This window comes from Camponotus floridanus, unplaced genomic scaffold (assembly GCF_003227725.1).
Source record: "Camponotus floridanus strain SB8 unplaced genomic scaffold, Cflo_v7.5 scaffold62, whole genome shotgun sequence".
Classification (NCBI taxonomy): domain Eukaryota; kingdom Metazoa; phylum Arthropoda; class Insecta; order Hymenoptera; family Formicidae; genus Camponotus; species Camponotus floridanus.
In genome coordinates, this window is record NW_020229792.1 from 950,854 (window position 1) to 1,207,552 (window position 256,699).

The 256,699-nt window shown below is 31.8% G+C and overlaps 7 protein-coding genes, 1 long non-coding RNA gene and 3 other non-coding genes across 28 annotated transcripts; 6 read left to right on the top strand and 5 right to left on the bottom strand.

The window, feature by feature from the left end:
• The first annotated feature begins 20,113 nt into the window (after positions 1 to 20,113).
• Trnak-cuu lies at positions 20,114 to 20,186 on the top strand. The gene has a single exon. It is a non-coding gene; the product is annotated as a tRNA-Lys (tRNA).
• Positions 20,187 to 23,343: 3,157 nt separating this feature from the next.
• On the top strand, positions 23,344 to 24,226 carry LOC112639397 (uncharacterized membrane protein DDB_G0293934-like). Its single transcript, XM_025413200.1, has 2 exons — positions 23,344 to 23,415; positions 23,900 to 24,226. The coding sequence occupies exons 1-2, from the start codon at positions 23,344 to 23,346 to the stop codon at positions 24,224 to 24,226; spliced, it is 399 nt and encodes a 132-aa protein (XP_025268985.1).
• Positions 24,227 to 24,482: 256 nt separating this feature from the next.
• LOC105254412 lies at positions 24,483 to 99,202 on the top strand. Its single transcript, XM_020028491.2, has 3 exons — positions 24,483 to 27,127; positions 78,438 to 78,541; positions 97,622 to 99,202. Exons 1-3 carry the CDS (start codon positions 25,939 to 25,941, stop codon positions 98,942 to 98,944), a joined length of 2,616 nt encoding a protein of 871 aa, XP_019884050.2. The 5' UTR covers positions 24,483 to 25,938; the 3' UTR covers positions 98,945 to 99,202.
• LOC109610226 lies at positions 54,286 to 113,159 on the bottom strand. Its single transcript, XR_002192694.2, has 5 exons — positions 112,877 to 113,159; positions 111,701 to 111,775; positions 111,374 to 111,502; positions 77,474 to 77,585; positions 54,286 to 54,461 (listed from the first exon to the last, which is right to left on the bottom strand). It is a non-coding gene; the product is annotated as an uncharacterized LOC109610226 (long non-coding RNA).
• A 310-nt stretch (positions 113,160 to 113,469) lies between these two features.
• Positions 113,470 to 139,394, top strand: LOC105254411 (calcium uptake protein 3, mitochondrial). Of its 3 annotated transcripts, XM_011263077.3 has the most exons (12): positions 113,470 to 113,694; positions 131,864 to 132,005; positions 132,448 to 132,558; positions 134,640 to 134,687; positions 135,194 to 135,276; positions 135,992 to 136,054; positions 136,665 to 136,763; positions 137,509 to 137,637; positions 138,029 to 138,252; positions 138,512 to 138,669; positions 138,838 to 138,995; positions 139,198 to 139,394. In XM_011263077.3, the coding sequence occupies exons 1-12, from the start codon at positions 113,485 to 113,487 to the stop codon at positions 139,264 to 139,266; spliced, it is 1,494 nt and encodes a 497-aa protein (XP_011261379.1). In that variant the 5' UTR covers positions 113,470 to 113,484; the 3' UTR covers positions 139,267 to 139,394. The 3 variants fall into 3 exon arrangements, with proteins under 3 accessions (XP_011261379.1, XP_011261380.1, XP_011261381.1); XM_011263078.3 differs by lacking the exon at positions 135,992 to 136,054; XM_011263079.3 differs by lacking the exons at positions 135,992 to 136,054; positions 136,665 to 136,763.
• On the bottom strand, positions 125,515 to 125,587 carry Trnar-ccu. The gene has a single exon. It is a non-coding gene; the product is annotated as a tRNA-Arg (tRNA).
• Positions 139,395 to 141,194: 1,800 nt separating the features above from the next.
• On the top strand, positions 141,195 to 153,688 carry LOC105254410. Of its 3 annotated transcripts, none has more exons than XM_025413217.1 (13): positions 141,294 to 141,697; positions 144,986 to 145,114; positions 145,986 to 146,033; positions 148,339 to 148,677; positions 148,991 to 149,285; positions 150,060 to 150,201; positions 150,360 to 150,550; positions 150,676 to 151,153; positions 151,600 to 151,760; positions 152,008 to 152,166; positions 152,257 to 152,383; positions 152,525 to 153,195; positions 153,333 to 153,688. In XM_025413217.1, the coding sequence occupies exons 2-13, from the start codon at positions 145,080 to 145,082 to the stop codon at positions 153,489 to 153,491; spliced, it is 2,805 nt and encodes a 934-aa protein (XP_025269002.1). In that variant the 5' UTR covers positions 141,294 to 141,697; positions 144,986 to 145,079; the 3' UTR covers positions 153,492 to 153,688. The 3 variants fall into 3 exon arrangements, with proteins under 3 accessions (XP_025269003.1, XP_025269002.1, XP_011261378.2); XM_011263076.3 differs by lacking the exon at positions 141,294 to 141,697 and adding an exon at positions 146,915 to 146,969 and having other exon boundaries at positions 145,038 to 145,114; XM_025413218.1 differs by lacking the exon at positions 144,986 to 145,114 and having other exon boundaries at positions 141,195 to 141,697.
• A 559-nt stretch (positions 153,689 to 154,247) lies between these two features.
• LOC105254409 (dynein light chain Tctex-type) lies at positions 154,248 to 155,783 on the bottom strand. 2 transcript variants are annotated; one of them, XM_011263074.3, is made up of 4 exons: positions 155,604 to 155,783; positions 155,356 to 155,481; positions 154,827 to 154,992; positions 154,248 to 154,604 (listed from the first exon to the last, which is right to left on the bottom strand). In XM_011263074.3, the coding sequence occupies exons 2-4, from the start codon at positions 155,374 to 155,376 to the stop codon at positions 154,456 to 154,458; spliced, it is 336 nt and encodes a 111-aa protein (XP_011261376.1). In that variant the 5' UTR covers positions 155,377 to 155,481; positions 155,604 to 155,783; the 3' UTR covers positions 154,248 to 154,455. The 2 variants fall into 2 exon arrangements, with proteins under 2 accessions (XP_011261376.1, XP_011261377.1); XM_011263075.3 differs by having other exon boundaries at positions 155,563 to 155,757.
• A 794-nt stretch (positions 155,784 to 156,577) lies between these two features.
• On the top strand, positions 156,578 to 186,676 carry LOC105254407 (centrosomin). 8 transcript variants are annotated; one of them, XM_011263063.3, is made up of 16 exons: positions 158,732 to 159,570; positions 159,633 to 159,808; positions 166,986 to 167,044; positions 174,771 to 175,045; positions 175,333 to 175,495; positions 175,786 to 175,922; positions 176,472 to 176,882; positions 177,282 to 177,482; positions 177,573 to 177,899; positions 181,545 to 181,661; positions 182,437 to 183,684; positions 183,871 to 184,155; positions 184,234 to 184,458; positions 184,560 to 184,760; positions 185,281 to 185,512; positions 185,645 to 186,676. In XM_011263063.3, exons 2-16 carry the CDS (start codon positions 159,717 to 159,719, stop codon positions 185,854 to 185,856), a joined length of 4,185 nt encoding a protein of 1,394 aa, XP_011261365.2. In that variant the 5' UTR covers positions 158,732 to 159,570; positions 159,633 to 159,716; the 3' UTR covers positions 185,857 to 186,676. The 8 variants fall into 8 exon arrangements, with proteins under 8 accessions (XP_011261366.2, XP_011261365.2, XP_011261367.2 ...); XM_011263064.2 differs by lacking the exons at positions 158,732 to 159,570; positions 159,633 to 159,808 and adding an exon at positions 156,578 to 156,745; XM_011263065.3 differs by lacking the exon at positions 184,560 to 184,760 and having other exon boundaries at positions 158,734 to 159,808.
• A 3,005-nt stretch (positions 186,677 to 189,681) lies between these two features.
• On the bottom strand, positions 189,682 to 233,761 carry LOC105254406 (LIM/homeobox protein Lhx3). Of its 6 annotated transcripts, none has more exons than XM_025413205.1 (8): positions 231,296 to 233,761; positions 220,602 to 220,643; positions 195,147 to 195,321; positions 194,030 to 194,232; positions 193,344 to 193,536; positions 191,736 to 191,899; positions 190,589 to 190,804; positions 189,682 to 190,197 (listed from the first exon to the last, which is right to left on the bottom strand). In XM_025413205.1, exons 1-8 carry the CDS (start codon positions 231,579 to 231,581, stop codon positions 189,989 to 189,991), a joined length of 1,488 nt encoding a protein of 495 aa, XP_025268990.1. In that variant the 5' UTR covers positions 231,582 to 233,761; the 3' UTR covers positions 189,682 to 189,988. The 6 variants fall into 6 exon arrangements, with proteins under 6 accessions (XP_025268990.1, XP_025268989.1, XP_025268992.1 ...); XM_025413204.1 differs by having other exon boundaries at positions 194,030 to 194,241; XM_025413207.1 differs by lacking the exon at positions 220,602 to 220,643.
• A 16,078-nt stretch (positions 233,762 to 249,839) lies between these two features.
• Positions 249,840 to 249,911, bottom strand: Trnac-gca. The gene has a single exon. It is a non-coding gene; the product is annotated as a tRNA-Cys (tRNA).
• Positions 249,912 to 256,699: the final 6,788 nt, after the last annotated feature.

Genomic DNA, 256,699 nt, shown 5'->3' on the forward strand with positions numbered 1-256,699 from the left:
AACTATCATTATCCACGATGTAGAGGCTCCATGTGATTAACGATTAATGATCACCTTTTAGTGATGTCTACACGTGACAGACAGCCGCCACTTGACTATATCTTATCCTACACTGAGGTGTAGTTAATGGTCCCACGATGGGACATGATCCATATTGAGTCGATGCAGCGAGATGTATGCGAGATCGGTAAAAGAAAATGAAGAAACATGGAACCAGTAAGCGATGATGTAAATTGATGCCATGTCTTCGGATCTCGCATATGTGACGTACAATATTTCTTTTCGAGCACATTATTTATATCTTTCTTGATGCCATCGACTTTGACATACGTACAGAGATCTATTAGTTAATTAACTTCCTATTTGTCAAGTATATAGGTCTGAAAATATTTTAACATTGACAGAAAAATACACGTATATCGGCGATCTCTTGTACGTAGAACTTGGCGTACGTGCAATTCGAACGAAATACGATGGCGTAATTTACTCATTGACGACATGCACGGAGGGAGTAATCAGAAGCGATATTACGACAATCAGAGCGGCGACATGCTCCGAGAATGAGGGAGGGAGAATTGCGCGTGCGAACACTTTAGGTGGGATTATTAGCGCGTGATCCATTAAAGAGAAAGGCGTATGGTTTACACACAATATTATGTCCATCTAATATGTCAGATAAGATTAGATAACACTAGAATTAATATTTCAGAAACTGATGTATCAAATTAATAGACGAAAGATCCTGAATTACGAGTATCTTTTATATGCATGAATATAATTTAGATAACATTTATTTAAAAAGAGTTTATCAAACTATGATATTATATCAATATTTCAGAAATCGATGACTAGATTAAATTATACAAGTATTATACAAGTAAAGTATTAAGTTATAAAAGCAATTTGATATACACAAAAAATTTATATGAAATTATCATATGCAGTACAAACATTAATAACAATTATATATATAATAACAATTATATATATAATTCACGAAAGTAGTCATGACAGGGAATTAATAGTTCAGAAATTAATATCGAATTTTGAAAAGTATTTAATTATTCCAATGCATACATCAATATTTTAGTATTATAGCCCATTCTAAAAAAATTGATTTGAGATAACGATGAGATAACGATGTATGTAATGAAATAAACATCTGTCCTGATTAAATGAGATGGAAAAACTAACGTGCGCTATTATTTATATATTTTTAATTATAAATACATTTTATTTAAAATTTGTAAGATTATTTAACAAAAATCTTCTTTCATGGATTTTAAAACTAATTTTTTAAATAATTTCTATATTTCTTGTGTATATCTCTTTTAAATAAATAACTCTCTTTTTTTATTAACAAATATAAATCCTCGATTTTAAATTTAAACCATCGATTTTTGTTTCTGAGTATAAAATTAATTTTTCTTCCAATAACAACGCATCCAAGAAAATACATATGTATGCTATAATACCGAATGTTAAGAATTATCATTTGTACATCATCATTAGTTTCGTCAAATCATTTTTTTGCAGAATTACGTTATTAATTTTTCCGCCAATTCCATCGGAAAATCGAAACTGTCTGTTATTATGCCTTTATTATGCCTTCCTTTGTCAATGCACTTTCCCACAATTGTTACCGCGTAATTATGATTTCCGATTCACGCTTGATATCATTTCTAGGCCTAACCATCGAATGATTCAGGTGCATTGTTCCCCGATCGCATGACTAGTGCTTCGAGTATCGAAGTTTGACACGAGCAAGATGTGCAATACCAACACGTATAAAAGGCTATGACTTGTGATTTTAGCGGCATCATGTTCTCGTACGCATAATTATCAATTAATGTGAGCATTGACGAAAGACTATTATCGTTCATCATGAATAGAAAGAGACAAAGCACTTTTTTTGAGTATCCCACGAATAAAACCGACAGAAATATGTAGGTACGTGCTTATATATTGCGCACTGCGTAAAGATGTCTTATGTCGTGTAACGGTTTCTTAATTTCTAATTCATTTACATCGATTAATGCAGGATCTTATTTCATTGCTGAGAAAATGAGTGAGATAAATAGGACATTTGCTTGTTATGATTAATTTCAAGCAAATTTTAATTAGAGCTGTAAACCAATTTTAATTTCTCTCTTTAACTTTTTCTTATGTTTTTATGTAGTAATTAATTTTAAGTTTAATTATTTTAAGTGTTAACATAATTACATAAAACTTATTTAATTAAATAATTAAATTTAAATGATTAAACTTAAATAAAATGAATAATAAGATAATCTTCAATACGATTAGTAAAGATTAGTGCAAATGTTCAAAGAAATATTCTATTTATTAATCAAATCTTTCAATTATTTATATTATGATTTGTTAGCTGTTAGCAGTTCTTTTAAGTACTCGCGTTTTATTGATCGTGATTTATGTGAATATGATTTATGTGAAATTAAAGAGATTTAATAGTGTTATGGGTGTACAATCATGTCGAAATAAGTCAGGTGGAGCGATTTTATGAAATAATGGCGATGAAAGAGTAGAGAGAATAATTAAATTAAATTTGATACAAAACTTTCAGAAAATCCTCTCCGCCTTAAATCATTAAAAAAAATACATAAATTTTATTCATTACAAGTCTTTTAAATTATATTTGCCAATCTCTCAAAAATACAAATCTGATCGGTATTATTCAAGAAACAAAAATTTAATCTAATGCATTATTATATTGAACGCAAGGTAGAAAACATTGTAAGAAATCATATTAGAATATTAATTTAATTAGAAAAGAAACTAAGTTTTAAATATATATTTATTTATCTTGTTAAAAATCTTATTAATTAATTTATTTATCTTCTTAAAAGTAAAATATTATACAATTATAATTAGCAATATTTAATTTTTGTTATTTTCCTTAAATAAAGGAAAAATAAATTCTAATTCACAAAATGCAGTAATAAATGATAATTACTGTTTAATAATTATTGTTAAAATTATTATTTAATTGCTATAATCTCATTTCTCTACTAACGTCTAATGTTAATGCGTAAACTAAAAAACTAGAAAAAAATTTCTATTACGTATGTATATATTCATAAAACATCTTCGGTAAATACGTATTCAAAATTCATAAAATGTCACTCGCAATCTTGGCATCGCGATCAATCGGCGAAAGCAAAGTTTGCCGATAGACATTATTGTCGCGCGACCAGTTCCTCTATAGCCCCCCTAAGTCCTCCAGTTCATTCGGAAGCCGTTGAACTGAATTGGAATGTGAATAATCCCGATAGCTCGTATTAACGGAGATATCGTTATCTGATCAGTCGCAAGGTCAAGAGCCCTCGGATAACTGAAAGTCGCGACGTTCCGCCGCTGCGTGCGCGGAAAACCGGTATTAAATACAGATATTACACACAGATATTTGCAAGGCACACGCACATCTCCGCGCGTACTTAATGCACGCTTTTGCACAGCGGTGGCGAAATGCAAGAGCGAATCGATAATCGTATCTATACGTTGAACGCTCAAGTGCGCGTTTGCGTGCAATTAACATCCCAATTTTTTGCGTATCAATCTCCTGTCGATGAATCCGCGATCGGCATCGAAAGTACTCATTTCTTAGTTTCACTCTTAAGATTAGTCTCTATTTTTGTAGCATTCATTTGTTCTCATCGATAATTTCTCAAAAATGAAATTTAAATTTGTTTCTTTCGAGCAGTCTTCGCTCGGAAAAATAATTCTAATTTGATTCTATTTTTATGTTAAATTTATACTGAATAAAGCTCACACATTGTAGAAGCTCAATTTATTTCATAATTATGTCGTTGGCATCGATTACAATTCATTAATGCTTTATTAATTGTAACTTTGCAATTTTTATCGATTGCCTTTGATATTTTGCACATCGATTAATTCATTAATGCTTTATTAATTGTAACTTTGCAATTTTTATCGATTGCCTTTGATATTTTGCACCTGTCGAGCCGCTATTACGTAATGTGGTCTGGAATGTGACAGGGTAACTTAATAAGCAAAATTTAATTATCATTGTTAGAGATTCGTCTGTTTTTACATCAATTATATTCGATAATACGCATTATAAAATACCTGTCTGCATTTTTTTCGTTTTCCATTACGATGTTTATGGTCATCGCTCTTTCTACTTTTTATATAGAGTCCGATTTTTTTCAATCCTTCTCTTCAACCTATTACTTTATTTCAAATTAGCTTCATCTACCGGAACATCAGCATTATTACTGTGTCATTATTATTTTTCTTTATCATTCTGTAGTAAATGTTAGCCTATATTGATAGCGCTATTATTTTATTTTATCTCATGTATGTATTATCATATCTTGCTAATAAATTTTCATTATGTGTTTTTAATAATTTTCAAGACTTATTTAAATATCTTCTACTTATTTAAATAGGTCTATCGCATTTTATTATAATTATTAATAATTTATTCGACGTTTTATCAACCAGCTTCAAATCATTACTTTGGTTACATGCATTGTTTTTATTATACTTTGTACAAATATATAGAACAATTAAAAAACAGCGACAAACATAAAATATAATTTTTCGTTAATATTTTAAGGAAGGCGAATTTTTCTTTCTAAAGAAATTATGATCAAGATTGTTCGCTAAAGGAATCTCCCTTATTCCTTCGCATAAAGATACTAGCAACGTGGTTTCACAACCGTATTATACACGTGCCGTTGTGGCTGGTTTCGCTGATGCCATTAGTAAACTAGTTTAATTCGAAGCGGATCGCGCGCGACGTTTATTCAGCGCCTATGCAGTACCAATAAATTCCTCGTATCGAGCCTCCGGATCTACACAGGATACTCGAGAGAGAGCCCTTCGATATCTCGGATTTCGTCGGCGGATCCGGTGCGTCACTTCCGGTACGAGAGGAACATAGAGGTCAGAAATCAACAGTTTCACCGAAAAAAAATTTACCTCCTACTCGCTTTTTTTTCGTCACCTACGTAGAATTGTCCATCGATCTCGCGATGCATTTTGCATCGCGAAATCGCATTTAACGCTACTGAACCTCGGCAGTTCGTCTCGAAAGCGCGCAACACCCGTGACCTCAGATAACTAATAAAAGAAATAATCGAGGAAAATCGATGACGAGGAAAAGCCGTCAAGAGCTTACAAAGTTGCACGAGAGATAAAGGAAAGAAGAGAGAGAGACAGGCTCTTTCAGATATTGTTGCGAGGAACGCATAACTCCCCTCCAGTTTATACCATGTCTTCTGTGCGGTATGCGATGCACGATAAACGCCTACGGGGAGAAGAGAGAAAAAAAAGGAGCAAGATAACACCTCGGCTAATGTCTTCGGAGCGCGCGCAGCGGGATTTTATCTATCGCGCGTGACATGTAAACGCGACGTGCGCCTAAAATGAGGTAACAACGAGCGTGGCACCGATATAAAACAGCGATGTCGTAGTTCTTTCTTCGTTAAATCTCCCCCTTTTCAGTCCTAATGAAGAAAAAAAGTTGTCTGTCGCTCACCGAGCGTCCGAAACAGCTGAGCACCTTAAATCAAAGAGAGCCTAAATATCAAGTCTTTTTGAAACTATTTAAGACACTTGAAGACAGTGCTAATTTCGCATCAAGAGCTAATCAGCTAATAAAGTTATTAATTGAAAAATATTTTAACAGCTTTTATTAAATTATTAAAATTATAAATATTAAGAACACAAATTATTTTAAATTTTATTTTGAAAAACGTCTTGGTATTAAAAAATTATATTACATTATTTTTTTAGACTCTCCCTTTAATCCATATTGTTAAATCACAATCTTCGGAAGATTCACTGCGCTCGTAGAAATTTAGACAAAAGTCGCGATCGAGAATTACGCGTACGGGAATGGGCGTGTTACCGCAGCGGGGGACCGCATTATTACATATCTCGTCCTCTCAAAAAGTTTCATAAAAAATGATATCAAATGAGAGGCGAGAGTTACGTACAAAGAAGCCACTCAACCGGATTTCAGTTCCACGCCGAAGCATTACCCCGGCGGGGTTCGCGTTAACTACGGGGGTCCGCATTAACACCATCTTCACTGCTCACGATTATGATATTGAAGATCTTTCTGCTCGGAGGCTCCTTGTATATATGGGGTGTTCTCAATATTGCGCACTTTTTCACACAAGTCGCGAAAGACTACAAGATATATGTCCTTCTAATCCAGCGAGCAATGGAAAAATATTAAAATTGAATAAATTATTACATTGATTGAAAAAGTAAATATTTTTCAATTAAAGAGGAGCTATTATTAATAAACAATACAAATTTTATAGGCGATAATTAAAATTTAAAATTTATTTTTTGATAGATAAAGAATTATCTGATTTTTGTGAAGAGAGAAAATATAATAGCAAATTGAAGAAAGATAGCGCATTTTTATTAAATTTAAGATAATTGTTGACATGATGAGATAATGAATTAAGATTATGCGATTATTTTTCTTTTCAAAATAAACGAATTTATTAAAATCTTTTTAGTTAGGATATTAGTTATTATTGGGATAAAAAGATGCAAAATGCTCGGAACACCTTGTATATAATCATAACTAATGTAGAAGGAGTGTAGAAATAAAAATACGCTATTCGCTTCCGGGTGGTTAAGGATGGGTGGGTGAGCGTAAGATGATTAAGTCTGTGCACGAGTATCTTGATTGTAATAATTACTACATGTCGGCACATACAGCATATGACGGGAACATTAATTGACATGACAATTCCAATATGTATAAACTGTGAGAATTTAAAAAATAATCGAAATACAATGTGATAAAAAATATCTTCCCCAAACAATATAAATTTTAATGTCTTAGCTTTAATAAAGATATAGTTAAAAATAGTAAAATATAGTTAAAAATAGAATGAAATATAGTTAAATATAGTTAAAAATAATCTGAATATTTCTGTAATTATATCGAACCAATTATTCACTATTCCATTTCTTATTAATTTCATTAAAATGACGAATACTTTTCATCTCCCAATCATCCTAATAATTTATCATTTCATTACATGTATATCTTTCTACTTTCATGAAACAATATTTAGTCGGATGAACCAAACGATTCTGTTAGCTATCCCGCGCTCGGTGATTAAATTGCTATGTTAATAATCCACATTGTTGCGAGATCGCGGCGCAATGAATAAAGAGGATCCTCTTATTCTCGCGTGCACCGCACGCGGTGCTTCTTCTTAATAAGCAAGTATCGAAAAAAAGGGAACGAACAAAAGGCATCGGTATTCGAGTCCTGACGTGACGGGACACGCAAAGCCTCGGCGGGGCCAAGATCGAAATTATTCCTTTCCGGACGCCGGAGAGAGCGAAAGTGGTCCGGACGTTTACCATCTCGGCAGAGGCCGAGAGAAACCACGACGGCGGGTGGACGGCCGACCGGGCGGGCCACGTACATAACTTACGTGGAGGCGGCAAGACGGTGCTCTCCCTGCACGAGATATACACGCGTCTCGCACCGTCACACTTCAACGGAATAAATTTACATGCGCCGTGACTCGATAAGCCCCGCCGACCGAGAGAATTTTGGCGTGATATAAGCTTAAAGGAGAAAGGAAAATTTGATAAAGAGGATTTTGCTTGAAGAAAAAGGCCACCCTATCATTTTTTTTGAATAAATAAAAAATGATGCTAGTAGTCGTTTAAAATTCAAAGTTTAGAAGCTAAAAATTGGATAGAAAATATAATGTAATGGATTCGTTTTTCATTTTATATGTATTTTTTATGATCTAGCTTTCTAATGATTGGTATATGTATCTATTTCTCAATGAAGTATATTGCTTGTAATTAAAAAGAAATTAAATAAAATATACTTTTTTTTTTCCTTGAAATATTTTTCAATCTAACGAATTGAATATAAAGAGATCGTTATAAATGGCTAAAAATTTTGCAGGTCAATTTAATAAATGCAAATCGTGTGTCCATTACATTTATTCGCTTGTTTACTTAATAATAATTGCAATTTGATTGTCTCATTAGTCTCTTAATTATCTCATATTATAAAAAAAGTAATTAATAGCTGTTGTTTCATATAAAATAAATGTCGATAAACTATTTGTGAGAATAACTTTAGATAATCATCTTGGATGCATTCGCGCTTAATAATATATTCAGTGCTCAAATTAAAATGCTGAAAAAATCCAAATCGTAAAAAGTTGCACATCCTGATTTGGCGTAGCACGGTGAATGGTGGTCTCACAAAAGTGAAATTCACTATGCGATCACGTCTTTATTTAATTAACAGAGACATCGGCCAGATTCTTATCGTTATCGATACCGAACACGCGGCGAATTTACGCCAATTGCTAATTAAATATGTATAATTGCATACACGTGCATTTAATATCACGGTTAATGTGCCATGTTCTTCTAATTAAAAAGAGAATATTTTTTTATATCGCGATGGAATATCAATTATAAAAAAATATGTTTTTTAAATATGTTTTTTATTAAAATTTTACAAATGTAATTTTGTATATTTCCTTAAAATTAATTTATTTACAAAATCATTAAATTGATTTTATTATTAAATTAATTTTTCTTTTCGCGAAAAATTTGCTAATCAATCTGTGGTTTTGTGCAGGCTTTTTCTTTTGATGAAAATATATTTAGGCGCGAAAAATTATAGCAAATGTAAGATCAGGATGCGCAAAGAGGCCAAGTCTCATTCGTCGTGAGTAAATATCATGCGAGATAGTAGTTTTGCATTTTAATATTTAAGGCGGAGGAAACGGACCGATGTCGAGATACTTTACGATCCTATCATGTCACAGGGCGCACAGCATCCCCTACGCACATAACTTTCACTAATATCCGAGATCGTGTATGTCCCCCACTGTTTCTTCGTCCCATCTAACTCAAAAATCATCATCTTGAACCCAAGAACGAAAACATGACTTTTCATAATGTGAACGATAATTTAGACCGTCTCAGACTTAAGCTTCCTTTTATATAAAAGAAAAAGAAATAAGAGATTTTTCATATGAGATAATAAAATAAAACATTAATTATTAGAATTCTCGGCTGATTTAAATTTGCGTTAAAAAATTTAGATCAGCAGAATTATACGATTATTTCAAAATAATTTCTTTTTTAAATTATAAAGAGATTTTATATAATATTTTAAGTCTTTTCAAACATATTAAGAAAATTAATAAACATTATATTAAGAAAAATTTTATACGAATAATCATGAGAACATGTTTAAAGCTGGAAGACCTTCGATAAATTGAAATTATCAAGTAATTGCAATTCTGTTTATAAAAAGATATTCCTTCTTCGCATGTCGCTTAATCGCTCGTTTATTTAACATTAATTTAAACCTTTGATCGGATTGCATTCCGATGGATAAGAAACTTGCATGCGGATGGATAAGAAACTTTGCATGCACTTGCGGAATATTGTCTTATGATGTGTGAGAATATCTGATTTGAAAGTATTTAAGAAAGAGAGAGAAAAATGACCTTACTTTTATTTCATCCATAAAGTAAATAAAAAATATATTAACTTACATATTATACTTATATATTATCAATGCATATATCGCGCAAATTATTTTGTTTGTGAGCAGAGAAATGCGTGATCTCTTAATCCCGATCGTATAAAATTATTCAGTTCCATCAAATGGAGCCATTTAGTTAAATTTGTAAGACATTGTTAGATATTTTAACATTAAAAGAAAAAATCTTTTCTGTAAATTCATTAATTAACATTTCTTTCGAGATTAGTACTGATTTAATGTATGACATATGCCAATTATCTTATTGCTACTCATTAATTTCTACCTCGTGAATCACTTGGCGCGAGAGAACATGTCATCGACGATCATCCCTCTCGATTGCCCTTCTTGCTTCCGCGCGTTGATAATATAAAGGATACCCGCACGATAAATTCGCCGAACGCATTAAGAGGAACGTACAGGCCAGCCAAAAAATAAACCACAATTGATCAATAGCTCTTATACGTTAACTCACTTTATACAGATGTGAACAATTGCTCGGCCATTCGTAAACTATTGAAAAGTGCACCGGGATCAGCCACACACATATTAAACTATTAATACTCATTATTTCCATGTATTTAAGCTACGTAAATTTTTTATAAGATAAGATAAATTTGATAACAAATTTAATATTTTTTTCTATAAAAGAGAAAGCAAATATTCGATCAAAAGCGAAATGAGCTACAAGTATTTAGGTTTATTCACGGAAGCTCGCTTGCAAACAATTTTTCTCGAGGAACTGAACATTGAGCACCCTATACATAGAGTTTAGCTGTGTAGTTGGGATTAACTGACGACCCTAAGAACGTCGCGATGATGGGACTGGCTGGGTTTCACGACGCCTCTCGACCAGATGTCATTACACCCGGTCTAATGCGGTTTCCATTGGATTTAACGCGCGTATGAATTGAACGGGATCAGCTCATTCCGCGGATCGCTATTCTTAGCCGCTGCTCTTCGAAAAGCAAAAGCGCCGACAAGCAACATCGCGTCGTAATTTCCCGCGGTGGACTAAAACGGTGACATAAAAAAAATAAAGAAAAAAGGCAAATTGTTGAGGAAGGCGATCCTCGATCCTTGATAGAAGATTGCGTGATATACGTTTTTATAGCGTCATTAAAAATCACTAACTGCTGGAATACCAGAAGCTTATCGATGAACGTAATTGCTTTCATGTTGCTGTCTCAAAATTATCGTAAAATTTTTTTTCATTTCTGAATAATAGACGTTAATTAAATAAATCAAGAAACCATTTAAAACACTTCGAACTGATTAAAAATTCATTAAATCATCAAATGTATTAATTAAAATAAATATATTATGATAAAAAAGTGTATAATAGTAATTTTTCATTAAACATTTTGGCATCTGCTATATTTTTTCATTTTTTAATCTTCTTCGATTATGATTGATCTTTATTTTTTAGCTTTAGTTGTCATTTATTAAACAAATTTATTAAAAATAAAATTAATTATTGTCATTATATATTTTATATAATAAGAAATTTTATATAATTTCTTAAAGTATTCTTTATGTTTATAATCTATTGATTGTGATGCGATAAACAATATATATAGATAATTAACACCCTTATATAGTATAGCATATGTTGCTCTTGGGGAATATTGATTTAAGTAAAATGAAAACCTGTTGCGCCGGATATTTTGCTACTTGCAAAATCTTCCGCACTTTAGTACATAATTTAACAACATAAAACGGGGTAATTTTCAACGTACGCACGTACTCGATTTCAATAACCACCGATCGAATGGCGATAAAATCTCGCTCAAGCGAATGCTCAATGAACATTATTAAAATGCTGACGACGATTAAATTTGATTTACTTAATCTGCATAAACAAGTTAGAGAGATATAATGGTCAAATTTCCATATTTTATAAGATAATTGAAGAATCTACTTCTATTTATGCCGTTTATAGAGAAAAATCATGATTATTTATCACTGATAGAATCATTTGTATTTTGCACGTGAACGCTTTATTTTTTCATTTTTTTTAATTAAAAGAGCAAATAGAGGAAGATATTATTGTCTTTATATATTAAGTATCAATAATTTTTATTTTTGTTTGATTATATTTTTGCCAAGACAAATAATTTTGTCAATTAATTAATTCATGTTCTCATTATTACATATCAAATAATTTGCTCATAATCTCTAATCGACACATAATCGACAATTTAATACACTTTTAAAAGAAAAAAATTAATTCTAATGAATTTAAAATTAATTTAAAAGACTTTACAATGTAAACATTAAAATACTGCTCCTAAGCAAAGAAGGGAGAAAATAGTTTCGAAAAAAAGCTATTGCTCGACAAATATTCAATAATTGAACATAATAATGGAGAGTAATATTAAAGCAATTGTGAAATGCTGCATGTGCGAAATGATTAATCATAAATTAGCGGCTTCAAGATGAAGCGTACAAACGAGGTGGGTGGCTACATGTCTGAAACATGCAAATCGCACGTTACGAGCACTGATGTTGGACGCACTTGACTTTAATAATCGTCGATCGGTTCGCGATAAATCGCCGATCAGTCGGTGAGAATCGAGACAAGGACGCTCTCCCCGGTGTCCAATCAGCGCGAGTTGAGCCTAATTTAGAAACTGCGACGTACAACAACGATCCGCGGCCCGCGGCAACGCAAATTCGGCGGGGCCTGGCTCTCGAAGCGGTCCCGGGTGTACCTAGAAATTACGAGTGTGTATCTCCGAATGCATCTACCTGCAATGGCCTCGCCCTCCAATTTAACGGCGCATCAATTTGTCATTTAAGCCCTCGGACTCGGTGCCGGGTCCGGCCTCCGCAAAAATGCGCGCCTCGTCTCGCTTATTTAATATCTTTAACCCACGCCCGCATGCGAGTTATCCCGAGGCCTCATTGAACGATGGTAACTTTATTGCGTTCCTCAGTTATGCATACACATTAAAACTCTTTGAAGTGATAAAAATGTTACTTAATCTTGTGCATTATTAAAATATGCAATATTTTATTTTTATTAATAAACTGCGCTTCGTGTTTATTAAAGTCCAAATTTGTATCGTGACTTAATTGTTATACGATTATCAGGAAAATGATTATCATGAATAGCGAGAGTAATAATAATTATTAAACAGACCGACATTTCGAAAATCAACTTGATCGATAGAGATATATGACTACAAGTTTAGAATACTATGATTCATTGCCGTAGGATGACTATTGCCCTTGCAAATTGGTAGCAACATGCGTCATGATAATTTAAATAAATGCTTATAGTTCTCGAGCATCATTTATCATCAATACCCGAAAGACCAACCTGATCGCAACAATGATGTCTCATATTGCCTTGTATTATTACTAATATTTTGTCGTTATTATCACCTCGAGATTCTCTGTTACTTGTTTGGCATAAATCTCCGATGTATTCGATCAGTAATCAATCGACGTCGTATCATAAGGGGTGCTACGCTTAACGAGCGCATCTCGTAATTCTCGCGAGATAAACTTCTCTAATGAATCGTCCCAATAAATCCCAAGTTCAACGGCTCGTCGTTGAAAGAACCCTAAATCCGGCGCAGAGCATAACGTGCGCTCGCATAAGTCGAGGGGGAAACGTAAGCCGATCGATGGTGGAGGGTGTCTCCGTGGCCGGCGCTACGTCGAGACCATCGGGTTAGGGACGCGTTCTTTTAATGATGCATTAGTGTCGTGTTTTGACACGAAAGAGCGGTAACCGGCGGAGGTCGCATTCTTCTCTCCGTCTTTTTTCTCTTTGTCCACCGCCGCGAGACCGGCTTTAATTTCACGCGCACGGTCCTCCTTCTCCTGTGCCGCTGTTGCTCCCGATGTCAAGAGCCCGTAGGAAGATTTCGGTGAACCACTTAACGCTCTGGACCACGTAACCTTCAATTAATCAATCTCCGCGCGGACCGTTGAACCGAAATTGTATTTGGACAGCGACGTGATCTCCGCATTGGAATTTACAGGCTCTTAAAAGTCTTCGGAAAATAGAAAACTACTCGTGGAATATAAAATTAAAGCTGAGAAATTAAATATTTATTTTATTTTTATACAATATTTTTTTTTAAGATTGAAGCTATAAATAGAAGTGATTTTAGCTTGATAGCTTTTCTTTATCAAAGTACGTTAATCTGTTTTCCAAAGGTTAACTGCTGTTGAAAATAATTTTAAACGAAAAAAGATTATAAAGATGTCATGCAATATTTAAAATGTAATATTGGAAAATTATTGGAGGAAAGAAAGAAAAATATTTTATAAAATATATTCGCGTTTTCTTAATGAAACAGTAATAAATTTCAAGGTACCGAACAAAGCAAAATACTGCGGACGAGGAGATTAATATCGAAAACAACATATCGTGGAAAGAAAACATTAAGAGATATTTTTATCGCGTATCATATATTTAACGTTAAACGTATTAAATACACTGTTCAGTTCAGAACTCAATCAAAGATCGTTCGATTACCTGTTACAGAGATTATGCCAGTAAGAGGACGGACTTACGAGCGTTGATCCGAGAAATCGGTGTACATGATTCTTATCGACGAACTGCATCTATCGTCCTCGAAAAATCGGGCTCGATGCACATCGTGAGGCGCCCTACGGCTTACCATGTCTCTCTCTCTCTCTTTGTTTTCCTGCAATCTTCCCCCGAAAAGAGTTTACAGACACCTGAGAAGCACACCTAGCGTGTCTCGACAATAGACACACAGGGGCATTTATAATGAGTGGGTCGGATGAGCGTTTTATTTTCTCCTCCCTCCTCGCCCTTCGACCTCCTTTTCCCTCTTTCTTTCGTCCTCGCCCATCTCTTCCTGAAACTAATACGTGAGCTCGGTCCCGAACGTGCTATCTTTGCATACATTAATCACAGACGAAGGGGTTGGCACGGGAATTGTTTCTTCGTGGCGATCGTATGGGTCACTCCCCTTCGGCGACTTCGGAGTTCTGGTGCCCTTTTATCCTGGGAAATTCTATACCTATCCCGGAATGCCGAATTGAACCGCATTTAGAGGCGACTGGGGCGATATTCTTCCAGATTTTAAGATCCGAGAGACTGATTTTATCTGACGCAAGACATTTTTGTAGATTCGAAGGCGGGATTTCGTATTGATCCGGAAAAAATTGTGAAGAAAATGTGTGTGTCGTGTGTGACTAAACTGCAAATAAAGAAATTCCTAAAAGTTTTTATTTATCAATAAGTGTATATAATATTAAATTTATTACAGTATTTATCAAAAATTCAAAAAAATATTCAAAAGATACAAATTTATTCAAGCGCAAAAAATCCTGCACTCTATCCGCACATGTCAATTTATAACGTTATATATACTTTATTATACTTTCAGAACTGTTCGTTATCCAGTCAATTCGAATAAAACGAGGACGAGAACCAATAACGAGATATAATTTAAATCCCGAAAAGCTAATTCGGAAATTCTTGCGCCACCCGCGGTCATAACGACACAGTGTTAGCCGGTCAATCCGATTGACCGATCGGTTTCATCCATCATAGGTCGCGAGGGAAGCCGAGGACCGAACAATATCTGATTTCGACCTGTGTGGCGTTTATGGGACACGTTGGGTATCCAAGCTTCCCGGGGACTCGAGGACTGGTGGTGTAGAACCGAGGCCACCCCTTTTAGGATCTTTTCAAAGGCGCGCGACAACCTGCTTCTTTATGACACCCCGGTTCTATTCAATAGGATCGACTCGTGCGTAACAGTGTAAACTCGCATACGCAAGCTGGATATAATCAAATTAATTTGTGACTTGTCAGAGCAATTGACACGTGGCACGTTCTCTAAAAACTTCATATTTCTTAAAGAGATTAAATGCTTAGTAAAAGAAAGAAAAAATTAATTAAAAAAAAATAAAAATAAAATAAAATAAACAATAAAATTTAAAAATATAAAATAAAATAGAATTTAAAAAATAATAATTTAAATAAAATAAATAATATAATAATAAGATAATTTTAATAAAATAAAAATTTCGTGATTTCTTCTTATGCGCAAAGCATGCAGTTTTCAACAAGTATTTCATGTTGTGATATATTATATGTTCTTTGTTAGAAAATATTTGTATTATGTATGTGAAACATTTTTCTCAGAAACGTATTGCGACAAACTTACGAAAAAAGAAACACGCGAGAAAAAAAATATTCAAGATGGATTCGTGCTACGGGCGTTTGATCATTTTGAAATGATGATTTCCAAGTAGCACCACAATCGCGTAAATCGAGCCGAAGCACGAAGCCCTCCCATTATGATGACCATAATTAAGGGTCGATAACCATAAAGCATTGATCTGCGATGCGTGATCTTAACTATTAATGGCTTTATTCCAAAATCGAGAATGCACATCGCGCATGAAAGAGAAGAATTTAGGGTGAATTAAGGATTATACGCGGGATCGACATAATTGTCTAAAGTGATCATAAATCACAATCGATACGAAAAGGCCATAAAAGAGAGTTGTTTCTTACACGCGAGGTCATTAAAATTGCGAAATTTGTCTCCGATAAATAACTAACTATACTGTAAATATCTGCATGAATCTTTATTGCATAATTTGCAGCACAAATTTTTCTTTTTTATTTGTTTTTTTTTTAAGTTTCACACTATGCATTAAGACATAAATTATTCTCGTTTCCTTCTTTTTAATAATTGCCGATGTTTAATCGAAGCACACGCTTAAAATTCCATAGATCTTATCTTACATCAGTCAATGATAAGAAATTGCCTCATCTTCGCTTTATAATTCTTAGAGCGATATGCAAATTCAAGGAAGAACCTGAACAGATAATGAATTGCTTTCTCTAAAAGCTTTTGACACGTAAATCGATAAGAAAGTAGCACAAGTAACACTCAGAGAAGTTATCAAAAAAAATCCTGTTAACGAGAATGTGTAAATAGTACAGATCACTCGAAGCAGTTCGTAAGAAAGTCTAATTAAAAATAAAAATTTTGATAAAAAGATTCATAAAAATATGTTACTATATAAAGAAAAAAATATTCGAGGGTAGATTTTCTCTCTCTCTCTCTCTCTCTCTCTGTGCATGTTCTAATTTATAAAATTTCCAGTAAGAAAATTAATTTATTTAGATAAAAGGTAAAAAGATATTACTTTATGTAAAAAGTAAGAAATTACTTTACATAAAAAAATTGTACTAAATTACACTTTTTTCCAAAGGTGTATCCACAGGTACTGAAACGTCTAAAGACGTGAACGAAAGTGGCCGTAAAACATTGGATCGTTTAAATTGTGCCGGGATATTTGCCTTGTGTAGGAAACGGGGCCGATGGTCCCTTATCAAAAAAATCAGGCGAGGATAATCAGTTAAGGGGTTAATCTTCTTACTCGGGCATGCATGCCCCGTTCCGACTTCAAAGTCGCGCAGGTGAACCGACCGCGTAATCACTGTTATTACGATAATCGTTTATTACGAGCGAATAGAAATAAAAATCGCGCCTGGAGCACATTGAATTACGCTCATCCACCTCGCTCGTACGTACATACGCTTACTCCTACGTAGTCTACGTCTATACGAAGGAACTTTTAACCACTTACGGCAAGGGGCCCTCGGCAACCGTTCACGAAGGGCGCCTCTTTTTATCTTTCTCGGATTGCACCTTGCTTGTCTTCCTCGCTTAATCAGGATTTTCAATCAACAACAACGCTTATCCAGCGTCTGGAAACAATGTCTGGTATGCTTAGTGATAGTATACGATTCATATGGATTTGCGAAAGCGAAATTACTTTATTAAAAACGTGATCATGAAATTTCTTCAAAATTCGGATAATGAAAATATTTTTAATGAGAAATCCAAGATTGTACTTTTATGATATAATCTAATTTAATCGAAATATGTAGAACTGTTTAAAATTATTTCATCAATATATTTACTCATTTTTTTAATTTTTAAAATAAATTTATCATGGAAAATTTATAAAAATCTAATTAAAAATAACTGACATAATTGTCAAAATTATCATTCGATAATCCGCAATTTATGCATAAATATATTAATATGCATGGATCGATATTAATATGCATGCGTGTTACATTAAGAAAATTTTATTGCCAGCTCGTCGCTACTGCATTTATCTTCATCTTGTGAAAATAAGTTCTAATTACAAATGCTGAAAAATAGATTTATTAGTACGCGTGCATTACGTTGAATATGCATCGCTACATCACCATCTAATTATGAAAACTCACAAACATATATTGCTCCTTTTGATTAAAAACCTATAAGAAAGAGCGCATAATCTCATCAAAGCAATATAAAATGTCATGTTATTTTGTACTTATACATTTATTAAATGTATTTCTTCTGTATTTACGATATGTATTATGCTTTGTTAGATTTATATCAGTATAAGTAATCAATATATTTAGAAATACAGTGGATTAATTATCATAAAGATATAAAAATATCTCAAATAGAATTTTATTTAGAACGTTATTTATTTACGCGCATGTTGTCGATGTCATAAAATATTAATAAAAATATCATAGGCCTCTCTAATTCTAAGCTATCGATTACAAAGCAGGGTATGCCTAGTGAACGAAATACCCACAAAATGCCCACCGGCTCAAATTATCCTTCGATTATATATATTCGCATCCGGGGGATGAGTAGAACACCCACCCCATCGCCTCCATTGCACACACACACACATGCGTATCGATGCTTTCTTTTTGTTGCATTTTATTTCGACCTTGCTCTCCTCTTCTATCATATTCCCTTATTCTCTTCGTCTCTCTCTTTCTCGACTCGCTCGTCCATCCTCTCCTATAAACCGCGTACGACGGCGTCGTGTCTTCGGCTGGAAATCAGGGATGCGATAAGCAAACACTCTCTATACCCGCGCACCGCTCTATTATTAAACTATAAAATCGCGGCACCCTTCATTGGCGCAGAAGCCCTCGTAAACGTCACTGAATTATCCTCGCCGGAAAAACGATTGCGCGAAAACCGTGGACGAGATTTAATTAACACTTAGCACTCCCATAAAACTTGATCACTTCGTAAAGGTTTATAGCTGTACAGCACACTTGTACAAAAACTACTCGTGTACGGTTTGCGTCGCTCGTTTGTGCGATTAATATCTTTCGATTAATGTCGTAAGAATTTATTTAGAATTAAATTTATCAAATTTAAAATTACGCACATTGGCAATTTTTTATATTTAAAATATTTTGCGAAATCGTGTATATTTCTCAACTATTCTTGAATTATAAATTATCGTTTTATTTATTATTATATTTTATTTATATTTTTTTTTACTTGTAATTGTTCTAAGCATATTCACAAAATATTTTAAACATAAAAACTTTTAATAATTATATTAATAATATATAATATATTTAAAAATTATAATTATATATATGTATATATTAAAAAGATTGAGTCGAAAGATATTTTTACAAGTGAAACCAGTTGTATATTAACATTTCATTTGCATAAATTGAGTACCACGCCATTGCATTTGTCTGTCCCCCTCGTGACTTATTCTTTTGCTGCGGCCTGATCATGCCCTTGTATTCGAACGTCCGTTAGCGCCGATGATTATAATATCATCCCAGCGAAAAACCCTCGGGCTCGTTATAATGTATAAATACAAAAGCAATGACGCCCCTCTAATTAAATGATCGCGTAGAATGATCTGTTGAAAGAAAACGCGACACATGGAAATATATATTCTACATCTCGGAAAATTCGTATAAAGCGACTAATTCTCGTACATTTTCGATGCATCATGAATTTTTCAAAAACAAAATATTTCTTTGTGACATAAATGAATCATTAGAAACGACATATTTGTGTCCCATCCAGAAATTGAATGGTAATAATTATTTGATTTATTTAATATTTAGATTTTTTTTTATATAATTTATATATAATTTATATATAATTTATCATTTACTTAATGATATTAAATATATTATAAATGTTAAAATATATAATGTTAAACTGATCAATTAAATTGATGAAATAATAGAGATTACTGTTGCAAATAGAAATCCTATGGTATCTGTAGTATTATTAGCATGATTTTTCAGATATTAGTAAATCGATAATTCTGCTGTGAGTCAATCTATATTTCAATGATATTTTATTCTGGAGATAAAGAAATGGGCTTTGATAATAAACTCTGGTCGATTAATTAACGCTTGACAGATCATATCTTTAAAAATAGATGTGTTCGATAAGAGATATCTCTCGTCATCATAGATAATTATACGATAACAATCCTATGATAACTATCCCATATCCTATTTATAGATATGTATAATAATTTTATAGATAATAATATCGATCGATTGGATTTCATATTCAGCCCATTTCATGTTCAATATTTATGATTTGTAAGAGAATTTATTTCCTATGCTGCTCTTATCACTAAGTTATTCAGGCTCTTAAGATGTAATATTTAGATTTTGATATAGATAAGACTTGATGAATAATTAATCTTAAATTTATTTTGTTATAAACTTGCTTTTATAACCAGGTGTAACAAGCCCGGCTAGCTCAGTCGGTAGAGCATGAGACTCTTAATCTCAGGGTCGTGGGTTCGAGCCCCACGTTGGGCGATTTACTTTTGCTTCCGAGTTCCATCATATCTATACACCAGCTTAAAATGTATTGTACTTTATCTGAGAACCTGGACAAGAGATTTTTCCATAATTTACATGCTCTTATGCACGCATAAATTAGTTGTATCATTTTGTAAATATTAGAGAGAGTGTGTATCTTTTCAACAATATCATGCCCAAGACCTACTCATGCATAAAACCTACTCACAGCTACTTTTTCTAATCACTTTCAGCTTCCCAATGTTAAATTTTTGTGACTAAACAAACTATAATCTGAAATTTTATCAGCTGAAATTTACTTGAAACTTTTCGAAACTTCATGTTTTATATCTCAACATAATTTGTATGCGGAAGTATCCTTTGTACGTCTTAATATGATTTTAAGAACAACACGTGTCTGTCGTTTTAGCTCTGTCTAAGATTGATAAATAAATAAATTTATTGCACTATATTTCACTTATCTTTCCATTTCATTTACCTATCTCTCCTCTCCCTCACAGCATCCAGACTGGCTTTCATTGGTATTTGCGCAGCTGCGATCAATGACTTTCTAGAGAGCAACAGCAATCATTAATACTTATTAAGAGAACAAAAAATTGCGCTATCTATCTATTAGTGTTTGATATAACATTCAATTCTCGCTATTATGCATATATTATGTAAAAAGATTTACATTGTTCATCTTAATTTTGTCTGACATATAAATTACAACTTAATAAATTCTAATAATCGTCACTTTCACATATCATTCTAAGCTAATAAGCATGAATTTATGCGACAAAAGTCTCGAAGAGGTTTTTTTTAATATGCCCAGTCTATACAATAAGATATTAGTCGTTAGTCGTAAACAAATTGACAATCGCAGTCGAATATTTTTTAAATTTGCGACTTTCGAAACTCTTGCATTTTTCAAATTTTTACAGAAATTTTATGTATCATTTTTCTAAATTATTCTAGGAACAAGGAAAACGCATATCAATGACATCACTTAGTCTCTGATAATTTTTTTAAAGAATTCTTGACAGACTTAAAGAATATTTTTTATTGTTCAATTTACCTTTGAAAGATTTGTCAAATTCATACATTTTTATGAGTAACTCGATATCATTAACTTCAACCGGATATTCCCATGATGCTTAACTTATTCAAAAACAATTAAAAAATCAATTGCACGAATATTTCTTATGTATTTATAATAAAATTTTTATGATTTCTTCGTAAATTTTCTTGTCAAATTCGCAAATATATTTCAGTATACATTTTTTTGAATAAATTCAATGTTAAATGTTCTACCAATTGAACAATTTAAAATTCTATTAAAGAGAAACCTAACGAAAATTAAAAAAGAAGCGAAGAGTAAAATTATTTATTATATCTATTATTTATGTGTCATTATATATGTGTCATTATTCTTGTACTTTTATTTGCCGCTTTATTTCGATTTTTAAAAAATGTACTCCAATGTTGAAGAACGCTATGTGATATTTAGAATGTCAGAATAGAGATGGAAAAATGTTAGTATCTTAATCTTCGATATATTTCTTGGAATATTTTCTGTCGCAGGTCACTTGGGGCTCGTTTATTTCATTTTTTCCGCTATTTGGACGCCTTTCGTATCTTCTCGTATTTATGAGCAATGGTAAGAACGATTTCAAATGACTTACCGCGTCGTGTTCAAAGCCTAACAACTGAATCGCAAAGCGACTAATTGCGTAATCGGACCACCAGAATAGAAAGCTCTCCCTTTCTATCCCCCAAAAAAACACTGTTTCTCGAATTATCTCAGATACATAAAAAATCTATAAAATGTTTCAGATACCGATATAATAATTTAATAATTTAATAAAAAAAATAAAATTTAGTAAATTTAATTAAAATTTTAAAATAAAAAAAATATTAAAAGTTTATAAATAAACTTTTTATTTTAAAATTTTTATTAAATTTACTAAATTTTATTTTTTTAATTAAATTATATTATTAAATTATTAAATTATTAAATTATATTTAATATAGACAGAATGAATTGGAAAACTATCTCAATAAGTATCAATAATTTCAAGATCATTGCTCTTAAAATTAAACTCAATTAAACATTTTTTTATAAATCAAAGATGCAAATAGGTAACAAAATCCTGTGTTTTGCATCTTCTATTATATAAAATAAAATATTTTAAAAGTTATTGAGTGAAATGGAATTTTATTGCCACATATACAGGTATGTTAAATGTATGTGTATGTTAAAAGATAAAAAATCGCAATAAATCAGGATGACGAAATTCTTTTACGAGTATCGGAAGAACTTTGATTCTAGCTTAATCGTGAATCTACGAGAACATCTAGTCATTCTGATGGCTTACACTTTATATTCCCGTCTTCCGATATTTTCAGACATATCATGCACACGAAAAACATGTAACTATAAATGCACCGAAAAAATTGTATTCTTGAAATGTATACTTTATAAGTCCTCTTAATAAATATTCTTAATGAATAAGAATATATTCTTAATTTGCGACTTTTGCGCCCCAACTCAAATAATAAAAAAAACATCCCATTAAGTATATATTCTTATCTGTTAAGAATATTTAATATAAGAATCTTTAGAAGATTTACCTCTTAAATTAAGAGAATCCTCTTGACGCCTATTTAATAAAATATATTATAAAGATAAGTGGTATATCCTTAAGATGAGAATACAATTTTTTCAGTGTGTAGAAGACGTCAGCATTGGAAATGCGTTCATCGCATTACATGGTTAGAGGTTTCTTTCCATTCTCTTCCGATGTAACGAACAAGCACAAATAAAAAGCGGATCCACTTCTGGAATGCGTCGACAAGTTTCCTTCGAATAAGAAAAGAATTGATATATATATCGGATCGATCTGTCAATCGAGTGCGAGCTTTCACGCGAAGCAATTTAATTTAACATAAGTCATAAGTCACTTTGATAGCCTGAAATCATGAGAGAAAGAAATATCGGGGGCAATCATTAAAATTAAATATTCATTCTTAATATTAAAATTAATTTCAATTTTAATTGAATATAATGATTTATTAAATTAATTTTAATTTTAATTGAATATAATTATTTATTTTGCATTTGCAGAAACATCAAACATACCGGACAACCTTCGATTCCGAATAAGGGAGGAAGATGCAACCGAAGAAAACGAGTAGCGATAGTGACAGCATCCGATTGTATTATCGCATCCGTATGTCGGTCAATGTAAAAGAAACATTAAAAACCACCCTCCTAAAAGGAAGTGCACAGTGTGCGACGACGGCAGAGGAGATACAAAAAGAAGAAAAGAGAATAAGAAAAGAGGAAATCACGAAGAAATTCTAATCGCTATTTACTTCTTGAGGTTCTTCGCAGGTGTTCGCGCACGTTCTTCACGGCCCTTGTCGCCGATCGTTCTTTTCTTCCCGCAACAGCGGCTCCTGCTCGTTCTGTTATTCCGCGATTTGTACGGAGAAAGAAAAATAGAGAACACGTTGTTCACCGCGATAGACCTGGGATAGATCAGGCGAATTAAAGAACGATCCGCGGTCGAGGAGGGAAAAAACGAGGAAGAGCGAAAGAAGCGGAGGAAGATAACCGGGAGAAGAAGTCGGGACGAGTGAAGCTGCCGAGAGGAAGAAGAGGAACAAGACGGAGACGGCGATAGGTCTTTTAACGCGGAAGAAGAAGAAGAGGAGATTCCATCCAGCAACCCGTGAGAGAAGAAGAGGGGATAGAAAAAGCTGCGGCGCGTGGTGGTGGCGATGGTAGTGGTGGCTCCGACGATGGTGGTGGTCATGGTGGTGAGGCTGGCGCGGTAGCGACATACGTCCAGAGCGAGCGTCCAGATCTGTCGCGTGCTGTGCGCTGCCGTGGAATGGGACGGAAGCGGACACGGGGATACCAAGCGGAACGGGACGACGGCGACGACGATCTCGACGCGACGAAACGAGACGGAACGACGACGACGACGACGACGACGACGACGACGACGACGAGGACGTCAACGACAGTGACAGCCGCGGCTACCGACTAACCGGCCGGCTCCTTCAGCCGGCGAGCGCGGGATGGGATGGAACGGATGCTGCTACGACGGGCACGTGTGAGTAGAGCCAGCCGAGTCGTGTGTCCCACTGGTAGTATAGTGTTGGTGGTTTCACTCTCGGCTGCTGCCTCCACCGCCGCCGCCGCCGCCGCCGCCGCCGCCGGGCCGCCGCCGTTGCCGCCGCCGCGCCGGTTCGGTCTCTCTACGAGAGCGAACCGAGGAGCGTGCCTGAACCCGGCGAGCCGGGGAAGAGAACCGCGGCACTCGTTCAGTAGTTTCTCGGACGCCGCACCGGCATCATCCGACCCTGCGAGATAACCCCGCGCGCGCGCGCGGCCGCGACCCCCGTGTGACAATTGCGTGCGTGGTACGCGTGGTCCGGCGGCCCGGCTCCCGGTCCTGCCTCGCGCGAACGTCCGATCGTCGCCCGTATATCCCCTTCGAAACTGGAAAAGATCGATGGTCGAATGGTCCTTATCGATGAGATATTTTCGGAGCATTTTTAACGGCGTTTGTCGAAACACGCGCGATCGATTTTACAAGTCAATTTTGAATCTTGTCCCCTTCCTGTCATGTGAATCAGTGCAAGTTTGCGACAGAAGTATTCTACCGCGAGAGATGTCGATTAAGAGAGGGGGAGGGTTTATATTCTTTCTGCGTGAATGATGATAACTAATCGTGAAGAAGTGTTAGTGCGTGGGGATCTACTAGCGCCGATTTTTTGCGAGAGAATTATTCCATGATTGATAGCGACTTCGGAAGAATACGCGAGATCCGGAAAAACGGAAATCGGTGAGACAGATCGGCGGAGAGGATCCGCAGAAAAAAAGAGAACGAGAGAGAGAGAGAAGGAGAGAGAAAGAAACCCGTTAAGGCGGTGCGAGGTAACGCGTATCGACTCTCGCCGATTAATAGCAACGCGGAGAGAGAAGGAAGACGAACGAAAGAGAGAGAAGGAGAGGAAGAGACGAGAGAAGACGAAAGAGAGAGAAAGGGAGGAAGAGACGAGGACCGAGCGAGGTCGTCGAAAGTAACCGTTAACGTCAACCTGCATACTGCGAAAAAAACCGTTTAAAAGAAGATCAGCCACGCCGATCATCATCGTCGGGGAGCCGATCGAATCAATTCACTATCAGGATCATTCGCAGTGCATCGACCATCCTCGGCGATACATTCTATCTATTTTTCCATCTGTTTATATCGTCAAAACTGAGATAACACCGTGAACCAGATGTCACCCCGCGATTCATTGATTCCTCATCGGCGATAGATTGTCCTGGGATACCGATACCGACCGGTCAGTTTGATCCTGACGCGTGCCCGGCGATAACAGCAATAATGCGAGAGTGTCGAAAACGCGATGCATGGACGAACCGACAGTATCTTTATCAGAATCTTCATTCTTCGCGGTTAACATCTCCCCGAGACGCTATCTTCAGAGGACGGAAGTGACTGGAAATCGACTGTGATGTCAGCTGGCAGCGCGCGCGGCCCTCAGCGATACTGTATTAACGACAACGAGGAGGGCGATAACGAAGACAACGATCTCGGAGCACCGGTGGAAAAAAGCGAGGGTGGTCTTCGCGCTCTTGCGCGGAAGACGCAAGAGTGAAAGTTGCGACGGCGGTAAATCCTGCGGGAGACGATTACAAACGCGGCTAAGGTGGAGGAGAGCAAAGAGAGAAGTGTCGGATGAGACCGTCATGCCCGCTGAGGTTGACACGGGCGGGCATTGGGTGCTGCACTGTAATTCCCGTGCCGACCGCCCGACTACGACGTCGATTCACGTGTCGATTTTCGCGAGACTTCCCGGGATCGATGAAGACCGAGGGCCGAGCGAGGCGAGAAGGAGAGCCCTGAAGGATCGACGACAGCAAATCGGGATTCACGCGAGAGAGGTGCAGCCGACGACGAATTATCGTAATCAAAAATCGCTGTCCGTGCTCGGTTCATCCACGAGGATCCCGAGAATCAACGACCGGGAAGAGACGATTCCGTCAGCGACGGATCGCGCGTCATCGCAGTCCTCGCGTCGAAGACGAAGAGGAGACGGATTTCTAGCGTACCTCGCGTCGAGGGAATTCCCGCGCATAATCGAGAATGTTTGTCTCCCGATCACGTGGAAGTCGCAGGAGAGCGAGGAGAAAGAGCGAGCGGAATCGCGGCTACGAGACGTCGAGACAAGACAGCCTGACCCCGCGATAGCGGATTCGATTGCAGAGCGTCGAAGTCTCCAAGATCGATCCCAGACGCGGCCGCGGCCCGCGGTCTGCGATAGGAAGAATCTCGATATCCGATATCGGCGTCAGACCGATTGTCTGGGAAGGACGAGGATAACGGAAGAAAATTCTCTTCTCTCTAGTCACCGTTCGTGTACTCGCTCGGAGCAGCGATCCTTCGGGGAGGATGATGAGGGATTTCTCGGCGAGCAATTTAACGACACGCGACCGGACGAGAGCGCGCGATCGAACCGCGATTCGGGAGGACTCGATGAACGCTCGGCGAAGCAGGAGAGGGAGCGGATCGAAAGGCTCGACCAGGACAGGAAGAGGATCAGAAACAGGCGCGCGTACCGCGTCCGCTCGTTCCTTCAACTGGCCTTTCTTCTCTTCCTCGTCGCCTTCGGGCGATGCGGACCCGGCTTGTCGGGTGTGATTAAGTTCAGTGCGAGACCGACCGCGAGTGTTCTGGGGATCGGCGCGATTATTAGTGCAGTGAGTGCAAGATCGATCGATCTGACCGGTGACGCGGGCACCCGCGCCGAAAGATCGGCCAATCTCTCGCACATCACCGGGTCCTCGCGAAAGATACAGATGTACGTTAGGAATCGTCATCTACAAATCCTGCCGGATGGCACGGTGAACGGCTCCAATGATGATTCCTCCGATTATAGTGAGTATTCTCTCATTAATTATTGAAGAATTTAAGCGGTTTATTGATATATTCTAACTCGCATTTGAATAATATAGCGAATCAATGTCTTCACCGACTCTAAGAGAAAGTAGTAAGCGAAACAAGACCTTGAATAAAATGTTGCGTAATAGTTTTGCGTAAAATGTAATATGTTATAAAGTTAAAATCTCAATCAGCATTAGAGTAATGTCACGAAAGAGAGAGAAAGAAAGAGGAAAGGGGAAGGATTTATTATTTATATTAAATTACTAAGCTTTAAAATTAATATTCTGATTATGTTCGTTGTATTCTGATAAATTCTATTTTGGACGTTCAATTATATTGTTGTCTAAAATTGTCGGACAAACGTTTAAGCAATCAGCTGATCGTATCTATTCCCTCATTAGATTTACCAAGAACGTTATTTTATTTAAAAGAATCGAAAATGCTAACCGTGACCTTGCAAACATCTTCAATTTCAAGTTTTAAAGGTCATGTTTAGATAATCTATAAATTATGATAAAATTCAAGGTATTTATCTACAATTTAATATGCCATATATTGTAATACACATACAACTATATATCATCCAAAATGAGCTTACTTTTACGAATTTTGTAGCCATGAACAAGAAGTTTAGTTTTGCTTCGTATTTATATCAAACTGGCATCTTTTTTTGATAAATTTAAATAAACGGTTAATGACAATTATCAATACTTATTAATAAATTTGTAAATCATATCTTCTTCATTTTCAATAATATAACAAATGAAGAAAAAGTTACAATTATTTTTATGTCAATGAATGATTTATATAACTATTATAAATTGCAATAATATATTTTAAAAATATTTTAAATGATGTAAAATATTTTTGAAATATATTATTGCAATTTATAATAGTTATATAAATCGGCAGTTATCTCCTTCATTTCATTGCGCTTTCGATTCATTCGCAACAGATTAATCGATGATATACGTAACAACGAAAACACTTTCTCGTTTCTCTCTTTCTCTTTCTTTTTTCATCCAACATCTTTAATTAGACTCGACACCTGCAATCGATTTTTTTAATCACGTCGATTCTTTGACGGGTGTAGAATTTAAATCCGGATTATCATCGTTCAAGAGACTCGTGCCACCTATGATTAATGAATGTGTAATCAAACATTATCCTTGGACCGCGTCGGGCTGACTATTCGATGCTAATTTTATACGATACCCAGTGTCCATTCACGATATTCATTTGATATTGAGAAATCCTTCGACACTCGATACTAGCAGTCGTTCAATTTTTTATCAGCGTTCTAGTTCATCGTGCCTTTTATCGCCACGCGATGACTTTATCTGAGCGTTTGACAGCGCGTTTCAACACTCTATTTAGATTGTCGAAAATTCCGCAAAATAAGCTAAACAATTGATCTTGTGTCAGCTGTGTTGTTTGACTGATATTCGATATTCGTACTAAATTGTTTACTCGATAAAAAATATTCCTATCATTCGTTCCTGCTCCGAAAAATGAAACCGATAAAACCACAATATTATTTCAAGTGCATATCAATAATGTCTTGCGGATGATTGAACAAATTCAATTTGATGCACCTTAATTCATCGCATTTCATGTAAGCGATTTTGACTTTAACATGATAAAAACTAGAAGTATATTCAGACAGTTTAAATAATAATCTATTGTATATATGAATATATATGAATATATCTGTATATGAATGTTTATCTCTACTTAAAAAATTCGTGAAATATGTATGTATTGTGATAATCTATTTTTTCCTTCTTTCTCTATTACTAAAACTTTTAATATAGACGCGATTAAAATTTATTTCGACTAAGTTAATGTTAGTAAATCGACTGAGGCTACTTTGATATTGAAAGCACTCAGTGTAAAAAACACTGACGAAACGAAGAGTTCTACTGTACGACTAGATCGAGAAGACAGACGATCTAAGAATACCGTAACTAGACCACACTGACCTTTGCTGAAACTTTACTCGTTTAACCGCTAAGAAATGCTATTCTATTTGTAATCTCGTGCATTTGTTTATTCATGGGTACATACAGAATGAAATTAGGTTAACGGGAGAGAACACGTGTAAGTAAAGTCTATCTAAAGTTTAACTATAAACTTTGAATGAAGTTCTGTTAATGGGGAAACTTTAATAGAACTGTCCAAAGTTCTCCGTACATTCTGTACTGGTAATAAATGACACTACGTCACACTCATAATTAATTAAGAAAATATATTAGATTATATTTGATATAAAGATGAAAAATAAGAAAGTTATATACATATATTGGAAATTATGGTGTTATTACATAATTCAAATTTCGAAGAAAAAGAATATTTACGAAGATAAATATTATTTTTCAAGTAGATTTATTCTGATAATTAATTGCGTTATTGCTTATTGCTTGTTAAGAAACAATAACATTAATAATTTTGTATAATTCACGTAAAAGTAGTAGTACATTTTAAGTAGTTTTGTAGACAAAATTATTTATGTTTTTTTATTTCATGTTTTAAATTTTGTGATGCATAATTATAAATATATATATAATCAAATAAGATATTATATAATATTGTAATAGCACATACTATAAAAAATTATTTTCGTAGAACAGATATCTTGATGATAAAACTGTGACATATGTATCATTAATTGAGTATAAAATTAGCGTTCGCCTGAACTGTGATAACTGTAACCTTAGCGACAAAACAGCCAAGCCTCTTTTAAACAATTCATTATCATAAAGATTCGAAAAAAATCTTAAAATTGCAGAAACTAATTAAATATCTCAATTTTCCCACCAATTATCGCTCGTCACATAATACCGCGACAATAAAATTTACGTATCAAAAAACATATTAAAAAATGTTAATAAAATTTGTAAAATATGCCAGCATCGGGCGCGATCAAAATTTACGATTACCGATTGCAATAATAAAATTTGAAAATTACCATCGGAATTCGCGAGAGATACATGCAGATATACAGTCGTGTTTTTGAATAGAATGCCAGAGAGCATCGAACGTATATAAATACGACGTCGTGACGCGTTTTCGTCCACCTTAATTATTCGCGCGCGTACATACGATCGGCAATCGTCATTTACATAAATCACGCAACCGGCGGCGGCCCGGCCACCATAAGCTATCCTAATAGGCATCCATTCCTCTTCGCCGGCACCGTTCCCGTGCATCATTCGCCAGGCAAATCAATGAAGCATCTGGTTCCGCCGCACGTCCACTGTTTACCGCCTAATTGCCTTCTTTGCGTAATGCGTGCGCTGCGTGAGTACACGCGTACATACGTGCGCCTAAAGTGGCCGGAAGAACCGACGAGTATCGTCGCTTGGAAGTTACCCAAAACGTCATGCTCGACGACGACGACGACGACAAGGAGCGTCCTCGGTAATGGTGCGGACTACTTTAATCTCAGCCCCGGATAATTGGAGTTATACATTCCGATCAAACCGCGACGTCGCCCCGGCGGAACAATCATCGAGGAATTCAACCGGAGAATCTCGTTTCTAGATTCGTTCGTCTTCCCTGCCAGGAGAGGCTTCAGCTAGGAATGCCGATAGCATCCGCGATCGGATAATCGACGCGCGAAGCGAACCGAGTAAGCGGACGATTTTCTCGTTTGTGGATTCGTGTACGTGTATTTTTTGACGATGACGCGACGATGTTATCTGCAATACGTCGCAATCAATAATGAACGAAATGTAACTGACCGACGAATAAATATTCATCGACTGTTATCGGATAATAACAGGAAGAAACGAGAAAAGAATTCGAAATAAATGTGTTGATCGAAAAGCGCGATGTAACTGTAAAACATGTTCCTATTCTGCATTTGAATCTTGCTTAAAACTATGAAAACAGCAATGAATAATTTAGAGAATTTTATAGTCCCATTAAGAGAGTTCGCTACCGTACATAAAAATAAGACGTAAATGTAGAAATAAAAAAAAGGAAGATTCATTATATCGCGAATTGTCAAAATCGACGTGTATAATTTATCAAGTATCGAATTTTATAAAATACTTTAAGAAAGAAGAAAAATTTCTCTTCTATATTATTGTACTAAGAGAATATTCTCCGTAAACGCTTCAAAGCTAAGACTTTGCTTTACTTTCAGTGACTGAAAAAAGCTCGTCTAAAGATATTCGACACAAATGTCATCAACATTTCGATTACGGCAGCGTCGCGGAATGCGCACGTGATGTGGCACATATCTCTCTCATTTTCGCACTGTTTTCTTTTATATATATATATATATATATATATATATATATATATATATTCCTAGGAAAATTAAAAACTGATTCATTGTGGCAAATAATGCACGCAAAAGTCTCCAATAATGCAAATAAAATTAAGCAAACTTTAATTTAATTTAAGCTTTAATTTAATTCGATCGAAATACTATTATCTCCTCTTGAATACTCGACGATTTCAACTTTTGCTAATAACAGCCAAATATAAAAAAATGAAAAAGCATAAGAGTAGCAATAAATCTGTCGTTTAAATTTGATAATGACGGAAGCGGATCAAAGAGATCCAGTGCTTCAGATAAATTATTATCGAAGAAGATGGGATAATTAAGCGAAATGTCGGAAATACTTGTTGCAAAATCGTGACCCACATTGACATTGGATAAACTTTTTGATTCATTCACGCAACTTTGTGAATAATAATGAGAATATTATCGCGATCTACTGTAATAAACGCGACATGTAATAAAATTTCGACAAGATTAGAAGAAACTGTATCTTTTTCCTTAAATTATAATTAAATTATCATTAATTCGTGCTTTCAACAATGTTTTCCTAAAAACAAATTCTAAAACTAGCATTTCATGAGGTTTATGAATGTCAGAGTGCATCAGAAATTTAAGTCTAGAGGAGAACTATCTAACTGTTAACGAGCTTTTAATGACTAGGGAGGTAATTTTTTTCACTGTTTAATGGAAATTACAAATTTGTACAGTGTTATTAGGTAATTAGACATTGCATACATGGCATGCGTGTCTCTAACATGCGTTGCAACGTAATATCATTTTTCCTCTCTTCTGTTAATTTTGTACTTCCGTGTCATAATAATTAAATGAGCAACATTACTTAAAAGTTCATTATTCGCGATGTTTTCAAACATTATTTTGCGAGCAAATGACATCATAGATTTGCATACGCTATTTATAAAGAAGAACCGGTTAAAGTGGCTATCTTGAAAGAATGAAGAATCCTCGATAGAAATGAAGAACGATAATGCAAATAATATAGAATTCTGTGTTAGCGTGAACAAGATTAATGACACCTCTCTTCGAACTCGATTTAAGAAGATATAAGTACGTAATAATTAACGAGCACTTAAAGTCTCGATTAACCGAGTTACATTGGCTATATTAAGGATCGGATCCTTAAGCGATGACAGCTTAAAGAATGAAAATCTCGCACTTGATTTGGCGGAATTCTGAATTATTGTGGCTGATGATAAATACTTGAAAATATATGTAACTTTAGTACAAAGCTACATTCGACTGTGCATATTTTATTTTCATTCCTGTTTCAATCTTGCGATTTTTGGCTTAGAAATCAATTCTCGAGATTTACTTTTTAATTGAATATTTCAATATCGCATATTTTAGGAAGTCGGATATCATCGAATATATTTTACACATGTGATTTTACATCTATTTTTCCTGATTATTCTTAAATTTAGAAATTTATGTAACATATATATATATATATATATATATATATATATAACATTAAATATATTAATAATAATGTTAAATATAGATTTAAAAACGTGGAAATGTTTATATAACGTAAATTAAAAATTTTATTAATATTGTAATTATCTATTTACTGATATATTTATTGAATGGAAATCTGTAATATTATTATAATATCACTTATATTACAACGAAGAAATTTATTATTCTTGTTAACATATTAATTGAATAATGCATATTTTTCTTGTGAAATTATTGCACAGTCTTCAACTGCGGATCAAAGAGCTCTATTGAAAATAAAATATCATTAGAAATTTATTATTTTATTAATATTATGTTGACAAAAAATTTAATTTAAAGAATTTAAAAAAAATATATATATATATATATCACAGATGTTTTTTTTGTTCTATCGTAATATCTCATTCATCGGCAATTTCGTTAAAGTTTCAAAGGAGAAATTCCCAAAGTAACATTCAATTACCTTACTCAGCATTAAAAATTCACCACGCTGGCTATCGCTGTTATTCTTTTATAGACTTCGCCAATATATCGCGGGTGGTCAAGTTCAGCCCGTCGGCTAGACAGGACTTGAGAAGCTATGTAAGAGCAAAAGGTGTGCGGCGAAACTATTAATAAGGGAGCACAAAAGCTAATGGCGCGGGTTGCACGTACAAAAGAGGTCCATTTAATGTCTTCGACGTTTCGATCCGAAATCCTTTTCGCGAAAGATCAATCGCCATCGTAATATTAAGATATAGTGACGAATCTGCTTATCAATAAACACAACTCCTTCCTCTAAGATTAAAAAATATGCTCTAAAAATCGCGCTTATCTAGCAAACCGTATACATAAATCAAATGGATTCTTTATTATGGCTTTATCGCAGCTCTTAATAAGTCAAATCGATTCTTAATTATCTTTTTGAATTATTTTATTATGTGCGATATAACATTTATGCATGCACAATAAAAAATACATATGATCTTTCTTTCTCTATATGTTTTGATATTGAATTAAATTTGATTTCATCAGATATTACATGGCTTATCTCAATAGAAATATTCTAAGTATTTGTAAAAAAATAAAATATTTTCAAGTGTCGCCGACACTTTGTCGCCGACGATCTATTTATAGCGCTTGTTAAGTACGAGCAAAACATAGAATATCAAAATAGCTCGTCTACACGAGAATACATGTCACATAATTATATACATGTCGCATAATTATATATCTTGTCAGATACGCATTCGATGTGAAAGCTTCCATCTGTTCTACGAACTTGAAAGTAATAAATCGCAACAAGAAAATTATTTCATTGATCCAAAACTATCATTATTCTCTATAAAACTCTTATAAAACTATCATTATTCTAAAATTATGAAAAAATTATCGATGTGATAGCTTTGATCACTTTTACTTTAATTCGTAAAGGCAGATAATATTTTAAATTAGCATGCTAAAAGAATTTGCATTGTATAATCATGATAAGAATTTATAATTTTGATAATGCAGAGAAATCTTATATACATTCGTCTGGAAAATCATACATCTGATTAATGGGAATCTTAGTGTTTCAATCAAATAAATAGCGAAAAAATAGTATTTATTTATTTATGTCATTCTTATTTTATTGTTTAGGTGTTTTTAATTTTTATTCTTTAATTATTTTCTAAATTTATAATTTTATTCTTTAATTATTTTCTAAATTTATAATTTTCAATTTAAAACTTAAAATTATATATTTGATTAAAACTTTAATAATAAAATTCATAGAAAATAACAAGAATAAAATAATTTTCAAAAAAGGCTTTTAATGAATAATTTTCATGGATAATTTTTTATGAATAATTTTCACATATAGTTATGTTATATATGATTTAATAACTTAATCGAGATAGAAATTTCCTTTCTGAGAATGACATAAATATATGATAGACATAAGTATGATAGACATGAATATTGAGTTAACATAGATGACAGAATAATTTACGCAAGAAAGACGCGTGCACCATCGGAATATTAAATTAATAAAATTAGAAATTTCCTTAAAAAGCGAAATAGATACGACATATACCGCATTGATAGTGTGCGTATTACGAATAATTTTTCTGTGAGAAATATAATCGAAACAAATTTTCGGTTTCAACAATCTTTAAATAAGCTTGTGAATCATTGAAAAATTGAGACTCCTCATTCATGATTTGTACGACGTTTATCCGCTTCATTAGTAACTGAAGGGTAACGATAATAAATGATTCCCTTAAGAAGTCGCAATGAACCCGATGATTAACGGGAAGAGCCAGCACCTACCGCTAAATCAATTTTAATCAATCGATTTCGTGGAATGCGTATTTCTCTCATATGCAAATCTTTTCAGCAATAAATCGATACTCCAGACGATCTCACAATAAGATTAAACTAAGGAAGACATCTATCTTGAAATCATCGCGTATCGATGCTGCTCGTATATTTCTCACGATGTCATTTACAAAACTGCGCGTTTTATATATTAATAGGTAAAACTTTATAAACTATTCAAGGACATTCGAATAATACAAATAAAGTGTAAACGGAAATTAGAGATACATTAAAAATGCGTCTGTAAAATTCTGTTTTACGAAAAAGGAAATGTTCTAATTCTTTATTTTTACAATCTTTCTATAATAAATCATTTTATGTCTCATCTACTGGAGCAATAATTGTAACATTTTAACCATTGCAATCTTCTTGAGAGAGAGAGAGAGAGAGAGAGAAAACTACTTTTCGCGATACCTTATTCGTGCAAGAGCGACTCGATTTGGTATCACGAGAATGACCATAGTTTTTTTTTCCATTTCGTTCAGGTTCAAGTGCTGGTCGTCGGACCAAGAAAGGGAGACTGCGCTCTCTCGCGTGTCTCCCGCACTTCCTTGTTACGGTCGTAAACCGCAAACAGACCACCCGATTCGAAACGTCGAACGTAATTATGACCGACGACGCGGTTGCGTGCAATTAATACGCGATAAATTTCATCGCGACGTCATCTTTTTGGCCGAGTCCGCAAAACGAACAAGCACGACACGAAATTGCAAACTAAAAAATCTATATCACGCTGCGTCGAATGCGTGAGCTAACTCGCGAAATTAGTATCCGCCTCTTCCAACTCGGATATGTTTTCGTTAGAAGCAGATCGCGCACTTTTAACGTATTTCCTTTTACATGCCGCAAGTCGCAGTAATGTTAACGAGATATAAGCGGAACTTTTTTGCTATAAATGTTATCCAGAATATAAAGGCTGAAATTATATGTATAATTAACGAATCTAATTTCTTGCAAAATTTTTTCGCGCGCGATTAAATCTTAATTGGATATTTTAATTTAAATTACACCAATAAATTATTTCATTGATACAATCTCGCCATACTTATAATTTTATATTATATTATATATATATATATATAATATAAAATTTGTAATCTATATATGTACTAGACATAAAATTTAGACGTAAAATTTCGTATGCAAATTCCAAAAATAAATATTTCGTAAAAGGTAATAAATTTTCCGTAAACAAAATTAATGATTTCTATTTACGATTGATTGCTATTTTTATGATATGCAGAAAGAGTATTGTTTCACATTTTATTTATTATTATTACTTATTATTATGATTTGATTTGATTTATTATTCTTATTTGAAAATGAATAGATATAAATAAAAATAAAAAAAAAAGAAATGAAGCTCTTCGCGTGATGTTAAAAGCAGTATTCAAAAAGAGCTAAATTAACATTTTTACAAAGAAATGAAGGGAGAATGCGAGAGAACGAAAAAGGGTTAAGGACAACTATAGATTTGAGACCGATTGATTGCTATTTTTATGATATGCAGAAAGAGTATTGTTTCACATTTTGTTTATTATTATTATTTATTATTATGATTTGATTTGATTTATTATTCTTATTTGAAAATGAATAGATATAAATAAAAATATAGAAAAATAAAATGAAGCTCTTCGCGTGATGTTAAAAGCAGTATTCAAAAAGAGCTAAATTAACATTTTTACAAAGAAATGAAGGGAGAATGCGAGAGAACGAAAAAGGGTTAAGGACAACTATAGATTTGAGACCGATTGATTGCTATTACGATTGATTGCTATTTTTATGATATGCAGAAAGAGTATTGTTTCACATTTTATTTATTATTATTATTTATTATTATGATTTGATTTGATTTATTATTCTTATTTGAAAATGAATAGATATAAATAAAAATATAAAAAAATGAAATGAAGCTCTTTGCGTGATGTTAAAAGCAGTATTCAAAAAGAGCTAAATTAACATTTTTACAAAGAAATGAAGGGAGAATGCGGGAGAACGAAAAAGGGTTAAGGACAACTATAGATTTGAGACCGATTGATTGCTATTACGATTGATTGCTATTTTTATGATATGCAGAAAGAGTATTGTTTCACATTTTATTTATTATTATTATTTATTATTATGATTTGATTTGATTTATTATTCTTATTTGAAAATGAATAGATATAAATAAAAATATAAAAAAATGAAATGAAGCTCTTTGCGTGATGTTAAAAGCAGTATTCAAAAAGAGCTAAATTAACATTTTTACAAAGAAATGAAGGGAGAATGCGGGAGAACGAAAAAGGGTTAAGGACAACTATAGATTTGAGACCGACACGAGTAAAACTCCGGAACCCCTGCAGTTGCATAGCACTTAGCTCCCAATGGCACACGTAGCATGCTGGGCGGTTGATTAACCCGGTGCTTTTAATTGAAATATCCCGGACGTAGGTAACTCAAACGAACGTTGAAGAAATGCTGACGCGGCCGTTTAATCGATCACGTGCTGTTTTCTCTCGTAAGCGGATATAATTTCTTGATCGCTCTTTTTTTTTTTCGAGGGCGCGAAAGAGACGATATGAGAGCGTATAAAATTACAATAATAAAATTTCTTAACATCATAATTAATAATATCCATTTTACATCCCGCTCTTCAAAAATGACGGAATAAAATCCCGAGCCGCAAATGTGTAACGCGAGATAAAGCATATGCAATAAAGATGTTCGCGAATCTATATATCTGACTTCTTATCTGGAACTGATATGACTATCGCGTGCGAGAAGATTGCCATGAAATTGCTATTAAGTAATTTAATGTACACACACGAGTAATGCCGCCACCGGGAAGTTCAGAGAGGGAGATGCGAAGATAGAATATTAGAATATAATAACATCATACGCATGATTAATAAACCGCGACGTTTCGCGAGCTTCAACGGAAAATTGGCGGCGAGATACTTAATCGAGATACTCGCGTTGCTGGATATCTTCCAGATTGCCGCAATAATTACCGTGCAATTACGTTACTTTTCATTTATACGCTTGCGATATGTATTGCGCAAACGACAGACGCCGGTTCCGCCTACGTTATCAGCTGTTACACCCGAGCGACTGAAGCCCCCACGTATGCTCGCTCGCATGAGAGCGAGATATTTCACTTGTGCGACGAAAGCTATCTTGATTAACGGTAAATTCGCGATTGTACCCAATCGCAACACGAACTCTCGCACCGGAAGGCGCCAGATTTATCTCGACGTGGCCAATTAGTAAGAAATACGATCGGCTGATTAGATGCCCAAATTAGCCGACGAGATTCTACGCGTGTACAAATTAACGAACCGGCAATCATTCGATAATCGCTGCTTTAAGATCAGAAAATACGTATTCTGACATGTACGTTAGCGTTAAAATTGTACCTCGAATGCTCGGGTAATCGACAGCTCGTAATTACACGATCATCCACTCGTCACGTGAAGTGAAATAATAATCATCTTCGATCGACGTTAAATTTTGCGTGAAAATAATTATCGTGTATTAATTATCGTTTCGGTTATGCAGATTAGCATGCAAGATCTGTACGTCGGATTGTAACGAATGAGAATCTCGAAGCCTGAATCAAACGAGCCTGTCGATGATAAATGATTCCAAGTATAACTTTTTCGCTTGTTATTGATCATCGCGAAAAAGTTACCGGAAAGCACTAATTATTGGTTTAATTTACTATTTACTATATACTATATACACATTAATCATCTCCATAATAAATTCAAGAGTGATTCGTTAAACATTTATTAGCATATAAAAATTTGATTGGTATCGTGTATTACTGAAATTATAATAATTAATAATACTAATAGAAACGTTATTTTAAAAAATGCATTTATATTTTAGTAGTGAATGCATACGCAGTTGATGCATTCAATAAGACAAATTTCTCAAAAGTAATTGTTATGTAAATTTTAAGAAACAAAGAATGTAATTTAAAATGCAATTTGCTTTGCTTATTTAACATATAAATGAAGATAACTTTTTAATAATTTATTATGCAGACTGAATCTAAAAAATTGTTTGATTTTCTTCGAGTCTTTTTTATGATTTCTTTTCTTTTTTTTTAAATCTTAGCATATATTAAAAATTAAACTATGAATTAAACTATGAATATTAAAACATTGTCTAAATGAAGATTATTCAGAATTAATCGAAAAAGCTTAATTAATAATTAATCGAAATTTTTTTTAAATATTATTAAACATTATTTTATCAGAAAATATAGATAATCGTATCGGAAGTTTGAGAAAAATTTAATATATCAAACTTAATATGTAAAAGTATCAATCATGATTTAATCAGAACCACCTAATATCCATCGTTTTTTGAATCACCTAGAAATTACTATCGGTGACGATTTAGAAAGAGAAAAGTGCATAAGAGATCGATTATCTATTATTCGTGTGACGAAACCATTAATTCCGTAATCGATAACGCGTCACGCTAAATGGATCCTCATTAATGATGTAACGGGTGATGCGATACAACGCACCGGACGTCGTATCGCGTTATAAATATACTCCGTATCGGAATTATGCACCTCCGTGCATAGAAACCCGTCCTAATGGACTTGATTGATTTTCGTCGTGCGGTCGAGATGATGGTCGGATGCATTAATTTTGACATATTGAGCCCTTCACGTCCAATTCCCGTGATACTCGTGCACGAAGGATCGACGCGTGTCAGACGGATCCTTAGAAAGCCCCACATTGGGCGAACCGGCTGTATATACTTCAGATTTGTCCGTGCGACAGGCCTTTTGTCGGCTTCTATTGTGTCGAAGAAAATCATCGAGCGAACATAAATGTCGAGACAATAAGTATAGGTATACAGTTTTCTTTCTTATTTTTTTTTTAATTTTCACGAGAACAAAAATCCCTCGCTGCAAAAAGGTCAAAGAAGAAACGAGCGCAAAATTTATATCCTTCTCAGATTAAATAAATGAGAGATCGCTTTGAATGAAATATTAAATTCCCGCTATATTAATAGCGAGCAAAACAGGCAATTGAGAATTTAATTCTAGTGATAATCAATCGAAAAAACATCACTGAAAAATGATGATACGTACATGGTAAAACAAAGCGAGACTCTATAATTTCTCGTAAAAGGGAACTTTGTAAGCACTTTCAGAGGCGCTATTTCTCTCGCTCTATTTAATGGCGATTTTTCCCCGAGTGGCGAACGATTTTCGCGATTGATACTTGCGCCACTTAATAAAAGGCATTAAATCACACCCGTCGACAGCACCATTACGGTTCATTATTCTGGACGATTGATACTTTGAGTATAATCATAACGCCCCTCATCGCGAGAAAGCCCTTGTACCGCGGCGCGGGAAGTTTCACTTATTCCATCGTATCCTCTTCAATTTCCATCTTTTGCCTGCCTGTTACAAAAGTACCATGCGTTACATTGTAACGTCGGAATTACACCGCGCTCGTATCCCTTCAAGTGCGATTAAAAACTATTTGACGACTATCATCTGACGCGGTGAATTTCGATGCGCATCCACCACCGGTTATAAGGCACGTCCCGTTGTTGCGCGCGTTAAGGGAAACTCGTAAGCGCGGAAGCTCCCCGACTCTAGCGAAGAGCGACTCGCTCGCGATTACCTTCTCATGCGATCGTTGAGCCCTTTGATCGCCCCGCGACTGTCATCGTTTTTCTACGGCGCAAGAAACTAACGATCCCGCTAATTACTGACCGACAAACGTGAGTATACATACATACATATACGCCGGTAATAGCAGCCCCGCAGCTTCGATATTACGTGTGTTAAAAACGTACGCGCTAAAAAAATGCCTACGCAAGATATCTTTCTCTGCTAATAATTGCTATATTTTCTATGCAGCTTGTGTACCTATAGAATATGTACATTTTATTATATTTTAAAACTTTAGATGACCTTTCGTTGCAATAGAATGTTATATATGTCGCATATTCATATATTTCGAATTAAAAGATAATTTGTATCATTTATGAATAATTGTTATTTCTTTTTAAATTCGAGCATTTATTAATTTATATTTATTATATTAAAATATATTAAATTATATTAAAACATATTTTAAGATTAAACTCCCTTTAGATATCTGTAATTTAAATGAACTGATCTAAAATAAATATTAAATAAATACTAAAATTTAAAAGAATCTCTTATGCACAGATTATCCTTTGATTCGAGTTTTTTTATTTTCGAATAAAAAAAAGAATAGATTTAGCATTCTTTAGTCTGCACTTCTTTTTAATTGCTATCATTATCATAGCTACGATTTATTGGATCTATCAAAACAACTTTATCGGCTTTAGATCGCAAGTTATTGCCTATCGTTTCCGTACGATCGTGATTTATCGGTGGTTTTGCTCTGGGAACTTAGCATCTTTCATCTCTATAATGACATAATTCGCCGACGAGGCCTGTGGCAGCGAGAGATTTTTTTTCTCCGTTCGGTATCAGCAACATCTATCGATAAGTAGAGATTACGCCTGATCTCACCAACGTCTAGTTTATATGAGCGCAATTTCGTCCAACGGATAAAGATATCCGCGAATCTCTCGCGGATAAATCGATGTACGCACCGATTTATCCGCGAGACCACTGACAGCCATGCATTAAACGTGATATTCATCCTCAACAACCTGGATCCTAACGTTAGAAATGTATGAAGATGTGAAGAGAGATTGTGCGAACTATACTCTTGCGACATAAATTTAACGTACGGTTCTTAGTCGTTAATTGTCGTCCTCATCTTTACAGCGAAGGTGTATTATATATTTTCTAAATAAAAAAAAATTTCGACGAATCTTTATGATAGATAGAGTAAGTATTCCAAGAATATTTCGCCATTTATGCAAGTATTTCGATAAAATCTAGCTTTATGAAGTAAGAATCGTATAAAGAATTAAAGCTCATCCTCTTTGGGCAAAAAGGTTAAAGATTTGATTCTAAAGAAAATATGTCCTTAAAACGCAATATTCTTACTATCAGTTTAATATATCATAGATATAACTGGAAGCAAGGAAAACGCTTACGGAATTGTCGTAGAAACTGTGACGACGGATTATAAAATAGATAACACAACGATGCTGGTATCTGCTTTGAACAGGAAAACCAGTGGTTCTCAAATTCCTTATATCAAAAAGCTCTAATGAAAAAGCTTATTTTTCATTGTAAAATATATTTATTGAGTCCTTTTTGATCTCAAATATTTAAAATTGTCGCTATATAAAATATAAAATATCTTTTAACTCCCTAAAATTTGTGATTAAATATAAGTTTATGTTTTTAGAATAATTTTAATTACATAAATAAACTTAAAAGTATTATTATTAATTTTCAAAAATTATATAGAAGATCAAACTTGCTTGTAGACATTTACAACTTTATAATTTGGGAACCATTGCGTTTAAGTATCGTGACTGCGATACGGATATACGCATTTACACATGCGTAACAGCAGCTTGGCGGTTCATTTTATTATTATTGCCTAACGTTTTGTTCACTTTTTGATTACCATAATCCGATAACTTATTATACCGATAAATAGTGCACTGCACGTGGAGATTTTTGCCCGGCGTTATTTATCAATTGATTTTTATAAGTCATAATTTTTGAAAATGTGATATTACATATGTAATTCATATGTATTAATGTACTTATAATGACAATTACAATAAGAATATACGTCTTTGAAAAAACATGATTATGATGCTAGAAGCAAAAAAGCTTACGACTTCTAAGATGATAGGGAATTTATCTCATTCTAAAATACAATAATAAAATAGATAATAATAAATCTCGGCAATAATAAATGATAATTCTCATGTAATTCACTACTTTAGATATCATATTAATTTAGTTGCAATATAATCTTGATATCTCCTAGAGAAACATCCGTGCAAAGTATAATTTAAAGGAAGAAAGGAAAGAGAGAGAGAAAGAAAATTAATGATTTTCAAGTAAACGCGCGACAATAATGCGTACCCTTGGCGGCATAAAAACCATTAATCGTAGATAATAATATTCGCCGTCATATTCTCTCTCTTCCTCGTCTTTCATTTTACTACGAGCGGAATTCGCGCGGATCGTAATTGCGCAAATGGTACAAATAAAGAATCGGCGGAAACCGCGTAAAATTTGCGACGCACTGTAAAGCAATTTCATTAATCCCCGTGAATAAGCTAACACCTATATAACGTCTCGGTGGCTCCATATTTTACAGCTTTTTTTCTCTCTTTCTCTCTCTCTCCCTCCCTCTTTCGTTCACTCGGCAAGATTAATGATCGGCTCCGACTTCTTAGCGCTTCTTTCGCCGCGAACGATAATTAATTATTACTAATTAATATTTCTCACATTAGTAATCCTCGCATCGATGATGTGCATTTTGTAATCGGTAGATAATGATCTACCATTACCAATGGCACAATATTTTTGCACTGCTCCAATCGCTAATTAATTATTGATAATCCAACGTGCGTCGTAAATTTATTTAAACGTTCGATTCTTTCAGTTCATATCTCATTAGATCCTTCCTCGCTTTTTTGCACATTCGTATGTGCGTGCGTGCGTGCGAAATATCTCAACCGAGTCGTTATCGTTTGCGAAATAAATCAAACGCCTCTCGTATATTCGTTCAATCGAATGAACCACCTTATTTGTTTCTTTTTTTCTTGATTCTCCTCCTCCTCAAAATGTGCATAAATTCATTCATTAATAAACAACGTATCTAATCTTATTTTATTGCAATTTTATTTATTATTTACATCTGCAAAATAATTTTTAATTTGTGAAAAAATTACATATGGAATGTTGCAATAAATCCTATCTTTTTTGTGTGTTTCTTTCTCTTTATCTTCATTTGTTGTTTTTTTACATTGAGATATGTACTGAAATTTATGATTAGCAACATACATTCGTATTGTTGATATCTCCTTCTCTAGATTTACAAAAGATTCTAACTTATGGGACAACCCTTGTACATCGTCTTTTTATTTTAGCTTATACGCATATACTTTCGAACATTTGTTTATTGCCTCTACGTTTCGCTGTTTTGATTCTTTCTTCTTTCTTCATCTTGCTCTTCGTACGTCTCGTTCAACTTTAACTGTATAAAAATAGTAGTGCTCGTATAAGCGATCGCACGCTTGTACGAGGAAGGCTAGACTGTTTATTTCAATAGAACTCGGAATTAATTAAGCATACATATATATATATATATATATATATATATATATATATGTGTGTACGTTAATCTTTCAAACAATGTGTTTGTTTTGCAATTTTCATAAATTATAGATTCAATATAATGTAATAACGTCAAAATAGTAGCTCTAAAGCAATTGAAGAAAAATATCATAAATGCTAAATTATTACTATAAACATAGAAATAACAAAATACAAGTGTAGGATTAGATAAGTTTCTATATCTGAAAAAAAATAAAATATAAAATATATAAAGGCTTAGAAAATATGTTCGCGTAAATGTGTAAAATATTTTAAATTGTTCGCTTTCTATGTGAGCTGCTAAAATATATAATGTAAATAAGCTTTTATTATAATTGCGAAGAAAGGAGAAGGAAGTACATTCAATTATATTTTTTATTAATATTGCTAAGAGTTAATCGAGAAACGTTCTTGAAGGTTTGCCATAGACACCTTCTCCTCTTGGCATAATTCCATATGACAGCAGACGAGACAACGAACTTTTGGTACATATCTATCTCTCGTATTTTTGGTACACACATGTATATAGGTATATCGTTACCTTTTAACGAGAAATATATGTCAATGACCGACCGAAGATAGTTATAATGAAAATTTCTCATAATTTCTCTGTAAGACTATCTATATTCAAAATTGGTGCAACGTTTTAATCTAGTGCGTGCATGTGTGTATTACTATATATATAATTTTATTTAGAAAAATAAAATATTCCATTAAATATGTTATTTTATCAATATAAAAATAATAGAAGTTAATATAAATATTCATTTCATATTTGAAATAATACATAATATAAATAATATATAAATGAACAAAGAAATTATATTTTAATTAAAGACTTAAAATATAATTTCTTTTTCATTAAAAAAAAGTTAAAAAAACTGGAAATGATTCGATATGATGTAGATTATCTGCTGTATAAAGAAATTTTGAATTTCAAATTCGAATACAGATAAACTGATATATTGTTGAATTTAGATAGTCATATTTCTAAAGATTGTTAGCAACATATAATTATGATAAACAGAAAATTGGATGTAAATTAATATAGTGTAGAGAGCGTACATATTCTTATATAAAATCTTATATATACTTTTTTCCTTTATATGTGATTTTTTATAATTTTATATGTGAGCTATTCTCTCTCTCTCTTCTAAATAAAGCCAGCAACTCATAAATATGCATAGTATTTTATACCGATTATCTTTCTATATATGATTAGTACATTTTTTCATCGAATAATTCGTTTAATTACATCCCCGAAAGAGGGCGATCATAAATTCATCTTAGAATCATACAAAATAGATGTTTTGAATTTTTCACGGATCATCGAAGAGCGGATCGTCGAGACTCAACGCATTGAAAAAGATTAAAAGACGGATTTAACCTCGCGAGCGTCATCTCATTTATATTGGGTTGGATTTGTCTTTTGAATCTTGCCGCCGAAAGATCCTAATAAGTGCTCAGAACAGCATAAATTTTGTTTAAAAAAGAAATCACATTCATTACTCAATATTTAATTAAGCGACTCTATCATTAATTATAAATCAATAATCGCGATGTATTTCTAAGATAAAAAATCGCGCAACTAGTGTTTAATTAGCGTATAATTATATTATATTTTTTCTAGTATTAATAAGTTATGTGTAAACATGTACTTGAGGTTATAATCTACTCATCTTTTTGATTCTATCTCCCAAGTATCTATCTCGAAATAAGTTTTATTTTCTTGCGATGCACTTCACTATGCACTTGCATTTTCTGCAAATCTTGAAAAGTAAAAACGATACAATGCAGCATTAAAGTTCCTATTAAATTTAATAAATATTTTATCAAATAATCTCAAATTAATCTAGAATAATTTTTTATTCTAACAAAAAAGAACATTTAACTATTTCTAATCATACTTGAAATGAGAATCTAAAAGCAATATAATATTATTTTTTATTATATACTTTATAGCCTTATTCACTAATTAAAAATTGTCAAAATCATATTAATTACTAAAGTCGCGTGATATCTCACTCGCAATCCTGTTATCATGACAATGCATGTCAAACACTTAGATATGAAATGTGCGTGCAAAGCCCTCGCGGTACATTCGTAAAACTCATTCGTGATTCTCTTATCAGGAGTAAACGCGTTAATACGAAAGATTATCGCGAGTGCATACCAGAGGAGAGACGTTTGTCATTGTTATATCTCTCAACACGTGGGCGCCGAAGGCACGTGATGTGAGAGCCCCGCATATTATCGCATCGCTTCGCCTCTCTCTTTCTCTCGCTTTTTATTCACGCACGTGGAACGTTACCACATAACTTGTCTATTGTATGTTATTGTTATAGTGGCTCGTTTATTTTAAATTTAGTCGAGAATAGCTGGTGGCGGTCGATACTCTCGACGAGATCGAGTATTCGAGGAAAAAATATTAGATCAGTAAAGGCGCAGAAAAGAATAATTCCAAGAAAATTTCTTACGTATACAAAAGAAATATGATTTATATTACCGGGTGACGTAAGAAAAATTGCCTCAATATTGCAAACCAAATATTATAAAATATTATAAAAATAACATAAAATAGTAAGTATTATAAAATTACGAAAGAAAATTTTCAATTAAATTTAACGTAACAATTATCTCATGTATCTTGAAATTTCGCACACATCTGAATCAAACTTATGTAAGTTTTTAAAAAAATAATTTCTTGTTCACAAGCGAATTTAATAATTAATTTATAATTAATTTATCTCTATAGAAAGAATTTATTGTACATGTATATGATAATTTGTAATAAGAATTACTTATAATATTCATGTGTATATCATGCGAATGTGCTCTTATTACAATAATCCTTTGTAAAAAGTATTTCTTAAGCGACCAATAAATGCGTAATCATTCTCGACATGAATTGCATCTAAAATGAGATCGCGAGAAAGGTATATCTAATCCTACAGCTACCGTGCACCGCGTATCCCGACATCATCGACCTACCGCGTTCGATGTGATTCATCATTCTCGATGTATAATCGTACCATGCCGATTGAATGTTGCATCGTGAAACGACTGGGACGCATTTTTTAATTCGTCCGGACAGAAATATCCCTCGAGAGATTTATTAACGGCAACGCGATTATGTCGCGGTAACGACAAAACGATCGAGAGCGAAGCTTGAATTTCCAGTCGCACGGCGTGAGAATCTGATTAACCGATATGCATATATCACTCGGTCGATCGTTTATCTTTCGCGGCTAGACACGTGCTGGGCGAAAACGAGCTCACGTATGCAACGTCGTATTGCGTAGCTCGCGAAATTGTATGCGTATACGTCAGCTTAAGAGATGCCTGTTTACTCGGTTTCTTCCTCTTCCTGGACGCCCGATACGCGTTTACGCTCGCGACGCGAACGTGTTCATTAAATGCGCTCGCGACGGAACGCGCGCGTTAATTACGCAATGTCACCGCAAAATTATTATGTTTCTCGTGTAATTGAAGACTTGGCATAAAAAGAACCATAAGTGTCGCATTCGTGGAAATTTCTCCCTGAAAAAGGGAGCCCTTGCCGAGACTAAGTTGTAGGGAAGGCCGCAGGTATCATTTGTAACAAATAAATTTTAGAAATAAATTATAAAGAAATATGGTGTTTTTTCTCTTCATACTTTTTAAAATAAATATCTTGGTAAGTTAGAGATAGGTAGTTTTTACATTTCTACTTTTTTAATATTAATAGTCTTATAGTTCTTCTTGCAATAAGCCTTTAATTAATAATGACAGAATTTTAATTTTTTCTTTTCAATTTTTGAGTCTTATATTGCTTTCTTTTGTTGAATCTATGTGTTCAGATTTATTAAACGTTTCTCAAAAATTATTCATCATACAATATATAATCAGATATAAAATCATGTGCCCTTCCCGACAGTTTTCTTTGAAACTTTTAAGCTTCTTATATGTTCATAAAACATCGTTACTAACGAATTACATTTATCTTGTCCCTCTCTCAAGATTAGAAACCTTCATTCGAAAGAATTGAAGTGATCTAAAGCGATATGGGAATCAAGATTAAATTCTCCCTTAACTTTCAATTAAAGTCGCACATTTGGAAAGAGAGAGAAATGCTAAGCGAAAGTTACTCCAAAATAGATTTTGGAGTAACTTTCGTTTAGCATTTTCTCTCTTCAAAATAGATTTTGGAGTAACTTTCGCTACCAATTCTTATCAAAAATTTGCATGATATCGATAAAATCTCTGGAATTTATCGAGCCAAATTTGCGTAAGATCATTAGTTGCGTTGGAAGACACCTCGAAATAACATAAACATTGCGTTTCAAGATGCAGAGGATATGATGTTTTTTTTTATTATCCTGGAATCGGTTCGTCACCCAAGGCTGAGGCTAGAACTCGCGCCCTCGTAATCTCTATATCGTGTAATCCGGTTAGGAAATTACTTAACGACCTCTCGGCTTCCTGGGCGAGCGTGTGTTGTATTCCACCTTCGTGTCTTCTAGCAGCGCACGTGTCTGCTTTCGCAGTTTTTACGACCGACACGGCCCGCCTCCCCTCCGCATAATCTCATCTTCAGTTAAATAAGGCCCGAGAGAAACCGCGAGAAACCTGCGGTTTACTCGAAAGTACGTGTCGTCTCGAGAACGTAATCGATAGTCATTTACAGTCGACACCGATATCCATGAACAATAGGAAAATTACTAGTACCTGAAGTATCTTGTATGCAGAATAAATCACTGATTCCAAAGTTTTAATTCAAAGATATAGTATTGTAAAAATAATTTTTGATATTAATGATTAAAAGTTGATAAAAAAAGCACAAGATCGATAATTTCGAGATAGCCTTATTTATTTATAACGTTTAATTTGCACTCATCAGTTTTGCATTTTATGTCAAACTGCATTTAGCTTTTCGCGTGATAAATCGTAACATTTCAACGCAATATACGCAGAGAAGCATGATATTCGTGCACCTTTCAATCTTCGTTTGCACCAGCCTGTGTAAATCTACCGCATACCTTTTGCGCTCTCTTCTATTTTATCATTTATAGCGTTCAATTGCGATTGACAGGAAGAACTTACGTGATACTCTCGATAAACATCTTCGAGGCAGAAATAATCGGCACGGAATCTTTACATTCTTGCTGTTCTGTCATGTCCGCAGGCGCCGATAATTTATACAAGACGTTTTGCAAGACGTTTTGTTGCTACTGTCTGATATAATTACTCTGACACTATTGCTTGTAACATTAATTTTAACGGTATAATATTTTTAACTTTCACGCAGCCCACTGACTTGCATCTGGTATTTTTTAATTAAAAGATAAAAATTTTTGTTTACTAAAGTCTTTTTTTAATAGCTAAGATTAGATTTCTTTGGAAAAATTTTGATAAAAAATTTGATTAAAAAGAATACATCATTTTTAGTTTGGAAATAAAAATAAATTATCTGTCAATGCAAATTTTTTACATTTTTTATATCAAATTTTCTTACGTGATAAAATATTCTATTTTTAATCAAATTAATCAAGGAATTATAAGATCTATAACTGAATAAATATTTGAACATATTAAAGCGATCAAGCTAACAAATATTGGCATATTTTAGATACAGATTCACACAAAATATTGTTGTATTTATTATTTCAGATATAAAAATTATCAAAATTACATTGCTATTTAATTATAAGATTGTACGTTTTTATTATAAAAGGCGAAATTACGAAATTAAATATAATTCCGAAAAATGATACTGATCGAATTTCTATTTAATATTGATATTCGAGTTAATGTAGGTTAAAATCCGGTTCGTGACATTAAACCGCATCTTAATGCGTAATTTCTCCGGATTACATTTAATTCAACATCACTTACCGATCAAGGATGAAATTAATAGATGCCGCGTCTCGATAATCGGTAAACAATGTAATAAATTCTATGGAAGAAAAAACGATAGCGTATCTCACGACTTATCATCTCGTTCAATTATCAACAATCCCCGTCGCGTCGCCCGAGATGATCGCTTCACATTTAAGCCTTTTCCTTCTCTTTGTACCTCGCCGGAACGGGATATTGGACCATCGCTTTTTGTAATCCCCTCTCGAAAAGCCCCGACGATCCCCACAATTTGAGGGACTCGTAGTACATTACGTACCTCCGGATCTGTCGTCAACGGCGGGAGAGAAGAAGACGGTCATTTTTCAATATTACCGCGATAGATCATCCGGCAATAAAGGGGATAACGCAGAAGATGAGCCTCAATGAACCCCGCGGTCTGATTAGGAGAGTGGCCGGGGGTTTATCGACTCTTGAAGAAAAAGGGGAGAGGGAGGACAGAAGGATGATGATGCATGTCGCGAGCTACCTCGGCGGACCCTTCGTTTGCTCAAAGATACCGCCCACATCGAGAGATCTATTCCTTCGCGTCTCATTGATTCTTCCTCGGCGGTGCTTTGTGTCTATTTTATGCGCCCTCGGCCTACCCGAATTATGGAAAGATTTTATTCTCTCTTTTCTTTCTCCTGGATTTTATCAATAAAATGCTCAACGAGACTATCTCAGCTTCCTTCGAAAATCATTCTTAACAATAGATTAGAGAGTTCATTGCAAGTCCTAATGTAAGTAAATCCCGCTTCTAACAAGGGATAAATTCTTTTAATTTTTTTAAGAAAAAAGATTGCTGCATACTTAATAATAATTCGAAGTATAAGCCGATTCAATTATAAACAAATATTTAACAAATTGATAAACATAATTTAATATATTTTTATATGACGAATAAATGCTTAATGTATTATTAATATTTATTATAAAAGATGGAGAAAAGTAAATATGATATATAGTTCTTAAAACTAATATTTCTATACTTGCAATATGGATGTCATTATATTAATTTTTGAGAAAGACTTATACATATTAAGCATGATAAGGATTTATTAATCGTAAAATTAAATCTGGATGTCGTTTATGACCCTAAAATGTCAAAACTGTTCCACAAATTTCGTCATTTTATATATAATTAATTTAAAAACTTTTAAACTCAAACTTTAAATTCGTGATTTTTCTTTTTTTTTGGATCTAACATCTTTCTCAAAATTACACTTCTCTCTTTCTTTTCCATCTTTTTTTCTATTTAATAATAAATCTGACTTTTCTAATTTATTTTTAAGACAAGCTCGCGCAGTTTATTCTCGTGCCGCTAATGGCACTTTTAGCGATGGTACTTGCGCACTTCTCTTCTCGAAGCCGTCAAATCAATTATCGCGTAAACGACATGGCGGATCCTTTATTCGTCTACAATCCGCACCTTCATCCCGCCATCAGCTGAATTCTTAGGTCGTCGAGATAGCCGCAAAGAACAAAGAAGTCGCGTTACGTCCACGGAACGCCCTTTCTTTCTTCCGTTGCGGATAATTAGTTTTACAGCTCCTAAGCACGGCTGTGACGATATTACAGTGGCGCGTAATGTAGTATGTGACGAAAAAAGTCCTTATGATTGCCCTAGAATCGGCAGAAAAATGGATACACGTAGCGCGATTTTATTTCTCCAAAAATCTGAAATCGATCTTCGATCATATTTGTTAGAATTTTATTTATTTATTATATTTTATTTTATTTTATTATATTTATTTTATTATATTTTTATTATATTATATTATATTTATATTTCTTATACTTTATATTTTTTAATTTTTTACTATTAAATTAGAATTTAGGTTGATTGAGTTTCGCCATATGTAGCGAAAAAGTACTTCCATCTATTTAAATTTAAATATCCGTTTTTCGCCAATTTTGCATATGAAAAATAAATTGATTTCGTTCTATCTTTAATTGGATTTTTACTTCAGTTTTGCAGTGAGATGTCACTCTCGCATTTTTGTTTAACGAGACCTGCATTTTACTGTTCTTTATTCGTTGAAGTTGACGCAGTGATATTTAACAGTCGCAAGCAGCAATTCGTTAGTCTGCTAGGTCCTTAGGGTTTCTCTCTTTCTACTCTTAATGCACTTAAGTGGAGTCGACCGAATAGTGCACGACGCCGAGCGTCGTTCCGGATGGATTCGCTCGCTCGCTTGCTCGCTCGACGGTCGAGGATGCACGCGGCCGAGGCGATTAAGGAGACAGAGCGAAAAGAGAAGGTATAGCGAGAATCCCTCCGGGGCAGTTGCGCTAGACAACAAGAAGTGCCTATTTACCGCGGGTCTACGTGCCTGGTGGAACGTGGCGCGATCGCTTAAAGCCAACGATTATGCCCGAGACAGGTGCGTCGAACTGGAATCGCCCCGAGCAAGGACGGAGCACTTTTTTATTTCGCCGCAATTTCACGTTTCGCGCCGGTCGCGTTACTCCGGTGACACTTGTTTCATGCGTTAAACTACCTGGTTGTGCGTCCGCGATCGAGATGACAGACGAAATGTTAAACTTCTCGCGAGACTGGAAGGTGTATTATAACGTCACCGACCGCGATTTCTCCTTTGTAAACATCTTATGCCATATAAGAAAGAAATGAAAGAAATTAAATGCACTCTTTTTTCTCCTTTTTGATAAAATTATAAATAAAAAATGGACAGATAAAAAAAATGAAAACTCTTGACATAATGTAAATTTAAAAACAATAAGTAAAATTGTGACAATTTCGAAAAATTATCTATTATATAGAAATATTAGTTTTTTTTATATTCTTGTACTTTTATATTTCTTATATTTTTTTTATATAAAGCGTTTTATTTTATTTATTTAATCTATTTAATCTATTTATCTGTTTCTTATAAATATCTTAAGTTAATATTTAGTTTCTTATAAATATCTTAAATTAATATTTACTGATATTTGGAAGATCTGTTATTTATTGATATTTCGAAAAACTATCAAACCGTTTCCTTAAATATGACTTACTCATCACCGATCGTTGAACCTGTCAAGAAACGAGTTAACGTATGAAAAATACGCCGCCAAAATAAAATTACGCGTCGTCGGTGAAACGAGCCATCTTTCCCGCTGGCGTCTAAAAATATTTTATGATATTGTTTCCGCACGACGCCTTTGAGATATTTTAACCGCATTCTCAACATCATACGTCCAACCCATCGTCGAGAAGATGACCACACGTCATAAGCTCTCGGTTTCTGTCAGTCAGTCGAGGGTATGTCGGGACCAGAAAGAGAGTGGCGTAACTGACTGCCCCGCAGGAGGCCTCCGATGTCAGGGGGCACCAGAGATCAACAAGTGGGAAAACAAAGAAAAAAAGAAAAGACGATAGAAGATCAAAAATAGAAGAAGAGAAAAAGAAGCAAGAAAACAAAATCTATATCTGCAAACGTTCGCGGCATTGAATCATATTCGTGTCACAGTCGTATCTGATATTTTATCTCGTTTAGCTCGCGCCTACATAATATCACACATTATTATTGAGATCTTGACGCAGCTCGAAGGGTAAAATAATCAAGACTGGCATCGCGTAAAAGAAAGTGCTTAAGTGCCTCACATAACTCTTCAACTCTGATGACCCTCTGATTTCGTAGATATCGAATTTTGCTTACACACTGAAGCCTTTTTAATATTAAAACAAAATTAAAAAATATTTTTCAAAATTTAATTTGCATTTGTATAAAAAATAGTTGCAAAATAAGTGCAACTCATGAAAACGACATTTACCTTGCTAATTAATTATATTATGTCGAGACATTATCGATCTTACTTACTATACTTTTAACTCGCGTTTTTGACCGTATACCAAGAAAGTGTACAATAATCGAAGGAAGCACTAAGCACCTCCCACGCTACAACTTACTTGTAATGTGTCGTGAACTTTTCGATGCCTTCCCCTTTCCTCCGCCTATTTGACAAGTGCGATCAGGAAGAGATTGGAGACTCCTCGGCACCGAGGAAGTCGAGAGTCATGGTGGTCCTGATTGATGGCTTCTGAAATCGCTCGTCACGTTTATCCAACCGTCATCAGTCGCGAGCTGTCAAAAGATGAACAAAGTTTCGGCTGAGTTTATCGAATACATAAGGATTGAATCGAAGTTAAATAATATTATAAATATTATTGTACCAATCAAAATTATTGACACCAATCATCAATTTCCATTCTCATAAATTTGATTGAAATTTCATATATATGTATAATTATAAAATTGAGTTTAAATTTGAAAACTGATATAAAATCAATCGATTGCATCATTTATTATTTTTTGTTCGGTACATGGATCATGAATCGTAAGTAATTGACGTAGAAACACCCCTCGTTATTCCCCCTAGATCATAAGATTTTATGAGTATCATAAAGTATGCGTTACATCAATGAGTTTATCGATATTGAGACGTAAGCAACTTACGCTGCTTCCGCGGAAGCACGCAAAATTAAATTTTTATTATGTTTTAAATAAAATATATATATTTTTCTTATTTATACACAATAAAATCCCTATACAACGAATCAATCGTAGATGTGTCACGAAACAAAGGAGAAGAAATTATCATTTCGATAATTATACCTACTCGACTGACGCAAGAATGCGAGCGAGAAATCAAACCGGTTGCTCATAATAGTTCAGGTTCTCGTGAAGGAGCTAAATTAACGCAAAAAGCACCCGTTGGCATATAATTGTCGCCGATTTGTAAATCGGCGACAATTAATTTTTCACATGAACGCGTCAAATAATTAGTCAAATCCGCGCGATACCAAGCGTGGATTCGAGTTTTACGCGATCGCGCCGCAAGTAAAATCGCGCAAGTAATCAGGGCGTCCGATTCGATTGCCTACACGATTGCAGCAGCACGCTCAGTCCAATTTCGCGATGTTATCTAATCGTGATCTTCAATCTCCGAAGTCATTGAACTCGAAAGAATCATTACGTGAGGCGGGACGCGTTTGGCAGCGAAAAGCGAAACTCATCCACTCTCAGTTTCGTTGACTTCGCCTTGACGTTGCGTTTCATTCATTGTAAGGCACCACCGAGCGAAATCATGTTGTATCCAACACCAAGATTGTTTGAATTAACTCTTTTGTTTATTCATTCTACGTAGGTTTGATATATATGTAGCCATTAATTCTTAGCATTTAATTCTTCGTATATCTTGGGTAACCAGGCATTTTACTACGTGGCGTTGAAATATCTGGCTTTGCCCAGATCTAGTTAATGGCGTCTGATACAATAGAATATCCTTGAAGAATTTAATGATTTTATTGTGCAACGGACTGTTGACGCTTGTGAAGAAATCGCCGAGCGAATTAAATTGTTTAATTTATGATCTCATCAATAACAGATTTCAAATAAAGGGCTGTTACGAAATCATTTATTATCTATATTAAGCCGCTTATAATTTATGATGTATCTTTCATCTTTCTACTGATCAGAATAATTAACACGTTTTAGTAAAAAATGATAATAAAAAGATATAAAAATATTCTCTATTAAATACATATTCCCATAAATTCTGTTTATCAAATCAGCAAATATAATTTAAACGTGTATTTATTGCGCAAATACTTCTTCATAAACTGGCACACTTCCAATGATCTCATCGTTTATTTCACTATCAACATTAATCTTGTTCTCATAAAACATTATTAGTCTCACGCCCTTGAAAAATATTCCGCTATTATTAAAGCATTTCATTGGCAATCGCATTATTTCTAAAACATATCTTCATAAATCTTCATTATAAATAACGAAACTTCTATTATTCTTTTTATAAAAATAGTCTTTATATTCTTCAATTTTTTCTCATATATATTTTTATTGATTTAATATTTTTAATAATTTTTTCAAGTTCATACCTAATTCTTAAAGAAAGATATGTGATATCATTGATATATATATATTAATATATATATAATATCTTGTTTCTGCATATGTATTAATTAATATATATATAATTAATATATATTATTCTGTATGTATAATTAATATGTTTGTATAATTATAATTGTATATTAATATGTTATAATATCTTGTTTCTATATATGTATTGCATTTTTTCATGCAAGAAATTTAAAAATTAAAATTAAGAATTTTTAATAAAATTCAATTTTTTAATTCAATCTTAAATATGTCGGAATTAATAAATAGCGCGTTTTTTCTGATTATATAAATATATATAAATATATAAATATTTACTCTACTATTATATAAATATATAAATATTTACTCAAACTTATAATTAGTATCACAGACACTAACGAGATGACCTAAGCAAAAAAAAACCAACTATTGCGACCACCCAGAAAATGAAGAGTCGGCGACACGACGTGAATCCGAGACCGAGTTTCGTACTAAGAAAGGAACTGTTCCTCTATAGGTCAACTTAGAATAGAATTGAAGCAGTCGAAACCACCACTGGTACATACACTCACACATACATAAAATTAAACACACGTTAAGCCGTACGAACAATGATTTTATGCATGGATTAAAACCGCTGGAAATTAAAAGATTTTTGATTTCATAACAAAATTATCAATAATTTATAATTTCTAATATTCCATTGATAAGCAAATAATCTCTTTACTTCCCTTCTAGAATAAAAATTAGTCTAGTAACAAGTTTTTAAAAATTAACGACTGTATTTTTTACAGTCAGCATTATGTAATTTTGTGTTTAATTTTAAATAAATGTCTTTTTACACGAGTTATGTGCTAAATGTTTTTTATACAAATATTTAAAAATAATAAAGATTTTCCACGTGACAAATTTCAGCTTTTTCCTCTGACAGAAGAAAAAACTTTAACTTTGATAAAATAAACAGTTTTCGATTTCTAAACAGAAAGAGAAATATTGTAACGTCTCGCAAAACTTGAGGCGGAAGTTAAAATATGTGAATTGGATTTCATGTGAAATAGCTTCGAAATTTTTGGATCGATCAAAAAAATGTATTTTCATGCTGTATAAATAAAAATAGTATCGAATTTTTAGATAATTGTCGATAAGACAAGAATAATAGCTATTTTTCTTTACATATGTAATTTCATATGCATTTGCCTTTTGTAAGGATTATTGATGATAATAAGACGATAATTAATTAGAGAATTTATTAACAATGTTAAGATTTAAAAGATTCGATATTGAGATTTGAAATTATCATTTAAACTTAGGATTTTAAATTTTAAGACGTATCTCTTAACAGGATAAACGATGTAATTCAATTAATTAGTATTATGAATCATGTCCTTTAAATCTCTGTCAGAAAAAGACTTTCATATCATACAATATCTGATGTCTTTTGTGATGGCAAAGTTTTTTAAATTAAATGATACAACACAACCATATGATTAAACTATCTAAAAGACAAATAAAAATTAATTTCGATATTCTTTGCATTGATATGTATAAAATTCAATTATATAATGTAAAGCTTATGCGAATGATACTTTAGATTTGCGCTATAGTCATCCCTCGCGGGCTAATTGCGTTTGATATTTCCGTATCACATGCGCATTGATTCGCTTGATTGCAAGAATATGCATGCATGTTAATAGAGCGATAAATATATACGACAGGTAGAAATGCAATCTCCGGTCCGAACAGATAAATTGATAAACTTTACAATGACATTTCTCGTCATTTCTCACAGCTACGTGTCAGTGATGCTTTCCGCAATTACTGGCGACCATCTTAATTACAATCTAATACAAATTCCTAATCATCAATCAGTTCGTTTTACATACATTACGCTTATGCGAATGAATGAAGAAAAGGCATATAAAATTTGTGCTATTTATTTCATGTTCTTTACTAAAATTATAAGATGATAATCAATAATATTCAATCACAGATGTGGCAAAAAATAAATTCATTTTAAAACATTTAAAAAATTTCCAATATATTTAGATTTTAACTATTATTTTTATATTTCCGGATAATTTTTCAAATATGCAATTATTAATTTTATAATATAAAATAATATAAGATAATAAGATAAATATTCCAGAATAATATAAAAATAATATAAGATGCAATCACGTGATAATTACACAATATGTAAATAATATTCAACAATATGATATTTCTATAAATTTAATCTTGATTTATTTTGTTTAATTATAAATTTTGATTTAAATAAATGAAAGGCACGTAATCTTTGTAAGAGATACTAAAATTTGTTATGAACTTCTTACAGAGCTGCATAAATCATAGTTTGCGGTACTTCGACACTACTGCGAGTCAATGTTTGCCTACTGAAAGTAGCTAAGCCAGTGTAATAACTCACAGAGTTATTCAAACGTGTATACATTCTTCTCGCAATAACTGATGACGCGAGATGTAAATGCATTCGTATATTCAATATAAATTAAAACTTTCGTTAATTACCTGTCATACATAAATGTGATTCATGATACGTATCATTACTATCCTCGATGGTTAATCTATTTTATGCAATAGAATATTTTTTATATTCTCACTATCTTTTATATCCTTTTTACACATTTTTAAAAGAATATGCGTGAACATTTTTACATATTATTAAACTTTTTTATATATTTTTACACATAGTTTTAGTATCATAAATAATTTTTCATTATTTATAGCAAAGTAAATATTAGTTTCTTGTTGAAAAAATTATTTAATTAATACAATGTGCTTTTCCCTTTTGCCAAAAAATTAATGTATCAATGTTGTGAAACTTAATATTATTACGCAATCGTTTCTCCTGCTGATTCACGGAATTGCTACCCATCTTATGATGAAACGCATCAGAAGATGGTAATGAGGTCTACAGAGTGCACCGAAATAGTGATCTGCTAAATATAAATCACACAGAGCAATGTGGCTGAGACAAAAGACAAATGAGATACTATTTCCGGCAACTACATCTGAATGTACATAAATCGTGATTCGCGCAAAAGTTCATTGCTTTTTACTGCTTAATTAATTTGTGTATCTCGTTATTCAAATTCATTCGAGAAGAAGTAGAAAATATCAATGAAATATAGCAAAAGTATGAGACCGACATTTAGTCTTGCAAGTCATAGAAAGATCAAATTTATTCTTATGGTGATCGAAAATTCTTATACGGAAAAATTATTGAAACAGAGAAAAAAATGAAAGAAAGAATTTAAATATATCTTTATTTTTACTTTTGTCATAAAAAATATTTAAATTATATAGAAGAAATGCATATCTATTATGGCATATTCATTTCGATATAATTTCTAATAATAACAAATTATTTAGAAGAGAGAAAAGAGAGAACTCTTATTCGAACTTTAACTAAATATCCTGAAAAATACGAAAAGAATAAAAAATTTAATTCTTTTACATTTAAAAAAATTTTGATAATATAAATAATTTCAAGTATCAATTTTTCTTTCATATTTCTTTGCGATTATTACAAAAAATTAATAGTAATTAATTATACGTTTTAAAATGAAAGAAATTTTATTGAGATTAAAAGAGAGAGAAAAGATGTAAAATATTTTTGAATAAAGAAACATACTTATTTTTCAACAGTGACATCTCTATCGGTTATTCTGATCCAATAGTACCAGAATATAGAAATCTGTTAATCGAAATATATTATTTCCCGAACATCAGACTAGTTTCACTTTTTTTCGTCGTACGATCGAGACGATATCGCACCGAAGGTACCTGCTTATCGTAGATCTTTCTTTCGCTTTCCTCCTTCTTCTTTCTACCATCGAGAAGAGATCCAGTGTCAGCACCAAGAGATCATGCATCGTCACGTTGAATCTCTATCGAGCTATTAATACGGCCTCTCCGACCGCAATAAAGCGCGCGCACGAGCGATCGGTTATCCGGATATTAAAAATAAATAATTAAGGACGTGCACCGATCATTGTGGCCCGTGGGAGCCATTCATTACGAAGATTAAGCCGTCCGACCAACCCCTCCTGATTCTTCCCATTCTCCTATCCTCCACCATAGGATCGCGATTAAACAAACGATCCATGATTCTTTGCCTAATACCCACGCGAGCTGCTCTTTTCAATTTACATATTTCCGATAAGTTATACCTAGTTCTTTCTCTCTCTCTCTCTCTTTCCCTCTTTCTCTTTTTTCTCTTAAGTAAATGCACCATAAATTTTGACTCGTTCCCGTTGACATAATGTATACTTATGTACCTCGTGATAATTAGGGAGGCGCTTCTTCCACGCCTACGCAAAAAAATATCGATAACCTCTTTGACTATCCCTCTTTAAGCCTCCCTATAAAAAAAGAGATTTATTAGAAAAAATAGAATGTGTTGTTTTTTTAGAGCGATTTTTATAAAATAATATATAATTATAAATAAAATATAACTGCGACAATTAATCTAACATATTAATATTTATTATATTTTTGAAAAAGCTAGAAACGGAAAATTAGATTTGTAAGAGAATTAGATTGAAAAATCATATTATTAATAAAATCATGTGTCAATTAAAATCATATATCAATTTTCACATAACATTATTTGTGTATAGTAAAATATATAATCTTTAAAATAATAATTAACCCGTCAAATTATAATTCACACGAGCATCTTCTCGAGCGGACAAGAGTGGACAACGGATGCGTTCGTTGACATGAGACTTTATCTGCTATTAAGTCAGATGATAAGGAGCGGTTTGTAATGAGCAAATCGGTTTGGTATAACGAAGTGATATCTGAAGAAATTAAATAATTTATACAAGGAAGAGTTAAGCATTGACAGCGACAATGGTATCTTTTCGTTTTGTAAAAACGTTCATCTTCGGGAGGGGAGATTCACTTAAAAAAATGAATCATTTTACGATGTTTACTCCATACGTTCATATATATGAGAGAGATTTCGCTTTTTTCCGTTCACTTCGATTAATTCAAATATTATACATTGTTCGTTCCACTTTCAGTCACAGTAATTCTCGTCATTGAATATGGCGATGATAAGTTATCAATGTCAATGTCTATAGAGATACTAGACAATTTAACGTTCACACATACACATGCATCTTGAGAAATAAATAAAGAGATCGAATAAAAACTCCCACTGAATACGTCATATTCATGTCTATAAAGACTCGATAAAGATATAAATTTAAATTTTTATCTTGAAATGATTTAAATAATTTTATCTAATCTTAGATATCATTACGTATTTTTGTTTTGTAATCAATATTTATAATTATTATTACATTACTATTATATTAATATATTTACATATATAAAATTTCAATACAAGACAACAATTACTTTTGCCAAAAACAAATCAGGCAAAAATATACAACAATAAAAAAGATAATTCGTTAAACAAAAAATATGATGTAATGCCTCGCGCATTAATTTTTGCATTTCTGATGTCATACATACGAAGTGCGGTCAAGGTTAATAGATTCTTCAGAGATCTCGTGGGTGGACTTGAGTGATATTTTTGTGCCTTCTACGCACGCGTTCATCCCTCGACTGCATGTGTGCGATGCATCACGTAAGAATAACCTGTTGCTCATCCGCGCGGCCGCGCGTGGCTATTTTTTTCTTGCACAGCAAGAGTTATAAACGGGGAATACCTTGCATGGAAAATACAGAATATTCTTTTCTACTGGAATATACTTCTTTATGCTACTAGAAATCCACATTTTACACAGTTGGAATGTTAAACTATCAAAATTCCTCCAATTTATTGCTATAAATAATTCAAGCATTTTGCAGTGCAACTGCTCGATAGATTCGTTGCATCTGCAAATGTCTTGCTATTCTTTCTGCAATATTTCTGCAGATGCTCTCCAAAGATGTGCACATATACAGCATGAGAGATGCAGAAATAGTAAATTGATGCAACCGCAACGAAAACCGCAATCGATCAGTCATAAAACCCTTATAGCTTTTCCTCGTGCAAGAAAATCGTATGAAGCCATTTTCATGCAAAAACTTGATTTCATGATGCATTTATGTCCATTATGAAAATGCTTTACTTCGAATGCGATATCATATATAAAATACAAGCGCATTTTACTTTGTGTGGAGCTTTAAATAGAATTAATATTGAAATATTAAAAAAAAAGTATTACAAGATATTTCGAATATATTTTTTTCTAACAAAAAAAATAATTATATATAATTTTTAGCAAATTTAAAATTTAAATTGAATTAAAATTTCATTTTTTTTAAATTAAATATCATTTACAGTGTTGAAAACTGAAATATTCTATATATTTAATGCACAATTGACATGAAGTATAGCTGTGCGTGCATGTGTTTTCGAAAATATAGATAAATGTTCTTTATTTTTTTTATTTTTTTAGAATATCGATTTGCGGATACGATAAGAAATTGAGACTGCCCATTTTTGAAAGAGCATCACTAACATCTGTCGAAGAATCTAAGATCACAAAAGAACAATCAATCTCCCAATCGGGTACTCTTTCATAGACCTTTCTCCAAAGATCGTTGCTTTTCAAAAAAATTAAGAAAACCGATATCCATAAAATGAGGGTTACAGCATTATCCGCCCATTAAAAATCTACAGAATTAAAAAAAAAGCTACAGAATTTGTTGCATTATCTTCCAATTATCGATTTATACGATACATTACTGCTCTATTGTATTTTTTTCTTTTTATTATGTCGTAACATCCGCAATAATCTGACAAATTATACTCAGGCAACATCTAAGCTACTTCGAAGTTTTAACTATATATAAAAAAATGATAAATCTTAACTCCTTTCTAAGAATATCTTACATGCGGACACTCTCTTGTTGTATTCGCTATAAACAGATAAAGAGCCACGTTTTCGCCTAAATTTACGTCGACTCGTATTCCATTTAATTGAAACAAAACTGGTCTTTACATCATTGGCTTTTGACACGATATATGTAAATCGATGTTGTTGATAAAATCTAATAATTAAAATTATATAATTTATACTGTTTACATCTTTTTTATTTCATATAGATATTAATCATTCTTAAAATATCTGACATTTAGCCGATGATTTGTTTATTATTTATTCTCTGAAGAATACTTTGCTTAATAAATTATGCTCGTCAGTTCAGACAGCTAATTGAATTTCCATGATAGACGGTAAACATCAAAGCACATCTTGTCAACTCTTTTCCCTCTCCTCACGCTCATTTCATGCGCAAGCATATCTTCAATTATTCATGCATAAATCAAAGTAGCTACTCTCGTTTAAGCGAGCTCGAGAGCTCGTCAAACAAGAATTAACTAATCAGCGACAGTTTTCAGCGTAATGAGTTATCTGCGTGGGTAGATATGGCCATAATTAATAATTTATTAAAAATCGCCAACCACTGCAGATCGATTGAACGAGAACGACGAAGCGCGAATGCACTTCACGATATTTTAATCGAGATATCAGGCTGAAACTAAACGCATTATCGATGCATCGAACTTGAATAATGATATTAACCTTGATTATTAATTTTTCGAACTGATTGGTACGCTTCAGTTTTGACGTTTTGATGACGAGAGAAGCGGTAAAAAGGCCAATTCTATCGTTTGTTTTTATACTTATTATATTCTTACGAAAAAAGAAACGATAGACTAGCAAGAGCATCATTTCTTCCAACTTTATGACTTCTCGACGATCGTTAACCCCGTTCATCATATATCTATACTTATCTTCCAAGAATATTTCGGGGAAAAATGTCCAAATACTAGCAGATGAGATGATCAGAATTATTTATTTTACATTCGGCTTTATGTCAAAGTTTAAAGAATTTAAAAATGAGATTATTAAATATTAATTTTGATTTAACTCTTCAAATAGCTTTAATAAGACATTTATGTTGGAAGAAACGTTAGAATATTATATATATGTATACAACGATCAAATGTTTCGTGACTAATACTTGTATAATATTTTTAAAAATTTTATATAGTATTTTAATTTATAAAACAATGTTTTATAATAGATAATAATTTTGTTAATAAATAAGGAATTTCTACAATTGTGTAACAAATAACAACATCCTGTTAATTTACAAAGTATGAAAATGCAGAATTCAAATAAGATCTTAAGTCACGTAAACTTGTTATAACACATGGTTTACGATGATTGCAATAACGAGCATTTTGAAATTTAACAAAAAACAATAAATATCCTCACACGCGCATTTCGCAAGTCGTTAGCTGTGAGAGCATGCCTCGAGCACAATGAAACAATTATTCTCAGTATATGAGCCTATACTTCAATATGTAAATAGGCTATAATAATGGTCGATAATAAACTGCTCGTTATGTTTCGAAGTTGCACGCGCGATATCGGTAAACTTATTATAAGTAGTGTTACATAGAAGAAGAGACATAAGAATAATTTAATTCTTGTTCTTGTGTTTGTGTTCAATTATTTTCAAAATTGAAAATCTCATTAAAAAATGAACTTCTTTCGAACATTTTAATTTTCAATTTTTTTATTGAATTTTCTGTAATTTTATAATGATCTTTTAATCATAACTAATTTTGAATTTTTCATGATAGATTCATAAAGTCTTATTAATTTAATTTGAAATGTTTCTTTAAATCTGTATCATTTTTTTCGAATTTAATATATAATTTAATATACTTTTTGTAGGATGATATTATTTATAACTGACAATATGCATTATTCACTTTCAAGATATACTTTTCTTGTCTATAATACTTGTCTATGATACTTGATGAACACATCAAAGTGATAAAAAAATTTTTTGCATTAGAAAATCCTTGCAAGAGTATTTTGATCGTACCCTTAAGCAAGTGGATAGATAATCTGCTATGAGTCTTCATTATAATAAATTGGGCCATATTCAGAAAGCATACATGTAGACGCATTTTGAATAGCTGCTATTATTCATTCTTTAAATGACCCGTTATTATATTCTGTGACTAATAGAGTTATGATAAGTTGATGGACGAAAAAAGTAAATCGATTAACTGCCGTTGGCATCGAATTAAGAGATTGTAAGATGATTTTTATACATACGTAAAGAAGAATTTCTTTCCATAATTTAATGTTTTTATCGATATCGTAAACCGTTTTCATACGCAATAATAATAAAAAAAACATTATCAATTATATAAAATATAATAAAGTCAATAATATAAAGTATGATATCAAAAGTATTATAAAAATATATTTTTTTATAATTGAATAGTGATTCGTAAATAACAATAATTTAATTATTAAAATTTCTAGATGAAAATTGAGAATAAAGATAAAATTGAAAATAAAGACGATATTCACTATACAATTATAATATTCTAATTTAAGAAAGAAATTTATTTTGATGTAAACGAGAAGGTGGCGATCGCATGTAATTCTTGTCTCTTGTCGTTATGTGAATGACTGTGCATAATTTCTCTTCGTACAAAACATCGAAAGTATAACTCGTATATAAAAGGGAAGAATACGAGTGCGTGGTTTGCTCATAAATCAGCAATCGTATAAAAGATCGCCGCCTATTGCGGCACGACGTAGCGAACTGCGCCCATCGATTATTTCGATAATGTCATAATCCATCTCCAACCGTGTACGTTTCCTTCCGCGACTATTCAATTGCGTGATGTCTGATTATTTATGAGTATTTCTCGTCTTATGAAAAGCATTTCCCATAATCATATTTCAACGATATGAAAATAATAATAATAATAATATAATAATAGTAATAAAATAATAATATAATATAATAAATAATAATATAATTTAATAAAATAAATAATAGAATTAAAAATTATAATATAATTAAAAATTTTAAAATAATTAGTTATAAATTCAACAGTTTTATGTTTTATATATTTAAATATAAAATAGATATATATATGCACTGGAAATTATATAATTATGAAATAGTTATTTTTAAATACGATCTTTTCTATATTAATAATATATATATATATATAATTAATATAGAACAGATCGTGCTTTCTTTATCTCCATCTTTCATATTCTTTTTAATTTATTAAATAATCTAAAAACAATATTAGAATTAATTACGATATTGCAATGTTATAAAAATGTTATAAACCTTTGTATTTTAGTTTTTTAACTTTATATATGTCAATGTTTAAAATAAAAAAAGTTAATTATTATTAATTATTATTTATAAAAGTTATATTAATTGTAATATATTAATATAATAAAATAATTATATTTATGACATTCATAAATATATCATGCATGAAGTAAATAATATTAGAAATACATGAAATGATGCAATTAATTAAGATGATCATCTATCTTAATTTCTCTAATATAATCCCGTACATAAAATATCATCCGGTAATCTAAATCTCGCTAATCAAGTAAAGATGATCATCGGCGGACTGGTCGCTGCTTTCATCACTTGTCATTCCGCGAGACCATTGTATCGATTAGCGATCGTCACGCGGCGATGCGTTTCTTTCGCTGCCTTCCTTTAATTAGAGAGGCCGAGCTGCCGGACCAGTCTCGCCCGAGTAATTGCTCGTCTTCGGTTTCACTGCGGTCGCCGGACTTCACGATAATCCCACAGATTCTTCTTTCTCTTTTTCCGCACCTCATGGCTTCGTTCAGGAACGCGAAGAGGATACGAATAATAAGCGAGCGCCATGTGTCATAAGCGCGGTCAGCGCGCATTGATACGCCATCTAAATCAGAGTTTATTATGGGGGTCTGTCCCTTTATCCATAACAATAGGCTCACTTTCGAGAAGTATCAGCTGAGCCATGCCAAGGATTTCGTGTGCGATTTTCCGAATCTCTTTGATTGTCCATACCTTCCGATTAGTGATGGATTAGAGATTTCTCAATAGATGCGTGATGATCAAAAATAAAAAGAAATATTTTAAAAGATTTTACATGTCAAAAGATTTTTTTAAAAAATATTGAATATTTCATTTATCTCAGTTTTTAATATGTTTCTATAACACCTACATATTATTATTTTATAAAATTATTGATGAATGAAATGAAAATGATAAAATTGAGATGTTTAATTGCCTGGCATTTAATAGTCTATATTTAAAATATTTTCTCTATTAATTTTCTTCAAGGGATACGCGTTGCTAAATTTGCCATTCTTATCGCAAGACTACTTTTGATTCTTGCTTAACTCTTCAAGCTTCTTTCTCGCCTTTCAACTTTCCACAGAAGTACCGCTACGGATCCTTTTTGTCTTTTCGGCGTTATTAGTCTTGGCCGGGCATCAAGACCGCCTACTGTGCTTCAGATCCTTGTATCCGCCGTTTTCAAGGAAGAAATAAGATGTTTGGAATTTTTATAGATTCTGCTAAGCGACGATCCTACTACGTGTCCAATCGAACCTCAATCGATTTACATATCAAGGGAAGAGAGAGAAAGAGAGGATGGAGGATTAACGTATTTAGGTTGTTATTCAAAAAAGCCGAGGAACGTTTAGTGATACAAATTGAGATGAGTACCCACGGAATGCTAATCGATATAATACTACCTATCGCAGAAAAAAAATTATTAAATCTGCAGGTTATTATTGATGCGCAAAAATAATATATTGTTAAATTGTACAATAAATATACATCTAATCTATTATATATGAGCGATTGGTTACGTTAAGATTTGTCTGATATGCAAGTAAATTCTTTAAGTTGTAATTACTATATCTAATCTCTAGCAATAGTAAGAGACAATTTTCGAAGGATTTATCGTTGATAATTCACAATATCGCGACGAAAGAGAGATGAATTAATTTTACAATCATATCAATCGCGACAAAATATTCTTTGTCAATTAAATTTATTAAATTTAAAAATACACACGGATAGGTTTAATAAATCTAAACACCTATTCAAAACAATATTATATTTGCGCTCTATCTTGAGATAGATAAATTTTATGAACCTATAAATAATGAGACAAAAAAGAAAGGAGATAAAATGACGCTTTAAAAATCTAATAAATCCAAAGGCACGATAGATCTGTCGCAACATCCGCAATAAACGTGAAAGATAGCGGCGTTTGTTGCATACAATACAAGAAACAAGACAGAGTTAATAAAATTAAAAGCGGAGTAATATATGCGAAGAGAAAGCGAGAGAAGAAAAAGAAAGACCACTCATAAGGCGAGAAAACGACCATCGTCGTGTACGCGAAATTCAATTATAGAAGTCGCGAGAGCGTCTGACGCAGGATTTAGGGAACAGCAATGTCCGGAAAAATCCGATATTTTTGCACTGGCCTCAGTATTCAGGATCAAATCTCCTTGGTCTCTTTATGTTCTTTACCGCGAAAACGTGCAAACATCATCCGGTGAGTTAAGGTGGCTAATGACACAAATTACTGGTAAAATATGTACATTAAACAGACCACAGTCACTGACTTCCTGTACCTTTGAAGCCTCACAGCGTTGATGGACTATATAAGCCGGAAAGAGAATCAACGGAACAGACGCGGTATTCCTGGAGGAAAAGGATAAGCATTCATATCCTCATCTCATTTCGTAAATCACCAAGTATTTTGATTAATATAGAAATTATTTGTCGTTCTTATCACGATAATTATACACGCAATTCAACACTTATTTAAAAAATTCTTTAATATATTAAATATAATAAATATTATAAATTATATATTTTATATATTAATCTATTTTATTAAATTATTAATATATTTATTTATTAATATATTTTATTAAATTTATTAAATTATTAATATATTATAATCTTATTAATAATTTAATAAAATACATTAATATATAAAATATATAATTTATAATATTTAATATATTTATTTCTTAATATATTTTATCAAACATAATTTTTGATTTTGATAAATAGCGTCATTAAAAAATATTTTTATACAATAATAAAAATAAATGACCAAGGAATCGAGTTCTTTTAGTTTGCTTTCGTTGCGTAATGATAAAAAATGCATTTAAGTATTTATACGCTGCTCAGATATACATATAAAGATAAAATACATGACTCTCTTAATGGCGATACAAAACACTTGTACTTTCCGATGATGAAGCATAACCCGTTCGGGATTTTTACGGGAACATTCGTGTGTCTTGTTTTTGCAACTCCCCGATTTCTGGATATACCCGAGGATTGTGTCCGATTTACATAACGAGGGACGCGTGTTCCACACGTCCCCGTTGTTTCTGCAGGCGCCTCCTCCATCCCGGACGAGTTATGCCTGCCGGTGACCATTTAGCGGCGCAAATTACTCGAGCAAAGAGACCACGAACGACGATTTATCACCGAATGGCCCGTCGCGGTGTACCGCATACCGTTTCTCCGCGCTACACCTTTGTGTCATTTTGGTCTTGCCGCACTTTCGCGTCTTTCTCGTCTTAGCCCTCCCTTTATACGACCGTCCCTTCGAGGCAAAGTGCGCTTCCACCAGCGAAATTAAATTTTCAAGACAGTTGTGCATGCGTATATTAGCGATATATATTTTTCCTTCGATAATACATACATTAAAGTATATTTAGAAACGTCTTCTCTAAAAGTCTAGCGCGATTGTTCGCCAAGAATTTCATTGAATGTCTAATATTAGTGTCGTTGTATTCTCGGAAAATTTATTTTATTATCTACAAATAATTATATGTATAGAAAATTGAAGATAATACTTAATCACATACAGAAAGTGATGAGAATAAATAAACAATTTCCAAGGAAAGATACTCTTTGTAGAACTATTTGATACAATTGTCTTTAATGCTAAGAAATTGAGTGAAGTGAATCTGTACATTCACACACTGATTCAATCTGGCGTTGTTCCAGCTGTTACTTTAGTCCTAACTTTCCTAAATTGTCAATGAATGAGAGCTTTATTCGATTTCCGGGTTTAAAAGAGTACTCGAATTACAGGCATTTCTCAAATTACACTAGCATCACACTATTAATCGCTGACAGCGATTAACGCGTACAGCCGGAAGTATGTTTGAAGTTTTTGAAGCTCTCAAAGGAACCCATTGAACTTATAATACAAACTCGATGAAATTCAAATGATTGATCAATTAATTTATAAGCAGAATGAACGAAAAAATTTCATTATTCCAAAATTCCATATTTCGTTTCAAAATTAAATTAAATTAAACTATTACATCGAAAGACGGGATGCTAAGTTTACGATATAACTTATGTAAATATGCACCAAAAATAGCAACTTCTTGTGCATTTTGAGCAAAAAAATTTAAAAAATGTCTATTTTCAAAACAGCGGAATGTAAACTAGAGAATGTAAACTAGATCAATGATTATGATGGAAAATATAAGGCTTGTGAAAATGACAGGCAAAAATATATATTGGCTCGATCGAGCGTCGAGTCATCGGGATTAAACGAGTACAGTGTATACCCGCAAGAAGTTACAGTTTATTATGGCAGAGTGCATGCAACAACATCAACGATCTACATAGTTTCTATTTTCGGTACCCTGTGAAGGGCGATGCCGATCTGACGAAACTAATCCACGTGACATAATCATCGAGTTAGTAGTCTCTCTCTCTCTCTCTCTCTCTTTCTCTCTCTTGATAGTTTCCGTAATTTCTTTTCTTGAGTCGCGTGACAATCAGAAGCTATAATGATACTTTACTTTTGAGATAATGTATAAAAATAGAACATAAAGTGGCACATAACTTCTAGAATGACTTTATGATACTCATATATCTTTCAAAGACATCATTCTTCAAATTTAATTTATTCTGATTTTAATTAAAAGAAAAATATATATAATATAAAAAAATTAATTTAAAATAGAATAAAATAAAAAAGAAACATTATTCAGTTTCCCATTTTTAAATAAGATTATTTAAATTCAATAAAATTCTGAAAAAATAATACCTAATGAAACTCTTGTAACTATTATTTCATAATAACAAATTCAACAATAACAAATTTAAAAAATTGACGATATATTGCTAAGTGAAAAATGCGACTACTGGAATAAATATTCGTATTAGAGAATATTTTATTGAATTATGATTCGGCGCGCGGCTTGCTCAGCGTTATCGCAATGATGTATGTATGCCTGATAAGTTTGAGGAACTGAGATTAGCATTTGAATGTGTCCAAAATAATTTCGGCCTTTCCGCCGCCGGATGCCATAATATTTACAAATGTTTGATGCATATTCCGTTAGCAAGCATCGTTCTCGGTATCTCCAACATAAACGAGATACGTTAGGAAGGCACGCGGATGTTCACACGGGCTTTACAACACCTGCTCCTACTCTGCCTTTTCATTCGCGTACATTGTACTTTTTGTATATTTTTTCTACGATGAGCGCTCTTTTGCTTCTTGTTACTAAAGTTTGCTATGGCTTACCGATTCTCCTCATGAAACATTCTTTCGTTATAACATTTACGAATTTATTATTAATAAGGAAATAAACGAAGATATAAATGAAAGATTAGCAAAAATGTGTCTAACTCGTAATTAAATAATTTATTTTATTAAATAATTGTTTTATGATGCGACGATATATAATATTTTTTGAGTAAATAAATCATCTGTTATTTTAACTCATCGTGAGATGCAAATTTATCATTGCAATCATTTTTTTCGAAGGCGCCTCTTTCTCGTCTACTGCACATAAATAATTAACTTTTAATTCTTACTTGTAATGATATCTTAATCGCGATGTAGTCGCGGCAAAGATAAAGGCGATGATTTTAAACGAGATGGGATGACCGACGCGTCCACCTATTTATGTGTCACGCTTATTTGTTCTCGTTAAAGCTTTTTAGTTCCTTAATCCGGCTCAGGAGAGATCCACACTAATTTGCCACGAGATATGCCTCAAGATTCGACCGCGCGGCGGTGGATGCGCGTTTGGGATTTTTAATCAGATGGGCGTAAATTTTATCCACTGCCGTGATAAATCCTACCGTTTCTCCTTTCATCGATTCCAATCTCGTATGGTGCCGCTGCTAAGAAAGTAACTTGACCACCGAAAAATGCGACGCGACTAATGCTATTTGTGTTTTCGTGAATAATTTACGTGTCCGGATAATTTAGAAATCTAGAAATTTACTGTAATGCAAGAATATATGGCGATTACGTAAATACTGGACTGATGCAAATGATTCATCAAGTTACAATTTACCGCGAGATTAAACAAATATTAAATTTTGATGCAAAAAAATTATTAAAAATTCTCCGAGGAACATTTTCTCTCAACACGGTTTCGAATGGCCTTTGAAACATTTCGTAGATATTTGCGTTATCAGAATCAATTTGCTAAATATGTACAATTATATTAGCCACTTTCATTTCATTACTCATGCGAAAGATGCGTGCCTCGCATCACGTGGACAAACAATATTACGTGATGATACGAGCACATTTGGCCTTGTCGGGTGCAACAGTCAGCAGTTCTTAGAATGTATTAATAAAGGACAGAAAGTTCGCGCACAGACACGTCTAGCGATTCTTGCCAGACTGATTCAGATGCTCAAAATACATGCATATATAACGCATTGCACGCCTACGCAGTGACATTGCGTGCCGTGCAAATCGACACGTACGCTTATATCGCCGTTCGCGTTGAATAAATTAAAAGGAGATGAAAAGATAAGAACAAGCACTTGATAAAAAGATTGCAATTTAATTACAGAGATATCGTATGAAAAAAATTATTAATGACTAACGCACGTATTAAAATGACAGCAAGTACAAATCCGCACGCGATTTTAAGATCTGAGATACTGGAAAGAGATTCCTTTCATTTTCCTTCAAAAAAAAAAAAGTTTTACATCCGCAATGCACGGCGAATGACACGGTAGTCAATAGTTGTTGTAGTATGTGTGAAAAGGGGCAAACACTCAATTAGAGTGTTGACGGTCGTTAACTCAGGAGCTCGTTAACCGTACTACGACGTGCTACATTTGTAAATCTGAGTATATTCATTATTACCAACACGCGCGTATTTTACTGGCGACTTATCGCGTCGAATACATGATCGATCATCGCGCTCTTAAGCGCGTCAAAACACGAGTATATGTCTTAATAAATAAAAGAAGTTGTATCTTTCAATTATCAGATTATGTCAAATACGCGGTATGAATTAATATAAAAAAATTTACGCACACTTAAAAATAGTAAATATATTGCTTACATATATATGAGGATAATACATTTTACTTCACTACTTTTTAGGAAAAAATTGATGATGTTCCTCAATTTTATCATTGGATTTAATATAAAATGATTATTTTTAGAAAGATTATTTTTAGATTTTAAAATGATTATTTTTAGAAAGTAATTGCCAATTTTTTTATTTGTTTTTTTATCCATCGTAACAATTGTTTCAATTTCCTATTTAGTTGCATCTGTAAAATTTACGAAGATGTTTATTACAAGGATTATTATATCCTTATTCTAATACTATGTGCCAATTTAATATCATTTAAAAGCAGCAGATTGAAACATCCGACAAATACGAGAATGCACGCGAAATGGCTTCTAATTTGTTTCTCGAATTTATATAATGCTAATAATTTATTTCAACATCGCGATGCGTTAGCATCCGACGACCGCGAAGACATAAATCACATCGGGTCTCTAATGTTGCATTGAAATTCTAAAATTAGCAATAAAATTAGCAATAAAATCAGCAATAAAATGCGCGAATCAAAAAGGTTAACACGAAATTTTGTCCGAAAAGAAATAATACTGAGTCTGCTACATGTATTGGGATAAAGGGAAAAATGTATTTGATTTTCTTTAAAGAAGAAATTATATGCGTAAAAGACGAAATATAAAAAAAAATGACTTAAATCTTTGACTCACATATATTTGTTATATGAAATACAAAATTATCATATATATGAAAATAATAGACAATTATTTTAAGATAAAAAAAATATTATTATTGAACTTTTTTCAAACTCTAGAAAACTTTAGAAAATTACTACAATAAAATATTCTGATTTGGGATATTTAATAAAAAAATGTTTTTCTTTCTTTCTTCTAAAAATACGAACAATATTACATAATTCGTTCAATTGATACAACTGTTCCTTAAGCCACGTATCCCGTTGATTCTTGAAAGAGTTAAATATGAGCGATCGTTTTCCAAGTATTATTAATCTACGAGACTTGTTTGCAAAGTGTATCGCGATATCGCGTTGATGCCAATAATGGATGAGTTCTAGCAATCGGATCAGCGAATAAATCGATTTCCATAGACGTTTCTATGCTTCCCGGAAATGAAAGTCACTGCGCGCTAGTGTGCAAATTTTTTTTGCGTGGCAATTCGAATAAATTATAAATATCCTGATAAGACCGCCAGTGCTGTACGGCTTGTCGATGTATAAGGCTTATTGTCGTGAATCGCGAGTTTATATCGCAACGACGTCGTAAACTCGTGCTAGCGTTTGGTTGATAAATTAATCTACGATCGTATATGCGGTACGAGCTCAGGCTTGTAAAAATGAAAAGAATAAATTCGTGTAAAGCGCCAAATTAGAAATTGATGCTCGTATGCGACACCGCGATATTCACCTTACAAGCCAAATGGTTCTTACTATCTCTCTTCTGATCGTTTCTTCGCTTCTCTTAAATTGTGTGTAGCATATATTAACATATATCTTAGCTCTTCCTACATAACGAATAACGAGTTACAATCACGTCATACATTATATGTTTATTCAACATGAATTTCATCTCTTCGGAAATAAATAATAGCCTATTTATTTATATTTAATGTTAATTGCATTATATAGTAAATGTTATCATTAAATAATAATATAAAACGAAAAAATAAGTATATAAATACCGAGGAAAGAGGAGAAAGATATATAGATTTTATTAATAAATGAAATAATTATTAAATTCATAATGTAATTAAAATCGACGAAAAAAGAGCAGAAAGTGTTAACATATAAATATTAACGTCAATAGTAGTTTATTTCAAGATAAGATTAAGTGTAATTAAGGTATAATTATTTCTCAATTGATCGCAATTATGTATTACATGTAACGATCGTAAAGGGAAACGTATATTTTGAAACATGAAAATTATTCTATTTATATGTAATTTCGCATGCCACCGTGATATTAATTATTATCTTGCGCCCAGCTTTTATTATTTTTCATGTAATTCTATACGGATTCGATATTGCATGTTATTATTGCTACAGTTCGCTTAATAGCTTTTTTTGACACGCTAACTGAAACCATAACGTTGCAACGCGGCACGCGATTTTATTTAGCTCTGAGAACTTTTGGATCTGCTTTTACGTCAGTTTCATCGTTAATTAAATTCGTAAGCTAATTTCTCAAAAAATCACTAAATCATTAAACATGTTGGATCACTTTGTCATAAACCGTGCCGTTATCATTTAATTATATCTTATTAATCGCTAAATGAGAGAATAAATGATTACGAAGATATTATAGCAATATGCATTACTATTACTTTATGACATCGTCTTCTCCGCGAGATTGCCGGTTCTTGCTGCATTAAACCCTTCTTTTATCATATACTCGCACGTCTTTATAAACTGGTCGGTAAATGATCACGTATGCGCAAGAATCGAACACATCTTGCACACTTTGAATGACGTATCCGCGAATACCAATCTCATATATTATCATTATCGATTTTCTAAGATGGCAACTTACATTTAATCGACAGCTTCCCGGTTGTATAGAGTTCTATTCTTGACTAGTGTACATGTTGTGATAAACATGCAGAAACTAAAATCTCTGCACGAGACACGAGATTTGAATGTTTTGATCATTGATTAAAAGCTGTAAGCCAAAATTACGTTTATAACGCTAAATAAATCGTTCTAAACGTCAAAAAAACAGTAGATTTCGAAGATAATTCTAAAAAAATTATCTGTAAACAAGAATACTCCATTCGGATTAAATATTAATATAAAATCAAGAAAGTGCAATGATATTTTAATAACTAAATTTCAGATAATAAATCTTTTGACTTTAATTGATAAAATTTAACTCCACACATTTTGTAATAAATAATATCCGTTCGTGATTCTCTCCTGCTAATCCTAAGATATTCTATATAATTCTGTTTAAACGACTTATTGACATTCGTTGTGCGGTCAATGCCGCACGGCGATAGATTGTAGAAGTGCATACTTTGCAAAAAATCGCAAGTATGCACGATTTACGCTTTCATGCACAAATCGTGGTAAATGACGCGACTAACACGCCGATACATCTTCGCGACGCATATTTAATCGCGATGACAGCAACATGTTGGATGAACGAAGGGAGGCAAATATGCTGGAGACACTTAAGCCAGTTTGGCCAATCATCCATTTAAAATCAACCTGCGCTGCTTCTCGTCGAATCAAGTTGATTCTAAATATTCACTTTTAAATTGCAGGAAATTAAATAGATCGAATTATAATTTTTAGATTTATTAATTTATCTCGATTTTTGAAGATTATTTATTTTTATTCTTTAAAGATTATTTCATGAATTATAGCATCTTAATATCAAATATTTTTTAAAACAATTTTAAAAAATATTTGATATTAAAATACTATAATTCATGAAATAATCTTTAAAGAATAAAAATAAATGATCTTCAAAAACTATTAAAACAATTTTTAAAACTATTAAAATTTTTAAAATTATTAAAACAAGAATTTAAAATATTTTCTATGCCTCTTTTAAACTAACAGAAGCTTCATTAAACATAAAGGGATTATGAATTATGCTATAAATTCATGAATATCCTATAAATGTGTTGTTAATATTTTTTTTCGTGTCAAAAAGCGTCATTTCACTTTTCTATAATCAAAATTGAACTCGCAACAGGTCGAATATGAACTCGCTACTCCACTCGTCAACTTTAATTATGCGGCACGTACTGCACGCATCGTCCATCATTTGCTCATCGGCGAAAGAGAACAGATTAAGAGAAATTAAGAGACAAGCAATGAATACCGCGTTGAACACCCTGTATTTAGCGCGCGCACCGCGCTACAGGTGGTGAGATACCCGCGGTTGCGTTCGTTTTGCAATGTGAGATTGTCACGCACGTCTTTAATATTACTCACGCTTAGCGTTACGTGTGCTGCGCATACCCCGGAAACTATCGAGGAATTAAAGTGATTACCTTCCTGTATATGCGAGCACGTATTCCGTCCGGTGTCGTATTCCACGAGATGAGTAGTGCCGACCCTTGCCGCAGATTGAACACTATGTATGCCTCTCCTTCCCGAGAAATCCTGAAACAAAGAAAAACAAAGTAAGAAGAGAATCGAGGCTCGCTCGTTCCCGATAATTCATTTCGTTTACCGGACCCCGCGTTCAGATACGCAATCGCGTTCGCCTGCATGATCCATACGCTAGATCGTGTCACGCACATATTTAATACGCGCCCAGCGTGTTGTGTAGGAGCTTTGAGAAATTAAGATGATTACACTGTAAGCGCATTATATCCAGTAGAGTTGCAACCGGTCATCGAGCCGAACGCACTCCTGCGTTTCTCTTCGAGTACAAGAGTTCGGGCTTCAAAAGATCGATTATTATTCCCGATAACTCATTTCACTTACCAATCACGTTATACGGGTTATACTATGCGAGATATGCGTTCGCGTGGTGAGATCTACGTCAAATGGACGTTAAAAACAGGCCTTCCTCTGGAGCAACCGCGCCCGGCGCCGGGACAAATAATTCTCGATCGAATTCTTTATCGATAGTATAAACACCGAGTGCGCCCATGTTACATGTCTCCGCATGGTCGCAGTTGCAATTTTGCGCTGCAGCTTCATTCATCATACCAAGACAACACTATCGAGCTATTCGATGGACATTGACGCTCGAGATAAACGTCATGAATTACGAGTCGGCTGAAAATACGTATTCATCGCACCCAAGATTGGATCATTAGAGAGAAAAAGACTCCACGGATTAAAACATTCAGAGAACCTGTTCCTTCCCCGTCCGATTATGCCGTTGGATTTTATATTTGTATTCGAGAAACATGTACCGTCCAACGATCGAATCATTTATTGTCGTAATAAATAAATCTTGTAAAACAATTTAACGAAATTAATGATAATTATTATCTTTTGCAGCGATTTTTCAAAGGATATCGGTATCGAGAGGTCAATTAAAGATTCAAGGCGTAGCAACCTGTCTTTACCTCTGCATGGACTCCTGCGGTCTACTTTACGGTTCTGTAAGTAAACTCTTTTAAATAAAATTTATTTATTTTTATTTAACACGAATGCACGAAGATTTTATTTTTCGTGTCAATAAGTATAATATATGCTACGAAAAAAATTCAACATTAAATTATATTTCTTATTGTTTTTCAAGCATTACAAATAAAGCCATCAATATTTAATTTTTTTTTAAATAAAAAATATTGCATTTATGAGAAAGAAAGAGGGAGCGTCAATATTTTATATAGTGATTTCAATGCTTTAGGAAATAGTGCTTTAAGCGAATTTTCTTTTTCTCCCAATCTTTTAAAATAAATTTTACATAATATTATTATTAATTAATTAATTCTATTATATTTATATATTAAATACATTATATAGGCGTGTGGTTTTCTCGATATGCATTATTCTTCGGCTTTCAAAATACTTCCTATTATATCTCTTTGGATGCAATCTGATCTTATGATCGAAGTACACGCGCTCGTAAGGATAAACAGAAGGAGTAACGAGAGCCAATGAAAAATGTGCTTCTCGATCGATGACTGCTTATAATCAACCTGTTCTCCGCACGCTCGTTCTTTCGAACATGCCAAGAAGAATCGTGTTATAATCATACCCCTGGCGATTGTAATTTGATGTTAATAAGCGCACGAAAGCTTCGTTCGCTTCCATATCGACATATCGCCGACGGTAGTTTGAACGTAAAACCCTAACTTAATTACAAAGCTCTCCTCGTAAGCATCAAGCGTCTTTATTTCTATTTATGTCGACTTGATATTATATCAAAAGTGCAATAAAAATTGCGAATTAATACAAAAAATCCTGAAAACGAAATACATTTTGCTTCAAACAAAAAATAGGCTAAGTCGAAAATTTCATTTTAACAGATTGTCATATTTTAAAATTAATTTTTTTTTAAACGAAAGTCTAGTTTCACATTAATAATAATAATTTACAATTACCTAAATTATCGATTATTTTATTATTATTTATATTATATTCATTATTATGAATGATATATATTTTAGATATGAAAATACGTAGAGAGAGAAACCCTTTATTAAATCATATATTTTCCGGTCATAAATTCTGATACTGATTATCGACATACTCTGTAGATTCTCCCGCGATCGACAAAAACTCGAGAAAAACTTTCAATTGCTCAATCAACTGTAAAATTCTAACTTAATTACAGCCCATAGGACTTCATGAATATAAAATATATGATACACGCCTGACCACTTAGATTAGAGCTTCAAAAAAATTGTCAATAGTGACGGAAGGAATATGCATTCTATCTTCGAAAACACTTCAAAAGTTATAAATCGATTAAGGCGCACGATGTGAATTAAAATTGACTAATTATATCAAAAATTATATGATGGCAATCTAAGAAAATTACAGATAGAAAGACGTTCATGTTTGGAATATTGAGTGTGACATTAAATCGATATTTTTATATAATAGCCATTCTTTCCTTACGATATTTGAGAAATCGTGAACTTCATCTCAACTATATGTATTTGGAATTAAATTAATAAAAGTGAAATGATGCTTCGTTGTTACAAGACATAATGAGTTAAATTGTGTAAAATTAATTGTTAAAAATTTTGAAAAACTAACTTCAAATACAAAATAAAATTTTACATTATAGAATTATTTTATATTTTCATGTTTCAAATTTTTAAGATTTAAAAAGATTTGTTAAAAATTTCAAATTAAAAATTAATAAGCATATTTGAAATTAAAATTCTCACAATGTAAAAATTATTATAGAAAATTCTCATAATTTTCTTATACTTTTTTGTAATAGTAGAATTAATTATTTGTCATATGAAAATGTACAACTATTAAGATGTGTTTCACGTATTTGTGCTCCGACATTCGACGCTAATTTCGTTGTACGCGAGACGAAAATAATTTCATTTGATCTCAAGAATCGCCAATCAGTTTCAATTTTATTGCAAAGCGATCCGACGTAGTAAGTAATTTTCAATTCTAAAGATCAATGTTTCGTTTCAGTATGCCTGTAAATGACGTATCGTCTCATTTATACCAGGCGTATCTACCGACATGTCGAGCATATCTTACCTATGATTAGGTTGATCGGCTTTATTTCCTGTTTACACTGCTCCAGGTGGTAGATAATTAAAGGATAAAGGAAATCTCGTAGTTCCCTTTAGATTCATTTCTTCGGTGCACGCATGTTCACATCTAGCATAAAATCTAACGTTGAATTTTTTGTTATTTTTATTCGAGTCTTAACAACTATTTTTTACATTCTTTTTTAGGGTGATTTCCGAAGAGATTACAACACTGGAAATTGACTCAAGTTGACACTTGAAGTATCAATAATATACTTTGCGAAAACTATATAATTGTGAAAGAGGTAAATTCAGTCGAATTAATTGCATTAATTGCATTCGCACACTATTATGTTATTTTACAATTTCTTTGAGATATAAAAAAACAGCGATTAAAATTAAAATGTCTCATTAATGAACACTAATAAAGATTTAATCCATAGATTGTCCACAAATATCATTATTAATCATGTTAATCTTACGTGTACATCAGTATTAAAATTCGAGCAGCGAGACGTAGTTTGAGAACTGCTTCGCCATCATGCCGGATGAAGCAGCAAAAGAAGCAACCCGCGGAATGCGAAACACTCGGCGGTTAATCGGAAGCGTGAAGCACGAACGGGTAGCCCGAGAAAGCCGGCTGGTTGTCTGATTATCGGTCTAACTTGGAACCTACCAGCGGATATAAAATGGAACGCGAAGGAAGTCCTCGCAAATATGTATGTTACATTAGGTCGAGAAGAAATCCGAAGGTTTTTCGAAAGACCTTACAAGATCTCGTTATCGTCGTCATCATCATTGCACTCGTTGAGTCGAACACGTGCTCGCTCGCGTCAAACTTGTTTGATCGCCGTAATCGTTAATCCAGTAAGGATAAATTTCAAGATTTATGCAGCAAAAAGCAACGAACGGAATTTTGAAGTATACTCGATATTTGCGCGTATGAAGATCGACCTAATTGAAGTCATTATAATCATCCTATTATGATTTTTTTTTCTTGCGTGAGGAGTAACGAGACGTAGCTCGATTTATATATAATCAGTATAAATTTTTAATTTCTAAACTCTTCACATCTATTAAAACTTGTATATTCTGCAGAATATAAAATAATCGTAAATAATTAAAATTTTTTAATTACAAGTTAAAAGAACAATTAAACAAATAATTAGTTAAAAAGCAATTAAATAAAAAAATATTTAGAATATTAAAAAAAATATATATATAGTAACTTTATAAAAAAAAATTATATTAAACTGTCACTGTAAAATATAACAAAATATAACAAAATAAGATACTTTAGTAATCATAGTCTTTATTAAAAATGAGGCCGTTGCGTCTTTTATAAAAGTTTTTGCCCTTATGAATAATTTCGGCATCACTGTACATCCTCAAGGCAACTTACACATCCACTTTCCTCCTCCTCTAGTCAGAACGACCGAAACATCGCTTCACACCTCACCGGCAAATTGGATCCGCCGAAGAGTCGTGTCTACCAAACGATGCCGACAAGGCATCCTTTTGCGGTTTAAATCGGGGTCAATTTGAAAGTTAAACGAACTCTCTCGCGCGGCGCGGACATTCTTACCTTCACGAGGCCGATCCCGAAAAAAATCCCAATCTAGATGGATGCAAGGTCGGTACCTTTGATGGCGTAACCACAATTATAGGCGCCATATATCGCGTGTTTATAATTTTAAATGTTGCCTTGGTATTTGGTATTCTTCGTCCTTACGGCCGTTCACACGCTTTTTTCGGCTGAAGTTTGAATATATTTTCATGCAATATAAATATGCATACTCTCTGACATTACATTATATTACATATATGAGACTGTTTGCAAAATAATGATCGATATCTTAAGCATCATTTTAATAAAATCTAATTTTCAAACTAAGAAAAACATTAAATTAAAAGCAGGAGACGCAGATCAGATCTCAAATAGTGTATAACGCATTAATTGGAAAATAAATATATTTATAATATTTTTTATATTATATTTTTATAGCAATTCCGAAATCTAATATGTTCTTATTTAGAAAACCAAAAAAACAAGATTCATTATTTCGATTTACTTGGAATTATATTTCCAATTCTCTTTTCTCTTTGAATTTAATGGTTCTTTCCATCGCGCCTCCTCGCGAGTGTTAAATCGATCGATCTTTTTTTCGCGTAAGAGTACAGGTTTGCATCTTGCACTTTACATGCATCAGAGCCATCTTTACTTTGATTCACCCCTGCGGGTCTCTCGAAGATCACTCGATAATGTGAGAGGCGCGACGGTGCCGCCCGATTCGATCTCATCAGGCTATCTTTTTAGACGCTGGAAAGTATGAGGTAATAAACGGTCAATAAATGATTGGACATTTATAATTGCGCTTTTTAGAGACGCGTTAACGCATAAGAAATTGCTCATTCATGATCGATACAATCGCAATTTCCTGCTCGATATTGATTCACATTTTAGAGATACATCTCACTAAATAATTGAATGTTGTAATTAATTACAGTTAATTTAAATAAGATTTCTTTCTTTTATAAGATTGGAAGAGCTACACAATTATGTAATAATTTCCTTTTGCAAAAAATTCATATCTATATAATGTCATCAACATTTAAATTTATAATAATAATTTTCAAAATTTAAGAAATTACAAGTTTGACAAAAAAATTTAAGAAATTACAAGTTTGACAAAATAAGTTCTAGAATAATAGATAAAATTTTTGCTTTTTACTTAATTTGAGTTTAATTTAATGAAATCTTATATCTTAATCTTCAGAAAGTATACGGCCATGTATAATTATTTATTCATATAAATGAAATACATAATTCGTATAATAATATTTTACACTTTCTGAAGCCAGTTTCGATGGACGGTTCGTTACTTTTATCAATTAAACATGATTATTATTATAACATCAGATAAGAATATTTAATGACCAAAACATATTAAAGCACTTATAATACGTGCATATCTTCCTGCGATTATCGGAATTAGTTTTCAGACAGCAGCCTCAAGAATAGCGGAAAAACGTCGCGGAAAAGAAGCCGAGTTTTAAAAGAAACGCGGACTATCACTGTACTTTGAATTCAAATCCAAGATGTCTTGTAATTGGCTAGCACTTAGGCGATTCTCCAGTAATCTAGCTATCCGGCACCTACCACTTTGAATTTACTTCTCGTTTTAAATTCTTGGTGGAAAATGGTTATGGCAAGCAAGTACGAGTAAATGTGACGTATCATTACAGAAAAAAGAGATATTCTCCCTCTCTTTCTGATTTTCCGAGAACGAAGGATGTTTACGAACATACAGTAATATTGCTAAGTGACAGTCGATCTATCATTGTAAAAAAAAAACGCGACTATCATTGCAGTATGCAACTATCAGAAAGTTTGATTACACCTATTCGAATTGTAGTCGATTCTATATTAGAAGATTATCATATGATTACCATATTAATGGATCTAGAAATGCTTCTTATACAGAAACATCTCTAGATCCATTAATATCTTAATAAAAGCATAAATAAAAATAATTTTTTTACGCACTTATAACTCTTTTATATTTTATTGTTATCTTGTTATTTGAAATCATTTAAATAACCATTTTTAAAATTGATTGCCACTTCAATTTTTTAAAGAAGTTTTATAATTATATATATATATATATATTATTTATTTATTATAATATATTACATATTATAATATATTACATATATTAATTATAATATATGTAATTATATATATGTATTTATAATTTATACAAATGTTTTTAAATTAATTGTATCAGAAAAGCCAATACAAATATAAGGCAGATAATTGAGTTTAATCAATTTTTAAAAAGATATCAAACTATTTTGTTATTGTGAATTACAAAATGCCTCAATGCATTCGACATTACATATACATGATAAAAAAAAGAATATACTTCCCAGTAAATAAATCTATGATGCGCTTACTTTGTAGATTGCGTGAAGGATTGCGATATTTCAACTTGTTGTTGATGAAATGAGATGAAGTTTGTGTTCAGAACTTCAGCGAAAAATTATCTCGCGCTTCTCATCGGTTACATGCGCGAAAAAATAAATTCTATCTCGCAACAAGATGAATTAATAAAAATAACAGCGCAATTAAGTATGATTTAACAGGTATTCTTGTTGCAATCTCCATCTATTTGCACATTATGAGAAAGAAGTAGAACAAGAAAATAATGTCTGAATGAAGATAGTGGCATCTTGATAAATACTTCGAATTCTTTCTTAACGAGATAAAAAATTCATTAATTCAATATTCATGAATACGATGTAAATCTTTGTATACATTTTTTTCTTACTTTTCTAAGTTAGTACACTTATAAATAGCAAAAGAAAAAAATAAATGATTCATAAACTTTTTTATAAGAACTATTTTCGTTCGAATATCAGCACACATATTAATTTCTAATATTGTTAAATATATTTTCTGGACTTTTTAATATTTCTAAAAGTATCTCTTGTGTATACTTGTAATACTTTCACTATTATTCAGATATTTACTAAATCAAAATAAATATTAAATCCCCTTCAAAAGATTGGATAACAAAAATCCTTCGCTTATACAATTTTATTAAAAAGAGGATTTTGCCCTGATTTTACCTCAATTTAGTCATGAGTGGCTTTCGTGCAAATTGTAGTGGAGAAATTACGTTACGCTAAATTATACTGTACGAAAATTGACAGTAAATTGGCCTGGTGATCATCTTGCATTTTTGTTGATAAAATCTTTTCGAAATCCATGCATAATCGTTACATAAAGTTTAGTGACTTACGCGATTTGAATAATTGCTTAAATGATTTCTAAATATTATTTTATCTATTACACATTTCATTTCTACGATAATAAACGAATAATAAGCCGATGGTATATACTATAATAATACTTATTTATCTAATAAATAGTACAGAGCGTTAATTAAAAAAATAGTCATGTCAGATATATTTACATTATCTAAATTAAAAATAAAAGTGCATTTTACAGCATAATTGCTTCTAAAATCTTTTATTCAATTTCATTTGAGATTTTCAATTTATTTCAATAATAAATTAATTAACTTACATGCAAAAAATATAATTCTTTATTTTAATGTATTACAACTGACGGAGAATTAAGGGCATTAGCTGTAAACACTGCTTTTTCGCTGAAAGGATTAATTTACGGAAACGTCATGCTTCGTTTCACTGCAAAGAAAGCTCGATGGTTATTGTTTAAGCAAACGGATAGTTGAAAATAACTACGAGGCGATTCGTACGTGTAAATCTAAAAACACTTAAATCAAAGTCTGTTTAATATGATACAAGGCAATGGTTGCTTTCGTTATAAGAAAAGATTACAATTTTCATGTTGTTGTTAGGTCTAAATATTATAAAATATTGTTAAATTAAATATAAATGTTATAAAATTATTTCCTGATAACTTTATATATGATTCATATTATTTAGTTTATTAATTTGCAACAAAAAAAGAATTGTATGTTAATTATTAATTAGCTTATCTTTTATTTAATAAAAAGCAATATTTAATTTAAAATTATTAAATAATTTTGCTTGTTTAAAAATAGTGAATTGATCAGACTTCAACCTAAGTGTATCTATGTAAATCAAATCGTTTGCATTCGATTCAGGAAGTTGTCGGGAAATAGATTGCATCGTGGCAAGATAGCATCGGCGCCCGCGAGGTTGCGGTCGATTTCCACAAGAAATGAAGCGCGCGGGGCCCGGCTAATTATCTTAAATACTTAATTTGTATCCCGTGGAATTTTTGAGAATTCTCTTTCGCCCGCACACCTTCAAAGGCGCATCTTGGCGAACGGAAATAGGAGGGATATGGAAATCGCGTCGCGAAGATTACTCGGATAAGAGATAAATGAAATTTAGTTGCGCAAGCGGGTGATTATTTTCGAGACACTTGTATATGTGTGAGTCACGTTTCTCACCGTTTTCAAATCTACTGACCTTTGCTTTTAGACTAGAAATTTTGATAAGAGAAACGCAATTTCCTCTCGTGATATGCAAGAATATAATGTAAACATTTTAGAAAAATAAGACAAATAATCAAAAAAAAGCAAAAAAATGGCTCTTATAAACAGCATATGTAAATTGAAGTTTTTATAAATGGCGAACATAAATTTTTATGATAAAATTTTGTGAAAATGTGTTGTCTTAAAATTTTAAAGCGAGACTGTGCTACGTATTAATTTACATGATGTATTCGCATAAAATTCTATGTGAAATAATGTTTCACCTGCGATTCTCTTATCTACTTCCTCTACTACTTTGAAATCGTGTCCCGCTTCGAGCACAAAGATACTTATCGATGTCATAAAATAACCTGCAGTGAGACTTTAAATCGGATTATGCCATCGTTCCCACGACGATGCAAATGTTCGGCGGCGGTATCGAACACGGACAACCATTTTCCTCCATTCGAGTCATAATTTGACCGGTATTCGATTGCTATGCGCTCGATACAACGATTCTCCACTGTAAACATTTATTTGCGAGAATATTGCCAGAGTATTATATTAAAGAAACATTATTGAACACTGTTATTTGTACAAAATGTGTGCAATTGTTATGTTGTTTTTTTTTTAAACTTTTTGTAACTTGATCAATTTTATATATAATAATTTTTTATTTACAAGTTTGTAAAAGAACTAATTAACGAAGATATTCAATAAAGAAAATAAAAAAATTTATTAGAAGATTAAAAATATATAAATATTTGTTATGCTGAATCGTTATAATTGTTTTTAAAATTTAAATTTCGAACTGTTTGTTGAAAGAGCTAGAATTCTACCAATTATATTGAAATTTTCGAAAATGAATTATCGTTAAACTATTTTCTCTACGAACCCATAATTTGTTCACCCTGAGGCTTCGGCTCAATCTCAACCAGCTATTCGCTGAAGAAAATGCCATGAAACGCATGATAGTACCTGGAGGTAGTGCAAAAAGGGAAGTGCGAACATCAGACAGCGTCATTTATTTTTACATTTCAACGACTCTCGATTGGATTGAATGTATCTTATTGCAAATAAAACCAAGTGCATGTAGCACAATATTATTTTAATATTAGAAATTATATTTGTATATATATTTGTAATATAGTACTAATATGATGATTATGTAATATTGTTAATTTTTTACAAAATACTGATCTTATATTATTTAAAATAAATTTATTCTATTCATCAACTAAATGATAAAGATGAGAACCTAGGACAACCTATAAATTACTATATTTTTAATTTAAAAGAACTAATATATATTAATAAAATACCTCAACCTCAGTCAATATAAATATATTTTTTATTAGTATGTAATTTGTTATCTTAGATAAATATATATCAATATCGGAAAAAAAAAAAAAAATATTTAACATTCTATGATTCGTTCATCCAGTTTAATCCTGACTTTTCGCTAATAAAATTTCCGTAGAAATAATTCTGATTCGCGAATTCCGGTATCGTAATGATTCCCACGACCGATACATTCACTTGATACAGAATTGCTTGTCAATTTCATCAATATTTACCCTTCTCTAAAGAAGCTCTACATCGAAGTAGCGGAGAAGAGGGCAAAGATATGAGCGAGTCGGCCGCCCACGCAATCGATAAATAGTGCTGCCGCAGGGTCTCCCTTGATGAGACGCGATTCCAGACCAACCTTTATCCATCGCGATAGATAGTAGATGTACATAAATTAACACGCGGACGAAGCGAGCCAAGCCGGAGATAAGCACGAGCGGTTATAGCGGTTCGGTGAATACTCAAAGCAATTCGAGTCTGCCTTCTCGCCGCGGTTCTGGACGACTCACGATTCAATAAAATCAAACGAGCCGAATAAATAGCGATAAAGCTCGCTAAAGATTTTATTCCCGTCTGGTTTGAATTTTACTATTAGTATTCGGTTATCCGTGACGCATAATGTAAAAAAGGGAATTTGAAGATAAATAATTTCATTCTCTCTAAAAGTGAATCAGTAAAAATATCACTAATTTAAACGGTAAAATAAAATTTCACTGAGAATCAGTGAGTATTTTAATCTCACTGATTATGGTCAGTTAAAATAAAATTCACTGTAAAACCAGTAATCGCTAGTTCGTTCGTTTACTGCTATCGTTATCTCACTCGTATTTAGTTTTAGTCATAAGAATTATATAAAGTTTGCAAAGAGCGACAGATAAAATTAGAAGTATTACTTCGATTTAATTTCTGATACAATCTCAATAGAGAGACTTCAGATATTAAATCGATCTTATATAAGTCGGACAAATAAATACCTGACGACTTAATGAAAATTATGAAAAGATGAATTATAGTTTAATATTATGACGATAACGAAAAAAATATTACTGATATTGAGAAAGATTACTGATTGAAACAATCAAAATTATTAACTGATTCTTTCAATAAAATATCACTGATTTACAGTGCTATACTTATAACTGCTGCAATCAGTGACTATTTACTGTTTTTCAGTGATAATATACTGATTCACTTTTAGAGAGTTGTTGATGAAATAATACATCTATTAATTTTAGTATAGACTAAGAAAATGCATCTTATTTATCTCTTATTTTATATTAATATAGATATGTTCTTTTGTAAGGTTTTGTTTCTTTCATTTATCTAATTTAGCAAGAATAGTCATTTTCTCAGTTTATATATATTATACAATTATAATTTATAATTATTTGAATTTCTAATTCTAATTTTAACATGAATAATTATTCTAAATCTCTTAATTCGATAATCACATGCAGTGTATGTAAGATAAAAGTGCTAAGGTGATCGCATTTAGCATTGAATGCGTGGTTCGAAGTCTCGAAAACAATTCTCGACCCTCATTTTCGACGTCAAACAACAGCGGGGGGTTGTTTCTCGTAGCTCACCGGCCTTCAGGTTTAATTAGCCGCCGGCCTTATCGAGAAACAGGGTGTCGCACATAAATACACCCAGGCGACTTCAGACTTGTTGATCCCGGGGTGAGTCAATTCTCAACTTTTTTTCTCGCCGCAAAGCAACCTTTTTTTTTACGATTTCAGCGCACATGTGCGGCTCTCGCGTGACAATCGGCCAATGGAGAACTGATGTTTCTCGCCTTGTCTGTCAGTCGTGTCATCGATGAATAAATTTTCTAGATATTCCGAAAGGAGAATTTTATTATGCCCTCACACGGAGATGTTTTTATAGTATTTTTTCATGATTTAACGAATTACAAAATGCCTGAGATAGATTTAGTGTACAAGACTTTGTTAGATACCACCCTGCTTAAAACTTGCGAGAATTCTAAGAATAAAATTATATCTACTTTTAACAAAATATTCGTAAATTTTATATAATTGTGGAAATTAATAGAATAAAAAATATTACCATTAAAGAATGTTTGGATAATATTTAGGTACATTTATAAATACGAGACACACACATATTTATATGTATGTAATTAAATCTTAATTTTTTTATAGTTAAAAATAGTAAAAAAAAAGAATTTTTAAAAATTAAATTAATTTTAAAAATTATTATTCTACGTTATTGATGCTGTTTAATGATAATTTAAATAAGTTTTATTGGCATGAATGCTAATAAAATTTAATGATAAATTAATTTCGTCTCAATAATTATCAAACAGAAATACTTCTAAGTGCAAAGTTAAAAACGATGCAGATGAAATAATAAATAAGAGTTTCATATCTCTATGGTTATATATTTCCAAAAACAGGTTTAGGTTAGTAGGACGTATCTATCTTCGACTATGTCTTATATAACATAAAACATGTGTGTAATGAAGATGCATCTAAATTCATAAATTATATCTCAAATTAGATATTTTCTTTTATCTGTAAGATCATTACTTTTAGAAATATTATCTTAAGTAGAGTAAATATTAGATACATCGATAAGTGATAATTCCCCAAAATTCAATTTATTCTGTATAATTTCTTTTTCAAACCAAGAGTTATATTTCATAAAAATTTATCAAGAAAAAAAAATTTATCGAAGAAAATATTTTACCACTCAAATTCTGAATCCCGAAATACGCAAATAAAGCAAAAAAAAAATGGGATATGATACGGTTCATATTTGAGATCCGTTGAAATCTCGTGTTTGATTTATCAAGATAATCAAAGGGTTAATCCGTGAGAATCGTTCTTCCCGACCTTCTCGCGCTTCCAACTCGAGATGAAGTTCTCCGTTCGATATTTTATCAGCATCCAATCTGGGTGGATTCTCGTTAAAATCGGACACGGTGCTACGTCCCTACGTCGGATCCCGTCGTACATCAGGCCCGTGCGCGCACCCACGAGGCCACATTTGCCTCTCTCGCCCTTTTAATACACGCATACGAATACTGTTACACGCAACTCTTTCTCTCGGATCGTCTACTCCTCGTGACTAGTCGTTACAACATAATTCAAGTCGCCGACACGAGCACAAATATTATGATAGACGGCCGTTTATGCGCCGCGCATAGGTCCGTGTCGGATGGCGGAACGCGGGGAAGAGCGGAAGGGACAGACACAGTCTGAGACAGACTCACTCTCGAGTTCCATCTCATTTCGGAGCAAAAGAACGAACTCGGGGATCCTCTCACAATGACGGCGCCAACTGGCGGCTTGTGGGTGACTGGTGGGCGTTCGAAAGCATATCTAAATAATTCTACGGAGGCGGAACCTGCCCCGAGAACGCTCGCGGCTATAACCCTTGCTCCCTCCTCGAGATTTTCAAATTTTCGTCCTATAAGAATTCTCCCGATTTTTACGACCGCGGGAATCATCGCGCGAATGGGATCGTGAATATCAGCCGATTTGAAATGGTACTCGTGATGGAAACCGGATGGTATCGAAATGTTTTGTGCTGCTCAAAATGTGGCAAACATAAATCGATAGGCTTCGTGTTATAAAAGCTACAATCTCGAGGTTTCGAAAATTTATCGAAAATGAATCGAAATTTATTTATTGAAATTATAAAAATGGCCAATATTTAATAAATATATAGTAATCATCAAATTAATCTTTTATCTCTAGAATATTATTATTATTCCATTTTAAATATCAATTGCTCTATTTTTCACAAAAATTTCACAATTTATTTTTACCACGATATGTCACACATACATGTAAAATTTCTTTTTTATTACAACATTGTTACGTCAATATAAATTATGTCATTCTGATGTGCATTTAATGCTACTCAGAAATGAACGTGATATTCTTTGTAGTCTCCTTTATGCATTACACGCGAATTTTATTTCCAACATCTCGCAGCAGGATACTCGTCAGAGTCTTCCTTGTGTCTGGCACGTGACGCCAGAAAAAAAACGATTACCTCGGTCGCTGGTCGGGATTAAGAAGACAATTTGACGGAAAGAAGATTACTCTCTCTCTCTCGACGCCGCTCGTTAAAGAACCACTGGCGCTTCGGTAATACATCTCGCATGATAGACATTAACGCCGTATTTCGCGTACTTTACGATTTTTCTTCTGGCGTCGTCGAAACGAGATATACACTGCGTGACTGGAGAGATCTCACCAAGTCAGCTCGCGGCCACAGATCCAAATACCAAGGCCGTAAATCCGCTCGTTTGAATATACAACCGAACGATATCTCGCGACGCGTCTCGAGAAACGACGACGACCAAAAAAAAATCCTTTATCAAAATTAGCGACTTTATCGAGAAGAGAACAAACATCGTTTTGCGCTTAACTTTCACATCAAGGATCACCAACCTGTATACGATTCCGTGAGTCATTCCCTCTCGAGAATTTTGTTCCCCGTAACATTGTAAATCGATTATATCGCAATAAAATCGTATATCGGTCGTGCGCTAAATTTGCTCCGTTTCAAACATATTTTCAATGGGACAAAATCTTGTTTATCACGAGAGAAAAGATCCGGGATCCGTCTCTTTTTCTTGGAAATACAAATCTTTCTTTCGACTAGCTATTTGATCTCCCTTTCTAGTTATAGACTAACAGCTATTTGATATATTGGGAATCGAGAATAGCGTGCATACACACACACACATTGATCTTTACAACTTGGATTTTCTGCTAAGCAAAATTACGATCGCAACGTTTGACGTTTAACGTGCAACATGCATACGACATATGTACATATGTTTTCGATTCTATCATTTTATAGCTCCGCCTTTTCATGCATAGAGCAATACAACTGGTAAATGATCATATTAATCATAAAGATAAATATCTCGCTTCTCAGAATAAATGGAAAAAAAGTGATTAATATACGCACATATCAAGAAAAGAGAAAATAATAAGAAAATCAGATGGAGTGTACATGATAGTAATTTTTATTGATATTTTTTAAATTATTATTCTGTCAATTAATATTCGAATATCAAACAATAATTCATAATTCTTTATAAAATAATAGCAATTAGTATATTAGCTTGTGCTAAATCGAAAAAAAATGAGAAGAATGTCATGTTCCTGCACGAAATTATAAGAGGAAAGGTCCCAGAATGTCACACTATTAACTCAAAAATCGTTCGTGAAAATGTAAATCCGGTAATATCGCAAATATGTGTGACAACTACAACGTATAATCGAAATGAAAGATTTAATCCAATGATTTATGATTATTAACACGCGGTGCCTTATTATAGTCTTTTTTGAAGATTAGCATTTAATAACGCAATTAATTCAATAATTGGATTAAATGTAACGCATTTCTTTTATCGATATACATAACAAATTACCGTGACGCGATTATAAGACCGAAATAAATTTTATCCCAACGGTTCCTTTACCAAAACCGCTTCAAAACCCATATACGCAATGCCATATTTATATCCACCGATGATCTCTAATCATTTCGGCTAAAGAAAAAAATGTGAAAAGATATTTATCTCATAATAAAAAAAAAAAGAAAATTAATTATGAGACATTTTAAAATTTAATCGTATTGATTTTATTACAAATATAAAATTAAATTAACTCATTGATTTAAAAAAAAAATTTTAATATGTTTGAAATTAATGTAAAAATATTTTATATATAATAAAAGTTATTAAAAAAAATATTAAATATACTTTTATGGCATACAAAATTTGTATCTGATTTATCTGTTTAAAAAATGTAAGGAACAATTTAAGATGATTGCTAAAAATTTATGAAAACTGACGATATACGTGCTACACTGATAAATGTTTACGTGACATTTAAAAAAGCAATTAAGAGTTTAAAAAATTCAAAAGATTGTTTTTCAAATTTTTCAATTTCAATATTTTTTCTTATTAACAAAAGCTAATTATTTGCGTACGCGGAAATAATTTGTATTTAATTATTACGATTAATGAGCATAACAAATAACTTAATATAGTATATTAGTCTTGCTTTAAAAAAATTTTCTCTATATATTAATAAAGCGTCCCATCCCCTTCCATTATCAAACAATATAAAGAATGATCGGCAGCATTTCTAAGGCTCTTCCAACAACTGGTTCCACATGTACGTGTAAATATGCACACACATTCAATGTTTTTCAGCTCCGTAATTACGCGATAAAGTATTATCCGCAATTCGTTATCATGACGACCCTAATTATTATCATCAACTCGATTGCACCTCGTTAATTGCACGGAATGAAACACAAAAGCATTTATTGCTTGCGCTTTCAAATTACATCTTTTGAAGAACATCGTTGTATTAAAATACGAAATGAAATAACTTTTATGTATTTTAAATTGAAATTTATGTAAATAAAATATTTATTTTTAATGTTTGTACTATAAAATATTTTTTAAATTATAAATTAGCATTAAAATATATTTTTCTAAGATAAAATCAAAATGGAAATCCAAAAGTTTAAATTAAAATAATTACATACTAAAACAATAACATATTAAATAAACTATTTTTTGTTTACAAATGAATTTATGAAATTTGCGTCATGAGAATTATGAATGTTATAAAGTTTACGTAATAAGTAATTGAGTGCAAATAACAACGGTTTAACTCAATCGAACACATTATCATTCATATATAAGCCAGACATTATTAATGTCCGAAGATTATGAGAAAGTGATAATTGAGAGAAAGTCAATACGTAGTATTGTTTAATGTGAGATTTGAATACCGAGTTTCAGCGGTCAGTGTGCTAACAGCTGACCGACTCTTCCTCCTTGTGACAAGCAGCGTCTTCAATCATTGGAGTCACAGATGCGTGCAGAAGTGCACGGAAGAGCTTTCTTGTTCTAGAAGACTAAAATAGAACCGCGTATGAAATGGTAGTTAAGTTGTTACGCAGATTCTTCAATAAGTGCGCGTGATATAAGCATGAACGATTTAATTTTAATTCCGCCGCGGAAAAAGCCACATTATTCGCAATCATTAGCGATTAAATTATTTTCGCGAGAATGTGGTTAATTCACCAATCATTGACGAAATGTCACTTACCGTTCTTGCGAGCGAGCCACGCAATCATTTGAGCGACGCAAAAACCGGTGTCTGCTTGTGTTAATAATTTACACTGCGTAAAAAGCGATTTAATTATAATAATGGTAGAAAGAATAGTGTATCGTGACGCTAAAATGCGTTTTAATAGAAAAATAAATAGATTCATGTCTAATCTGCAAGTGTAATCGACAATAATATCAATAATGACGATAATGAGTAAGTAAAGTTTAATATAATTATGAAAATGAAAATGAAAATATTCCAAGAATTTTCCCTCAAATAATATTTTCCAAATAATATGTCTTAAATAAATATCTTCATTACGTTTTTATTATATAATAGTTAAGCCAAAAACTGGTTAGACTCAAAAGTCGTAATATATATTTAAAAAAAAAACATTGATTAATACAGATGAACCCTGATACAGATAAACATGTATTAAAAATATATTGAACAGTATTCTCAATTAATAATAATCGCCTCGAGGAACCAGAAGAGATATGCGATTGATTACATGTTTATTTATTTTTGTCCTCTGCATCTCATTGACCGGCCATCGTCGCTATACTATTTTCTTTTGCTAAGAGAATAATTGATAACCCGGTAACAGATATTTAATGATCCGTGTATCAAACACCAACAACCTTTGATAATACATCCTACATAGCGAAACTAGTAGAAGATTTATAGTTTTGTGCAATTTCTCTCAAGTTCTTTTTTCTATCGTATTTTTTTAATCATATTTTCTTCAATAAATTTAATTTGATTAAAAAGTTTATAAATGATAAGAAAAGAGTAAAATTATCTGTAAAAAATATTTATTTAAAAAAGATTAGAGAAAAATGTTGTTTTGGAGATGCAGTTGATATCCGTCATACTTCAATCGCAACGAAATTTTACTTTTTTTCTCCCAAATTCAATTTATCAAATGACATTTTGATATTCTTCCAAATATTTCACCTACATTTTTGCATACATTATAGCAGTGTGTATTATTCTTGGCATCTGCACCGTACTTCCGCTATCGTTAAAATAGCTGCCAAAATTACTCGAGTTATTGTAGCCAAAATAATCTACTGAACTTGCAATCATCTTTAAAGGAGTTGTTGTTTAACCTATGAGAAAAGCTTTTTTTATAAAAAATTTTTTTTTAATTCTTCTAAAATAAAAACTTTTTTCTAGCTCTCTTCTTTAAATAACTTTAAACTCCGTTTCAAAAAGAATTCTGGCGAACATTTATAACATTTCTTTCTTATCAAATTATTATTAAAAATATAATTTAATTTTCCAAATTAATATCACTTAATAGATCAATTAATTACGAACATATGTATTGCAAAAATTAATTAAGTGTATTTTTATAATAAATAACCGTTTATAATCCTTTTTGATTCCTTATTTAAAATATATATGAATGGAAAGCCCGTGATGCATTGTAATAGAATGAGAAATCTGGGACCACCCATCTTTGCGCAATTAAACTGATAAATAATATAATATGATAAATAATAAAATGATAAATAATATAATATTCTGTCAAGAATATTATCATTTCCGTTCTATAAGTTATCATAAAATGGAAATCGTGAAATCAATAAAATATAATGTCTACCGTATATCATCATTAGTATGTCAGTCGATTTCGCATTATCCTCAATACTCTGCTAGAAAATTAGCGCTTTAACTGGCGTTAACCTCATTTTGTACACGTGTGCATCGTTCATTATTGCCTATATCTCAAGGAAACAAAGTAGAGAGTTTGCATCATGATATACACAGCGCCCTACCCTAGAGCTTAATTGAGATGGCAACTAAAACAACATATAAATAAAAAAATATTTTTAGGAAAATATTTATATTTAAAATATTTATGTTCTTGTAATATAATTAATAATATCTAATAAAATTGTAGATATTTTCGAAAATATATCTTCAAGAAGATGTTACCTTATAAGATATAAAATATAAATTTTAAATTAATTTTTTAAATAATTTCTTTTTAAAATAAATGTTTTTTTTCAGTATCACCGTTTTAATTAATATTTTTTAAAACTATCAAAATTATTAAAAAGCAACTGACTTGTTTATGCGATATCTAATGTATATGTTATGATATTTAATTTATATAATTTCAAAATAAAAGGTTTATTTTTGAGTTTATGTATAATACATAAAATTTATATATTTAAAAATTATTTTTTCCAAACATATTTAATAATATCCAATTTGCTTCCTATATCCTATATTTGTTTATCAGGAAAAAATATTTTCTATATTTTGAAATATGTACAAACTTAGAAAGTAAGGATACATTCGCAGCAGAGATAATGAATTGAGAAAATAATCATAGTAACTTTTAAATAATGTTAGAAATAAAGCCAAACAGTTTCATAAGTCCATAAATTTTTCCTAAATCAAATGAGAGAATCATAAAATAGAAAAAATTTTATGAATTTTACGAATTTGTCAATAATTTCCATCTCACATTAATTTTACTAAGAATCTTTCAACGCTCGCTTTTTACAAAGATACTATTTTGCTTTTTGTTTCAGCGCGAATTTACAATCGACTGCGTCTTCAATGAAACCTTGGAGCAACATAATTACAACACTTACAGCTCGGCACGCTGGTCCACGACAAAAAAGACGCTGTATCTTGGCTTGGACCGCCGCGGCCGCTCAAAGAAAGTAATAGTAACTAGAGGTCATCACCTGGGTAAACTATCGGCCTATGCCCGAGTGTTGACGAAGGTGGCTCCGTTTGATCGAGTAGAAGCCCTTCACAGGCGGATGTTGGGCGCACAACACAACGTGCGCCATCGACATCATCGTCATCTGTCACATGGCGGTAACATGGCGCAACAATCCGTCTGTCCCACTCTGCCGCCTCAAGAGAAGGACAACAGGGACATCTTCAGATGCCGTAAACGAAAGAAGAGGAAGAAGCGGAAGCGACGGTGTAGACCGGACGAGCAGCCTGGTCCCCAGTGCCGAGTCGTCGAGGAATCTACCACGAGTCCCACGGACATCGACGCGTCTTCGGAGATGAGCAACATCACCACCCCGGAATCTAAAAGATCCTGCGAGGGGGCGGCCAGCGAGGAGGCCTGCAGACGTCAGGCTCTTTCGGTACCGGCGAAGAAGCGGAAGTCACGGATAGACGGCGGCGACGGCGGCAGCAGCGGAAATCTCAACAACGGTAAGAACAAAGCATCAACATCAAACGCGAAAAAGCCAAACGTCAACATCGCCGATAGTCAAAGTAAAAAGCCTGATTTGACGGACGGGAAAAAGACGAAGAGGAAGGGTCCACCGAGCAGAGGGAAAGCGATGGTCCCGTCCCGGAGGCAGTACGAGTCTGGCACAGTCCAGACCTTTTTGCCGCTAACAACGCCCACCAGCGAAGAGCAGCAGGTCTCGACAGCCATATCATCCTCGTTGCCGTCTCCTCTTGGTGTGTCAACCGCTCCCTCCTCCGCCAGAAGGTCGAATTCGCCGTCTTCTGGCCGTAGGAAACCGTCGCCGTCTTCGAGGAATCACGTCACGAGACCGATGAGCTCGCTTAGGAAAGGAAAGTCGTTTTCAAGTTCGCTGGGTCGAGCGAAATCGACGCCGATGAGCGAGATAAATCTCCCGTCGACTACCAAAGTTCCTGAAACCACGAGCGCGTGGTATGCCACATCTTTTCCTCAACTTCCTACATCCTCGTCAGTTCCCTCCTCTTCGTCCTTGCTCTGGCAGTCGGCCGAAAACTCTACAAATTCACTGTCGAACTCTTCGCTCGTTGATGAGGAATCGCTCTCAACCGTCACGAGCGAATTTACGACTGAAATGGTAGAGTCGATTGCGGAAACGACATTCAGACAGGACGAGTAGGATGTCAATGGTTCTAATATGATCGAGACAATCCCGAGAACGACTACAAAATTTCTTATGAAACTATTGGCAATATGACGTTTCTCATTTTTTCGAATGGTAGGAGGATATCTGCGAATGTCATTGTAAACTATGTGTATATAGAAATCACTCTATACGTACTACAACTTACTCCACTTTCGTATACGACAAGTATACATGTGGTGTATGATATCGTGCCGAAGTTTCCATACTCGCGATATAAGGGGACCGATATGGTTGCGGTTTCAGTGAAATTATGACTTTGTGTTTAAAAATATTTTGATAAATAATAAATTTTACATTTTACATATATACAATTTAAAAATTTAATTAAGTGGATTATTAAAAATATCTTTTCTATTAGAGAATGAAAATTATTAAAATTTCTATAATCTTCTATAAAGAATAAAAAAATTTACTTTTAATATTTTTAACTTATTATGTACATGTTCTTTTTTTATCAGACATGATTAAAGAATATGTATAAAAATAAGATTTTAGTTTTGTTATATAAATTTATAAAATTTATTATAAAATACTCTAATTTGTTTTTTTGATTAGTTTCTCTTAACTCGCGCAATATCAAGAGAATCTAAATATTTTTCTATATATTCTGTATAGAAAAAATTATTTTTTTTAAATATATGAGAAACAGTTAAAAAGACAAAATAAAAATAATGAAAATTTTGTACGGAAATATAAAACGCGAAAAAATTATCGATAATTTAATAATAAAGTTATTTATTAATAAATTTTAAAACATCATATTATCTCAATATTTATGAATAATGCATTTCATAAGACAAAAAGCACTTTATTGCTAAAGTTAAAGATTAATGATGAAATTTGTTCACAGAAATTGTTTCTATGTCGATCCTCGAGATTTACGTGGTGAGAGAGACGGTTCAAGATTCGATTAACATTGATAGAAGCGAAAAGTCAGTCTCGCTTGTTCAGGCAGAGACGAGAGCGTGCCGACTAAAGAGTGTTTCTTACGCTTATTATCCGAAAAGGGATAATTACCAGTCGCAACGGATCGAGAGTATCAAACGGCCGGATAATGAGCATGAAATACGATTTTAATTTCAAAACACTTCCCTCTCGACGGCAAAACAAGTCACGAAGATCGTACACGGGCATGGCGAATGAGTTAATTGCATATCTTTTACATAGTTTCCATAATCTTCATTTGATTTTAGAAACAAATATTCTCTGATTACAACTCTTTTATTATATAAATTTATATAATGTGCAATTTTTAGTTTCTTTTGTTTGTGGATTTTTTGAGAGACCGATATTTCTCTTTAAAATAAAAATATATTTAATTTAAAAGAATTTCTAATAATTAAACGAAATTTATTTATAAATAAAATTTGTTTGTAAAATACTAAAAAAAGCACTGTTATTATGCTTTTAAAATATTTTATAATCGAGTATATATTTTGAAAAAATATATATACATATTTAAAAAAAATATAATTTTACAATATTTTCAAAATAAATAATGAAAATAATGATAATCTATGTCTTTAGATATTTCAACATTAAAAGAAATGATCTTCGATAGTTTTAATAATTACAGAGCATATTTCTAACATGACAATTTAGGTACGTATTTTTAATATCTATATAACTGTCTCTCATCTAACATAGACACAAGTATGAAATAAATTCGATCGAATAAACTATGTAAATAAAAAATTTAGAAAAATATAATATATAATGACAGCAAATAGAAGCAAATGAACATAAAAAAATTAAAAGCGAAACATGTGTGTGTTAATATTTGTGCCAATTAGCATAATATCTGCAGATAATATTATCGAATTAAAATGTTGTTCAAAATTATATTTATATTAGATAGATGTTGAACAAAATGATAATTAGTTTTTCTTTTAATTTGTTATAAACCGCTCTCGTCTCGCCATGTACATTGTTACATAGAAGAAGCTTCTTGTATAATATATTACTGGCAAAAACTACGTCCTAATTAGCGCGATTAGCGCATAAGTATAAGAAATTAATAATTTAGGTATTTTAGCGAACGAGGGGACCGGGAGGGACAGCGCAAGACAATAAGCGATTTGAAGGAAGAGATGTAGGCGATAAAATCAATTCGACCGTGAAATGCAATTGTTCTCGAGACGGTAATAGAAATCGAATCTAATTAAGAAAATTCTATTCAATAAAAATTAATAGTTTCGTAAATTACGCTTCTCATATAAAATTAAGCGAATTCCGATTACGCTTAATGTAATGTTTCGTAATGAAATAATTTTTTTATTAGTATAAATTATATACAACTTTTTTGATTAGTATAAATTATATACAAATTGTAGAATATATAAAAAAAAACGAGCCCAGCTATTTAAATGCTAAATTTCTATGAGCAATTAGTCAAATTGTGAGTTTAAACTTTTGATTTCGCAATAAAACGTGATACTTTTATCAATGACGTGTATATAAATATAAAATTATATGTATTAAAATTTACCGAACCGTATAAAGTAAATTTGTTCAATGTAATCTCAGTATTTATAACGAAGCGAAGTGATCGATTTTTCTTTATTGTACCAAGGAGATCAAATCGCAAATTGTACGTGCTGATTTCTCGAATTTTTATTTACTCGACGATTGTTCCTCGCGCCTCAATTTTATTTTCGCAATTCGTTTCAAGATGATTGACAATATGTAAAAATTAGAAAGTCTCAATGATAATTTCCATTATATTAAATTATTTCCATCATATTATAATCAAAATTTGCCACATATAATTAAGATTTAATCAAACAATCAAAATATTATCGTGAGCAAGTAATTGATTTAATTGTAGACTAGAACAGATCTGTAACGGAACAAATATTTAACAGAATTATTCTCCATACACTTTTATAAATTTCTGCTAAATATGTAAGTTTTAACTCTTTATTAGTTCAATTTCATGAAATTAGCTTTAATGTTATCTTCAAAAAATATATAGTCAAAAGAAATTTCGAAATGGAATTGATTGATAACGAGTTTAATAATGACACTGCGCTCATTTATGTTGATGCCCGATACAGTTTGAATTTTTATGAAAATTATTCGATTACCGCTCGAAGAGTTCAATTACTCATTGTCAAATAAACGAAAAATCATCATGACTCCTTGTTTTTCTAATTAAGAGTTTCATCGAATCTAGATGTATCTGTGAAAAAAACCTCAATCTCACTGCGATTTTTTTTCTTTTTTGTAGAAGCGATCTATTAATATAGTGGTATATTTATTAAAGACTTATTTATTGTAAACAGTTGAATCCAGTGTACATAAGTTTACGATCATTATTCATCAATCATCGATCATGTGTTCTACGTGCGTTGTGTTTGTCTTGTAGAATCCGTTGAAAATACATGATAATGTCTCGTATTTCTGTTCCAAGAGAGAAATCATTTCAGTAATTTATTTAATAAAATGCGACAGGTGGTCGTCTATAATTTCACGCTAATATTCAAATGTTCTATTTCAAAGCAAGTTGATTTCCCATGCATGGCAGAGAGTTCATGTCGCACATTTGATAATAGTCACTGGCAAAGTGAACTACTGCTTCCGCCAGAACTGAAATTAGACCACTTCGCGTCGTAACAACGTGTGTTCTTCATTTAAATTCAGCATACCAAGTACATATACATATATGCAAAGAGTGTAACAAAAAGTGTAATGATAATGGAACTATTCGATGCTCTTTTCATTTTATTTGCTAAATCATTCAATGTTTTCAGAATACGCACGAAATTTTATTAGGATTATAATTAAAATCTTTGAAATTTATAGCATAAAACAATAAGATTATTATATAAATAATTTGCATTGTCTTATTGTTACATCCTATAAAAAAAATGATAGTGGACTCTTCAGTTATGAGACTAAATTTTTTTGCGGAATAAATATGCTATCATAAAGCATACGATATTTTCTCGTTCTTATATTTGATAAACTTTTATGGCAGAAGAGAAAGGTTTTTCTCTTATTATTGTCTTGAATTTCAATACCGAATCATTGATATTTTCAACAGATTCTAAATTGTCTCAATAAAATAAACGTATACAAGTTCTGGCGAATGAAATAATAAACATTTGACGGGATAAAAGACTTACGAGTTAGTGCTTCTAGACTGTACGAGTTTAACAAAGAGATAAAGTTTGTAAAATTTGGGAAGATGCACATGGATGCGCGAACGTGATGCTTATCAAGACGGTTAATTATTAAAGTAATTAGCGACATGGATAGCAGAACTTTCTAAGTTGCAGGGATATCATTATGCTGTCCTTATATATGTAATTATATATTTCCAGATTTCTCATAATTTTAAAGATGAGAGAATAATAGAGAATAATAGAAAGACAATATATTTTTATGACATTATAAATATTTTTATGACATTATAATATTTAACTCTCATCCATGTCGCTTAAATCCAAAATAATAAAAAATGCTTTAGAACTATACAATGCAAATGAAAAATTGAAGAAAACTAGCTTGGAACGTAATACATATAAAATGATATTTTTTATTTTAGTTGAAAAAATCTAAACTAAAATTATATTTCTAAAGAATTATGTTATATGGAATAATTAATGCAGTTAATTATTAATAATAAAATAATACGCAAACACGATCGTGCATCGTCGGCATGATTCCAGATTCAAAGGTTGAAACAGAACCAGTCTAGCACTGCCATTCTTTTTTTTTTGAAATATATATTTAATTTTCCCATAGACTGAAACGTTCTTCTTAAGATTATAAACGAGTATTTAATTAATAAAATGATAAAAGACCGTGCTGATGAAATCTTTCATCTGCGGATGCTTAATGTAAAACAAACAAAATACCTAAAATAGTACAGTCCCAGAATGATTTGTTTTCTAAGCAAAATATCCCATGAATTTCCGATATTACCATGTAATTCGAAATTCTCCATGACCTCTTTTCTTTTCTATCCCATTTTCCCAGGGAAATACATTTCTGAGCATCATTTTCGCGAAAAAAGATAAGAAGAAGGAGAGAGAGAAGGGACAGGAGCGAATAATGAAATATGATCAACAAATCGATAGAACAAATTTCTGATTATAAATCCAAGCAATTCTCGTGAATGCACTCCCCATTTTCTCTCTCACTTCTTAAATGCAGGACCCCACCATATCGTCGCCATATAATTTTTAGAAGTAATAAAAGAAATATTATTGAATATATAAACGTTGCGTTATTATTAAATCTTAATACCTTATCATATAATAATCATACACATTTCTAGATATAAATTCCATACTATTTTTTTGACAATTAGGCAATTATATATTTATTTAAATAATTCTACCTTCTTCATTTTCTCTATTATATTCGTGACTTATCCTCCAGAATTTATTTTAGCCTCGATCAAGTAAATATTATTATTATATGTCATAATTTACAATAATAATATTCCATAAATATTCATAATAAAATCTTTTACATCCATTTAAATAAAATTTCAAAAGTTATAAATTACAGTTATTAATTTCTATATGCATTAAAAATTTCCAAACGTCATATAAAAAGTATGCAATTGTAACGCACTTTCAACATTGAAAATTGACGTCATCACGAAAAAAAAAATAAATTTTCTCTTTGATTAATAAATCTTAATCAGGAAATTTATCAATTTATTTATGGATATGAATTTATAATCACTATGCTAGCAACGAAATGGTTGGTACAAGAGTTTGCGAAACATTAATGGGTAAGTACACGTAATATAGGATGTATATCAAACTTATCAATGCAAACACTGTCGGAATATTTCAAACTGTTATAAAATTTCTCGTGGAAACATTACGTACAATATGTTATTTAATATGTTTTATGCGTGCTGAATAGCATAGATATAACACGTATAAATATTTTCGTTATTATAATAAAATGGTTATATTACAAGCATATCATTATATGTCATTGCTCTTAATGTAAAATAAGCGGCTTATCGGCATCTTCGTGACGTAAATAAGTATAAAACACACGCCGGAAACTATTAAGCCCGCGTATATACATGTGTAGTTTGCAAGTATGCAGAAATATGAAAACATGTAGAATATAGAGCGGGACTCATGCCCTCTTTTGTTGTCTACATCTTCTCCCATTGTTGTCCCGTACTATAATTAATGATCGATGCCACGATAAAACATAAAAGTCGCTCTGTGCACGGGAAAAATACGTAGATTGCGGTGCATTGTTCGTTACCCTGTATTTACGTAATTCCTGTATGCCCCTCAAATAATTGTCTTTTAGTAATCATATTTTCCGTATAAAAATGTTAACCGTTAGAACATAACTTTTTTCCAAGTTAAACTTCTAATGCTATATTTTAGTTTTGCACATTAAAATTCTGAGCATAAAAATATTTCATATAATTGATATAAAATTATAAATTTTAATATGTGCAAGAATTTACCTCTTAAATATTTATTATAAAATGTTGATAGAGACATGTTATATTAAATCTCCTTTAAATTAAATCTGCTTATTTATAATCGACAAGAAAATTCAAGACAAGTGTATCTGTTCATAATTTCATAATACATAATTGCATATTCTGTATGTACATATTTTGTGTATGTATATATTTCTATATGTACATATTTTATATTTTGTATTCTTTCAAGTGTTTTTTGTATCATATATAACACATAAATCTATAGATGGGATTCTATTATATTTTATCTTAATTATAAATAATCTAATAAATTCTGATAGATATACTCGTATATATGTGTATATAAACACATATACTGTACTAATATGCAACTTTCCGTATTAATGAAATTTATTTTTGAAAATGTTTGCGAAAAAAAATGCATCAGTAATAAGATTTTGTGAAATTATTCGTGTATATATTGTGTGTTGTTCCAAATATTGTCAATTTTTTACTTAGCCATTTGTGATTATGGATCATGATCCTAATCATCTCTATTAATATAACCGTAATTCGATCTTTGACCTGCAAAACACGTTTTTTAATTAACATTCTTCAATGAATACATTCTGCCTTAAACTCTCGACTCGCGAACGAAACTATATACTTTACATAGGAATATGTACCCTTGTTTAATGATATAATTGATTTTATAAATAAATTCATAGAATCTTCATTTTTAGCTACATTTGCGATCCTTTTCTTTTTATGTAATTTAATAAAATTTTGCGTAAAAACGATATATTTTATATCTAATTAAGAACATTTTATATCTAATTAAAAAGACAAATTAAAGACTAAATTTTTCGAAAATTTTCTGAATGCAAAAAATGCACGTTAGTCTGTTTGTGTTTTTTTCATTATTTTTATGACAATACATGGTAAATATTAATATTAGTATTTAATATATATTAATATACACCAGATAAAATATATATTAATATTAAAATATAAATATTAATATATATTTTATCCGATGTATAGCAATATTTTTCTTAAATAATTAATATTTTCGTTGAGAAATATTTTAATCTATTGTAGACAATTTACAAATTGTTACAAAATTTAAGACAGAGAATTTTGTTTATAATTTTATAATATATCTCTTATAACGTTATGTGTAAAATACATATTTTAATATATTTGTGAGTATATTTAAATGTATATATTTTTTTAGCTATAAAATTCTATCTCAAACTTTGTCGTAAGATTGTTTATAAGAGACTAAAGATATTAAAATAACTTCTATATCAAATCACAATGCACATTAAATAATTTTAATTTTCATCAGAATGTATTTTTAATGATATACATACGTGTTAATGTATAAGTTTCCTCGCTCATCGAGTCAAACAGGTTGTAAGTAGGATTTTGCACGCGTTTTACGCGTAAAGTTGCCACGATTTATTCATTATCACAGACATTTATCATAATCGACTCTACCCTGCAGTGTTTTCAACATTTCTAACTCTAAGCTGTACTTATATCCGTATCAAACTTTAAAGATAGACATATAATGCACAGGTGTATGAGACTGCTTCACTCTGTCTGCACTCTAACTGCTTCACTTATTAAATGAAGTAGTGCTGATGATACCTTTCCATAGTTGTTATCAGTGTCATTACTATCATTAAAAATTTTCAATTCGCTATATCCTTTATATACTTATCAATTATATGTCGGGTTTGATTATTCAAATTAGTGAAGATACGCACTGGTGGATACTAAGGTGTTTTATACAGGCTTGAAATCTATAATCCTAAATATCTTGAGGCGATTCTCTTACGCTCAATTTTTTCTGACTCTATAAGATATCAAAAAGTATAATGTTATAATTAAATTGAAAGCCGATCTTATCTCCGAAAATTTATATGTTTCACATAATTTTATTAAAGTTCTATTAAAAATCAAAAATTTCTAGAAGATATTTTATTTTCTTTGACTTGTGACAGTCTTCCAAAAAGTGTAATACTTCGCTTGCGATAACAAGAAGTCGTTGGACATCTCCAGTAAACTCGTTGTGCACTTCGTTGCACTCATGCTACGCGAAGCGATTTAAACTTCGTGCATGCTCACATTGCCGGTTATTTCACTCGACGAGGCAGCTGCGGCATGAAGTCAAGTGAATTTTTATCCGCCTGTCCAAGCAAACTTGTTGCACTTTCTGGGTATTTCCTTAATCCGCGAACCATGAATATTTTCTTGAATTCTCGGAGCAAAACTTATTTTCCCGTTTCAATTATTACAATCGGCTGAGCAGATATATAATATATAAAGCTTTTCATATTTATTTAAAATTTTGTGTGGCATATTAAATTAAATTCTGATTATAAACAAAATGTTTTATCATTTTAGATTTTGAATATATATTATTTAAAATTTAAAGTGATAAGGCATTTTCCTTATAATCAGAATTTAATATGCCATACAAAATTTTAAATAAATATAAGAAGCTTTATATTATTATATATCTGCTCAGCCGTAATAATTGAAAAAGGAAAATAATTTTTGCTTCGAAAAATGTTAGGGTTTCCGAATTAAGAATTACATGTATATATGTATATATTTCGAAAATATTTTGAAATAATTTTTAATTTTTATTTAAATTTTATTTTAGATGTATGAGAGAAACAAAAATCTAATATTTAAATAAAAATAATTTGAAAACATATTATATGTTAGAATCTTGTATATATACATACAGCTTACGTTGTTATATTCTCTTTATTGTCAGAAAAAATTTGTCAAAAATGTATTGATTTAAGATAGACAAGAAATCCAAGAAAGGCTCAACGATAGTCGATACGCATTAAGAACGTAACACCGGTGCGTATATTAGCCTGCGTAATTTTAGCACACGCGCCACTCGACAAACTCTTTTCGCGTTGCGTCACGCGGTGTCGGGACGTGGGTGAAGAAGCGTCTTGTTACATAACGTCCTTCGTCTGCACGACCCTCTTTAGTTCTATTCCTATCTTTTCAACACGTACAAGGAACATGCAAACGCGTCACGATGACAATTTGTGAGTCAGCTAAGTTAACCCTTTATTATCCAAATTAGTCTCGTACTATTTTTTATAAACCTGATATCTTAATTTATAAAATCGTGTTTCTACTTTGAAACATTATAGATTTCATTATCACAAATGCATCAATAGTTAAAAATAATTTTCTACTTTTTCTACTTGTACAAATTTTAAAATAATTAAAATTTGTAAAAGATAAAAATTTTCATTTTTCAATATTGCAAATGAAATAATAGTCAAGTATGTTTCTCTTTCGCATAAAATTATTCCCAAAAAATTTTAATCTATTGACACATATACTGTATATGTGTGCAAAATTTGATTATAATTCTATCAAATAATTTTTATTAAATATTTAATTAAATATAAGATTAACTGTAAATAATTTGTATTATTTTTATAACTCGCAATTAATGATTTCAAGTTATTTTTCGTATGATTAACTCATATCATGTTTAGTTCATAATTTGCTAATTTTATTCGGCTTTAGTAAGAAGCAATTGGAGGCACAAGTTAGAATGCGCAGCAGCAGATGATTGAGCAAAATGATAATATGGAGTTATTCGCGGAAGATAATTTCTCCTTGCAAATATGCTATGAATACCAGATTATCCGTCGCGGATGTAGAGGTACTGTTTGATTAAAAACACGAAAAATAGTAGATGAACACGTAAGGTAAAAGAAGCGAATAGAATGAAGGAGAAAGGGAAAATAATTGGGCCCTTGTTTTTTTTCATAATGACGCAGCGCAAGATTGTTACACGACAAGCCACATTTATTTGAACTTATTTTACATCCAGCGTGATCATAATTAATGCGTGATTACAATATGCCTTGAAGGAGAAATTATCTTGCGAAGGACAGATCGAGTTCCAATCTGAATAAACTATAAAATCATTAGTTACTCCCATATATTTCGAATAATATTATTAATTAGGAGAAACCACTATTCGACACTGCTAAAAATAAATATATCTAAAAAATTAACTAAAATTGGCTTTTAAAAATTAATTTGTTAATTTATAAAACTAGGAATTATTTTAAAAACATTTTTACATCATGTTTGAAAACTTTATCCGCATCACATTATTAATATTATCAAGTTATTACTTGTGATATAAGATTTTCAAAATCCACATATATAATATCACTTTTATGATCTGCTTCAATTCAAATTCTATCTTTTGAATAATATAAAGAGCAAACGTGAACGTGTTATAATTGTAAATCAATTTAATTAATCTTCAAATTAATCCTGCATCGTTTTTTATATTATATATTTGATATAAAATCTTAAAAATTGTATTTCCAAAATAATTCATGCAGAAAATCTATCTGCTTCGTGACTAAACATATGCTTGCTCTTTCATATTATTTTATATTATTTCATATTAATATCAATTTATCAATAAATATGAATGGACAGATTATGCAAAATTGAAATAAAAATGGCATAAAATTAAAACAAAATTATTGATACTTAATGCGTTTTCATCAAATAGATTATTTCAAGTACGTTCTGATTATAAAATATTTTCTGTTTTTTTCATTATTTGTGTTCGCGTATGTACATTAGAATTTCTCTGCTATATATATGTATGTTGTTCTTTTTTATGTGTTAGTTTATATAATATTTAATTCTGGAGAAAAATAAGAAGACCAAAAACACAGATAGATTTCCAAAACTACAAAAAACATAGATTTCCAATACTATCGAAAATATATTTGAAGAAGAAAATAATGAGAAGATAAAATAAAATCATGTAGCTAAATATATCAATATTTTTCTCTATCAATATTCTGCAAATATTTAAGTGTAATTGTATTCTATAAATATTTTATAAATCTTTACGAGATGAGAGAATACCAAAAAATTAAAATATGAAAATTTATATTTTAGAATAAAATAAATATATATGTCAATCTTGTATTTTAATGTTACTTCTTTCTTCTTTTTCATAATTTGAATAAGTATTAAATTCCAAAATTTAATAAATTAAAATATAATCTCAAATCATTTTTATACATTTTTAAATAATTATAAAATGTGTGTTTAAAAAAATTTAACAAAATAATATTGATATATATAATATTGATATATATAATATCATATCTTCATAGCGTTCTTGTATTTTTTAAAAATTCGATCTCTCTCTATATTGAATAATTTTGATTTAAAATCTAATATAATAATATCTTTTTTCTTTAAATTTATATGCATATAAAAAAATATAAAAACATCTTTTTAACAAAAATTATTTTATTATTGATTATAATTTTATATGAATCATACTCAAATATTCATATTTATACTCATTATTTAAATTATAAAAGTATTTCTTATAATATAAATAATCAAACTGATTAAAGTAATGCATAGATGAAAGTAATATCTAATTTATCAATTATTTATATATGTGTATTTTTGTATATACATTGATGTGACAGATAGTCTCATATGTTCCAGAATTAAATATTTAATCCAATTTATCCTAATCTGTCCATTTTAAGGCACAATGGATTTGTGAAGCATATATATGTCAATAATATTTCTATATTCTTATAAATTTAATTTTTAATATTTCTAATATAATTTTTATTATTTTTAATATGATTTCTAAAGAAATAATAATTCTTAACATCAAGTAATTTATTAAAACAAATAATAAATAATATTTTAATGTTGTATTTATTATTATTGCAAACTGAAAAACAAACTGTTATATATTAATAATTATTTTAAAAAATACTTTAAATTGTTTGGTTCGATTCTAATATTTGTCATCTTAGATAAATTATATATATATATATATATATATATATATATATATATATTTGGTAAAAAATTTTCACAAATCCATCATCTCATAATTAAAATAAAAAATAGTTTAAACTTACAGTACAATAGATGAGCAACGGCTGAGTTATATAGTACACAGTAGTACACAGTAGTACACAGGTAGTACACAGGTAGTACACGGAATACACTGAGTAGTATGCAGTAGTACAGCGTATAATAGAGTTGATCTATAAAAGATAGAAAAAATATCTATTTAGATTAAATTTATCTTTTTATTTAGATTAAATTTATTTAGATTAAAGCAAATATATTCAAGTTTTATTTAATATCTCGAGAAGTAATTATTGCGCGACTTAAAACTTTTATTTAATTGAATTTTTTACAAAAAAATAATAAAAAATAAATAATAATAAATAATTATTCACCTCATGCTGGCTCCAGCGTCGTTTAATGTCGTCTTGGCTCTTTTTCTTTGTTCATCCTTGTCGTTCCTTCACTCACTGGCAAGAAAACGAATAATTATAAAGCGCGCACTCGCAAAACAATTAATTCCGCGCACTAATCCCGAATATAATTGATGAGCCCGTGGTATTTCCGAGTTTAATAGTAAACGACACACATTTAATTATGGCGGGAAAAGCAAAGCTTATCTCAAGATAAGCTCATGCACGCGAAAATAGCAGAGGTTTTAATAAATCATCGATGATCACGCGAACATCGTATTTACATGTCACGCGATCGTAAATTATTAAAACATGATTTTAATACATTACAATTGATGTTAATATGTGTGAGGCAATAATTTATATATAAATTCTCCTAACGCGTCGATAAATAAAACACTCGAAATATTTTCTCCGGCAAACGTCGTCATTGCGATATATTTAATCATTTAATCGATTTAGATAATTACCCGGATATTCTAATTAATCACTAATTAATCACTTCTACATTATAATTGAATTCGACATGATACTTTTCACGATGGCGTCTCGAAAATGCCACATCATTCACCTTCATCTTCACTCGATTATCGCGCGAATGACAACAATGACCTCGTATAACAATGTGACGTCACACGTCATACGTCGAATTAATATACACTACTCGAAAATTATTAAAATATGATATTTATTACGATTTATTCACCAATTAAAAGTGTCGCGATTCAGAGTCGATCTGTCTCGCGTTCGCGACGTTCGTTACTAACGCGGAAGTGACGTCACAGCGTCAGCAGCTTCAGATCGATGCCTCCTTCATGCGAATAAAACGTGCAAAATATTTCCTTTGAATCACGTCGACCTTTCGATATTCTCGTAATTCACGAATTACTTGTTAATCGCGTGAAATGATACTTATTAATTATTCCTGATTTATAGTACTTCTCGTGATTGTGTCTCGAAAAGTAATGACGCGTAACGTACGGAGCGTCCGCCTCCCTCCCCAACGTCGCGTCGCTCACCTGTTGGAATGTTACCGCGCGAACGACAACAACGTTTGACCTCGTAATGACGTCATACTTCAGATTTATGTATATACACTACGCGCTCAAAAATCAGCAAAATATAATACTTATTTATCGTTATTCCACTTATATTTACCTCAATTAAAAGTCGAGATTCAGAGTCGATCCGTCTCGTGCTTGCAGTGATCTCCAAAGTGACGTTAGCAGCTTCACATTAATTATAGCAAGAAAATAGTGCGGGAAAAGCGCGCGAAGTTCGATATTCGATATCTTGAAATACTAACATGCAGCAAGGATTTTAACAAATTATCGATAATCAAACGCAATATTTATACGCATTTTAATTATTAAAATATTCTAATTATAACTTATTCATTAATTAAATGTGTCTCAATTTAGATCTGTCTCGCGCTCGATGCTATTTGGTTACCAACTGTCAAACAACGTCAGCTTTCACACTGATGTGCCATGCGTGTATCATCACAAAAAAAAAATTTATATTGATCTTAAAAATTACGGAGAAATTGAAAAAGCTTCCATATGAAAAATTATAATTAAACTGACGAGAAGTACCAAGTATATTTAGTAAAAAGAATGTTAAAAAACAAGGTTTAAATCTAGGCATCTTTCGCGCTGTTTGTTTCCGGGCGCGAACATTTTTGACGGCAGCACTGGCTCTGGTAGTGGGAGAAGCTGTGACGTCACGAAGCATGACGAAGCATGCGCCGGTGGAGTGTATTGAAAATGGCGACGGTAGCTTGTGTGTCGCGACGCATTTCGTCGTCCGCGCGATATTTTCGCAGTTTTACGCGATCCTACTCGTCGCGTCGTGTTGACAGTGACTACAGGAGATTCCGAAATGGTGCCGAGCTGCTGATCACCGCTTCCGTCACGTTCCTGTTGGCGCAGCAGTGTCTACGACCGAAAGTGGTGCATGCCTTGAAACCTCGCAAGGTATGTGTAAGTGTATATATGTATATTATGACAGCCGGGCAGCTAAAATCCCGCGTCATCATACGCGATAAGGGCCTCGAGCATCAAGATTGTCATAATTGTTGCTCACAGAAGTCGTAAACATAAGTCGAAGTTAACGCATAATGATTGACACAAATATATAGTCTCATCTTTTACGTGTTAGGTATGTTCCATAATGAGTCATTAGCCGTTAGCCTAATATTACATTTGTCGTACGACAAATTTTTTAAGCACATTGATTGGCTGTGGGATAGTAATTTTTTGATTCTTCAGAAACTTTCTATTCTGCAGCCAATTAATATGTTTAAAAAGTTTGTACGACAAATATTAGGCTTAGTCCTAAGCGAATTGACCAATCACAATCGATTATTTCGAAAATAAAATAATCGACTGTGATTGGTCAATTTATTTAGGACTAACGATTAATTTATTTCTTTCTCTATTTGTTAATAAAATATAGACAATTCTAATCAGTGTATATATGTTTTAATTAATTTGTAAATAAACTTATTTAATATATGTCTGGATTCTTTATTTGAAAATTAAATGACAAATTGTCATAATAATTAATAATAGATCTATTCTTTTTATAGTTTTAATCGTTCTATTTTTTTATCAAATCTAAAGAACATACATTTATTTTATTTTCCAATAAGTTATAAAATATTCTATTTAATTTTTAATAAAATAATTGAAAAAATAGTTATTTTAAAAATATTTATTTGGAATGAGGCATTGCAGAATAAACCTTAAAGATGCAATAATTATTTTAAAAATATTTTGGAATGATTCATTGTAAAATAGACCTTAAACGTGCAATAAATTCTATCGGCAACGATTATAACGATCTTGATGCTCAGGCTCTATGCAGTGGCGCGAAGTTGAATGGCCAGTCATGAAAGTCACGTGGACTGGGCACCCACGTGCGCGTGAATGAACGGTATTATGTAATGAACGTTATACGAGAACGGTACGTACTAACGTATTGAATTCATTGGGCCTTTCAAAGCCGGCAGATCTATAGATGAGATTTATTTTTTTTCTCTTTATTTGTTAATAAAATGTAGACAATTCTATTGTTCAATCAGTGTATATATGTTTTAATTTATAAATAAACTTATTTAATATATGTCTGGATTCTTTATTTCAGAATAAAATAAATTATTGTCATAAAAATTAATAATAGATCTATTCTTTTTGTTACAGCTTTAACGTTTTATTTTTGTTTATCAAATACAAAGAACATATATACATTTATTTTATCTTTAAATAAGATATAAAATATTTTATTTAATTTTTAATAAAATGATTGAAAAAATAGTTATTTTAAAAATATTGAGAAAATAGTTATTTTAAAAATATTTTGGAATGAGCCGTTTTTACTGTTACATTTTCACAATGCCACTTAATTCACGAATAAAATACGTACAGATAAAAAAATTAACAATCAATTTTTAATCCAATATTAAGCCAAGTAAATTTATGTCAATTATTTTTATCTTATATCCATTAAATTATTTTTAATTTAAAGTGGTGAAATATTTTTAAGAACATACTAATTATATTCAGTAATACTTGAATATTTGAAAATGATTATTTCAAAAATATCATTGTGATTATGATTTTTACACAAAATGACATAAATAATAAACCGAATTTTTTGTATAATGATATTTTTACTCATATATTCATATATTCAATTAACAATTAAAAAATAAATAATCAAATGTTATGCAGGAGAAAAATTAAAATTATTTAAATCTTAATCTTAATATATACGCGCCAACCATATTTTATTTATATTGTATATATAAGTAGATATTAAAATATATACATGTAATTTTGTATCTCTCTCTTTTTTTCTCTTATTTATTTTTCCTTTCATAAGAATGTTAACTAAAGTATCTCTCTTTTTCCTTGCATATATGTATTTGAATTATTTAAAATATTCTTCAATATCGTTGATGATAGCAAATCATCCGCAGGCGAATAAGATAAGAGAAAGTAAGATGAAGAGAGAAAGAGAGAGAGCGAATTCTTCGGCGCGTTTTAAAAGAAGTTTTGGGGGCGTCGGCGATGAAGGTGCTCGCGATTGATCTTGCTCGATCTTCGGTCGTGAGAGACCGAACGTGTAGGTATGTTAAGTTAATAACATGGCCCGGAGGAAGCGGATCAGCTTTTGTGTCAAACGATCTTCAAGTGTACCGGCGCCACGCCCTCCGAACGATCACACAGTCGATATGACTGTGGCTTAACCAGGTTCGATCTTTCAACGTCTCTATTAGCCTGAGAATCCCGAGATTCTCCCATAAAGTCAGTTGTAAACGAGAGAATTACCGTAAAATTATGTTTCGACAATTTTTTTTTTAAACAGCATCGTTAAAAAACATTACATATATTTAGAAAAAATGCATTAAATTTTCATGTGAATGATAAATATATTATATATGTCTCTAAAAAAGATGTTTTTCAAGAAATAAATTTAGAATAAATAATCGGTATTTTTCTTTTTCTCTTAATTTTATAATTAAATAATTTTCAATTCTTGTAGTATAATTAGACATAAATTGGATAATTAAAACTGAAATAATTTTTTAATATGAAATATTTATTAAGAAATCACTTCAAATAATACTACTGATTTCTATCAATATCGATCTCAATATTATATAAAATTTCCATAATTATATATTATTCAGTTCGTTTACTTTTTCCAATTTTTAAATAATTTTAAAAATTTGATGCTGTCACGTAATTTTTAAATAATTTTAAAAATATGATGCGGTCACGCAACCTAATGTCGAGCCTTCAATCGCATATTACTTTAACATTTTTTTCAACAGGAAATGTCTTAATCATCCTATCATCTATACTCGCAAGTTAGACACTAACATACGTGTTTCATCGATCATACGATGATTTCGAGAACATGTCGGATGTTTTTTTTCTAGAGACATTCTTTATAAAACGAGATAGATAGATGACAGGCGTTTTGCGCCACAGTTTGTGTCCGCAAATGCAGATGCACACGGTCCTTAATCACGAGACACCCTAATCTGAGAATGCGATGTATCTCTAAACTGCTTCCTTTCCGTACCTTGTAGCACATGTATCCATCAATTACCACGTGAAACGCATGGGAAAGTTGGATCGAATATTTTTGACAGTTTTATATTATTTATGTGAGGCAATTTGACAGAATATCTCTCAAAAGTTTTACACACTTAATATTAAAATATGATTAATATGCAAATAATATATTTTTTAGAAAATACTAATAAAATAAATTTTTTTAAAAGTTTAATATAGCGTAGATTTAGATATTAGTTTTTAACAAAAATTTAATGTGCAATTTGGTAAAAAAAAATTGAATTCAAATCATATAATGTAACAGATATTTATTTCTTATTGATTATCTGATTTTAAAAATATTATGCATTAAATATGCAAGAATATAATTATAAAAATTGAAAAAATTTTCAAAAAATTAGTTAATGTCAAGTAATAGTTTATATGATATATTAACTAATTTTTTAATTATTAATATTATCATTACAATTATCGCTTTATTATGCTTTACAATTATTATGCTTATTATTCTCTTGAAAAGAATATCCAGTAGAGAAATCTTTTTTATATTTTCTCATCTTGCGACTCATTTCTTTTTAATTTAATTAGAAAATTGTGATATAATGTCAGTATCTCTTTTTATCTAAAAATACGAAACATAGTAATTATTCACGCACGGATACATTTTCGTGATACACGCGTTCGATAATCAGTTATGACACAAACGTGTCCCGTCATCTCGCTGACTTGTACGAGAATCTCGAAGATATTCTTTGACCGCATCGCTGCCAAGAATTCGGCGAGAATAGGACGTCCGCAGGATTGCCAGAGTATTTTGCTAGGTGAAATGTCGTATGTCCGCATATAATTTATTTCTCGCGATCATTTATCTCGCGTGTACAAAGTCATTAAAACATATAATAAATGACGAAAATAATGAAAATCACGTAACAGTAACTTAAATCAATTTCATCTAAATGATCCAAATATATAGAATTCCTGCAAATTAAATATTTTCTTATAAATGAAAACAGTGATGAATAATCTAAATGGCAAATTTTATAATAAATAGACTTAGATAAAATTGTTTTTTTAATATTTTGTATCAGTTTAATTTAATTGTAGGAACATAAATTTATATTATTTACTTGTAATAAAGAATGACATTATATACATTTAATTTATATTTCTGTATTTTTGTGTTCCTTTAAATTAAATTATACAATATTATGAAAGAGAGAAAGGATTTCTTTTAAATACTGATTATATCTTTCTTACTAAATGAAATAAATAAATGAATAATTCATGATGGAAATTATAACAAGTTAAAATAATAATATTTATTAAATGAGAAATCAAATTTAAATCAAATTTTAATTTACCGGATGTTGCAAACTACTACATCACGTTCTCTAATTTATTTGAGGATATTTATAGTATACCATCATTGTTATGTATTTTACTAAAACGCGATTGCAATCATGTGTACATAAACATGTATGTACGTAGTAGATAAAGTACACTGGCTATACTACATTATATATTTACGAAACCAGTTGATCAGTTGAGCAAAAATAAGCTTTCACCCCGGTATCCATCGTTTCTGTTACCTTTATTCAAGTGCGTAGGCTGGTGCAATGTAAAAAGAACGATTGGCATCAGAAATGCGGATGCGTACTATACTATATCATCATATATTGTTAGACATATGAAGTATACGAAATAGTGGAGCAAGATATGAATACGAATACGCTAACCGTTGCATTTTTCATATATTTTAGTGCATAGGATTTTTTTTAATTTACTGAATATTCATTTAATTAAATGTAAATTAAAAATAGAATTAATAAATCACATGCAATGATTATTTTATTCTAAATTTCATATTAATGTTTTTAAATTTCTGAATTAATATTATCGTACTTTATAATTAAGCATATTGAAAGTACGAAAAAAATTAAAAATAACGTTAAAATAAAATGTATTTAGTAAAGTAATTTTTTCAAATAAATTGGAAAATAAAAAATAATGAATAACCAAAATATATTTTATAATACAGTTTAATAGATATAGCTCAAAACGGATTATTAAAATTTCGGGAAATAAAAATTTTATGTTGGATATATGAAAAGAGTGAAAAATACATTCAATATGTCACATCATTATTATAAAATACGACATGATGTTATCACCGCGCATTACGTATGCAAGGGCTTGTTTGACGAGCCGTTTGCGGTAACTAATGGACCTGATCTTCTATTATTACCTTCGAGATGCTCCTATCCAATATTCACGAGTCCTTTTGGACCAAGATTCATTATAAGTGGAACTCCTGCAGGACATATATGTGTGGGAAGATCAGAGCGTATAACATAACTCCGATCAGAAATGCTTTTTTTCTAATAAAAAAAATTTACATATCCGAATATTAGTCCGTAATTGGATCAATGCTTTCAATTCTTTTCTTTTGATCGATACACTTTACACTAATTGGATCATTGGACTTGTTTATTAGAATGTAAATAATGTATGTTTTATTTTTTTTATTGTATTTTATGTTTTTTAATGTAAATTATATGATTTATTTGATTTATAAAATACGTCCCAAGAGATTATCGTCACTCTTTTAATCTATTAATTTTTTAAATAATTTAGAAATGATTTTTGAGATTGTAAATTGGATTTATATACATATAAAGATTTATACATGAAGAATAAGATGAAATTCACTTAAGATTGTGAATGAAACAAAAGAATATTTTATTTAATTTAGTAATTGAATTTCTATTTCTATTTTATATAATTAATCAATTTTTATTTCCAACTATTTCTTCATAAATTATATAATTTTAAAAAAATTCAAAAAGAATTTAAGAATTATATAATTTTTAAAAAATTTACATCTGCTTTATTTATAATATATAAAATATAAGATAATTAAATATAATATTAAGTATAAAATATGAATTTTTAAATATATTTAATATTAAAAATGCTAATTTTTTATCCTAAAGGTGCAAATCAATTTACAAAATATTAATGCCGCTCTTTCAAAGGAAACTACTGTACGTATTTATATGAGCGATTCATCTTTGCCTTAAAGCACCAATTACACACTCATTTTTAAGATTGCTTTGTAAAAGTTACGCGCCATTATTCATGTCAACGTTTATGTACACATTTATGCAATCTTTCTCCCTTTTGACATGCGCGGCAACACCGTTCATGTACCTCGAATAATTCGAACGCGAAAGAGTGATCGATTGGCCGCGTACACCTTCGTAGGTATTATCGACGATAAACGATAAATCAGATCAGAGCTTCGACGCTACACGATTAAGGACCACGAAGAATCGTCAGGACATGCACGTGTGTGCACATGTTGCATCCAATACGATGCTATCCGATACTATTCAGCTTGTTGATCCCTTGAGGGAAGTCGAGAGCAGGAAGGATAACTAACGTGGAAAGTTTTCAGTCATATTAAAAAAAATAGATTATGTTTACGAGAATAAATAAAATTTTTATAAACACGTGAAAATTGCTGAATTAAATCTAATTCTATATGATTTATTCTTTTTTTTTAATTGTTCCGAATCTGAATTAATTAAGATTAATTCAGAATTACACACTATAACTTAATTTAGAATTATATATATATATATATATATATATATATATATATATTGTATAATTTTATATACATATATTTTATTTAAATATACAGTATATTAACTATCGATTGTTTATTTTAGTTTAATCATAACATATCTCACATATTCCATTAATTCTACTTTCTGATATGACTGTTCACAATTTGTAAAATAAATTTTTGCACTTTTAGAAATTCACTCGTTACAGACATCTCGGTTAAAATATTTCGCTATTGCCCTCGAGCGTGCACAATGAGATACTAAATGATAATCTGGCGATAAGGTACGGGATAAGAACGCCGACACGGTGACACGTGAATGTAGTCTGATTAGCATGATAGTATCAATCGCGTGGGTAGACGTCAATGTGGGCGTGAATGGACTTTATATGTTCGATCGTTTTTCACATTCATAATCAATTCGCGCACATCGCGTGTCAAGCTACCTGTAGCAACAGTTATTCAAAGACATTTTCAATTGAGACATGCTTAAATGTGTCTATGAAAAATACATACATTTAATTTTTGGATATTTTTGCCAAAAATAAAATCGATGAAAATTGTAATCGAAAAAATAGACAACTTCTAGATGTAATAATTGATAATTCTTACTTCTATATTTCTTTAATAGACTCATGCTTATTAATTTCATTCTTTGCATTATATAAAATTTTATATTAATAAATTCGTTATTAGATATTCTGTTGTCTTGATTTAATTATTTTCATGTAGGTTGAATTTAATAACATATGTTTAAGTTTGTATATACATTATCGTAACGGGTATTTGAGACATAACGTTTCCTTTGTATCAAAACACACATTATAGATCTTTAAACTGGAACTAACTGCACTATAAATGCACTTAACCTATCCTGTAATAATAATAGCGTTGACCGAATTTTTGGACGCCTGCCATTGCGAGGATATAAAGCTTTTTATGTTTGAGGCAATAGCATAGAAAATCGCAAATTATTGAGGAACTATTCACCATGATACTTTCAATACTGTTAATTCTGGATATCTCAAAGCTTGACATAAAATTATTTTAAATTGGAAATAATTTTATAAATTTTACTATATTTTTAATACACATTTTTTATCATTATTTTATTTTAAATATGTATGTTTATATATACATATATTATATTCGAGATGTGTGATTTCGATATTATATTTTAAATTTAAATATTAGAAAATTTCACAAAAAAATGTTTAGTATGAAAATTTAATAAATGAAAGAATTTTTGCACACAAAATTAAGTAAAAAATGATTATATTTTATTTCTAGAATTTTTTTGATTTTTTAGAACTTTTACAAACGTTTCTTTTTACAATTTTACACTATGATTTTCGATTATCGATATGCATAATAAATATCTAATAAACATACAAACGAAATATGCTATTGTCTTTTCACGTGACAGTTCTATCTTGCGATACAATCGACCTACCGCATCGACGACTGTACACCAAGTCTCGTCGTCGAATCGCACGCTACAACGTGACCTACGTCGTACCATCATCACGGCGATGAGTTAATGCTAATGAACGTGCACGGTGATTCGTCTAAATTAATTAACGCTTCCTAAACCACCATGAAATTAGCGTTAGCGCGTGGGACGTGGCGCGTTAGGTGCTCATTATTTGACTAATGGACCAATAGCAGTGTGGGCGACGTTCCATCGGGGTGTGGGGTATCCCGTGCTCACGCATCACGCACACATGGACGACTATCACACGTGCTTTGTATCGCACATAAGTGGATGCGTGCGAAGGTGGAGCCGGTGCATGTTGCGTGTTACCGCGCTATGCATCAACGACGAAACAATGCCGGTGTAATTGAATATTTTCAGGGGATTATGATTTAGGAACTGCCTCCAGGGCCACGGGCAACAATCGCGCTCCTCTCCCGTTCGTTCTTTTTTTTAATCATTTTTGGTTTACATGTACGACGGTCTATAAGTGCGCGGTATAGCGAGTAATAAATAATGATTTTAGCGATCATCGCCGGGCCTCGTTTTAGGATTATATGATGAAAAGCGGCCTATCAAGATAACCATAGATTCTGTAAATTCTGCTGCCAATATTGGCATTATGCAAATTTCATATCAACAAGTCATTTATAATATTATAATTATAAATATAAATAATTAAAATAATATAAATAATTATAATAATATTATAATTCTAAATTATGTATTTATAATATTTTAATGAATATTTTCGGTTATTATAATTTGATATTGCAGATAAGATTTTTAAATTTTAATTATATGGATTTTTTACCAATATTTGCAACATATATTTTTATAATTTATTAAACATACATTTAAAAAATTAAGGTTTGACACTTGTAGTATTAATAATAATTGTAGATTTTTTCAGTTATGTTTTATAATAAATTATATGCTGTTTTTCTATCTTTCACTATTGTTTAATTATATCGAAAGACAAAAGAGATTAACGATTAATATGAGAAGGAAATAAATTCTTTAGTCTTATTGTATTCACACATTTTGTAAGAGAACCCGATAATTTGTTCACTGTCAATCATTTTGACTATGGGCAGTTAAGATTGGTTCAAAGGTTGAAAGGGACGTGGGCGAAACGTACGGCCACAAGAAAAATGCCGAATCAGTTAATCACAGAGCGCCGCGCGATAATTTCAGGGTAGTTCGCACGTAACACGCAACCTGACAACGCTCCCGAATGATGGTAAAATTTTTCTACACTCGCAATACGAGAGATAACACCTCTCTATATATATGCATATTTTGAAAATTTTATATTTTACAGCTTATTAAAAAGAGATCAAATAATTATTTATATTATAAAAGATAAATATTAAATCATAAGATACTAAATCATACATGAATACAATAACGATTAGAATAAATTGCTATTTTTATTTTCTTAATATAAGACTTATATTTGCATTTATTTAATATTAGTACATCCTTAAATTAAAGTTTTACGAATTAAATTTTACAAAATTTCTTCATTTTCCATTTAAAATAAAAAAGCTTTATTGTAAAAGAAGCTTTCTAATTTTAGTTTTAATAGAATGATGAAATATATTTAATTAAAATTTAAAGAATAGCAAATATGATTTTTATTAAGATTAATATCTCATCAAGAGTCACAGATTTAAATAGAAATTCTTCCCATATAACATTTTATATTTTGTGAGTTGTTTCGATAATATATCGAATGCACGTTTGTGACATTTTAATACTTTCATCAATGTGTAAAGACCGAACTTGCCGAATTACCGTAGAAAATGTCCCTCCTTAAGACGAGAAACAGGTTTATTTCCCCCAAGAAATCGATGGTGTGTCCGATCCGCTTGGTACAAGCAGACTTGTAGTACATAGCCTGTACTGCAGATACGAATCTGACTGCACACACTGGTGCATCAGTATGCAACACATAACTGGCATCCCCCAACGTCTCTCCCCTGCGACGAGATTCTCTCTCGCCGACCACAAATCACGTGACCCACCTTCTTCTTGTGGTATCGCGCGAACCCGGCAATCGTTATCGCGTTATTCGCACGAGATTCGAGACCGTGCCGTTTATTTTCTCGGCGTGCCTCCGTGTCGGATCGAAGATTCGACGCGCAGTTCTCTCCTGCAGAGGAGAGAGACGAACGATCTTTGCTATCGACGCGGGTAGCGCCTTAACATGATTCCGGAAATAGAGAAAGCGATTGCGATAAACGCGCGTCAGTAATAAACGAGGGACTAACGATAATTCTCTCGTCTGTCGGCGCCAAAACTAGAACGTGTTCGCTCGATTTGCAGAGATGAGTATGAGCGATAATTCACGCGAAGGAAAAACGAGGATCGAGAGGAAAAAGGAAGGATTACTCTATGTATTCGTTATCCTTGAATAATGTAACATGTGGAATTTAAAGACAAAATTTATTTATAAATTTTTGTTGAAGCAATATTAAAAATATAATTATATAATAAATAGTTTATAAATAAATGTTAATATCATAAAAAGTTTCACATTTCTTTTGCTTAAATTTTTTAAACGAGAGATACATTTTTTATTTTTTTTTTTAAGTAAGAAAAATTTAGAATTAAACCACCACATAATATTTAAACTGTGGCATATATTAAGGAAGAGAAATTCCTACCCATCTTTGTCGAATATCCAATAAAGTAGACCACTACAAGTCTCTTCGGACACATTGAGATCTCTTCAGGACCGATAATATAACTACTATCTTATTCTGTGAATTGGAAGGATCGATTTTATCGCAAGGCGGAAAATCAAGTCCATGAACAACCCTTCAAAATGTCTTCGTGACCGATTAAACCGAGCAGGATGCCCTTCGCATTAGAATCATTCGGACCACCCAGCTTACATTTATGAGGCTATAATTTAATTTAAATATCTCGAGCAGAAGCAATAAACTGTAATCTAATGATGGACTCGTGTCCTTATTATTAGATTTCTTTCTTCCTCGAATCCTTGCAACAGATATACGAAAGATACGCGCGGAAATCGATTCACATCCATCAAAAGGTGAACAAAGGCTTTATCAGATTTCGATTGATACTATAGTCTTCATATATAACTATTCTTTCAACCATTGAAATAATCTTTAAAATAATCTTAACTTTATTTTCAAGTTCTCTTTGAGAAGTTGCTTTATGATAAACTAATATTTTGCACATTCAATTATCGTGTACGAATGCATATTTTTGTATGAAAATGATTGCAAATAATCATGCAATCTATTGCATCAAATCGATATTGAAAAAATTGTATTAATTATAGATTTTTTTATAAATGCTTTATAGAAAATTATAGATAATTTTATAGAAAATGATATTTTATAAAAAGTTATATTTTGTATAAAATTATATAGATAATTTTATAGAAAATTTTATAGAAAATTATATATTTTTATAGACTTATATGCTTCTTTGTTATTTCTTAATGTTTTTTTAAATGTTTTATTGTACGATTTGATACATTTTTGCAGATGAAATAAATAAAAGACGTATCTGTGTATTGATAAAACATTTGTAATTTAAAGGTGGTTAAATGTAAAAAAAAATGTACCCCTGGTGGGACTCGAACCCACAATCCCCGGTTTAGGAGACCGATGCCTTATCCATTAGGCCACAGGGGCTCTTACGTTGAACCACCCTTAGCATGCGAGTCACTTAATAACATTTAATATCAATGAATACAATCTTGACCGTAAAATGAATGAAATATTATTTCCAGATCTCTCGATTAGATATATTTTTGAAAAACATACCATATTTTTGAAATTCATATCAGAAATCAAAGAATAGTATATATTACTTTAAGTACACTTTAAAATTATTAAAAAATATTGAAAATATTTATTTGAAGATTAAAACATTTTTTTTTAAGAGAGAGAGATTTTTCGATATGATGCAAGTCGATACATTTCGATAATCTTGATTTTGTGTAAATGCATTCATGGATACAAGGTATGAATTACATGTACGCACATTTTACGCACGATCGCCGATTCACTAACGAATTATCGCCTACGTACAAACATTTCGAGCAACTCGTTATTTAAATTAGACATATTACAAATTTATATTATAGCTAGTAGTAGTAATACAAGTAGTAGTAATGATGTTGCATAGCAAGTATAAGAAAGTGATAGTTTATTGCAGAAATAACTAAAATTGAAATCGATAAAATATTTATCGTTGCGTAAACGATATAAATCTACATGTGAGCTTACATATGTATAACTTGTAGACACGTAAAATTAATAATTTGTGATTAAATATTGAAAATATTAAAAATTATATTATTTAGAGACAAATAGAAATAGCTTAAAATATATATTCTTTTAAATACAATTATTTATTGCTGATGTAAAAATATTCGATATGTAAAGAAATTGTTCATTATCATTCTTTTAATTAAATTGTTTTCTTAAATAATATCTTTATTAAGACAACTATCTTTTATCAGACTGTATCATTGTTTCGATATAATTACCAATGTTATTATTTCACATTTATGTGCTGATAGTATATCTTCAATTTATTGCGTTTATTATGAATATACAATAAATTTTGAATAAATTAAATTCTTCGTATTATATATGAGTAAAGAGAAACATATTCGATCCAATGATTATCATATAAATGCATAATAACTTATCGAAATTTCTATTATTAGAAAAAAATAAATTTTTTATAATCCTTAAATTATTTTAAATTTGGATGCTGAGGAAGATGTATCGTAAAATTTCCTTTATCTGGCGTATCGTCTGCCCGCTGCATAGAATTGAGCAGAGAAAAAGCCTTGCACTTCAAGGTCTACCGCATTTTCTCCTCTCGCACGCTGACGCCTCCGTTTAACATCCATCTACGCAAAAATCGACAGCCGGCGCCTGTTCTCGCGATTTTCAACGTCGATGCCTATCGCCGTTGCTATCGATTTAAACCGAGAACGAGATGAAACAACTTCGAGGAAATTGTTTCTACGTCGCGTGCTTCTTTATTGAAAACTAAATAGCCACAAGGGAGGAAGGAGAGTGCGAAAAAGAGCGATCCTCCGGAGGTGAGAAACCGGTAAAGGGAAAGAGGGTTCGACGGGCTGTTTTACGGGCCTTAGATGGAAAGGACCTTAATCACCGTGGTGCTCGTTGATGATTGGCGGGAGGAGGGCAACGAGCGAAAGGGAAAAGAAAAAAGGAGAGAGGAGATGGCAAAAAGATCCAAGAGGACGAAAAGAACTCGGTCTCTCGCACTTAGCATAATGTTCACCGCGCCTGTCATTATCCATGACACCGCTAACATGCCAACCTAACGCCCAGCGAAATCCTGATAAACACGCGAAGACGTATCCCAACAGACGTTAGTTACCTTCGCATCACGACGAACATAAGGGAGGACGTCACATGTTTGGAATATTGATCGTGCGCGATTTAACTTAAATCAACGCGATCACTTTTTGCCCTCGTCGTTGCGTCTTATTTCCGTGCCAGAAAAACGAGCGTCATCATCAGGGGAAAAATACGCTGATGCATTTGCGAAGTATCGCTCTGAACATCAATGATGGCCTCGAATGTACTAACGCCACACCGATTAAGTGTTCTAATCCTCGAGAAATTAATCGTATTAAGATATGCGAGAATAACAAGCGATGAGATTTAATGGGTTATAGAATTTGCCATCATTTTTGCCATCTTTTTTTGCTTATGTAGGGAGAAAGAATCTGATTGCATGAATATTAATGAATATTGCATTAAATAAATATTGATAAATGCATAAAATAAAAACAGACATTTTGATAAAATCCGGTAAGAATATAAATATATTTTCTTAAAAATTCATCGATCTTTGAACAAGAAAATTGCAAAGTTTTCCACGTAACTATAATTGGCAAAATTTTTTAAAATTCTGATAGTCTTTCTCAGAGTACAACAGACACGATAATTTTCTTTTAACAATAAAATTTATTTTATTATTCTGTCATGTATTAATTTGTAAGAGCGAATAGGCGGTCAAATGATGTGTTTCTTGAATTTTCTGGAGGAGATTAAGCCTAACGGCGCTTGGTACCTCATAAATTGCCGGTCCCATGGATTTATAAAGGAGAGAAAAAATCGATTTATGATCATGGAAATATCCTTGCCTCGTTTTGGTCCCATTACTGCTTCAAATAGATTTTGCGAGATTACGAAATAAAGGACTCTGAAATTTTTTGGTTACATGAATTATTTTTTAAAACTGACACGTGTCTGGATTTAAAAAAGGTGGTATATCATGAAAAAGATTAACATAATATTAATAAAGTAGAACCATCCATAGTATAAAAGTTAGCTATAATATATTATAAATCTTATATAATATTATAAATTGTTGTTCTAAAATAATTTATTCAATTATTTGCATCATTAATTAATTCTAAACAACATAATTTGCATGCTTAATTTACTGAGCGATTTTAAGGAGACTTAGAATAGATTATTTTGGTCTCTCTCAACGAAAGAAAATCATTATTATAAATGCAAACCTTTATAGTTGCATTTTTTTATCACAATGAGAAACATGATTTATTTAGAATCAACTTTGCGAAAGGACACCTGATCCTCGAAGGAATATCTGGTTACAATGGCACTTATGGAAATGCATCGAATGACAAACATAACTTGCCGAGGATACGCGATTCTGAGATGGCTGTAAAATATTTACAACTATTTCAAAAAATCACTAAAAGAAAGAAAAAATCTGAAATTGCAAATTGCATTTTTAAAAATTAAAGAAGAATAAGTAATAATTGGTACAAATATTTGTCAAACATCAAATATGAATTCAATAATCGTTTTTTTCTTGAATATTTTTTAATATTTTTGAATATTTTAATATTTTAATTTTTCTTGAACATTTTATTATTTTTTAAAATTAAAAATTCGATTCGCACACTTGTCAATTCTATTCACTTCCTGTTTGTCAAAATATCGAAAATTTATGATGAATCTCAAGATTGAAAATGACGATAGATGATTGTGAAGGATATGAATATATCATTTAAGAGATCATCTTATACGGAAGCTCAAGTTGCTATACCAGCCAACAATACTCCATTATTTGCGAATAAATAAAATCTGTATAATCTGGTATGTTTGCAAGATAACCGGTCACCTGAATATAACGATAATTTAAGTGATGAGAGGTGAGTAACTTCGATAGCTTCTTGGTGTATAACGGCAATGAGTTCCCTGCAACGTGATGCTTCCTGGTCTGAGACGATTCAATTTGATCGGACAGGATCGCAAATTCATGTCGTTAAGCGAATCTCGCGACAGCATATCGTTTGACACTTAACTACAACTTACATAGTAACATACATTATGTACAATATATAAAGCTACATGTGCAGCCAAATAAAGTCGAATTTAAATGACTTGGTGTAAGAAAGATTGCTGATTAAAAATGCTCTAGTTTCTCATCACAAATTTATTCTACAATTTTTTCCAAACACTTAATAATAATTGAGAGGATGACAGAGGAATCTATAAATAGAATTATCTATATTTTTATTTAGATTACAAGATCTAAATATGTCACAGTATATATAACCGTGGTAAGATACATAGGAATAAAGAATTCTGCCGACAAAGTAGGTGAGCACCCATAACAATGAGGGACCAACAAAAAGAAGCGCCGAGAAACGGAAATTCGAGAAGCTCCAACCGAGCGAGCTCTCTCTTTTTTCGCCATCCACCCTCAAGGCATTCTTAAAGCGTTTATTAAAACAAGAACGCGAAAGCGCCGAGCGCGAATGGCACCCGTGGAAGCTCATTTGTAATTTAATCTCTCTTTAAATTATAGACAGTACGACACACCACCGCCCACCGGGGCGGCACGACTCGAATTGCATTCGCAAGCGAAGCTTTGTTCGCCACTTGCAGTTTTCGTATACGTTTTTCAGTCATATTTCATGATATTATAGTTCTATCTACGGAGTGTTACGCGCTATCATTTAGCTAATTTCTGTTGATTTAAGACCAAATGCCGTTTCCTTTAATCTTAAACAGGATACGACTTCAGGATTATTTTTTCCCTTACACTATATTAAAACGCGCGGTTGATAAATAAAGGATTATTATCTTGTTTTTCTGCATGTGCATAAAAATGCGAAAATTGATAAATTTTATAAAATGAAGAAAAAGTATGACATTTTTTTAAATTTTTAATATAATATTTAAGTGAAATATAATATATAAATGTAATTAAAAATTACACTATTTTACTTATTGTTAGTAATCAATATCATTTTTTCTTGTACTGATTAATTACATATATCAATTTGATCGTAGTTAAATTATTGCGTTTTATTAAATAAAAAAAATGAATTAATTTTGTAATCAATAGTTGATGTATTAAATTAATAGCAAAATGATGATACTAAAGATATATCTTCATTCATGCGAATTTAAGCTTAAGAATCAGCATTGAATGAAAGATACTGAATTCTCGTTTTTTCATTTTATTTCTTTATTTTTAAATACGCCATAAAAATATATCTGTCACTAATTTGCAGTTAACTTGTTGTTGAACAAAATGACAGCACGCGCTATTCCTCGAAAAAGCGAGGGAATTAAAAATGTAAATTAAAATGATGTTATGTCTTGCCTATCTCGTCGGCCTTGTCAGCGAATTGTTTGAATTTTAATTCATATTTAAATTGACAAGAGAGAGTATGGACAGAATTCGAGGTGTCTTTATTTATTCTCTTAAAAAATAGTATGGAATAATCAATTTTTTTATATTAAAGTGTACCTCTCTCAATTAAATATTATATTTTGAAATTATTTTTTAGTCTAATTATATATATTAAAATCAGATTTTAAAAAATAGTTAAATATGTATTTAAGTAAAATTCAAAATGTTTTTCTATTTTTCATAATTAAACTATTTTCATAATTATTTAATAATCTTAATAGCCATTAATATTCAATATATATATAGCAATATAACAGCCTAAGTGATAATTATTATTTATCACGAAAACATGTCATCAAACGTCAAACCAACGAATACAACGATATAAAATTGTTTTCGAAGCGATAAACTCAATAAATTACATGTAAAATAAATAAATGGAAAGCGTACGCTAAATATAACTACATAAATTACTGTATGCAGATTACTATCGGCTTAACCATTCTCGTAATGCAACGTGCTTTAGATAGAAAATGGCCTAGATAGAATCTGCATCATATACTATCTGTCGTCACGGCGTTTGTGATTAGATAATCTCCTTAACATTGGAAATTATAACTCCACTGCGTGAATCTAATTTCAAACTGATGCAGGAATTCTCAAAGTTAATACATAATATAACATAATAAATAACTTTAAAATAATATGACGCGCAAAATTTGTCATGGATTATAAAATTAAGATTTAATATTTGTCTGATCTAAAATCTTGTTACAAATTTTATAAAACAGTTTTAAAGTCTAAAATAAATATCATAAAATTAGGGAAAATTTGATCACCACTGCTAAAGCATATAACTGTGATTGGTTTGTTCATTTAAATAAAGTAAAGAGAAATCGTACTGATACGAGTATGAAAAATATCAGCGTGAATTTATACGTTTATATTTACACGTGCACCTTGCATGCGATTGGGAGAAATTCGCATGCGCGCTATGTTTGTTCTTGACACATTGATGAATAGTTAAGCAAATTATTTGCTTTTCTCTATTTTCTTGAAGAAATTAAGTAATAAAAGTTAGAAATAGTTTAGATTACGATATGTAAAGATGTAAACCGTAATATTATTGTTCAAATCAAATCTTGAAAACTTTTGCATCAACATGTTTCAATTTTTTATTATATTTTCCTATTTGTTCTTTGTAAATTAAAAAGGCATTGCAACATTTGTTGTTGCAGAGAGAAGATGACTTTCATAAAGCAGTAAAGCTGACAACGAGGGAGAGAAGATTCATAAAGTTCGCATCAGTGTCATACGATGGTCAATTATACATGACTCCGCAGGATTTTCTTGACAGTGTCATTGATGCTGAACCTCGACGTACGTAACAAACATTACATTTAAATACATATATAATAATGAATTATATTATAAAATAGAATTTCATCAGTTTAGTTATAAAGATACGGAATGAAAAGAAAATTAATACAGAAGAGAGTTTCAAAATAATTCGGTCATATAATTTCTCATTATTTAAAAAAAAAATTATATATATATGTATGTATTTTATTTTTAATATATTTTTTGGAGAGAGAAATAATCTTTTTTTTCTACACAAAGAAATTTGAAATTTTTTATTTATTCTTGACGTTGCTAATTTATTTTATTTTATTTGAACTGTAAAACAAAGCTTATGTAACTTCCGAAAATTTGTAGCATCTCTTTAATATATGCTTTCTGGAACAAATCCTTATTAAAAACGCAATATTCAATCATTATGTTTAATAAACGTTTCTTGACGCATAAGTATCTCTATTTTTAGCAAGGTTAAAGAGACGCGTATTGACCGATCAAGAACTCGATGTGATGAGAAACTCAACTTCCTCACTACACCATGGAAGCACGCATATGTTCCGAAATTTGCGAGACAAAGGTAAGCGTTTACAAATATACACTTATCACATATGTATAATAATAGCGAATAATAATCGTGCAAAATGGAAATATTTATAAGTATTCATACAATTTATAAAATATGTGTATTTTTAAAAATTTATTTGGACTTAGAAAAATCATAAATATTTATCTCAGATATTTTTATTTTTATTTAAATCGAGTTATACGTGTAAGAATTATTTCGTACTTGTGGCACAATAAATAAGCCTCTTGTTCTAACTACGGGATAATTCACGCTCGCAAGATACGATAAATGTGCAAGCTTCAGGTGTCACTATTCGCACCTGAGAGCTTTCTAGCAAAGTATGCGATACGACGAGGAAAAAAGATTCGACGAAATGCGGGCGATAAATACAACTATCAACGTGATCGCGATCACAACCTATATTTTATATCTCATACTTGTTCGATAAGTAAGTTTTCGCCACCCACGCAACACTCGTCGTGGCAGACGCAGAGCCGTATCATTAGTTTAATGCGTTTCCGCATGCTTTTTATGCGTGCAATGCACGTTTGTCGCGCTAATGGAAATGCAAATAATCAGCAGACGGGCCGATGACGGAACTGGCGACACGACCAGTTTCACACCTCCCTTTAATAATAACGAGTTCCTCGTCTCCGTATGACACTCTACTTTTTTCCTCTCTTATTTTCCTCTTCCTCTTTTTCGTATGCATGCAAGGAGAAATTTCACGAGCGCAGATGAAACGAGTCCGCGGACCATTTTTAAAGATTTTCGTATACGTTCGCAAAGTCGTTACAATTAAGGACGACTTAAGGAAATTACAAGCTATCGAACCGCCACGTCGTGTCGTATTAACGATATGTTAAAGAATTTGTCAATCATTCATCACAATTATTTCACCGATTGTTTCGAGATAGAATAATCGCGATATTGCGCGAATATCATAAATCATAATTTCTTACATTTCAATACTCAAAATGTCTCTCTTAAAAACACTAGAATTGGTTGCCTAATTTTCTTATTAAATAATTTTGTAAGCCTTTATAAGAGTCTTCATAAAAATGATAAAGCAAGATAAAATATATAATTAAATAATATATAATTAAAATATATGGAAAATGTTTCAAAAGTCGATATAAAATATACTGACTTTTCATTTTCTTTTACAAGTAATTAATAAAAGAAATTTATACAAATTTTATACAAAAATTTATATATCATAAATCTTAAATTAAATATTTAAAATTAAATTTAAAAATTAAAATTTGTATATTCAATATTATTTGATATATAATAAAAAAATATAAGATATAAAAAATGAAAAGTATTATTAATACTGTATATTTAAATAATTACGTCATTATATATATCATCTTGCTTTATTATTAATTCTACAAATATATATTTCTGATGGAAAAAGTATTTATGGCACGTTAGCAGGAACGAAATAACAGATTTACATGCAGAGGATATTACCAGTGGATTTGTCGACACTGCTGTTTTCTTAATTTTCTTTTGACCGTTAAGTTTCTTCGCTTTTAGAATCATTAAGAGATTTTATGAGGTGGCTATGATCTGTAAAGTAGCCCTTTTGTTATAATACATATGCAAGAAAGCTAAAACTGGGCATAAGAGAATATATTTAAGATCAGAATTTAAGGTCCACGAATCTCGCTTTTGCTATTAAATTTTAAATTATTGATTCTTCTCGAGGGCAATAACTTTCTCAAAAATATCTGGGATCTTGTAAGGCGTGTCTAACATTTCGACACTAATGTCTTGTATTCGGTACTAGATGTCGTAAACACATTTAATATTATATCTGTCTAAATCGCGTTATGTGCGGATTATAATTTAAAGCAGGAAAATGAAGGAATAGTTCGAAGAAATTAGGAAGGAATTTACATAGAGGCGAATCGTGTGATATTGCCTAAATTTATTTATTACAGAAAACATTTAGTCCAACAGTAAATTTCGGTATATATTAATTTAACATAAAAATTATAACAAATATATATAAAAAATACTATTATCTTTTTTAAAACTTATTAGATTACTTTGCAATTTTAAATCGTTAACGTTTCTATTTTCAGGAATTATTTCTTACACGGAGTACTTGTTTCTTCTGTCTATTCTGACGAGTAAGTTTCTTGTCAATAGCTATAAACATATTTATAAGGTAAATTGTGATTTAAATGCATAAAACGCTTAAATGAAATATTCTTTTTTAATATTAAATTTTAATATTAAATTCTACATATTTATGTAGTTATATAATTTTAAGATAAAATTTTATTAGAACGAAAGTTCTTAAAATTAAATAAGGAATATCATATTATTAGTTGCATATAAATTAGAAGTTTAACTCTAGATTTTGGTACAATTTTATAATTTAAAAAACGTTTTGCTGCATCAATATTGTTTTAAAAATTTTTTAAATTGATAAATAAAATAAAGATGCAATGCAGATTATTTCTAATATTTTGTATCGGAATTCACACATAAACTTGTTTTTTTTTTTTCGTTCACAGAAGAAAATTTTAAGTAGTATTTTATGTAAATATCACGCGTTACAAAATGACTTTGTTGATATTGAGCATCTCCATATACTGCTATAAATTTACTGTGATAATCGATCTCGTTGTAGAGCCGAAAACTGGTTTCCAAATCGCCTTCAACATGTTCGACACTGATGGAAATGAAAGAGTCGACAAAACTGAGTTCCTCGTGGTAAGATAGTCATATCGTATATGTGCATGCTTTAGTGATTGCTTGTAGAAACCTAAAGATTACAATATTGTAGATAGAATGACATAGAATACTAAAGTTATTAATAAAAATGTGTTCGTTATTTTTTTTTATTTTACTTTGCAAAATAAAGCTTGAAATTGCTGTAATTTGCATGATTTTGATAGCAACGAAGAAAAATTTCTTTTGGAAATTATCAGATTATTTTACGTAAAACTATATATTTTTTCAGTAAAAACGTAATTATTTATTAATAGCAATGCACATTATATAATAACTATTCTAAATGAATATTTTGTGACATGTATTCATTTAATACTTTATTTCTCATTTATTTATTTATTTTTTCTGAGTTTCATTTAATAATATAAATTTCGGATATAGTTAACTTGTACCCTACTCTCTACTGCCACAATTACAAAGTTTACATTGTTTGATATAAATACACGACTGTAGCATATTCAAGATTTAAAGTTCTAAAGCTTTAATGTTAGAAGAGAGGAAGATATCTCTTTTCAAATGCTCGGAAATGTCCTTTCTCTCAAAAATGCAAAAAGTAAGTTTTCATCAAATAAAAACTTATTTGCAGTTTACACTAATCAGAAGGAACGCTTACCAACAAGGAAGAACTTCAACCACTAAGAAACTTTTATACTAATTATCGATTTAAAATAGAGAGTTTTTATCATTCTCACAGATTCGTCGTTTACTCGGTGGCAGCCTAAAGGAACGAGATCTTGACGAGCTGACGAAATGTGCAGTGAGTTTTAATCAATTTTTTGTTTCAATCAGGGCGGTGTCAAAAGTTTATTAATCAATCGGTTGTTTGATTAGAAAATCGATACAATGGAAATCGATACAATGCCATTAAGGCTCTTTTAATTATAAAATTATTTAATGATTATAATTTGATATTTACTGTTTGATTTATTTCGCATAAAAAGTGCTTTAAATTTACTATTTGATTTATTTCGCATAAAAAGTGCTTTAAATTTTATAGAAATAATATATATATAATAATTGCATGCAATATGTGTGTAAATATTAATTGATTTTTTCAGAATACTTTATACATGTCGATTTTAAAATAATTCAATTTTTTTCAGAATTTATTGATAAAATTTTTACGATCTATCATATTTCAAATATTTAAAAAAAATGTACTTCACAATAAGTAATCATGTATTACAGATATATAGTATTCATTATTAAGTTTTATTTTTGTTTATTATTAATTGTATTTACAATTTATTATTTTTGATTACACAAACATTTTTGTTATAATTTTAATTAATATATTTATTTTATTACAATTTTAATTAGCATTATTTTTTTTAACTAATGTTTTCTTATTTATTTCGAAAAATTAGTTACGTGCCATAATTGCTCCCGGTGAAGAGAATCCGTGCAAGGCAAAACTTCGCGAAACTCATCCGATTAAATCAAACGAAATTACCTCAAATTCTTATGTAAGTCAACGAAGAATTGTAAATCAATATCTGTTATATATTTAAACAGTTAATCTATATAATATTATAAACAATATAATAATAATATTATAAACAATTAATGTACATAATATTTAATTTTAGGTATCTCTCTATGCAATAATTTTTTATTATTTTACATTTTACATTTATTTAAGATTTTTTTTAATATTTAATATTTTTATTCTTTTTCTTTAAGAATTGCAACAATTAAAAGATTGTATAATATTTACATAAACAGAATAAAAAATACAATAAAAAATGACAAGTTTTTTTAAAATTAATAATAAAGTATTAAACAAATTGCGTTTGATATTAATCTATTTATAGAATATAAGCAGTATATATTTTTTAGGAATATATATAATTATTTATATATAATGTAAATAATTTTCTTGGTGTATGCACATTGATTGAACATAATCAAATATCATCTGTTAATATAATCATCATCGATCTACCTCAAATCTTGTCAATATTCGCATTGAATATATTAATATGCAACTTATCAGCCTATCTGTGTCTATTAATAATTGCTATACTAACACTATTTGCATATTTCAGATGCACTAACTCTGGACGCTGAATTATGCTGTTTCACACTTTGTCTTTGTTTTAGCATATAATATGATATGCTAAAATGATTAATAAAAAATATATCTAAGTAATATCTCGTATTTTTTCATGATAACAATTATTTCTTCTCATATCTTTATCTTCAATACAGATGGAAAAGATATTTAGTCACGCATGGAGGGGTCGCCATGGATGCGAAACCAAAGAGGAATTGGAACAATTACAGGAACGTCAGAAAACACCGGAAGAAATTCAAGGTCAATTTATCGACGATGATCAGGTATCATCATGATATTATTTATGTTTATACGATATAAAGATAAAATGTTATAGAATAAATAAAAGAGAAAGAGAGAGAATTAGCAAATTCACTAATCGAGAGTGAAAACGTTAAACTAATTTCCTTATAAAAACGTAGATTAATTTTTTTTTTAAATTTTGTTCGGATGATAATTCACACTTTTTGATTATTAAAAAAAAATAATATGTACAATATAAATTATAGAATTATATTTTACAATTTAAATATCTTTACACTTAGAAAATTGTTACATCTTAAAGAATATTTTAACTTGAGAAAATTAGGCAACACACAATTTTTATATTTAAATCAATAAAAGTTTCTTGATGAACACATTTATGAATATTAATGTTCACGTTATGTGATATAGGGTTTACAACGACGTCATGCTGTGGATACTACATTGATGGTACATTTCTTTGGTAAAGATGGTATAAATGAATTGAGATATGAAGATTTCAAACGCTTCATGGTGAACTTGCAGCATGAAATATTAGAACTGGAATTTCATGAATTTAGCAAAGGACACAATACGATTAACGAATTGGATTTCGCTAAGATTTTATTACGATATACATACCTCGAACCTGACGAGTAAATTGAATAATTATAAAAACTTTATTTACTTTAAAAATTTACTTTAAAGATATAAAAAAAATATTTTAATTATATACATATATATATTAGCATTTTTTATTCTATTGAATGTCATATACGTCATATACGTTATATACTTTTCTTTCTTAAATCAAGCTAAACGCTATTAAAAATTTTATTTAAATACTTTGTTACTTGTATTTTTTAATTAAAAATTAGAAATTGCATAAAATAAGTTAAATAATTAAATGCATAGGTACGATAAATACTTGGACAGAATGTTGGATCGAGCAGACTTGCATATTGGTATCACATTCGAGGAATTCCGACGCTTTTATCAGTTTTTGAACAACCTAGATGATTTTTCTATAGCGATGCGAATGTACACATTAGCGGATCATCCTATATCAAAAGGTAAAAAATTAAAATATTAAATGATTACAAATATTAGATTACAATATTAGAAATATTCATTACGAATACATTGGACATACTTGTTTATATTAAATTAAACACAAATTGCTTTTTAAATGAATTTTAAGTAAATTCTCTGAAACATTTTTTGAATATAATCTTGTTTAGATGAATTTCAACGGGCCGTAAAAATATGTACAGGATCAATGCTTTCGACTCACATAATTGATACAGTCTTTGCCCTGTTTGATGTAGACGGAGATGGTCAACTTTCCTATAAAGAGTTTATAGCAATTATGAAAGATCGATTACATAGAGGCTTCAAGGTAAGAAATGAATTTAGATATATTTTTAAAATTTATAATATTTTGCAGAAATATATGTAATAACTTTTAAAAAATTTTGAATACTGTACAAAAACAACACTGTACGAATGGTTGCCGTTTTTCAGGCATCAAATATATACTTTTGGACGAATTTAGAATATGTAAAAATGTAATCACTATGAAATAATTCGATTTGTTATAGTCTCAACAACGTAATGAGGGTTGGGAAGCATTTAAATTTTGCGTAAAACAAGAGATGAAGGCGCCCTAATGGAAAATCGATGGTGCAACAAAGAATTGTGAAAACAGCGATTATATGGTTTTCACATGTAATAATAATATTGATTATTACCGGATTGTCTTATAGTTGCCTATCTTCATATTAATATTTATTCTAATGATAAGGTAATATTTTATGAGTTGAATCTATAATAATGTTATTTTATATATAAATTATTTTACATAAATAATTTATATATAAAGCAATTATTATTAATGATATAAAAGCGAGCCGAATAAAAAAATCGGTATTTTTTGCATTCTTACTGATAATAAGCATCAAAAGTTATCTTGCGGATAATAAAAATTAACAAGAAAATATTAGGGATAAAAATTATTGTTTTGCAATGCCTTTAATATTAAATATTTTATTCTTGTAGTATCTTGCTAAATTATTGTATAATCTCATGATAAAAAAATGTGTCTCTATAACTACTTATCTCATAAACATAAAAGATTCTCAGCGATCAGCAAAGTCATTTTCTATAGATCATTTTAGGGTAACTTAGAATTCGTGCAATTTGTATATATACATATGTATATATTTTGTAACAAATCTAAAGTCAGTATTTTTTCTTAGTGCAAAATCAGAAATTATTCTATTTTCTATAAAACTTATTATCATGAAAATATTCAAAGTAATTATGTTTAAAATTAGTATATAAATTAGATTATAAGAATTTTTTTGTAATTATTCTCTTGTATTTTAATTCGTAACAATTCTAAATTTTTAATAGTAAATTATTGTTGTAATTATTTCTTTAAATATTGAAACAATCATTTTTTAGTTTAATTTAAACAAAGTGCACGATTTCTGAAATAATCTGCGCAAATTCGTTGTCAAAGTTAAAGTATTTAAGCGTTACATAAATTGTGCGCATGTTATAAATTGTGTTATAAAAAAAAATATAATAAAGAACCAGTTGTATTTAAAAAACTTGCTTAATTGGCTTTTTGAATTAAATGTTTTAACAAGAACATTGTTATAAGGACAAATCTATTATTTATCGTCCGATAGAAATCAAATTTCATCTCATTATCAAATTTAACGAAATATTATAAGCAAAGTTAAATATATTCAGAATTGTGGAGACAATTACATTGTAAAGATAAAATTGACATCGCATCTTGCCCTTGCTTTCGAGTCACAAAATACAGTACGTCCCACACACAATAGTGCGATTTTATGTTTGTACTGCCGCCGACTGCTCGTAATTACATGTTATCAGTCATCGCACCGATTGTGTCGGTATGCTCTCATGAGATATACTTCCAAGCTGATGAAAAAAGGCGCGCCACTTCGTAGATTCCGGATGTGGTATCAGAACACTTCGTTACGCACGAAGATTCTGTACAAAGCTTGCTAGTTTCAGAATTGTGTAATTACTGTCTAAGAATTCAGCTTGCCGACTACCTCAAATTATCGCGAGACATACATTTGCACTCTTTGTCGCATGTCAACTGAATGACTCTATCCAGAAAGATTAATCATTTATTAAATGAGCAACAAATCTCATTTAATTATTATTAACTACTTCATATTAATTACTTAATAACTTGTTTTTGAACAATATGTTCAGATACTCGAAATTTCATAAAATTAAATTAATGTTGCAATTAGTATCAGAATTTTATTAAATTATATATATATATATATATGATTTAATAAAATTAAAAAGTGTGCATACACATATATATGTATGTATGTATGTATGTATATGTATATGTGTATGTATATATGTGTGTGTTTGCTTATTTTTTCTTTGTTCATTTTGTTTTGTACTACATTGTATTTAAAAAAACCAAGGATTGTTAATTGAGTTATTAATGCATCATTTATCGCATTGTAATAAAAAAATTTTTTATTATTAAATATTCTTTTTCATGAAAAATTTAAGATTTATTTTAAAGTTTTGAAAATTGTAAATCACTTGCAAAATGCAATCCTTTGTACAATTTTGTGTTTTAATTCTTTGTAATTATTTGTAGGTACTTGGGCCGCGAATTGGACAATGTATTTTGATAAATAATTTCTTCTTTCTATAGTTTATTTGGGCTATTTTTAGCATAACCAAATGATTGAAAATAACAGTACATGTTAGCCAAACAATTGAAAATAACAGTATGAAGGAATGGAGCGGAAATGATGGGTGAATAAACAGCACTGCCTAGAACAACGCCCATCGGAATTGTCAAGACCGAAGTAGCCGTCCGTGTACATTGCTACCACAATTTCGCAGTTTAGTCGTGAAAAGGAAGCGGATCGTGCCGCACTCTCGGCAATTCTCGTTTCGCGTTATTATCGCAGTATTCGTCGATGTCAATCAACCTGCTGTGATTTTATATTGAAAATACCGACTAATATATCGAGAATATCGACTATTGTACAACATGGGTGTGTGTAAAATAGCCAAATGGTTCAAGTAAGTTATTATTTATTTTAAATTGGAAAAAGATATTAATGAAATGCTGGAGGAAGCATGAAGGTTCATGTACTTTTCAATCTTTCAATTTAATTACTCGAATTTATATTTAATTAATTTATTTTTAACGCCTACATTTTTAATTGAATTATTTTCCCAATTACATTTTTGTTCTGTCAATATTTGTATAACTAAAGTTTTTAATTGTAGCATAGGATAAAAATTGTTTTCTGTAGTAAATTTATCTCATCCAAATGATTATATTTCAAGATAATGTTGAAATGTTTATACATGTGTGAAAATAATATTATATTGCAAGATATAAGTTCACTATATGTTAAAATTTTTTAGAGTGTCGCGAATAAAATTTTGTCAAAATTTTTTCAATTTTGATTTTTAATATATATATGTGTGTGTATGTGCGTTAATTGTTTTTAACATCTATTTTGATCTATTATTATTTCTAATATCATATTTTGATATATATTTAGCAGTTTGAACAATCTCTTAACTTAAGAAAACGGAAAGTGTTTATACCATTCGGTATACATATATGAGGTGAAGGTCGAGGACATTTGTATCAAACAAATAAAGATAGAGATAAAGAAAAGAGTTTCAAAAAATTATTCTGTACATTAAATATAACGAATGTTAGCTATATTGGTAGTGTTTCAATGTGTTGACATCAAACAAAAAATATTTATTTAATTTATTACAACAAATATTATGCAACTTCTTATTGATATTTATTTGAATTTCTTATCACGCGAGATGTGTATTGTCATATGAAATTAAAAATTTATATATAATTTTTTAAATTTTAACAAAAATTTAAGTAAAATATATTTTGATTAAAAAATGTAATTAATTTGATGTAATTAAATGTAATTAATTTCAAAATATTTTTATATAAATGATTATATGTTATTATTCTTTAAACAATAGTTATATTTTCATGTCTAATAAATATCAAAATTTTTTTCAACATGACCAAGTAGCATGATAAAGAAAGTATATAATAGTATATAATAATCAGATAAGCAACAAATATTTTTTTTGAGTGAAATAGTCTGATATCACTTCAATGAGATAATAATTACGCTTATGTTCATCAAAATATCTTTTTTATAACGAATTTTTGACATTTTGTTTACTATGCATTTATGCAACTTTTTCCTGCAGAAGCGAGCTCGATAAGTACCACTTAAGAAATGCAGTTAAAAAATGAATTAATATATTCATTACCAGTTGCCATTGGACGCAGAGAAATATATCACGATAGATCTTAATTACAAGCTTACATAAAGATAATTAATCGATATCAGCTCCTTCTTGATCGATGTATGCAAGTGCAAGAGCTGCACTTATGTAAGAAATTGCGCTTATATATGATTATATATATATATGATTCAATTTGAATAACATAAGCGGAAGAGCATGCAGTTACGAGAAAGAGACTCTGCGATTTGCTTCCGAGTTTCTCTGCGACGCGGAGAAGAGATCTACTTTCCATTCCGTGAAAATGTTCCGAAAAGTTCGAGCGTATCGAAGACACGAGCTAATTACGGCCGAAAGAATAGCGGTCGGATGCCCCCCTAGGAGTTTAGGCACCGGGGGCATCATACCGTTAAACTAGATGTTTCAACCTGGCTTATGTATTCGCGGTTTGTAATGACTGCTATTATCTTCTCCTTAAGTCGAGTCACATGAGACTGTGTATTTATCGTACTTAGTCCGTGCCGTTATAAAATTTCACTTAAAATTACTATAAAATTGATATTTATAAAACTATTATATGTGCACTGACTGAGATGATGAATGAATGATCATTATCCTATTGGGCAAAGATGACAAAAAGATCCGTTGAAATTCATGAGCACCGAAATTATCATCTCTTTTATTGAAATTTACCGGTATACAAAGAAACTGTCTTTCTAGAATACAACTGACAACCTTAATTTTAACAATAGATTATTTGTACTTGCTTGATACATTTAACATAGATTATACGTTGATTAAAGAGTCAAAATATTGTAAAAATTATCCATACATTTAAATTAATTAATATATTAGTATATTTTAAGATTAATTAATATGCAATTCTCAACTCAATTTATCATTATCAAGATTGTTATTTTTTAATTGAATAATGTCGTTGTCGCTCAATAATTAATATCAGTAATAAGTATGTTTGCGCAGACATAGGCCAGGTCAGTACTTGATTTATTGTTAGCAAACACGTAATTGACTTACGAGTTTATATATTTATTATACATATATGTATATTCTAATTATACCTACATATGTTCTGTCTCTATTGCAATCGTATATGGAAATTAGGAGTTGAAATCTAATGCAAAAACTGCATAAATCAGATGTTTGATATGCAAATGAATTTAAAAAATTGAATGCGTGACATTTCGTTAATTATTTTTATAAAAAGTATTTTTTATATATTTTCTTTCCTTCTCACTAATTAAGGCATTTTAGTTCTTATCGAAATATATTCATTTAAGCTCGCTTTCTGTGTTTTTTAGAGCGAGCACAAAATCAAAAACGAGATTAATGTTACAACCTATCTAAATCGTATCATATCATGCAAATTTTAAAGTTATTATTTTGTCTACTGAAGTATGCAAATAATACAATTTAATCTCAAAAATATGATAAATGTTTAATAACCATAAAAATTATAAAATCTGTCTTAAATGATATATGTATAAAAGTATTGACTAATAAATTATGATTTCATTGATAAATATGCTAGTATTATCAGAACAAGCAGTATATTTTAATTAAACGATACTTAATCGTGGAAATGGATTATACATATACTTTTAAATGATCGTGATGGATATACAATAAATAGTATCTCTGAATATACAATCTTTTTTCATTAGAAAAAACTTGGAAAACTGGCATCTATTATCTAAGATATCTTTTGATTGTATATTATATTTTATAATTTAAATAATTTAATTATCAATTTAATTATCATATTAAATTTAAATTTTGGATTTTTTTCTTAAAAATGTTAAATCAATTTTGTTTATTAAGAAAAATTTGATGATAATTTTAAATAGCATCTATGAAATAAAAAGAAGAGAGATAAGATTCTTAAAAAGTGTCGACACATTTCATTATTTTCGTCTCTCTATCTTATATTCTAAACAATAATACTACACATCTATTCCCTTGTACCAAGTATAAATATCGTATATGTATGTGAAAATTGATGAAATTATTTACAAACAGAATAGATTTGATGATTTTCGTGTCCTGTTTAAGGTTGAAATCAAGGACCTTAAGATTGACAAACCTAATTTAAAAGTCAGTGTGGTATCACAGCTATCACGATACATTGCTTCGCGAATTGTGCACTATGAAGAAACTATTGCCGTTCAAATGGGCCAAAAAGTAAGTGATATCAAATCTCAAGTTTGTCAAAACTTCTTATTAAAATTTATGTAATACCGAAGTGTATTTTATTGAAAGAAACGAAAAATATATTAATTGATTCGGTTATAAATAAAATCCATGAAATATGAGATAGTTAAAGTGAATTTATTACTATTATGTTTATATGAATGAAAAAATAGAAACTAATAACGGTTCTTTTGTAGTCCTGCAACAGATTCAAGTTTTTCTTTCAATTAAAAGTGTGTTAATCATAAACATGTATAACTCGATTAATGGGATATATATATTAATTAGATTTTTGATGTTATAATTTCAAGATAAATTACATATTTTTTATATATTTTATACATCATATCTAATTATATATTTTATACATTATATCTATATATTTTTGTCATAATTCTGATAATATACATAATATTATGATAATAACGTATCACACATACATATATGTATAAATATTAAATATAAAAGCAACGAGAAGGGAAAGAAAAGAAACATTAAATGAAATTAATAAAATTGAAAATAATTTGTTTAAAATTTTATTAGTCATTTTTAGTAATCGATTAACTTTAGCAATATTTTTCTGCTAAAAGCAATTTCCTTCACAAGTAGTGAAACTAGTGATTATAACTGTTTGAAAAAGTTTTTAAACAATAATACGAATAACTTATATTGTTATATTGTGAAAAATACACAATTATAAGAAATAAATAAGAAAGCAATCTGAGATTTCGATAATATATATAAAAAAAAATCGACGGAGTTGAAAATACTTTATTATTCATGATAAGAAAGATTGTATATTCGAAGATACGATTAAGAATGCTAAATATTTAGAAATCTTAAATCTGTCATTCTTTTTCAGAACTGCGCGATCGGAGAGGGGTGTACAGTCTGCATTGCAAGGTAGCAAGTAAGTATTCACTTATAATTATTGATATAATAATTAGAATGTGTATTATAAAACTTTTCACACGTAGAGATAATTAATTGATTTCTAATCAACGATGAAATATGCTATATTACTTTCTGATTTTCGATGACTCCTTTTTAAACTATTAAAAGAAGCCAAAATAAAAAAAGATTTTTGTGTGTGTGATACTTTTAGCAATTCTTTTTCAATAATTACATTATTGTGTTTTGTTTTTTACATTTGCAAATCGCATAATTTATGATCGAATTTTAATAATCTTGTACCTAAGGAATATAATTAAAATTATTACGTAATGTAATATTTCTTTCCATTTTCTTGTCGAATATCACAAAATCAATAATTATATGTATTAACAACACTGCAATTATATCACTTGATAAATTGAAACTGTTAATTATGTTTAATTGGACTTTAATCGAAGTGGTTGTCTCTAATGTCATTCTAAACATTTTCTAAATTTTCGCGCTTTTTTTTGCGCTTGCAGCGCCACAATTCGGGAAAGCTCAGAAGCTCGAAGGTTCGAATTTGAATCGCGCCACTGAAATAGAGCGGTCTCTATACGATAATAGGTTAAATACTACGCATACATTTTAATATTTACTTGAATAAGTAGGTTAGAGTGAACAAGTGGTTTAACAAAGTAAAAGGATAAAAGATCTACATAAACGTATTATTGCTGATATCTAAATTGATTATTGTGTTTTCATACAGTACATTTTCGCAAGACTTTATTTATACGAAATGTAATGTCATTAACTTGCGTTCACTCTATTAACGTTACTTCAACATTGTATAGCATTTGTATATTATTACGCAAACATCTTCTAGAAAACGCTAAATATTAGTTCGCTTTTCTGCAGTCATGGAAAATCTCGAATTTAAGACCGAAGTTAAGGCAATTCCTCGAAATCTCAGGTGAATTTATCACATAAACTACATATCTCAGCAGCTACTAATGATTCTTATAGTAATTAAAAAGTGGAATTTATTAAAAATTTTATTTTGAAAATACATAATGCATGAATATTATGATTTTTCTTATATGTATTTGATTGACTCTATTTTAATTAATTTTAATCATTTTTCATTAATTCAATCTTCTTGAAAGTGTGTCAAAAATATAATATTTCTATAAATCCTTCAATCTGTTAATTTTTATATTGTTATTTCATAATTTTTCTTAAATTTTTCTTATAATCTCTTTCAATATATCACCTTAAATTACTTTTAATTTACATAATATATATTCACATTCTTTGATTTTTCTTCAAAATTTTTTTTTTCGGATTTATTTTAAGTTGTAGAAAACATTTTTAAGTTAACAATTGTTCTTTTCATCTTTTATATCATTTTATTATCAGAATTTTAATATCAAAATTACATGTAAAAAAATAAGGTTTTCATATCTCGGGAAGATAAGGAGCGTTACACAAATATTCGTCAAATTTATCTATGTATATTTACGACGTAACGCTCGATGTATCTGTAAATTGCAAAGTCGGTTATGCGTTTGCATAACGCGATAGTGGTGCTTATACTATGGTCATTACTACGAGCATTTTGTTCCCTCAGTTGTGCGGATAATCATATTCAGTGTGCGCTTCTTTGTTCCTCTTCTACGAGCAGTTATTTCATTTTTATCTTGTTACGAAAAAATAATAATAATATAATAATATAAAAATTAATTATGAATAATGTATCCAATATTGTTCGGTAATTTTTGATAAATCTATACCAAAAAAACTATTATCTCCGCGAACGTATCTACATGACAATATAATTATATTTAATTTTGATGAAAATTTTCATTTTTGAATTATTACTATAGTGCTTAATTATTTAATTATATATATGAATTGAAATTGACAATATGTATGAAATATGTATTATATTATTATTTTTATTATTGCAATAATTTGTACTACTATATTAAAATAAAAATGATTATAAACATTAAGACAATAATACTTTAAGATGCATTTACATAGCAATCTGATCGTAATTAAACAATTTTTTTAATGAAAAATAGAATTTGATTAATATGTATGGTGCTTAATATATATAGCAATGCTTATTTATTTTTTATTTCTGAAAAGTTTTATTGAAATATTGAGAAGCTTTAAATGCATATTTTTAATCGTTCATTAAACAAACTGTCGAACATTTTATAAGAATAATATAGATTTTAGATGATTTTTTAATAGAAAATATTTAGAAGAATTCTAAGAGAAAATAAATTTTTGTTGTAAACAAGTGATAGTTATTGTAAGTTGTTTTTTTACAGTGAATATTATCGAAATCTATTACAACAATTTACAAGTAGCTGCCACACACCGAACGGAGACATCAATGACCCGGGTTGGATTATTTATCGTCCTAAAGAACAAAACGCCAACCAATCGTCTAAAAAAGGCAATGAAAAATCGCAGGAACAATCGCAGTTTATATCAGGTGTACCACATATACAGACTTCGGAAATATTCGAAATCGGAAATATGGTGGGCACTGAAAGTCAATTTCTCGAATTAGTGTCCGCAGAATGGCACAATATGAAAGTGACGCTGAAGAGAAGTATCTTTCCATCATGCCAAGATGCAATAAAGAGAGAGGTAGAAGTTCTTAGGTAAGGAATATCCCATCTCTGTATTAATTATGAAAAATATAATCAATATTACAGTCTTGTAACACAATAAAACTTACAAATCTGATAGATTGTTAGACAATGTTCGTTTTTTTAATTTTAAAGATTATATTTTATGGAAAAAAAAAGATTTTTTCTCGTAATTTTTAAATGTTTATTTCGCGATGTATATAAAGGCAATATTTATTTATTTTATACAAAATTTATTAAAATTATATAATTAATGTAGTATTCATTTTGACAATATAATCGAGATATCCTTCGTAATTACATAATCGCAATTTTTGATCATCAGGGAAATTCGCCACCCTAATATACTGTTATTGATGGGAACAACCCATACAATTACGCAGGAGATTGTCTCCATATTCGAATCTGTCGACTGCACATTATATAATTATATACATGAGCGAGGCGAACGACTGAATACACAAGTAATCATGCAAGTCGGCATGAAATTGGCGGATATATTAAAATATTGCCATATGCGCGGATATATACACACAGCAGTCAGTTCACGTTGTGTTTACTTTACTTCCAACAACAATGTCAAACTTGGTGGATGGGAAATGGCTGTAGAAATGGGAATTGTATGTAGAATAAGTTCTCTTTATATACATAATATGTTTAACGATTTAATATACATAATCTAAGTAATTTTTTATTATTTTCTATAACATATTCAAAACAATAAATACGTATATTCTGATTCTTATCTTATTAGTCTCGACGATCGTATTTTTACGAATTTGTGAAAAGTGATCAATTTAAAAAACATTACAAAGAAAATATCAAGGTAGACTATAAAAAACGGATCACGTCATATCCGTGATTCTATGACACACCCACGGAAACGACTGGCATTGTTTTCGACAAAATGTTCGTTTCTGAATAAATTCGCTGTACCGTATCGATGCTAATCGCATGCGTAGTCTAGAATGCGGAACTCGCTTAAATCATAATTGCAATTAAATATGATAGATTATTTTTCACAATATAATTATAGGATGTCATGTCATAGAATCACATGTTAATATTTTATCGCAAAAAAAATACATAGAAAGGAAAAAAATATTAAAATTCCCGCGAGTAATTGCATTATATGTTAAAATTTAAATTAATTATATTTTTTCATGAGGTAGATGTTTCTTTTTTTTTATTTTATATTTATTTTCTATTATATCATCCATTATATAGTAACTTTGAATTTAGCAATTTATATTGCAGATTTTTTACGGTTTTATATCGCAATTTCTTGCTTTTTCTTTTTAAAATAAAGTATATGATTATTGTATATAATTCAATATTATTAATTTTTGATACTATCCCTTCTTACAATAGAGCATCTATTATTTCCTTTACAGAGTTATCAATTTCGCGAATACGAAAAATATTTGCGATTAGAGAACTTGAAATGGGAACCACCAGGAATTTGTTATGGAGAATATCATAATAAAAAAGTCGATATTTATGGCTTGATGTTGTTACTTTGGGAAATGTGCACAGGTAAATATATGTTATTATTATCTTTTACTTATATAAAAATAATGCTCTCCATATTTTTAGAAGAATCTATTAAAGTTGCAATCATTGTGTATCACAAAGAAATAAAATATTGATTTTACAGCAATTTCAATAATAATTTAATTTTGGCTGTTTGATAGGATGTGTGCCACGGAACGGATATAATCGCAATGTAGAACGACATTTCATGATACGCAAACATGATATTATGGTTAGTTTGCAAAATGTTCCACCAATTCTTCATGATTTATTAGAAACTGGATTACATCCAGATGAGACGAAAATGACATTGGACATGGATAAAATTGGAAGGAGACTTCATAGACTACTGGTAAATTTACACAACATATACAACATAATCTTTTAAAATTTGCACAACTTTTAATGCTTATTGATTCTTTGAATAATAATCTATCAAGAGATGTATTTGTTATTATTCAGAATTGCTATTTTCAGATGATATGTGAAGAAGAAGAAAAGAATAACGTATATATGAGTAAATGTGAAGGAAACAACAATAATGATCTTTTGTATGATGATAATAATGCTTTACGTAAAAAGACTTTTAGTGTGTTTCCTATACAAAATAAGACGTTGAACAAAAAACCAATTGCCAAATCGCATTGCCCCATGATAGAGACAAAACCCTCCTCCAATCAATTTCTCAAGTTTAAGAAAAAATATAATGAGGATTTAGATTCTAAAAATAATGTTAAAAACACAGATGAATTTGTTGATGATAGCATCGTGAGTTCTATGATTAAAGTAACAGCTTCCACTCCTTGTACTCGTTGCTCAGAAATTTCAAATATGATGTACAATATGGACGAGGTAAATGACGCACGAGCTAATATAAAACGATTGAAAGAACTAATAGCCAGTAAAAGAGAAGATTTCTTTTTTGGAAACGATTCAATGTTATCTTCTTATTCAAGTAAGTGATCAATACATAAATATGTAGCATATATACTTTTATATTTATACTTCCATAATATTTATAATATATCTTTCTATTATAAATTTTCAAATACTTTACAAATTTAAGTTAAAATGTATAGATAACACACACACACACACATATATATATATTGTATATATATCAAATATATATATATATATATATATATATATATATATATCAAATATTTTATTAAAACAAGAAAAAAATATATATATAACATATGTGACTTAAATTCTTTTGTTTTTCTTTCTTGTATATATATATATTTATATAAATGCTTTTTAAAATCTTAATATTATTTTTTAATTTATTATGTATAATTTAAAAAATCAAACAAATTCGATTTAGCTTACTTCTGAATTCTTTATTTCAAAGCACTTTATAGCATTTTAATTAAACTCGTAATTTTGAACATGTAGATCCAAAAGCTACAAGTACATTATTATCAGAAGAAAGAAGTCCCAATTGTATAACATGTAAACCAGCAAATCACACAATTACTTTAGAACCTAAATGTAATAAGTCACCTAATGAATATAATGGGACTACTCCGAAATCGTCATACATGTTTCAGCGAAAGGTATTTTCTTCTCTGAGATAAAATTGTACTTAATTTGTTAGTAATATATAAATCAATATTTTTGAAGTTTATTTCTATTTTATTCTACAACTTCATGATGTAAAAATTTGACATTAAAAATAAATATATATTTAATATAAATACATAATATATAGTCTTTTAATAATTTACTCATAATGTATTATATTTTTAATATAATATATTAGTATATAATATATCATCTCTTTATTTTCCTATTCCGTAACAGACACCGTATCCGAGCATGCCTGCAAGTATTAAGCATGCAATAATACAACCTCGGGTTTTACATTCAGATGCTAAAAGTTTTTACGAATCGACACTATGGAGGAAAGAAAAGGAAATTTGTTTATCACGAATGGCTCGCGACAGTGAAGAGCAGACAGAAGTATGTAGATATTTATTTTATATTATCATTATCTTAGCATACGTTTTTTATGTTAATCGTATTATTTCTCATACAATTTTATATTTTTAGGATTTATCATTGCTACAACAATCAAATTATAATGATACCCCTATCACTGACGATGATAAAGCACAATATTCCAAAACAGACTTGACAAATACTGATGCTACATACACTGTTGAGTTTAAGGAAAAAGGTACATTGAAATGTATATTTGCTTTTTCAATTCAAATTTTCTTCAAATTTTTTATTAAAATATATTTTATATAATACTTTAATGTATGTTTTTACCATTATTTTAACAACATAAATTAGTTATTATCTATTTTCATTAAAGGTGATTATACCAAAGATAATAAAGAGTCACCCTTAAATGTAGAAAGTGATTATCCATCAACAAAAGTTCCAACTTTTTCAAATAAATCCATACAAAACTTGAAGGATGCCCTTGATCGTGCTACAGAAATAGTGCATTTGGTAACACCATCAAAAATTCATAATCCCGAACTCGATTGGACTAACAAACAAGAATTAAAAACAGTATTCAACTTGTATGAAACAACATATGATAACAACCAAAATATCACAGTTAAAGAAAAATGGACGCCTAGCAACAGCAATTTCTTGGAGATAGATAACATTAAAAACACAGGAAATAATATCGAAGCCGCCATAAGACATGAAGAAATTTTCAATCAAGCTTTCATAAAAAATGAAACATTCAGTTCCACAAATACGAAAACATCAAATGAATCTCAAATATCAACACGAGAACGACAATCGACCAATTTGCAAAACACTGATCAAAATAATGTGGCCATTACAAATAAGATTATATCAAATCCGCAACAAACTAAAGTAGATTCTACAAACACACATGAGATGAAATATGTCAATGTAGATACTATCACGAATAGTATTATAATAAAAGATTCACCAAGAAGACGTTCTTTACCTGCAAGATTGAATACTTTAATAATGTCTATTCCAAAAATTACTTGCCAAAGAGTAAATATAATTCTAAATATTATACACAAGTCATAAAGAGAGATAAAAACTACGTTTAGAATATATATTTTGTTTTTAATATTTGAGAACAAATAATTTCTTAAGCACTAAGTAAGCACACTTTATTTTTGTTACAGAATATGCCAAGCAGTCAATATTTGACCGAGGATATATATATTGATGATGAATTCGGCAGTAGATTAAATTATAATCTAGTTCTTTTAGACGACGAGTTGCATTTACTAAATACTGCTTTAAGTGACAATGAAAGTCTACCTCAGACTACAGAGTTATAAATTATACTAGACTCGACTTGTTGATTCATTCGCACATATATAAAAAAAATCATCATTCTTTTTAAATAAATAATGTTTATTTACCTGCCATTTTGATAACAAGATCAATGCAAATTTTTGTTTTATATCATTTTGACGATATGATTTTAATGCGAAGAATTTAACAAGAGTCACTTATTTCTTATTATTTATTTATGTTTACATACACAAGTAATTTAATATTATAAAGTGTTTTTAGAGAACTGCAATTTTAAAAAATTAATGAAAATTATTTTATTATTAATAAATAAACAGAGACGGATATCAAAATATGTCATTTGATTAAGTTTACATTCAAATTATGAAGTCACTTAAAAAAAAAGATTTAAAAAAAAACATCAAAAACAACTTATTATAAGCTTATTTTACTAAACAAGTTCTTTAAGAACATTTTATATAAAATTTCAGACTATTTGCTGTGTAATACATGATTTTATTTTATATAACATGCACAATTATCTTGTGCAATAAGAGTATAAAAATTATAATTGATGTCTTTTTTTATTTATTTCATAAAAGTTACAATGTATAGATGAAAAGAATCATTTCCTAAATATAAAAGCAAATTTAAGAAAATTAAATATTTAATTAATATTAATTTTCTTGCATTTATTTCATATACATATATGTTATATATACATATATATATATATATATATATACATATATATATGTATATATGTATATATATATATATGTACTTAATTCTATTTATATCATATTAATCATTGCTTTAACTATATTTAAATAGCACAATTATTTGTGTTCTACTTTTAGCTTCAATTTCTGCAAATTTGTGCAAAAATATTAAGTTGATTAGAACTATAACATTTTATTTTTGAAAGTAGTATTGTTACATCTCATATCTACGAAATTATTAAATTATTTTCAAGCATAGAATTACATTTTGTGTGGATAAATAAATCTAAAGAGCCAGCCCAAAAACAGACACAATGCAATACATAGTTTTATTTTCCCAACGTACTGTGCAACTTCCATCTGTAGCATTATCCCAGTAACATGAGCTTGCGGTATGAAGACCAGCTCCATTTTTTTGCATAATTGTACAAGTTACTGTAAAATTTATTTTTAATGATGAGATATTTGGATGAAATTTTGTTTTTATATTTACAAATTTTTAATATTTTTGAACAACTTAGCGATTAATCAAATAGTATATAATTTTTTTTTTCTTGGAATATTGCTTTAAAATATGTTCCAGTGAGACCTTAATCTATTATGAAATAGATGATATTTTTATTTTTTTAATTATAAAGATTAGTTAGTATTACATACCAATATATTTGTAAGCCTTCTGTAATTTTGTAAGATTGCCTAAACATGCCTCTACAACATTTGAGGTCCATTGATTAACTTTGTTATGCTGATATGCATTGCCTCCTATTGATACCTCAATTGCTTCTTTAATAATATTGCTTACATCATCTACCACAAATTGTAACTAAAATAATGGATCATAAAATGTTTTATACGAAGCAATAAGTCATAATATAGTGATATAAAATATACTTGAAATTTATTTAAATATAATAAAAGAATATATTTTGATATGATTGTCTTTTTTTATAAACATTAGTCATAATAAAAATGAATCATTTTAGAATTAATTCCTTAAGGAAAGATTTATTCATAAGTTTGTTAAAATCTCAATTAAGAACATTCTATCTATTGTACTTTTAAAAAATTATAGTACTTTTAAGTCATAATAGAGTTTATATATTAATTTCAATCATTTGATGCTGTATGATCAATATTTTAATCAAAATTCTGTATTCAATGATATGAAAAAATATTCTCGTCTAACCTCTTCTTGTGCATCCTCCATTTCAGGCAAACACTAAAGACTGCTTTGTACAATCGGAAATAATTTTTATAACAATTCAGATGTTATTTCTCGTTCAATCCAAAACGATTGTCAGTTTCAACAGAACTGGAAAATAAAAGTATATTAGACACATCTAGATTATCATGAAGATCATTTCAATGAAACTTTCAAGCACAAGAGACTTACAATATATATATTTAATTTTCCACGTATATAAATATTTTTACCTCGAGTTGCAACAAAAGTATTGCACTATCAAGATTTATCGTTGCATTTGTGAATATTAAAACTATATAATATTGTTATACGTGACAGCTGCCCTATTCGTGAACATAACCAACCATTTGTCAACGAATACTCTCAACTGTCATATCGCCGGTTGCTTACACGATATATATATAAATTTTAAGTCAGAGGTCAGAGCTTCTCAAACTGTGTGTGTGTGTTTTCTGATAATAATATAAAAAAGTTTATTTATTCAAATTTATCTATTCTATCAGTAAAACATTATTTAATAACGATTTGTGCGTACTTTTGTCATCTAATCTTCATTTTTTGACGTAACAGATAAATTTATTAATAATCCTTTCTGAGAAAAATTATTTTATTTTTCTACAGATATCATATTTAGTAATGAAGATCGATATTATTTCGTTATCAATTATGCGAAATTTATTCTTGCATATTTTGAATAATAAAAATAATATCATTAAATCGAAATCATATCGATTATAACTCCTGTTAGTATGTCTAACAAGCTTAAATAATTTAAATAATTTAGAAATATTTTTATAAGAGATATTTCTTCTTTTAGTAATATATAAAAAAATGTTCGAGATAAAAATTATTTTTAACAAAAAAAATGAGATACCAGCTTATTTTGTTTCTCATAAACGGTGTGTATTTTATTATAAAAATTTCAAAAAGAGAACTTTATCTATCTTTAATTATTTTCAAGAGAATATAATTTTATAATATTTTTCGTAACTAATTTATAGGTACTCAAAGGGAGGCTTCTTTTGATTTGCAGCAAAACAGAATATTATAATCCGAAAATGTTCCTTTATGAGAGCCACTGGTCGGCAGAAAATTTCGGCTCGACGGTTGGCAGACCTGCGCGGACGGAACAATGACATATACCTAGACGACGCAGCCAATGGGAATCAGCTGATCAGCAGCGCGCACGACGGTCGCATCGCGAAGCCTTGTTTTGAAAAGTAACGACGTGCACGCTCGCGTTTCGTGCGTCTCGCTCAAATTTCGCCTCGCGAAAAATACGCGCCAAGGAATGCAGTGAGAGTGTGAGAACAATGGCAGATTTCGAGGAAACGATGATGTCTTCATTCGCGAGGACGATGGAGCTCGAGATGTGAGTAAATCTCCTCAATTTAATACTCTATCCCCTACGTCAACGATACGCCACATGCACGCGATCCCCTTCTACGATCTCTGTGCGTCAGGCGTCTCTCGACACGCGTATGTGTGTGCGGGAGGTCTGTATTCGTAAATATAAATAGATATGTATTTCGCCGTTGAAATGATATCTGCTTTTGTTCAAATGTATAAGGAACCTGCGTTGCAAAAACTTAAGGCAAAATACATGTTCGATTACGTTGCCATTTGTTTCATGTTGCATGGTTTCGCTTTAGCATTGTGTCGGTTCGTATCTTTGATTAACGGTTTTTGATCTATTTTATATATGTAAATTGAAAACCAACTTCAAGAATATAATTATTTCGAGATTGAAATTATTTTAATTTTATGTTAAGATATAAAAAGAAGATTTAAAAACTTATGATATATATATCTGTCATTTTATAAGTTGTTTAAATCAATCTTTTTATATTTACATAGAATTAAAATAATTTCGTTCTCGAAATTGGTTTTTAATCTCGAAAACGATACATTTCTGAGGCAAATATAAAGCAGATTATATATTGAAAACCTAAACGGTATGCAAACAACGATATGTTATGTAATTTCGCAACATAGATTTCTTAAAAAATCATCATGAATTCACTTGCTATATGCATTAACAGTGATTATCTTTTCTTAGGGTTAAAGATCATATCTCTCATAACATCAAGCTCGTTTGACGTATCAATATCTCTGCACATAAGTGATAAAAGTCAACAAGAAAGAAATCCCTTAAATGCACGTGACGATGTTAAATATTTTCGTAATTAAATACCTCATAAAAAAAAATGAAGACCGAATCGTAAGTTTGAAAATCTTTCATCGGGTGAAAAGCGCATGTAACATTTTTTATATAAAACTCATTTATTTTATTTTTCAATATAGAACATTGAATTTAGATTGACGTTGATATTACGTTCTTGTTTTAGAGAAATTGTCGCGAAATTGACTGAAAAACATCAAATCTTCGACATTTAATCCATTTCCTGTGCGTCTTTAGTATTTCCGTGCTCCTCGTTTCTGTTTTTGTCATTCACTGTTAGTCCGCCCTCCTTGCTTTCCCTTCTCTTCTTTTCCATGTGTTTTTCCCTTTTTACCAGTGTACGCGTGCTTTTCTTTTCCCCTTCTGCTCTTTGATCTAAGGGTACAGTGGCGTTTATACATTGACTATTGCGTGCTGATTTACATGTCCGTTGATAAGGAAGAAAACGAGAAGGCCAGCGAAAGTAGATACGGTTTATATTTTTCTGATATTTAAAAATATTTATTTAATCGTCGAATAATTTAAGTTGATTTTTTTCAAGTTGAATTCAAGTTGATTTTTTTCGATCTAGCTGCATATTTAACGAATATCAAAGTGTAAACTTATTTTTTAGCAGATTTGTGATTTATTATTTTTGTGAAAAATATATAAATAATATATATTTATATATAATAAAATATATTTTAAAATATATATGAATAAAATATAATTAATTTTTTATAGCAAGTTTATAAATCATATAAATTCAGAAGAGAGAATATTATACCCCTAAATTACAAATATTTAGAAAACATTTACTAATGAAAAAGAAAGCTATTTTTAAAAATATATTTATAAGATATCTTTGAATATTATTGAAAAATTTAAATAATACCTTAACCATAAATATTAAAAATAAATATATTGAAAAAGATATGCGGAAGAATAATTATTGAGAATAAGTTTACATTTACGATGTTCAAGACGAGCAGTTTATTTATTTATTTATTTATTTTTTTTTCAAGTTTTCGAATTCGCTACATTTTTTGCTTCTGTTCTTGGATCGCGCTCCAGGGAGTACAGATGCCTGCAGCCCTTCCCCCTTTTTTTTCTCCTCTCTATAGTTACGCTCTGGTTGACACAGCGCATCCCTTGCGTCTGCCTGTCACCCCTCTCCCCCGCGTCGCGGTCGCCGTCCCTCTATTTCTGCTCGACTCGCGTTGCCGTCTTTCGTCAGTCGTCTTTGGTGCGTCGCGCGATACGTAGGTAACGTTTCACGAAACGTGATCCCGCGGTGCGTCACAGCATCCGCGACGCTCGGATAAACAAATTGTGAAATCGACGTAGGATTCTGCGTGCGAATCGCGCTTGACGACGAGGTTCTCGCCCCCGCGTCGCAAAACGTCATATCACCGAGACGAGATAGCACGCATTATTCATCGTTGATAGAAACGGAGAGACGGAGAGAGACTACATCCCTTTTGTGAGGTCGTCGGCAGGAAGCTGAAAGCTACCGATTTCCAAAAACTTGAGATAAGGACACTACCCACGTCGGTTGTCTGTTATCTACGTCGCGTTATCGCAAATCGTTTGAAACTGACGTGAACATCGCCAGCTCGAATGAGCCTCGTTTTAGCGCGATGAACGATCGAGATCCTCGACGAGATTCGATAACGCGACCGTGGAATTATTATCTGACGCGTCATCTTTAAGCGAGAGTTAACTCCATTGATCGGTCCAGCTACGCAGAGGAGCATAGTACGTTCGCGCTAACGTCACCGCCCACATGAGAGCGGGACCTGGGGGTCTTTCGGATTTTTTTTAACCGTGGCCATGCTTTTATTTCGCGAAAACGCGAGTGCAACCCCGAGGATTATTAAGGACGAAGATTCATCGTTGTTCGCGAGGACCTGATCTCTCGAGGATACTGTTATAATTATCGTTTGCGTTGTTTTAAGAGGGACAGCATTGATATCGTTGGATTCTAGAATTTCATCGTGAAGATAAAAACTGTGTTTCTTGACAACAGATCGATTGTACGTATTTTATCTTGCTTTGGAACTCTCAGAGAGTCGAATGTTATAGTAACTCTTTATAGTGTCGAGGGCTAGCGGAGTTTGTGAACGAATCACGTGTTTTCATCTCGCGATTGTGTTGTCAAAAAAGCCAGAATCGTTGCGGGATGCTTCTCGGCGGTTGTAGATATTCGACCCAGAATCAAAATGTGCCGTCCACGAGGGCCAGCGCCTGGGGTTCTTACAATCCTTTCCGAAAGTGAGTACCGTATATATGGTGCAAGGGTTGATCTGATTAATTTATTCCTTGATTTTGAAAGTGCCAAGCACTATAATAAATCTTTATATTATTGTTCAACTTGGCAATTGATAACTTTTATTTGCGCTATAGAATCATCACTATACATGTGATCGATATATATTTATCCGATTATATATATTTTTGTGGAAAATTTGACTAAATATTCAATTAAGAATTATTTAGAATGGAAAAAATTAAAAGGAAAATTAAAGCTGAAAAAACCGAAAAGTTTTAGGAAATTAACATTAAAATAGTAATTTTAATTAAATTAAGTATTTATTGTTAAGCTATAAAAATGTATAATTCAAAATTTAGTCGCGAAAAACAACTTCAGTTTTGAAAAATCATACATTTTTCGCTCTAATAAATTCCTAATTTTTTGTCCCTTTAGAATGTTTCTCGAAACGTTAAATTAAATTTTTTAAAAACTTATTTAATGTATAATATTTAAAAAAATGTTAAAACTGTACATGGTATCGAGTATGACGCGCATGTAATTTTCGAATATATTGCTTTAATGTTAAAATAGCTAATACATCACAGAAAAGGTTAATGACGAGATCTCGTTTGCCTTTTCTTTGTGCTCTTTATCGCATGTCTTTTAAAAAGCATGCATATTACGGAACATTTAGCAGGTGTCTATTATAACATATTTTCACAATCTTTTAGAAAAATTAATAGTGCACATCATAATAGCTTAGTAGTTTATATTAAATACATGTGCACATTTTTTTCAACTGATGTTTTCAATGATGTTTTCATAATACATAATCACATTTTTTTTTTCATTAATATTTTCGTAATATGATTTTATAATGTTAGTCATTATTTTATTATTATATCTTTATTGATTATAAAAATATTAGCCAGTTTTACTTATATGTAATTTATTTTTACATCAAAAAATTGACATCTCTATATAATTATATTCTTTTTAAATCTTAATGCACAATATATAATTGAATAAAGAATTATGCAATCATTGATACAATGCGAACAGTGTACGTTTGCATACTACATCGTATGTATTGCAAATAAGGCTCTCCTGTCAGGATCCAGCTAATTATTTAACTGCTCGGTCAATTCGTTTAACGAACCGTTAATTGAGGAAACTTTGCTCGTCTGACATCTATATGGTGTTCTCACATATTGCAACCTACTAAATGCTCAAATTGTCTCATGTATAAAGACGTCACTCAGTCTGTTGTTTGAATAAATTTCATAATTTTTTAATTACAAAAATTTCATCAAATCTTAAGAGGAAATTACAAGCAGATTATTTTGTTTGTCTGTGTAATTAATATATTATTATTTATTCTTTAATCAGAAAAGTTTAAAAAATTTTTATTAAATATTATTAAAGATATATTATTTACTTATAATACAATGTTGATAAACAGATGTCTGATTAAATATATTTCAATGTGTTTTTATTTTACTTTTCGATGTATTTCTAAAAATATGCATGTATATATTTTTCTTATTAATTAGCAGTCGATCTAATTAAATCATAATATATTTTTTTATAATGCGTTATTTATCAAGCTTCATTATCATCAAAAAGAGTTAAGACGCATATACGTTTCAGTCCATGTGGTTGCTGCTGCACATCCGACTGTTATATTGATTACTTGCTACATCCATCATCTCTTGCCAGATGATAGCAGTAACTAATGCCCCTTCATCAGAGTGCCTCCTTATATCTCGAACTTACAAATAACGATATATGTGTTCTTTGTTCGAATTATATTTAATAAAATATTATAGATCGCTAGTTATTTCTTGAATAATATGTTATTATGTTTTAATATATCGCGAAAATTATTTTTATTGCAAATATTAATTTTATTGCTGTTATCAATTAAAACAATTCAAAAAATATTTTAAAATTATATTTGTTTAAAATTTTACAAAAGAATATATAAATGCTTTCTGTAATACAATTACAATTCTAATTAATAATAGCAAGAAAATATGAAAGAATTATTTTAAAATTAAACTTCGACAGATGGAAAATTATTTTAATCTTCAAAAATAATGCAAAATCATCCATGAAGTTGAATCACCTCGCAACATATCATACGACATACATGTAAATGAATCATATTATATCATGCGTAGTCATGACGAGTTAAATGTACATACAAACTCGCGTTTAATGCAACGTTATCGCATAATGCGCATCTTGCATTCGGCTTTGGAGCCCTTTAACGTTGTCCGACACGCGCATCTTCGATGTAAGATTCTGAGAAGTCCGTATCGGGATTGGTTAAACCTGGCATAAAGGTTGCGCTTAATATAACAGTGTCAGATGTATAGGAATAAAGCTGAAAAGCCGACGCTCCTGCACGTGTCTTTCCTATATTTGCAATTCGAGCACGTTGAACTCAATTATTAATCCGTCAAAAATGTCAGGACTAATTATTTAGTAGGTCACAGTTTGGACTTTTTGTGATAAATGTCATTAAAAATAATTTAAATATCCAGCTATAAAATAATAGATTAGATATCTGTCAAGTAATGTAAAAAATTGAGTGCATTAAAAAGAGGAGAGAGAACAGAAGATTTTAAATTATATATATTATATATATATTATTAAACATATTATTAAAGATATATTATTTACTTACAGTGTTGATAAACGCATGTCTGATTAAATATATTTCAATATATTTTTATTTTACTTTTCGATGTATTTCTAAAAATATGCATGTATATATTTTTTTATTAATTAGCAGGAGTCGATCTAATTAAATCATATATTTGTATATATATATATATATATATATATTTTTTTTTTTTTTTTTTAATTATATTATATTATATATAAATATTGAATCAGAAATAGATCAAAGTCTTGAATCAATTTTACAGAATTTAATTATATATTAAAATTGCTTCGGTATCAAAAGGTTTCAATTTTAATAAAATAAAGCTATATAAAAATTAAAGAGATTTCGCACAGATCAAAGAAATAAAAATAATTCGAAAACCATATGTATAATATTATTCTTCAGGTAATTTAATAGGGAATAAATGTATTATGTTATTTGTATACAATTTTAATTTGAGATTTAATTATCAAATTATTTATTAAAGAATTTGTATAAATCGTTTTCGCGAGAAACTAAAAGAGAAATTACTTACAGCAAGTAACCATAAAGAATTCCGGAGCAAGGAACTCATAAATGAACGGAATGACGGTGACCCCCGAAACGTCCTACGTAGTATATGCTCTTATTTGTTCGGTTAAATTGCTGGCGGAGCTATTGTTGGCGGACGATCCGTCGTCTTTATGATCGTTTAACGATAAGAAAGGTCCGAAGAAGATCGGACTATTCTCGAGCTTGGCACTCACTTGGGTAATTAATGCTTTGTTTTCTTGAGAAATTCCGCGGTGTGCAAAACCGATTTGGTTCTTATTTTACAGGCCAGATAGCTCGGACATTACGTCGTTCGATAATCATGTTTTTCTACTTACATTCGCACTGTTACTCGCTTGCGATTTTTTTGTCAACTTATATTTTGTTGGCTTGTTGTTTATATTATCACGGTTGCAAATGCACTTTCTAAAGTATAATTTAGTATTTATAATGTTTCAAATCAAAGAGAAAGAAGAGAGAAATATTCTCGAGATGTTCTTTTGAAAATTTTACTATATATTTTACTTTTTATTTTACTTTCTATTTTCTTATATATATTTTATTATTTTATTACATATTTTATCATTTAATTTTCTTCAGTATTAGGACTAATTTTAAAGACAATTAAATGACGTTTTATTGAATTTTAATATGTACGATAATATTACTTTTTTGTGCATAAAATGATTTTGATTTTCGAAGAAAGTAATGTGAGCTCGAATTACAAATGACATTAGACACATGTTCCACACATGTTTTGTACAAAATGTATATTCGAATCCTTATATAACGATAATATATGAAATTATAGCATTAGCCTTCTTTATGTCTGCCATATGTTTTCTAATTATAATTGAAAATTGTAGACCGCTGCAGTGACTTTTGCGAGCATACCATGTGCAAATTAATTTCTTAATATTGTAATCTGTTCAAAAGTGTTAATGCAATAATAATAATCGATATTGTATATATAATTTATATATAATATATATATATATATATATATAATTTATATATAATATTTTTATTTGTGTACATCTACATATATAAAATAATAATACAGCATGAATATTTTTCCTTAATTAAATTAAATTAATTAATTGCGTATGTTATACTTGCATTTATCGCTCATATTTAATTGGATTTGCAGTATTTATATTCGATAAAAATATACAAGACTTTTTAAACATTTTAGTCTAGGACACACGTTTTACTTCAGGAGAATACACGTTTTGCTTTATGTTATAACCATATATTTCTTGTAGAAAATTGTCTTTACTATGAAACACGATACTCTTTACATAGAGATTCCACGCGTTATGATTTGCGAATGTCTTCCATGGCGTGTCTATTTCTAGCTTACGAGATTCAGATAGATATATTATGCGAAAGAATCTATGTTCCTGGATACCATTTTGATTTGAGAAGCTGTATAAATTTTTGCGTAGGTCAAGGTTAAAGTTATTATTAAGAATCTATAGATGTTACTTAATTAATGCAAATTCATATTTAAATAACGCTGTTAATTTTTTTAATCAATAATTAACTTTATTTTAAAAAATTGCTTAGAACTTTTTTATTTAAAATAAAAAATACTTGGGGTTCCATTGCCCTATTAGAATTAAAATTTAAAAATAAAATTATCATGGAAAATAATTTTAAATTATTTGCATTTGCACTATCTATTATTTTACGCTTGTATTTTATTTAGTTTTTTATATTAACTGGAAAACTTTTATTACTAGAAAAATTATTTTTTGAATAGTATACTTTTCTTTTCGATTATGATTCTTTCTGTACACATTTAAATAACATCCAAGAGTTTTGAGATATCTCAGATCAGACTTGAATCGTCTCAAAATAAGTTGTATAACTGTGTTATCTTTCAAGATTAAAAAGTTTACACAAGTCATAAAGCTACTAAAGAAAAGAAATCGCGTAGCATCTTTCTGGATAAATTTTGACATTTATTTATTCGACAAAGTTTGATCCTTTTAATTCATGAATTTAAATAATATTTAGTAACTTTGAATATTACCATAAAACTTTTTTAAAATTGTCGAATACATGTGAATCATTTGTGGATTCTGAGTCACCGTACACCATGTGTGCTTACTTACTTACGTTCCACACCTATATTATTATAAGTTGCTATCTGAATTTGTTCCTTGCTGTTTACGCGAATAACATTTTATTTAGAGATTACAAACTTACAGTAAAATAAAATATTGTTCTTACAATAAAATTTTTATGGAATAATTGGAATATAATTTTCTTTAAATAATTTGAAGAATCGATTTTTCTTAATAAAGATTTCTAATGAACAAGTTCTAAGCAATTTCTACTGCCCATTTAACTTTTAATACTAAAAATGTTTTTATCTTATGTTTTATAATTATAGAAAATTTTTCTAAAATCTCTACTTTTTCTATAATTTTCATACTTTTTTGTTGACTTGAAGGGAGAATTTCATTACACTTGTTTGAGAGCTATAATTCAAAATTCTTAGTTTTCAGTAATTCAGTCGTTATCTTCTTAATTTTCTTTATAGGATATCAAAAAAAGATAGTTTTAGAATATCTCGTATAGCTTTCTGGAAGATCGTGTTCGCGCATCGACTTAGAACTCGTCGAAATTGTGGCATGACTCGTGGTACAAGCTAAAACAGAGGCGCAAATTAATTACTCATTTCACGTTGCAGCGTCCCATGGAGGAGGAACCGGAATAGGATTTGCGTGAAATCTAAATAAAACTTTACTGGAAATCTCTTCGTCTCTTTCGCATTGCCTGAGACAGCTCGGCTACGCAGCGAATTAATATGTAAACCTGTGTATGTGAACCCTCATACATATAGCGAGCGCTCCCTTAAACTACATCAGTAATGACTTCTAAGCAGAGTTACGGCCCGGACGGAATAAATTCTGCATAAACGATTAATTTCGTATAATGGATTCTGCGACTATTACGAAAATGGCTTGTTACATTTAGATGTTTAAATCAAATCAAAATTGTTGCATAAGCATGGAAATTTCGGTAGAAGCATTTTGTATTTTATATTTGCAATTAAAGTATTTCTTATGAATTATATTAATAATATCGAGTTTCATGTTATTGATAAAATTAATATTTATTATGTATATTAATTGCTACGAGAAACAAATAAATATATATATATATATATATATATATATATATATATATATTTCTTGTGGCATTCAAGTAATAAATATTAATTACAGAAAAATGTATTACAGTGATATTATATTAACTATTTATTATTATAATTTTAATTATTATATATTTTAATATATTAATTATATATTTTTTAAATTTAATATTTAAAAAATAGATTTACGGAAAAATTCTATTAAAAAATGATTGTGTGTGTGTTACAATTAATATATATATATATATATATAAATTTAATATAATTATATAATTCAAATATATTTTGAAATCACGTAAACTATGAAAAAGATTAAGACTTATCCGTTATTGATTACAATTATTAGAGCCTAGACAAATTTTTATTATAATTTTTATTTCGAATACGATTTTCAGGAAAAAAAATTATAGTAATGATGTACTATTAATGATATTGGCAAGTACACACACATAACTTTACATTCGTTGTATTCCTGTAAATCATTGCCAGCTCACGTGTCAAAGTTGGCATTGTGTTATATTTTTTGGTTTGAAACATGCCATTGGATTCCTGAAAATAGAACATTCGACGTTTCTTTGATTCTTTTCGAACGTTTTATCTAATTTTGTCCTGGCTATTTCCCACCACATACCTTCATAAATTTTTAATTGTATTACGGACAACTACTCACATTTATTATTATTTTCCTTTTTAAATATTAACAAAATATTTTATAATTTAATTAATATAATAAGATTTATTTATCCCATGATCGAAATTTTAAAATTATCTTATATTAACAGTCTATTAATATTATAATTAATTTTTAAATTTTATTTTGTTGCAGTACCAATAATATGCCATTGCAGGACATCACAATGAGTCAAACTATGCCATTGACAAATGGTGAGTAATTATATTGGTTACTTACATGTGGTTTCCTACCACACTAATTAGCAATAGCAGCTATATAATGTATATGAATCATATATTAATATTTAAGATTAAGTGATAATTTAAAATTACAACTTAATTTTCGCGAATAAATGTTACAAATATTAATTAATATTATAAAATAGACAGGAAAATAATTAAGAATTTGTTAAGGAAAATTTAAATTATTTTAAATCTTTTATTTTTTCTTGAATTTCTTTTCAATGACACGTATATAGTACAATTAATATTTCTTTTGCCAGGGAGGTTCCTAAGAATGGCCGGATATAATTTTACGCTCTATAAAAGCGAAGGCGAGGCGGAAGATCATATGTTGCGAACGATTACTCGTATTTACGACCTTGTGTAGCGACGATTACATCTTGTATTGGCAGATATCTCGATGGATCGAGTCGCCACTCGAATAAGTCGTCATCGATATTGCAAACTTTAATAAGGTGGCTCGATATAGTAACCTTTCTCTTGTGCTCGCTCACGTTTATTGGTTATTTCCCTTAAGTAATTGAACCCCCTACCGCTTCTATTTCAATTACAGCTGTAGGACTGCAACACGCAACTGTGATGATGTTAGCTGTATCAGTTATGCTGTTTCTAGTGGATCATCGTTTTTTATCTCAATTGATATAAAAATTAATCTATCTTTAGAGATATTTATATCTGTACAAGAGTATCAGACGTATTTTTGTTTTTCAATTGATGATACGAGATGATGAACCCTGGTGGAAAATTATCTTCCGCACTATTACTCTTGTTTTTAAAATGAGACATCTTGTCAATTGAGAATAAATATTTTTATAAAGAAAAAGTTTAATTAAAGTTTAGTAAAAGAGATTTTTATTTAGCTATTTATGTTGGAAATTAATTTCATATTCGCGATGACGTGTACATCTTTTCGATCCTAGCAGCTAACATTTGCATTTGTTGTTCGTTTATTATGTATGCACTTTTAGAGGTCGCGAAAACGCGTAGGAGGACCGGCACGTGGCTCGTTACTCCCATTCACACGATCTTCATTTTCCGTTATCTGCGTCGTTGCAGTCGATTGTGCGATTTTATTACACGGAGGTACTCGATTAGTAGTACGAGAAAACGTACGTGACGCCTAATTGTATCTCTGAGGCCGCTCGTGGGGCCAACGAACTTTCTTGCTCGCGGTTTTACTCTAGCGAGACGACGCCAAGCGTCGTCGACGAGTATAGGTCCTGCGTCTGCGCTGGACCATCGTAATACGTCTGCCAACTTTTACGCTTCCGTTATCTCGTTCGCGAATCTAATCCAAGAGGATTTCGAAAACTCTTATTGATAGATGACACGAAAAAAATATCTTGCACATTTTTTAAATTGCAAGAATATCCTTGAAAATTGTTTAAAATGAACGAAAAATTATATCTTGAAAAATTGTGCATACGAAGATTGATAGGTCGGTCCAAAATTTAGTTCGAATTTTTCCAGATTTAAATATACAAAGGAGTGCCATGACTGTCTGATCCAAATTTCACCACTCGCCATCCACGTAATCGATTTAGCAACGTTTGAATGGCAATTGGGACACATCCGCACTTTGATTCAGATTCTCGATGGGGTCTAAAGTGGTAAAATGGTCAAGGTCATGGGTAGGTTGGTTACACATCGCAAACGAAATAGCATATAGGGTGGACGCAATTAACGTTAGTGCCGCGCCTTCTAATCCGGTCAGGATGATTGTTTGTATCGTCTGAAAAGTGTCTGCCGCGATCTCGTGTTACAGGAAGCGAGCATTTATTTCGGGGGTCCAGAAGCTCGTTTGTCGATAGAGTAGGGGAGCCGCACCAACGACGCAGTAATAACGCGTATTTATTTTTGTAACATAAAAGAAATATAATTTCGTTATTTATTTACAGTTTATTTCGTAGAGAATGTGGCATTTTTTAATATTTATAATTTAAAAAAATTTTTTACACTTTTATATTTATATATTATGCGTGAACAATTCTTCATTATTGAATATTTAATATAATTTAATAATTTATAAAAAATTTATATTTTTTGTTGTATTCTAGAACTTATATAAGAGGTATAAATGTTATTTCTGAAGTTTACGAATTTAGAAGATTGAAAATATGTGTTAGGATTAAGAGGATTCTTAGGAACCATCAAACTTTGTTTTAAATGATGCTAGACGATTAGATTAAGTAGCTTTGACGGTTCTCAACTTCATTCTCAACATCATTTGAGAATAACTTCATATATGTTTATTTTGTTATAATAATACAAATGATTTAAGTTGCGATACATGTCTACAAATAGTATTAAATAGTATGAAAAAATCGAAATGTTTAATCACAGGAAATAATCTCAAATTAAAATATTCTTTCCAATCATTTTTTCTAATTTTTTATTTTATATTCTAAAAGATGTCACTTTGTACGAATTTTTTAATATTTTATATATCGAATTTTTTAATTTAATGTATTTGCTGCGAATGCTTATTCCAAAACTTACATTTTCAACACTTCAAAGAAGTACATAATTTTTTTTTTGACTGAAACAAAATTAATTTTGCATTATATAATTATACTAATAAGCAAATGTGTAGTCTATGTGTTAGGAATACTAGATGGAATCACGGCCTATCAGGTGGACTCCCGAAATAAATGGCGAAATTTTTTGTTTCTAATCCAAATTACAAGAATTATTAGCTAGCTTCTTGTTACCCAGAGACACACGAGCGAGCTAAAATTTCATCTTCAGTCTTGCATGTTCTATCCGAGGCAAGTGCCATGCATTCAAAGTTCAAAGATGCTTAATAAGAAACTGTTTTGCGCGTGGTTGACAATAATATATAGAGATGATTCACTTATATAAACACCTATTGTTTGCGTCGCTTGTTTTATTAGATATAAATCTCAATTCTAATTCAATATATAAGCACAACTTTAAACAATTTATTTAAATGAGACAATATTTTATTTTTTAAACAAGACCTTCAAAATCTAAAGAATCGGAGAAACAAAAAATATAATATATAATTTAATAAAAAAAATAAAGAATATTTTTAAAAATTAGCTTCCAAGGTTCGCAAAAAATTTTTTTGTTTCTGCGATTCTTCAGAACGAGAAAAATATTATTTTTCTATCGTTGGATTAGATATTTTGTAATTATATTATTTTTTAAATTTCCAACGATTAGTAGAGTCGTAGGACTAGTTAGGTAATTATTAGTATCTTCCTAATGGCTAATAACTAGCTTAAGAGAATACTAATAATTGGCTAACAAAAGTGAGGAGACGTAATGCATTCATTCTCAGAAATTCTTGTCGAAGCAAAATTGAGAGCAGCGGTCATCTCTGACCGGTGGTGAGGTTTTAATTGTCGGTCAGACTAGCCAGATTGGTGATCTGGAGAGAGTGATGAGTGGGAGCTCGCGAGGCGGAGGCTGACCTGCCAAAATAAAGATAGTTGAAACCGTTCTGGCCTAAATGTGTCATCTATAAATACGCGAGCTCGCTTGCTTCGCGGTCTCCTCGCTGGCGCGAATCGATATTGCAGTTGCATTTCTGCCGAAAATTACGCGCAAGAACGAGAACATCGTCGGACGAAGTCGCAATCGGACAGGAAATAGATTTGTTCTGGTGCGCGCACAAAGCTTTCGCGTCTCGATGTCTTTTTCTTCTTCGCTTTCTTGAGCTTCCCGGGCTTCTTGGGCTCATGTCGGCTGTTACGACACGTGATGTGTGTTGGTGATGATCTTTGCCGATGACAGAGTTCAGAAGCGAGAACTCACGTTCCTAACGTTACAACGACGTTAACTTTTGCGCCGATAATGAAGTCTTCGTTCTCGTAAAATGTGTTTCACTTTTTGGAGAAAAGAAGTTTGCAAAAATTTGTTCTTTTTTCATTTTATTCTACACGATACATTAACGAACAATGTTGTAGAATAAATTTTTTGGGAAAGATGCCAATGTAAATACGTATTTGTATTTATATATAGTGTATTTATCGAAATGTAGGAACATTATAAGATAATATTGTGTATTTTAGGATATGTAATGATCATTATGTAATCTCATTTAAAAATTTATTTATCATTCCAAGAGTTTGATTTTTCTAATTAATATCAATTGGAATCTAAAAAGAACTTTAATTTGAGATTTTATTATTACATGTAAAACTAGAAAAGATTGCCAACAGATAATTGTTTTTACCCATCATGGTTGGAGAAAGATTATGTCAAAAATAATAATTAATATTTTTAAGGTAGTATAATTTAGCTAAAAAATATTTATTTTATTATCTTTTATCTAATTTGTATATAGATTATATACAATAAGACGTGATTGTGATTTCTCATCTGTTGACAATATAAGAATTTAATATTTCTAATAATGGCCTTGATGATGACTGTGTCGAAAGAAGAAAATGTGATATAGCTAGAATGATTTCGTGACGGATAGATTTATTTCATGTGACAGTATGACATTTTGGGTACGAAGCATATGCAGAACGTGTAGATCGTTAATTAGGCGAGATGAATCACTCGTGTTCCACGGGAATAATCATTTCTAAGTAGCATCATTTCTAAGCTCTACATTACTTAAATAGGCTTGTCGCAAATTTACTGTATAAACCGTATTTGAAACCGCTTTGCATACCTTAACATTTATTTGCAAGATTGACTTTTTTTTATTTTCAACTTATACAAAGTCCTTTAGGTATCTTTATGATTTAAAAAATATTGTTACAATTAATAGTAAAGTATGAAAGCTTTTATAAATAAATGTAATAAAATTAAAATTCACTTCTTTGTAATCTTATAATAATAATTTTCAAGAGTTCTATTTTATTTTATTTATTTATTTTTTAATGGAATCATATAAATCTTATGATCTCTCTCAAAGATATAATAATTAATGTGTGTGTGTATGTATTGTTCCTTGCTGAAGTTTTGTATTGTCGTCAATTTGCATCCTAGAAGAATAAATAATAAAGTTCTGTTGACGAAATGTTAAATCTTTAAGAATTGATCAATTATAAAGGCAATTCGATATTTTTTGCGTTCCTAAAAGAAGGATTTTTCACCCTTTCCAGAAACCAGATTATTTTTAACAATAGATTATATTAAATAATTGATACAATTAAGTTATATGGTTAGTTTATAAACATCTCAATGACAACTTGCATTAAGATTGTTTGCTTTCTATTTGTCAGCAATTGCTGGTAAGTGATAAACGACCATAACTCATAACTCTCTACAAAGAGCCTGCAATAATATCTTTTGAAAAGAAATAATTATTCGGAAATTGTGGATATTTGACCTTTAGAAAATATGTGCATATATGTAACGTTACATGCGCGCTTAGAACATAATTTTAACCACAAGTATAGCCTCGTGTCTTCTCAACGCTATGTGTTATTCTGTGTCGCAGTTAATATTTGTGCAGGCGTCTCGTGCGAGGTCTTCTTTAGCTCGGTGTATCTTATTTAGTGTTCGCTTTCGCGATTTCGTACGGATGTTTAAAAATGTAGCGACTTCAAAAACGCGTTCTTCGTAGAATAGGATGTGGTAGGTCACAGTCGAGTCCTTTTCTTTTCTCGAGAAATCTCGAAGACGAGCCCAAAAGGGATCAAAAATATATCCAATAAGAAAATTCTTAAAGATTTACAATCTTCCACTTATGTATGTATATATTATCATAATAAATCAATAAAAATTGAATTAATATATCAAAAAGACTGTATTGAATATTGATAAGTGATAAGATTTTGCAATTGCGATTATTTTTAATACTTATAATTGGATTATTAAATAATTGATACGATTAAGTTCTATAAATACCGCCATAATAACTTGCACATTAAGATTGTTTGCTTTCTGTTTGTCAGTAATTGCTGGCAAGTGATAAATGACCTTAGCTCATAACTTTATAAAGAGTCTACAATAGAATCTTTTGAAAAAGAGCGTGAAAAGGAACCAGAAGAACTAACCATTAATTCTTTCAATATTATACAACACATTTACATCATCATTTTATCAATTCTCGTAACTAACTAATCCATAAAAATAAAAAGTGTTTTGTATCTAATTGTATCTAATTATTATATCAATTATTATATTTTGTATCTAATTATTATATCAATTATTTTGAAAGTAGAATAAACAGTACAAATTTATTATTTTCCATTCGAAGCGTATTGGATTTGTTTTGAATTAATTCTAAATATTATATTAAACATTATATATAAGTATAGAAATATAATAATGTTTTTCTATCTCTCTTATTTTCCCATAGAAAATATAATATATGAATGAATTATGATATATGATGTATAAATGATTTACAATTAAATAAATGTGTTGTATAATATTGAAAGAGAAATTAAATGTGGTATATAAATGATTTATAATTTGCAATTTTAATTGAACTTGAACGTGAAACGAAAAAGTATCATTCAATATTTATATATGCCACAGATTATTCTGGAATGTTTATATATAATATAAGAAACAGCATCTTTTTGGCGCTCATTGATGCGCTAAAATAATTTAATTTAAAGATGCATGTGTGACGATGGCGCCGTGTCCCGATCTTGCAAGGTGGATTTGGCACTGCTTACATTTGCCTAGAGAAGCTGAGAATAGATTGATTAATCCGACATATGTTTCTATAAAAACTTATTCTAAAAATAGGAAATGCTTATAGGAATTTTTTGCACCATCTTATAAGCATAGGTACATAAAATTTAAAAATAAATTTGTTTAAAGAGGTACATGATATATAACATACATGTAATATACAGATAATATATATTATATAATAATAATTATAAGTAATGGAAATAATTAGTATTTAAATTAATTAGTATCTAAATTAATTAGTATCTATAAGAAAAGGATTTTATCGTAAAATATAGTAGTATAATTATAATAACATATAAAAGTCTGCGAAATATTCTCTTATAAAAATTTAGATGTTGAAAGTATCTGAACGATATTCTTTTATTTGTATCGTACTATTTGAGACACATCGAGCGAAATCGAGGAAAATCGAGTATTTCAAGATGATTAATTTCGGGTTTAACGAGGCACATACGGCATATCGCGATTGTTCAAAATTCATACAGATTCTATCAACGTGTGTCGGAAATGATGCGGTTAGATTTGGAAATTGGATTATTCGAGTGACAAGAAGAAAATTGAATTTGACGGTGAACTTATGATTACTTCTTGTCAGTTTTGCACGTGATTTTGTCACGTTGCTCTCTTTTAAAATATCGCATGTATACTTGTTGCCGCTGCAATTAAATAGAAAAAGAAATTATTTTTTAGCAATATTTTGTATTGTATAAATAATTTATAATTAAGTCATTACTTATCTAATTAATACTTAACCCTTGTGTCGAAAAATATATAAATCATAGAGTCATGAATTAAAACATTCGAGTAATAATAAATGTAAATCTTATTTTACTTTGATTTTCATTTAGTTGTCGTAAAACTAGAATAATTTTATAACAATATTGAATGTATAATGTATGTGATGTGTCTCCTCTCTCTTTAATCTTTTTCCTTAAAAATAAAAGTTCGTCATATCGACAAATTAAATAATAAAATTTATTGAATTGCACGCATTATTACATTTGTAAACAATTAGCGAGTTTAAAGCTAATATTTAAGCTAATATAAATGCTATCTGTTTCAGGTGGAAACACGCGAGCATATGGTGAAAATATTCCCGAGGACAGTGCGACGATGGCGCGATCGGGAGGTAGTGGAGGGGGAGGCACCGGGGGTGGTAGTAGTGGTGGAGTGAGTTACGGTAGGACTATGAAAGAATACGAGGATGAGTTGAGCAGCTTAAAGAAGGAAAATTTTCAACTAAAATTGCGAATTTATTTCCTGGAGGAAAAAAATCCTACAAGAAGTGGCATCAGCTCTTCTGATGAAGATATAATCAAGACGAACGTAGAATTAAAGGTTGGTTTAACAAAGTATATCGAGTTATATTTATGTAAAAATATAGATAGTCTCTAAAATGATCAAAAAGAAAATAAATAACGTGTTGATTGAACTTTGTAAAATAATTCTGTTAATGCTCTTAATTGTTATCGCGAATGAGATCGAGACAAGTGATTATTAGACAACAGCTTTAGCATGAATCTAATTGTTACCTCGGAAAAAGGAGTGACATTAATTATTGAAATTTTATTATTTTCATGACATATTGAATTTTTTATCAATGATAAAATGATGATGATCTTTAGGACGAGTTGGAAAAACTAAGGAAGGAATTAATGGAAAAGCAAGTTCTTCTCAATCAAGCAGCCACAGCTTTTAAATTATATGAGGAGCAAAAAGCATCGACTCGAGAGCAATATCAACAGTTACTTGAAACAGAGCGAGAAAAAGTAGCCAAGCTTGAAAGAGGTAAATATCAATTTATCTTATTTATTCTATTATAAGCTTTTCCCCAACAAAGAGTAAATATCGAGATTTTGCCGGTTTCGATCTTTCTTTCAGCAAATAATCATTCTATTATTAAGCTACCTCGCTCTATATCATAGTTTTTTTGCTTGCTTACATATTCTTCTTTAACGTCTATACTATTATTAAAATGCTTAAAGATTTTTATTTGCATTGTACAAATTTATTTGTTTTCTGTCATATGCATTTATATTTTGCATCTATTATAAATAAATTTTTCTGTACTATTACAGAAGCAGAACAGCGTGAAGGGGATTTAGATGCATCCACGTATTACAAAGAAACATTCGGTATTACTCCGGAACAGGCGTTGAAAAATGCGGAAAAATTGAGGCAGATGGAAGAACTAGTGGCTTCTCTCGAAGCAGAGGTATGTAGACATGTTCATATAGAAATAATATTAATGACAATTAACGCCCCATTTTTGCAAAATTTATTATTTATATGTAGAAAAATCTAAAGATTCTTTTATGCACAATTATCAGTAAATTTTAATAATAATGATATTTTTTTTTCTCGCTGTGAATAATCTCAAAAGAAGTTAGCGCATATTTGTCTTCAAACAATGACTTTTAAAAAAATTTATTTTTTGGAAATTTCTTTTTTTACTAAGTCTAATAAATTTATTAGTTACATATATATATAAACATATTTTTTTATTTATTCATTTATCTTAATATTTAATGTAATGTCGAAGTTATATCTCGTATCGTTTCATTAATGCAGTAGCTTCGAATATCGCACGGAAAAAAAACAGAAAAGTAAAGATAATACAAAGTTAAAGGAAATTAAACATTTCTTCATAACTATAAATAATTTCGTTTCTGACTAAAAATGATAATTTGCACAAAAATATGCTTATGATGCTTACACAAAAAAGAATTGTGATTATTTATATGATATTTCCAATGCGATTTAGGTGAAACAGACAACCGTCACTTTGGAAGAGGAACGCTACTGGGCGGAAGAACTTGAGAACGAAAGGGATCAGTTCAGAGAACAGCTGGATATGCAGACGCAACTGCGAGAGAAGCAGGACTGTGATCGAGTACAAAGCATTGAGAAACTGCGCGAAGAAGTAAAGGAGTTAAAGGAGGAATTACTTAAGAAGGATTCCGTTGCACAACAATGCAAAGACGATCTCAGTGAACGAGACAGACTTTTAAAACAGAAAAATTCGCTGTTGGAGGAAAAGAATCGCATGTATGAGGAGATCAAGCAAGTATCCGAAAAAAGGAAAAAGCAGATTATTCAATTGAGGACATCTGTGAAAACTCGCGATGACGCCCTCGCAGAAATTAACAATAAGCATCGTACGCTATTATCACAGGTAAATCGATCTTCGCGCTTTTTTGTTAAATGATATAAAGTTTTTATTACAGTATAAAGTTTATTATTGGTAATTTTTAATAAGTTTTGAGACAAAGACATTATTTTAGGATTTATTGTATATTTAACGTTACCGATGTTTTTTTTATAAACAACTACCGTCCTATTTAATCATCAAATATCTTTCTCTTCAATTTTTAACTTTACTAATAAGTTTTAATAACGTAATAAACATAGTTTTATATAATAAATTAATCTTACAAATAGAATATAATAGTTAACATTAAATATGCAATTTCAGAGAGAAATTTAAGCTTATCAAGAAATTTAAGCTTACTTATATTTTAAAGTTGTTTTCTTATTTTTTCTATTATAATTTTCCGCTTTTTATATTTTGCAGTGTGAAAACTATGGTAAGCGTTCGCCGCCTAATAGTCCTTCGGCTGTAACTCCGCTGGGAACCATCGATTTACCGCTGTTTGTGGGGCAGAACATAACTAAATATAATGCTTATGATCACGAATCGAATACAAAAGAAAACACAGCGAGTTTGAATTCATCTTTAGGCGGAGATGGCAACGAGATTAGGCAATTGATCAAGGTTAATTAGATTTCTCTCTCTTCTCTTTTTCATTATTAGTTAGTTTTACGCTATAAGATAATCTGATTTATTAGAAAATTTGAATTACAGGAATTGGAAGAGCGGGATAACGAATTAAAACGGCAAGAGGAAACCAGAAAACAAATGATATTAAAATTATGCAATGCTCAGAAGCAGATGGAAATTTCAGAACAGAAATTGAAAAAACTAGAAGGCGAGTACGAGAAAGCGATTAGGGCGATACAAGGTTTCGTTGAACGCGAGCAACAAATTCAAGATATATATTCTCGTAAAGAACAAAGGATCCTGGAACTGGAAACGGAATTGCGTAAAAGAAGAAACAGTCACGATCCCGTTTCCTTGAAGGATCTCGACGTCAAGAATACGAGCAACTCCGAAAATGATTCCAGCAAACAGGTCAATATTACAAATTATTTTCGTTCTTGTTTGCCAATCTCTACGTTTCGCGTATTCAATCATTGATAAAGGTTTTACATTATTTGCAATATATGCAAATAAAAAATCCAATGCTGTATATGTGTTATTTTTAAATATGCGTAATCTTGAAGCGTAGAGATGCACTTTGTTCGACAAGAAGCATGATTAGACAGCTTTTTTTTTTTAAAAAATCTTTTCTCTATTTCTTTCAGGACCACAAATTTTATATCTAATTTCTATTTTTATTTTTCTGCTTTCTATCACATTGCATGATTTTTAATATTTTTATCGCTTTCTTCTAATGCAAGACTCACTCTGTAAACATTTTGTTATGAATTATCTTTCTAATTTAATTATTTAATTATTTTTTATTAGATACACAATATTTTGTGCTGTGTGCTAGATAAATTTTAATAATGCATATTTATCGTTTATTTACTTATTGATCATTCAGAACGCATGTAATAGATTATATATTCACATTTAAAGAGGAAATTTTTGTATATTTATATAATTTTAAAAAATTTTAAAATGTTTACAAGTTATCTATATTTTAACTTTCTATTTACATATTACAATTAATTTTTATTTTATTGTTTCTGTGACATTTTTTTTTATAACAAATAATGAAATTTTTTTATATCAAGACATAATTTGTGCGTATTTATTATATAGAGGATAAAATTTTCTGGATATACAAATTTCTTTAAAAAATGTAAATTATATGTGTTCAGATTTTTTATATTATTATAGTAAATCTCTAATTAAAATTGCGTTATTTGATTTACTGTTTATTGATTGACTGTTTATATTAAATATTTTATGTATTTTTCAATATTTTATTCTACTATCTAAATCTACTGATAGAAATCATCAAAGTTTTTAAACTTTGCATAAAAGCATAAAAGAATATAAAATTCTTTATAAAATTTTATAATTATTTGTAAGAAGTTTGATTGTTTGCCAAAATGTATTTAAATTAAGTATTATTAGTAGATTGTGTTGTGAAATAATGTATCTGAAACATATTAGTTTTTTTTTTTTTTTATTTAATTTCGATCATTACTCAAAATCCGATTTGTAATTTTAGTTGCAGTTTTGATTTTCCTTAAAGATTTTCTTCAATTTCATCATTATACATGCTCCAATTATAATATTAAAATATCTATATCATATTTTTTATTTTCTAATACTAAATTTTAGTTTATTTAATTCACAAAATCGTATTTATCATAATTATCAAAGCTGTCGCGGATTTTTATTATTCACTTATTATTTACTGCTTAAATCTCGTTTGAATCTCAAAACTTACTAATTTCAAGACTTATGCTAAGAGATACTTGCTTGAATTCTTCTTGTCTTCACTTTGTTTCTTCATTCCGCTCAGGTTACGCCTATTATTGCGTTCCTTTTTAAAGAATTTAATCATGTTGCAATTCTGTATTATAATTATATATTTTTTGATATATCCATATAGAGAATTTTACGAATATTTCTTAGCTATTTTTGAGCTACATTGTCTAATTGAATACCCAATATTCAATTTATTAAATAAAATATTAAATAATGTGAATGTTATAGTATTAATTTTTTTTACTATAAATTGAAATGGCAAAACTAATGTAAAAATATCATTGGACTGATTTTCATCTATTATAAATATTCGTAAAAAAAGAAACTTGAAATAATTATTATTTTATTATTATTAAATATTTAAATAAGAATTAAATAACTTTTTAAAAATTTTTTCTTATTTCTTATTATCCCTTTGCATGATATATTTTTTTACAATTTGAACTTCTCCTTTTACTTTCATTTTATAACATTTTCTGCATCTTGCTTTATGGTGTTTGCTTATCAATGTTATAAAGTTTTTTAAGGAGCCCAGCTAGTGAGAGATCTTCGAGCCGTAAAACGCCCTGGTATCTTGGGAATATCGTGTGCAGAAGACGCGGTCGTCGTCTATTAATAGAGACCGCCGCCTCTTCTCGCAGCTTCTTACGGTCTACATGTCGCGATACGCGGCAGTCTTCATACGAAAACTCATCTCGACCGATCTCAGCCGCCGCATCCGCGGTAGCGTCGAACGAACAATATTACACGAATATACACAGCATCACGTGCAATAACGTGATAGATCCGTCACCGATCTTCCAACTCTTTTTACGAGATACGACGAGAACGACTCGCACATGCTCCGGAAATAGCACGCGATTGATAACCCTTGACTGACACAGCGAGGAAATCGCAAATTGCCGTGCGTCGAATAAATCAGAGAACGATAGTCGAGAAAAATTTGTGAAAATAGAAAAAAATTACAAATTTTTTTAATTCAACTAGAAATATTTTTAAAAAATTATTAATAATTTTATTGTGGATTTGGTAACTGATTCATAAGGTGCTATTCAAAGTTTAAATTAGACGCGTAGGTATCGGCATAATCTTATCGAAGAAAGATATTCACCAGTGCTGATCACACTAGCATTGACGTAGAGTATCTAATCGATCGTTGCCTGTATCATTGCTTTGATTTTAAAGTTAAAAAAATTCAATAACTAAATATGTTCTCTTGTCTGTGCGCCTCAATCCGGATGGAGGTAGGTATAATGTTGTCGAGTGTTGTCCTTCTCGGTATTCCTATTAAGAGATATTGGCTTTGCTTAACTCTACTGGGCTCCCTCTTTTACAGTATTAACTCTAAATGTTGCAGATTAAAATCAAAAAATGATTTGTGTTAAAATGTCAATAATTATTGAGATCGATAAATTAATTTAGCAAATTATAACATAATTATAGCATAATATATTTTAAAACAATAAATTATACTGCAATTATATTATATTGCTTATGTATGAATTGAGCTATTTTAAGTCAATAATTTCAAAAAATGAAAATTATTAATCTCCAAATTTTTTTTTAAAGCTATATAAATTTGTTACTAATACACAAATTTCGTCAGCTCATAAAATTTTAAAACGATTAAAAGTCCAATCCATTAAAAAATATTTTAAATTGATATTCGATATTCTAAATGGAAATCATATTAATTGAAAATTTAAAAACGATTAAAAGTCCATTCCATTAAAATTGTTTTAATGGAATTACGTATTCCTTATCTGTTAGATTTTCTATATGTATTTATATGTGTACTTTTTTAAATTAATTTTAAATAAATTTTTTTATTGGAACAAAATTTATACGTTATATTTCATACGATTGAGAATGTATGTGTAAAATATATTCTTATTCAAGACTTATATATGTTTTGGAACGGCATATTTTTTGTAGTAAACAAGAAAAGATTACAAAAAAACGTGTTTTCCTTTTAGGGGCCGGCGATTGTCACACTCGTACCGCCGCGATGTTGGTATAATAAGAAAACGAAAAATTGACGAATATATAATCATTCCCATGTATAAAAATCTCCCTGTGTAAAATATCTTGCATGTAACATCTTTGCAATTAAATTTCTTTACCACTTCTTAGAAATCCCGATTCTCACATATTATATATATTGAATTTTGATATTTTACTGTAATCAAAATTATGTTCTAATAAAGTGTCTTTAATGAATCTCTAATGTTTTGAGTTTTATTGACGTGGAACGATACTTTATGGTTGCAGCAACGTTTTGAAGAAATGGAAAGCAAGATTAATGACCTGCGGGACCAAATCGAGACAATAAAAGCTGAAAAAAGTCTCTTGGAAAAACAGGAGGAACAGACGCAAATTCAGTTTGAGGTATAGTGCAAATATAATTTAGTTTTCATATTATGATATTTTGCATGAAATATTCACATGTATAATAAAATAATAAAATACTTAATATTTTGCACATAAATATTAAATAATAATCAACATAATAATTGAAAGATATATCTTGTATATCTATTTTTTTTTTAATTGAATGTTTGCTAATCATATTTTGTTAATTGTTGCATCATCTATATTTTTTTTCAATGTATATATGATGACTTATATAATTATTCAAATAATGAAATAAAAAACAAAGTATAATTAAATATATGTACTATACAATGTTTGCGATATTCTAAATGGATCATCTTAATTGAATACTTGGTCAGAGATGATGCATTATAAATAATCTAAAAAGCAGATAGACTGCGTATACGACAAGATTTATTAATAATATTTAAAAATTATATATTTATGTTCGTATAATCGTGATAATAAACACATTTAAAAACATTCAATGAGTACTATTTATTAATATTTTATAATTTTGTTGATTTAAAGATTCTTTTTCTCTTTTATAAGTAACATAAAAAATATAAAATTTATGTGTATGTATATATTTAAAATTCCAAGTTTACTCTTAGAACAAACAAATTTTTTCAATTTATCATAATTATATTATTTATTTACGTTTTATAAATAAGACTTATATGTCAAATATTATAAATAAGACATGTCATAAACATTCAAAATAATAGTTATATAATAATACAATTTATTTTTGTGGAAATTAAATTAATTAAATTTTTTTATTGTGCAGGAACTTGAGGAACGTTTTCAGGATAAGGTGCAAAGAATTGAGATTCTGGAGACAGAGAAGCAGATTATTACGAAAGAGTTGAAAGATAAAATCGCCGAACTCGATAAGCTGAAACATGTCGAGATGAATAGTGTTAATGAAGTCACTACTACCGATTGTCACAATGATACTCCGCGAAGGGATGAATTACTCGAGCAGTTGGATCAACGAAACGTCGAGATTGAGGAGAAAAACCGCAAGATTGAACAGCTGACGAAGGAGTTGCAGATGACGACTCAGAATCTTCAAAAACTGGTCAATACAGAGCTCTGGAGCAAAAATAAGGAAATTGCCAAATTACACAACCACATGACAGCATCATACGGCCATGATAGGAGTCGTAATAAATCTGAAACCGTCCAGGAAGTCGATAATTCACAGCTGACAAATTTAATTCGCGAGCTGAACGAAATCGGTATCAAAGTAAACATTGCAGACGAAACTGTCCAACTTAATTACATCAACGGGAATGAAACAGTGAATATAAAGACGTTAGGCGAATACGTTCAGAGATTGTCGAGTCAGCGAAACGATCTAGAAAAGGAAGTGGACTACTTGAAATGGCTGAAACTCGTAGCGAAGCCCGATATCGCTGCGGAAATCGATGGTTGTGGCAACGAAACGGAGCGGGCGAAAAAATACTGCGAGCTGCTGCGTACACATCTCAAGGATCTAGTGAAATTCATGAAAGAGATGCTGCAGAGCGCTGATCGCGCGGACACTATTGGTAACGAACACAAGAAGATTGTGCTAGATGTTCTACTTAGCTCCAAGATACTGTCGAACGATTTCGTGCGCGCTCTGGAAGGCATGACCGTGCAGGACAATGTGGCAGCGAATGACAGAACGGATGGTTCCGTGAGAAGAAGTCGATCCGAAAATATTGCGGAGACAGCGAAGAATCAGGCTTCGCAGTCAGATTCTGAGACGTTTTCTGAACCCGATCGAACCGTTTCTATGGCTAGAATTGGTCTGCAGGAAATGCAATACAAGAATCCGAGCCGTTCCAGATTTACAAAGTACACGAAGGCCTGCAGCGATTCTGAAGACTCCGCAGACTATGTGCCTTACTACAAGACTTATCAAAACGATCTAAATGATTTGGACACGAGTTACCAAATACAAGAACTAAAAGAAACGAATAACATGCTGTATTCTGAACTTAGCGCTCTAAGGAATGATCTAGTTACAAAAGTCTCTTCCGATTGTGTGAGTATATCTATATTGATATCTATATTTAGATTGCTTAGGTGTATATATTAATATGATTTATAATATTAATTTTTAATTAAAGATTGTGAAATAATTTACGTTTTTCGATTTTGCTATTCTTGTTAGAATTTATAAATTCATGATTTACTAAATTTGGAATTCAGAAATTGAATTTGTTTACAGGCAATTGATGAGAAGTTAACTCTATTCATTACAAAATTGGAGAAATCTCAAAAGTTCTGTGAAAAGTTACAAGCTTCCTTGGAAAAAAGAATACACGAGTTTCATGTGTTAAGAAAGGAAAGCAAACAGAATAGCTTTCGCAAAACGCAAATGGAGAAAAAGATCAATGACGTTGAGCAAATGGCAAACGAGATGACAAAACAGAAAGCTGAATTTTTGCAATATAAGGAAAACGAGAAAAAGAACACAGAAACTCTATTAATTCTTAACAAGGAAAACGAATCGGTACGAAACCTTTTCTATTTTCTTATACTAATTGTAAAAACTTGGACATAAATTTAATTATCCGATTATTTATTTCAGATGCGAGTAGGAATTAAACGGCTGGAAGAAGAAAACGAAACTGCCAAAACTACCATATCCACTTTAAGGAAAGATCTAGATCATCTCACCCTTTCGCACAGTCAGATACTCGTGGAGAATACAAAGTTGACAAATGACAAATTAAGACTTGAGCAAGAAATAAGAAAAATGGAGAATCGGTATGACGTGACTGTTCGATCACTACACGATAAATTCAGCAAAGAGGTAAATGAGGCTGGAGTTATAAAAATAATCCTCCCTTTTCCTTTCCTGTGTGTATGTGCGTGCGCGAGAATATACTAACATATAATATCATCGTCGTACAGATATTTGATCTCAATCAGATTAATGATTCGCACCAAGCAAGAGTGCAAGAACTCGAAGCAACGAATAAAGAGTTCAGAAGACACATGGCAGTGTGCGAGGCTAGCGATTCGGCACCGAGCTCGAGCGGCGTGTCGTCTATACCCACAGACACCACGCTCAAGCAAACCTGCGATATTCTACATAAATATCAATCTTACAACGTTAGTTGTTTCCAAATTTCTTAATTGTGTGAATGTTCAATCTTTAGTTTTATCTATATTGCAAAGATTAAAAATGTGTGATATAAATACTTTTAAATTTGAAATATGTGGCATGTAAAAACTTCTCAGTATTATTTCGCACTGTTAACTGGTAACAATAATTGCACGGCATAATTATTCTTCGGCATAATTAGACACTGCATTTGATACTGGTCATGTATAATACAAGAGAATTTTTTTATTTAATTCTCTTAATTAGAATACTGTGCATGCTAATAATGTGATTTGTACATTATGATTGTACGTTAAATTAAATATATACGTACATATTATTACATATAATTTATAGTCATAATTTTTGCATTATTATAATAAATTTGTTATAATTTCAGTAGAAAGATGCATGTATGCATCATTCACATATTATAATAAATGTTGCGTTCCCTTCTTTAAAACTTTCAACTTTTATGATCATGTGTGATCGCAAGATTTAAATTTTGATTTTCTTAATTTATTGTAGAATTTGCAACACTGGCAATCGACAAATTATTATACGCTTGGTGGACGTAGTAAGTCCAGCTGTTCGCCAGATTTAGGAATAGAAAGTGATGCTGCAGTTACCACAATAAGGCCTTTAAAAGACACATTAAAGATCACAGAATCTATGACTAACTTATTAAGCGATGAAGATAGTGGGAATGGTAATCACAGAGCTCGAGATACAAACAGTGAAAGTCCATTACCAATAGAAGGTGCGTTTTGAAATATTATTTATGTAAAAAATTTTATTAATATATAATAATATATTTTTATATTAACGTATATAATTTAAAGCTATTTTTTAAAATTAATTTTAAATTGTTTTGTAATTTTTTTATTCTTAGGTCTTGATGAGGTAGAAACTTTGAAACAAGAGAATGAAGCGTTAAAACGAAAACTGATGAAAACTAGGAGAGCGCTAGAGGACACATTTGAGCACCTATCAACTTCAAACAAGAATAAAAAAAATGTTGAAAAGGCAATAATAAAGCAGCTCATGATTACTAGAAATGTCCTGAAAAAAACGAGGACATTTGATGAACCTTCAGACAATTAATAGAGATTGCAGACTGACAGATTGAGAAATATTGCATAAAGAACAAAAAAAAATAAGTATAATTGTTACTTGTTGAATTGTGTTCTCGTAGATTAGCTATTTATTCATGCAAATGTAATATCGTGTTTTATCTGTTTCTCATTTATCTCTTCTCATTTTGATGAGGTGAGAGAACGATCAATACATATCGGTACAAAAGATTACGATATTCCTAGATATATTACAAAATTTCTAAACGAAAAGATTTCTAAGTGAGGAATATTTTCATACAAACGAAACATGCTATTTTCATTACAAAAAAAAATATATATATTTATATATATAAACGAAAAAGATACTGTATATTGAGATTTGTATATATTTTATATAGATGTAATGAGAAAGAGGCATTTTTGTAGATTTTCTTTCCATAGAAAAAGCTCTAAATGCTGATGATTGCGCAAATCGCATCAGCCTTAAAGTCAGTCTTCGTTCATTGACGTATTTTGCTTTATGAATAACAGAAATACGCGTATGTGTGTATATATATATAATTACTGCATGTGTGTATCATTATGTAGCATCTGTACATAATACCACCACTTAATAAAGTGCCATTGATATTTAAGAATTTGTGTACCAATCACACATGCGTATTCATGATACATACATGGAATGTGACACGGATAGTTAATTACGTTAATTTAAATGTCTCGAATTTTTGTTTTATATTTTTCTTTGCCCTTCGTATTTTATCATCTCCAAGTAATTTAATTTCACATTTAATATATCACGATATATCTTGGAGTGTGGAAATAAAGCCACGCATGACGTAAGATTATGATAGAATTTTTATTATCACTCCATGACTAGATAATAATATAAAGATCCGTAATAACTCATAGTGATGTGAAGTTTACGAACTCTGCCAGACATGCGAACTTCTTCGGCCGCATACCCGACGAGGAGCGGAAAGAAATACGATTCTTATACTGTACAACATTAATCTCTCTTTTACGAGTCTAATATACTTCTCTTTACCGTTTCCTCCCCTTCGCGATAATCGTGTAATCCGCTGTTATGTAAAACGTACGTTTAAAGGGCAGGTAAGAGAAAAGACAAAGAGAGCATGATAGGGAGACAGAAAAGAGGAGAGAGGGTTGGGAACGATATTTATGCATATTATATACAATTCTACAGTGACATTCTCTCTCTTTCTGTCTCTTCTGCTGCTACTACCGCTCATATTGTACGCAAGCACGTCATTTGATATTAATATGAGGCATATGAATTCAAGAAATCACATTTTCTTGTTACTCCATTTATATTTTCTACATGCATTTGTCATAAATATTGTTTTTGTCACAGAATTTAAATAAGAAATTATAATTATATTAATAATCTTTTGAAATAATTTTTTATGACAAATGTGTAATCTTTTTTTCTCTTCAAGGATTGATTATCACATGCAGTGATTCTCTTTTTACATTTTCTCAAGAATTGATATAATTAATAAAAATATTATAACACTATATAATGTGTAAGAAATATTTTCTTTTTATCATGATTTAATTAATCATTGAAGATATTAATATAACAGATGGAGAGGAAAAGCAATCAAGTCTTGAAGTTAATCCAATCAAGCCTCATATTATTATCATGCGTTACTTTTAGCATTTATCGTACATTCAAGAGGATCGAGTCACACATTTCTCTTTCCTGTTTTGATTATCAACATATTGATTTACTCGAATCGAGACTAACTGATTTCTCTCCCGATTTTTTCTGTCATTTATAAAATACTATTAATCGACGGCTTTATGTAACCTCGTAATATATCGACGAGCGAGGTGTAGTTCGAAGTTATAATTTTGATCGTTGATTGACTGCATAAATCGGCATACAAAAGTAGCAACGTAGAATGCATAAGCCAGAGATCGTGTAACTTTTTTAAGATTAGACGATCTCTGTGGCTTTGCATTGACTTCTCAAATTTTTCATAAAATACAGTAATAGTTTAAATGCAGCCTTAAATAGATAGCATGAACAACATATGTTTGAGAAAACTTTCGTAATCACGTCAATAACTCGTTCAACGTAATATATTTACGTTGCGGCTTTTGCTCGTCGATGATTTTACGCAGCTTCAACCCTAGAGAAAGTTTTTAATTCAAATTGCTCGATTTTTAATAGTTTCCGTAAAAAAAGAGTAAGGCAAAAAATTCAATAAAGCAAAATTGCTTTACACATTCAACTATATCAAGTAGATAGTTTTCAGGTTGAAATAAAATGACTTCAAAAATTTTTTACAACTGTAATTAAGAAAGAATAACAACTGAAATCGAACATTTTGAATTGGCTCAGCTTTTCCCATCGGTCTAATTAGAATTTACACGTTTCACATTTCAAGATTCTAGCGTTACACGCAAACAAAGTGAATCACATATCTCCGACGCCCGATTTTCAAGATTCAATTCTTGTTGAGAGATCACCTAAATAACGAAACAAATCGTTTTATTTCGATTGAGTGTATCTCAAAGAGTTTTTCTTTATTTTCTTTCTTCAACAATAACAAATCAACAAGATATAATGTAATCTTGTGAAAAATTTATATTATCTCTACATTCACTCTGAGGTTACGCACATATTTCTAAACATCTTTGAGATAGCAAAAGGAAATAAGACATGTACATATTAAAACATTAACTAATTACGAATATTTACAGTTAAGATTATGAATTAATACATATATATTAAGATTATGAATTTATACAGTTATTCTGGTGTTCTCGAAAAGTTGTAGCATGAAAATCAAGCTCAGAGGCAATGGAATGCTCACGTTCACGATAATGCGAATTCATCTCGCTGGACCGACTATCGATGAGAGTGCATCGTATATCAATATCTTGGTATCGCGAAAATGTCCATGTTATAAAATCTCTTTTCTATACTTCTTTGTTCCATTCAAAATTAAACGAGATTGATGAATTGATGGAAAGTGATATCCAGAAATTATTAACGATCGCTGAATCGGATTCTGTTCCGAATCGTGACAAATCGATCCCTATGGAACAATCCGGGGTCACGTTTAACACTACTTCCTATTTATTACTCGACAATCAAACTCCGTAATACCAAGAAACGAGGAACTTGTACATAAATATATTCAGATTAATCGTAGTATCGAATTGCGAATCGTACGTGTGTCATAAATGTAACGTTACACGGCGTCGATGACGGGAAATCGTATGAGAAGGGACGGTGTAAAATACCGATGTAGAATAACTCGTGGACTCGATTCGTGCGAACATCATATTTCCGTCGTCGTTGAAGACGATATCTTCATCGAGAGTGATCTTCAATGAATCTTCTCTTGCAACATCATGTTACAATTTTCAAAAAATTTCAACCAACAATTCATTCAAATCCATTCTATCAATTGAATGAAAATGTGAAAATATGAAAGATCCGAAAGCGAAAAGTGTCTACTTTCACTTTAAGTGACAAATCTCTCATTGAAATATTTATATATATAATTATTTATATATATAAATTTTTTATTGTAGGTTTTATAAAAATTTTTATATTTTTGCAATAAATTAAGAAAATATTTGATAAATTATTATATAATTATATACATATAATTATATAATTATATTATAGAATAATTAATACTATAAGTGAAATCTCTCTGAAAAATGAATTTATCTATTTTAAATAGACAATTCTTTTTTAATTGAAAAAAGAATTTATTCCGGGATATAATGATATTATCAATACAAAATGCAATACGAAATATATTAAAAAACCATAGAAATGTATGAAAAATGTCAAATATCATGTTACTAAGAAGTTCATTTATATTTAGACGAACAAAAATTATCACCGCGCTTTCGCTTTTAGATCTTTCATGTATAAATCCTGCATCAAAGACACTTAAAATAGACTCAGACTTTTATCCAATACGTTCATATCCTAGATTTTTGAAATTTGCAAAACCTTCCATTTTTCATTTTTCAAGGAAATATCGGAAAAGATGAGCGCTCTTCGACTTTCCTCGAAGATGACGACGGCGTCGTCGATTTCAGACGTACGCCCCGCGCCGACAGCACGTTATTCTATACGGTATTTGGCGACGCGCGGTTTTGGCGGGTTATGTGGCGTAATGGGAATGAGAATGATGGTGCGCGTGCGGGGGCGGTGGCTCACCAAGCCAGGAATCCGGCGACGGCGGAAAATCAGGATAACCGCCGGTACCGCTGTTACCGCCGCTTCCTCCGCCACCGCCTCCACCGCCGCCACCGCCGCTCGACTCGTTACTCAGATCAGACGCTGGTCCTGGCACCATGCCGCCCGGTCCCCCTGGAATCATACGTTTTCTGTCAGTCGTAAACTTGCGATACGACAGGAATAGTTTAAGCTTGAGTTTCATTCTATCTTAATCCGAATATATTGACCACTAGACCGAGTTAAGAAAGCTGAGAAAATTCAGTAATTCGGACAATTCGAAATATTGTAGGAATTAAGAGCATAGAATTTTTTGATACAAAAAGAAGAATATCCATCGACAAGGAGCAAAAATCGGAGCTCATAGCTGAGAAAGAATCCAAAGTAAAAATTTAATTAATATGTAGTTAAAAGTTCTATCCGATGAATTAATCGAGAAAATTGATACATGATTTTTTACACCAATGTACACGTACGCTATTAGAATATTTATTAATAATTCATATATGTATTTTTTTAAACTTACCGAGAGTAGTGTATACCGAAAGCCCAGCGTCCGGTGGATACGGGAACTGGGGCGGTAAGGACGGCGATCTAGACGTCGAGAGATACGGAGGTGTCGTTGCTCCCAGATATCCGCGGGGCGGTCCACCCCCGGCCCCGTTTCCACCGCCGCCTGGACTTGCGCCCTCGCCATCTAGGCCCATGTTGACCACCGTTCCATAGCTATCATTGCTCAAGTCTGCAAACAAATCGTTTCATTTCTAAGATTTCGGATCAGAAAATTAAATAAAAAAGGCAATTTTAAAAATACTCTAAATATTGGAAATCAATATATAAATCAAATACAGCGATATCTGAATTATAATGTTGGATAAAGATTGGCTGAAATGAGTGTGCTTTTATGTTTCGATGAGCTATCTATTCGTAATGAGAAAATCGTCTTTTAACGCCGTAACTTTGTGGAAGTCGAAAGTCGAGTTGCCAACGACCGGCATCCATTGTCTGGGCTTCCCAGTACCCAGATGCCTGTTATCCGAGGGGAAGACGATCTTCTCAAATATTCAGGAGATCGCAGAGGCTAACTGCCGGCTCACCGTGTCCGAGATTTCAGGAAGATTGCGGGCCATTGAATTTATGCCTGCTATTACCTGTACTTATTCGAGAATAAATACTGCGCGCACATAATACATCGCTTGTCTGGATTACTTCGAAAGCGGCTAATGTGATTATTAGAAATAACTTTATATATAATTATTTCGCGAGTTTCATTAATAATATAGCTATCAAATTGCATATAATGTAATAATTTTACGGACTTTTTCTCTTTCTCACATATTTCAAAAGACTGAATATTATCACAAATATCAATATTATCATTTCCCTTACATTTAATTTTCTATTCTATTTTAATTAAGTTTCATATTATTTGATTAAAATCCATATATTTGTGAAGTTAACTAGAATTGAAATTAATCCCTTTTTAAAATTGTTCCACATTTGCAGTAAAAAATTTTTGTTACGATATTTTATCAGTATGAAAAAAATCATTAATTATGGAATAATATTTATAACCGAGAAGAATTGTAACACTTTAATGTATAATATTGTATGAAAGTATATTTATTATCTTCTTATTTTAGAAAGAATAATAGAACAATAATGCAACTCACCGTGATGGCCAAAGGTGGAGTCGAGGTCTACCTTCAGCTCGTCTTTATCAAGGAGCTTATCGTGTCTAGGCGAATGACCGCCAGCACCGCTCTTCATACTACGGAAGTATTGAGACCATCTTGTTCTACCGGCATCTTTTTTTAGCCTCTTTTCTTTTGCCCTCCTATGGAGAATATAATAAAGATTAAGTGATTAATAACAATTTTTACAGATAATTAATAATTACTTCATTGCTGATTGCTTTAAAAAATTTTGCTGAACAAATTGATATAAGCTCCAAATTACATAATTTGTAGTTTTATGATATTTCGCAAAATTACATTGATATTTATTCTTGTATACTTTTAGAAATATTTAGTGTTGCAATAGTAATGTTGTAATGTAATTTGTTGTGTATGGTAATTCATTCTTGATATAATGAATTCTATGCTGTTAAAAAGGATGAGAATTTATCAGAAAAATAAGATTTTTTTATATCAGAATTTTTTCCCATCGTTTTAATATCACGCGTACAATAGATGATACCCAGCACCGATATAATCAGGAAAAAGAATAAATTCTGAAACGATAAGTGGCTTTTATTCATTGTATTACTTGAGTATATTTATGATAAGTACTTTCACATATCTCTAGCATCTCGTAGAAGATCTATTGCTTCGCTAAAAGTGTACTGAAAAAAATGTATCTTATCTGTCTCAAAGCAGGAGGCGGACATTAATCTCGCGTTACGTTATATATTGACTCGAATTCGCTGAAAAATTGCACTACACATGTGCATTTTATAAGCTTGCGTATATATTACGTGTTATATATTATAGTATACATATTTATCTACAGCCATTGATAGAAGTCTTATTTACTTATCCTTCATGTTATATTTTCACGGCCGCTTTCTAACACTATTTCTATCTGATAATCGACGGAGGTCGGCGATCTACGATCCTCTTTTTAAGATAAAACATTTTTAAGATAAACCATTTTTCCACAACTTTGTTACGTTACTTTGTCTGTAATATCACGTAGTGCCACTTGAGCGATAAGAGAGAGAAATCTACGGTTAGAAAGTAACAGTGCTTGCGAAATCAAATATCAATGGTTGTGGAATTTAAAATTAACAAAATTTGTAGCATTAATTTTATTATTACAATCTCTCCTTCTCTTTTTTATTCTAGATTTATAATCTGGAAAATTAAAAACACGATATTTCTGTTTCATTTACAGTATTTATTAAGATATAATTGTTAATTGGACTATTTAATATTTTTATGTTAAAAGAAATATAATATATGAATTCGAATATAATATATGAATTCTTTCGACATTTTTAAATCTCTCGATTGCTTTCGCGAATGGCTTCGGAAACCGTATTAGAAGCTACGTTAATGGAGAATCCTGGTGATGAATCAGAGTGCTTTTAATTTAATGATTTCGTCAGCATTAATTTTCTCTTCATGAAATTTTTTTTATTTAATTCTTTTTCAATTTTATTCTTTGCCATTTTTATTCTCATATACTATATATTATATTGAACGCATACCTAGTTTGATTAGAAATGTCTCGGAAAGAACTTGTGAAAAATTCTTTAAATACTATTCAATTTTTCTCACCTATTTTGAAACCAGACTTGAACGACGCGCATATCGAGGCCTGTGTCTTGAGACAGCTGTTCTCGCACGTGCCTTGCTGGTTTAGGACTGGTATTATACGCCAGCTTGAGAGTTTCGAGCTGCTTTGCCGTGATAGTTGTTCGTGGCCTTTTATTCGGTTGATCACCGTCTATACTTCCTCCATCTGCCAATTCTGGAATCCGATTGAGTTATCTTTTATGCGACTTTTAATTAATCGATCAATAATTTAATAGCCATATATAAATAACATAAATTGAATATGAATAATTTAAAAATATTTAAATATTTTTAATATTTATATATCTTATATAGAAAATTTCATGTACATACATATATATATATATATATATATATATATATATATATATATATTCAAATGTCTTTATGTTATTTATACTTTACCGAACTTTATTGTGTCTTTTATTATCATGAAATTACCCTAAATCCAATTTTATTGTATTCAAATAATATCCTACATCACATTCTAATTTTCATTACTGTCTCATATATGTAAGATAATTTACAAATTGACAACAAAAGATATTTAAGATTAAATCGATGATAAATACTGTGAGTTGTCAAAATGAAATAAAATTGCACCTCGATAGTAAGAGAATTAAATTCGCAGGAAAGAGTTATATAATGATACATAAAGATTATATCACCTTTCGCTTTGGCTTGCTCGTAATCAGGTTTACAGACGAGTTTTCTGTCTTCCATGAGATAAAACTCGTCGCCGGTGTCCAGTTGCCGAGAGCAAAGAGCGCATGAGAAACACGTCAGGTGATAAACCAACTCCTGCGCCCTTCGGACCACCTGCGAAGGCGCCAACCCTTGGCCGCAGCCCGCGCATTTCGTCCCGAAACGCCTGCCACACCAACAACATACAATATTTTCACATTACATTCACACATTAATGACAAAACTATACGGTTGGCGCAGTTTTATCGCGATTCCTCAAATCGCGTTAAAGATAATCGGATGCGGATACGACACAGCGATAGCGATTATATATTACAGAATCATAGTCCTGCTTATTGCAATCTACGACAATCTACATTAATTTAATTTTATTGTCATTTTAATGTTGGAATGCAATTATGAAAAAGATAATCCTATAATAAGGTGAAAATGAAACATTGACAAAGATATGAAAAAGAATAAGAGAAAGCCGATTTAATTTCGAATAAATAAGGAAAAAATGACACTTCATTTTACGAAAAAAAAACACCCTCTCGACAGAAAATCGATACCAGTATACTCCATATATATAATTTGAAAAATAATATATTTTTTTCTATATCTTGTCATATATACTTCGCTATTATCGATAAGAGGATAAGTCAAACAAATAGTATCGAATGAAAGAAAAAAAGAGAAAATTTTGTATTTCTTTCTTTGATAATTCTATATCGAGGTTAAATCATTTTCTTGATATAATTAATGATTATAACTAGGAGATGAATTAATGATATTAATGAATCGCGAAAAATATTTTGGATGATTTGTGATAAATAATCTTTTAACATATAAAGATAGAGTTTTTATAAATATGTTAAATATATTATAAATTTATGATGCGCACGGAAAATAATTAAAATAATTATTTGAAAAGAGAATAATTATCTGCTAATTGCAATAATTAAATATTGCATAACGGTAATGTAATCGATGTTATTGAAATATGGACAGAATTTTGCGAAACTTTAATTCATAGAATATAAATAATATTTGCACTTAATTTATGCGGTTAAATTTATGATAACGATTATTGGTGCTTACTTGAAGAAGTCATCTTTGCAGAACACGTGACCGTTTCTCGCGAAACATTTGTCGGTCAACCTGGCACCACAATCCCGACACGTAAGGCATCTTGCGTGCCAACATCTCTCAAGAACCCTCAAAACGTATTTGTCCAAAATAACTTCCTGGCATCCACCGCATTTTGGTATCGTGGCTGTAACATATAGATCGAGACGATGAATAAACAAAGTTTCTAATACAAAGCACAACGAAAAGTGTAGTATAAGATATCATTAATTATGATAGCATAGCATAAATATATAAAAAAAAAAGATAGATAAAATAGTAATAATATAAGAATTATAACACAAATAAATAATAAAAATATCGAGGCATTAATTATTTCCGAATTATAAGTGATTCAAAAAAAGAAGAGCTTTCCGCAAACACAACTTTATATGAAATGAAAAGTTTATCAAAGCTATATTCTTCAATTTCTTCAAGTAAAATTTAATAGAATTTTAATTTAAGATTTAATTTACAAAGATATATGATGATAAAAATTGGAAACTTGTAAAAAATGATGATTGCCGCGATATTTTTGCTAAATAAAAAAGAAAATCTTCAAATGATTATAAAAATCTGTCATTAGCAGATGATGCGATAATTCTGTATACTTATTTAAATATATAATTAATAGAATTTAAAATAATACATATTTTATTATGCATGTGTGCGAGACACACATTGAATTGAAATACATAGTCAATCTTAATCGCAGTATATTATATAATATCTTAGTAATATCTGAAATAATGCCAATATTAAAAAGTAACAATTAAATCGATATTGCCGCAACATTAATATTCTCTCAAAGGATGAATAAAGAATGACAATTTTTGAATTCGAATACAAACTTTCGCACAACGTAGAAACTTAACATAAAAATTACTATAAATCTATAAAATTTAAATTTATTAAAATTTATTAAAATTCCATTAAATTTTACTTGAAGAAATTGAAGAATATAGCTTTGATAAACTTTTCATTTCATATAAAGTTTGCGGAAAGCTCTTCTTTTTTTGAATCACTTATAATTCGGAAATAATTAATCGATATTTTCATTATTTATTTGTGTTATAATTCTTATATTATTACTATTTTATCTATCTTTTCTTTTTAAAAAATCTATAAAATTAATGTACGCTGTTAATGTGTGCGTGCGTATTCAGAGTTTATTTCGTAAATTCCAGGCTTAAAAATCATGTAAATATATAATTATTTCTGATATTATCTTCAAAATATTCGATAATATACAGATACAGCCGAGCATTAGCGATGTACGTATCTATTTTCCAAATATTCTTTATTTTATCTATCTAACGAGAAGAGGAAAAAAATACCTTCTAAAAGGATAAATTTTACAGAGATAAATTTTACAGAGATATTCGATTTTTTCGACACCCTCTCAGGTAACAGACATATAATAACTATCATATCTTAGCACCCGAATATGTTCAAAATCAAGAATATTGAACTGCTACGTGACCTCAACGTAATGTCCATTCCTTCTAAGTGTATCTCTAACACCGATAATAGACCTAAGCAATTAGAAGAAAAGAACAATTCGAGAAATATCGGGGAACTTTTATCACTCGGGACTTGTTCGTCGGCACTTACGGTGAAGGATCGCCGGGAGGTGACGCAGACGATCGAGATCAATGGCAGGTTGATCTAAGGGGTACATGCCGTGTGATATCATAGAACCGACACTGTCAAGATCCGAGCCATTGCGCTGTTCTTGGCGAATGTTGCGTGACTCCGGGCTGCTCTGCGGCGTTAAAACGTTATGCCGCTGCGATCGGTACATCCCTTCCAGAGGAAGAGCCTCGCACCCCAACAACTCCAGTCTGATCTTGGTCATAACTGTTGCCACTTGCTCAGCTTGCACAGTCGCACTCCCTGCTGTATATTATCTACCGCATTCGCGACCTCTCGGCGAACGAATCGCGCTGCGAGGCTGATATCGTGCGCTTTCCCGCAATATCGTGATTCTTTTTATCGAGATGTCCGATATCTCCTAAAGGCACTGCGTGGAACAAGACGGCATCTTTGTAGATATATCTCCGAGATGTAGGCAGCGGAGAAAAAGCTTCGAGCCTTCAATCGTAGGAACGACTTCCTCCGGAGTAACTTTCCTTGCATGGAATAGATGAAGACACATTTCATTGAGACTTTCCTTCAAAGATTATTGATTACAAATTTCGCAGAGTCACCAGCCATATCTATCGTGCAACTAGTTTCTCGGTCAGATACTTCGGATCTACGAATTGCTCGAAGCTCGTTGAAATAAGAGCTCTTCAAGTACATCATCTCTTGGATATAATTCTGGCGTCGAACGTGCGACGTCTACGAGCTTGTTAACGAGTCGAGGATGCAGAAAAAAACGAATCAACTTTATCTTATCGGAGCAATGCTCCCTTGAACGGTATCACTTGCAGGAAAGTGAAAAACAGATCTGCGATATGACGAGTACAGTGCAAGGGTACGCGCTCGACTGCCTTGCTGGCGATGATGTTGCTCGTGCGCACGTGATATTCATGGGTGTGGCGGCCGATCGGTGGGGCGAATGCCTGGATTATTGGGTGCAGAGGCACCCACCGGATGCTGGCGTGGGTGCCGATTGGAGAGACACCCGACCGCCTCTAATATGGCGCACGCCATTCGACTCTGGTGCGCCGAAGTCACCCCCGTTGCGCGAGGGGATGAGGATCTTGGAGGGAAGAAAGAGAGAGGGAAAGAGAGAGAGAGAGAGACGAGGCCGACCATCGTCGTCGGTCGCTGACGGTGGAGGGCGATATTTAATCCTTTCGGACGCGAGACCGAAGATGCTGTCAGATGCCGCCGTTGGATGCAAGCCGATTTTTTTTGCACATGTTTTGCGTGTTTTTTATTCGCGCGTTGTTGAAAGTTAGATTGTATGTTTCCGCGGGGATGATTTCTGGTATCTAGCATTTAGGTTGATACGCAAAAGATCGAGATATGCTCGCTTTCCTGGACTATTTATTTTCCATTCCAAAGCGATACGAGCATATTAGCGATATTGAAAAATACGTTATGTACTTTCGCGTCATTATTTATCGTTAGATCTTTCATAAGCGTGATTCATAAATAGTATCATAAAATGAGCGAAATTCTAATTTAATTACAAATTCTTGAAAATATATCGTCTACAAAGAGAGACTGACATTTACGACGTCACGTGACATGTGTTTTAATGTGAATGAATGGAGAATCGTATAATATATTTATCGTGTATTGCAAGCAAACAGATTTATAGTAAGATGACAGTCTGGGGAAAGCCTCATTCTCTTGTGTCGGGTATTGAAAATCCCTGAAAATATGTCGTGTTGCTTAATAACTCGACGCTGCTGGTCCGTCGCAGATTATCGATGCATCGCGGCGGCTGTATTCATTGGAATCGTCGCGCAAAAGTATTCACGAATCATCCCTCGAGAGTTCCTTTGAGCCCGGGCTGCTGGTTCCCTTCGATTCGGTAAGCAACGAGAGGAGCCGGCAGTAAATAAGGATAGCGGCTGGCTGGGAGTAAAAAGGAAGAAGGGAGAGAAAAGGAGGCGCGGAGGAGGGAAGGAGGACGACAGGACACAAAAGGAATCCAGCGAAATTAAGAACGATCACGGGGATGAGGGACGCCATTTTATAATCTTGAGATCATTCGCGAGATATATATATCTCTCTCTCTTCCGCTCTTCTCATTTTATTTCTTCCTTTTTACGATCTCCTCTTAACGATCGTGCATTTTCGACCGTACAGATCGATTGTATACAAACGCATATAGAGATTTTGAAAACTGCAGCTGTGAATATGAAAGGACGAAATCCTTTTTCTCTACTTTCAATTGATTAATCCTTTCGAGCATTTAATTCCTCGAGTAATAGTTCGATGGATCAGCCGCGAAAAGCAAGAGAAATTATGTTGAAAAATTACTTATAAAATAAATTTTCTTGTAAAGAACCTGTATTGTCGTTATAAATTGTTAAAAATATAGATAATAGATAATTGATATTATTATTGAGTTATTCTTTACGCATATATATGTTTCTCATATATAATGATTTCGTATAAAATATTTGAGATATTAATTCACTTTTCGTTTAATTTAGCACTATCTATATTTTACTATAAATATTGTAATTTAGTAGGTATTATTATCTTTCTTTATTCAAAATTTATTATTAACTTGTTAAATCTATTCACTTAAGCTCTATATATTCGGATTAATATATTTATATGTTATATATTTATTTCCTCTATTTTCGTTCGTGTTTTAGCCTCCTTTTCAGGGCGATAGATCAATGTTTGCTAAAAAAAATATTTGGCGCAACCATTTTAATCGATCGCTTTCATGAGTTTTTCGTGAGGCAGATACATGTATGTACATATATACGCACATTTTACGCATCAGATATGTCGACGGAAGTCTACGCGTATAAAGACTTGATCGATGTGCGCGATATTTTTCTAACGCATCGCGACGATCATTAAATTTTCCACCTGACCACGAAATAACAGATGGCACGATGTTCTCTATGCGCACAGTTGATGCCCATAAAATCTGTCATGCATACGTATCGCCAAAAGGGTGTATCGCCGAAAGTAAGCCACGCGATAAATGAATGTCAGGACTGCCTGACTTTTATGTCAAGTTCCGCACCGACTGTAAATACGTTAAATATGTATCACATCACGCGGGATATAACATATTTCGATTGCGAAGGAGATTCGAATAGTGTATTGTATGTAGAATAGACTTTAATTTTATTGCAATTTTTAACAGAAGATTCAAATTGTAAGCTCGACAGAAAAATTTTGAGTCATATATAATTGTGTCATATGTAATTATTTTCAATTTATTATGTAAATTTTCAATTTTCAATTCATTATATAAAAAATTATTAAAACATTATTAAACAATTTTTACATATAGACATAAAATTAATCTTATAAATAAATTTTTATGTAAATAAAATTAATCTTATAAGAATAAATATATATGTATCATTTCTTTTTGAGGTTTGCATCTTCTGATATATTATTTGACATGTTATATTTTATGTAATTTGAACTGTAAATGTTAAGCTGTCTTGTAAGATAGCATAAAATTGAAGATTTTCTCTCCGTCTCGCTCACAATTGAAATTCTTCCGAATGTCTCTACTTAAAGGAACTTTGCAAAACAGATTTATCTAGAAAAGTTTCGTACGAGAAATTCCAAATATCTTGTCACATCCGAAGAAAGACACGACTGTGAAAACTAATCTTATTGCCGGCGATATCGTCGTGGACGCAATTACTGTTCCCTCTCACGAATCGAACGCGAACTCTTGATTTCGACGACGACCCTCTTGCGAAATCGGCGATGGTACGAGAGCGTGTCTTTGCGATTGCGCGACCCCGTGACTTCCGTGGGCGTCCTTCCACCCGGGCTTCGATCACGCGAACCCACCCTTTGTCGACTCCGTCGCACACACGTCGACACGCCTCCAGGAGTCGTCCGTCATCGTAAAAAGCGTCACCGCGGGGAGGCTGCAGGCGGGTAGCGTAAGCTCAACAAGGGTGGAAGACACCTCAAACTCGCTCGTTTCGCTCATCTAAGTTCACGCGACATTTATCGATGTAAAGTTTCCGTCGCACCCTTAGGAAAGAAAGCTCCTAAAAAGCGAAGTGTCAGAGCGATCATTTTTTTAATTCGATGTAACAAATATGCATATATGTAAAAAGAATATATCTTAGTTTGCTCTTCTGTCATTTATTTTGCACACAAAATAAATATATTTATAAAATACATCCCTTTAGGAAATATCAGCTGGAACCAATTGTCACGACCTGAGCACATAATTAGCAAGCAGCGGTCGGACAAGTGACCGCTATGAAATATAAAGACCCATATATACGAGGCACGTTTTTTAATTTAACTTGCTCCAAGCCGGATGAGGAGAGATTGGTAGGATGAGGTGGGAGAAGACCCGCGAAGGTAGTCCAACTTGGGGGGATACGACTGCATATAATCGAATTTGCACCGGAGAGATCTCTTTCTCTATGGGCGTTTCCATTACGTTGGCGGGCGATAAATTACGCCACCCTTGCCGCGCGTAAATAGATTTGAATTTATGCCGCACGTTCTGCCCCATTTACGCATATGGTTTTTTATTCCTCTTCCAACGCAACACACAAGAAACGGCGATATTCGCGATCCCTTTGACGAGCCGTCGCTATAAAATTTGCATGCCAAAAAGACAATATTTTTTTATAAATGCATTTTATTTGGGTGAACATTTCTATTAGAAATATGCACATACGGTAATTAAATTAATTGAGATATATTATAAATATATAATATATCATTTATCTCATCTTATATCTCATGTCTCTTTTTATTAATATTAATATCTGTTTGTATTTTTATCATAGGAGAAAACATAAAATAAATGTAAAGTAAAATAGATTCTAAATTAAAGAAAAATTTCGAAGTTTTTAAAAATTTGAAAAAATTAGTTTTTAAAAAATTACTAAAATAATATAATATAAATAAAATAATAAATAAAACTATACTTTCTATTAACTTTTTTAAAAGAAGTAAATTTTTTTTCCTTATATACCGTTGACATGTACAATATATTACTAACATATTTCAATAATTTAAAGAAGTCGAAAAAGATTAATTTGAAACAAATGCATATCTCTTTTTTTATATTATTAATCAGTATATTATATAATACAAAAAATTATTCCTCAACATTATAATTTACAGCACAAAAGTACAGAATAAAAATTTCTAAGGATGAAAGAAATCCTTTTTTATATTCTTACTAAAGTTTACCGCATGCTATGAAAAGAAATGGCTATTCCACACTTTCGCAAATTGTTGCACATATTTGTGCAGGGAAGACATGAAAAGAGTATCTTACTTTTAAGAATATTTCAATTATTCATGTCGGCGGTAGAAAGGAGAAAAACGCCGAAAAAGGAAGATAAAATCGTAAAAAGTTTTACTTTATATATTTCGATGTACTTCTTTATGGCTAATATTTTCGCGGAAAGCAGGACGCGCATTTCAAGCATCCTATTTCAAATCTGGAAACGGGGTCCAACTCCGAACGCCAAAGTTCTGCTATCTCGGACCAAGTGCAGCCAATATACGCGAGTCGGTACCAGATGTGCCATTGTGCCGGCGTCGAGGAAGAGTGAATCGCCGTAGGTGCACGTATTCAGGGCGCGCATATCCACACCCGACGAAGGAGGAAAGCAGGAGCAGGATGAAAGAGAACTCTCGCGTGGGTGCGCCGACATAGTGGGACAATCGTGGCCACCTCTCCCGGCTTTCTCCTGCCTCGAACCCTGCGAAAAGCCCCTCGCAAAGCTGTCACCATTGTCATCCTCGAGCGAGGTCTCTCTCTCCCTCTCCCTCTCTCTCTCTCTGTGTCTCTCTTTCTCTCTTGAACGTGCTTCGACGATTAAATAGGCTTAAGTGATGTACGGATGCGCACTCGCTCATTGCATTTGCAGAGTTGAGACCTTCCCTTCTCTACTCGGATTGAAATTCGTACCTGGCAGATATAAGCTCAAAAAGCAAAAAAAATGCATGTGATCAAAGGATAAAACTCATCCGGACATGAAAACAGATACTTCAAATTTGTAATCGGAATTAGCTAAGTTAATATTAATGGAAAATGATATTCATAACAATAGATTCTAATTAACTAGAATTTAATGTTAACTAATAATGTTAAATAATAATTTCATTATTATTCGATATTATTAATATTTATGATTTTATGATTGATTCGAAATATTAATCCTTAGTAACGTCAATTGGTAATTCCAGAATTAAGCAATCATACGATATCCTTATCTTAACGTTGATTAACTCGAGAGCAATCTGGTGATTTGTGCGTCGAATTTTGTGGCTGGGGTTTCGAAAACTCTGCTCATGAATACAGAATCCACGGCATTGCCGAGTGCGCGTATCGAGGGTGATTCCGGCCGGCAATAAAACGAATCCGAGGTGTGCCTAACCAACGATATTAATAAATCCAATATCTTCCGACCGATAAAACGGCAACCGAGTCGTGTATTTGACGTCCCTTCCACTTTCATAAACAGTTGGCCCATTCATGCGCGCGCGGAATCGTCAGAAATTGTGCAAATACGTATAAAATACGCACAATGTGTCCGCGGAGCCGCGTAATACGCGTTGCGGATCACGATCCTTCGATAAAAAATGTATACGAGATGTTCTTCCTTGAGAGAAATCGGAGCAACTCTTATTTCAACAAATTTCTTGTTATCTTTTATTTTTATTTTACGAGAGCACCGTATATATAATATTATATATGAAATTTATTATACATTAAACTCTGATCATTTCTTCTATTTTACCTTAAAATCACTCCGGCAAATAATTAATCGCGCGCGAGAGAAAGCGAATCAAGCAAGACGCCATCGACTATCATAATCAACATCGCGTTATCGGAGCAACGAAGTTTATAAAGATAAAACAAGTGCCATATAGAGTAAATGAGGGTTTTCCCCGCGCGGGTAGGATGGTCCCCCGCACGCATTATTTATGCGCACCGCCCATTGCGTGTCGTGAATACACACGCGCGCGCGTGCTTTGACTCGCGCATATGGGGACATTAGCTACCCCATTAAACATTTCATCCGCGTGCTCCTCTCGTAGGGAAAAAAGGACGTACCTGGCCGATTCGCCGGCGAATCGATCACTTTCGCTGATACGCTGTGGGGTTCGTATGACGTTTGCAAATTACACGGAATCGTATCGGTACATCGATAAACTCGGACAGGATTTATCCGAAAAAATTCTAGCTGCGCAAGAATTTCCTAAATTTTATAAACTAAAAATTAAAAAATAAATTAAAAAATTATAAACTGAAAAATTCATTTTAAAATTAGAAGACTTAAGAATGTTTTGAATGTGTCTATTTTTAAAATATTGAGAATTTAATGAAAATTGTACAGAATTATCCTTACATATGTTTAGAATCTTCAGTACAATTTTTAAATCGATTTATTAAAGCATTCATAAATTATAAGGATTTTAATTTGCACCGAATTAACATGTGTTCTTAACTTCTGTTCTGGGAAACGTATAACCACGTCGATTCAAATGACAAAAACACATGGAAATAATATTCAGAATTTGTTTAAAATTTGCAAAAGTTTAGATACAGAGGAAATATTTGGTCAAATAATATTATACAAGTAGTAAATGGTTAAAAAGATATTAAATATAATTCAATGAAGAGTTAGTCATGTATCTGTCACGAAATTCTCTTGCAAAACTTAATCATTTCGATTAACAAAATTCGGAATACTTCAATAAAAACGCAATAAATATTAAAAAATACATCTTTGCACTATAGCTAAGATCAAATTGTAAAATTCCACACAATTTCTTACTCAAAATACACCAAAAGTGGATATATTCGTCAATATTGATTTTCAGCTACTTTTTGCTAGGATTGTACATACAAAACATCCTTAAAAAATTCATGCACAAGAAACAAAATTCATTTTAGGAGTTTGATATTTAATAACGATTCTTTTTAGCTAATATCTGGCATTTTATTATTAAATAAATATATTCTATTTGCAAAAAAATTAATATAGTCTGAATATCTGAAATAACCGACGTCGTCGTACAAAAATTTCAATATAATCTCTAAGAAGAAAGTAGTCGATGACGTATAATCGATGACGCCCCATTTCAATCGTGATAGGCATTTTTACTACTGTTCGCTTAGCCTACTTTCGCGAATCGTAATTCACGATCACACGGCGTTATAACGTACGTGTTAGTGTAGAGATATCTGCTAATGTATATATATACGTGCACGCACGTTACGTGTACATCCGCACCTCCGTATAACGCTACTCGGTATATGTACTGCGGGTTAGAACATTTAGCAAGTACATTAAGGAAATTGCGTGGACTCTTTGCGCCGCACCCTGCTACAGACTCGTGCCGTATTAAAACACACACGAAGGAAGCATCGGGACGACTGGAGGTGGCCTCTTCCGAAGCAGTGTCTCTCAAAGTCTTTGTGAGTCTAAAGCAACGCAAGAGATGAAGAGATAAGGATCGGCACCGTATCTCTTCATTTAATGTTTCAAAAACAAACACATATATATGTGATTCTGGAAGGATTAACAGATAGCCCGGGTTTTATGGATTTTTTAATGAAATTAAAGTCAATTTTTCTTTTCTCTAAAAATATCAGCAATTTTTTTCAGTCAAAAACAAAGGCGATGCAATCTCGAAATTATTTATTTGAGAGAATCTTTTCTTCATTCGTTTTAATTTCTAAATTCTTGTTGCTTTTACAATTCGAAAGTAACTATTTTCGCTAGTTCCATTTGAGAAACTCTGTCGTCGATAGCGAGACAACGCGCTCGCACCCTTCGGTGCATCAGAGTAAGTAAAGCGGCGCGGATAGAAAAAGAGGAATACATGCTCTCTCGAATACCGTACCGAGTGATACCGAGCGCGCGTGAGGGCGAGATGAAGGGAGATAACGGGCACAGGAGGGGCCCAGAGAGAAGACAGAGGGCCAATGGGGCAGAGAAGAGAATCGTGGATCCGAGGGTGGAAACGGGCTGCACCACCAGACCCCGGATGAGACAAGTAGGGTCAAGTGAACTAAAGCGAAACTACCGGGGACGCGGGTGTTAAGGGGACAATATACTGCTCTCGCACCGGATGGGGGGAGGAGGAGAGGCACGTCGGGGGTGAGTCGAAGATGGGTTTAATCTATTACCGACTCGGGCCAAGTGGCTTCTTGTTACACGCTCGTTTGGACGAGACGGAATCTCCGAACTGATATGGGAAATGCAAACGAATGTAAGCGATGCGCTTTGAAGAATATTAATTCGCGTTGTACATTAAAATATCCTTAATAAGAAACGTTAAAATTTCGTCTTTTATTGTTTCTTTCTTTCTCTTTCGACATATCCGAATATATATATTTTTTTTCACTTATAGTTTATAAAAAGATATAGCTTTAAAATCATTCAAATCATTTATTATCGCAATTAAAATAATATACCGTGTAATATAATATATAAAAAAAGAAGAAGAATTTTTCAAATCAAGGAAGCTTAATATATCCTTTTTCACCTTCGTTTTTGACATTTTTGACATTTTTCACTTACTTGAGTCATTAATCCCTTGTGCCATTTCATTTAATCAATGGCGACAATTGTTTTTATACTTCTTCACGGTATGCTGATTTAATTTTCGGTGCCGGAAAAAGGGACAGATGTCTTTAATACCTCTATTATTTTGCCTTTGTCCTTCCCGATTGACGAATCATTCGCGCCGGGATTCGTAAGCGGAACGCGACGTCGTCGTTTCTACGTAGACACGTTATTTCCGGAAAAGGTTAACACAGCCGGAAATCAAAAGGTCGCAAGGTGCTCGACGTCTAGCGGGATGTTATTAATTTATTTTTCTCGGCTCACCGAACGCGCAGCTGCTTTTACGAGTTTATTTTTATGCGCATGAAACAATTGTAGTTACATGTATGTTCTCATTTCAAAATTAAAACTTTACTTAACTATTTTCTTTCTAAACACGGCTTCACGAGATTTCATCATAACTATATATCTTTAATGCGAAAAGTTCTTTTCATTTTTCCTGAATTTACATGTCCTGAGTTTACATGTTCTTAAAACATAATAAATTATATGTGATTTATATATGCATTTATTAAAATAATCTAGAGATACAGTGTCTTATATGTAAAGATTATTCTTGTTTTTATGTATATCAAAATATTTCTTATATTAATTTTATTAAACTGGAAATTATGTTTCTTTTAAATGTGAAAAATATATCGATCGACGTCCTTTTGCATCGCAATAAACATATTAAATATCATATATGAATAATATGTACGATTACATCTCTTAAATCTTTCTCTCATAAAAAAAAAAATTTAGTATAATTTTTCAGTATTCCAATTTAATACTTTTTCGAGAAATTCTGTTACTATTTCTATGCTTAAAAAACATAGAAGAATGCATCATCTTTAGACTTTACTTATCAAGTACGCGTAATCTTTTTAAAGCTCTAAAATAAAATTTAATTTTAATATTTAATCCAACGTGATCAATTTTGTTGTAAAATTTGACCATAAAAATATGACAAGATTTTAAATAAAAAATCCTCTTGATTCCAATATTAAAAGCATGAATCACGGCCATCATCTTCGTCGAAATTCGGTGTGAGACTCCTTCACTCCGCGAAGGAAAGTCGCGTCGCGCGAGGCGCGTGAACGACGGATTCGTTTCGATTCTCACATTATATCACCGGCGTGTGTCCCAAGAGACAAGTAACCAGCTGAGGGAATTCGCCTGGGAATTATGAGAACGGCATGGCAAACGGCAAACCCAAGAGTATCCGATGTACGCGCTAGCATATTGCGCCGTGGAAGCCCCGCGGGGCCTTCCATGCCAGGAGTCGAGGTCGAGCGAAAACAAGACAGAAAAAGAGAGACCTAGAGAGAGAGAAAGAGAGAGAAATCGACGGAGAGAGGACAACTCGCTTGCGGGGACTATTGTGTCCGTGTTGTCGTCGTTGTTCATGGTCTTGCGCCGCACTTGACGTGCGCCCGATGATGATGGCACCCATGGGTGCCAATGAGAGCTAACTCGGACGCCGTCTCTCACGATTAAATTCGCGTCCGAGCCGGCGTTTTATTGCGGGGTGCAAGAGTTCGCTCGGCGCTTGAACTTTTACGCCAAAGCTCTTGAACGGTGTCTTAAAGGACAAAGATTTCACGGTAAATTTTTAATTCGCGTCCTCGCCGGCTCTCTGTCCCCATCACGCGACCTTGAATCATGCAAAAGTTCCGTAAATAATTCTTCAGACCAAGGGCGTAAGTTTTAAAAAATTCTTACATTTCTCAAAATTCAAAAATTACTGGCACGTATTGGCATTTTAATTACGGGAGAGTATAATTTTTAATTAAAATTAACTCTCCTTTTTTGTAATATAAGGTCTGTCTTATATTCTGTCTTACATTCTGTCTGATGTTATTTTCGATACGTAAAGCTAAACTAGATCTAACTGTGCTTGTGTGTTTTATATTTTGTTTTATAAAATTCAATTTTATCAAATCAATTCTTCCACATTTTTTTAAATGACATTAAAATTAAAATCCAATAACAAAATAAAATGGAAATAATATCATCAATGATAAGTGACATTATTTTCATAAAATTACTTATTTCTCGTCAGAGCAGCCGAATGCGTTAACGACAATTTGAAAGAAGAAGCTTGAAAACGCAGTCGTGTCTTACTCAACCGTATCAGATGCTTATAGCTTGAAAAATAGAGGCGTACGAGGGGTGAAATCAGTGAATCGCGGTAATAATCGGGAATATCGTGCGCCGCGTGCGGAGGAGTAGCCGGCCTGGCCCCGCGTGTTTCAGGGACTCCCGAGGCGTACCATCCCCCGGAATTCCCTCGGGAAATCAGCGAGGCACGAGACTTCTGCCGGGTCGGTGGGTAGCTAGGTAGGTAGGTAGGTAGGTAGGTAGAAAGAACCGGCGCTCACATCGACGTGCACGTGTCCGGAGACATGCGTGCTGGCTTTTACGAGCGTTGACAGTGCTCTTTCCAGCTCACCCTCATCGGCTGCTGCTGTCAAACGTCTCTGCCAAGCCGAAAGGCTGAAGGTAAAATCCATTCTTGTGCGTTCTGCTAAATTCTCGAGCGAAAGATTCGCGAGAACATGTGATATGAGCGGTGAAAAACACAGCGAGAAACATACCTCTTGCGAAGTTTCTTCATAAATACATTAACTCTCCTTCTTTTATAATATAAGGGTTCTATCTTGTATTCTGTCTGATGTTATTTTCGATGCGTGAAGTTAAATTAGGCTTAAATGTTTTATACATTTTGTTTTATAAAATTCAAAATTTCATCAAATCAATACTTCTACACTTTTTCAATAACATTAATTAATTAAATGACATAATCGACGTACATCTTTAATGGCATGATCGGTCAATTATAGTTGTCAATATTTTTCAACCTCATTTTATCGTTATCAATTTTTTCGTTACAATATAATTCAGAAGTCTTTCACACTTGAATGTTTATCAAGGAAATTAAATTCCATCTATTGCGTTGTTTTATCATTGATACAACATATTCGATTGAGAGATTGAACGATTTGTTTGCTGTTGAGATATAGTTCTGAAATGAACATTGATCATGGGAATAGTACAAAGTGAAACAAACACAATTTTGCAGGGATAAAAGCAATCGCACGGATATCGTTTATATCATCATCCTTTCATTTACCCGGCGGTCACGTAGTGAATGCGTCGTGCGCCGATAGAATCCAAGGATAACGATCATTATCGGCGCACACGCGCCGTTATTTGTTTAAGATTAGTCAGAACAAGCTTATACGTGACTTGGATTTCCCGATTTCGATCATTATATACGTTACAAAGTATACATTTGTTACTTCGCGCGTGCATACAAAGAGCTCTAAGCTTATAATTCTCTCCAATAGTTTACATAAACATCAGTTTGTGTGCAAACTTACATTTCTAAAATGTATCTTCATAGGAAACATTTTTCAAAAGAAATAATCGAATCAATAAATATATTGTTATAGTATATGTATTCTATAAAAAGATATTCTAGAAATATGAGCTTGATCGTTATATTCATGTAAACTTAAGGATGTTTTGTACCTGTTTTCAAAATATTGAGAATTTAATGAAAATTGTACAGAATGTCTTTACATATGTTTAGAATCTTCAGTACAATTTTTAAATCGATTCACTAAAGCTTTCATAAATTATAAGGATTTTTATTTGCACCGAATTAACATGTGTTCTTATGGGAAACGTATAACCACGTCGATTCAAATGACAAAAACACATGGAAATAATATTCAGAATTTGTTTAAAATTTGCAAAAGTTTAGATACAGAGGAAATATTTGGTCAAATAATATTATACAAGTACTAACTGCTTAAAAAGATATTAAATATAATTCAATGAAGTTAGCCATGTATCTGTCACAAGGAGAAATTCTCTGCCAAAAGTTAATCATTTCGATTAACAAAATTCGGAACATTTCAATAAAAACGCAATAATTATTAAAAAATACATCTCTGCACTGTAGCTAACAATAAAATCAAATTGTAATATTCCACACAATTTCTTATTCAAAATACACTAAAAGTGGATATAATATTCGTCAATATTGATTTTTAGCTACATACAAAACATCCTTAAAGAGCAAGTGAGGAGAAAAATCATGTATTATATTTGTTTTTAGAAAAATTTAAATTTGATTCTTATTCTCTTAATTAAAAATGTAATTTGAAACAGAATATTAATAAAGATTAGAGACTTTTTGTATCTGCAATTATGTGAGCCCAAAAGAGAAGCCCACCGAGGTCGTTTCATTGAGCTTTCACCAAAGTCACATCGCGAAAATCATTTCAAGCTCCACCTGTTACTACGATGCGTGTTGAAAACCTGCAGGGATGAGCCTGCGAGTGCTATCGATCGTGAGGAATCAATGGATACAATTATCCGGTCACGTGTCGGACTAACGGCGAACAAGTAGCCAGGGAGGATGAGAATGGAACCAGAGAGCGCGTTTCCTTGCTCGGTCTTCTCGAGTCCTGGGTCCTCGACATTGATAAATGTTGCACGCGTGACGCACATTCTGTCACTGATCGAGTCTCGCAGGTTCCTCGAAAAAAAGAAACTATTCATCGATTCTCCTGGGAGACAGTGCAGCAAGTGTTTCTTCAAATAAAATTGATACAAATTATGATTTAGAGGAAGAAAATAGCTTTGTAAAGAATTTATTCTTTGCATTGACTTCAAATGCCAAGGGCAAACTGCATCACTTAAGAAAAGGAAGACGTTAAAATCTACTAGAAAGACATTAAAATTACTATTTGCACATATTTTCCTAATGATCGATAGAGTTCTTGCTGTAAAAAATTTCAGCAAATTTTTAACGATAATAGTTTGTTTCTGGCGAATCGCGGTGAGCTGGTCTAATTATCACGGTAAATCGTAGTAATTAAGGGGACGACCAAGAAAAGTTCTCCCGCGGGACGTCGCGGTCTGATAAAATCCAGATCATTCTCCCTGATATCGGAGGGGGATGCAAGTTCTCACGATCGACGATCTCGTGCCAATTTTCGAAAGGACCGAATCGGGCGGAGATCCGAATTTAATAATGAAATTTTGCCTCTCATTAGGGTAGATCGTCGATACTCGCGGAAGTCGCGAATTAATTCCAGCAAAATCCTCTCACGAATAGAATAGAGGATACAGAATTGAATTGATGACGTTACAATATTCGATTTATAAGAGTTAAATTCGGTACGTTAAATTTCTCTCTCTCTCTTTCTCTTTTCTCTCTCGTACACATATATATCGCAATAAAAAAATTTTAATTGTCAGAACGTTGCATAGTAAAAAATATAGTTTTCTAATTTATCATAATTGTATCCATATATATTTCTAAATTCCTAATTATAAAAATAATTATAAAAATTATTTTCTTATAAATAATTATAGAAATAATAAGATTAATTTCTAATCTTAATTATTATATATTTTAATCTGTAACATATATAATAATTTATGACATAATTATATATTTTAATTTATATATTTTAATTTATATATTTTAATTTATGACATAATTATATATTTTAATTTGTGTATTATTATATAATCTAAATCTAAATGGTAGGACAATTTAAAAGAATGGAACAAAAAATAAAAGAACAGAAAGAAAATTCATATATCTTTAAAGATACATATTCATATTTAAAAAAAAAAACAACGAAAATATTTAAAATATTTATATATCTTTTTCCCTATATGTTCATTATCTATACACACTTTTTACTTTTACGTTATATTGCTGTGTACATTAAAGTCTCGCGTGTTCCATTTTTTCTTTTTACAGATGTCTAACAATTTGGTCGGTATCCGTGGGCGTCCATGCCTCGGCAGGTTGAGTAATCAAGCGTAATGCTTTTGGGCTTCGAGCCGCGCGCTTTATTTGCACCATGCCACATCATAGCTACGCTAATAACGTCCCATGAGGACTTAATGTCGAGTCGTACGTGTACAAGCCATAATCCGAAGCATGCGTGCATGCATGCGTGTACATTTGTACATCGTACACGTTATTCCACGCCGTCGCGATGCTCTACGGATTTCCTTTTGCGCTAATCGCGAAGCTTAAGGAAGGTAAAGGATAATAATCACAAATAAAATTAAATAATCTCGAATTTGTATAGAGATTTTACATTTGAATTCAGCTCAAAATTACTCTTTTATGGATATGTTATATGGATATATTCTCGTATATAAATCTATTGATTACATCTGTCAAAAGCTGAATTTTCTGTCATATTTTTTTCGCACGCAGATTTTAAAAATTTTAAAATAATCATTGTGATAGTTTCATAGATTTTTTTTTAAAAAAGTTCTAATCTAAAAAAAGTCTATTACAGAAAAGTTAAAAAATTAAAAATTAAAGTCTATTAGAGAAATTAATTGGAGATTATGATTTTATTCGAAAATTTATGATAGCAATAAAAATATCCATAAACACATAAAAGTATGCATGTATCAAACGGAATATTTTTAATTTAACGTGTCGTGACACATGCAGAATGTCATTGCATGTATTGGGCCACGTGTGCTATAAATCATACATTATAATCGATTACAATAATTACAGGTAAGCAGTCTTCGTGCAACCCATATCGGTTAGAATCTGATCAATCTACACATAACATCTCTCTTTAACTTGTTGCATAAATAAAATCGAACACGCAAGAACCGTGTCGTATTACCTGCGAAAAATCTTATGGCATAACATAAATATTTCCTAAAATTATATAGACAAACGTAATATAATAAAATATACTGTGATAAAAAAAATTTGTATGTAATATTGTATTTAATAAGTATGATAAATATCGCAAATTTACAGTGACTTATTTAAATAATCCCTCAAATTTTGAAGATCCTAATTATATCATAATGCTGAAAGATTGTTTCAAAATTGTTTACATCGCACAGTTTTTATTACAACCCATTGATTGCTATCCATGCGAATAATTTAATTACGCTCTACTTTTTTCCAACTTTTGTCAGACTGATTCTAGATTTAAGGATCTCCACGCAGCGAGTCGAATTTAATCATTCGCAGAATCCATTCCTCGCGATAGAACAAAGGAGGCATTCGAATTCGGCATCCGGCCGAACATACTCGACCATCCATAAAAGTCAGCGGTGTCTCCCGCGCAAAACGGAGCCTCCTAGATTCTAATCAGGGGCTGCGTGTACCTATTAGGGACGTTCATTGTGCGTGGGTGTATCGTGAATACGACAGGGGTAAGTCTCCCCTTCGGGGATAGCCCCGTCGGAAAGCGGGGAATCTGACTTTGTTCTCTCTTTCTCTTTTCGCGAACATCACTTGTCACGTATGATTATGTGCGTTTCCTTTATTTCCAAGTACGCGGTATGCACATTCTACTAAAATATGACGAATGATGATATAATTAAAAACATATAATATGATTTCTTATAAGATATTATTTATCTTATATTTTTTATCAGAAATTAATTTTTACTTTAAAATTAATTCCAATCAAAGATTCCATTTATCATAATTAATTTTAAATATATTTATCAGATATAAAAGGATATTCTTATACACAATATTGTATAATAATTATGTATGTATTACAATTAAGAAATCTCTTGTCAGTATTGAATATTTAAATGTCTCTTTTTTGCGCTACAATCGCGGTTTAATAAAAATATTATCTGCTGTTATAAATTCAGAAATTTCATTGTGTGAATTAAACATTATTTGCATAAATAATGAAATCTCTCTTTCTCTCTTTTTCTCTCTCTTTCCTCCTCTGTATTATTTATTTCATATATTTCACATACAAATAATGTTTCCAATTATAGAGTCTATACATGAATAACAAAACATTTTTCGTGAATTGAGTTCCAGATTACTGCGTTCACATTTATGCTTTATGCCGTTTTAATACGTATTCAGATATCCATTAATGTGTTATTAAAACATTTCGTATAATTTATTACACATGTATTACGCATGTAATAGTATATTAAAAACACGTCATGCATATTTTTTTATAAACTCGTCGTAACCAACTCCATCATCTCTCATCCCTCTCGAAAACCGTGCCCCTTCAGGTAACATCAGGCGAGGGCCAACGGGGTTAACGGACATCATCGAGGATCGCCTCGTGTAAAAACACGATTCTCGTGCGGGCTTCGAGAAGTTATCGGGCTACTTCCGAGGCAGCGTGGCGTCGCTATCTCCTATCTTTCATGATCGCGCATCTGTCGTGCATTTTGGTGAATCACTCCGTTCCGCGCGCCCGACGAGCGTTTGCTCCATATTATGGCTTCCACGGTCCGCGGGTGTTCCGGGATATTGCGTTCCCGATATAGACCAGTCGACTGACTGACTGACTGGCTGGCTGTCTGGGGTCAGCTGCGGAAGCGACTCGTGCCACCGGTGAAACCATAAGGCCCGCAATTATGGGGTTTGCGGTCGGCTCCCGGCGATGATTTGTCGGCCTCCTTCCCGGTAATTAACGGGATGACTTTCAATCGCGGCGCCGTCGAAATCCTTCCGCGTGATTTTTCGCCGTCCACGCGAAGGAGAGACCAGGATCCGGACAGATTTTTCAGAGTTTTTATCCCGGTTCATTTGTTATCATAGCTCCCGAAAAAAGATACTTTTGTAAGCCTATCCAGGGATAGGCTTAAACTTATTGTTAATTGAATTGATATACGTTTTTTATTATACATATATTAATATATTTTTATTTTTGAAATTTTTTTTCATTTTTTTCTATCAATTAATTTCGTAATTACACGTTTTAAACATTCCCCGTAATTTATTTATCGTTTTATTAATAATATGCATATATAAATAGCTTCTACTTATATCCAGAATGCACGGCGCGTATATTATAAATATACAAAATTATAACGAAACGTTATTATAATGCCTTTTCCCATCAGGGAAATTAATTTAATCGATCGATTGTTATTGAAGCGCTTTTTTAAATAAACGTTTATTAAACGAATTTAATTGCACACCAACACAAGAGAGCATCTCGCTTATGTATATATGTACAAAATTTATATTCTACTTTATTGAAATATGACATCATATAAATATAAATCGGAAAAGCGCCCCTATTTTTCCACCGTGCCTACGGCAAAAGGGACGCTTTAAAATTTTATTCCTGCTGGCCAGTTTGGATATTATTTAGCGCGTTGTGTTTGTTTACCAAAGCTCTCCATTCTGCCATTACACACAGAGAAAGAGAGAAAGAGAACAAGCGAATAAGCAAAAGAGATAACCTGCCTCTCTGCAATCGATATATGAAGCACCGCGGCTGCGACGTTCCCCGGAGGATCGCGATATGTATTTTCAGAAAGCGCCTGCACGATCGAGCACACCCTCGCTAGCGCGAGCTTCTGTTTGCACGCGGTACCTTTCATCCGTGGCTGCGTGTTTACCGTTTGATCTTATTATTTCATTCGTCTAAATTTAAACACTTCATTCATCCTCTCCCTGTAATATACCGTTGGTTTGTTTTCCCGTAGCCACGATGCGGAACCCGGTAATTCGATTGACAGGGCCCTTCCCAAGTGTCCTTGGCGGATTTAGGTAAACTTATTGTGCGTGCAAACTGTAGGATTTATATAAACTAGTATTTTTCCTTCCCTATCGAATAATAAAATTGAAAAATTAACTGCATGACTTGCAAGCATTCTTTAAATTATTTTAATTCTCATTTATTTTTTAAATATAATTTAATTTAAACGAGAAAAAGAAAATATGTAACATAAGATGAATAGAAATTTTATAATAATATATACAAAAACTTAGTAAAAAGCAAAAACAATTTTCTCTCTATCAAATTTTTGCTATTTAAAATAACTATTTGAATAGTAGGACTTTAAACAAAATAATACATAATTAATGGTATGATTAAATTATATTTTTAGCAACAATTGTATGAAAAATCTGCGAAGAAACTTATGTAAACGTGACAAAATATTTTTCTTAAAAAATTTTTGCGCGAACCACGAAGGATGCGAGAAGAATGTCGCGAACCCTCGAAAGCGAGCCGATGCGTTAACCGCATTACAGGCACTGGTATAAGCCAAACCAAACATTGACATGTTCGATCATAGCGATCTCTCATAGTCAGCTAGAGCGATGACGAAGGAGAAGGAGGAGGAGGAAGTGAAAGAACCAGAGAGGCATGAATACAAGCGCGCAGGATATACAGGATCGAGCCAACAGAAAAAGAAAGAGAGAGAAAGAGCCGCCTCGTACACCATCTGGCCATTGACGGGGGGTTTGGGCACCAAGGGGTAGAAATTGAAATGAAAACAGGGCGCTACCCCAAACCGTGCCGCGTCTTTGCTATGGTTGTCAATGAGGGCTATTAGGGGACGATATGTTTTTCTTCTTCACAGATTTCCTCTGTGATGCGTTGACTTCTGCCTAAACCCGATGACGAGCGTGGTGATTGCTCGTCCAAAACGAGAGTAGACGAGATTGGACAAGAATTCATTTCTTCAATCGACAATTATTATCCACTTTTGCTTTATTATCTATAATTTACAGATATAAATAAAGTACTAAAAATAGTGAAATACTACATTCGTGATGTTGTCACAAATAAAAATTCAAGATATAAGAACATCTCTTATGCTTCATGTTTGCTGAAGTATCAATTAAATGCTCTAAATTGCTTAAAACGCGCAAAATTTCATCTTTATTGTGTATGAAGCAAATAATTTGTAATAAAAAATTCTTATCTCCCATCAAATAAATTGTTTTGTCGATTAAAAATATATCTTCTTTATTATTTATCTCGGCCACTCTCATAAGACACACATTATATATTGTATTCAATATTAATATATTTTGAAAAACATAATTTGATAGTCTTCTTAAGTTAAATTTATGACAACCATTATTAGATTTTATGATAAACGATTCCATAATAAGAGCCAAAAACGATACATATTCGTTTACGAGCTTAATTGAAATATACGGGTAGTGCTCGAATTTGAAATATCTGCGGGTTATTTTCATGATAAATCAATCACGCACCATATCTTGCTTGCAAAATATATAATAAATTATATGACGAAAATATCACGAAATTAGTGTTTATTGTATATTGACGTAAATAAACAAAGTACGTAACATGTACGTAGATAAACAAATAAATAATATCATACATTAATATGAGAAAATATCATATTTAATGTTATATTTTTGAGATACAGTAAATATCAGATATGCTCATATTTACTATATGTCAAAAAAGTATTATTTAATTTATATTTCAATTTAAAAAATTAATTATAAATTTTTCAGTTAAACATCTAAAATCTAAAAATGTCAAGTGGAATCTATTTTTATCCATTATATAAATATTTACTACTATTGTAATTGTATCAGTAGCATTATTTATATAATCTCGTTTTTATCATATTTGTATACGGTATTCAAGTACATTGAAAATATTATAATTTGAAAAGTTACATTTATGTGCTGTCGACTAAGGTGAGAGAAAAAAAAAGCGCGAATATTACACGTGGTAATACAATGTCCTGAATAGTGCTCGAGCTGCCTCGACGAGCACTTGGCATAAGAGCATTGAGAAGGTCACGTGTCGACTCGTGCACACCGGATGTCATGGTTTTGTCGTATTTAGCGCCTCCTCTACGGTCTATTCACTTCGTGGTAAAAGCATGGGCGGTTCCTTTTCCGCCTAAATAATCAACAACGAGGTGCAGAGGCCCGTACCATGAGAAACGAACGTACGTGATATTATCAGATAACAATCAACACATAAAATTAATTTCGTTAATTTACAATAAATACATATTATTGTCTTGAATAAAGATGCCCATTTTATATCAAAAAGGCTATTAAAATTTAACCAAAATAAAATTCTCTCTTTTTAACTATGATGTGCAGTTTAATAATATTTATTGTAATAATCGATTGTGATTTTGTATAATACCTGTATAAGAAAGAGATGAGAAGATTTTACGTTGAGAGATTGTTGAAGTCTCTGAATGAAATAATTTTACTAACGAAAGGAAAAGCGAGGTGCACCTTCACGTTGATCACTGGTTTATTTCACTTAGCGGACATTCACGGACGATTACGCGACGGGAGCATGGGAACTAGGCTACGGAATCGTTCGATTCGACGTCACCATAAATCTACGCGTGATTTGCAATGCGTGCCACGGACGATCGTGTGGGAGGATCACTCTGGCGAGCGTAGGAGTGCCGGCGTCAAGTATTGTTCTCCAAGGGACAACTATTTCGTCTACAATAGCCGTACGTTGACAAAACCGCGAGGTAATGACCGTGATCGATTACGATTTTACTACGATATCGTTTACGCGAAACATTGCGCCGATTATATCTGGACATGTTGTTCCCACGGACCGTTACGAGTGACTTTATCCAAAAAGCATCAGCTCACAAAAGGACACGGGGAATAAAAAAGGAAAAAAAGAGGAATTAAATCTGTGAAAATTTAAAGCGTTTATGGAAATACTATTTTGAATGTGATTTTCCTTCCTTAGGATTATTTTAAAAATAATTCGAAATTGCTGTTCTATAACTAAATTATTTTTTTATCACATTATTGGTGTATGTAATTATATTTATATGTAATTATATTTATAGATTCCATTTTCTCAATAGTCTAATTCTTCTATAATTCTTTCTAATCCTTATTAATGTATTTGATAAATTGCTTCGCGTATCAATATATTGTTTCTCTACTAATGATTTCTTGATCTTTCACAATGTTATCGTCGGCATCGCGGAAAGCTATAGGGTTGTCAAAAAAAGTCGGTTGCGAAGAACAGAAGTGTAGGAATAGATAGCTAGATAGACAGCTATAGATACAAGGAAGAAAAACGATGCGAGCATACAATTATCCTAATGGATCCTGACCAATAAGCATTATCGATTCGACGTAAACACTTTTTTACTATCTATGTAACTTGTTAAGCTAAAATAACTTGGCGCGACGACTACAAGACAACCATGATATCGAATTCTCAACTTTTGCCTATTTTATTAAACTGTGAATATTAAATTAAAAAAGAAAAATACAGATAATAAATGACAATAGAAGTAGAGTCATTCAAATTGTATATTTTTTAAAAAGTTCTCTTCTCCTTCCCTTTAAAAAAAAAAGTCTACCGCCAAAGGTTGCTCGAGCAAGCTGTAAAGTCCGCCGCGAAGCCATCTAATCGATTCTTTCCAATTAACGGGCAGCCCACGAAAATCGGCAACAAACCCAGCGGGAAGGCGATCCTCGTACATCGGTGCACAAGCGACGTCGGAATGAACAATCCACTCGTCAGTACGGCCACGTGACCGGCCACGTGTCAGGAACGTGCCGGGACAACTGGTGCCCCGCTCGCTCTCTCGTCGTACCATGTGCTCCGATGAATATGTACCACCCTGTATGTCGAGGACGGGGAGGGATTGACACGCGCGTGTTTCTCCGCAGGATGAAGGATTACTTCGCAAGCGCGACTGTTACTTTTCTCTTTTGCATATTGAATCAAGGAGGCGAAACATCTTTTTTTTAATTTCTTTTTTTTTAAATAAGCATCAGATACCTATATTTTTTGAATCATAAACTGCCGAAAAGTAAAGCCTCTTTCCGGTATCTATATTTTTGTATCGCATATCTTGAATAAAAATAAGCGCATATGATCGCCCGCATTCAGGATAAGTACATGCTATACTTTGGAGTAGACGACGGTATCGATGTCGATGGACAATAAAACTCTCGAGATGTAACTTATAATCGACAATAGTGTCCTGTGACCAACTGTCGCAGCGGAGATCGAAGTTGAACATGTTCTGGATAACATATGGGACAGAGTCGAGTGTTTCGTAGTGACCCTTTTCGCAACAGACTACTTCAAGGATTGATACCATCATTCGAGCTTTCTCGTTTACAAATTGACTCTTAGATTTTCCTACAATTTCTTTCGCCTAATTTTCAATGTTATCCCTTCCCCATGAAACAATCGTGTCTTTGATATTTAGATAAAAGCGGTATAATTTTGGCATAATATATATTCAAGTTTTGATGTTACAGAGATCTTGCCTTCACATTTATTTCTTTTAACAGAAACAATGTAATAATCGGAGATTGATTTGTTTTATAACGTCAAAATTAAATTCACGCAATCAAATAAATAAAATAATTCACCGTAAAAGGCAAAGAAGAAAAATAAAAAAAAGCACTCACATTCTTCCTTGATAAAACGGCTTGGTGTTTTGATCCTCCGTTCTAAAACAAAAGAAAACAAAATGTAAACAGATTAAATTTTGACTAATAAACCCAAAAATATTTTCCCTCTAAAATTTTAATTAAAAATAAAATAAATTTAAAATAAAATGCAATTTTGAAGCACTTGAATGAAAATAAAAATAAAAATATCGTTGAGATAACTCCAAAAATATTACTCATTTTAATTTAAAATTATGACAAGCTTTAAAAAAAAAATCGTTCAATAAATTTTCAATAAACTTCTGTATCGGACCTAAAATGTAATTATTTTAGATGTTATACGTACAAACTGCACTTTGTCGCACGCACATGCACACGTATATATTATTAAAAGAAATGTTGTATGAAAATCAAAGGCCATCTTAAGATTTGCTGTTACGATTGCCAAGACTTTTATTTCGAGAAATTTGCACGTCGACGCAAGGCTGTGTACACGTCGCTCGTATCTCGGTTGTAGACGCCATAACTTTTTTATGGAACATTGTGTCACTAATATTTCAACCTGCCGACACTTTCTCTCATACCTCACGCCGATAAATAATTTAACTCGCCACTATTACGAGCGAGTTCTAAGATATTTTGCACGACATACATTACACTTGGTCACGACGCGATATCGCGATTCGTCGCTTCTCTTCAGACGCGAATTAGATTATTCGCGTGTGTGATCATTTTTATCGTAATGTCCATGTGAATATATCATGCATAAAACAATTATCTTGCCAATTATCTCATGATTCTCACGCAAAGAATACTCATATATCGGTATTTTGTACAGTAATTATACATTTTTGCACTTGAAAGTTGTGCATATATACAATTTATACCCATTTTACATTAATATTTATTTCATGTTAATGTTTATTTTAGTTAATTATAAATGAAAAATATTTAAATATTCGGGTGTGTGGGATGGATTATTTGAGAAACAGAATAAAATAACAAAATTGCCAAATTATATATTCTATTGAAATATTAATATTAAAACTTTGTTACAAATATTACGTAACAAATGTTAATAAACATTAATTTGGGTATTCAAATAAATAAAAAACAATAATTTGCATAATTTAATCCAATTATTCACGTATAGATTTTATTTTCTTTTAAAGATATAAAAGTATTAATAGAGATATTACCTTATATATTGATATATTATTATATCAATATATCATATAAAAATATATATTATCTAAAAATATTATCGAATTAAAAATCTGAAACTTTTTATTTGTTGATTGTCGATTTGAACTCGATTGAACTGATAATGATTTCCGGAAAATATCGATAAGCACGGATTTGTTTCACCTTGTCAACTGGGTATCGTAACAGAATAAACGCAATAAATCCGCAAAAATATCCACAAACTCCACTTGCTGGTTCTCAGTCATATTACATATTTATATTGCGAGACTATACATGTTGACCATTAAAACCACAATATAATATATATATATTGATTTTAATATATATATATATATATATATATCTCGTTTCGTGTAGTTTTGAATCGAATTTTAGAACCGGTAACAGCAGTTAACATTTCACTATCAGAGAGAGAGAGAGAGATCGTTATCAAATTAAAACGAGAGAAAATTATTATTCCATTTTTACGAATCTCGTATACACTCAAAATTGACTTGTAAAAAGAGAGCACTTTACGAAAAATGAAATTAATGAGAATTCTTTGCGCATAATACGAGAGTTTTCGAACACTCTCGGAGGGATAATTTACACGAGAAGGAGCAAGGTAATTTTTTCTCTTAGAAAGTTTCCACTCTTTTCTGGCTGTACAAGAGAAAATGTTACAACTTTTAATTTCGTAGTTTTATAATGACGATAGATAAAATCGAGATTAACTTGGAATTTCTTTCGATATAGCATAACGTATCATTTCTATTAATGTGTAATATGGCAACTTTTAATTAAATTATATCGATCAAACCTTACCTGTGCGCGAATTAATCGAATCATATGATTTCGATATTTTTCAGAAGCTCACACGAAAATTACACACATAAGAAATTTTTCATAACATGCATTATGTAAAGTTAACGGATAATTAATAAGATACAAAATTTTTTAATAATTATAAAAGTACTAATCTACACACATATTAAAATCTACAGATATAATAATTTATAATATTCGAGTACCTCGAGACAGTAATTTGTCTACATTACCAATTATTTTTTTACCTGAAAAAGTTATGATAATCTAGGTCAAATGTAATATTTTCAGCTTACATGTCTAAATATTTTTTCAAATAAAATGTGAGACATATCCCGTTTTGTCCTCTCGAATCTATGGTAACTTTGCCGGTGACATAATCGTAAGGTTACATTAACGCAGCTTAAACACCATTTAGTTCCCATCAGGAACCACTTAATCTCCGATCGCGTAAACTCCCAGTGGCAACAACGGCAGGGAAACCAATAGTTCATTGTAAAGAGAGAATGGGCGAGAGAGAGAAAGAGAGAGAGAGAGAGTATGTGATTACGCTCTCGACAAACAGAAGAACTTTGTCCCGTAAGAGTCACGTGGCGCCGTTGAAGTGAGCACCACCTTTCTCTCTTTCTCTTTGTGTATGTAACGCTCCATGGAAAAACCTACCCCACGCGATAGGCGATCGGCAAGCACGCCTCCAAGGAAAACAACCCCGAGGCTGCGAGTCTGCGTTCCCACGTATATACGCTAACTCAATCCCGGAGTTTGCCGTGTAACAGTTCGGATTACACACCGCTTATATCCAAAATGCTTTGTCTGTGAATCGCTAAACTCGAAAGTATATGTGCTGGAAATGTTCGACAATTTTATTCTTTTTTTTTACGTAAATAATGCGATAGTTTACGTAAGAAAAAGTGCATAAGCTTCTAATAAAGATCTTATTTTTTGCAAAAAAATAGCTTTTTTCATTTTCCTCGTGTGTACTTGGAGGCAGTTATAACGAAATAATAGCTGCCTTCAAGCATTCTACTGAAAGAAAATAAAAAGGATTTTTAAATGTCAGATAGAGAAATGAAAAAGGTTACAGTTTAATGAAAATATTTGCAACACATCTGTAAATATTATATAAGAGAGAGCGATGAAACATTATTCTATATTTAAATATATTTTTATTAAATATAATTTAATAAATATTTTTAGAATAAATATTACTTCTGGAAAAATTTTAATTTATATATAGCCTTGTAAAAAATTGAAAGAAGTATATATTAAAAATTTTATATTATAAATAAATTCAAGGAAAAAATACAGAATTTTGACTATTGTATTATATTAACGAATTTTTTTATTATATATTAAATTCTTTCGATTATCAAAAGATAATAAAATTTAAATAAATTTTTGCAAGATAAGTTAACTTAATATAAAATCTTAACTTATAATATAAAGTTTTATAGTACATATTACGAGAGCGTGAAACGTAAAAAAATTTGAAACGTAATCATTGATAATCATTTGACATTGTTAGTATTGAGTTATCGCAATATCGGCTACTCATCTCGATAGAAAGTAGGTAGACTTTGTGTAAAGATATGTTTTGAAAAAAAAAAAAGAAGTTTTTAATCTTATCAAGAATCGTTCACTTCTCTCTGCCCGTTCACAATCAGTGACATACATACTTTAATAATTCTTATCTTGACGTAACTACTTCATTGACATAACAGATAAAGATGTTCTAATTCAAACTGCGTTTTCCTAGTAGACATTTATTCTGATAAAATAGGCGTCTATAAATATATTGATTAAATTTTGATTTAAATCAATCTAAATGAAATAAAGAATTTAATTGAATTTCTAATTTCTATTGTCGTAAAATAAATAATTAAACGCATTTATTGTTCAAATAGAATAATATGTTAATAGTTTAATTATGCAAATATGATAATAATAATAAAATAATGGTTACAAAATATGGAGAATTAAATAAAAATATGTTTAATAGTTTTTTTTGTCTCTTGTCTCAAAAATTACACAATTTCCCCGGAATATATCTTTTCTTTTTTTTTCAAACAAGTAAAAAATATTTTTACCTTCCTGTGAAAAGATGATGTCATATTACGATACGGTACAATGATCCCACGACTATCTTTAAATGCTCTCTTTTTTTGTTCGAAAAAAAAAAGACAGCTATCGATCAAAACTCGATTAGCTGGTACTCCAAACCGGAAATGAGTTGACCTCGGGTTAGCCACGCGCTATAAAAAAATCGTAATGCCGTAATACTCCCCAGGGTGAGATGCGGTAATCCGATGCGGGTGACGGAACACGCGTGTGTCTTTAGTACTCTGGAATTGTTTTTCAGCAGGGAGAAACATTGTGCGCTGTCGACCTCTCCTTTTGTTTCCTGCTTATGACTTGCTTATCGGTTTGGCAAATGACATTTTAATATGTAACTTTAACAATTAGAAGATAAAATAATTGTGAATATTATATCTCGCATACTTAATTAAAGATTAATTAAAGATAATTAATTTAATTAAAGAAAATTAATTTATTAAATTTAATTTAATATGAATACAAAAAAAAATATGCAAGGGTCTCTCATCATTCTTATTCTCTCTCATTCTGCGGGTGCGATCAAATTATGACTTATGAGACACGGGTTGGCGATAAAAGGCCGATAACCGATAGTTAACGATGTTACCACGCCGATCTATCACGGTGAGTGGTCACTCGGGGCGAAATTGTATGAAGGAAACGAAAGAAAATATAGGAAGTGTTCGGCCCGGTGCCTTCCTGATCTGGCGGTTTCATACTAGAGTCATAAAAAAAAGATAGCGAAGCAGCCGTTACCGCAGAAACTTTCAACTTGGGGAGCAATTTTCTCCTCTCCCTCCGACAACTTTTTTTCACGAAAAATGTAGGCAGGGAAAAGATATTGCCGCGATTACACCACGTGAAAAGGGTTACCGATATTTTTTTCCGGAATATCGCGAGAGATAATCGATGTACGAATATCATCTTTACTCTTCTGTACTTTCCTAATTAAAGCGTACGTCAAGGAACTTTTAATAATCGAGGCTGCTGTTCAAGTAAACTAATTAAAAGAGATTGATGCGAGATTTGTTAACCGAATTGTCAAGATACTTTAATTACGCGATCGTAATATCGAGTCTATTCATTTATCAAGATACTTTAATTACACGATCATATAATCGAGTCTATCCATCGTGATAAGATGAATTTATAAAAATACCTAGAACATAAAATTTAAATAAGCCAAGGCATCACGCTTCGTCTCCGTGAGAAAAAAAATATAAAAACCGTGCTCTGTAGACACCGTAAAGTGACGCGAGGAATTTAAGTCCCAGGGGAAGAGCTTCTCCCAGCCGCGTAATACGATCAACTCGTCCAATCATCGGCTTTGGCGACCGCGAAGTGCTCGGAGAAACGTTTCTTGCGCACCAACCACACACACATGTACACGTATATATGAAGAAAACGCACACAATCGCGAATGTATGTCGCGAGTGCACGCGTATCTGAGCGCGCGTGCGTTGATACCTTAGTGTGCGTTATTATAGGGGGGTAGGAACCTTAAGGTTCTCTCGGCCCTTTTAGAGTGCCAAAGCCGATCCGTCGTCGGCAACAAAGGTACCGACCTTCATCCTCATTTTCCCACCGACTTCTCTCCACCCCTGCGCACGTGAATACCACGCGCTACCCCGTAAACCGTGGTCTGCCATTTTCTTTTCATCCCCGTCCCGACCATTCGCTATGAGCCACCGTTTCCTATGGTTACCATTTCGCTCGGGGGTTGGTTGACGTCGTCATTGGAGCTTCTCGCCCCTTGTCAACGTACGATTCTCTGACAGTCTTTCCATAAAAAGAAAGATAAGAAGGAAAAGGGCTTTTTATTTTGCGATTTTTTTCTCCTCTCCTCGTGTGTACCAGATAATATGCAATTTAAATGATGAAATTATATTCGTCAAATTTTTCAGAGGATTCTCGCCAAATATTCCGTCACTAGAAGATATCGAGAATCTCTACTGTTTTTTCCTTCAGTTCTGCTCTTTTTAATTTATCTCATTAAAGTTATTAAAATTGCATTATTGTTTAACTGATTCCATGTTTCTTTCTATAAAACTACGATTAAGCAGAAACAAAAAATCAATTAAAATTAATTGACAACGATTCTATGCAAATATACAATAAAAAAATATTCTATTATAACATAAATTTGACAAATTACACATTTGCTTCTTTCTTATGCAAAAGCTTTGATAGGAAGGCTACATCGCTAAAGTACGTGAAAGTAAAATCACATCCGTACGATTAATCGGTCATAAGGGATTGCGAGTGACATAAAACGTGCAGCGAGTCTTGCCTCGATAACGTTCAATTTGCAAGAGCAGTGAGCCGAAAACCAAGATCCTCTCCTTGCGAAGCCCTCGGCGAGGAGATTTAACGCGGCTTACACGACTAGGTTTAGTTCCAGGGTGGTTTAGTTGTAGGATTTAAGCCCGTCGTACGTAACGCGCCGCGTCGTGCCCGAAGCAATACCGTATATCGATTGCGGGACGGCCGAGCCTCCGAACACATTACATGATTAAACCGCCCCAATGGCATAGCAACCGGCCTTGCAGCACTTACCTTATTAAAATATCCGCCACCCTCGCCGCGCCCTTTTAACAAAAGCGGAGCCGCGAACTATTACGCTCTCTTTATTACCCAGAAACGCTTAGCCGGCCAGAAGTTGATCGGTTCTCCGGTCCGCCCGTATTCATTCTGTCACGATGGATATTAATCCTCGCATCGTGATTATTATGCTAATCATCGATCTGACGAAATTAAAGATGACATTGCACGCGATCTTTTCGAGACAAGTCAATCGGTTCCTATCAATCTCAAGATCGGTCATATTTAATTTGCCACGTGCAACATTATATAACAGTTTTAGGAGTGTATCGTAGAATTTGCATCTTTCGTGGACCAGAAAAGCACGCCTTTTGCATGTATTTGTCTTGTGGATAGATTTTCAATTCAACTTGGTCGAAATTCTACAAAAACTTTCATATTAAAATTAATAAATATCATACTTGATGAATGTGAATTTTAACGATGTTAAAATATACAGATATATAAATTTTATTATTTAATATAATTGATAAAAAATGATTGTTGCTTATAAGTATGATCGTGGAAAAAAATGTTCACGATGTTGAGAAACTCTGAGCTAAGCAGTTTAATTAATCAAAAGAATTCCAATACAGTTGCGGATCTCGTTTATAAGTCTGCATCAAACGGAAAATGTGACTCGTATTGGAATTTAAAAGGGTTACGGGGTCACGAATCTCTGTTTACGGGGTAGTAAACTTAATTATCGTTAAACTCACGCGATCCTTCGTGAATATTCATTCGGAAAATCGGTCGTCGACTCCGTGTTGCATAACCACGAGATCGTCTTCGCCGGCCGCGAATGTTCATAATTTAGGAAGCTTCGACCTTGCTCCACTCACCGAGATCGACTGGATGAATAACTCAGAGGACAAGTCGCAGTGCGCGTGGCGACGAATGAGAAGAATGAAAATGGCAAGCAAGAATATGATTAAGATGCGACGAGAGTAAAAATCGAATGAACGTCTAAAATCTAAGAGCGATACATCAACATTTATTATATCGATATTCCGATACTTATATAAAGCATGTATATTTGAAAGCAAAAATATACATCCGTTTTAAATTATTTTTCATTATATAGGATATTCTATATCGCTCATTTGTTTAATATTCTGGTTAAATTAATTTTCAAATGCATTGTTTTTAGGAATGTATATGTGTGTTGAAGTATCAATAATTTTTATAATTATAAATAATTATAAAAATTTTGAAGAGAAATATAAAAACAAATAAAATTTCTTTATCTGATAATTAACCTTCACTTTTGCTTGATTATCTGAAGTATAACACGCGATAAAGTATGAATTTAAATATTTCTGAGATAAACACATATTTTTTGCATTAAGAAGCAACGTTAAAAAACAGTATTCAATTGACACTGTAAAAAAGCGGATTTTTATATATAAATTTCTAATGAAATAATTGCAAAATTTCTTTCGGAAATATTTTAAGCTAATATATTAAGCAATTTTTTGCGATTTATAAATAAAATAAATTAATAAATATGAAACAGAGTTGAATGGCGTATTAGATAAGGTTTATAACATTATAATCTAGGCAACTTGGCAACTGTAGATCGATTAAATCGATTCTTTTTCATCTTTCTCATAGTTAATTATTTTAATATAGATAAAAAATATATGTTTTCGCACGTTTCGCGAAATTAATTAAGCCTCAGATATATTGTATTCTAATATTACATTGTAGACGATGATTCCATGATTTAAATAAAACATTTAGTAATTATAACATCTAGTAATATTAACTCTAATAAGACAAAAAACTCTAATAAGACAAAAATAATATATCGAAAGAGAGAATAGAAACGCGAACACGTTATATATTTATATCTTTAGCACCATGGATCTTCGAGTTTATAATAATATATACACTAAATATTTAATAATATTGTGCTAAAACATGTATATATGTCTCGTCTAGCTCCGGAAATTACAACGTTATAGTATTGACAGAATAAGACAGTGGCACGAATGACGATAGTGGCTCTTTAGATAGAGACATTAATCTTATCGATCGTTAATGGAAAGACATTATCGAGAAGTGGTCACCGTTCAAGTGAAAATTTCAAGTCAAGCTGATATTACGAGATACATCAAACGTCATTGAAAGCGAACATTATATCAAACGAAAGAGAGAGATACCATAAACGGAAGGAGCGAAATTGCGATCGAGTTTCGATCGACAATTGGCATAAATGTCAACCATCTCGTTACTAATTTCGTCGTTAATCATAGTGTTTCAACGTGTAAATTGTCCCCGATACAATTGCCATCGCGATTGCCACTTGCATTTCGAAAATAAATGTCGCAAATACGTTTCCAAGTCAGTGAACGTAACGAAAAACCGAGCGATAATAATTAAATGGAGTCTGATGTTTGTATTGGCAAGGCATTTCATATTTATGTTTCATGTTTAATATGAGAGTCGTAAAAAGAGAATAAGTTTACTTTTACAAAAGTGCTTTTCAGATATGTTCAATTGTACATATCGTAAAGATAAGTGTTTATCTGTCAATAAAATATTATGTAACAATAATATGTACATTAAAATAATTATTAGAATTATTTTAATACATAGTATTTTCATATCATATGTAAATCTCAAATTGTATGTTTCTTTTCACGTACATTTTACTTTTGCACATATTATGATGTAAAATTTTTAACTTATAGTCCTTTTAACTGAATGGAAAAATGTCGGAATTATGTTTCCTAAGCGTCAACAAGTTGAATAATTGACTTGATAATAATTTTATGAGGTAACTTTTGAAAAAGAGAGTATCATATATAACATGTATCTGCAACGATACATCATTCTGCCGGCTGATTTCTTTAACGTATCGCTCTGTTTTTATAAAATAGATGTACTTTTATATTAAAAAAGTGAAAATTTTTATGCTTGAAGAAATGAAAATGTATCTTCCTTATAGTATAATTTCCTATTTCTCTCTATATATATGCGTTGCATAAGTTATTAGTATAATCTTAATACTCTGCATGAAAATAATCTCTGATAATACCTGATTTGCAGGTATCAGTCTATCAATTTACTGATACGTCGCGTTTCATGATTAACGAATTATATAAAACTCTAAGCGTTTAATAATTACATTTTACAAGCTTCCATTTTATCACTTCTTCCTTTTATATTCCTCTTTTCGAAAATCCTTGTGTGCCATTTTCTGCACACTTTAATAAGATATTTAACATACGAACAACAAAGTAATAAATTTTGTCGTTCAAGCAATTTAAATAAGCCTTTTCTTCAGCTGCAAAGTAATTTTTCCAACCAGAGAAAAATATAAATTTTTAATTATCTTTGCTAATTTATAGAATTTTTGCGTTCACATCGCGACTTTATTTATCTCCCTGAAAAGATTTGTTTCTTCAAAAAATTATTAAAAAAGACAGAACTTTCCCATCGATGTTTTTTCTTATGCACCATTTTCTGCACACTTTAATAAGATATTTAACATACGAACAACAAAGTAATAAATTTTGTTGTTCAAGGAATTTTGTCGTTCAAGCCTCTTCTTCAGCTGCAAAGTAATTTTTTCAACGAGAGAAAAATAGAAATTTTTCATTATGTTTGCTAATTTGTAAAATTTTTGCGTTCACATCGTGAGCTTATTTATCTCCATGAAAAGATTTCTTTTCAAAAAATTATTAAAAAAGACAGAACTTTCCCATCGATGCTTTTTCTTGGGTACCATTTTCTGCACACTTTAATAAGATATTTAACACACGAACAACAAAGTAATAAATTTTGTCGTTCAAGTGATCTTGTCGTTCTGGTTTTTTCAACCAGAGAAAAATAGACTTTTCATTATCTTCGCTGATTTATAGAATTTTTGCGTTCACATCGCGACCTGTCTCTTCTGGATTTATTATTTAGAAAGCTCGATTAACGCAGAGATTCGCAAATTAACTCGCCGTATATCCGTCGTATAACTTCTGAAAAAAAGCCTCTTCTCGGCTCTCTTTTCTCGCATGCCGGTCACTCACCTTCCAGATTCTTGTTCCTCGCGAGGAGCGCCAGCAGGACATCCTGGTTGGGCGCCGCGTCGGCCAGATCCTCGTCCTGATGGGCCGACGGCAGCGTCGCGGGCCCGAGCGGCGGCATCGCCGGCGGAGGACGCGGCATCATCACCGGGGGGCCCGCGGCCCCCAGCGGCAGGGCCAGGCCGCCGGATGTGTGGTGCAGGGAATTGTGGGCCGCGATCGTCGGGCCGCTGCCGGTCAGGCTCGTCGGGAGCGTCGCGGCGACCGGCGGCTGCACCGCCGCCGACATCGACAGGTCGACGCCGCCGAGCAGCACCGGACGACAGCCGCCGGAGGCACCGCTGCCGCTCACCGCCGGGAGGATCCCGCCGCCCCCCGGCAGCGGTGCGTACGGCAGGTACAGCTCCAGTCTAAGAACGAGGTCGTGCAATCGCGTCAGCAGCAATTCCCGGCGACGAGGTCGCCCTACGTTCACCTACGCCCCCGTCTTCTCGCGGATGGCGAGATCGTCGCCCGCGGTCTCTATCGGCTGTGAAACAACGGCTGTCGACAACGGGAGGCTCGCTTATCGTCCAAGGTAACTAGGTGGTTCATCAGTTTCCAGTTTAAGAGAGAACTCATGCGAGCGTCGAGCGGTTCTTTTCTTCTCTCGAATTGTCCCTGGGTTCGGCAGAGATGGATGCATCAATGTGGATTACATGAAGAAGAGGCTTGTTATTATTGCGGGATTTCTTGGCGTCAAGAACTTTCACGAATTACGAAGTACAGTCGTGCAGCAAGGCACTTTCTCTTTCCTCGCCAAGAGTGAAATATTGTAATTAAGTTTCCGTATTATCTCCTCGGATTGAAGGAAGCGACTTCGGCTGCCATGCTGAGGATGGAACGATAAGAAGCCGCACGTTTCTTTCAAAGATTCGCTGTTTGCGTCTCCCAGCGTGATTCAAACTTGCGCGATGTACTGATTTCGAATGTCTCGTAAAGTTAGCGAGCTCACTTGATGTATAAGATACTTCCAAGAGCGATATCGTTCCCCTGACACAAGCAGCGTTTATTTAATAGAAAACTCGAGCACGACCGTCCAGCGTTGAACAAGATTCTTGTTAAAAAGTATATTTTACGCGCTGTCACACGAGTTCCGTCGAAGTTGACGATTTAGCGTCGTGATCATTGAAGATGCTTCGGAAGCTCACCGATTTGTTCCTATTTATCATCTCCATCGTTGATTCTAACACATATACTGGGAAAGCTCTCATGACACTCTCGCGCAAACAATTTCTCTAAAATTATTATACCTCTAGCATAAAACTTTGATAATCATGGAAAGTCGCCCTCGAACAAATTATACACAAATATTGTTTAGTTTTCAAGATTAACTTCGCTCACTCAATCACCGAACTATCATTCGTTGACTCGAAGAGTCCCTGCGAATTGCGATCAGTCTCTTAATGAAATTCCCGCGATTATTCCATGATTATTAGACGAAGAGATCATGAAACATCTTTTGTACCAGATACGCTCTCTGCGCTCGCGACTTGTTTATGAGCTCATTGCACTTGAATGAGTCGTTTGTAAATAGTTCCACCAACGCTACCGCACAAGCCGCTTATTGTCAATGAAACGATTCACGCTCGATAAGCGTATTTCCGGTCTTTTGCACGTCGAGTCTTTCTAATCCTCAACCTCGATGTACTCGGCATGTCAAACATTCATCGCCTAATCGCACAACATTATAAATTATTCAGCAAACTGGCCGTTCTCTATTTTTTTATAACTGGATCTTAGATTATTTGTGCTTGCTATTGTCGACGAAACGCGAACGATCACATGTTACAATCAACACCAATGAGTAAACTGAGTCGATTAATTGAAAAATTCGTATCGCGCCAAGTTTATGTCACTTCCTCCTGTATTTCTTCTCGTGTTCACGTCACCTCCTTTGACCGATTCGAATTTCTATTGTTGCTCTACAACTCTCTGACGACGTTTTCAATCGCGCAAAGTTTACGTCACCTTTCTCGAGCACGAGTCGCAATGTTTTCGATGAAACCGGAAATCGCCGACGGACTGTGCGCCTTCCAGGGTCCGTGCAGGCCTGAAGCCAGCCACGCACTCGTCGGGGGATCCGCTTATCAGACCACTCGCGAGATCTCGTTTATCTTGACCGTAACCTTGAATACGCGGCACCGATCGCGCCGATCTCTCTCGAGTCCGTCGAATCGCGATTTCGCATCGATATTGTTTACCCTTTAACTTCGTCTTGATAAACGACGCTGACGTTTCTCCTCAAGTTTGCAAAACAAGGTACGCGCAAGACGTGACGGTGATGTCTGTTCTAATCTCGCAAAATGTTTCGAAAAGCGGAATTGTTACGCTTAAAATCGAAAGAGAATCAACGATTTAAGGAATAAGAATTCTTGCCTGTATTTTAATTTCTACCGTTTAACAACGAGATACCGATTTTAACATTAAGTATCAATATATATACTATATTTTTCTTTTACTAAAACGTCTATAAAATTGCCTAATTTCCACTGTATTTTTTCGCCAACCAAGCGTCTTGCCTACTTCCTAATCATTTTAAAGTCACTCGTTTCTTATTCCACTCATATCGAGGCTTTTCACGAGCGCATCCACTTCTTATTCGGGTACCTCTCCGATCTCCCCTCGGCCATTCGCGCCAGAAATATCCTCGGTAATCCCGATTGGTATTCCACGAAGAGGCTCAAATTTTCTTTCGATCGTAGAGTCGATAACACTCGAGACGTTCCCGAGGCTCTCTTAAACGTCTTAAACGATCTCCGATCCTCCTCCCCCGGATCGATATCTGTTGTCTGCGGCCGCGATCGGTAGCGGGACGATGGTTTTTACGCGCGTGTCGATGTAAATCTCGCGTCCTGTCCGACGTGAATCGACCGCCCGACGCGTCGGAGAAAAACGCGACGGCTCGCGAGCGATCTAGCCGGTTGTCGATCTCCCGGTTCGGCGATTCGGACCGAATATGCGGTCAACCTCGCCGTCCGCCGATAAGAAACGCCGAATTCCACCGGCCTCCTGATCGCGATCTTCGACCTGCCGCGTTGTCCCGACCGTTTTTTCCTTCTCATCGGATCCGATCCCCTTCCCCTCCTCCCTCGCGATGGTCCGGGCCGTCTAGAGGCGCGTTCGATGACTCTCGTCGATGACTGCCGTCGATCGTCCTCGCCCGTAGCTTCGCATCTCGCGACTAGCTACAGAGACGCTGGAAATGAAGGGACCTCTGCGAGGTTCGTCAAGATTTTCAGTTGTTTGATATTTTTATTCTTCAAGTTTTGAATGACGTTTTTTCACTTTGTTGTTCGATGATCTTAGAATCTTCAAGTGTTACAGTTAGAAACACAGGGATGTCTCCACATCTTGACTTAATCACTCACTGATAAAATCCTGCGGATGCTGGGTGCACAGTAATATTCTTCCAAAGTCCCCGAATGTTTTCTCTCGTCAAACACAATCAGATATTATTAAAATTAGTTCTTTCAATTTTGACAGAAGCGATGGCAAGTCAATCGGCGAGCGAGGTGTTCGAAGCTCTTATCCGGAGAGGAAGTTTCCTCGAGAAACAGCACAGTAGGCACGGATCCTTCGACTTTGCGACGTGCGTCGACGCGATCGTGGAATGTACTATTTGATTAGCAGGTGCCAGAGTACTATGGAGCCGGCTTCGGCCTGACGTAAGCACACCGGTCGGAAGCAACCGGGCGCTCGGAGGGCACGAAGGACGCCGCCAGAAGGTGGAGGTGGTCGCGCACCGGACGTACCGTCCGAAATCGCGTACGCAGCTATCGAAGGAGAGGTTGCCACCCTACCTACCGTCCTCGGCCACCACCGAGACCGCCGCCGCCGTCGGTTCCGACACCACCTCGAATGGGGGAGATCGTCCGGTGGGGGAGTCTCGGGCCTGCGCCCCGTGCGCGCGTCCGCATCCCCTTCGTTCGCTTCGTGCGTGGGGAACGCATATTCGAGATACGTACGAGGATCCCGCGCAAGATTTCGAGATGGTTTACGATACGAGCCGCAGCGGAGCTTTCCCGTTCGAGCGCGAGGAATGGACTGCGCTTGTAGCTTTGTTGGAAAAAAATTGTAAGCGACCAAAGTTGATCGATATACGATTGCAAACGATCTTGAAAATTAACACGAGAGGTACAAGAAATATACATGCAGAAAAGATCTTGAAGATCTTTATCATTAACATGCATTTCGGTGGAATATCTTGCATCATATTTTATAAGTAAAGTTTATAAAAAAAACAGATATATATATATAAATTTATTTCATATAAATTAATAAATATTGATTCTGCAAATTAGTTGGCTTTGTGCAAATTAGTACAAACTACATGTAGAATAAGTAAAATACAATTTCAGAAATTTTAGAGCATTTAAAGCCCTTTTTACGTATAATAATTCATTTTATGTATTATAATAGGTATTATGTAACAGTTCAAAGATACATTTTACGTATCATTATTTATTCATCTGACGTATTGTAATAATATTTTATAACAGTTGAAAAATATTAAACTGATTTGAATAGCTTTAATTTGACTTGCGTGAATATACATATAATTTCTTTTTATCAAAAAGTAAAATACTGTATGTTGATCGATTAAAAAATTGATTCTGTGATTATTTAACTTAGCAATTATTCATATCAATTTCATTTACAGTTATTACTGAAAATAATTTCAATGTTAACACATACAGAGCTCACACATATGTGATTTTCTCTATGGAAGTAACTCAATTTAATATATTAGATTAATATCATAATATTTTAATCGTATTATTATATCTAAAAGTTAATATCTAATCACTCTCGAGAAAAATCCGAAAAGTGTGTAATGCTGCTTCTAGACTTCTATTCCTGTATTTTATTTTTGTCACGAATATATTTTATTTCCGCATACGGATTTTGCGATATAAACGAGACGATAGGGAGTGAGATCGACGACGCACATACGAGCGCGACGTTTATAGCGGGGTCATCAATATGAACCTTTTACAAGTTTTCTATATGAAAATTGCTGTAAACTTGAAGATAGAAGGAGAAAAGGGAAAGAGGTGGTTATAACCCTACAGGTTATGACACTTCACTTTATAAAGATGAGAGTCTAGCGGTTTCCCCATCAATGGCTTAAAAGTTCAACATATCAATGCATATGGGCATCAATATGCAAATTATGTCTTAGTTACATTGAAATCATTATTAATTAATATTATAAAAATTGTGTATCTTTTTAAACATTTTAAGTTTATATAAACAATCATTCAAGTAGAAGTGCTGCGTCGTAAAATTTATTTATGAGAAAAGTAATTATACTTTTAACTTTATACCGATGTTCAAATAATAAACATGAAATTTAAAGATTATATTATTGCATCAATTTTTACGGGAAAGCTGGCTCACATTGGATTTAGTATTAAAGCATTAATTTCCATTTCTCACGCACTGATGTTACAAAAATATTTAACTATCATTGCATAAATAACGGTATATCTCCGGAGAATTACGTTCAAAAGATAAAAATTGCGCGAATTTTATATCGTATTTATTTCTAGATTTTCCTCATATCCAAATTCATAATGAAAATCATATTCCAAATTAATATTAAAGAGATTTTTAATACCGTTTAAGAAATTAAAATTTTCTATTACAAGTTAGAAAATTTTTATTCTGAAGAAACATGCATCAAAGTTAAAAAAGTGAAGTCTACAATTTTTAATCTACTTTTCTCATTATTCCAAATCCATAATTAACGCGTTTTATGGAATAATGCAATCTTTATAATGAAATATCCGAGCAATTCTTTAACCCAGTTACGTGCCTGTAGCGTGGACAATAAATCACACTGCCGTATTATTAATAACATGCGAAGGGGGAGAAGGGACATGGATGGCGCGAGAAAAAGGCCCGGACTTCCGCGGACACGTCCAAGGTTCCGTAAAAGAAAACCGGACGGGATAGTATCAAGCGCTAATCAAGACCGATGGTCAATAATGGCGGCCACGGGCTGGTCGGCCAACCCAAGTCCAACCTACCCCTCGAGCGTCGGGCGTGTACGGGGTGGTTTAAGCCACCACCGTCGTCGCCGTCGCGGCCGCCGCCGCCACCCCCCACTACAGCCCCTCGACAGGGGTTGATTCTGTGCTCGGAACGCTGTGTGTAGCGAGATATATTTTTATTGTACCTAGGTGAATCAGTGCTACGGGACATTCTCTGTATGTTGTCCAACTTGGCCGTAGACCTGGACTTGCCTTTTATTCCCGTTGCTGGAAACCGCATACAAGCTGCGCGGGATTTTAACTGATTTTTCGCGCGGAAAATTGCGCGAAAACGATAAATAATAAAGATCAAGTTATATGTTTACGATACATGGAAGTTATGGATTCCTTCATTTTCTCACACCATAATATTGTACTTTCCTACATTAAATTAAAAGAGTATACCATATGATGCGTATTTAATTATATTGACACAGGCTGTATAAAATTAATCGGTTTTTGACTGTAGGAGTAAAGCTCATTAAACATGCAATATACATGTTGTTTTGATTGCAGCTCGTAGCATTTACGAATTGCTTGTATGTATGTTGTGTACTTTGTGCGTAGTACACTTGATCCCACACCTACTATGTTCATTCTTGCGTATTCATATATATTACCGCACGGCGAGAGTTCATGACTTTCCATATATATTCAGTCAGTACGTTCATATAAATTTATCTTGCCACAAATGCATTGTATATGGTACTCAGATGTAAACACATAAGCGGCGTGCATCTAGGGGTTCGCGCATCTTTCCTAGATATTAAATTATAAGATGATAATTAAAAAAAAACTCGCAATTGTTTCTGTACGCTGTCAGTTACGGAATTGTTTAACAATGAGAAAAAGAACACGTATATGTGTGTAAAAGGAATTTTTGAAAAAATCATTTATTATTTATTGAAATTTTATTACAGATAGCGTGTGCCATTTCATTTAAAATTCTAAGGAAGGAAAGTCGATTTTAAGTAAATGTGCTAGGAAATCAATAGGTATATTATTATTTAATCAAAGGTTGTCAAAAGTTCTTTTTCACTTTTAATCGTGATATTAATTTAAAAAAACTTCGTCCTGAACTGATGCAACGATTTGTAATTAAAATTACGATTGCGAAAATTGCGAGACATCCTATGGTATAAACGATGCAGCGTGCACCTAGGGATACGCACATCTTTCCTAGATATTAAATTATAAGATGAGAATAAAAAAAAATCGCAATTGTTTCTGTACGCTGTCAGTTACGGAATTGTTTAACAATGAGAAAAAGAACACGTATATGTGTGTAAAAGGAATTTTTGAAAAAATCATTTATTATTTATTGAAATTTTATTACAGATAGCGTGTGCCATTTCATTTAAAATTCTAAGGAAGGAAAGTCGATTTTAAGTAAATGTGCTAGGAAATCAATAGGTATATTATTATTTAATCAAAGGTTGTCAAAAGTTCTTTTTCACTTTTAATCGTGATATTAATTTAAAAAAACTTCGTCCTGAACTGATGCAACGATTTGTAATTAAAATTACGATTGCGAAAATTGCGAGACATCCTATGGTATAAACGATGCAGCGTGCACCTAGGGATACGCACATCTTTCCTAGATATTAAATTATAAGATGAGAATAAAAAAAAATCGCAATTGTTTCTGTACGCTGTCAGTTACGGAATTGTTTAACAATGAGAAAAAGAACACGTATATGTGTGTAAAAGGAATTTTTGAAAAAATCATTTATTATTTATTGAAATTTTATTACAGATAGCGTGTGCCATTTCATTTAAAATTCTAAGGAAGGAAAGTCGATTTTAAGTAAATGTGCTAGGAAATCAATAGGTATATTATTATTTAATCAAAGGTTGTCAAAAGTTCTTTTTCACTTTTAATCGTGATATTAATTTAAAAAAACTTCGTCCTGAACTGATGCAACGATTTGTAATTAAAATTACGATTGCAAAAATTGCGAGACATCCTATGGTATAAACGATGCAGCGTGCACCTAGGGATACGCACATCTTTCCTAGATATTAAATTATAAGATGAGAATAAAAAAAACTCGCAATTGTTTCTGTACGCTGTCAGTTACGGAATTGTTTAACAATGAGAAAAAGAACACGTATATGTGTGTAAAAGGAATTTTTGAAAAAATCATTTATTATTTATTGAAATTTTATTACAGATAGCGTGTGCCATTTCATTTAAAATTCTAAGGAAGGAAAGTCGATTTTAAGTAAATGTGCTAGGAAATCAATAGGTATATTATTATTTAATCAAAGGTTGTCAAAAGTTCTTTTTCACTTTTAATCGTGATATTAATTTAAAAAAACTTCGTCCTGAACTGATGCAACGATTTGTAATTAAAATTACGATTGCGAAAATTGCGAGACATCCTATGGTATAAACGATGCAGCGTGCACCTAGGGATACGCACATCTTTCCTAGATATTAAATTATAAGATGATAATAAAAAAAAATCGCAATTGTTTCTGTACGCTGTCAGTTACGGAATTGTTTAACAATGAGAAAAAGAACACGTATATGTGTGTAAAAGGAATTTTTGAAAAAATCATTTATTATTTATTGAAATTTTATTACAGATATGCGTGTGCCATTTCATTTAAAATTCTAAGGAAGAAAAGTCGATTTTAAGTAAAGGTGCTAGGAAATCAATAGGTATATTATTATTTAATCAAAGGTTGTCAAAAGTTCTTTTTCACTTTTAATCGTGATATTAATTTAAAAAAACTTCGTCCTGAACTGATGCAACGATTTGTAATTAAAATTACGATTGCGAAAATTGCGAGACATCCTATCGTATAAACGATGCAGCGTGCACCTAGGGGTACGCACATCTTTCCTAAATATTAAATTATAAAATGATAATAAAAAAAAAAACTGTTTTTTTGCAATTATTTTTGTACGCTGTCCATTACGGAATTATTTAACACTGAGAAAGAGGATACGCATGTGCATTGAAGAAATTTTTGGAAGAATCATTTATCATTTATCATTTGAAATTTTATTAAAGATATGCGTGTGGCATTTCATTTAAAATTCTGAGAAAGGAAAGTCGATTTTAAGTAAATGTGTTAGGAAATGAATAGGTACATTATTATTTAATCAAGAGTTGTCAAAAGTTCTTTTTCACTTTCAATCATATTCGCGATATTAATTTAAAGAAACTTCGTCCTGAACTGATGCAAGGATTTGTAATTAAAATTGCGAAAATTCCGAGACATCCTATGGTATAAACGATGCAGCGTGCACGTATACATGCATAAGGATTGTTATAACGTACACCCACGTGTCGCTCCCATTCGCTTAACTCTCTCGTGTGTGCACGCGTGTGTTCGCACCCGCGGGGGCGGACACGCGGGGGCGACCGGATCGGTCGTTGGGTGCACTCAACGAAATTAAACCTGCTACATTTCTCGACCTCGGACCAACGTAACAGTCGCAGACTCTCGCGTCATCGAGGGAGAAAGAGAGAGAAAGTAGGAAAGAGACGTCGAGGACTTTCGTCGCGTTTCGCGCGACCGGCTTCAAAGTCACTCGCGCGTAATTCTGGACGTGTATTACGGATCTTAACCCTTAACCCTCCCGTTCTGGTCATGTCGTACATGATTTCATAGAATCACGAACTAACCAAGTAAACGACGGTACACTCGAAAACGTTTAATCCGGTTATATAAAATTCATAGCTTGCAGCGGACGTTATTGTAGTTCGCGTTTCCCACTACTGTAAATATTGAAATTTAATTTAATTTGACGAGGGGGGGGGGGGAGAGTGCAGAAATAAAATGGAATATGTAGATCGCGAAAAATATGTTGATATAATAATATAATTGTTTTATCAGTGCGTTCTTTTTGAATTTATCTTGTTGCTTTAACAGTTGTAAAATAAAATTAATTTAATAATACTTCCTAATTTAATTTTTTCGAGATAAATTATGTAGAGATGTAATATAAATTATTACAACACACACACACACACAATTATCAGCCGAATTATTGGCTACTTTATTAATTTTATAATTGATACGCGTGGATATTTTTCACTTTTTTTTCCTCGATTTTACGATAATTCTTGTCTCTTTAAAAGAAATCATTTTGATGTTTTAGAGATTGAATTTATCAAGTAACCGTCAAAATAACACTTACTCTGCAAATGTTTATCGATGCAATATCCTTATATGAAAGAAAATATTATTATTTCTTTTTAAATAAATATTATTTTATCATAATATGAAACAAATAATTTTTTACCGTAATATAAATCTAATCGAGATATCATCGTTATTTTCAGTTCTACAAATTCACATATGTTTTCAACGAATCATAAATAAATATCTCTAAATAAAAAAATATATACATTTATTAGTAAGTTCAATTATTTTTGTTAAAACTTTTATGCATACAATAAGAGTTTTGATATAAATAATAAATAACATGACAACAAACATACTTTGCTGCGAAGAAGTTGCATAGCAGTTTGTCGGTAGAGATTCTCGCTGCAAAACAAGTCGTGCGCGGTGATTAACCTTTTTCCCAAGTACGCGAAGAGGGAATCGCGCGATACCTGGATATCGGGGCGCGTTGCAAAACGGAAACGGATAACGTGCGACGGTTAACGCGAGAACGAACGGCACGAAAAGCTCGAAAAGCTCGAAAAGCCCGAAAGAGAGTGTCACGTTCCCATGGTAACCCGGCGGGGCAACTCCGCCTCTCTGGCCTCGCCGGTTCGATATCCTCTCGTCTCTTCTTCCCTGGCTCTCACGTCAACGTGCTCTACATTTTTTTCAAGTCAATCCAAGCCTGCGAACCGTACGCGATTAGAGAATGGAAGACGATAAATAGTCCTATGCGTCGAGAGAAGCGTTCAAGGAAATTTTGCGACGCGTTAATCTCTTGGATCCGCTTGATTATCGTTATCTGTGACTTAACGTGATAAACGTGATAATGTTATTCCATTTCATAATAAAAAAATATTATGCGTCTTACCATATATTTCATTTGTTCTTTCATTTAAACTCTATGAAACACAGGAAATCTGAGACTCGTTACTTAGAAAATAATGATGTTAGAGATGATTCTTTTATGTAAAAGCTATTGTTATAAATAATTTTTCATTCTTTTATTTTTGTGAAAATTTCCGGAGTAATGTTGTACATTATAAGATAAAAAATATAATATTTTTGTACTCCGTATATGTATGTCATCTATCTCTTCCGTACAATTTTGTTATTATTTATGTTATTATTTTGTTATTGTTAATTCTACAAATTATTTTCTTTTTGTTGTAAATATGTTAGTGCAATTTTAACGCAAAAATTTCTGCATTAACATACAAACTAAAAATCAATAGCATTCTAGACAAGAAAATCGTATTAGAATCTTAATCATCGAATCGTTCTGATTGCGCTCTTTATAATTTAAATCGCGAAATTTTCAAATTAGAATCCTCCAGAGATCCATTATTCTCTTCTAAATTTAGAAACGATCAAAAGTAGATCAGGTAGAAAATTAGAATCACGTAAATTTCATCCGGAATTCTTTCGGTTTGATTGACATTGATCCCCGTGCATCTCCGAAATTGCAGACATCGTGAGGAAAGATATCCCGCGTGCTTATAAATTCCCGAATTTTATTCCGAATAATTCTACGAGCGATGCTACGAGCGTTAATACACGAATGACAACGGGGCGCCGAATCGATACGAGCCGGCTGCCTCTCCTCGTCGAAAAAGGGCAAACAAATTCGTGCGCGTTTTCCGCGCGTCCGTCCATCCATCCATCCATCCACCCATCCATTCGTCCCTCCCTCCCTCCGTCCGATACCACGTTCTCGCGTGGCCCATCTTGTTCTGTCCTCTCCAATACCGGCTTCGTCGGTGCAGCCGCATACATACCATATCCTCCACCCTCCCATTGAGCATGTGCTCTCTTTTGCGCGCCAAACGTTTCCGCGATTTGCACCCCCGCGCTCCTTTTCGCGCCTCTTTCCTCCCTCTCCTCGCGCCGCTTTCCTCTCCCCCAAGCCCCCGGTTTCACGCGTCTTCTTCTCCCTCGTCTCTTTCTCTCGCTCTTTTTATCTCTTTTTCTTTGCGTTAACACGTGCGCGCGAGCGATGGGCGAGAAAGAGCACGGATGACATATGCAGAACGTAGCCACTTCTATATTTTACGCGGGCTGTTCGCAGGAATTTACGATGCCACCATCGGCATTCTTCTCCTCTGTCTACCTATCTACAGCGTTGTTCTTTTTCCCCCCTGTTCTTCCGTAGTCGTCTCCCCTTCAGTTCGTTTACACCCGAAAGAGAGAACGTATTCTACATCGTTCTCTCGTCCTCTCTACTTTCGCTTCTTCCTACCTCGACACATCTATTTAACTAACTCCGTGTAAATATGTATCTCTCTCTCTCTCTCGCTATTGTCATGAAAAATATTATCTTTATATCATCAACGAAATTTCGAGGACTACAATATTATCCTTCTTTCGCCGACGCAATCATACGAAATTGGCAGTAGTTATATAACTACTGCCATGTAATAGAGCGCACCTTTTGATACATAATTCGTAACGTCTTCCAGAGTTCTTGATCGTGATATCCGAGAAAGAAGCTTTTTGATTAACGCACTTTAATCCGGTCTTATTTGACTTTTTAACCGGAACGAGTCCTGTTTATGCGCGCCGAACTGCTCCGGGCGAACTTTCAGCGAAGATCAAAGGAAACTAGCGCGACTAAGGAACAGATTAAAGGTACAGCCGCGAGGGCTTCTTCTCTTCTCAACGCTTTGGCGAAAACTCTCTCTCTCTCTCTCTTTTTCCTCCTCTTTCTTACGAGCTTCCTTTATTAAAAGCTAATAAACCGAGGTCTCCCGGCCGCGACTTCATTAATTCCATCTTTAATATTGCAGAAGCCGAACGAGCGCCAGATTGGAGGTCATTAGATCGGCGTCGAAATAATGCAATCGTTAATCAGACACTGGGTGTGCTTTGCGAAGCGACGCCATATTGTATTCCCTTTGACATCCATATCAGGCAATTCTCTCGTCGGCGCTCGCGAATCTCTTCATCACGATTGCAGAGAAATTCGGCGAGCTTGATTTCTAGCCGCGTTAAGTTTTCAATTGTGACATGTCGAGATACGATATTCGGTTCCATTTACGCGGTATTTGCATACATATCATATTTTATTTTATTATTAGTGGGTTTTAATAATAAAGAGAAATTTTTGAAAAATGCTGATTTAAAAATTAACATATATGGGCCTATAATTTATCCATTTTATCAATTTACGACGCAATATTATCTCTTTTTGCTTTTAAAAAGAATTATTGATACAAGCTGTTTTTTCCACAAATTAATTAAGATTAATTAGAGCAACTAGAAACGTTCATCGTTTTGTTGTATTACACAATATATCGTTTCTATTTCATTGATTGAAGATGTACGTAACTTAAATATACAGACATAGCGGGATTTAGTTGATTAAAGCGTTAGCTGTCCAGTAAACAGAAGATTAAGATGAAATCGAGCCCTTTCGAAGCTTTCTTATTTATTGCAATTATAAACAAATAAAAGTTTGTAAATATTTTATCTAAAATTATACGTAATGATACTCGATATTTTTCCTACACTCGGTATAAAACAATTTCAATATTACTCTGATTGAATAGGATACAGCAGTGCTCGAGATTACTAACTGATGAGCTCTTTCTTGTATTGCATTAACATTTAAGGGAGAGTTTAATATATGGAATTTTTTATACTCTTTTCTATTCTGATATTATTTTAAACTATATAAAAAATAGAACGGCGTTTTAAGGGAAATCATATCTAGCAAATAATAAATCAAACGAAAAGCATTTCATTGATAAATGAATGCATCTTATAAAATTATGAAAAAAAACATCCTTATTTTATTTTTCGTTTCACATAAACGAATTACTTTCACTTTGCTATTGCATCTATTTTCGGAAGGATTACACAAATATAACACAATGATATGCATGAAAATAATTTATATTCTATTAAAGATATTAAAACGTGGATTAAGATATCATTGTTTCATAAAGCAGTCTATGTTTCAGTTAAATGTATCTAATATTTATTTATTTGAATCAACCGAGAGAAATTGACGCGACATTTTTTTCTCTCTCCCTTATCCACCTTTATGGATAAAAAATTCCTTATTCCTTAAACAGTCTTAAGAACTTTTTAATTGAGAAAACAATTTCGCTGCGCAAGCCCGCGTGTACTCTACTTGGGTGAAACTTTGGGAAGTTTTATAAGCCGTTATCTTTTATCGCTGTGGTTCGGCAACTTTCTTAAACCTCTGCCGCGCACGCTGCGGGTCAGCATTTTTAACCCGCAAGACGTAAAGTTAAATATTCACTTCTCATGAAAGCGTCGTAAAGGGCCACGGTTTCTCTCTTGTGGAAGACCAACGGGAAAAACAGAATTCATTTACCTCGCCGGCATTTCGCAGAAGCGGAGTTTTCTCGTGGACGGATGTAATCGCTCCAGCAAATACGGCTCTTTCACTCTCGGTGCTCGGAAAACTACCACGGTATTCCGTCGAATCTAAAAAAGAGGGAAGAAAAATCCTTACAAAGTCGACTGGGAGAGAAATATTTATATAATTTTTAATTCTTTCGGGAAATTATTTTCTAGTCATTAATGAGCATATGATTCCTTCCATGTTTACCTTCATTTCACATTGAATGATGTATTAAAAATTACATTTTTTACATCTTAATCTTAGAGGTGAATTTTAATAGAACGATAAGTATGATCTAATGTTAAATGTTAAAATTTTGCACGACAAATAATGAGTTGTTCTGTCAATCAAATTTTTGTCCCCAGGTACAATTGTTATACAATTTGAAAGTATCGAGTACACCCGGTGGACTGTGATCTAGTGGAAGTGATCAAGCACGGCGCCACGGCGAGAAAAGTTATACACTTTGAGTAACATGAACAAACCAATTAACTGGTTAAGCGACCAAACCCCCATGAAATTCAATTGTCTTCGCCCCATGCGTCTCGCCCCGGCTAACCGCCCTTATATTTTCATCCCTCGACACGAAGACCGTGCCCCGAAGAGTCTAACGGCCGTACAGGCTCGCTATTATGGTGTCAATTAAATTAGATCACTAGCTAGCTAGGGGTGGCTTAACTGATACGATGTCTGCACGGGGGGGAGGGAGCTCTGACGGGGTTGTACCCGCACAAAGTGCGTCGTTAAAAATGAAATGTAAATACTGGCAGTTAAATACTATATTAATATGATATATATTAAATAAAGTTAAAAATTAAATAACGTCAGTATACAAACATTGTAATAATAATTGATCATAAATAAATCAATTAATAATAAATCATATTAAGCGCGTGATATATTGAGTTTCATTTATTTTTATTTGTAACATAAATTATTGCATATAAATTTGTTTATTTTTTATTATACGAGTGCGCCTGTTTAAAAAAATTAATATAATAATATGCAAAAATTAATATTAATTTTTGTATATTTTAAACAGGTACACTCGCGCAAGTATATAATAAAAAGTAAACAAATTTATACGCAATAATTAATGTTGCAAATAAAAATAAATAAAACTCAATATGTCACGCGCTTAATATGATTTATTATTAATATTGACTCTTATTTATGTTCAATTATTATTACGATGTTTGTATACTGACGTTATTTAATTTTTGACTTCATTTAATTAATATTGTATAATATGTAAAATAATAAGTATGCATATAACGAAAAAGCAATATAATTAATTAAAATGTAGATTCATATTTATTTAGATCTATATTTTTATTCAGTTGATATGATATTATATATATTAGATTAATTTACGCTGTATCGGTAACTCTCTTCAAATATATCATTCCATATCTTTTACACGAACGATAGTAAAAAATATATCCAATGATATAACATGATATACACTATTAATATAATGTTCAGTAAAAAATTAAAAATTTTACTTTTAGAAATTTTCAGAATCTTTCATCATTTATACGCAAAATGGTAATTGAAATTCTCAAATTAAAAAATTAAAAAATACTTTAATTATACATATGTATAACTATGCGCAAATTGTAATCTATTTGATAAAAAATAAATTGCTTTTCTAAAAAATATTATTTGATATTGTTTATGCTTTTCTCTCCTTTATTATATATATTTACATATAGAATATTTATTTAAAATATTTTTTTTAAAGAATGTGTCATAAGGATCTGGATGAGAACGCAAATCGAATTAAGAGCGAGAAACTTGTCGAGAGCAATAGTAAGTCATATTTTACAAATCACTTGACTATGTTTATGAATAATTTAAACGTTCAACCCCCTGGATATTGACGAGGGTAAAACTGACGATCCTCCGAGGACAAAACGCAGAAGCCCCTCAGGGACATGGACCCTTTGTTACTGCCAGGTCGCTGGCTAAAGCAAGGACGCCAATGTTTGATCCTACACTACGTGGTAAGCCGCGGAGGATCATCGTCCGTATTGATCTCTATTCTACAATTCTCAGTCCACTGCTTCTCAAGCAGGAAATTTAGAAATGTACTACATGATAAAATAAATGTATATCTCTCTTTTATTAAGAGACGTTAAAAAAACCTAATTCTTTCATTTTGATTTATTTGATATATAATAATTGAAAAAGTGCACATAATATTATAAGGCAAAATATAAATTAATTAGATATCTTTTTGAAAAAAATCATTAAAAGAAAAGAAATTGATAATCGAGAATAATTAAACTAGAAAAAAATAATTTTAATATTTTGTTAATCTATTTGAGTCAGTTTTATCCCTCGTAAATATTAGAATAATTATATCGGAGAAAGACGATTGAGGACGAGCTTTTAAAAATATTCATCTATTTTTTTCAAAAAATCCTTTCAAATATAAAACAAAAATTTGCGCTTAGGTTTTCGGATGAAATAAAATGTAATTGATGTAATAATGATAAACAGAATGCACGCTCCTAAATTAGATATTTAAATCGGTGGTTTTTTATTTTATTTACAATAAGATCCACCACACGGAATCTATGTTGTGACTCATACGATTGCTGGAAGCATTGAACCCGATTACAGTGTCGATCCCTAAACCTCGCGAATACAAAAGGACTGTATTCAGGATCGAGCTGACGATCATTGCTAACGATAATGGTGGATTAGCACGATCCCATCTGTCATTTGACTTACGCAATCCCGAGTTTCTTCGAGCAAGTTGCCGTTGCATTATTATAAATTAGATTCGATCACGCATAATCGAAAGATCATTACTACATTATTATTACGTGTTAATATTTGTAGATTTCGATATCACTGTAAATATATATATTTTTTTCCAATAATTAATTTTTATATTGAAAAAGAAGCAAGAAGAAAATATATAACTGTTTCTTCACAAAAATGTTCAAATTATAACAAATATAAATATAAAAATTATAACAAATATATGGTATGTCAAATGATCCAGCATAGACTTTACGCATTATAATATTCCTGAAATAAGGAGCTGCATACTCCGAAAACCCGTACGATGTCGAGATAGGGAGATTTATCTCGGATATACATTTCATTTGGCGGCCTGCCAATTGGCCTGATCGCCCCAAGCGTGCACTGCGGGCATTTCACGGATTCGGCGAATATTTAGTGGGGTTTTACGGATTTAACGCTCGCCGTCAAAGCAGGTGGTTCGTACATCGAACATTCATCTTTCGCGGTCGACAGTCTTGCGGATTAACCGATGGCTCTCTATTCTCTTGTCAGATCTTTATGGTGGTATGCCATGTTACCGCGCTTTATCCTCCATCGCTCTTTCAACGTTTTCGTATATTGTTTCTTTCAGAAATTAGGGAAATCCGTGAACTTGATATTTAAATAGCGCTTATTTCAATAATATATATGTATATTTCTTGAAGTTCGTATCTTGTATTCTTTCGATAGGAATTATCAATCGATTAGAATGTGTAATCAGATCAGATGCAAAAAAGACATGATTATCTCTTAATTGTCATTTCTTCCAATGCTAATAAAATTTCTTTTAAATATAACTCAATCGATTGATAATTTCGGTTAAAAAAAATAAGATGCTAATATTCCTCAAAAAATATCTAAATTCGTTATTCAAGTCACTGAATTTCTAAGATTTAAATTTAAATTGATAATCTATTGTCAAACAATTTTTTTTCTTTTAATTTGTTCAATGAAATTCAGACTAAAACTTGTCTATTATCTCAAATCACATTGTAACAGTCTGAATAGTGATTCATTATCATTTTCTTATGCAATACTTGGGCTAATTTTAGATGAAGTTTGTACTAGATTTTCTTTTAATAGAATATATCACGCGATTGTGCTTTAGAAGTAAGAGAAAAATATAATATAATAAACTAAAAAAAAATTCAAAGTAAATACAAAAAAAAGAAACTTGAGGGGGCACCCGGGTTTGAACCGGGGACCTCTCGATCTGCAGTCGAATGCTCTACCACTGAGCTATACCCCCGATTGAAAATATGTTCTTTGCTTACCTATTTCTACTGTATTTTAAATAAATTATTTTTATTGTAATTTTGATATTTATTAATTATATCTGATAAATATAATTTTCAAGTCCTACTTAAAAAAAAAAACAACAATTATTACAAACATATTAGAAACAATGGTAAATGTTCATAGGAATCACCTGACCAATTTTTCTATATACTTATATTTTTGTATATTGCAATGTATGATATTATATATTTTTGTTGTTCGATCCGCGAAATTCGGTAAAAAATACAAGGTGCACTAATATTGCACTAGCATTATGCTGATACTATACTGATGCTCTGATATTGCATTAAAATATACTGATAAAAATCAATTTTTTACACACAATAAAATATGTATTTCGAAATAATTTGAATTAAATAAACTAAAACAAAACTGATAAAATGACGCCTATACTGAACATTTACCGAGATGATAAAACAATATTCATATCTCTAAGTTTTCAATTGAATAATATCGTCTCAAATAGTAGGCATTCTTCTAGTATAGAGCAAAAACAACCTTTGTTGCCATACAAATAGTTATGAGAGCCTTCTCCCTCGCGAGCATGCATGGCGACAGGTAGAGTAATATACTGCGGACCACCTAGTAGCTTCATGACTTTGCCATATGTCAGCGTGACTAAGGCACACATGGTCGAGATCATTCGCGCATCAGGCTTCCTGAGTGTGCCGATATGTCCCATTTTCCAATAGAATGCAATATCTCGAAATGTAAGTCTTCAAGTTGATAATATTTTTAAAAAATTAGAAAATATACAACTAGGTTTAATTTATATTTTTCATCTCTAAGTTTGTCACAGAATCTATTGTTAAAATTAAGATCACAAAGTGCATGCGTTTCATTATTATTAAAATAGAATTATTAAATTATTTCTTTCTCTAAATTTTTGTACGTATTTATATTTTTATTGTGTAAATGTATTTATAAATTGATGACATTTTAATTACTTCTTTGATTTTATTAGATTTATATATCATTCTAGAAATAGCGACAAAAAGCTACATTATAAATGACGAACATTCCTGAGAATGCATTATTTTGGATAATGGATTTGCTGATAAGTTATTAATTCAAGTAAATTGTCACTGTGTAAAATTTTCATTAATTTACTTGCATAATCTACAGATTTCGACAAAACTTTAGCGATCAATCTATATAATTTGAAAGCTTTCCATTATGAATAATATACAGTAGAAAATCATATTTTACAATATCTTGTCAATTAGTTAAAATTAAAGCAATTATAAAAAAGAAAAAAAGAAATAAAAATCATGACGTAGTGAAATATGCTTTTTCTGATATGTCAATAAATTATACAACGTTTATTCCAATATTGAAAATTATTTTTATTCTCCAGAGGAAAGCTAAAATTATTTCTATACAAAAGCGCATTCACTTTTCTCTTACAATAACAGTCAATGAAAATGTGATTATTATATTACTGTTATTTTATTAAATCTTACACAAACGACAAACAGACTCGCGTCTACTAATATATTTTACAATGTTTTTAAATCGAAAAGCAGCTCGCAGAATCAGCAGCGCGTTTTTCAATGCTTGTTGGCTTAACGAGAAAAATAAAACGGGTAACGTCGAAATCGGTCTACGCAACCTTCCGTTCAGTTTGCGAATTAATCCATCAAAACGGTTACGGCATATAACTCATCCCATCCTTGTTTTATTCCGCGCCCGCCTCCGAAGTCGATTGCACATTGCGTTTAAATACACCGACGAGCGGTACGAAAATTTTATTCATTCCTACGCAAACGAAAGATAGTCGTATACATAATTCTGAGAAGCGATCAAACTTTCTTCTGCATAATGTTAAGCGATAATTAATTATTTACTATTATTTATGTGCTATTGCTTTAATATATATAATAATTGATCAATAAAGCAACGATTGAAGGATTATTTTTTTCATTTATATACGATGATGAGATAGAAAATATATGACTAGACTTTAAAACAAATTTATAAAAAATTACTATTTTTCTATTGCAGGCAAAAGAAAAAGGGATCGCAAAAGTTCGAGTATAAAAGAAAAAAAGTTACATCAAAAATAATATAATACATTTATAACATATTTTTAACATATTTACAACAATATCTAATAGCATAACTCATCGTTACTTTTCAGATTTTCTTTATTATGTCATTGTAAAATAAAAATTATTGTTCTAGAATTATTGAGCAAATATTAAATATTCTTACACAGCTCTTTCAATAGCATTGCTATTTATAAATGATGAATTTTATTTTAATCATATTTAACATTCCATTACTTAGTTATTAATGAATCGGATCGATCATCGGAAAGTATATTTGAATGATATTTGCCTTTTCAGTAAAAATAGAATAAATGTCATCAAAGAACCTTTCGCCATTAAAAGCGAAATTAGATTGTCGTCGATCAAATTATTTATGAATATGGACGTATATGTGCACATATCTACATATGTAAAACAACAAGTTAAAAATTTTACATGTTTACTTTTGATTGAAAAATCGTGTGAATATATTTGATTAACAAAATTTATTTTATAATAAATTTCTTAATATGTCAATACATGTATTTATTGATAAAACTTTTAATTAACTAAATATGAAATATACATATATACATAAAATATGATGTATATGTGGGAAAGATGATAAGTATATAAAAAATATATTTTTTATTAACTTATATTGAGTTAAAAATTATGATTATAAATACATGAACACAATTTAAATAAATCTGTCTTTTTATTAAAAGTATTTTCGGAAGCGTTAACAGAGAGAAAATTCACTAATAATACTAATTTATTAAGCAATCAAGCAATAAACATATGTTTGCCATATTCGTCGCGATTATGCGGAGCTATTTAAAATAACCGGAGAGCTCTCTTACCCTCGCGTAATTCTTACGATATATCTATCTGGCATCAAACCAGCTGGCACCATTAACCTAAATGTATATGTCATCCATTATGACGCGGGTATCAAGATAAATTAATCACGAATTTCTCTTGCACAGTCTTCGGTTCTATCGACCTCGAAATTCCGCAATTCGATAATTCAGAATTCAATCAAAGATTTATGCACTAGAAGATCTCTTTTTGCATTAGCATGAAAAGGTTTTCACTATTCTATTTTTTAGAAGATTATTTAATTATTTGATTATTATTATGCACAAAATATACTACCATAATAAAAACAATAATCGCGATAAGTAATCAATTGATAAATAACGAAATTTCTGTTTAGATTATGTGTTTCTGACTATTACATAATTTTATAAAGAATTATTAATTTATTAATTATCGAAACATGTAATAATTATATAAAAAAATCTTTTAAATAAATTTAAAAAGTATCTTTATAAATGCATTTTTCTATTTTTATAGTTATAATCTCATACAAAACATGTACTCTCGCCAGTTGCTTTCAAGAATTTATTGCAAATGCATTCGTGTCATGAAGAAATACGCGTGAAATTCGCATAAGAATCTCTTTCCTAGGAATTAAATTAGCGTAATTTCTTTTTTTTGTAAAGTTTCCACTAAGCATTTTAACGCACATGCTCACATGTCCATTATGCAAAACATGCGAGTGTTACTTTATATGTATTTGCTATTTCTTCACACATAACTACTAATGTATATATACGTGCACATGGATTGTGTCGCGCGTATACAGGGTGATTTAAAAAAATAAGAATTAAGTAGAAAAATTAATGAGGTTTAATAAAACATAACTTGAGATTCTTTAGCAAAAATGCGACACGATTTAAAATTCCTATTTAATGTTACTCTTCTCGTTTTTTAAATGTTAATCCCATCTATCGTTGAAGCGATACTGGTAATATCGAAAAAAAATCGACTTATATCATACCTCATTATTTATATTAAAGACGTTTCAAATACAATTCCAGTGAATTCAATCCTTCAGATAGAAGTAGACAAAATGTATCGCGTATAAATAACATTTTTTTATTAAAAAAAAAAAAAGAAACGAACAAAGTATTTACTAGGAACCAGAGATTTGAAATTCTCTCGCAAGATAATAAAAATTTGACATTTAACATAAAAGTCATCAAGATTACATCAGACAAGAGGATCGATCCCCATCTTTTCCGAGCCACTCTGTATACATCTCGCACACATAATGCACGCGCTGCAGGTGCCGCGATATGCACCGTTCGCGATCGCGTCTGCGAACGCATCGCGCCCACGTACATACATACGCATGCGAGACTCGTGCGCCATGCGTCTCTCGTGTGAGGGTGCAGCGTGTCGGTGAGCACTGCGTATGTACACACCAAGTGGTATAGGATCAATATAAGCGATGACACAGCGAGAGCTCATCTTTAAGCCACGCCCACGAGCGCACCGCGGACGAATGTTAGCACAAGCCCGGCGGTGTGTGGCCAATCGACGTTACGCATCGATTTTTCGCGCCTTTTTCCCTTTTTTTCGCGAAAGTGAACTTCTTCGCGAGGCCGACAAGGTAGCGGCGAGAGCGGAAAGGAAAGAGGACGGGGGTGGAGGCAGAGGGAGAGAGGATGGGAAGAAACGCGTAAGCGAAGGCTTAAAGGGCGAACGTTAGGGAACAGGGGAGGGCGCGATGAGAGCGAGAGAGAGAGAGAAAGAGAGAGAGAGAAACAGCGGGGGGAGACGAAGGGATGGAAGAGCAGCGACGATAGTCGAGGGAAAGGATGAGGAAAATATTGGGGAAAGGAGAGAAGGCGGAGAGGATGAGGATCGATGAGGACGGGGTGACTCTTCCATGCCGGGGGGTAAACGAACCTCCATTTCATCTACCCTTCGCGCCGTTATCGGCTGTCCCTTTTTCAATCGAGGGAGACCCCCCGCTGTTAGAGACATCGGAAGCTTCGCGAGCAACATCCTTGCGCGTCCTTGCATCTTGTTAACCAAAATAATCGCGCGATTCCCGTTCTTACGCTTGCATTATCATCGATGAGTCGCGCATCTCGATCCTTTCAGGAAGATAAAAATTTCCTTCTTTACGTATTTGTCAAATTAATTCCCTTATCGTGTATAATCTTCCTAAATATTAGACTATTGCAATGGAGGACAAAAAGTGGGATCGCGCGCGCGAATTCTTTATAAATTTATACAGCCATTTTTCTATATCTCGAAAGAGATTGATAAAATGTGAATTCAAAATACTACAAAGTAATATGACAAAGAATTGAAAATACCTTTATGCAAGAAAGTCGCAGCTGCTACAATAAAATGTATATTTCTGACGAAAACGATCTTACTATTGTTAACACTGTGCCTTGCGAAAGAACTGAGATTTGTACGAAAAACTGACACACTACTGCCATCTAGTAGCATCCTTGCATCTTTCTAACCAAAATGTTCGCGCGATTCCCGTTAATTCTTGCGCTTGCATTATCATCGATTAATCGTGTATGTCGATTTTCAGGAAATTTTTTCAGGAAGAATTTCCTTCTTTACGTATTTATCAAATTAATTCCCTTATGATTTCTGTATGATTATTTTAAATATTAAATTATGTATTGCAATGAGAAACAGAAAATGTGATCGCGCGCGCGAATTCTTTATAAATTTATATAGTCATTTTTCTATATCTCGAAAAAGACTGATAAAATGATTAATGTGGACTAAAAGATAATAACTGAAAATACCTTTATGCAAAAAAGTTGCAACTGCTACAATAATATGTATATTTCTGACGAAAACGACCGCGATCTCACTATTGTTAATTTAATACTGTGCCTTGCGAAATAACTGAGATTTGTACGAAAAACTGATACACTACTGCCATCTAGTAGCGTCCTTGCATCTTTCTAACCAAAATGTTCGCGCGATTCCCGTTAATTCTTGCGCTTGCATTATCATCGATTAATCGTGTATGTCGATTTTCAGGAAGTTTTTTCAGGAAGAATTTCCTTCTTTATGTATTTATCAAATTAATTCCCTTATGATTTCTGTATGATTATTTTAAATATTAAATTATGTATTGCAATGAGAAACAGAAAATGTGATCGCGCGCGCGAATTCTTTATAAATTTATATAGTCATTTTTCTATATCTCGAAAAAGACTGATAAAATGATTAATGTGGACTAAAAGATAATAACTGAAAATACCTTTATGCAAAAAAGTTGCAACTGCTACAATAATATGTATATTTCTGACGAAAACGACCGCGATCTCACTATTGTTAATTTAATACTGTGCCTTGCGAAATAACTGCGATTTGTACGAAAAACTGATACACTACTGCCATCTAGTAGCGTCCTTGCATCTTTCTAACCAAAACGTTCGCGCGATTCCCGTTAATTCTTGCGCTTGCATTATCATCGATTAATCGTGTATGTCGATTTTCAGGAAGTTTTTTCAGGAAGAATTTCCTTCTTTATGTATTTATCAAATTAATTCCCTTATGATTTCTGTATGATTATTTTAAATATTAAATTATGTATTGCAATGAGAAACAGAAAATGTGATCGCGCGCGCGAATTCTTTATAAATTTATATAGTCATTTTTCTATATCTCGAAAAAGACTGATAAAATGATCAATGTGGACTAAAAGATAATAATTGAAAATACCTTTATGCAAAAAAGTTGCAACTGCTACAATAATATGTATATTTCTGATGAAAACGACCGCGTCTCACTATTGTTAATTTAATACTGTGCTTTGCGAAATAACTGAGATTTGTACGAAAAACTGACACACTACTGCCATCTAGTAGGACGC

Excerpts from the sequence above, each read along its gene's own strand:
- LOC105254409 (XM_011263074.3), bottom strand. The coding sequence starts at position 155,376 with ATGGAGGATGCACAAGAAGAG. Across the intron at positions 154,993-155,355 it reads TGGAGGATGCACAAGAAGAG|TTACAATTTGTGGTAGATGA; the intron begins GTTAGACGAGAA and ends CCATTATTTTAG. Across the intron at positions 154,605-154,826 it reads GAAGGCTTACAAATATATTG|TAACTTGTACAATTATGCAA; the intron begins GTATGTAATACT and ends TAAATTTTACAG.
- LOC105254410 (XM_025413217.1), top strand. The coding sequence starts at position 145,080 with ATGAAGAAACTATTGCCGTTCAAATGGGCCAAAAA. Across the intron at positions 150,202-150,359 it reads ACTTTGGGAAATGTGCACAG|GATGTGTGCCACGGAACGGA; the intron begins GTAAATATATGT and ends GCTGTTTGATAG. Across the intron at positions 152,384-152,524 it reads TGTTGAGTTTAAGGAAAAAG|GTGATTATACCAAAGATAAT; the intron begins GTACATTGAAAT and ends TTTTCATTAAAG.
- LOC112639397 (XM_025413200.1), top strand. The coding sequence starts at position 23,344 with ATGCAACCGAAGAAAACGAGTAGCGATAGTGACAGCATCCGATTGTAT. Across the intron at positions 23,416-23,899 it reads GCATCCGTATGTCGGTCAAT|CAACCCGTGAGAGAAGAAGA; the intron begins GTAAAAGAAACA and ends GATTCCATCCAG.
- LOC105254407 (XM_011263063.3), top strand. The coding sequence starts at position 159,717 with ATGCTTCTCGGCGGTTGTAGATATTCGACCCAGAATCAAAATGTGCCG. Across the intron at positions 175,496-175,785 it reads AGTAGCCAAGCTTGAAAGAG|AAGCAGAACAGCGTGAAGGG; the intron begins GTAAATATCAAT and ends GTACTATTACAG. Across the intron at positions 177,900-181,544 it reads AAAATGATTCCAGCAAACAG|CAACGTTTTGAAGAAATGGA; the intron begins GTCAATATTACA and ends TTATGGTTGCAG.
- LOC105254406 (XM_025413204.1), bottom strand. The coding sequence starts at position 231,581 with ATGTCGGCGGCGGTGCAGCCGCCGGTCGCCGCGACGCTCCCGACGAGC. Across the intron at positions 195,322-220,601 it reads CCGTTTTATCAAGGAAGAAT|CCACGATACCAAAATGCGGT; the intron begins GTGAGTGCTTTT and ends TATATGTTACAG. Across the intron at positions 193,537-194,029 it reads CGAGCAAGCCAAAGCGAAAG|AATTGGCAGATGGAGGAAGT; the intron begins GTGATATAATCT and ends ATCGGATTCCAG.
- LOC105254412 (XM_020028491.2), top strand. The coding sequence starts at position 25,939 with ATGCCCGCTGAGGTTGACACGGGCGGGCATTGGGTGCTGCACTGTAAT. Across the intron at positions 27,128-78,437 it reads TGATGATTCCTCCGATTATA|CGATTTTTCAAAGGATATCG; the intron begins GTGAGTATTCTC and ends TATCTTTTGCAG. Across the intron at positions 78,542-97,621 it reads GCGGTCTACTTTACGGTTCT|CGCGAATTTACAATCGACTG; the intron begins GTAAGTAAACTC and ends TTTTTGTTTCAG.
- LOC105254411 (XM_011263077.3), top strand. The coding sequence starts at position 113,485 with ATGGCGACGGTAGCTTGTGTGTCGCGACGCATTTCGTCGTCCGCGCGA. Across the intron at positions 132,559-134,639 it reads CCGAAATTTGCGAGACAAAG|GAATTATTTCTTACACGGAG; the intron begins GTAAGCGTTTAC and ends TTCTATTTTCAG. Across the intron at positions 138,996-139,197 it reads GATTACATAGAGGCTTCAAG|TCTCAACAACGTAATGAGGG; the intron begins GTAAGAAATGAA and ends GATTTGTTATAG.